The 288,358-nt window shown below is 30.8% G+C and overlaps 5 protein-coding genes and 1 long non-coding RNA gene across 11 annotated transcripts in view; 3 read left to right on the plus strand and 3 right to left on the minus strand.

Annotated features, from left to right (window-relative positions):
* Window positions 1-1,437: 1,437 nt before the first annotated feature.
* On the plus strand, window positions 1,438-43,507 carry knk (cytochrome and DOMON domain-containing protein knickkopf). The gene is made up of 16 exons (XM_043044260.3): window positions 1,438-1,767; window positions 12,222-12,371; window positions 13,985-14,057; window positions 16,172-16,280; window positions 18,505-18,670; window positions 20,369-20,441; window positions 21,873-22,047; window positions 29,569-29,674; window positions 29,843-29,979; window positions 31,959-32,100; window positions 33,335-33,445; window positions 34,536-34,718; window positions 37,446-37,639; window positions 39,645-39,705; window positions 41,507-41,676; window positions 43,304-43,507. Exons 1-16 carry the CDS (start codon window positions 1,710-1,712, stop codon window positions 43,451-43,453), a joined length of 2,058 nt encoding a protein of 685 aa, XP_042900194.2. The 5' UTR covers window positions 1,438-1,709; the 3' UTR covers window positions 43,454-43,507.
* A 5,347-nt stretch (window positions 43,508-48,854) lies between these two features.
* On the plus strand, window positions 48,855-76,689 carry LOC107443723 (proclotting enzyme). Of its 4 annotated transcripts, none has more exons than XM_087161739.1 (8): window positions 48,855-49,214; window positions 56,438-56,548; window positions 58,718-59,092; window positions 59,700-59,776; window positions 66,760-66,881; window positions 70,145-70,419; window positions 73,535-73,680; window positions 76,447-76,689. In XM_087161739.1, the coding sequence occupies exons 2-8, from the start codon at window positions 56,446-56,448 to the stop codon at window positions 76,606-76,608; spliced, it is 1,260 nt and encodes a 419-aa protein (XP_087017865.1). In that variant the 5' UTR covers window positions 48,855-49,214; window positions 56,438-56,445; the 3' UTR covers window positions 76,609-76,689. The 4 variants fall into 4 exon arrangements, with proteins under 4 accessions (XP_087017865.1, XP_087017863.1, XP_087017864.1 ...); XM_087161737.1 differs by lacking the exon at window positions 48,855-49,214 and adding an exon at window positions 49,239-49,441; XM_087161738.1 differs by lacking the exon at window positions 48,855-49,214 and adding an exon at window positions 49,239-49,394.
* A 6,627-nt stretch (window positions 76,690-83,316) lies between these two features.
* LOC107443721 (epithelial sodium channel subunit beta-2-like) lies at window positions 83,317-102,920 on the minus strand. Its single transcript, XM_087161740.1, has 13 exons — window positions 102,481-102,920; window positions 99,706-99,907; window positions 98,725-98,860; window positions 98,001-98,134; window positions 94,845-94,957; window positions 91,089-91,249; window positions 89,878-89,976; window positions 86,621-86,723; window positions 85,442-85,502; window positions 85,206-85,257; window positions 85,031-85,056; window positions 84,846-84,921; window positions 83,317-83,553 (listed from the first exon to the last, which is right to left on the minus strand). The coding sequence occupies exons 2-13, from the start codon at window positions 99,834-99,836 to the stop codon at window positions 83,398-83,400; spliced, it is 1,248 nt and encodes a 415-aa protein (XP_087017866.1). The 5' UTR covers window positions 99,837-99,907; window positions 102,481-102,920; the 3' UTR covers window positions 83,317-83,397.
* Window positions 102,921-114,413: 11,493 nt separating this feature from the next.
* On the minus strand, window positions 114,414-149,557 carry LOC107443719 (mitochondrial proton/calcium exchanger protein). Its single transcript, XM_043044263.3, has 10 exons — window positions 149,275-149,557; window positions 143,913-144,529; window positions 140,921-141,265; window positions 138,523-138,774; window positions 134,861-135,001; window positions 133,352-133,436; window positions 126,521-126,687; window positions 121,453-121,658; window positions 117,661-117,811; window positions 114,414-116,923 (listed from the first exon to the last, which is right to left on the minus strand). Exons 2-10 carry the CDS (start codon window positions 144,516-144,518, stop codon window positions 116,801-116,803), a joined length of 2,076 nt encoding a protein of 691 aa, XP_042900197.3. The 5' UTR covers window positions 144,519-144,529; window positions 149,275-149,557; the 3' UTR covers window positions 114,414-116,800.
* Window positions 149,558-153,851: 4,294 nt separating this feature from the next.
* Window positions 153,852-168,840, plus strand: LOC107443717 (ras-related C3 botulinum toxin substrate 1). The gene is made up of 5 exons (XM_087161741.1): window positions 153,852-154,252; window positions 157,537-157,608; window positions 160,486-160,603; window positions 161,966-162,028; window positions 168,164-168,840. Exons 1-5 carry the CDS (start codon window positions 154,218-154,220, stop codon window positions 168,452-168,454), a joined length of 579 nt encoding a protein of 192 aa, XP_087017867.1. The 5' UTR covers window positions 153,852-154,217; the 3' UTR covers window positions 168,455-168,840.
* A 101,677-nt stretch (window positions 168,841-270,517) lies between these two features.
* The window catches only part of LOC107446183 (uncharacterized), an 18,268-nt gene continuing 427 nt past the window's right edge, over window positions 270,518-288,358 (minus strand). Inside the window, exons 2-5 of one of the 3 annotated variants that reach the window (XR_015433206.1) lie at window positions 286,214-286,313; window positions 276,230-276,294; window positions 272,898-272,924; window positions 270,518-270,638 (exon numbers count right to left, since the gene is read on the minus strand). This is a non-coding gene — a long non-coding RNA (uncharacterized LOC107446183). The remainder of the gene's footprint in view (window positions 270,639-272,897; window positions 272,925-276,229; window positions 276,295-286,213; window positions 286,314-288,358) is intronic. The other 2 variants (XR_015433207.1, XR_015433209.1) reach the window with 2 other exon arrangements.

Here is a 288,358-nt window from a genome sequence, read left to right on the forward strand (position 1 = left end):
CGATCGAATTTTGTACTTAAAATATAATGAAAATTAAGAAATTGGTGAATTTAATGCTGTTCAGTTAATTTTTTTAAGAAGTGCTTCCGCAATAAAATTTTTTAAAAAATCTCCTTTTTTTTATACTTTTATCTCATTTTAACAAATCAATACTTTTCTTTTCGTATGCATTAGACCCTAACATTATCATATATTTAACAATATTTTATACTTAATCTTCATAAATTTCTTTTGCTTTCTTTAATGTGTATTATTACTATATACAGGGTGTTTATAATGTCCCGGACCCATTTTGATGTTTAATGACTCATAAAATAATAAAGATAGATTAAAATTAATAACATAAATGGTTAGATGGACTCAAAAAGTTCCGCGATCCTTGTCAATGAACTTCCACGTGTGCCCCCTTCGTCGCACGGAGAATATCAAGTCGATAGGCAATTTCACGCCGGGTAGCGACAAGCATGTAGGCATCCACATAGGCTACTGCGGTTGTAATTCTGGCTTTTAGGTCATCAATGTTCGACACGATCCTCCTGTAAACATTGTCCTTTATAAATCCCGAAAGAAAAAGTCCAGCGGCGTTATATCAGGTGATCTGGGTGGCCAAGGAATTGGACCTCCTGATATTTTGATAAGAATGCATGACAAATTTTACTATATTCAACCGAAATTTATTTTTTAGTAGGTTTTGTGCGGGTCTTTAAATTTAAAACTTTAACAACTTTTCTAAAAATGTTACAGGAAAGAAATTTTTCTCTCTTTTATTTATTGTTCTTTCTTTTTCAATTTTTTTTATTTTTTTTTTTTTGTTTGTTAATTTTTTTTACTTAAGTTTTTAATCTGAAATACGTTTTGAAAGTGCGATATGAAGCATGGGGATTTTTTTTCAAATGAAGTAATTAAAATTTATAAATGTTGAGGTAATGATAAAAATTCCCCAAAAATGTATTGAATTAATTTTAGTTTTTAGATGAATTTTCAACATAAGTATTTCTTATAAAAAATCGCAAGTTTTTTTTTTTTTTTTTTTGAAACATTTTCTTAAATATTTAAATAGTTAAAAAATTTCCGATTCTTTTAAAAAAAAATATAGCATTTTCTTTTAACATTTTTTTTAAACACGTGCCGACACAAATTTTAACTTTCCAATTCTTTCAAAGAAAATTCTGATGTTTTGATGAGAATGCCATGACAAATTTTATTTTATTCGACCGAAATTTATTTTGCAGCAAGTTTCATGAGTGTCTTTAAATTTAAAACTTTGACGTATTTTCCGAAAATGTTACAGTACAGAACTTTTATTTATTGTTTTTCTCTTTTAATTTTTTATTATTTTGTTTTTTCTTTGAATATAGATGTTCAACTTTTTGAACATCATCTGAAAATAAGAAACAAGACACGTTACTAATTACCGTTGCATTCTTTTTTTCATCGTACTCAATATTATTATGCATATTTAAAATCAGGCTTGAGATTTCTTTTTTCTTTATTGCGGTATAATTTTCACTCTTTCTTCTCACGAATTGTATCAGTGGGGCGTAGCATGCTTGTGACGTGTGGTCGGTAACGGCTTTTGAACCCATCTGAGCCGAGGTTAATGTCGACCCAGTTCCGGACCGGTTTCTTACTCTTTTCGCACTTCGTCGTGAAGCCTACACGCCATCAAGTTCCTTCAGTTTTTCGTTATGGTCAGCTGAAGACACAGAATGTTTAGCAGCCTACAGTTTACAGGATGGTGTATCTACGTTATTTACCTTATATCAGGTAAGAGATCTCATATTTATTATTGAATTCGAAAGCTTTTATTTCAATAAGAATATCTTAATATCGTTTGGTTTTATTATTACTTGGAATAATAGACTCATTAGCTCAGAAATGATGTCATAGTCTTGACATTTAAAACTATCTTGTTTTGCTTTAATAGCTATAATTAAATTAATAAAAACATAGAAGTGGTATTTTTTTAAAAAAAAAATATTTAAATTTAGTATGGAAATCTGTTCTTAGTCGTTTTTTAAACCAAGCTTTTTATCTCTTATAATGCAGCTTTTTATAGCTAAAATCGTTTGGTTTGCTTTTTGTCGTTTTTCTTTTTTTTTTTTTCTTTAAATAAAATATAGTTTAATCTAGTTTCCCCCCCCCCCTTGTTTATATTGGAAATTTCAATCAACACTATGTAGTTTTTTTTTATCGTAAAAAAAAAACTTTTAGTGATTTTTGTAATATGCAACAACATTCTAATAAAATAGGATTGGAAATGTGTAGGTTTAATGTTTTTAGGTTTTTCCAAATTTTTATTTTAATAAACACTGTACAATTTTCTTGAAGAATAAAAACTTGAAATTAGACAATTTACTGATTCTCCAATAAATACTTATTATATAAAATTGTAAGTTAAATTTCGGTTTTAAACTTTTCTTGATTAGGCAGAATTGTGGCTAAATTTAGGTTTGTGTAAAAAAAACTATTTTACTTATACTACGGCAGTCAATCTATCAATTATAACTTTACCTTAAAACCAGTGAAAAACTTTTAAAAGCTAACCACTGATAATTGAAAAAAATATTGTCTATCGTTTTTTAAAAATTTAATTTCATAAGGTGATAGCTTCATGTTCAACTGTTTGAATTTTGATTATGCTATTAAACTGACGCAATTTAGAGTTGAGGGCTTTACTTCTATTTTATTTCCTAAATTTTAACCTTTGAACTAATTTTTGAAGAATGCAAAAAAAAAAAAAACCTAATTTAACTATACTTTTATTAAATTTATTTCATATCTCTGAATGTGGTCTCTTGAAATCAAATTTTGGAGATTTCCTGACTAGTTAGAGCACTCAAATATTAACGGCAACTGACTGCTTAAAGAGAATGCAAGTTTCCTTTGTTTTCTGGCTTACAAACAAAGAGAATTTGTCAATCAAAACTCCAATTACTTTCCAAATAACTAGAGTTTTTAAAAATCCAAGGTAATTCAATGCCTGAGGACAATTCGCTAATTTCCTGATAACTACAAAAAAAATTTATCGCTAAAGTTAATTTATCATCAATCTATTTATATAATTTATCATGGATCATTTTTGAAACATCTTCTCTATTCACTTGCGCTCTAACTTCGGATCGGTGTGCTGGTTGGCAAACTGCTTATCACCAGTCAAACTTTTGACCATTTTCCGATTAGCTAGAGTGCCAATTGGAATTTTAACTAGGGCTCTGCACCTGATGCTAATTTTCCGATTTTTGCAGCTGATTTTTTCCAGTATAAGAGAAGTTAATGCTTTAATATGTGATTTTTAATAAAATAAACTTGACTTAAAATTTTACTTTCCACCTCGACGTACACATAACTTAAATTTTCATAGAAAGTTTTATTGCTGGAAAAGCTCTTTTAAAGTGAGTGAACTTTTCATTAAAAAAAGTTGAGTTATAATTGTCTTTAAAACTGTTATTTAACTACCAATGAGGAAAATGGTTTGTGAAAAATTCAGAATAAGCAGATATGTAGTAAATGTTAAAAGGGTGCTGACAAAATTGATCGCAAATTGAATTTTTGACTGTTTTTGGACATGAACTAACGAGCCAAAAGAAAAGATAAAATAAAATAAAAATTCGGAAAACTTTGACATAACTTAAAATGAAAGGCGTTAAAAATCCACTCGTGTCTTTCGAAAGTTTCGACGTTTTCACTTTAGATCTGTCAAAAACCTTAGACCTCTTAGTTAAATTGAAGAACGTAGTTTTTAAATTTTAATTTTATTTTTGATGAAGATTTCTTAAAATGCCTCATATAATATATTATATGAAGTATTTTAAGATATAAGACATACAAATCATTAAATTCATATAGATATTCATACAAATATGTAAATATATACCAAATTATAATTCATATAAATATAACAAATTCCATACACATACTCCGTTCACCGTGACATCGTTCTTTATCATAAGGGCGTAATGCTGTTTAATTTTGCCTCAGTATAGCCGCATCTGGCTTTGGTACAATTAAAATATAACTTTGAATCCAATTCCAGTTGACCTTTCACAAAATGAAAAGTAATGTTTTGCTTACTTTGTCAGTGATGATAGTTGTTGATAGTATCCATACATGTAATATCATCATAATAATGAATACATCTTTAATTATGTAATTTTTAGGTTTTATTGATTCGCACGAAATGTACTAGCTTTCCCAACCCAACCGAAATTAGCGCAAATATTACACTATCTTTCATTTCAAAAGAAATATGGTAACTTTATCTTTTAAATTTTGCGTATTTTATGAAATACTAATTTGCTGCATCTTACAAAATATTTTACTAACTGCATTTAAATGTGGAAAAGAAAGTATGCAAAAAAAATAAATAAATAAAATCAAAAAATAATAATACTTTTTTGTACAAATGTGCCTTTACCAATTTTAAAATTTTACTATCAAATAAAATATGGCTTGTCCGAACATTTTTCCTCAACTTCTTTCATCAAAAAATTGCATTTACTTTATCTATCGAAACACTTTTGGAGCAGAGAATTTTGCTGCAATATTCAAAATGTTGCCGTAAAACTGAATGCTAAATAAAAATTATAAATAATACTATATCCTTGTCTTTGTCTTGCCAATACATTTAGGAATAAAATATATAGAATTCTCTAAAAATAAAATTATACAAAATTATAAAATGTGTGTTATATTAGCCCTTTTATTTTGATAAACATATTCCAGTTTTAATAGTATTTAAAATGTCTCCCATAAGCTCCGATTGACTCTAAGTAATTTATCAATCATTAAATTATATTGCGGATTTAATATTAGTGTTAGTTAGTTTATAATACTCTCTTGGTTTCACTGAATAAGTGAAAATTTGTGGTAGTACCATTTTCAGCATTTTATGCTATACGCTCTACATTCAACTAATCCGTCCTCGATTTTATTTAAAATTATCTCTAAATTAAATTATAAACAAAATGGACGATTTATTTTTTTGTTTTTGCTTATTAAATATTTTTTGGTGTATCAGACGAAGCCAAAATTATTAGAAATACATAATTCGAGTAAATTTTTAATGCTCACAATTTTTTTACATTATTATCGTTACTAAAATGGTTTGAAGAAATTAATGCAATATAGAGCACACAAAAATAGTTTTATTTATATATACATATATAACATGTAACCTTAACACGTTGAATCCTCCGGGATGTTTCCCAGACCGTCGCCAATAGCCCATTGTGCAGCTCTAGTGCGACGTAAATTAACAACAACAACAACTTAACACGTTGAATACCATGGGGGTCACCGGTGACCTCAGTGAATTAAATGCGTCACGAATGATTACAAAAATTAACTGTTTTGTTGTAAATAATATTTCATCAAAATATGCAACGCATACTGAGAAAATAATTTTGGCCAGACGGGCAAGCCATGTAAAATTAGCGTGGCATTCAACGTGTTAAGTCTTGAAATTTTCATGATATTAAACTTCTATTATTCTGATTGAAAATAGCTTGTTGCAGTTGTATGATCTAGTCTCGATCGTAGTAAATTCTTTTTAATTATTAACATTCTATTTTTTTTAAAAAAATTATTTATTTCCATTTCTTTTAAAATTTACATACATTCTCCATAAATTCCGAAATTTAATTCCGAAATTTAATTCCGAAATTTAGTTCCGAAACTTAGTTCCGAAACTTAGTTCCGAAATTTTATTCCGAAGTTTTATTTAGAAATTTTAATTAGAAATTTTATTCCGAAATTTTATTCAGAAATTAAATTTAAAATTTCTTTTTTCCCCCATTTGTTAGCAATGAATTTATTTCCTTATAATTATCAAACTATTTCTTATAAATGACTTTTAATTCATTTATTACAACCTTAAAAAGTTCAAATATACCTTGTTTTTATCAAGGACTTGAGCGGTATTAAATGTTCCGATTTGTTTGTTATTTAAATCTTTAGTATTTTTATTGAACATAGTTTGTTATACATTTATAGTTCGATCTGGTCTTGGTCGAGGTCGCCGAGCCATTGATAATCGCTCGAGCGAGAAAGATATTTAAATGGTGGAAGACAAAAACACAATCACTTGACCTACATTCCTTTTATACGTGACGAAAATTACAGTTAAGACTGAAACGTTAACTTCTGCTTGCTATTTAAAAAGATCTATTCTTTAAATGAATTTACTCATTCTTTATAGAGTGAATTGGTTAAGTCGAATTTATCCTCGTTTAATAACTTACTTTTTTTCCTTCTTACTTTTGATTCTAATGAATTACTCAGTCTTGATTTTTTAAAAATTTGCTTATGCAGGCAATTTTTTAAAATTTAATATTTTTTTTCTTAAAATTTATTTGAAGTCTTCTGTATTTTTCTAAAATATTCATCTTATTATTTTCCTAGGGAAATGCATATAATTATCTTCATTTCCTAAAAATTGACTTACATTCTTTATTGTCTTAAAATTTACTTGCATTTTTCATATTTTTCTTCTTAATATATACTTGTATTCTACATAAAGATTTTTTTGAAAACGTACTTATTCATCTCTCTTAAAATTTACATGCGTTTCAATTTTCTTAAAATTTATACACCAGTAAGTTTCCTTAAAATTTATTTTTATTCGTTTTATAAAATGAACTTATATTCGTTTTCTTAAAATTTATTTACATTCATTTTACTAAAATTTAATTTTTATTCATTTTTAAAAGTTTTTTTTAAAATAAATACAATAAAATGCAATGATTCTTTTGCAAAAGAATTTACTTATTTTTATAAGAATTTATTTGAATTCTTTGTTTTTAACTTAAATTATTTGCTAAAATGTTCTTATTTTCCTTCATTTTCTTTGTTTTATATTTATTTTTTAATTTTGCATCAGAATAGGAAATAATGTAATCACTTTACAGTGATTACAGTGATTATAGTGTCTTTTTTTTAATGCAAACATTTTCATGCTACGTTTATGTTAATACATAAATATAATGTGTTTTCTGTTAACTATCATTTTTGTTTTAAAATGTCACAAAAGAAAAATTCTTAATCTAAATTTAGATTACTAGAGTAAATAATGTACTTATTATGAAATAATTTCTCCCTTGTTTCGGTTATTTTTGCTTCCAGTTTTCAATTTTTTCTTATAAATAAGGAACCAAAAATAAGGAAATAAGGAACAGAAAATAGGGAAATAAGGAATCTTTTTTTTTCTTCGAAAAAAAGGCACTAATCGGCAAGTTCAGTTGGAAACCGTATAAATAGTTGTGGTTTGGACCTAGTATGAATATCTGAAATTCGCCCCACCCCCGAGGTGAGTTTTAGCCGCCATCTTGAAATTGCTTGATCAGGAGATATGGTCAGAAGAGAAAATACTTAAACTTTACTACCTAGACAAGTGAGGTATGGAATAATTTTTACTATGGAATAACCTATGGAATAATTTTTTTTTTAACACTGAATCAAAAATCAAGTCGATATGGCTAATAGAACAGAAGTTATAAGATTTACTAAGTATGAAGGCTAAAAAGTAAAATGCCTAATTTATACCTATTTAAGCATCTAAAACTCTTACCTTGACAAGTGAGTTATTCTTTCCTATGTTTCTTACGCTGAACAGAAGAAGACCAACACAAAATCAATAGCACTAATAATTTAAAAGTTATTTATTTTTAGATGAATATAAAGTACAGTTTTGTACGTACGTCTATACACGCCTCGAACACAGCTAAAACAAGTTAATAAATAAAATCGTTTACAAGTTAAAAGAACTATAAAGGTTTAATGAATTAAAAATACCATATTTGTACTTTTATGCGTCTGACATTACTAACTATACAAATGGGATATAGTTTCGAACGTATATTTTTTATTTGATTTATTAAAATTAAAATTAAATTAATTAACTAATGGTTTCAATTTTATTAGGATGTTATGCGTATTAGGGACTAAAATCATAATTTTGATTCATGAAACTATCATAACTTTTAAAATGGTTGTTCTATCAACTTTGTTTTAATCTTATTCGATTCAGAGAAAAAACTAAATAAGAAGTACCTCATTTATCCAGATAGGTGTATCAGACTTAAAAAAAGGTACTCTTTATACTTCATAAATATGTTATAGTCATATCGACTTGATTTTAGTGTTATTTGAATCAGTGGAAATACACATAAAACACTTCACTGTCCAGATAGTGATGTTTAGTTTCATCCCTTTGAAAACTGTGCCCGTCAGTGAGCTCAAAGCTCAAGATGGCGGGCTATGCTCATCGTGGAAGAGGGACGGAGCTTAGCATTTCCTTATTGAGACCAAACCACAGCTATTAAAATATTTTTCTGCTTTTCATTAAACATATTTGCGCAATGCCCCCCCTTTTTTTTTTGTTGACTTGAGAGTTGACTATAGTGCCTTGCGAACTCAAAATTTAAATACAATATTGTATTTGCCGGTTACTTAAGAGATGCCAAATTTTTTTTTTTTCAAACAGTCTTATATGTTTTTCCTCCACCTGTTTCGCTTTAATTTCCAAGAAATAATAAATGTTAAGATTTTAGATTAGGAGAAATTTTAGGAGAAATATTAAATAGAATAAAAGGGGAAAAACCCGGATTCAATGAGATAAAGGAAACAGTAAAAAAAACTAAAGTCTTATAACATCTTCGAGTTTTATTTCTGACTTCATGGTAATAATCTTATTGAACAGTTTAGAACAATTTTACAACAATTTTACAACAATTTTACAATTTTAGAACAATTTTAGAACAAGCCATATTTTTAAATTGTTTGAGAGAGAGTTTTTTGTAGCACCATGGTTTCATATAAGCTATAATATTTCATTTTATAACCGGCGTTGAAAACTGATCCAATTCTGAGTTCACGGCTATCTTTGTGCCTTGCAATTTTTTAACTCAATCCAGAAGACAAGGGAACTTCTGACTCAAGCATTTGACTAATTAGGTTTCGTGGAAGGCTTTTTGATGAAACTATCCCGCATTTGCGATAGGAAGAGAGGAAAATCACAAAACCTCCCACGGTTAGCCCAACGGCAAGGGATTTTATCCTATGATTTGTTTTCTACATGTAAGAAAACTGGCAATTATGCATTTGTAAAAAGATTTTTAAATTTTGCAAAGTAAATCGAACACTGCATTGTCTGAACTTAAAAATATATGTGAAAAATGAGTTATTTGTGGATTTTAAGTTTGTTTTTCGAAAGTCGTCGTTACATCAAATAATTTCTTTTCGCGAATATTGTGCTATTTCTCTGAAAAATTGCTGTCAGGAATTCATGATTAACTCACATAACCTAACTATTACTTTCGACTGCTAGATTAAATTTTTATGCTTCTATGCTATGTAGACAATGCTAAATATCAACTTCAAAGAAAGCTACAGTTTTGTTAAAATGAAAATCAATTGTGATCTAATTCATTAATAATTTAAAAAATTATTTAAACTCTGCAATATCTCAGGTCACAAAAATTTTCAAAAAATGAAAGATTATTAATTAATCTCAATAATTTTGCGGAAAAAAAATTAGATAAGAAAAAAATTACGAAAATTGGCGACTGTTAAAAAATTTAATGTATATATTTTTTAAAATAATAAAATGATTAGCCTGTTCCAAAACCCAGAAATTAAATTTGCGACAAGATTGTAATACATGCATAATTTAAAATTATAGCTTTAATACTAGATTTTTAGTTGCGGAATTTTTCCCTCTTAGCTGGGAAATCTCGCCAATTTTGAGGTTTAGGTGGAAAGTGTCGCCAATCTTAGTAGGTTTAATAATTTTTCAAACATTTAAACTGTTCGTTTTAAAGTGAATTCTTCCAAGTTTGATACAGTTTTCAATTAAATGTTTGCTTAGAGTTTAACTGAAACATTGAGACTGTGGCTATTTTTTTTCATTCGCAAATTAAAAAATAGAAAAAATCCTTCGAAAAAAAAACTTGTTATGAATTTTCAGAAATGCAGTACATGGACAAGCTGTAAGGAACTAATCTATATAAACCAAATGCTTATATGTATGTGTGTATGTAGCTTATACAAATTTGCAATTCTGAACAAACCCGCACGTTATTTGGTGAACAGTCATTATAGACCAGGGATGGCCAAGCTCCTTGATAGTCGAGCCATTTTTCAAATTTTGAAATTTTTCACGAGCCACAATTAAATACGTATTTAAAAGGTAGGTAAAAAAGGTATGAAAAAAAATTTTTTTTTGCAGAAATTATATTTATTGAAAACATATAAATAAAAGTACAAAATATGGGTATTGAATTTAAATAGTATTAAAAATTAAACACATTTATTTTACTTTTCTTGATGTTTCTTAAAATTTGGTGAATAATTGGTGACAGTACTTCTCAGTAATTTTTGAGATGCTGTTAGTTAATACTGATCGGTGATTCGGTGCTTGGATTTCACGAATTTTAAAGTGGAATAAAATGATTCACATAAGTACGCTGTTCCGAATATTGAAATAATTCGACAAGCAGCCTTTTTTAATTCAGAATACTTCGATTCTGGTACAAATTTCCAAAATTCAGTAATCGACGTCGACTTATATTTTAATTGTAGAGCTTGATCTTCGTTCATCTCTATTAATTCTAATTCTCCAGATGCTTTTTGGGTCATAATCATATTGGAAATGGAAAACTCACCTTGAATTATGTTAATTTCAAATGGATTCAGAAAAAAATCAAGAGATGATTTAAAATATTTCAAGTCTTGAAATCTATTTTGGAATTCCGTCAATATTCCTTCTACCATTTTTATATACTCGTTGAGTTTTTCTTGTTTAATATTGGAATAAATTTTTTTACTTCGAGGAAAATGACAATGTTTTATTTTTAATGTTCTTTTAAAAAAGTTGTAATTTAGTTTGAAAACTAAACATACACTGTAAGAGGTCAAATATTTTATCTTTCCCCTGCAATTGTAAATTAAGTGTTTGTAAATGTTCCATGACATCAGTTAAAAACAATAAGTCTCGTAACCACTCGTCATCGCCTAATTCCGAATAGGTTATATCCTTTTCTTTTAGAAATGCAGTTATCGGATCAAACAAATCTACAAAACAATTTAATACGTTGTAGCTAGATAACCATCTAACAATGCAAGAGAAATTAATGTCATTTTTAAGTTCTTTAATTCTTTAAGGAAATTTTTGAATTGTTGATGATTTTTTGCATTGGTGCGAATGTAATTTACAATGTGTAACACTGTTTTCATAACACCAGGATATTTTAAAGATTTTGTAACGAAATGTTCACGGTGAATTATGCAGTAAATCGGTATGAACTGTGGAATTTGAGAATCATCTCTTAAAATCCCAATAAGACCGATTTTTTTTACCCATTATTTCCGGAGCTCCATCAGTTGCAATGCTTACAAGTTTATTAAGAGGTACATAAGTTTTCATTATGGAATCTAATGCATTTTTAATATAGACACCGCGGGTTGACTATTGAAGTGCTACTAAATCTAATAATTCTTCTTTAACAACAAAGTCAGGTGAAACAAAAGTATGAAAACTGCCTATTGTGGAAGATCTGTGATATGTGCTGATTCGTCAAGGATCGATAAAAGTTTTTTAAAATATAATAGCACAAAAATGAAAAGGGAACTCGGGGGTACATTTATCGAGAGCTTTCTCCGGCATTCCGTTCGTGCTCTGCTTCCTACTTATTGTAGTTAATTTTTTTTTAATCAAATCCATAGCATTTAATAAATATTTTATTTTTTAATATGAATGATCTAACCATGAAATTTTGTCTTGCTTTTATTGATGCCAATAATGCTTAATAGCTTAATTAACAGGTACTACTATTATTTCGGTGTTTAATAAATACTAAATGTACTATCATCGGTGCTAATATACCTCTGTAGAAATAGATTTTTACAGCCTACCGAAAGGGATATGAATAGGAGAAAATTGTTAACTATGGTAATTTTTGATTATCAGGAATTCATCTCGAGCAGTAGCAAATGATATTGAATATAGTTATTTTAAATGAATAAATTTCTAAAAGCTTGATTTGCTGCTGTATCTGATAACACAAAAATTAACAAAAATAAAAATAAAATATATTTTTAATAGCGTCTGTATGTGTCTTTCAGTTTTGTGCATGATTTTGTAGTATTAATACTTTATTCACCTCTTACGAAGAACGGATATCCAGCTGGTTAATGAATTATAACTTTATATTTCTCTTTTTTAGAATTGGTCCTGGTGTTGGCTGATGAGGCATACATTGGTCTGCCTTTAGGGAAACTAAACACTTACGCTCATCAAGTTTCTGGTCAAGTCTATGCAGTCGACGAGTACACGCTTCTCATTAGAAATTTCTTTTACGATGGACTAGGACAAGGTAAAGGCTAGGGCAGTTTTAAAAACTTTTCACGCTGTTTAGAACATTAAATATTTACTTGATGTTTGGATTCAAAATCCTGCTTATACATAAGACAAAATTCTCTCATTTTCGCGTTTGAATTTGATTTGAGGATTTTGGAAAAAAAAATGGAGGCTCGTAACTGTTTTGAAACAATTTTCAACAACACTGATTGCATTCAGACATGCTCACCCTTATTCTAAAGCTCTTATCTTTGTCTCAAACAACTAAATTTTTATGTAAAACTTTTAATTTGCGTTGAGCTATGTATTTCGAGTGTTTTGTTTGACAGCCAACAGGTTTCATTTCTATCCCTATCATTGTTAGCTTTAACGTAAACTAAATGTGGGTTCAATTTCCCGTGATGTGGAATTTTTATCTAAAACTGTTATTTTGCATCGAGCTTCGTATTTCGACTGTTTTGTTTGACAGCCAACAGGTTTCATGTCTATCCCTATCATTGTTAACTTTACCGTAAACTAAATACGGGTTCAATCTCTCGTGATGTGGAATTTTTATCTAAAACTGTTATTTTGCATCGAGCTTTGTATTTCGAGTGTTTTGTTTGACAGCCAACAGGTTTCATGTCTATCCCTATCATTGTTAACTTTACCGTAAACTAAATACGGGTTCAATCTCTCGTAATGTGGAATTTTTATCTAAAACTGTTATTTTGCATCGAGCTTTGTATTTCGAGTGTTTTGTTTGACAGCCAACAGGTTTCATGTCTATCCCTATCATTGTTAACTTTACCGTAAACTAAATACGGGTTCAATCTCTCGTAATGTGGAATTTTTATCTAAAACTGTTATTTTGCATCGAGCTTTGTATTTCGACTGTTTTGTTTGACAGCCATCAGGTTTCATATCTATCCCTATCATTGTTAACTTTACCGTAAACTAAATACGGGTTCAATCTCTCGTGATGTGGAATTTTTATCTAAAACTGTTATTTTGCATCGAGCTATGTATTTCGACTGTTTTGTTTGACAGCCAACATGTTTCATATCTATCCCTATCATTGTGAACTTTACCGTAAACTAAATACGGGTTCAATTTCCCGTGATGTGGAATTTTTTTATCTAAAACTGTTATTTTGCATCGAGCTTTGTATTTCGACTGTTTTGTTTGACAGCCAACAGGTTTCATGTCTATCCCTATCATTGTTAGCTTTACCGTAAACTAAATACGGGTTCAATCTCTCGTGATGTGGAATTTTTATCTAAAACTGTTATTTTACATCGAGCTTTGTATTTCGAGTGTTTTGTTTGACAGCCAACAGGTTTCATGTTTATCCCTATCATTGTTAACTTTACAGTAAACTAAATACGGGTTCAATTTCCCGTGATGTGGAATTTTTATCTAAAACTGTTATTTTGCATCGAGCTTCGAATTTCGACTGTTTTGTTTGACAGCCAACAGGTTTCATGTCTATCCCTATCATTGTTAACTTTACCGTAAACTAAATACGGGTCTTAATCTCTCGTGACCTTAAATTTTTTAGTGATGAATTATAAATGTTATTGCTGTGCCGTATTTTTACTGTGCCGTATTGCTGCGCCGAGTGTTTCATGAAATTGATTTTTTTTCCAGATACATTCTTCTGGGCTGGAGCAACTGTGAGACCAAGTAATATAGGATTTATTGTGCCCGACGAAGAAGGAAAGTAAGTATGTTTTTATTCTTATCATAATTGAAGAATTGAGTGCATGAAGGCTCTATTTGACATTTTTGAAAAAATGAAGGTTACTCAGGGAAATTCGAGTTTTAGCAATTTTTTTCAAGTTTTTTAATTTTGTGGGTTTCTATGATTGAAGATACTTAATGATATTGATCTTTGAGTGTTTCTGGAGTGGAAGAAAGTTCCAAGTGCATTTGGAAACAGGTAGTTACCAAGAAACTTTAAGAATCCGTCTTTTGATAGCAAATTAAGACACCACGAAGAGTGCAAATGCTACAACACGAAGAATTCAAATGAATATTGGAGATATATTTACTTCGCCAATTGTAACCTTGGAGATGTAAATTAAAGATGACGCATGCTCTTTATTTGTCTACATAAAAACAGCGTTAATTCATTCAAACTCTTTATCCACTCAGATTTTCAATGCTTTGTTGCACGATGGTAATTTCGTTAGGAAATTTTGTACTTTCTCTTGTTATTTATAGTTATTGATGTTTCTGAACTTCCTTTAAACTGTGGTTATTTATCACCCAAAACTTTATTTTCTGATACATTAAATTATTCGGAGCATGGAATTATTCGACAACTTTTCTATCTATCATATAAACACATCTCGATAAGATGCTAATGATTAAATTAAATAAAAATATCAAATGAAAATATTAAATTAAAATTAGTAAAATTAAAAAAAATTTTGTTTTAATTAAAATATGCACAAAGTAACTGTTAACAAAGTACATTCGAGTATTGTTACATCGCTAATTCTTAACGTGATCGTCAGTTCAAGACATTAGATTACATGATTCCTTATGATGGCCAAAATGTTTCGTGAATATAAATCGCTAGGCAATTCGTTAACTTTATAATAAGAGGCAATAATTTGTTAATAGTAGAATATAACTTGTAAGATTGTAATTTTGTAGTATTTGATTGTAATATTGTAGACTATGATTTGTTAATACTTGAACTATAATTTTTCAATAGTAGACAGAAATTTGTACTTTTTTATTGGAAAAATAACCACAACATTTATCAACTACGTGCCGTCGTGGTACTTTAAGTACGGTATAGTTATTCTACTTTTTCTGCGCACCATACAGGTGGATCAACATAACCCTGACAATATAAGAAAGACAGAACAGAGAGAGAGAGAGCGAAGTTGCATCCATGCCCGCCACGGTATTCAAACCCGGGATTTTTCTGAATTTATGATAGCTCTTTGACACTATACACGCGGTCGGCTAATTGTAGATTGTTCTTTAACTGTAATTTGTTAATTGTTGAACTATGATATGTTAACAGTTGAACTATGATATGTTAACAGTTGAACTATGATATGTTAACAGTTGAACTATGATATGTTAACAGTTGAACTATGATATGTTAACAGTTGAGCTATGATATGTTAACAGTTGAGCTATGATATGTTAACAGTTGAGCTATGATATGTTAACAGTTGAGCTATGATATGTTAACAGTTGAGCTATGATATGTTAACAGTTGAGCTATGATATGTTAACAGTTGAGCTATGATATGTTAACAGTTGAGCTATGATATGTTAACAGTTGAGCTATGATATGTTAACAGTTGAGCTATGATATGTTTATAGTTGAACTATAATTTGAACTATTACTAATTAATAGTAGATTATGATATATTGATGTCAATCGTAAATTGTGAGATTTCGAACTCCTATAACGTATTGAAGAGCAGTGATTTAATTACGTAAGTCGTATAAAATCACTGCAAAGCGTTGGAGAAGCCAAGTCTTTAAGCACTATAGTTTTGATATTTTATATCCTTTATAGGGTATTGTTTTCAGGTGTATGTGGGATTAAATAATCACGAGTCACACCCAAGCCTGTAGTTTTAGTTTCTGAACCAAAACTAATTTGACCACTTGTGATTTTTCTTGAAGTTGTAATTTCTAAATTATTTTTCCAGTAAATTGAAACAGTACTTGATTTTTGTCAATAACTTCAAATAATTTGTCTTACGGGAGATCTCTATATACTTATAAATCAATCAATAAGTACCACTATACTGTCAAATGTTCCATCAAATTTTATTAAGTACTTGTTGAAATGTTTTATAGAACCAATAGGCTTCAAAGATACGTAAATGCTGATGTCACTTTGCGGCTGCCTGATAACAGGAAGTTGTCTACCGTCAAATGGCTGGCTGTTTGGGATCTCAGGGATCATGTAAGTTGCCAATTACTAAAAGAATGACTTTACTTAAATTCTTGAACAAATAAAAGTATAATTATGCAGTCAAATCCAGGTGGCTTATTTACTGTAAACTTCAACTCAAACTATATAATATTTATATCAAAATATAAGAAATATTTGAATTTCAATCTAAGAATAATTTTATTGCAAAAAAGAAAATAGAATTTTTGACATTTATGTTAGAGATTATTAAAGTTCATTGTTAATCGGAAAAGATGCTAAAAGAAATTAAATATCGCAGATCTAATTTAACTACAGAGTTACATATTTAATGCTTACTAAAATATATAAAATAAATTTTCAACTTAACATTACAACGGGTAACATAGTTCACAATTTTCAAAGTAATTCCCTTCATTGACCTAAATGCAGAGTTGTAAAGGTGAGACAAAATGTTCTGCCATAAACTCTTATTTTGCTCCATTCCTTATACAAGGGAGATTTTAGGAATGGGCACATATCCTTGCCTCCAAGATAAACCAAGTAGATCAATTTTTTTGGATTAAAGTCTGGTGAATGAAGTGACCCCTTTCACTCTTTAAGGTGAAAAAATCCTATTTCAATGTCCATGTTTTATTTCAAAAACACATTCTTGACTAAGGAAGCACAACATCTTTAAAAATTAATCTGCGACATGTTGCAATAAAAATATTTGATTTTAAACTTTGTTCGAATTATTGTATTTTCCCCAGCAAAATGTCGAATTTTGCGAGGCAGTATTACAATTTTCCTTACTGCGGTGTCTATAAAAAAAGTTAAGGTCATGGAGGTTAAGGCAGTTATTTTCGTGACCGTCAAACATAAAGGTGGCAATGAAGTCAGCATTAATTCATTTATCCCTTAATCGCGATTTTGTAGAACTATGCTTAATAGATATATATATTGAAATGTATAATAAATACTGTGAAATCAACTAGAACATTAACCTGGTTCTGGTTCTAATTAGTTCTGGTACCAGAATTTTTTTTTTTAAATTTCACAATGCTTAAAACTCCTTTGAATTTAGGGAAGCAATATAAAATTTCTAAAAATGCATTAAAGGTCTAATACAGGGATGGGCAAACTTTTTGGGTCGTGGGCCAAAAATCTAGAAAAAAAAAAGTTTGGTGGGCCGAGTAAAAACTTCTGAAATAAAATAAAGTCAATTTATCATTAAGTGCACGTCACTCCACATCAACTTTGCGTTTTTAGTTGCCATTTTGGGATAAAAAATGTTTACAAATAACTCAAAAAGGCAGTAGCCATTTTATACATTTAATAATTTCATTATTTACAATGACATTGTATGAGTGCAACTTTTCCATACGCAGTAAATTATGTTAGAACTCGTGCCGGCAGAAAAATCCGTTCGTTGGAACTTAAAACGCGTAGTCAGCCTCATGTGAAGTACAATTCACCTATATTAGATTCCATATGTCTGCTCCTCGAGAAAGACAAATACTAGTTGGAGCTAATCTACAGCTATTCTATAAAGAACTTTTGCTGTCAACATTTTACCAGTTAAAGCTGTTTGTGCTAACTATTTTAATTAATTTATGTTTTGTAGAACAAAAATAGCGAAAGTGAAAAGGTCATCAGTACTTCGTTAAAAAAGAAATCAACAAAAATAGTTTTAAACAAAGTAGATATATTCGCAACTGATCGGCTAGTTAAAATTTTGTCTGCGGGCCGGATAAAATCTTCCGGCGGGCCACAGTTGGCCCGCGGGCCGTAGTTTCCCCATCCCTGGTCTAATATAACGAAATATTCATAAAAAATTCTATCAAATTTATTTATTGAAATATGCGTTGTCGAAGCGCCCGTGAAAAAGAATCATGGGCACTAATGTGCAAAAATAAAATTTGTATTTCAATCTGATCTTGATTAATCGAGAGTTTGGAAAATTTATACACTATCATAAAAGAGCTGGAGGACACATTAGGTAATCTCGATTGGACCCCAAAGAGTTATGGTTCTCTATCTTGTTATTAAATTCTTATATAATAGGACTTTTGTCAGAGCGTCGCTCCAACATGCTTGTATACTATTTCTTAAAAACACTTCGCAAAATTAAGCGTAATAAAAAATTAAATTATTTAACTAAATGTTCAAAGTTCTTCAGAATAATTTGCTCTTCCTGTTTGATACTTCATGACACACAAAAACGCACTCTAGTTCTGTTCATGATATATAATCCATGATTTATTCTTTGTTTTAGAACAATTTGGCGGATGTGTATATTCCGGAGGGTCTCGAAGCACCTTCTCCGCAGATGATATCGGAACTGAGCAGAAATTCTCACGGCGTACAGTGCGAGGGCGTAGTCGTCCAGGATTCCAAAACCATCACAATTCTCAATCTTCAATATAATGGCAATGACTCAGGTAAGCCTCGTTACCATGACAACATATTTTATTTTTTTCTTGTAGTAACGTATCTTTATTTGTATACTATACTTTTCAATAAACAAAATATGCATTTATTTGAATCTAAAATACACTAACTAAAGCTCCGTCAGGTCAAGCGGGCTTTTTTTAAAAAAAATATTGTTGTTCTCAATATGCACAAGTTTTTTCGTTAGTTCACAAGGTGTTGCCGAAATGCAAGCATTGTTTTGTTTTTCTTATATCGTGGTAAAATATTTTTCCTGATTTGTATGCTGATATTATTTGTTTAATACATTGCGACAAATTTTTCAAATTTGTGGCCATGTAGTGTTATTACTGTACAAACATAATGAGTAGTGTAAATTAAAATTTATTTTTTTTGACAAATTTGCGGATTGTCTTTTTTTAAAAAATGTAGTATCCGGGCAAGATGGGACGACCAAAGCAGACTAAAAGTGTAATATAAAAATTAAACTCTCCGGATTTGGCAAAAAGCATAAAAAATAAGGTAATATTATCAAAAATAAATATGAACTAGCAAATATTACTTAACAAATCATTTAAAAAAAATTATAAAAATAATTTATAATTAATTGACAGACAATATTCAGATTGCTTAGAATGGGCTCATGAAGCTTGCAGTGCTTATTCCGGTTTTGGCCGCTTCTTATGCAGTAACTGTGATGTTCAGGAACGTTTTTTTTTGTCGATTATTCTGTTATTCTGACATTAATTTCAGTGGTTTTTGAAGTATAATTATGTGTCCCATCTTGCCCGGGTAGCCCGGGCAAGATGGGACAATCTTCTATTTTTGTTTAAGTTAAGTTATTATTATTGAACTTTATTATTTATTTATTTTCTGTATGTGATATGTAAGAGCAATGTTCCCACTATATTTGTTTACAATATAAAAGATATAAAATTGCTCTAGTTTACTATTTTTTGAACCAAGTTTCCTTAAGCGATCCATCTTGCCCGCTCTTCCCCTACGTTGCGGGCTCATATATATCTGTTCTTTTTCGAATATATAATTAGAAAAAGTGGGTTACTTAAACCAAACGATTTCTTATGTCATGACAATAAGAAAAGGAAGAGAGTGGCATGAAAAACTTGTTATTCAACTTCTACCATAGAATGTTATTTGCGAACTTTTCAGAGTTTCCCAAAATTGTGAGAGAAACAGTAAATATCAGAAGATTTGATAGCTACAAAATTATATGGTTTGCTGCAATTGCAGCCAAGGCTTGTTAGACGAAGTCAGCATTTAAAGCGCGTGCAAACGATTTTATTGAAATAAAAGATGTGATTAAAGTAACAAGGGAATATGAAGAAAATTTTTTGTCCAAAATGTCCTGACCAACCTCAGCTTTGCATAGATGTTTTAATGTTTTGCACTCAAAATGGTTTTCTTTTGATAAGCCATTTTTGTTTTAATTCAATAATTACACACTGTCGAATATCTGTTGGAATATTTTCGAAGATACTTTATTATTAAGCGTGACTTGATTACGAATGACTCATCGTGATTTGATGGGAAGGTCACACAAAAGACGGGAGGGACGCAGTCAAAGAATTAAAATAATATTGTCTCCATTTGTTTTGGTTTTGAAACCTGCATAGGCCTTTAAAAGAATGAATTCTTGATTTTTCTCTTCGCTGTTTCCCTTAACCATCTAATTCCATAATGTTTTTTAGATGTGTTTTTCTGGGTTGGCGTAGGCCCTCAACCAACACCTTTTGGAACTAAGGTACCGGATGAAAATGGATAGTAAGTGATTTATTATTTTTGTACAACTTTATCTCTTGGTTAATTTTTTTTTAAAGTTAGGTAAACGAACGTACTTGAGCTGAGTGGATGAAGGGTCTAAGTAACATTTCTGCCAATTTAAGTAAATTAGCTTTAAGGTTCATAAGCTAACAGGTGGAATAAATGAAGATTATACGTTGTCTTGTCTGCAGGCTTTTATTTGGCGAAATCTGCGCTTGTTCAGACTGTTCATGTTCTATTATTCTTGCCTTTTCCATTTGTTGCCAAATGGAGCAATTTACTGCCAAATGAGAATTTTCAGTGGTGTTTTTCGAAGCTATATTTCGTTAAGGGGGGAAAAAAAGTCACAATTTAAGTGCCTTACACCTGAGGCAAGGCTAGTTTTAAACTACATATACCATCTTGCCTTAAAGTCTTATTGGACTTAAAGCACAATAACTTAAATATTTTAAAAAGTTATTAAAATTTTCGTAATTTTTTAGACAATTTTTCTTCTAATTAAAAATTGTCAAAATCAATGAATAATTCTCAGTTTTTGCAAAATTTTTTGAGCCCAGATAACACAGCGTTGGAGTAACTTTTGAAAAATAAAAAAAATTAGATTAACGCTTTTTTATTTTTACAAAACTGAGACTTTTCTTCATATTGACGCTTTGCGCCATTTTCAAAATTAGCATAAAGGGTGCTGGCTTTAGATAGGCTTAACTTGATTTAGCAGTCATGAATAATTGTTTTTAACTCACATCGGTTATGTAAATCGCTATTTTATTGGTAAAAAAGCGTTTTTTATGTGATGACAGAGTTTTCATATTACAACCTCCAGTTAACTCGTCTACTACTTATTGTCAAAAGTGTTTGGAGCCTTCTTCCACTTCGGAGATATTCCAATTGTCACTAATACTTCGCTGCAAGTTAAAAGACCATTGCGGTATAGGATTTAAGTAATCATTCGCGGCTAAAATCCGTTATATTCAACTATAAAATTATATAATTATGCTTTCAAAACAATATAAAAACTTTTAAAAGTTAAACTTGTCAGACGGAAACTTAATTCGGGCTATTTTTTATAAGCAGCGTCGTGTTGGCGATGTTGATATTCATTCGTGCTTGGAGCCTAGCATCCATTTAGCGGGCACTTAGATGCAAACAGGTTTTCTCCATAGGGATAATTGTTTCTTCTAACTTGCAAACAGAGTACCTTTATCCATCAAAATCTGTGATACTTATTAAAATCAATGAAATTTTTAAAAGTTTAATCAAATTAAAATGAAATTCCCCAAGAAATGTGATTTTTTTCAAAATTTCACTTAGAACTTTCTTTCACTAAGCTTTTCACTTAGTATGGTTTTTAATAAAATGGTAATCCTTGATTGGTCGGAAAACATTTTTTATATGTGCGTCATCTTGATATTCTTACTTTTTTTCTTTTAGTTTAAATGGTCTGACACCTTACTCTGGAAAAGATGTCCACCTCCTGCTGCCAGGTAAAATGACCATGGATGATGTTGATTGGTTAAGCATCTACAACATAAGAACTCAAGAAAATTATGGATCCACAGTTATTCCAGATAAATTGAACATTCCTCCATCACTCATACATATAATAGTATGTGTAATTTCACTATTTTCTTTACACATGTTTGTCACCCGGTTCACTGCAGAAGGAGACAAGTACTCTATCTCCTACCATGGATCTCTATATACTCTATATAAGGATGATCCGCAGAAATACCATTTTATAACCATCGTTGAACAGTAGACCCAATTTTATGTGTTTACGACTACTAATGTTCAAATCCGTAACCTTATAATTTTGAGCCTAATCCAGAAGACAAGGGAACTCCTGGATCGAGTATTGGGAGAAATTTTGCCTTTGTGAAGGACTTTTTTGATGGAGCTAACCCGCATTTGCGTTGCATGGAGAGGAAGACCACGAGAACCTCCCGCGATTAGCCTGACGGCAAGGGTAATCAAACCAATCATTCGTCTACCACTGAGTATATTTCACGTCAGCCACTGTGGTAGGAGCAAGCCGGGTGCGGAATTCGTATCGACTGGGATTCAAACCCGGTTCGCCTCATTGGAAGGCGAAGCTCTTGGTATAAAGCGTTCGCCTTTTAATGACGTGAACCGGGCTCGAATACCAGCTACTTCTGGTTGATACGAATTCCACACATGGCTTGCACCGACCACAGTGCTGACGCAAAATATCCTCAGTGGTAGACTGATCATGGGTTACACTCCTCTTGTAGTTAGAATAACCGTGGCTGGTTTTCGAAGTTTTTTCTCTCATCACGCAAATGTGGTTTAGTTCCATCAAAAAGTCTTGCACGAAGGCGAAATTTCCCCCATAACTTGATCTTGCAGATCCTTTGTCGTTTGGATTTGGTTCAAAATTACAAGGCCACATTGATGAATATTGGTAGACGTAAATTCAAAATGAACTCGGCTGTTCAATGGCGTTTATAAAATAAAATAAAATGTATTTAATGAAAAATGATCATATAATAAATGCTTATCAATCAATAAAACACGTTAAACGCCAACAAAAATATAGAATTGAAACTATACATTAGTAACATACACCGTTAATTTTTATACTGAATCGAAAATTAAGTTATAAAGTCACGCTGTTTTAAAAGAAGTGCTTTATTTTATGTTGAGAAACCTTACTCATATAACATTTTACAATCTAATGCCAAATGCCCGAAAAGGTCCATATAAGTCTCACACCATAAAGCAAAGGGGTGTAAAAACTGACTTTGTCCCTGGGCTGTGTAAAACTACGCCTCCGTTAAAAAAATTCCATTCTTTGAAAAATCAGTTACAGAAAAATTCCTACGCACTTTTATAAAAATAATATATATGCAATCAAAATAAATTTCGTTCCTCATCCCTGCTTGAAAATTCTAGGTTCGACTTTATGCAGCCGTACTCTTCAAAATTATATATTCATCGAAAAAAAGCTCTACAAGCGCCATTTTGTTTTGCATGTGTTTGAAACCATTTTTACTGGAAACAAAGTTTTCATATGCTACATTATTCTGCTGAAAAAAGAGTCGGTACCCTACAAAAAATGACCAATAGAAACCAATAAAAACATTCATTGATATCAATAGAATTCTATTGGTCTGTACTTGTTTCTATTGATATTTCAACTGATGTCAACTGATATCAGTAGTGTATTGGCATCAATAGATGTTGAACAGTAGGGTATTCTATTGGTCTGTACTTGTTCCTATTGACATTTCAACTGATATCAGTAGTGTACTGGTATCAATAGATATTGATCAATAGAATTCTACTGGTCTGTACTTGTTCCCATTGACATTTCAACTGATATCAGCAGTGTATTGGTATCAATGGATATTGATCAGTAGGTATTCTATTGGTATATACTTGTCTGTATTTCACACTTCAACTGATGACTACTGACATCAGTAGGGTACTTGTATCAATAGATGTTGATCAGTTAGGTATTCTACTTGTTTTATCAATGTATGAACTGATATCCACAGATTTTTATTGACACCAGTAAAACTTAGCAATTATTGATCAATAGGTATTTTATTAGTCTATATTTGTTTTCATGAATACATCAACAGGTGCCTATAGAATTGCTTTACATACGTTTGCTTACAATACATATTTTTCCGGAAATCTAACAGGTTACGACCTTTTAAAATTAGATTACTTTGTTAATAATTCTTCATTATTTCATTTTTTTTTTCTTGATTATGTACTGATTTCCGGTCATTAATTTCTTAGATTTTTATAAGGATTCTTAACATGTATATTAAGGGTAGTGAGAACGTACACTTTCTATGTGCACTAATTAAAGAATACATATTTAAAATTATTAAAATCATTTTATTATTTTGGAAGAAAGGAAGTTTTTGAGTAAAACTTTTACACATCTTAATAACTTTAAAATCTGCTTAAAGTCATTCAAATGAAAGTAATTTTATAATAAAACTTGTTTTTATTAGTTTATCATTTATTTACTTATTTATTTTGTAATTTGCAAAATTTATTTTAATCAAAGTCATGATGACAAAAAAAATATTATTAATTATAATCCCACTTTAAATTTTATTATAAGTTGTTTTTAATTTTTATTGATTTATTATTATTATTGAATTTATACTAAACTAGAACTATTCGCAAAATAAATTAATTATTTTAGGTTTCAAACAACTTCGTAGCAAAAGAAATACATTTACATAAATTAAAAATTCATATATAATCTCAAACTTTTTACCTTCAAACATTAACCTCGCCATCATAAATTTATAAATTTCAGTCCCTTTTTGAAATTTGTTTTAAATAAATTTGGATCATAAAACAAAATAAACTTTTTTGAATGAAATAAGTAAATTTGTTTTGTAGAAACATAGTTAATTCAATCCAATTGAATCTATAAAAGCAAAAAGGAGTTATTAATTCAGAAGCGAAAGGGGAGCATGCAAAATACGAGAATTGACTTTTAGTCGTTCGTTAAATCTGTTTTAATCGTTCGTTAAATCATATCAAGCTGCCTACACTCCCAATTTTGAGAATGTTCCTTTTAAACTTTTTCCCCAGTTCATTCCGTTTCTCAGTCTGAAGTTCCAGCCAATCACATTACTCCGACTTACGTTCAATGTTTACAATTGAGCGTCATGGAAAGAATGACGCATATTATGGGGAGAAATATTTTAGTAAGTGTAATTTTTTCTTTATTTCTTATTTTTATTTGCATCTTTGTTAGTTACAGAAATATTAAAACGTATGCTTGAGTTTTATTGATATTTTAAGTTATCTATACATGTATATTATTCTTGAATTATTACTGCATGTGCATGCATATCTAGGGTTACGATATACTCGTATACAGATTCCATGAAAAGAAAGTATTTTTAATGTTTTTTTTTTCTGGGTTTCTTAATCAGACTTAAATAGAAACACTTTGTCCACATGTTATTTACATAAATTCCCATTAATATCACCGTTAGTATCAAATTAATTATTTATTTAGTTGTGTATAATATTTTTAAACTTTGCATTATATTTTAAGTGTTAATCACAAATTCTTTTGTTATTTTAATGCTTTTCCTGAACTGTAGCCAAAAAATATGTAGCAAAGCTTGATAACAATATTTACAAAAAATATATATAGATTTTAAGGTAAAGATATGTGTAAAAACTTTATATACAGTGAAATTTTTTTTTTTTCTTTTTGCTCTCTGAAAGGCAATTTAATGTTTAGGTAATCTAAATTTATATTATTAGTATAATTTATTAATTACATTAAATTTATGTTATTAGTATAACTACTAAATGATATTTTTTTGCTACTCTGTCTTGACTGTGTTCAAGTAAATGCAAAAAAACATTTTCAATTATTAAATATTTTTATAAACAATAATTATTTTTATAAGTAGTTATTTTTATAAATAATTACTTTTCTATTTGCATTTAAATTTTCTTTGTTTACTTCATTTTTGTTATGGGTTAAAAACAATCCTTACACTTTCTTATGTATTTAATCTTAGCTGGATGTAACTTTTTTTTTCTTTTCTTTAACATGTTGAATGCCATGCTAGTTTTACACGGCTTGCCCGTCTGGCCAAAATGATTTTTTTCAGTATGTATTGCATTAATTTCTTCCAACCATCTTAGTAATGATAATAATATAAAAAAATTAGGAGCATTAAAAATTTATTCTAATAATCTAGGCTTCGCCGTTCATCGGTGACCCCTGTGGCGCTACAAACAAACTCAGTGCCAGTCACCGGTGACCCCTATGGCATTCAACGTGTTAAATTAGTTCAATAATATTAAATTATCAGTAATATTAAATTTAAAAATTATTATGGCTAAACCTATTCCTAATGTAATAAAATGTGTACATTGTGATGAAAACTTTCAACAACTTATTCAAATAAAATACTTTTACATTGATAAGTTCTGTTTAAAATTTTCTAGCCGAACTGAATGCATGACAAGACTCTTATTTGGGTTACATGGAGAAGAAAACCACGCAAACATGTCACGGATAGTCTGGCGTCATGATCCGTCTACCACAAAGGATATTTTACGTCAGCACTGTGGTCAGTGCAAACTTTCTATTCCTTGAGCCATTGCGACATTTCTGGAAATAATGAAGCTGATCACTTCACAAATACTGCTGTTAATTTCCTCCACTTGTTTTTACTCTCCCCTACAGCCAAATCTTCTCCTCCATTGTAAGAATGATAGACTAAAATATAAAGAATCTGCCTGATGTGGATGCTGCAGGAAAGATTTGGTTAGGCTTCCTCTGCAATGCTTTGCCAATGTACCTCCAGCAAATTTTTTAACTGTGTTAAGTAGTGAAAATTGAAAAAGAGTGTGATTCGGTTTTTTCGAAACTTGAAATATGTTTTAATTTAAAAGTTCTGTGCGAAACATGTGAACTTTTTTTATAAATACCTACATTACACAAGTCTTACCAGCTCTTCCTTGAGCCATTAAAATGAACTTAAAGTCGTTTCACTCTGTATAGCAAATTTATCTGTATATTATTACCTTTTACTATGATGTTTTATTATTTTCTCATAATAATGCTAATTTTATTTAACTTTAAACTATAATTTTGTAAATTTGGTTTAGGTTATTCTTACTGGTTAATTTCCCATTGTATTAAGTATGATTTTCCATTATAATTTTACTGCTGTTGTTGTGTTTTCTTTGTTTACTTGCTCTTTTTAATTACTGACCTTTAATTATGATATTACTATCTATATATACATAACCCATGCTAAGGATTTAAAATTATTAGCCAGTTTTTAAAATTCTAAGCCAAAGGCAAATCGTAACAATTTTTTATGATTGATTTTTTCAGTAGGAAAATGCATATTTATTATAAATTGAATTATTTTATAAAAATGCAACTACAAATTAAGAATCATTTTGCAGTTGGGGAGGAGTAAATGAACAATGAATGGATAAACTTTTCTTTTTGTTCGAAAACAGCATTCGCCAATACTTTCCCCAAAATAACATTTTTGTTTTGCCAAATTTCAAGTTTAATATATATGGTAAGATGACAAATGCTTAGCACAAGCTTTGCATAGATAAAAATCAAATAAATGGTATATCATTTGTGTGTATAAGGATTTAAAGCTTATTGTATACTTTAAGATTGTTCTGTCATTTTTTTCTTTCTTAAATATTGAAACTTTTTACTCTTAAAATGCTATGTCAAACACAATGAGGGGGGGGGGTCTTGAAATGACAATAAATTGACTATATTTTAGTCAGGTTTTTGGCTATCAATAAAGTAACATCCAACTAATCCCCATTCCATTTTCATAAAATCTGAAGAATCCATTTGTACTTTTATAATGTTGCTCCAAAACATTATTTTGTGTAGTATTGTAGATTCCAATATTATTCACAATAATTTTCTAACATTTTAATTTATTGTTTAAAAAAAATTTAATTAACTATAAAGAAGCTTAAAAAAAGTTGATTTGTTTTTATAAACATAATGCTATAGCTTTTGATAAAGTGTTAATTGGTGTTTTATTTCTCGGTATAAATCAGGTGACTTAACTTATTTACCCAATTGTGTATCAATGTTTTATTTTCCATTCAGAGCTGTTCGTGTATCAAACTGTAGTTACACACTATGCTTGTTTTAAGAATAAACCGGTTTTTAAAACACTATTCCAGTATGCTGAGCACAGTACACTAGTACCAGTATATGCTGGCTCTAGCATGATACTAGATAATGAAACTACAATTTAGGTATTATACCGGAGCCAGTATCCTGCTAACTTGTGAAACACCAGCTTCGGTATGATACCGGCGGATGAAACGCTGGGTCTGGTATAATTCCCGATCTAGTATCATACCAGAACCGGTATTTCATACGCCGGCATGATTTTTTTTTATACCAGGAATTTTTTCCAATAAGGTACCCTCTTGAACTCACATTTTAAGTTTCTTTTTATAGTTATATTAAACAATAAAATATAATTTAGTAATAAATTATATTTAAAATTAAATTGGAAATATGAAAAGGAAATTAAAGTTAACTTTAAAACTAGCATAGTGTAGGTATAAAGAAGTATGTTTTTTTAGAATATAATTCTTTTATCCTTCCACATAAGCAGTGTTTAACTTTAAATATTCAAAACATTTTTAGATGCTTTAGATAAGTATTTTTTTATACTGTCCTGTAATATTTTATTAATTTATATTAAATTTTCCGCTGGCTGCAGCTAGTAGAAAATTTACTATGGTGCATACAAAGCAGGTGACCAATTCAGCTAAATCTTGCATATTAAAAAAGATAAACAATGATGCATTTTCCTGTTTAAACCTATCTAATATGCTTACATTAATATTGTTTTCCCTAACTTAGACCAGTCTATGTTTCTGATGGGACCATGATGTCTCATTTCCTTGTACAGACCAGTAAATTCGACTGATATCGGTGTTCCAATTCCCCGTAGAGACCAGTTCATTCTACTGATATCAATGTTCCATTTCCCCATAGAGACCAGTCCATTCTACTGATATCAGTGTTCCATTTCCCCGTAGAGACCAGTCCATTCTACTGATATCAATGTTCCATTTCCCCGTACAGACCAGTACACTCTACTGATATCAATGTTCCATTTCCCCGTACAGACCAGTACACTCTACTGATATCAATGTTCCATTTCCCCATACAGACCAGTACACTCTACTGATATCAATGTTCCATTTCCCCGTACAGACCAGTACACTCTACTGATATCAATGTTCCATTTCCCCGTACAGACCAGTACACTCTACTGATATCAGTCCATTCTACTGATATAGACCAATACATTGTATTGACCTACTCTACTGATATCAATATATCATGACCAGTCCATTGTACTGATCTACTCTATTGATATCAGTGTTCCATTTCCCCGTACAGATCAATACATTTTTTTTTATTGATTTCTATTGGTCATTTTTTGCAGGGTATAGTTGTTATAAATATGCATATTCAGGAGCCTGAATATGTCTATCCATAACAACTATACTTGGGTTGAATTCCCCCTATTAAAAAAGTGAGAGTTATTTGTTGATTGTCTGGTATTGAATTAAACCTTATTTCTTACAGGAAGTAGAATCTCCGTTGCCAAACTGCGAGCAGTTGCATAGAGACTTCAGATTAAGTTGGGAAATATTCGGTCCTGCTATTACATTTGAGCTTGCCGGACAAATAGGTAAGTATTTTATTTAAATATTTAGCTGAATAATTTATTGCTACAAATAGCTAACCTATTATTTTGCCTATGGAAAATTGGGAGTTCTTAAAATTTGGTTAAGAATATTTTAATACATAAAATACACCAATCAGGGCAATAGAATTTACATAATTTTTTGTCTTTTAGCTGAAGATGAGTACATGGCCCTTGGTATCAGCGGGTCCGACAACAGTTCTCAGATGATTGGATCAGATGTTGCTGTGTGCTACATGGATGGCCTTTTGGGAACAGCAGCGGATTATAATATTTCTGGAAAATTTCCGGTAAATCGATGCATTTTGAATTTTGATTTCTATGAATGCTTAATATGAAGCAGATATATTATAAATCTCGACATAAACAAAATCAAGCAATAAATTAGAATAATTATATTTGATAAAATTCGAAATTTAACTTTATTGCAATCGTTTATGATAGTGCAAATAAAAGGAAACTGAAAGAACGATTGAAAACGGGAGGGAAAAAACTCTAGAAAGGATAGGATAGACCTAAATGACTCAAAACTGCATGAAAATTCAGGGTCAGAAATAAAATCCTAATTAGGGAAAATAGCATGTGTGCAAGAATGAAAAATATGAATTAATCTAAATCGTCCATTTACTTCTTAGTAAATGGGTGATTGGATCAAAAATTGGGCCTACCTAATATTACTGATGATCATCCTTTTTATCTAATGAAGGTTCGCTTAATTTCGCAATGAGGAATAATGAGACATGCATTCTTCGCACGTGAATGCACAAATGCTGACTACGAACGTTTGGCGAATACGCAGCCAGCATATTACAAAACGATTGAGATTCCCAAGGTTCTACACAGCTAAATGAGCGATCTCCTTACAGACTGCACTATACTGGGGGGCTTCGTTACGAATAAGTTTCCGACCCTACATTGCTGTTTAATTCTCTGTCAGGTATGTCTACCCCATCCTGCCAAACTTTGTTTTCATTTTATACAGACGCCTGTTTATGATGGCACATCTCATTAAACTAACGGTTAAATATTGCAAAGAAAGCATCGTAAATAAAAAAAAATAGTGCGTGGAGTCCCTCCGCGTGTAAGAAGTTAAACTTCGCAACCTGCGACGTAAATTGTAGAAGAATCAGCAGTCGTAGAAGGATCACTAGTTCTATTCAACGACTCTTTTTCCTGCTCCGCTCGCTTCCGTACTCTGTAATCACGGTAATATTTTGCATTTTTCCCTCGTGGACCTCTTGAACTAGTGGAAGTGCTTGTGGTTGCCTCATCGTCTCTCCCTGGAAAATGTATTTGTATTAATAATGTATGTGAATGCGTCATAATGTGATTTCAAAAGAGAAAACCTGACAATCAATTGATATTCACAAGAGACGTACCTTGACATAACCTTTAATCCGTCGCATTGTCCGTGGGGTATTTATAGAAGAACAATACTTTTATGACTTTTATTATTTTTATGCTAGTGAGAACCAAAACAATATGGAAATAAATGAGGGAAAACTGGATCCTACCACGTGATTTCCCGGCGAATAAAAATTTAGTATTAAACGTTTAACGCAATCTTGTTGGAAGTCGCATAAGAAGTATAACTTCAAAAACTAGAATTGTATGAGAATACGATTCTAGTTGAATACTTTTTGAATTTTGCTTCAATTGGGTATACTATAGCCTACGTCACAGGTTGTGTTATTCCTACTAAATTTAACCCATGAACGGCATTTTCTGCGAGCCTAAATTCAAGCCACAAATAAACAAACGAAGTGTTTGATCGTTTAAATAGCTGCTCGCCAGATATTATTGCATTATAAAGAAAAGTAATTGATATTCGATTTTTGATTAATAATTGATTTATGTGGATAGTGGCATAGAATTTAGCATTGCGTCATGGTAAATGTTATTCCTACTAAGTGGAAGTAGTTGTGTTTTTTTTATATTATACCCAATTGCGAATACTTTTTCTTTAAGAAGATGCCTATAACATAACAATCAATAAAAATAGGTTAAATATTGCTAATCAAACAATAATTAGAGTATAAAATGAAAGATACGTTCCGATTTTTTTTCGAATTACTTAATTACATACATTTTAAATTTTCTTGCTTCCATTGCTAATCGATTTCTGCTTTAAATCGAGTAAGGAGTTTTGTAAATATCAATAAAAATATGAAAACAATTCCATTAAAAATGCTTTCATGAATTAATTAAAAAGTTGATAATTTTTATAACATAAATTAATAAAACTAGTAATTAAAATGTATTTTTCTAGTGTTCCAATGTTCTGGGAAAGAATGGCGGCGTTTGCTTAGACGAGAAAGTTGGAGGAGTAGCAAATGCCTATCAAATTCATACATATGTAAGGAATAATGGAATCACTACTTTAACATATAGAAGAAATCTTCTTAACACAGGTTTGTTTTTTGTTATTTTTTTTCACTAGCCGTATATCCGCTCTTCGTACAAAGTAAAAAATAAATAAATAATAAATGAATCGTTGTTATTCAATACTTCGAATTTACGCACAAAACTGAAAAGCATGTACCGAGACGTAAGTATTAAGGGTAAAAAAATAATTCCTAATTTTTTTATTAATTTTTTTGTTGCACGTCCTGGTGACTTTACGTTATTAGATGAAACAAAATGCGGAATTTAGAAGCTTAATTCATGAAAATAGAGATTAACTATACTCAGTATCATTTAGCTGGGTGCTATAGCTCGGGCCAACTCTCGAAGGTCAAAATTTACTACAGTTAATTTTCTCCAGTATTTATTTCCTTCGGGGGGCCATAAGCAAACCACAATACATACATTAGAGCCACTAAGGCTCAAGGGATACAGCGCTCACCTTCCAATGATGCGACCTAGGTTCGAATCCCAGTGGTGGCTGTTGATACGAATTCCAATTGCCGATCCGCACCGTCCACTGAGCTGACGTAAAACATCATCAGTGATAGACGAATCATGGAGTTAGATTCTCCTTGCCGTCAGCTAACCATGAGATGCTTTTGCGGTTATCCTCTCCATGTAACGCAAATGCGGGTTAGTTCCATCAGAAAGTCCCCAATGAAGGATAGTTTGTCCCAAGTTGATAATTTGTATTGGAAAAAAATTATTTTGATAAAAGCATAAGCTCAAACTATAAAAGATTTAATCAGATAGGATTTTTTGGGCTGGATCCTTTCGTGTTTCCCCTGTAAACTTACCAGTGATAACTTAAACTTATTAATTCAGTTTACCTAAAGTTAAGCAGGGTAAAATCAACGAAGGTTATGCTTTTTTTTAATATGGCAAAGATGTTCCAATTAACAAAATCAAATCTGCATCTAAGCCATGTTTCAAAAATTTTATTAGGGATTATTTGTTTATAAATTACAGAAATTTGCTTCATATGGTAAAGTTAAAAATTGTGACTGAAATTTATTCATAAATTTTTTTTTTAATTTTGTAATTTTCCGGGTTCGAGCTTATTAATTTGGGTTGGTATTAGTTTTGAAAAATTTCTTTTATTCATTCGAAAAAAAATTTATAAGAGAAATATAAATTTTTTTTTAAAAGAAATTAGTTTGTTATAAATTTTTATTTCTCATTTAAGGAATTAAGTAAAAATGAGTTCGAATTGCTTATAAGCTCATTTTATAATTTTAGAGGACACTGGTGATAAAGTATTCAATCAAGAAGGTGACACTTATATGGTATGGGCCATAGGAAAGTACAACAGATTCAGGGAACCAACTTATCACAGATTAGTCTTAAGAGGTACGTATGATCCGAAATATAAGGGGAAATATTACCTATATTAAAAATCATATGTAGAACAATATTAATATTTTTCAACTCAATATCTTAAACTTAACACAATTAAAACAATACTGAGAAATCTCATCTTTTCTTTCAGAGATTGATTCTTAAAATTTATTCGGAATCGAATGTTTTATTTAATTTGTTTTATTTTTGGTTTTATCAAAAATTTTGTTAGTGTTTGGCGATAATAAGATTTCTAATCAAATGATTGTAAAACCGTTTAAAAATTAGCGTATGCAATTTTGGGGGAAAGGATGACTTAAATTTTTTTCGGCATTTCTGAAGATTCCGGAAAAATTAAAATTAGTAAACTTATAAATTAAAACTAATTAAATGAAGCTAAAAAAATCAAACTTTTTTTTAATATGCTAGAGCAAAATAACTACATTTTAGGCACTTTTTTACGAATGAACTAAAAAAAGAATAATTTTTAAGCAATTTTTTAAATTTATTTTTTCATTATTATATTATGTGAAGGGAAAATAGGATCCTTCATACTAGCTGTGCATAATATCTAGTCAAAAATAAAGTAAAAATTAGTGCAAACTAGGGCGGGGGGCAAATTAATGCTTAAGAGTAGAAAATAACGTTATCGAAGTCAGCCGAAACACCATTGAAGAAGGCGATTGAAAACATCGAAACCTGTTTGATTACAAGATTAAATTTGAAGATGCTTTTATAATTGCATTTTAACTTCAGTTTCTTCGGACAATCAAATAGGTTTTGTTGCTTAAAAACCAGTCTTCCCTCTACAGTGGTGCACCAGGTTTTGATAGGGATTGTTTTTCACTTGTACATTAACTTGCAACCTGTGCTTGCTTTTTTACTTCACTTTTGACGAGACTTATAAAAATACATATTAAGGTTTGTGATTAAAAAAACACTTAGTACAAAAAAAATTTAAAAAATAAATGGTGAAAATGAATTTGTAAATTTTGACTGCATTGTTCTCTAAACAAAAAAATTTTTTACTGAAAATTTTTTTTAATTTTGATCTAAACATTCAGATTTTTAGAAAATTTAATTTAACAAATAATATTTACAGGCGATCTGAAACTCAATCTTGGGCGTAAACCTGGAGAGAAAAACTGTGTACCGTTTTCCAGACCCAGATCACAGCCTGTAATAAAATCTTGGGGTCCATTAAGAATCAGAGATCCACAAATAACTACATTTACAGTTAGAGTAGGCGTTCCAGGAAATATAAAAGGCTATCATGGAATCACAGGTATTTTTATGTTTATCTATAAAAAATGTATCTTATATGAGATTATTAATTATTCTGTTCATAAAAACTTGATAGAAATATAGAATGATTGTCTTGCTTACACATATAATTCAAATGAGTAAAAAATGGATGTAACTTTGTACTTTTATAATTTAGATGAATATTTTTTTCGTTAACTATCATTTTTTCTATTAGCACGTAAACATGTACACGTAAATACACGTTAAAGAAGCGTAAGCTCCCATTGCCGCTGTTTTTGGTGTTCAAATTTTTGTTGCTTTTGTTCTGCTATGAGAAAACAATAGCATTTCGAAACAGTAAATTACGAAGATTTGTAAAAGAACGTATTGGAAGTGTGATGGAATAAAATTTTTTAATATTCGTTAGTTAATTTGAGAATTGTTAACTGTTAAGCATGTAGTAAAAAATACCACGTGAGCAAATCTGTATTCCAAAAAAGGGCGTCTACGTAGTTTAAATTTGACTTGCTAAAAAGGTTATTTTGATCTGTGAACTAATACCGAAGGTTTTTAGAAATTCCACTTTGTTCGAAAGTTATTTCACTTTTAAATACTCTTTTAGGAATTTTTTCTTGGTTTTTGTTTTAAATAGTGATCATTTACTCATTGTTATAAGAAAATTTCTGTTAAGATTTTCATTTTATTAACTTGCTTTTGTCTTGACGTCGAAAGTAGAGGAAGGATGATAGATATTGTGTACTGACAAAGAAATTTGAAAACTTATATGAATTTTTAGAAACTTATTTTAAGAGATAAAAAAAAGGAATATCATTCACGAGTAAATTTCTTACTTATTTCTTCGTGACGTTGTCACATATTCTACAGACCAGAGTTTGAATATTTTTATTCCAAATTAAGTTTGTTTTCCTAATCCATCTTATCTTTCATTTTAATAAATATCATAGTTTTATAAATTTTGAAGCTTTCTGTATTGAAAGAATTTACTTATATCTGGGTACGCATATTATCAGATGCATTTGCATCCTTCAGTGACAGTTAAGCTTTTTACTTTCCTTTAAATGATTCAAACACATAAGTCATAATGACTGAAATGAATTAATTGGTTTTCAGTACATTTTTTCATATCATTTACGTATTAAAATAGTAATGTAAGGTAATTTATTTACACTAGAGTCAACATATAACACACTTTCGCATCTTTCGTTGACCATTTGATGAACGCTTACATGATAAATAATAGCATATTTATTTATAAAAGAAAATTTTATCCTGGTAATAATACAATTGTGCACTCATTTTTCCTTTAAATTGTAGATGCTTTTTTACGATACATAATATTTGTGGAATCTAGACAACTGAGCCAATCAGGTTCGAAAAAATAACGGGAACAGCTTAATACTTCTAAAGCATATTTATTAAACAAACAGCAACAAAACTCTCAAATCTATTAAATGTTTTAAAGTCAAACTTTTGATAACTGTTGCTACGCAATTCAACGTAATATCTTACATTTCTGTTTCAATTTTTATTTGCACTAACATCTTTACATTTTACCTCCATTTAATCGCCAAACGAAGCGTTTTTTTGCTATTGAAATTAGCAGACAAATTAACTTAAAAAAAAGTGAAAGTTGTAAAAATTACAGCGACCAGATCCTTGCCACCTATGTGCCACATAAGGGCCAATTTTAATCTCTCTGAACATTAGTGGCCTTATTGGAGTTAGTCTCAACAAGGCTCAGTCGGTGGACGAATACCTCCAATTGGCAGATATTCAAGAATTGCAGTGGCCTGGGATGTCCGCTAATCGTAATTCCATCAAACGTGTATGGGACTCCTTTGGGCACTCATTTGTAGCTGAAAAACCAGTTCCAACGACCAACAATTATGATCAAGAGTGCCTTGGTGCAAGAGTGTGGTTGCTACAGGGATTGAAAAGTACCCTGGCAAACAGTATAAAATGCCAATGTAAGAGTTGTGTAGTTGTTAAAGGCGTTTATTCACTCTATTAGACTTGTTTTCCTCTGACTGGTCAGCTGTTGCTGTTGACGTATGCCTGTTAAGTCAGAGGGGTGTTATTGTTTTTGTTTTCCAGTGGCTCCATCTATGGCCAGGAATTCGACTTCTGTCACACCCATACGTCCCACCCGTTTATAGGGCAGACCCATTCATACTTCCATTCATCCACAGATCTCAATTTTCACCATAATCAGAGAACGATCAATCTCCAATTCAGTACCCCCAGAGGTATTCATTTGTTATGGGAAAAAGGAGGACTTTCTGACCCCGACAGATTTAATGTGCATCAGTCACCATTTTACTACACGGGGAGTCTTCGGCCCGGCGGGGTTCGAACCCACGAACTCGCGGACATGGGCCCAGCTCCCTACCGACCAGACTATCCCAGCCCTATGGTCAACTGCTGCACTGGACAAGTGACCTGTTTCCTTATTTGGAGTACAGGTTATGTCCATTTCCCCCCACATATATTGGTCTTATATTGTATGATATTTTACTTTTCTTAGTGGTCCAAAAAGGAAAAAAGGAAAAACATTTGACGAAAAAGTGGAATTCTTTTTAGCTATTTAAATTTTTCTTTGACAAAAGATTTTTAAGATATTTTATTTTACTATTTAAAAAAATTAAAATCTGTAATGAAAATGATGGCATTGCTACTATGTTAGCAGTAATTTTAATCGGTATTATTATAGCGGACTTTAAATAATGCAACCGATTTTTTTTAACAGGTAGATCCTCTCCTGGAGTAGCATGGTATGTGAATGGGTTATTGAGTCCTGAGTTGTATTTAAGACGCAATAGAAGGTATACTTTTATTGTTGAAGGTGGCAACGAGCCTTATGATGCCAGATTTTATCATCCTTTCTACATAACAGATGATCCTCATGGAGGTTACGGTAAATACACCGAAGAAGAAAGGCAGGTAAGTCTTTCAAGGAAATCAATTCAATGTCGAATCAAAATCTCACTAGCTTGAACCATAAAATGGTAGGTGTCATGATAAAATTTCCCGCACTTTCAAAAAAGTGTAAATTTGGTGTCAAGTTGAACCATATTATCGAGTAATCAAGATAAGGATTGAACAGTATGATTCAATTTGCCACCGTATGAAATTTGTGGCAAAACTTAACCTCGTTTCCATTCAAGTTGAACAATATTGCAGGGTAATCATGTTAAGGAGTGATTACTATGATTCAACTTGCCACCGTATAAAGTTTGTTACAAATTTGTACGATATTAAAGTTCAATTTGTTCCTAAATTTCTTATTTTAAGTGTGCCTTTTGCGATGACAATGTAGTGCACAAAATGTAAAGCGAGATGCCTTTAATATCTTTTATTTCCTTATTTATACTATAAGTAAGTTATTCTTACAGTAAAGAGCAGTTGGAATAAAATGAAACCAATACAATAAATATTGTAATTAGTTCTACCTGCGAATAAAATTAATAAATCGAACTCAATGTATACTTTCTTTAAGTAAACATGCTTTTATCGGTGGGTTTCTGTTTAAAACTTTTAAAATTTGGTTCCAACTGTAATGTTAATTTTACTTTTGAATGTTTCGTCATATATCCAGAAGTAAATTACACTAAACTAAATATTTTTACCCCCATGTATTGCATTTGAAAAAAGTATTTTTAAGCTGCATGTTATATCTTGCAGAGAAGAGTTATGTTGATTTTAAATATTTGAAACTGAGTTGAATCACGTGCTAAGACATGATCACTTTACTTCTCGAGTTAAAAATACCCAATTCTCAACTTTTGAACGTTTTTACAAGCCAAAACAATACAATGTTGGTTGGAGAACTTTTAAAATATTAAAAAAAATTAGCTTACGAACATTAAAAAAAGAAAAAGCAAAAAAGCAAAAAAACATGAACTGTGACTAACTCACACAAGTTAAATAATATACAGTTCGATAAAAGAATAATTTCATAAAATACTACAGTCTACAAACAAGTTTGGTTGGCCATATGCATTATCTATAAAGATATGTTTGAAACGTTTGTATGCATGAAAACTCATTTTGATGTAGTTGGTGATTTAACTAGAAATAAAAGCAGAAACAAAAGTCAGAAATTGTTCCAGCAAATAGCTACTTAAAAAGCAATTGCTCTCTTACATTTGTTTATTCCTTTTCGTCTTCTTCAGTGGCACAACAGCCTTGGGTGGGTCCTGGCCTTAACGAAAAGTCTTTCCCGAGTGGTCTTTGTTTGGTGACGGTCCACCACTTTTTGATTCTTGTTTATTCAAGTGATTTTCAAGCAGCTAATTCTGTGATTCGTCAGCAGAATCGTAAAAATAAACTCAAATATGCTATGATTCACGAAAATTTTTTTCTGAAAAATTTTCTGAAAGTATTTCTTGAAATAACTCATACATATATTTTTTAAAATTTTTAATTATATGGTTGCCTTGTTCATGTAGAAACCACTTTTTCGACGATGTACTGTGTTTGATATTCTATTTTAGCACGCGTTGATAAGTATGTTTGTGCATTTTGAACGATAAGACTAATATTGTAAAATGAACTACATCTGCATACAGAAGACAGTGTCAGCTGTCTCAAACATCATCTATACAAGAAACATTTTCATTAAACACCGTATTTAGCTTATATGTCAGAATACATGATAAAATGTAATAAACTGATAACTATATTTGAAAAACAAAAGGTGGCAAAAAATTTTGTAATTAAGGAAAGATTAGAATACTGAAATTAGATGTAAAATGATTAAAATCTACTTTAATTCTAAAATGTAGTATGTATATCAATATTAAAATTAATTTAGTTATTTTAAATTTATCCAGAGATTGAATTACATTTATTTTAATTTCTAATTGGCAGAAATTCCAATTTCATCCAGTGAAAAAGCGATTTTAATAAAAGTATAAATAAACTAACCATAGATGTTTTTTTCTAGGGAAAGAAAATCTACGCTGGCGTAGAATTCGACAGAAGAGGTAGACCTCATCCATCAGTCGGTGAGTTGACACATAATTTTATTTTCAGTGAGAATATTTCAAATTAATAAATTTTTTCCGCTTGAAATCAACTTGTGATAATTTTGAATGTTGTTGGCTAGAAAAATTAAAATAGACTATTCAAAATTGAAGATTCATCTTAAGGGGTTCGAAATTATAATGCATTTTTTTTAAGTGATTTTAGTCTAATGACAACTTGCGGATTGGTCACTTTCCTTAATTCTATATTTTCTTTTTAATAAATATTCATCGTTTACTATAAGAAATTTGGAAAAGTATATCAAAAATGATACATGCTTAAAAAACATTGCATTTTGTATTTGGATCCAATTTATTCAAATAATTGTAATTTTTTGTATCACCGTTTTGTATCATCGTATTTTATTCTTTGGGTTAACCCTTTGACGCTAGTGGGACACCGGTGATCCTTTTATGTATTTTTTTCTGACATTCTAATAAAGAGCAAAATTATGGTTTGGTATTTTTTAATTACAAAAATAGTCTATTAGCTAGCCAAAAAATCTGTTAGATTATCGGAATTATATTTGTACTAAAATATAAAATCCACAAAAAGCAGCTTGAAATTTTTTTTTTATTTACTTTCAAAAATTTATCAGTAAGTTAGTTTATAAGTTAAAGAAGTTTCAGTGATCAGTAACTGTTTCTCTAGCATCTAAGTAACTGCAAACAAATGCAAATTTTAAAAAATTATTGTCTAGAGCAGGGGTGGCGAACCTTTATACACCAACGTGCCAATGTTTCTAAAAAATTGTTTAATGAGGTCATAGACGTGCCATCAAATAATTTTGACCTCGTGATTATTGGGAAAATAATAACACTAAATACTATCAACTCAAAACTCTTTATTTACATTGAAAAAAAAATGCATTTAGCCATGTCTTAAAACAACATAAAGTAACATCAGTGTGACTTCTGTTGCTGCAGATTAGATGACAAATAACTTATATTAGGTTGTAAGGTGTTAGTTTAAGCAGGACTGTTATTTTTTTTTTGCTAGTTATTTATTGTTAGCTTGTTTTTTATGGTTATTAATTGTTTATTTAGCATTAATAGTTAATTTTTTTTATTAATAATTGTTTATTATTTTGTTTATTTTTTTTAATTTTAATTTAGCTGTTACATATGCTTCATAGTGTAATAACATTTGTGTAATAACAATTGTGATCGGCGGCGTGCCCAAAATATTGTATCTCGTGCCATAAATGGCACGCGTGCCATTGGTTCGCCATCCCTGGTCTAGAGGATATTACTTTTAACGCAGAAAAGACACTGGTGTTTTATGCTGCATTTCCCAACCATATATTATTAAAAGGCTAAATAAAATATTTGATTTTATTTTGGCTTAAGTTAATACAAAATCATGAAAAATGTTCAATTATAAATTCTGAGTGAAAGGGTTAATATTCAATAATTGGTTAATTCCAATAAACCACATACACTCATCAAAATGATTAAAACTAACGACATTTGTTTAACTGGTGAAATAAGTACAGATGTATGAGGAAAAGTTATCAAAAATCGAATTTTCAGAAAAAAAAGGTTTAAGTGCAAAGGCAATCATTTGAATGAAATAATTTTTCTTAAAAAGAATCATATTGATACCGTATTGCCATTTTGTTCTTATTTTAAATTAAAAATATACAGATTTTATTTTATTACCCTTTATTTACTGTAGTTTATGTTTCTATTTAATGTAACTCTTTGTATTTATTGATCAATTCCAAACTATCCCATTTTGCCATATTTGATTCCATTGAATAAAATTATTCCTTTTCTGCAGCTGGTCGTCTGTGTGCGTGGGTGCACAACTCTTCCCATCGTTATTCAGACGATGATTTTCCTACTTTTCCCAAATTTCGGAAAACACTAAAACTGGAGTGTGCGGAAGGAGAACCATCCATTCTACATTGGACGCCTAACGCTACAGTTCCTGATCTTCTTTACTATCAAGTAATTTGTTTTCCCCTTTCTATATTTTACAAACTTAATCGAAATATAAATACAAGTAATAATTTAATGAACTTCGCGAATAAAAATATTTGTTTACAAATTTTAATTATGAGTTATAAATCTCACATTTATTTCAGAGTTAAGAATTTTCTCATATTTTATTCAAAATTGTGTCGCGTGTTTATTGCTATTTACAATTTTCCATATACACGTAAGATTTTTGTTGCTATTATATTGCCTCTATTGCTTTTATATTGCCTATTATATTGTTGTTACATATGGCTTTATTGGAAATATCAATCCATATACAATGTTCAACTTTAAGTGGATATAAACAAGGAGTAAAAAGGAACAAAATTACAATAACAGAGAAAACACATGAGAAACGCATATTAACACAAAAAGAACACATAGATGAAATTAAAGTAAGAAAAAAACTATATATATAGTGAAGAATGAGGAGTAGTCTTTACAGAGAGTTCATGTGATCTCTGGCATCCCAGTAAAGTTTACAGAGATCACCCCGCTCTTGGGATTGTTTGTCCAGTAAAGGACATACAAGCAAGTGGTCTGAGTTCATGGTTCCCGAATTGCAGATTTGGCACTCACTAGATGGAAGGATACCTATTCTATTGAGGTGCTCTGCCAAGCAGTCATGTCCTGTTGAGAGTCTGAAGTTTGCCACAGCCTTCTTACGAGGACTGTGACAAAATTTCTTCCAACTGCTTTGGATTATATTATTTTGTATAAAAACTCATTAGAGGTATTTCCTTCGAGTTTATGCTATTGAATATACTCACTGTTAAATTGGTAATGAGGTAAGTTAAAATGAAATTTTAAAAAAATTTAATGAATCCGCGAGCAGGAAAAATTCTTTTAGAATGCATGCAGCATGCAGTCGTATATACCCACACAAATTCTTTATTTTATGTAAAGATTTCTTTATTTTCAATTATTACCGATTTGCAAAATGAATCTTATTTTGGGTTTAATGGCGTGCTCACTTTATTTGGTCGTCATCACACTTTTCAACTGTGTTCAAGAGTAATAGTAAACAGTGCGCATGCGTCGTCATTGCACGCGTTGCTATGGCGATAGCTACTGTTTGATAATTTTTTTAGAATTCTTTTTTTTTCTTTTTATTTCCCCCAGCAGTCATTCTTGATGTATTTACATAATAATATTTTAAAGTATTTTAATATTCTTTTCATTATTAACTTATAATTACTGTCTTGACGGTGATTTTAATATAAATACTGAGGAAGGAAAAGTATTTTGTGACGTCCTGAAACGCGTATATAGCCAGGATTTGAAAACCAATCAAACATCAGTTGAGACAGTTTTTGCAACTCATGATTTGAAATGTTGTGTCGTTTATCGGAGTCAAACCAGAAAAAAAAAGCATTTGACCAATGGATAATCAGTGATCGTAATAAAGAGATCACAATTTTTTTTTTTATTGTAATTTTCAATACACGTTATTTTCACTTAATTTTTATAAAAAAAAAATCTTTAATCATTGTAGAGAAAAGAAGCTAATTAGTTTTAAGGTGTTATAAGATGGCAATGAATAATATTTTTATTTTTTGCAGTGCTTTGTTTATTTAAAGCTTTTTCCTTTTTCCAGAGCTACAGCCAAAGTGACATGGGCTGGAAGATATTTATCGTGGATGAGATTATCAATGCTGCTACAGCGACCTTTCCTTTTAGTCTAACAACTTCCATTTTATGTGCTTTCATTGTGTGTTTATGTACACATCTAAATAGGATATTTTAACATTTTTAGAAATTTTAGAGATTAATATTTATTAAAAATTGTTTTTTACTTTTAGTCTCGAGCACATTCTTTCATTACTTTTGTTTCTTACGCTGCATTTTACATCCATAAAAGAAGTCAGAAAACGTATGCTGTTCTTAACTGCTTGTATTACTTTTTAAACGCTAATAGAACGCATTTCACTGATACTGGCACATGAGCACTGAAGATGCTTTATTTATGTTGGAGGAAAATAGACCACAAATGAAACAAGAAAAACAAAGAACAGCAGCGTACCGCGGAATCCCATATTTGCATTAAGAACCAAAGAACGAAAAATAGATTATCCTTTAACTTTTAATTTATCTATGTGATTTTCCTTCAAAAAGTGTTTTGAAAAAGGGAGAAAACACTGAATATTCAATAATAAAAAAAATTACCATTTTATAAGTCTTTTTCTCACTAAGAAAAAATTTCAATAGAACACTCCTCCCCCATTGAATTTAAATTTTAGTTCCTTTAAAATACAGAGTAAGACAAAAATTGGGAAGGAATTAAAGTTAAAAAAAAAGATAGCTACAGGGATTCAAAATATAAGTTTCCAATTAATAAATCTATTAATATCGCGAGTTTCGTTTCGTTATTATACAGGCACATACAGAAATATGAAGGGTGTTTTGTATGGACCACTCTTATCTTATATTTTTGAATCCTTGTCGAAAATGCAGTAAGACAATATACATATCTAGGGAGCAAAATTTTAAGCCTTTTATACTTAGGTCATCTTAAACAGTGGGCAGCTATTAAGGGTCAACAAAAGAAAAGCAGGAAACAAAAAGTCTATCAAAATCTGAGGAAGACTGGACTAAAAATATCAAAACCTGCTTCATTGGCTAAAGAAATAGAAAAGGGTTGAAAGACTGTCGCAAGATAAGCTTCCGAATTTCATCAAGCAATCAAATTGGTTTTCAGTACATTTCTCGATAGTGATTCGTTAGATTTCGATGATTTTGTTTTTCCCTGCTTAAATATGAGGTGCGGTAGCAAAACGGGTTAATTTAAAAGTATCATCAGAAGTTAAATATTAGCTTCAATTACTTTTAAACACACAAGAAAAGACGATGAACATAAAATCATTCAGTGTCATTCTAACAGAAAAAACTAAAAAAAAAAAAAAAATCTGTTTTCTAGACATAACTCTTTTTAGACGCTCTCCGATCTAACGCCCGCACTCGGCAAATCTTCTGTTTAAATTTTCCATTGCCTGTCACAGCATCTTCATATGAATTAGACTTAAAAAAAAAAAAAAAATGATTTCGTTTTTGGTACAAGGGGTCAAAGTCTCCTGTTCGCGGTCTCTCACTAACTTACATGATTTCTTCGTAATTAGTTTTGTTTCTTTGGACAATTTTTTTTCATCAAAAGATGAAACTATTCACTTCAAATGTATGTACTAAAAAGAATTTTGTTTGCTTACGTTTAAGCTCCCTACTACACACATCCAAACATTTCACTTATGATTTCGTTAAGATCTATTTTTTTTTTAAAAAAAAGGATTTTCTCAGTCTCTATTAAACTATCATTAAAATTTTTTTCCGAATGGCAGGCACTGAACTTCCTTATTCTTTTCGCCTTAGAAGATGCCAGAGATGTTACTCATTTCGTGTTACCCAGTGGACACCTGTGAACCAAAGTCACGGAGGTGAGCAACATTGCCCACGCCACACTGCCACAAACCCGTCCATAGGGTGGACCACATTCATTTATCACACACAACAGAGGACAACACAAGAAAGAGAAACATCCCTGCCCAGAGCGGGATTCGAACTCGCAGCCTATGGCTTCGCAGTCAGGCACGCAACCGCTCGGCCACCTGGCCGGCTATACAGAAATATAAGCAATACTCCTTAAGTGGGTGGGGCTACCCGACTCTCCTCTACATCATCTAAAATAAATGCTTTGTTATAACAAATTTACTCGTTTATTATCAAAATTTCATGCACAATTTTGTTTTTTGAATTCATATTTAAAAACTCGGAAGTTTTTTGCATCTAAGATTTGTTGCTTCCAATGCCAAGTGCCAATATTGGCAAGCTTGCTTAGTGAAACCTAGCCAATTTAAGGCAGAGGGTGTGTTTCTTGTTTTTTAGTGGCTTCATCTATGGCCAACAAGACGACTTCAGCCACGCACACGTCACAGCCCGTTTATAGGGTGAACCCATTCATTCTTCCACAGATATTAATTTTGACAAGAACGATCAATCACCAATTTAATACCCCCAGAGGTATGATTTGTTATGGAAACATAGAGAACTTTGTGACCCGACCGATTTAACGTGCACCAGTTACTATTGACTACACTTGGTTTCCTCGGCCGGTGGGGATTGAACTCATAACCTTTTGGACGTGGGATCAATGCCCTACCAACAAGGCTATCCTGGCCACATCCAAGATATTTTACAGTAATAGTGCGGAAAGTTAATTCCTAATGTTCTAAATTTTTTTCATGACTTCAATTGATTTTCATTGATTTTAATTGATATACTGAATAACGTTTTATACAAAGCGCAAAATGAAATTAAATGTGACTTATTCACTGTTTTCATATTGTACACCTTTTAATAAAATTAGATACCGATTTAAATCATAAATGCTGCGTAGTATCCATGGTACTAGCCGCCTTCGGCGATCTTCTTGGTCTTCCTTAAAAATTATTTTGTACAACATATAAACGTTAATGGCAGAGATGCCAACTTGCTCCGGACAGCAAATATACATTTTAAAGTGGTAGTTTATCAATTGTGATTCTTGGTTTAATAAATTCAATTTAGTAGATTTTTATCCACCACTATTTCTAAATAATTCGTACGCGTATATAATTCACCACTTTCGTAGACTTATGTCATGCCATATCTCTTAAAAATCAAGCAAAAATAGTCACATATTTGCAAAATTTACTTAATAACTATTTACCGTTTTTTTTTAGTTATTTTGGCGTGTCCGGAGCAGTTGGCATCTCTTTAATGGTAACCAAACCGATTACACAGCACAATTGCATACCCTCCAACTTATGAGGATTTTGAAAATAATTCTTTCTAGTGGTAGCGAACCAAAGTAGAAATTTTTAAAGCAAATGGATCTCTCATAAAACTTTTATCAGAACTTAAGAATCTAGCCATGTGGCCTGCACTTTTATAAGTAATAGTGGACAAGTTACGCTAAAATTAATTTTTTTTAAATATTAAGACATTAATTTTACTACCGTCTGAAAAGAAGAATTTTGAAACTACGGAAATTACATAGCAGTTGGAGGGTATGCAATTGTATTCAAATACAGGGTGTTCCAAAATTATCTTTACAACTTCAAAAATTCATAACTTCGAACATAAACAATATATTTATATTCTGTCATTTGTATGTATTACTGCAACTAATAATTTTTTTTTTTCAATAGGCTGAAAAGTTATAAGTGAGGATGTGGACACCACAACAGAAAGCTCAATGCGTCTCATGGTTCATAGAGACGAAATCAGATACAAAGGTTCAACGGAACTTCAGGACAAATTTCCAAAGAGGCCCACCATCCAGACCCTCCATCCGTGCATGGCACACAAGCTTCATGAGCACCGGATCAGTATTGCATAAAAGTGGAGCCGGACGACCCAGCACAAGTCCAGAAAATGTGGAGCGAATACGGCCATGAGACGCATTGAGCTTTCTGTTGTGGTGTCCACATCCTCACTTAAAACTTTTCAGCCTATTGAAAAAAAAAAACTTTATTAGTTGCAGTAATACATGCAAAAGACAGAATATAAATATCTTGTTTATGTTCGAAGTTATGAATTTTTGTAAAAAGTTTATGAATTGTTGTAAAGATAATTTTGGAACACCCTGTATTTTAAATCTTTACCCTCTCCTCCAATTCTAACACCTAAAATTGTTTATACAATATATTTAACAAATGTTTTTCCCCGTCTCTAGCTGTTGTCCGCACGGAAATATTTTGATTTCTATTTTCACTATTTTTAAGTGATATCCTTGGTATTGTCTAAGTTCTTTATGTATTGATTTTTAGCAATAATTTGAAATGTGTCCGGCAGCCATTAAATCATATAAATCTCTGTAAGTATGAGGGGAAATATTTAAATTATTTCCATCCCTCTTTCTGTCGTGTAAACCTCATCCCAATGGTCCAGTTTTTGCTGCACTACTTCCTCACGCACCCCTCCAGCTATAACTGAAGTATAGCAATAATTGGTGAGACAGCTATTTTAATTTCATGTATACAATTTTTACAGCTGTTTTAGAAAGGATCAAAATAAACTCTAAATAATTACTCGGCAAATAAATTTTTATTTCTATAGAAGCACAAAATTATTCTAAATAAATGTTTAACATGCAAATAATTTTTTAATACTACTTAAATTTTGACTTAAGGCAATCTAATAAAAGGAAAAATAGTATTGTGAATAGATGGAGAAATACCTAGGTTTATGGTACCACATAAGATAAATATATGTACAGATTTTATAATAAAGAAACCGCACTTTTTCCTTTAGTTTAGAATAATGATCAAAAATGCAATAATAGTAACGAACTTAAAAAAATTAAAATAAATATTAAATTCGAATACTTTTTAATTAGGAATAAAAATTATTTTACTAGTAAACAAATACCAGTAAAACAATACTTTAATAGGAAGTCTAACAGACCACTAAGGAGGAAAGCAGGATGTAAAACATCAGAGCCTGTTTGGTGGCTTGATTGATAATCATTTTTTTTTATTTCTATTTTATACTGTTTGATGTTCGCTAGCTGCCTTCCTCCTAATTGATTTGATGGATTTTTAAATTTTTTTTTTTGTTTAAATAATTTGTGACCCCCTCAAACTTTTCAAAATTTATTTTTGATAAGGATTTTAGAAATATACCTTAATGATGGAGATTATGGAACAGCCTGTCTAATTTGAAATATTTATTTTCATTGAAACAAAAAAGGTTTCGAGAGTTTTTCCAACCACTCAATGCGTGGTATATTCTCCGGGTTTAAATTTTTTTTTTTTAAATTTTAAACTAGTTTCTATTTTTTCCTGCGGTTTGTCACAGTTTCACACTGAGTCATTGATTTGCAGAAATATATCTTTTTGAGAAATGCAATTCATCGAACTTAATTTTTCCTATTATTTTCCAGCGTTTCGAAATAATACTGTCAAGCAGTGAAAAATTTAAACCATTAGTTGCCATAGTAAAAATGGGAAGATCAAAAGCTGTCAAGGTCTTTTAGACGTGAAGCGACTGAATTGTGATTCCAGATTCTTCGCCAAAGGCAAAATCTTGGTATTACCATCAACTATAATAACAATAAAAAAAGTGCATCCGGATTCCCAAGATGATTTGTAAATCAGAGCAGTGGGCTTAATCGAATCTAAATCGAAGGCTACATGACACGAGCTGTCATTTTCAGAACTCCGAAAAACACGAGAAAAAAATCGAATGCTAAACGGTTGATGAACCACCAGACCTTGAAATTTCGTCACCAGTTCTTGCTGGCGATTGAGGAAAGCCCCGTCGCTCTTTTATTTGGCGAGATAATTGTGTCCACTTAATGTTATCATTATAGAATATTGTATACCACAGGTATGTTCTTTTCAGACCTGTCATTCAGTAGTTTCTTTTAATGTGACGTCACGACGGGCTTTTCCGGTGCCTTATCGTTCGGAAACCGGAATTCTACGGCAGGATATGTTCTTGTCAGTTCTTAACTCGCTTGTCTTCACTGAGCAGTAAGTAAACAATTGTTTAGTTTAAGTTTATTTTTTTAGTTTTAACCATTAGTTTATCTTTTTTTAAGGTATCCACGCTTCGTAGCGGATATTCCTCGATTCTAAATTTATAACAGTTTGCATTTATGAACGCATATTTTAAATTTGCAATTACAGTGGTGGAAAATTAATTTTTATCTGGTAAGCTTCTGATTTTTTATTGCACTAGATGAGATTCTTTATCCTTGGTAAGACTATATTATATAACACTATTATTTATAATGACTCTCTGTCTACTCTTTTTTCAAATGAAAAGAATTTTTCCAAATTTTTACAAAATACATAATTTTATTACTCAATTTTAGCCCCTTTTACAAACCAAAATCTATTCGATACATTTTTAAATGTTTCCTATGCAGCATGCTGAAATTTTGAAAGATAACGAATTAAAATTGCAAAAGTAAATTATTACATTCTAAAGATAATATTGAATAACATTATTACGAAAATAGTTAAATTATAAAATTACGACAATAGCTGAAATAAAATGTCACAAATTATTACAATTTTAAAATTTAACTGACTAGAATGTAGTCATGCTCTGAACTGACTCTCATGTGCCTTAAATTTTAGAGTCCAAAACGTTTGCCTAGTTCACCGTCTTCTGCTTCTAATTAAAAGCAGGTACTTCTCAGGTTTTATTTATATTTTTTCATGACTTAAGCTTTTTTTTAGTGAAAAAGAAAGTATAATTTTTCATCTTTTTGTTTTTTTACTATTATGACGAAAATTTTAACTAAGTTGCTATTATTGAAAGTGAAATGCGAAGAAATATCTCTGCAGACTCCCCCCCCCCCAAAAAAAAATAGTTTTCATTCATTAAATTTATTGATTATTTTGTAATTAAAATCATATTTATTTATTTTATTATATTATCTTTATTTATTATATTTATTTATTTATTATTTTATTTATCATTTATTATTAAATCATATTTATTTATTATTTAAAAATAGTTAATATAAAAAATTCTATGAAATTAAATTAAATGGGTGAGTCAATGATAGCAATCAGCACTATAATTCTCCATCGATTTCACTTCTTTTTTCTTTCTTTTTTTATTATATTTTCCTTTAAAAAACATTTTTTCATTTATATTATTGACTTATTTTCCTCTTACGTAAGATTTCTTTAAGCATCTTTTCAAATGACCAATAGACCAAAACAATAGATCGTAATGTCAATAGATCATAATGTCAATAGATCATAATGTCAATAGATCATTATGTCTATAGATCATAAAGTATTTAGTCTTTGCGAAGTGTTCTTGGCAAATATTATTTAAAGTTAGTAATCTTAGTTACAGGTAATTAATTTTCTTTGCAAATATCACTTAAAGTTCCAACATTTGAGATGAATTCATGTCAAATGCGCATCTTTTAGTTGTACATTTTTTTTCAATTTGCAGATTTTAATTTTTTTTTGTTATTCAAATTTTATAATAAAAGGAACTAATAATTTTTAAGAGACATTGCATTGTCTGATGCTAATTTTCAAGGTTTTTCTATTTCTTTAATTACCAAATTAAAATTTATTCATAACTTTTCTCGTGTATTTATGAATTAAATCAAAATTACTTTAGCATTTAATCAAAAATTTTGCGTTTTAAAATATATTGAAAAAGATTTAGCACTGGAAGAGGAAATAAAACAATTCATGTTTCTGCAACTAGAAAATAAAAATATTTAACAATTGAGTACTTTTTGAAATATTACTAAGCATTTTAAATATTTTTATGTTAACTCATTTTATCCCTATCGTGTCATATGTGTCACGGGAATTGTGACAATTCTATGCGAATTCTTCTGATTTGAAAAAGAACTGCTTACACGTCAAGCAAACGTTATTTATTCTTTTCAGAAATCTTGTACCTAACGGAAAAAAATATTCATTTAGTTAAAAAAAAAAATCACTTTTTTAATAAGAGTTTTTCGTGCATCAAGACATTAAAAAAATTCAGGCTTTACTGGAATAAACCGAATAATGCATAAGTTGCAATTCTCTAATTATATGTCGTACTTTATGGTAAATGTATGAATATATTGCAAAATTAAACAAATTCTGCATAAAAATTTCTAGTTTTGTATGAAAAAGTCTAAAAAATGGTAAAATGTTGGGAATCAATCCAAAATGTACAAAAGCTATCAAAATCTAATATTACATTGAATGCCAGAAAATAAGTATTCTTATGTAAATGCTGAAATTTTGCTGAATGCAAGTTAATTAACTCAAATTCAAAATCTTCAATTTTCTTCTAGATAATGAAAAGAATCACTCTGTGAGGAATATAAAATGTCACATTATCAAACGAATTCCTGTTATGTATTGTCATTGACAAAATTTAAAAAAAATAAAACAATGAAACTCTTAGTTTGTGTCGAAAAAGTATTCTCTAAAAGATGAATGTGGTATGAGTTTAAATACATTTTCAAATTTTACTATGTGTTGTGTTAAAATTACGCATGTAGTATATTTAAAATGTTTCCAAAATCGCACAAAAAATTTTTGAATGCTGAAAGTTTTTAGAGTTCTTTCAATATCCATTATACATTTATCGTCTTGATATTTTTTTGAAAAAATATTTTACGTCAGAAAGAGTAGAAAAAGAGGATATTCTAAGCTGCATTCAGACAAACAAAAAGAATGAAGTATTATGGATTCCGTAAAATAATCTCGTCTGATTGCCTTAATTATTACTGTATATGTAGATAAGATAATTCTGTACGATTCTAAATATCATAAACTGTAGGACAGCTAATTAATGATAAAATTTCGAACAGATACTACATATTAAAGACGTGATTTCATCTGAAATAAATCACCGAAAATGAGTAATCCATAAACGCATTACAATTAAGTGGTAGCAGACGAAAATAGTAGATAATTTTTTTCTTCGTAAGAAAACTCGTTTTCCTTCACAAGAATTTATCGTCCTTGAATATCTCTACTGTTAGTAACAGCGGTTAGGGAATTTAATGATAATTCTTAGGTTTTTTGAGGAAAAAAAAGTTGAATTAGGATTATAAAACACAATTACACACGAATTCGCTTTATAGAATATTCTAATAGTTTTATATCATAAATGAAATATATTGAGACGAATTTCAAATGGTTTAAAACAGAATCGTTTGGTAAATGTCACAAATTCTATTAGCATTTTATAGTGAAGAAAGACAGGTATACAAGTCATCAAGGAAAACTAAGGTGAGTATTTAATTCAAAATTGTGTTGTGAAATGAAATATATGATTTACAACGATGGCGTTTAATCGTTACTTTCTTTTTAAAGATATCAGTAAAAATAATTAATAATTAAAAAAAGGAATTTTCTTAAATTGTTACTATATTATTCCTTTAAGATTAAAAAGACTTAAAACTTTTTTTAATCATTTTTAACATTCATTTTTAAATCAGAAAAGGCATAATTTAAAGTTTCTCAAATTACTTTTTAAAAATCATTCTTAAAAATTTTAGAGAACAATATTAAAGTAGTTTTTCATATATACGGATAAAATGAATTATGTTTCTGCTTTTGAAGCAGAAAATCAATTAAAATAAATGAAATAGATAAGTTTCTTCGTGCATTCCTTGGCAATAAAAAAAAATATGTTGATAAAAAAATTTTTTCGATTGCTCTAACTTATAGACCTAAATGTGACAATCCTAATTAGTCTTGAACATGGGAAGGAATTAAAGAATATTATTTATAATTATAATAATTGATTATAATTATGATAAACATAATAATGATAATTATATTTATGCTTTTTCATGCATTTGCCATTTGCTCCTGTTGTATCATTTTTTCTACATTGAAAAGAAGATTTAACGTCTCCAATATATATCTTAATGATATCACGCGATATCTTAATGTATAATATCTAAATGATATCACTCGAATATTGCAATATCTGTATGACATTTATAAGATATTGGTCGGATATCAGTGTCCCTCAGGTTGCTTTTTCAATTATGTTAGCCTCTTTCAAGTATCATTCCCGCTTAATATCTTTCTCCGTTGCATCTATGTTATTCTCTGTATTGCCGTGGCGTGTTGTTTCAGTATTAGCACCAATAACAATTCTGTTGAAAGATATGTGTTAGTCACAATAATTTGGGTTTTTATTTTATTTTTCTTTGAAATTCTTAGTAAAGTTGCTTTTTTATCATTAGATTGTATTTTATCATGCATATATTAATCCTATGAATACACAATTTCTTTAAACTAGTAAATATGCTGAACTACGAACTAACTTCTATGCTAGTCAGACTAACTTTTGGAGAAAACAAATTAAATTAGTATAAATGTTTATTTCTATAATCTATACATCTGACCAATTTTATAATTAGACAAAACATTGTTTTCTTTTTAGATTTTAATTAAAATATGTGTTAAGTTTCGACTTTTAAAATAATTTTTAATCATGTTATGTTGATTGATTTTAGCTTTCATTTAATTATTTAATTAATGACATATTTTTACCAAAATAATTTTATTTGAATAACAAATCATTTATTCTTTTGGATAGTTGGCAGTGCGTTAAAATTATTAAAAAATGCCGTTAATATTTAATTCATTCTTTCTTAAATCAAGTTAATTTTAAAATGTTCTTTTAACCGTAGATCATATTAAACACTAAGTAGAAACACCTTCCCCATCGTAATTTCAATGCTCAATTATTTTTTTCCTTTTCTTATTAACTGTGCCAAAATTGATTTTGAGATATTTGGACATGATCTATATTATTGGCAACAACAGTTTCGTTTTTATATTGAAATCATTTCTTCAACTTAGTGGTATTTTATTTTATTAACGTCGTTGAACAGCAGATCCAATCTTTGGATTTACGACTACTAATTTTCAATGCCGTAGCGTAATTTTGAACCCAATCTAGAAGATATGGGATTTCCTGGATCAAGCATTGGGAGAAATTCGCCTTCGTGGAGGGCTTACAGATGGAACTAACCCGCATTTGCGTTACATGGAGAGGAAAACCACGAAAACCTCTCCCGCTTAGTCTGATGGCAAGGGAACTCTAACCCATGATCCATCTACCACTGAGGATATTTTACGTCGCCACTGTGGTCGGTGCAAGCCGGATCCGGAATTCGTATCGACCAGTTATAGCTGGTATTCGAACCCGGTTCACCTCTTTGGAAGGCGAACGCTCTATCGTCTGAGCTATCGAGGCTCAATTGATGGTATTGTTTCATATTTGCCGAGATTTTACATCAAATAATATTTATAACAAATTATTATTAGCTATCAACACCAACCGTGCTAAAAAACATTATTATGCTATTCCTGTCAAAAAAAAATTAATTTTTACGTAAAAATAATGATATTAAAGTACATAATAACCTACAACTTATTTAAGAAAAAGCGATATTATTTAATTCCTTCCTATTTCTATTGTAAATACAATATCCGTGACCACATTTTTTGAAGTTGAATAAGTAGAGGATTTAAAAGGAGAGTTTTTTTTTTCAAATTTATTTATGATTATTGCTTTTCTAAGGTAATCCCCATAGTTACGATAGTTCAACTTCCAAACGTAGTATTTCAAATATGAGACATTAAATTATGTTGCAATAACGTGAAATTGTATTCTTTGAAAAAACAGATAATTATAACCTATAAAAGACACATTGGAAGGACAATTTGAGCTCCCCGACTGTAAACTAATCATTAAATTATATCATAACATTACGTCATAACATTATATCACTAAATTATATCATAAAACTAATCATTAAAAGAGTTTTGACTATATTATGTGGAACATATAAAAAAATTATATTCGAAGTAATAATAGTATAACTGGAATGTTTTAAGGCATAAAGACAGCTCGTACTACTAATCTCTATAGGGTGTAATGAAGTTTTATAAAAGGATTTTCCACTTGTTTTGTGGTTTAGAGAAACCAGAAGTATCAAAAGCTGACTTTTATTTATTTTTTCTTTGAAAAAAAAGTATGTTGCAGAATTTTAGGGTTAAAAAATGATTCTGCTGCTTTTGTTGTTTCCATTGCTGCTTTGGGAAACCAAACGAATTTAAGGCAGAGAGTGCGTTTCTTGTCTTTTAATGGCGCCATCTATGGCCAAGAATTCGACTTCTGTCCCACCTATACGTCACAGACGTTTATAGGGCGGACCCATTCATACATCCATCCACAGATCGTAATTTTAACCTATACCAAAGAACGATCAATCTCCAATTCAGTACCCCCAGAGGTATTAGATTTGTTATTGGAATTTGGAGGACTTTCTGACCCCGACAGATTTAACGTGCACTAGTCACCATGTAATACACGGGTTTTCTTCGGCCAACAGGATTCGAATTCCCGTTCTCACGAACGCCCTACCAACCAGGCTATCCCAGCCCAAAAATGATTCAAGCCACAGCAACTGGGCAAAATTTGAATGAAATCTGAAAATAAAGAACAATTAAAACAATTGAAAAACATAGTTTTGTACATGACATAGTAAAATTTAAAATTTCTAGTAAGTTTTGAACGGTCAGGAGCTACTCTTATACATATGTGATTAGAACGAATTCAGTTGCACATCATGACATTTATACGATAGTGACATTCAACTCATATATCAAAAACAATATATTTTTGTTTTCGTATTTTATTTGATTTTATAAAACTCACCAATCCATTTTTTTATTCTTTAAGGAACGTTTTAGTTTTGAAAATTCGGCTAATCACTGACATGTTAATGAACTCTTAAACTATTTTAATACTTCTTTAAAATTCTGGAGGGAAAAAATAGGCATTGGAGGAAAAAAGTTTGTAGAGCACAATAATTTAATAAGCATGAATCATATTTTTTTAAAAACACACACACATTCACATAAATGAAGATTTAATTTGTCTTTTATTTTCTATTATAGTTGCCTGTATTCTACTTTTTTCATATCTTTGTGTTGATTAGTTTACTGTAATTTTTCCTTAAGTTTTGTTAATTAGTTTATTACTGTTTATCAGTTATATGAGTTAATTAAAAATGTAGTTCTTTATCAATTTATACAATTTATTTATAATTAGTTTGTACAATTTGTTTAGAATTATTTTATAATTTATTTTTAATCAATGTTGATTAATTTTCATTGTGCATCCAAAATTTGTGTCAACAATATTTCCGTAGTTCATTAATTTGTTTCTATTAAATTTTTAGGGTTTTCTATGCAAGCTGCAATGACGAATTTTTTAGAAAAATCATTTTTACAAGTTTATATTCTATTATATTTTGCAAGTGTATTCAACTGTGAAAGGATAAAGAGACAAAGTAAGCACATTTGAAAATATTTTGCGATGCATCTTAAAATGCTGATTTTATTAAAATGGATTCTACATTTTATTACAATCTTTTAGCTTGCTTTTATCACATGTTTTATTTTCAAACATCTGATTTTATATTTATTTAATTTTGTTTCCCTCCTCCACGACTTCAATCTTCTCCATTTATAAGAAAAATGCCGCGATCCAGAGGTTTCTGGCAAACATATTCTAGAATGTTTTGGCTTTACCAAGAAGGAAATTTATTCAAATCCCCTTCTTGCCTTTTACTTTCTTAGAGTTAACGGTCCTATGCACCTGCGTCATACTTTAAAAGATTACAAATAACAACAGCAATTATTTTTGTATTATTTAGTAAACAACGTGATGTTTGTATAGGTTTATGTTAAATAAGGAATATTATTATACAGTTGAAGAAAAAGTTACGTTGTCTTCGATTAATAAAGACGAATCAACTTTTCCTCAACTGTACTATAAAAGTTTATTTTTCATTAGTTCACTTTTATTTTTTATTACTTGCTTTTCATTAAAATTATCGATATGTTATTCCAATAAAATCGCTTTTGTCGATTCATAGTTTTATTTTATTTTTTATTTTATAACCGTCGTACAACAGCCGACTCAAATTTGGATTTACGACTACTAACATTCAACTCCGTAGCGTTTTAGTTTTGAACCCAATCCAGAAGACAAGGGAACTCCTGGATCAAGTATTGGGAGAAATTTTCTTTCGTGGAGGACTTTTAGATGAAACTAACCAGCATTTGCATTACATGGAGAGGAAGATCACCCCGCGGTTAGCCTGGCGGTAAAGGGGATTCAAACCAATGATCCGTCTACCACTATGGATATTTCACGTCAGCACTGTGGTCTGTGCAAGCCGGTTGCGGACTTCGTATCGAGCAGTTATCGCTGGGATTCGAACCCGGTATTGTAAGGCGGACGCTCTATCCCCAGAGCCATTGCAGTTCTGATTTCATCTGCTATCGAACCAATCACAATGCTATTCTACACTATATAAAACACTCACTGTTCCTCAATACTTCTTGTTATTAGTTGCCTAGCAACCATTACCGAGCGAAGTAAATATTTATGATATTGCTTTTTAATACCATATATGGCTGTGTCTTAACTAATATCCATGACTGATTCGAAGTTATAAATATTAAGAAGAAACTTTATACGACGCTCATAACTAGACTTATGATTGCGATGGTTAAATTTGATTCACTGCCTTCAATACTACTTTCCAAAAAATTATAAAAAAAATTAAAAAAAAAATTTTCTGCTTTTTTTTGTACGAAAAATTTAAAATAAATAATGGTTGAGTGTATCGACCTTAAAATTATTATTCAGACACATAATAATTATGTCTGATTTTGAAATATATGGTATCATCTGTCATTATCAATGAAGAAATCTCAAGAATTTACTCAAGATCATATTATAGAGGATGATCTGTAATCGCTGCCTTTGATATATACTTTAAGAATCCTATTTAAGAATTGTGTGAAATAAGACTAACCATTAGGGGATGTCATTTAATATTTAGGCCAGAAAGAAACAAAACGCTATCGAAATTTATCGAACCGCTAGTCTGCCGTGCAATAGAAAAATTCGAAATTAAGATTTTTAAGTATTTGGCATTTTGGTATAGTAAACTACGTATTGTGAAGAAAAAAAATATTCAAAAATTAATTAATGATTTCTGAAATTTTATTCTAACGTTGATAGCGTTAGTAATAGAAAGAAAATAGTTGTCAAGTCACTTTTGTAGAAATCTATTGTGAAACATTCTTTTTTCAATTGCACGGCAGTAGAGAGGGAAGCATCGAAAACCAATTTGATTGCCTGAGGAAACTTGAGAGTGTTTATAATAACTGCCTTTCGACTATTTTTATATTTCATCCAGCAATGAAATTTATCTTGGTTTCCTAGTCCCGCCTATCACAGTAGTGATTTGTTAGATATCAATAGCGTTTTGTTTTCCTCGCTTAAATATTAAATTGCAATCCCAATGTTTGTTTTTTTTACTGCATTTATGACAAGAATCCCTAAAATATGCTTTTAGAATGGTATTTACAGAAAACTTTGTATAAAATTTTTGATTAAAAAGCATTGAGGAAATTTATAAATAATCCTTTTTTTTTAATTTCAGTAATTTTCGAAGATGATGACAGAACAAACAGATTTACAGCTAAATATGATTGTATAGATCCAATTAGAAATCGTGGTACCTGTATGAGGTTGACAGGGTGCCCATCTCTTAGGAGAATTTCCAACTACAACCGATTACAACCTTTTATCTGTGGGTTTGAAGGTAGCGAACCCAGAGTATGCTGTGCTATAGAAGAGGGTGTAGATACAGGTGAACCCCGCATACCACCCACAAGACGAACAACCACTAGAAGAACACCTACCCCTACGAGAAGACGAATCTCCTCTAGGAGACCCACAGTCACGACTACTACTACTACTACCACAAGAAGACCACCCCCTGAAAACTTACTAAAACCAAGTTTCTTACCTGCTCGTAAGTTGAAAATTTAAAATCGATTTGATATTCTATAGATTACATATTTAAAATCTATAAGGGGGACCGGAAAGTAATGTCGCTTCGGCGCATTAAATATTCGCTAGTCTTAAAAACCTATTCCATTTTCTTATCCATTTTGATTCATTTTCGATCCGGCATTGAAAGGTTGTTGCTTACGAGGGTGAATACATTATTGATTAAAAATAAAATCTTGATAACAATATCAAACGCACCGAAACGACATTACTTTTCGGTTCCTCTAATATATGATATTTTATTGCTTACAAATATATTATATTTGTATGGATTTACAAACTGTAAGATATTTTCTAGGTTATAAATTAAAATTCTTTGTAGTAATCTATGGGTTAGAAGTTCAAAATCCATATGATGTTCTGTCACAACAAATACAACATTTATATTTCATTTCATGTATATCAAATATCATGTATATCAAATTTATATTTCAAGATATTTTCTAGGTTATAAATTTCAGGTTGTGGTATATTCAATGCTTTTCGTGAAGTATTAAATCTATTCTAAATTTCAGGTTGTGATATATTCAATGCTTTTCGTAAAATATTAAATCTATTCTAAATTTCAGGTTGTGGTATATCCAATGCTACTGATACTAGAGTTGTTGGTGGAAGAGAGGCAGATCCTGGTAGTTGGCCTTGGATGGTACGTAAAGCTGTTTTATCCATATTAGGTTTTCGATTCTAGGCTGCATATCATTTCTTCAAAACTACACGGAAATATTATTGTAAAGCATTTTTCCCTAATTCAGTTTTTTTTATCATGAGATTAGCAACAGTAACAAGTCACTGTAAAATTAGTTAAATTGCTCTCATTTGATTACTTAAAAAAGAAATAGTTCAAAAGTCGTTGTTTATTTTTCGAAAACTATTTGTTAAATCCCGTACAAATATTGGAATTTGTCAATTACGATTACATGGTTTAAAGTAATGTAAAAATTTGGGTCTTCAAACAATAATTCAAACATTTTTGGATTATTATTAAAATATACAATAATAAATAGCTATTAATTATATATTTTGAAAATAATTATCTTTAGATTAACAAATTTAATAATTGTGCTCAAAAATTGTTTCAATCCCTTGAATAGTTCCAGAGATTTGATGAAATATGCCGAAGCAAAAATGAATATTAAGAACCGCTAATTAATGTTTTGGCCGTTCTTCGGACTAAACTTATATCCCCAACATATTTTGTTGATTCTAATGACACTTGGACAACCCAAACTCCTCAACCATTAGCCATTTTGTGAATTAGGTCAGAAAGGTGGGACTTTAGTTTGACAAGAGAGCACCACAAGGGTAAAAGTACGTCTTAGCTCAGAAAAATCGCAGATAGATGGCAGCACCACTCATTCGAGAAGCCACTTCTTCAATTTAGACAGGGGTCTGAAAGGAAAAGAATCTTACATCCCTGTGCCTGTGGTACTGCTCAGTAATAGACCACAGGACTTTTGAATCTATAGAATTTACGAGCATCTACATTTTACATGTTCTTTGGTGGGTCTTAGCGGAATCGAGTATCAAGCTCCTGGAGTTCGATTCCGTAGCCATCAAAAAAAAAATTGTTCTAGAGTCTTATCCCGTATCTTAAATAATGCCTGTATTATCCCTCAAAATAATTATAATTCTACTTCAGAGAATGAAAATCTGATCATTAGATTAAAAGTTATTCAATTGTTCAACTTTTTATTCTGTGCACTGTACAGAAATAATAGTAAATGAATAAAACAAAGGGTATATCCTTTGTAACTAGGATTTCATATAATTTTTGATTCGCCTAAGCATGTTGTTAAATAAAAATGCATTGTACCTGAACAAAAAGTGCTTCAATCAAACTTATATCAACATTAGGTAGGAAATTAAAATTATGTCTGTGTGTGTTAAATTATAGAATTTTTTCGTTTGAACATGAATTTGAAATTTAAATTTCCTCTTGATTAAAATTGTCTTGATAAAAAATGAATAAAATTGTCTTGATTAAAAATGTCTTTTGCAACACAAAGCTATCAGAAAGAAAATCCGAATGCGTTTATAAAACACAATAATGCCAAATTCAAAATGTTTCCATAGGAGTTCTGAAAATTGGTCTGAACTTCCACCTCCAGTTTTGGAACTTATTTATGCCTATTCGAATGTAACTGACCGATTGAACATGTCCTTAGTCTGTAAAAACTGGTCTAATGAGTATGGATCTCCAAGAGTGTGGAAGAAAATGACTTACAATTTATTTCACAATGCATCAGTTTCTGCAGCAAAAACTGTAACCTTCCCTGAGATTGAAATTGCTCGAAAATTTGGATGCATGTTTAGGCACGTCGAAATTGTAGGTAACAGCAGCACACTAGACAGGTTTCTCAGATCGAAAATCGACAAGTCCAAAGAACAACTGCAACTATTTTTAGAAGCTTTAACCGAATCAAAATGTCAACTCGTTTCTCTCAGATTCAGAAACACTCATAGACTTCATCAATTTCTGAGCGAAAGTGATTTTTCAAATTTGGTTAACGCGACGGTGAGCTTTATTAGGACTCAGCACTCGCTGAATACTGTTGAATTCTACAATACTTTTTATAGAAAAGAAAGAGCCGTTAAAATACTTTCAGCAGTTTTTGAGAATAATATGAGAACATTACGGATGATAGTTCTCACAGGATTCGTAAGAGATTGGCACGAAAAAGTCTATATGGCGCCTCGTGTGCCGCCAATTCCAGACTTTACGAACTTAACAACTATAAAAGTGGATTATTCTCTATTTTTTGAAGAAAGTATGGAACTACTATTTGATCTAAACAATAACCAATTTCGCTCTATTAGGAACCTTTCATTAATTGACATAATATGCGAGGGTACTTCTCCAGCTCGTATTAATGGTATATCACCATTGATATATAAGCGCATGCAAGAAATGTGCCCACAATTAAAAGTGAACATGAGTCTCATTTATCGAGCTACAATTCAGAATGATTTTAGAACTTATCTGGTTGACTACATACCTCTTCAACACTTGGAAATCACTTTGGAAAAACGACGTTACCCTCTAAATAACCCAAATCTAAACATAAACGCTCTTTTTCAACACATATGCTGTTGCCATGGTTACGATTTCCTGGTATCTTTCAGCGTTGTCTGGATGTCCACTGCCGGGGACATATCAGAGTACCTCATTCCATTCCTTCGATTTGCTAAAAAGTTAAAAACACTTCAAGTTTGTCTCAAGTCTCCCGTATTCGGTTTTGAACGTTTTTTTGATTCTCTGTTTACAGAGCGACCTCAATCTTTGGAATCAGTTCATATGTCAGTATACGGAGTTGACGATGAAGATCAAAAGAATCTGGTGTCATTAACAGCTGAAAGAGTTTTCTCTACGTTTCAAAGCGTTGGTTTAACTGTTATATTATTAGCATATTCGTAATAGATTAATCACTTCTACTTAGTCATGCATCTTATTTTGAATTTATTTCATCTAAAATAAACGTAATAATTTGGAGGTGATGATGAAAGCAAACAAAAGTTAAAATACTTATTTGACTCCTGAATTCGGAATTAACTGATTTTTAAATTATCTATTTACAGAGATGCCCACTTGCTCCGGACAACGGATAAATATTTTCGAGTGGTAGTTTTTAATGTATGTTTCTTGGTTTAGTAAATTCGATTCATAGGATTTTTACTTTACCACTGTTTCTAAATAATTCATGGGCATATGTCTTACGCCAGCTAAGCTGTGAAACTGTTAATAATACTGTGAACTCTAATTTTTAGCCTAAAATCTGCAAATTTGAGTTTGTAGTTTTCTACCGCTTTTTAGAATATGTTGTCGAAACCGGAGCAGTTGGCATCTCTGTATTTACCTGATTACCAAAGGCTTTGGAATCAGTTTATGTATCAGTAAACGGAATTATCGGTGAATCTGATGTTATAAACAGCTGAACGAATTTTTTCTGCATTGCGTACCACTGGTTTACGTAATTAACATATTTATTGGAATCAGTTTATGTATTATCGGTGAATATCGGATTCACCGAAATGGAATTATCGGTGAATCCGATGTTATAAACAGCTGAACGAATTTTTTTTCTTTATTTCATACCATTGGTTTAGGTTATTAACATATTCATTGGAATCAGTTTATGTATCAGCAAACGGAATTATTGGTGAATCTGATGTTATAAACAGCTGAACGAATTTTTTCTTTATTTCATACAATTGGTTTACATTATTAACATATTCATTGGAATCAGTTTATGTATCAGCAGACGGAATTATCGGTGAATCTGATGTTATAAGCAGCTGAACGAATTTTTTCTTTATTTCATACCATTGGTTTACATTATTAACATATTCATTGGAATCAGTTTATGTATCAGCAGACGGAATTATCGGTGAATCTGATGTTATAAGCAGCTGAACAAATTTTTTCTTTATTTCATACCATTGGTTTACGTTATTAGCATATTCATTGGAAGCAGTTTATGTATCAGTAAACGGAATTATCGGTGAATCTGATGTTATAAATAGATGAAGGAATTTTTTTTGCATTGCATACCATTGGTTTACGTTATTAACATATTCATTGGAATCAGTTTATATATCAGCAAACGGAATCATTGGTGAATCTGATGTCATAAGCATTTGAATGAATTTTTCCTTCATTTCATACCATTGGTTTACGTTACTAACATATTTATTAGAATCAGTTTATGTATCAGCAGACGGAATTATCGATGAATCTGATGTTATAAACAGCTACACAAATTTTTTCTGAATTTCATATCATTGGTTTATGTTATTAAAATATTCATAATAGCTTAATTGCATCTATAGACAGTCACGTATCTTTCAAATTTATTTCTTCAAAAATAAACGTAATAATTCGGGGTAGTGATGCAAATAAAATGTAATAATTTATTATAATTTAATGATAATACATGGATAGTTTAGATAGATGCAGAATGAACCAACTCCTTTGGAAATTTTTATTACTGAATAGACCAGTTCTTCGGACGAAGTGAAAAAAGTTATTGATGAATTAGTCGGTATTTCTCAACATTACTAACTCATGCACAAAAATGAAAGACATTTAAACACAATTAGTAAAGCTAAAATATAAGCATTACTGATGATAATTTTTTTGAAATTTAATATTACTTGTTGCCCTTTCGGTAGTTTTACGTAATAAGATTAATAAAAACTTATTTTTAAAAGTTCATCTCATCAAAACAAAGATTATCTGTATCCAAAATCATTCAGTAAAAATGCTATTGCTCGAGGCCAACTCATTGCTAGACAAAATTTATCACAATCAAGCAATTTCCACCAGCACATATTCCTTTCGGGAACTTGTAAAAAAATTAGTACCATATTACTTATAGTATAGTTACCTTGGTACTTACATTAATTCAGTTGAAGCCCGCAGTGGACTGATCTTAAAGACACGGTTCCCAGTAGAACACAGAAGTGAAATCACTGGTTGCTGTCAGTAATCGGATGGGTGACCACTTTGATCTGCCTGCGTAGAGACCAAGGATTCGCAGTATCAGTCCTCGTCAAACTGTTCGAATAAAAAGTGGTTGATTTTGCGTGCAGGTCGTCAGGCTACCAAAGCAGGGAAGCACTCCACTCTGCAGAGAATCAAAATTGCAAAGGCATGTCTTCGGATCATCCTCAGGGATTTTTCCCAGACCCCCACCAATAGCCCATTGGGCAGCTGTACTGAGACGTAAACAAAGTACCTACCTACGAAGTACCTTACTTTATTTGGTATATCTTAAAATAGCACCAATTACCATATAATTCTTGGCAACAGATACCAGCAATACCTGTTGCCAAGGGTAATTAAGCATTATCGGCGTCAATAATAGTAAAGCGATTTTTTACGTACCCCTAAACAAATAAATATATTTTCTCCATCAGCTTTGCATTTTAGTACATAGATTATTTTGTTTTGTTTCGATTACCAATTTATTTTAAATTATTTAGTTTATGGAAATACGTTTCAGAAGCATAACTATAAACTATAATCGACAAAAATTCTAACCGAAATAAACCCGTGATTTCAGATAACTTTATAGAAATACTGAATCGGTGACATAACCCTTACATGTCATCTACTGTGATCGTTGGGCTTAACTGATAAAACGAATTAAAAGAATTAAATATGAAAGAATGGGGAAAAACTCCTTTTGTTAGCTAACTAAGAAAGCTGTAAGCAAGCAGACATCACCGAAAAACAGATTTATGGTCAACAATGGCTAATGCTGAACGAATGAGAAAACTTCATCCTACAATGCATTTAATTTTGCATTTAATGAAAGTTTTAAGACCACAAAAGCTGACCGTGACATTTGCGCTGTGCATGGAGAGAGCACCGTGGCTGAAAGAACCACCCATGATTTAAAAATGAAATTTTCGACCTCAAAATACAGCTCTGGTCTCTGGATGAAGATCGACCAACTTTTGCCCGAAAATTCGAGTCGAACGACAACGGAACTGGTAGGAAAATAGAATATTCCCGCACTTTAAACTTTCAGAAAATTCTAAAAAATGGCGTGAACCTACTTCTTAACCCACTTAAAAGAAATTCTGATCTTACGAGAGTATGTAAAAGGAAAATTTTACGGAAGATTTTCATCACTATATACAAAGATGGACACATATCAGCCAACCATGGCTTAGCAACTGACCCATTTCAGGACTCTATTTTTTAACAGCCATGATCGGAAAGTCACGGAATTTTGATCCCGAGCAGATGACGTGGACAGCGCCCGAGTTGTTAACCCTCTCTCCAAACTTCCACACCACAACCAACAACTTTCAGTCTCGACAGATTTGATGTGAAACCTTGATGCGTATTCACCCTGATTGTTCCATTGGCTGCCAGGATCGAGCTCACCACCCCCAGCTTTTCGCAAAGTTATGCGAGTGATGCCATAACTGACTACCGGAGCTGTAAGGATGAACATTAGAGGATCTGAATAAATAAAGAGATTTAAGTTAAATATAAGAAACTGAACATTGTATCAAGAATAGGAATAAAAAAATTCATTTGTTTAGGCATATTCTAAAAATGCACTCGGATAAAGGTATTCAAAAATAATTAGGTTGAAAGCCAGGAGTGGAAAGATCTAGAAGAAAACCTAAATCTAGAAAAAAAGAGCAGACAGAAGAGGGCTTGAAATCCTTTTACTAACTACAAGAAAGAGGCTACCAATCGAATAGGATGATTCAAAAACCTGAAGGAGGCCAGGGCTCTCCAAAGGCTATAACGCAAGGATATCATTTAGCTTATCATTTTCTCCATATCTCATCTTTTATCTACACTGTTAAAAACATTGAAGTGTGTTGAACCTTAATATGGTGCAAATTTGCTACTACCATAGTACCGTTTTTTCAAACCTTCTTAAAGATGATTACTCGTTGTTATGGTTCAATTTGAATGGTAGCATGGTTCAACTTGGCCCCTTAATAAGGTTGCAAGCGAATTTTTCACGATATTATGGCTCAACGCTTGAAGCAGTTTTTCTGATTATGTTCAAGTCAGTTAGCATATTTAAATCTCTACATCTCATTTGTGTTAAGCAATTAGTTATTTTGCGGCAAAATTCTCTAATTTGTTCATTTCTCCAGGCAGTTGTGTTTGTAGAAAAAAGAAATGGTGTCATGAGTCCTGACTGTGGAGGTGCCCTTGTCACTAACAGGCATGTGGTGACAGCTGCTCACTGCGTCGTCACTGGCAGGTCGTCAACTACGTGAGTTATTATTACTTATATTATTAACATTGCTGGTTCGGAATTAACTCTGTTTTCAGCAAAGTGATGGATTTCACAAGGCAAATTTTAGCACCCTCATAGTAACTTAGATTGCAGATATTTCTAACTCCAATGATATAAACATATCAGAAACCTAATTTCGCTCAATAAATGTTAATGAGCCGCAATGGCTCAGGGAATAGAGTGCTCACCTTCCAATGAGGTGACACGGGTTCGAATCCCAGAGATGGCTGATCGATATGAATTCTGCATCCGGCTTGCAGCGACCACAGTGCTGACATGAAATATCCTAAGTGGTAGTCGGATTATGGGTAAAAATCCTCTTCCTAGCCGCCAGGCTAACCGTGGGAAATTCTCGTGGTTCTCCTCTCCATGTAAGGCAAATGCGGATTAGTTCTATCAAAAAGTCTTCCATGAAAGCAAATTTCTACTGATACTTGATCCAGGAGTTCCCTTGTCTTCTGAATTGGATTCAAAATTTCAAGGATACGTAGTTGAACATTAATAGTCGTAAACCTAAAAATTGGGTCAGCTGTTTAATGACGGTTATAAAGTAAAATAAATGTTAATCATATAGCAAATCACGTTACTCAAACAAGGCCCTAGCCCTATTTTTCGAACTCTATTTTTATACAGCCATGGTAGGAATGCCGTTTATTTCTGATCCCAGGGGGGTGACTTGGATAGTGCTCTCCAAAGCTCAACACCAGGACCAACGAGAGGATTTGCAGCCTCGACAGATCTAATATACATTTTGCTTCATATACGCGGCAGTTGTTTTGCCGTCTGCCAGGATCGAACTCGACATCCCTAAATCTAAAAATATAGCACTGATTTCAAACATCATTAATTTTAATTAATTTTCAAATGACAATAATTTTATTTTATATCCACTTACTTAGATTAGAAAACTAATATCGAATTCATTTATTAATTACTACAAATGCGCAGAAGATTGAGACGCCTTTAATTCTCCTGCCCTTCAATACTTCTGCATTCAAATTTTAATAAATATACGGCGTTCCGTAGTCACTAAATACCCTAAACTGCAATAATCAAATAGATATAAAGCCACCCTTGATAAAGGGTATATCCAAAAAAATAATCGAGATATTTTGCTTAGCGTTACGGTTGACCGTAACTCCAACACCAAAGTTATATGACTTCATGGCGACGAAGAGCATAAATTTGTACTAGGGTTCACAAAAAGTAACGTGAGGTGTTTAAAGCATTATAGCGCATGCTGACATGATGAAAATAAATTTGGTGAACATGATGACCTTGATTAAATGTGGTTTAAACTTCTAAAAATTTTTTTTCCAATGCCCGCATGGGAAATGACTTAAGTCATCTGAAGCAGGGCTAAAGAGAATAGAAGGGCTGGTTCACTCCTTTGAAGTATCTTTCGCCGCGCCGATCCTCCGACGTCACTCTAGTGACGTCACTTTGGCGCAAAGCTCGCACTTTTACTTCAAGAACGGAGCGTTCGCCCTTACTAGCTCTAACTAATATTGGAGCATTTCTTTTTGCGAGATATTCTAAGACATTTGTTATTTTCTATAATGACTTTCCTTAGTTTTTGCAGTGAATTTACAAGAATTTAAAACTATTATCGAAATGCCAGTTTGCGCGTTTGCAACTTGCAAAAATTCTGATATAAAAACAAAAGGAAAAAGTATAATTTTTCGCGTGTTCCCTAAAGTAAATGAACAACTATGTAAAGAATGGATTCCGAAATGGCACAGTTAATATAAAACAGCAATACGTTTATTCTGTCGTAAAGAACTTTTATAAAAATTCATTATCTAAATAGAAACCGCCTCGTTACTTCATAAAGAAAGGCAGGTGAAAAGAATTAAAAAATAGGTAAAGTCAAAGAAAATTAAAATGTAAGTAAAGAGTATAAATAAAATATATAGTATATAGTTGAAATTCTTCTAATTTCATAACATATTTTTTTTAATGTAGTTATTCTAAATATTTATGATTTTTTTTAAAAATAATATTCTCTTCAATTTAAATATCTATGAATTATATCATCGTAAATTTAAATGTCTATAAACAATTGTAAAATTTCTAATGTCATTATGAACCTAAATTATTATTTTGTTTCAGTAATTAGCGTTTAAGGTTGATGTTTCCTAATGATTAAGTATGAACAAATTGCTATTAACGACATATTTTAAAATCAGGGATTCTAAATCTAACTTAACTTATCTTCATAAAAGAATATGTAGATAAAAAAAGTGTCGATATATGCCTTCATTTTTCTTAATAGTTAAAGTTAAAACTGAACTTTTTAAAATAAAGTATTTATCGTGTCATTTTCACCAACTAGCAAAACATTTTTATAAGTTTAAAATGGTATTTTTTTAATATAATAACCAAGAAAGTTTTTTTTGGAACTATGTTTATGAACGGAAATAATGTGTTAATTACGTAAAGTTTGAAGGCTAATAACCAGAAAAAGTCTAACTTATTTTTACAAAGAGAAAGATGCAAAGTTATCATATCTTTGCTTGCGATGTCCGAGATCTGTGGACACAGTGACGTCATGACGAGGGAAATCGTAGCTTCAGCTCTAAGAGCGGAGTGAACTAGCCCTTGTATTCTCTTTAGCCCTGATCTGAAGGGCATATTTTTTGACTACTCCTCATATTAGGTGGGCCAACGTTGCTCCCACAGTAAAGACAGATAGTACAGAGAAGGAAAGAACATCCATGCCTTGCCCGGGATTCGAACCCAGAACCTTTCTGATGCAAGAGCAGTTCCCTAATCACTACACAGGCCGGTCGGCTATTTCTAAAAACTAATAATACTAAAAATCGCCCGTAGGAGGAAATTCCGCACTCTAAACTCAATATGCAATTAGTGGAAGATCATAAATAGTGGTGATAGTGGAGTACATTTGTAACTAATAGAAAATGTTGGAGTTTTTTAGTAAAATTTTTTTTTCAGTTGAAAAATATGCATTTAGTTTTTGAAGCGCTTGAAGCGCTAAATTTTCTCATATCGGCGACTTTTTTTTAATTATATATCATTGTTGTTACTTTTTGGAAATTGACATCACTTTCTCAACTGATTAAGAACGCCATTTTTTCTCCATTCCGCCCTGTACTTCATTTGTTACAGGGGATTTAAGCACCTCGCCTTATTTTATGTGCATCCTGTACTATAAGATCAGTTGTTACGGAACACCCTTGAAGTTTGACTATATAATTCTGAGATTATATATTTAACAGGATGAGTCCTCGTCAACTGAGCATTAGACTTGGTGCCCATAATGTCGCTTCCAGCAATGATCCTAGTGCCATTGAAGTTGGCGTGGATGGTGTCCGTCGCCATGAAAGATTCGATCCCAGGACGTACAGGAATGACATAGCTGTTATCAGATTGAATAGAGCCGTTCCTTTCACTTCACGTGTCTCTCCCATTTGCTTGCCTTATGATAGTCTCAGAGGCGAAGACTTAACTGGAAGAAAAGGAACTGTTATTGGATTTGGAACAACAGCTTTTAGTAAGTAAATTCTTAGTCAAACCACTCTTCGGGAAAAGCGGGCTAATGGTCAAATTAACCTATGGTCAAATTAACCAGCGCCAGTGGTCAAATTAACCCATGTAACCATTTGGAATTGTGTCATTTTCATCAAGATGTAACTAAATATAAAACAGCCCCCAAGAATGCAATCGGGTGTTATTTGTGACTTCAAAGTGGGTCATTAATATTTCTTTTTTCTTCCTTTTAAATTACATTTTTTTTATTCCATATATCTGACTTTATGTAAAGAGTGAGAATAGCTCATCATTGCTAAATAATAAAGTTACATTTATTCGTCATAGTGCTGTCAAACCAGCCCTGAGCCCTGGATTTATATGGGTTAGAGTCTCGACTGATCATAAGGACACGGTTCCCAGTAGAACACCGAAGTCAAGCATCACTGGCAGCAGTCAGTAAGCGTTTGGGTGACCACTCTGATCAGCCTGCGTAGGGACGGAGGTAGCGCTGTATCGGTACTGGTTAAAAACTGCTCTACCATAAAGTGCTCGACTTCACGTGCACGTCGCCGGGCTTCCCAAAGCAGGGGAGTCATCCCCTCTGCAGAGGATCAAAATTGCGATGGCATGTCTTCGGATCATCATCAGGGATATTTCCCAGACCGTATCTAATAGCCCATTGTGCAACTCTTGTGCGACGTAAATAAATTACATACCTACCTTATATGGGTTAGATCACATTTTTATCTATTTATTTTTATAATAGCTCCAAGTAAGGACAAATATATCTAGATCCATACTTTAAATTATAAGAACAATTAAATAATTGTTTTTGTAATATAATGTTTTACATATTTTATAATTATCGAAATCCATCATTTTCATTTCGAGGCTCTTTGAGCTTTGATTGCGCTAGATTAGACCACCATTTCCCGTCTCATGAATGGCCATATTAAACATATGACGTAAATAATAAAATGACTAACAAGGGAAACTGGGGAAGTGTGACTCTCCAATTTTGAAATAAACTAGTGGGATGTATGCCTTATGAGGAATTATGTTAGGGGGCAGCATTCGTTTCGGCCCATAGAAGGTCCTATGAGCGATAAAAAATAATTCCATATATAAAAAAATCGGTATTTTATTACTTCAATGCAGACTATTAGTTATTGTTATTATCTCATACTCCAATTAATTTCCAATTAATTGGTCAATCATTTAATTTGCTAATTAATTAATCATTGGTTAATTAATTTGCAATTGCATACTCCAATTAATTTAGAAAATGTTTTGAAAAAAATTTTTTGCAAAATTTGATGCCAATTTTTTTTAAATTAATCTAACAGGTTTTTCTGAAAAACTACAGATACATAAAATTTTCGAAATCAATTTTGACAATAAATATGCATTATATAGTACGTGAAAGTACCACAAAATTAATTGGAGTATGAGATAATTACAATAACTAATAATCTGCATTGAAGTAATAAAATACCGATCTTTCTATATATTGAATTATTTTTTTATCTTTCATAGGATCTTCTATGGGCCGAAACGAATGTTGCCCCTTAAAATTATTCCTTATAAGGCATACATCCCACTAGTTTATTTCAAAATTGGTGAGTCACACTTCCCTAGTCTCCCTTGTAAGTGTTTCGAGTGCTCTTTCGTACAAGCGTCACCTGAGCTCAATCTTGACTGCTTAGGACTGTCTTTTTGAGGCCTTTTGAACCATCCTTTGCTAGTCCTTTGCTTTCCCTAGAGTGAACTTTGTTATGGACTTGTTGTATTTGCTGATCACTAGCGATAAGCAATAAACAACAACAGATCCATAATTTCCCTTTATATTTCGTTTCAAATGTGGATAAAATTTAGATTTATTCTTTACTTTTTAGTATACTTAAAAAACGTGGTTCCTAAAACTATATTTTGTTTTATTTTATAATGGGTCTGTTTTTCGACACGGAGCTTTTGGAGCACGCTTCAAGTTGTTTTAAGGATGCCGTTCGAAAAAAAAACTGACAAGTTTAATCGGTTTGATTTCATCTTAAACACGAGTGAAGTTATTCCTTCTTTCTCTTTTTGTTATAAATAAATGATTTTGTGTAGAATTCATACGTATTGAAAATAAGCTTTTGATTTTAATGCAAAATATTTTTTTAGCGTTGCACCAACAGTATTTTTCGTCACTTTTTCATCAAAATGATAATATGAAATTTACGTATAGAAATTGTGAATTTGATTGGTGCATTTTAAGTAGAACGATCAAACCACATTCAGTAGGAATGTTCCCTAGGTTTGTAAAAATCATGAATAGTAACATTTTAATTTATTTATTTCTGTATAATTTTCTTATAGATATATTTAAAATGTTGATAAATAATTATTATTAAATGAATAATGACGTCACATGAAAACTAGGTAGATATAAGGCTCCTATACTATCAGAGCTGACCTATCAAGCAATATTGGAGCAAACAAGTTCGCAAGTTAACGTTATGCTAGTATTAGTTATGTTATGTGCTTATGTTAGCTCTTTGCTCTAAAAATAAATGATAAGTAGGCCTGTCTAATTCAGGGGCTCTAGGTAGGTAGGTTGTTCATTTACTTTGCACTAGAGCTGCACTATAGGCTATTGGCGACTGTCTGGAAGACATACTTGAGGATAATCTGAAGACATGCCATCACAATTTTGATCCTCTACGGAAGGGATGGTTCTCCTGCTTTGGTAGCCCAGCGGGTCTGCACATGACGACGAGCACTATACGGTAGAACAGTTTAACGAGGACCGATACCGACCACCCTCGGTCCCTAGGCTGATCAAAGTGATCCACCACCCGCTTACTGACCGCAGTCAGAGATGCTTGACTTCGGTGTTCTACTGGGAACCTTGTCTTTATTATAAGTTCACTGCGGGACATGTAAAAACTAGGATTTTAATCAATCGAAACATCATCCGTTAAACGATAAACTTCTCAAAAGTTGAAAAAATTTGGAGTGGGCTCTATAAGCTCTGAGTCGCGGAACTGACCCAATCATTCAAAGATATATTTTTAACTGTTGTGTGGATTTTGTTACTATTTTTGAAATTCATTACATAGATTCCATATTCTAAACTTAGTTCTTATTTTCCTCAGATGGTCCATCAAGTGATGTTTTGATGCAGGCCACCTTCGATATTCAAAGTCAGGAAGTTTGTAAAAAAGCCTATGAAAGGGAAGTCAACATCACCTCGGTCTACATGTGCGCAGGTGTCGATACGGGAGAAAAAGACTCATGTCAGGTAATTGACTGCCCAAAAGAAAGATTTGCAGAACCACGTATTACGCTTAGAGTTGCTTATTACGCTTAAAGTTAAACCCTTTTAAATTACTTATTATCTTTAAAGAGTTGCATTATATTATGCATTATTTTTAAAGTTTAAAAATTAAAGTTGGAATACTACAAGGTGCGTACGGAAAATAAGCGCCGTTAAATTGATAAGTTAAAACTTCATTTGCCTAAAACAAAATTAGGAAGATAGAAGAGAAAGCAGACGTGTTTCGAGGGCTAATAATTTGGCACCCATTCTCAAGACTCACCTGAGTTGAATGAGGAAAACAAAAATATTTGAAACAGGTTGGTAGGTACTTTATTTGCGTCGCACTAGAGCTGCGCAATAGGCTATAGGCGACGGTCTGGAAAACATCCCTAAGGATGATCCCATGACATGCGATCGCAATTTTGATCCTCTGCAGAGGGGATGGCTCCCCTACTTTGGTATCTCGACGACCCGTGCGTGAAGTCGAGCACTTTTCGATAGAAAATTTTAACGAGGACCGATACCTTGTACGTAAGGTCCCTACTCAGGTTGATCAAACTGGTCATTCTCATGCTTACTGACCACAGCCAGTTATGTTTGACTTCAGTGTTCTTCTGCGAATCGTGTGGTTATTATCAGTCCACTGCGGGACTATTTGAAACAGAAAGCGTAAAGTTATCAATAAAGGTGAGAAACAAAACTGTAATAGTGGCCAAGAGTGAAACAAAAAATGAAAAAAATTAACGGAGAAAAAAACAAAATTTAAAAAACTGCAGAAGCCTCAAGAGGTAAATCAGGTCAAAATGCATTTCTTGATGGAATGGAGAGGTAGTGGGGAATACATATCATTAACAAGGGATTCAGCCCTCCTAAGAATGAAACAAGATTCCAGGGCATCAAGATGAGCTGATGTGACAGGGGCGAAATGTCTTTGGCATTATTAAAATTGAATTAGTACCTTAATATTTTAAAATGTGCAGCGATATATGATTTATCGCATTCTTCGTAATGGGCATACCTATCGTGTTCCGTTAGTCTAAATTTTAAAGCACGCCTGGTTGTTTTGTTGTACAAACTTAGCAAAACAATGTGCTACATTTACCTGTGATTAAAATATATTATCAAAATCCGAAGTACTTTCAAAAGTCGAAGAATATTTTTTTTTACTGATAAGCTCTTTTGATACATGTTTCAAACTTTCATATATTATTATTTAACAGATTTTTAAACTTTTACCTTTGAAATTATTGTGTTACTACTTGTTTATTTATGAAATTGTTATGCTATTACTTATTAATATTTGAAATTATTATACGAGGGTTGCTATTTATATTTCTGGCCTAATAATGAAAAAACAAATATGTAGGATCGAAATTGGTTTTATTGTTTTTTAAAATATTCTCCATGATGATCAATACACTTTTGCATGCGTTTGAACCAATTTTCAAAGCACTTTTTCCAGTCCGATTGAGGTAACTCCAAAACATGCGTTTTGAATGCATCAAACGCTTCTTCGGGGGTCGAAAATCGTTGTCCACGTAATTTATTTTTGATGTGTGGGAATAAGAAGAAGTCATTGGGTGCCAAATCAGGGTTGTACGGTGGATGACCCACCAGTTCGATCTTTCGCTCCGTCAGAAATGCCTTTGTTTGAGTCGATGTGTGAGAGCTCGCATTGTCATGATGAAGAATGATTCGCCTGTTCTTCTGCTTTTTTCGAATTTCTCCGATGACTTCTGGCAAACAAATGGTCATGTACCATTCGGAATTGATCGTCCTGCGTTGCTCTAACTCCACTGTTGCCACATGACCGTTAATGCCGAAGAAACAGACAATCATTTGTTTCGATGTGCTTCTTCCTCGAACAACTTTTGTTGGTTTTGCCTCGTCTTGGAAGACCCATACAGTTGATTACTGTTTTGTTTCCGGCTTATATGCATAGATCCATGATTCGTCACCTGTGTAGATGTTATGCACAGCCTTTGATGTACCTTGAACGTATTTTTCCAACATTTTCTTGCACCAATCGACACGAGCCTTTTTTTGAGCGCTTGTCAGATTATGCGGGATCCAACGCGAACAAATTTTTTTTACGCTCAAATGTTCATGCGATATTTTATTGATGCTAGTCATACTAATGTCCAAAGACGCCTCTATCTCACGGTATGTCACATGACGATCTTGCTTTATCAGTTCACGCACAGCATGGATCGTTTCTGGCACAACAACGGATTTTGGACGACCTGCACGGGATTCGTCCTGGATCGAACATCGATCACGATTGAATTCGTTATACCAGTTTTTTACAGTGCTGTAGGATGGCGCTTTATCGCTGAATAAAGAATTAAGTTCATCGAAGCACTCTTGTCTTGACAATCCACGTCGAAAGTTATGAAAAATAATGGCACGAAAATGTTCACGATTCAATTCCATTTTTTGAAAGAGAAGAACTTTTCAATTTACTGTCAACAACACAAATGAAGCTATAATGGTAAATCGTCTGCTGGATTTATGTTTAAAAATATCAAACTTTCGATTAAAATCGTCTGCGGTCGCCTAGCAACACTTACTGTTGCCAAGGCCAGAAATATAAATAGCAACCCTCGCATTACTTCGTATTAAAGTTAAAAAAAAAATTATGTTTGAAACAATTATACTACAAAGCATTTATGTTCGAAATTATTGTGTTACCACTTATTTATGTTGCGTTACAATTTATGTTGATCGGAATTTAACTTTTCTAATCAGGGTGACTCAGGAGGACCACTGATGTCTGTCGGTAAAGATGGAAACTATTACCTGGTTGGTGTCGTTTCATTTGGGAAACTTTGTGGTCAACCTGGATATCCCGGCGTATATACAAGAGTGACAGAATTTTTGGACTGGTTGACCAGAAACTTGGTAGAATAATAAATTAAAATTAAGCTAATTAAAAAATTTGTTTAACATACGAGTGCTACACTATCGCCATCGTCACACCATCGGTTAGTTTTGATAAGTGCATTTTCAATTGATGACGAACAACAACTAGATGTACTATTAATTATATATATATATATATATATATATATATATATATATATATATATATATATATATATATATATATATATATATATATATATATATATATATATATATATATATATATATATATATATATATATATATATATATATATATATATATATATATATATAAACACAAATTAACATGAAAAACATGAATAAAATAAAAGCTAAATGGTAGAGAAACAAGAATGGTAAAAGCAAATAGTCGTTATCAAGACACATCTATTGCTATAAATGCGATATTTCTGAATAAAGAATAATTATCCTAAGATAAAAATTATTCTTTATATGTGTCGATATCGCAAAAAACCTTATGTAGTAAAAAATCATGAAATAAAAGAAAAATGTAAAAAGAAATCAAACTTACCGGCGTGAATTAAATATATATATATATATATATATATATATATATATATATATATATATATATAAGACGCACTCTAAGATTCGATGTAAAATCTTAATTATCGGGTGTGATACTATACAGCTTTATTGTTTTTACGCGACTGAAACCGGTTTGCACTTGTTTACTTTCGTGAATCAATTGGTTAAATTAGACGATATATTATATAAATATAGAATATTTATTATATCGGGTATTATATTAATATATTATAATAATTAGACTAAATTATTAGACGCACTGTAGTTTTTAAATAATTGCATGTTTTGCACGAGTTTATATGCAAAATTTTTATATTTAAACATGCATGTAATGGGTTTTCATTCAGGAGATTTTTTATGTAATTCCTATTTGTAACGTTTATTTACGTTAACGTTGTTATTGTAAACCAATTGATACACGAAAGTAAACAAGTGCGAGCACCTAATTCAGTCGAGTAAAAAAAATAAAGCTGTGTAGTATCACCTGAGGATTAAGATTTAAAAAAAAAAAAAGAAAATTATATATATACATATATATATATGGGTCATTCTCACAAAAACAGTCATTTTCATGTCCCCAGTATATTTTATGTTTGTTTTACAGCTTACGAAAAAAAAAATTACGAAAGTGTCCTTCAGAATGCAAGCTAACAAAAGAATAGAAATAAAATTATCAATTTTTATCATTTATTTATTTTAGGTGATTAAAATATACCAATATGTCATTCCCTCACATGTCCCCACTGCTGATTTAAAAAAAGAAAAAAATTGTTTCTGAAATAAAATTTTTTTTTTTTACAAATTCGTGTTTTTTATTTCAGAATACTGAAATATAGAATTCAGAAAATCAACTTTATATTTAATTTCTGATAAAAATATTAACACAGCACTATTTTAAACTTTGTCCCCAGTGTTTCGCGTCATTCCCTCACAACAATGTTCTTATCACCTGCAATCTTCTTAGAATAAAAATATTTTAATAAAAACTTCAGAAGTTAACAACTGGCATCATAGAACAAAATTTCAGTATGTTTCCATCTTCAACTTAAAGAAGCTTTGCTGTGGAATAAATTTGAATGAATCAAACCAGGTAAAATTTTTTACATTTGTCATTCCCTCATGTCATTTTTTAGAGTAAAATAAAATACAACTTCATCGAGAAAGTGGATAATTATATGTTGCTTTCTTGTATGAATATAATTGTATGTGATTGACTTCAGAAATTAATTAGGCCTAACTGTTATTTTTAAATTTTATTGAATTCGTCATTCCCTCACTAGTGTATAAAGTGAGGGAATGACGCTGAAGTGAGGGAATGATTCAAGATGAGTATATTATCAAATTTTTTTTTATTCAATCGTGCCAGCCAATTTTATTTCCCAAACCTGTAAAAACTATTAAATATATAAGACTAAATTATAATAAATATTAGATATACTTAGTATGTTATCATTTTCAAACTTTAGGTAGATGTAACTTAGATAAAAACATGTATTAAAATAAAATATCATTCCCTCACTATTAGTGTCATTCCCTCACTTTTCAAATAGTGAAAATAATTAATTTACTTATTAATTCATTCGAAAAATAAATTAAAAAATTTATAAATTAGTTTATTAAATTAATTAATTTATTAAATTAATTAATTAATTATTAATTATTATAAATTAATTATTTAAAAAATTAATTAATTTAAATATTAAGTATAATTTATAGGATATATACTTTCTTTATAATGCCATTACATATTTCTATTAATATAAAAAGTTTCAGAGTTTTTTATTCACTTTACTTTTTTGGGATTTTATGAACTGAAAAATGACAGTTTTCGTGAGAATGACCCATATACAAGATTTTTATGTGCCATGTACTGTTTTTTTAAAAAATTTGTTTTGTTGTTTTGTAACACACAAAAAAAGTATATTTTTTAATCAATTCATACAATAAATGCATTTGCGCAGTTACTAAGTTCTGAAATTTCAGTCTATTTTTATGTTATTTATATTGCCATGTATGAGTTTGAATAAAACTATATCATATTGATATCATACTGAGTTTGTGTTAGTGTTTACGAAAATAAACAAAATGAAAATGAACTTATTATGTTTGTTTTCTTAAATTTTTTTACGTGTATTTCTCATAATGTTAAAATAAACATGGGTCTTCGACGTCTGAAAAATTGATGGCTCTTTTTAAAAGTGCATTACAAAACAAATTTAATCAATGATCGAATTTTTTTAATTTCATTTATTTTTTGGACCCGAATTACGACTGCTTTCGGGATATATTTAGTTTTCTGATAACAAATGAATTAAATTGGTGAAATGAAAAATTGGCTGTGCTATAAGCTAGTTCTAAAAGGTTTTAGTTTGGAAACAAATAACGTTACAAAAATTTTCCTTGCATTTCTGAAAGCTCATAATGAGAAAAATAACCTAATGGCAAAAAATTCAAATTTTCAAAAGAAGTACTGTGAGCAGGAAAAAAAAATTACCTCCTAAAATAACTTTTGGATCGAATTTTCATGAATTAAATGCCAATTTTTATGGTTAAAAGGTTTGATTTAAAATATGTTAATTAGCTAGTGCTTACTATTTATTACTCATTGATTAGGGCTTACTATTATTTGTAAAAAAAACGCACATTCTCTGAATAAACATCCATTTTTTTAACGGATTTGGATTCTTGACTCTCAAAAATATGAAAAAAAAAAGCCGTATGCTCCTACGGAATTTGTAAAGTTGTAAATCGTATAAAATCTCAAAAAAAAGAAGAAAAAATATATATTTAAATTTTCATTTCGCAATCTTTTGTGTTCAAAACTTTTGACCTATAAAACTCTTGGAGGCAAAAATGAGCAAATCACATACCCCCTACCCCCGTTAGGTGTTCATGTTAAACAGCCAAAGGTAAAAAATTCGAGTCAATTAGTTTTTTGCAAAGCGCGCAAAATTCAAAAATGGACCAACCGGAATAAATTTTGATCATATGATCGGATCTTCAGATTTTAGGCCTCAATCTTAATGATTTAAAATGAAACATATTGTGTAAAAAATAAATTTATTTTGAAATATTTCAATTATTATTATTGTTTTTCGTACTATACAATTTAACATAATCTAAAAACATTTACAACAATACTTAAGTTGAATAAACTATTATAGAAATACATAAAAAACTAGATTTATGCCATTGTTTGAACAATGAGTATTAAAACTTTAAAACATTGTTGACAAAAAATCTTTTAAATCTGTCAACAAAGGTGTAAAAAAAATTAATTTCTCATTCTTATTTGAGGTATCTCAAGTGAACTATTTACTTTTTGAGTAAAAATTCGAAAAGGTGCTTATTGAAATTATGAGCGCATATTATATATTTGCTCTCTTGAATAACTGGGAAAAGGAACGAGGGAAATATCCCTGACCTTATCGTATGTATCAAAATCATATTTTTGTAATTTTAAATGTACCTGACTAGGACAGTTAACACTAAACATACCATAACAGGTCAAATGACCGTTTAAGAACTTTTGCATCGAAAATGCGCTTATCATTTTATCGTTTTTGCGCATTTGACTTCGTGACTTTTTCTAACAATTATATACAGTTTTTTTTTTGTCGTATGCTTGTTTAGGCAGTGGGTGTGCGATTATTCCTGTTTTTCAGTGGCGCCATCTATGGCCAGGAATTTGACTTCTGCCACGCTATTCACACAACCACAACCCGTTTATAGGAAAACGAGAAGAAGGAAAACGGGAAGGCCCTCCTATAAAAGAGAAAGCCTTAGCACGGGTTACCATAAATAAGAAATTTGATCCTTTAGTAGTCCAAACATAATGGCATCTTTCGTATTTTCCACCACTGCGCAACTTAGTAGCCCAAACGTAGTGACATATTTCTTCTTTTTCATCGACTGCGCAGTTTATGTTCGTCACGTCGGACTACTAAATTGATCCGTACTGAGGCCTTCGTTCGTCTAGGAGGTGTTGTTATAGGGCGGGTCACATTCACACACAAAGGAGAAAGAACATAGAACACACACAGAGAGAGAAAGAAACATCCATGCCTTGCCCGGGACTCGAACCCAGGACCTTTCTGATGCAAGGACAGTTCCCTGCCCCCTACACAGGCCGGTCTGCATTATATACGGTTAATATTCTATTATTATTATTTTTTGTGTATTTTGTTTGTTTAGAATAATTCTTGTCGTATGCCTATTTCTACCACACCTGATAATTTGACCGGGAGAGCACTTTATTGCTTTATAAGGTTATCGGATTAGAAATTACGATGTAATGCAAGTTCAAAGTGTTGCATTTGATCAGATGCACATTTCTGCAAATTTCAAGAAAGTACCTAAATTGGCATTTTTGTGTAAGAAAAAGTGACAAAAACTAAATGTTTTGGTAAGTAGCTTATATTTCATTTTGTTAGCTTTACTTCATTTTTAACTAACTGTTAGTTTTTACCCAGAAAAATGTCGAAACAATCAAGACAGCACAATTTCTTAGAAGAAATAAGATTAATTATAAGAATTATAGAAATAATAATAATTAGAAGAAATATATTTGCGGAAAATGCACAATGGAAACAACCTGTATATGTAAAAAATGCGTTGAGCAAAGAATTAAAAATTCTTATTCTTTGCGTTTGCAATACAATAAAAATTGGCAATATAAAATTTTGTTTAATTATAATAAAGTTTTTTTAAGTTTATTTCCCTCCTAACATCCATATTTCATACATTCAATCAAGAAACATAAAATCCGTTCATTATATCGGCTGTGGTTGAAATGGGTATATATTAAGTGTTGGTAAGTTTAGTGTTAAGGGCAAATGTATGTTAAGGGCAAATGTATGTAAAGGGCAGTGTTTAATATTAGCTTTTATAGCTCCATTAAAATCTCACAATTTTTTTCGAATGTAAACTGAAATAACTCCCTTTATACTTTATTCAAACGGTTCATATATTTACATGCTTGGGAATTTTATGCATTTTGGTTTCAGTAAAAATAATTGTGTTCACATATTGACTGTCATTTTAATTATTTCTTTCGATTAAGTTATAAAACATCTTTAGTAGTTATTGAACTTTGCAGAAATAAATAGTTTTGTTCTGAAGGTTCAATAAATAAAGTTTTTTTTAAAGATTAAAGGTTTTTTCATTTCATTTTGTATGTTTTGAAATGCTGTGATTTCCTCCGAGTAGGTATTATAAATGTAATAATATAATGTATATATTACCTTCATTAAATGAAAATAACATTAGGATGTGATGAACATTTGCCTAATTGTTATATTTTCTGATTCACTATTTAACTCATAATAAAATTTCGATAAAAAATTTCATTTCGTTTTTAGAGTTTTTTTTTCTGCAAATTTATCATTATAAAAGAAAAATGTTACTGAAATCAAAAGGCGACCAATTAATATCACCTTCTTTTAAAAAAATATTCTTAAGATTATTTTTTTTATAAATATTCTTCAGATTCTAAAGATAAATTCTTGCACCCCCCCCCCCCCAAATTTTTTTCTTCCCGCTACGCTTATGAGTGTAAATGTTCCTTTACTACATCACTTCTATTGCAGCTGCAGCGTAATTGTTTTTAATTTACGTCGCACTAGAGCTGCATAATGGACTATTGACTACATTCCTGAGGTTAATCCTAGGACATACTATCACCATTTTGATCCTCTGCAGAGGGGATGGCTCCCCCCGTAGCCAGACGACCTGAGCTCGAATTCGACCACTTTCCGGTAGAACAGTTTGACGAGGACCGATACCGCCCATTCTCGGACCTTTCGCAGACTAATCCACACATCCGCACACTGATAGCAGCCAGTGATGCTTGATTTCGATGATCTGTTGGAATCTTGTCTTAACAATCAGCAGCAAGCTGCAACAGTTAAGAATTAATAGGAAACTACTGTGCACTTACTTTAGATATGTTCGTTAAAATGTCTATTCCGGACTAAAAACATTGAACGTTCACTTTAACCCTTTAACGATCGGTTGATTTTATTCTTATTGGCGCGTTACTACTGAACACTCCAGCCCGTCAATATCACGGGAGCGAGAAATAGAGGGCGAAACCTCACCCCGTCATTTTCACGGGAGCGAAAAGGAAGGGGTTAAAAAAAGAAAACGAAAATAAGGTAAGGAATGCGTGATCACGAATATTTTATTATATACAACTGCATGTGTTATAATCTATTATGTTATGAGAAAGTTGTGAATTAATAAATCAGTATGTAATACAACAGAATGATGTATTTGGAGAGCGCAGCAGTGGATAGCTCAGCAAATAAGCCAGAGTTTCCAGAAAGTCGAAGAGTGCCACCAATGAGACGCCCAACCACATTCCCATGTATCCACCTATGTAACTAAACAGCTCTATGCTCTGAAATATAAGTATTTTATTGTGATTACAAAATAATCTCACATACAATTACAAAATTAAACATTTGCTTAAATCTTTCAAGGGATTGCCCTACTGAGCCTGTGTTATCTTAAAAGGCCATTCTCGCTGCACGTGATTCCTCTTTTACGTGTGCCAACTGGTCTGACATTGAAAACTCTTTGTGTGATACGGTCTTCATCCATTCTGATAACGTGGCCTGCCGTTCTTTGTCGTTTAATGAAGTTAATAATGTTAGGTTCATTATATGAGTGATAAAGCTCTAAAATTGTTCTTCTAAGTCACACACCATTTTTTTTAATTCCTCCAAAAAATACTTCTCAAGATATTTCTCTCAAAGGTACCCAACATAACCTCATCCGTACAAGATAGGGTCCAGGTTTCACAACCATATGTTAAAATTGATCTTAAAAGGGATATAAATGTAATAAAACTTAGGAGATATAATAAAACTTTTTTTTTGAGGAATTACATTAGATTTTACTTATTTTCGAATTCCATTAAAGCATCTATTGATTACAGTGATTCTCCTTTGCATTTCCATTGCAATATGTTGTTGTTGTTTCTAATGCTACTTGCCACATGGGCAAGCCTGCTTGGTAAAACCGAGCAAATTTAAGGCAGAGTGTAAGTTTTTTTTTCAGTGGTGACATCTATGGCCAAGAATTCGACTTCTGCCACACCATACGTCGCACACGTTTATAGGGCGGACCCATTCATGCAGCCACAGATCGTAATTTTGACCTGAATCAGAGAAAGATCGATCTTCAATCCAGTACCCCCAGAGGTCTGATTTGTTATGGGAATATGGAGGACTTTTGCGACTCGACAGATTTAACGCACATCAGTCACTTTATTACACGGGGAGTCTTCGACCGGCGGGGTTCGAACCCACGAACATGGGCCCAGCGCCCTACCGACCAAACTTTCCCGGCCTTCATTGTAACATTGTTACGGTTGTTGATTACAGAACCCAAGTAAACAAAATTGTCAACAACCTCAAATTTATATTCTTCTATTTCTAAGCGAGTGTTATTGAAGCTTGTTTTAGTACAGGGTAAATATTTAGTCGTTCTAGTTTATTCTGAGGTCCATCTTGACAGCCGCTTTCTCTAAAGAAATAAAAGCCTGTCTTATTGCTATAGGTGTTCTAGGAATAATGTCTATGTCATCAGCAAAGGCCATCATTTGTATAGATTTATTAAAAATATTTTCCCTGGTGAAATCTCTTATTACTTTTTCTAATACTAAATTGATCCAGTTCAAATACTCACCTCAAATCTCGGTTGGTTGACAAATTCAGTGACCTGAAACCTGTTGAATATAAGATGAATAAGGATCTTCTCATACCTACAATTAAAAAATAGATTACTCATACTTAATAACTATTTTCTCGGTGAATTTGCTGTAAATGTAAAAGACTTTTTTTTTCTTCCTGTGACTTAATAAAATAACTTACTTGCAGTTCAAGTCTTTTTCTCCACACTAATAAAAAGAAGAAGAAAAAAAATTGTCGATTAATGTGATGAGAATTTATTTTCGGATACAAATTTTACGCATCGTGAATCACGATATGAAAACTTTAAAACAAAATCTCGTCGTTAACAAAAGAAAATAGAATGTATGACACTTACTTTCACTGACAGGTCTTTTGCTACTTCAACTCTCAAAGTGTAACTTGAATCTCTGAAAGAAGACAAAGAAACTTCTTTTACATATATATATTTATATATGAAGTAAAAACACTCATATTTGAGAAATCATACATACTTAGAAGCTCATATAGAAATAAAAAATTGTGGTGATTGGGTGGAACAAACATGCTTTGTACTCAAACAAATCTTTAATTATCATTAGTGGTACGACTTACTTGCACGCTTCACTGCATTCTTCAGAACATGCCATCCTCAATTCTTTCGAAGGAAAGATACCTGAAAAATATAGAATTTGATTCAAATTAAATCAGAAAATAAAGATACGAAATAATTGAATCATCGCAGAAACCGTTACCTTGTTTGTTGACAAATCGTCACACATTTGCAAATATCGTATCGTTGTCAAAATATCCATTATATATCCATAAATTCATAAATATATATATATATATTTATGAAAGTAAATAAAAATCATTTGTGGATGGCGAGTTGAGCTTCAACCAACTTAAAAAAGATATTTAGGAGTCAACTTTGAAAAAAAAATTAACTGAAGGATTGAAAGTAAATAAAAATCATTTGTGGATGGCGAGTTGGGCTTCAACCAACTTAAAAACGTATTTAGGAGTCAACTTTGAAAAAAAAAATTAACTGAAGGATTGAAAGTAAATAAAAATCATTTGTGAATGGGGAGAGCTGAGCTTCAACCAACTTAAAAAAGATATTTAGGAGTCAACTTTGAAAAAAAGTTAACTGAAGGATTGAAAGTAAATAAAAATTATTTGTGGATGGCGAGTTGGGCTTCAACCAACTTAAAAACGTATTTAGGAGTCAACTTTGAAAAAAAAAAAATTAACTGAAGGATTGAAAGTAAATAAAAATCATTTGTGAATGGGGAGAGCTGAGCTTCAACCAACTTAAAAAAGATATTTAGGAGTCAACTTTGAAAAAAAGTTAACTGAAGGATTGAAAGTAAATAAAAATTATTTGTGGATGGCGAGTTGAGCTTCAACCAACTTAAAAACGTATTTAGGAGTCAACTTTGAAAAAAAAAATTAACTGAAGGATTGAAAGTAAATAAAAATCATTTGTGAATGGGGAGAGCTGAGCTTCAACCAACTTAAAAAAGATATTTAGGAGTCAACTTTGAAAAAAAGTTAACTGAAGGATTGAAAGTAAATAAAAATTATTTGTGGATGGCGAGTTGAGCTTCAACCAACTTAAAAACGTATTTAGGAGTCAACTTTGAAAAAAAAAATTAACTGAAGGATTGAAAGTAAATAAAAATCATTTGTGAATGGGGAGAGCTGAGCTTCAACCAACTTAAAAAAGATATTTAGGAGTCAACTTTGAAAAAAAAAATTATTAACTAAAGATAAATAAAACTCATTTGTGACCTCCATCCACGCAAATTGTGTTATTGTTAGGATAGGAGATGGACTGAGGAACGCATCCAATTTCTTTCATCATGTTCTCAATCGCACAATTCTCCTGACACGTCTGCAAAATAAAAGATACAGTTTTAATACTAATAAAATTAAGTTGAATGTATGCACTTCATTTAAATCTTAAAAACAAAATTTTTTTTAGGAGACTGAAAAGGAGAAAGTTATATTTTTGTCAAGTCTGACACAGAAAACATAGGAGCGCATCACTTCCGAAAAATGTGTGAAAGAGATTTCGGTAGTGATAGAAGTGAATTGCGAAAGTGGTGCGCCCTACGTTCTTTTTTTCAATGAAAAATTGATTTTCCATCTTGTTTTTACTTGAGAATCGAAGATTTTAAAAATATTTGTTTTACTTCATGATTTTTCTTCTTAGTTTTTTATTTTTTAGTTTATTTTATTTTATTTTATAACAGTCGTTAAATAACCGATCCAATTTGTGATTTTACGACTACTAATGTTCAATTTCGTAGCCTTGTAATTTTGAACCCAATCCAGAAGACAAGGGAATGTCCTGAATCAAGTAGTAGGAGAATTTTGCCTTTGAGGAGGAGTTTTTGATGGAACTAACCCAATTTTGCGTTACATGGAGAGGAAGACCACGAGAACATCTCACGGTTACCCTGACGGCGAAAGGACTCAAACCCATGCTCCGTCTACCACTGAGCTTATTTCCCGTCAGAATTGCGGTCGGTGCAAGTCGGATACGGATTCGTATCGACCAGCCATCCCTGAGATTCGACCCCGGTTCACGTAATTGGAAGACGAACTCTCTATTCCTTGTAGTAGTTGTTCGAATAGCATCAACTATCATCCTCGAAACCACCTACTTCCTCATTTAAGGGAGGCAGAGTGTCCAGAAGGAAAAAATACCAGAATACATGGAGACACAGTGTCTGAACGGGAAAAGTCCCGAATATTAATTACTCTTTTATATAGAACAATCTAATTTAACAGTCAGTTTTTGTCCTGCAACGCTGCGCGTAGGCAGATCTCACTGCCTCTGATAACGCTGTTAAACTTATTTTCTTTTTTTACTAAATCTGTAAAGTTTCATTATTAAACTATTGTCTTTTTTCCGCCTTCTTGCTCCACAAACCACTACATATATATATATATATATATATATATATATATATATATATATATATATATATATATATATATATATATATATATATATATATATATATATATATATATACACCAAAGAGCCATTACATTATAGCCACCCTCCATCTATAACAATGGGCTCGCCCAGGTTTTCATGGTTTCTCGCCCAGGAACAATGTTTTCATGGGTCACAGTAGGACCCATAATCCTCATAGAGCAATCCCTGACATCTGTAAGCTACTTGAACATAGTTGCTGACCAGGTTCACCCATTCATGGCAACAGTTTTCCCTGCGGGGGATGGTGTTTACCAACAGGATAATGCACCATGTCATTAGGGTCGAATTGTCATGGATTGGTTCGAGGAACATTCCAGTGACCTTCAAGTCATGTCTTGACCCCCAAATTCACCTGACTTTAATCCAACAGAGCATTTGTGGTCCTATTTGGGGAACCAAATTCGTGCTGCCACGCTACCCCTTCGCAATGTGAGGGAATGGCAGGACCAGTTTATGAGGGCTTGGTACCAGACACCTCAGACTACCTATCAGCACCTTGTGGAATCAATGCCACGGCGGGTGCTAGCAGTTTTGAGGGCTAAAGGTGGTCCTACATGCTATTAGCAGGGTGGTCATATTGTAATGGCTCTTCGGTGTGTGTGTGCGTATATATATATATATATATATATATATATGGGTCATTCTCACAAAAACAGTCATTTTCATGTCCACAGTATATTTTATGGTTGTTTCACAACTTACGAAAAAAAAAAAATTTCAGGGAAAGTGTCCTTCAGAATGCAAGCTAACAAAAGAATAAAAATAAAATTATCAATTTTTATTTTTTATTAATTTTAGGTAATAAAAATATGCCAATATGTCATTCCCTCACTTGTCCCCACTGCTGCTTTAAAAAAAGAAAAAAATTGTTTCTGAAATGAAAATTTTTTTTTTACAAATTTGTGTTTTTTATTTGAGAATATTGAAATATAGAATTCAGAAAATAAATTTTAAATTTAATTTCTGATTAAAATATTAACACAGCACTATTTTAAACTTTGTCCCCAGGGTTTCGCGTCATTCCCTCACAACAATGTTCTTATCACCTGCAATCATCTTAGAATAAAAATATTTTAATAAAAACTTCAGAAGTTAACAAGTGGCATCATAGAACAAAATTGCAGTATGTTTCCATCTTCAACTTAAAGAAGCTTTGCAGTGGAATAAATTTGAATGAATCAAACCAGGTAAAATTTTTTACATTTGTCATTCCCTCATGTCGTTTTTTAGAGTAAAATAAAATACAACTTCATCGAGAAAGTGGATAATTATATGTTGCTTTTTTGTATGAATATAATTGTATGTGATTGACTTCAGAAATTAATAAAGCCTAACTGTTATTTTTAAATTTTATTGAATTCGTCATTCCCTCACTATTGTATAAAGTGAGGGAATGACGCTGAAGTGAGGGAATGATTCAAGATGAGTATATTATTAAATTTTTTTTTGTTCAATCGTGCCAGCCAATTTTATTTCCCAAACCTGTAAAAACTATTAAATATATAAGACTAAATTATAATAAATATTAGATATACTTAGTATGTTATCATTTTCAAACTTTAGGTAGATGTAACTTAGATAAAAACATGTATTAAAATAAAATATCATTCCCTCACTATTAGTGTCAGTCCCTCACTTTTTAAATAGTGAAAATAATTAATTTACTTATTAATTAATTTGAAAAATAAATTAATAAATTGATTTATTAAACTAATTAATTTATTTATTAAATTAATTAATTAATTATTAATTATTATAAATTAATAATTATAAATTAATTATTTAAAAAATTAATTAATTTAAATATTAAGTATAATTTATAGGATATATACTTTCTTTATAATGCCATTACATATTTCTATTAATATAGAAAGTTTCAGAGCTTTTTATTCACTTTACTTTTTTGGGATTTTATGAACTGAAAAATGACAGTTTTCGTGAGAATGACCTATATATATATATATATATATATATATATACATGCCTATGTTTCATAATCATTCTCAGAGGGGAGGATATAAAGATACATGTTACTAACCTTTGCATTCAAAGGGCCCCTCCCACCATTCCTTCTCCACTGTTCCAAATAATCCGAGCAATTGGTTTGGTAGGGGAACGGAAGTCGTTGATTGGTTACCTAAAATAAAACATAATAAACATCGGTAATGACGACCTCTCTTTCATGAGCCGAAGATTATGATTGTATTTAGGCAAGATGTACCTTAGGAGAAACTTACATTAAACCTTGCTATATGAAGTGTGCTCTGCAACGAAAAACATCCATGATTATATCTTTTTAGAATCCTTGTAAGAAATGATTTAAAAAAACTGTGCTCATTAGGGTTTTTAAATTACAGATCATAGTCCCTTATATACAGAAAGAAAATCAAGGCGAAAATGTTTCTATACTTTAACCAATCATTATTGAGGTTAGTGTTGAGATACCTTCTTTTTTCGCCGCAAACTACACCTAAGCTTTACCTTCACATTAAATTTAACTATTTCATAAACTATTTCTTTTATAACCGTCGTTAAACAGCGAACCAATTTTTCGGGTTTACGACTACTGATGTTCAACTCCGTAGCCTTGTAATTTTGAATCCAATCCAGAAGACAAGGAAGCTTCTGGATCAGTACCCCCAGAGGTATTGATTTGTTATTGGGAGGATTTTGCGACTCGACAGATTTAACATGCATCAGTCACCATTTACTACACGGGGAGTCTTCGGCTGGCGAGGATCGAACTCACGAACACTTGGACATGGGCCATGTGCCCTACCAACCAGGCTATCTCGGTCTCATAAACTATTTTTGGAAAAAAGGGAATTCAATTAAAACACTTATGAGAGCATGTGGTAAAGACAAGGGCAGAGCACGTAACCTTTCTCCATTACTTAGAGTATGTTTTCTTTTATTTTATCAACGGCGCTGAACAGCTGATTCATCTTTCAGCTATATCAATAATAAAATTTGAAGTTTTGTAATTTTAAACCCAGAAGACGAGGATGCTCTTGGATCAAACTTTTTTTGTTTGAAATCAAATTGCTCTTCGTTGCAGGGACAGGAAAACCTTTTCAGTTGATGACAGATTAACTCATAATCCATCATTCTTATTGCGCTCCGTGGGAGATGGATTGACTCTGCTCTCTATTTAGTGTGAGTATATGTGCTGAAACATGCATGGATAATGTTCAAATTCAGTACCAACAACAGTTTGAGACGAAAAGTATGACGATATAATTCCATTACCATAGTCATGTAAATGTTGTACGCCTTTCCACCTTCGAGGGTGATCCCTTCTCTCATTGGATTGGAGAGGGCAAAGGGTGAGTGGAGCAGAAAGTTCACTAACACTAAATCGTCGTGCTTCACGTATTCCTCTGGATGCGTACTCAGCCAAAGATCGTACTCTAAGTACAATAAAAACAAAATTATATTACTATCTAAAAATATTTCTCTCTATTGGCTTATACGTAATAATTTAACATGCATTTTGAAACTTTGGCGATTGATTTTCGCTTTGTCGCCAACATGAACCTATAGTTTGTCAAATGCAGGAACTCCCCCACCACAAAGTATGAAGTCGTTTGTTGCTATGGAAACTAGAATAGAGCATTTCAGGGAGGGTTGCTTCTCTTCACTTTAGGGTTAATAAACCGAAGAAAAAGATTCCCTTTCTCTCGTCAACCTGAGCCAAAACCTGTCCAAAACAATGATTCCACATCCCTACTTGATATTTTTATACAGCTTGTCTAAAGTAAGAACTCCCTTAAGCCATTCGTCTGGCCCCGTGGCGGTGACTATGGTAACGAGGTATAACTATTTCAAGTAGGAATGTGGGGTCACTATTTAGGACAGGTTTTGGCTCGAGTCAGCGAGAGAAAGGGAATCTTTTTCTCTGAAGTGAGACCTAGAGTGAAGAGAAGCTACCCTCTCTGAAATGCGCTATTCTTGTTTCCATAGCAGCAGACGGGGGAAGTTCTTACCGTAGACAAACTATACCTCGCTACCATAGTCACCGCCACGGATTCAGACGAATCGCTAGGGGAGTTCTTACTTTAGACAAACTATATGCCTCTCAGTGACTAATCTATAATGTCTCTATAATTCCTAAGTGCTTAGTGTTAAATATCACCATGTATTGTGAATACCGACATTTAACAATATATTGCGATATTTTTATCAGCAAACTAATTTAGATTACTTGGTTAATGTTTTTGTTATCCAAATAAATTTATAAATTCTCTAAAAAATATAGAATTTAATAATAATTATTATGCATAATAATAGTGTAGTTTTCTTATATTTATGTTGTCGATAATGATAGCGATATTATCATATTCGATAATTAAAAGTATCAATATTGATCGCGATACTTTCCCTACTCGATATGTGTTGTTATCATTAATGATCGTAAAATTTTTCTATTTGATACTTTTATGAGTATCATCGGTACCAGCAAAAATCTGGCGTTGATTTTGGCGAAAATCTGGTGCTACATGTTGGCGAACTTGGCTTCATCATCCCTATAACCACAATAAGTACTTATATTCCTCATATCTTTGGTGATATGGAGGTCTAAAAGTATGCATATTTGATGTCACAAATTCATATATTAACCAAGGATGAAAAAAAACTACTGATATCACTACACAAACAAATCATTTGTAGCGTAACTACCACTACCAAAATATAATTCCAATTCACTAGTATATAAAACATGTTAACTTGATTCTACGGAGGGGTACTGTTTGTCTACGATAGGTACTCTATCCGCCACAAAGTCTGCGGCAGTCTGGTGCTATGGAAACAAGAAGAGAGCATTTTAGGGAGGGTGGCTTCGATGAAGAGGTCTCCTTTTCTTTCGCCTTCGATGATAGCTTGCATGGGGAGTATACCAGATTGGCTGACTCAGCCACCAGTAGGAAACTTATTTAATCTGATTCGAGATCTTCTTTAAGATTCGCATGAATATTTCTTTCTTACTTAAAATAATTCTGTCGATTCAATCAGTGGTTATTTTTTAAATACAAAGGAAAAAAAGTGAACAAATTCTGACATTAAGGGTAGTACAGGTTTTTTTAATATTACTTTTTAATTTTACGATATTTATTATGAATGTTCATTGATTGTTAGATGGTTTAATTTCTAAACTTGCAAATTTTTTAAAGCAGTTAATTTCTTTTATTACTTGAATTTTCTGGAAAAAGTGAAGAGCTTAAACTTAATAACTCTGATTTTAAAAGGAGATAAAACTTTTGCAGAAAATAAAAATAGTTCACGTTATCTGTGCCGGAGAAATATTAAATATCTTTGTTTTGATTATTAATTTTTAAATATTTTATTTATTTATTTTTTTGAAACTGAAAGCAAGTGACCGCAACTAGGATGAAATCTAAAACTATCAACGATGATTTTTATCAGCACCCATCAAACCATCTGAAATTATCTGAAGTTTTTTTTGCTTAAATTACGTTTTCTTATTCATATTTTATTGTAAACTGTACAGTTTTTTTTCACTATTTATTAAAAACAGTTTTTATTAGCAAATTTACTTTTTTCTTAATAACCAATTTACTATGTACGATAAATTTATAGATGAGTTATTTATTAATGAAACATTGAGCTGCTTTAAACAATTTTATACAATTTCCATACATATTCCATGCATACATATAAATTTTTTAAATTTTTTTTTCTAAAACAGAAGCTTTTGAAAAAGAGAAAAGATTAAAAAAAAGGAATCACACCCTCTAAACGATGTTTCAGGCGCGAATGCTCATTTCTCTTAACTCTAGGGCTAATACAATAGATCGAAGAAAGAAGTCTCCTTTTCTCCCACTGAAACCAGTCTTAAAGAGGGACCCCGCACCCCTACTTGAAATAATGACCCACACAATTAGTGAGGAAGGTGGGTTGATAACATTTATTGTCCGAGGGGATAGAGATAATTTTAAAGGCAGTTATTAGAAACTCCAAGTTTTATCTGGCAATGAAACAGGTTTTTAAATTTTCAGTTCCGCCTTCCTGGTGATTTGCTAGATTCTGATTTCATTTTTGTTTTTTTTTTTCTTGGCTAAAATATAAAGTTACCACTGCTAATATGTATACTTTTGTAATAGACAAAGCAATATTTAATGGTAAAACCTAGTCACAACAACAGAAACAACTTCTAGGACTCTTATTCTAGAAGAAAATATGCCATGATTTCAATAAACACGCTTAAGATATGTCTTTTCGTGAAATGCATTATTTTAAGAAGATTATCTGTTAATTTAAGATATTTGTACTGTGTTATTTAATCACGTTGGAATTTGCAGAGCAAAATTTTATTAATTTCCTTCAAAAAGTTTCCATCCTGCTGTTCTATGACAATCGGAGAGTTTTAAGCAAAAAATAAATAAACAATAATCATAAACAGTTTTATTACGAACTTTACCAAGAAATAATATTGTCTGTTGTTAAATGGTAAGTACTAATGAATGTAAGTAAATTTGAAGATCCTTACTTCCTTGATTACATAAAAACTTCATTTGTTTCAAAATGTATGAAAATAATGATTAAAATTGAAATGCTTCGACATCTCAAAAATAGGTGACCATTTTCAAGGCTTATCAGACATGAATGAGAAAAACTAAAGAGATTAGAAACAGAAAACGTTAAGTTGTCAACGAAAAAATAGAAAATAAAACTAGAAAAACTGCTGTAGCCGAGGGAGGCAAATTAGAGCGAAATACATTTCCACTCGCTATGGAGAGGAATTAACGAGTCTTGAGAATGACAAAAACAACACATTTCCATAGCACGTTGAAATGCATTTTGAACTGATCAGCCTCTCCCGGCTACCGAAGGTTTTCTTGATTTGTTATTTTCTCATTAATTTGATTTTCTGACCTCTTCCGAGTTTTGAGAATGGGTGCCTATTTCTCAGCGCTCAAAACTTTTCGACTTTGATTACCATCTTCATGTTTTTTCACGTAAATGAAGTTTTTATTTAATACTTACTTGCTGTTATCGGTATGACCCTAGGCATTGTGTTAGGTCTTTCCCATAAAGATTCGATGCTGTAACAGTTGTTGGGATATCCGAAATTATCAGCTGCTTGAAAATGCACAAATCTAATGAGAATAAAACAGAATAGCTTTTATAAGGTTATGCGCCAATAGTCGAGTAGGGTTTGAAAAAAATACGACAGCAGCGCTATTAAGTAATGGAGGGCAGCAAAAAGAACATGTGATTACCATTGTTTAGTCAGCAATATCGTTTTAGGGGTAAGAGCAGTTGTTGTTGACGTATGCCTGTTTAGGCAGGGGGGTGCTATTGTTCTTGTTTTCTAGTGGCGCCATCTATGGCCAAGAATTCGACTTCTGCACACCATACGTCGCACCCGTTTATAGGGAAGACCCATTCATACATCCATTCAATCATCCATAGATCGTAATTTTGACCTGAATCAGAGAACGATCGATCTCCAATCCAGTACCCCTAGAGGTATTGATTTGTTATGGGATTCGAATCCGGTTCACCTCATTAGAAGGCGAACGCTCTATCCCTGAGCCTTCGCGGCTCTTCCATTGATGGTTTTTTTCATACTATTTTATTTTATAACCGTCGTTGAACAGCCGACCTATTTTTGGGTTTAGGACTACCACTGTTAACTCCATAGCCTTGTAATTTTGAACCAGTCCAGAAGAAAAGGAAACTAATGGATCAGTACCCTCAGAGGTATGATTTGTTATGGGAACATGGAGGACTTTGCGACTTGACAGATTTAACGTGCATAAGTCACTTTACTGCACGGGGGAGTGTTCGGTCAGGCGGGGTTCGAACCCACGAGCTCTCGGATATGGGCCCAGCACCCTACCGACCAGGCTATCCCGGCCCTAGTGGTCAGAAGTAGTGCGCTACAATTAGTGAAGATACTGTAGTCGGTACTTTTTTTCGTAGTTTGAAGTGTAGCGTACTACTTTTTTAATACAGTAATGTAGTGAGTGGTGCGATGCAAAAAAAAACAGTAATTTGTAGCGATTCCTTGCAAACTACTTTTAACGTTAGTTCAGAATAATAACGCGGCTCTAACGCAACTACTTTTAACGCTAGCTTAGAATAATAACGCGGCTCTAACGCAACTACTTTTAACGCTAGCTTAGAATAATAACACGGCTCTAACGCAACTACTTTTAACGCTAGCTTAGAATAATAACGCGGCTCTAACGCAACTACTTTTAACGTTAGTTTAGAATAATAACGGTCCCGAAGTGGACTGATCGTTAAGACACGGTTCCCAGCAGATCACCGAAGTCGAGCATCACTGGCTGCGGTCAGCGTGCGGGTGGGTGACCACTTGGATCAGTCTGCGTAGTGACCGAGGGTGTGCGGTATTGGTCCTCGTTAAACTGTTCTACCGTAAAGTGCTCGACTTCGCGTGCAGGTCGTCGGGCTACCGAAGCGGGTGTGCCATCTCCTCTGCGGAGGATCAAAATTGTGATGGCATGTCTTCGGATCATCCTCAGGGATGTCCAGACCGTCACCACTAGCCCATTGTGCAGCTTCAGTGCGACGTAAATCAACAAATCAATCAGAATAATAACGCGGCTCTAACGCAACTAATTTCACGAATTTGATGCATCTTCGAGGGTCCGTCAATGGATGCAATGTAAACGACCCTATCGTTGCAGCTGATCTGTAACAGGAATTACGTATCTAGAATTATGTCCAACTAATATTTAAACTAATCATTAACCCTTTAACGATCGGTTAATTTTCAAGAAAACGGTCATAAAAGTGCCTATTTTTTTGGCTCTTGCATTTGTATTACGTATTTGATTAGTGCTGACATCTGGTTTGAAATAAACTAAGCGTCTAAAATTACCTTATTAATATCCTGGTACTGCCATCTGGTGTGTAAAATGAGAAATAAAATGTTTTCCGGCAAAAGAAATGAATTAGTTTTATTCTTATTAGCACGTTACTACTGAACACTCCAGCCCGTCAATATCACGGGAGCGAGAAATAGAGTGCGAAACCTCACCCCGTCATTTTCACGGGAGCTAGAAGGAAGGGGTTAAGGAAAATCAATGAATAATCACTTGGGTCATACTTTCACACGCGGATGAACACGCTTGAAACATTGATGTTAACTAAAAGAAAAGGAACGTATTTTCAATGCAGTTAGAGAGATTAGAAGAGCATTAAACAATTAAAAAATCGCAAGTGTTTCATAATTTCGCATTTGTTAAATTAAATACTCGCTGTCGAAAGAGGCATAAAAAGTTGATCAAATTCGAAAAAAATATGTTTTGGAATTTCAAATTGTCTCATGTAAACGCTAATAAATATTTGTAAAAAAAAAATCTTCATGTTTAATATAAGTCAATTTTTTATTCAAGACTATTTTGAACATAGGTGAAAATTAATTTCTCCAACAGAGTTCGGTTTCTTAAATTAGTGAGGTAGTCACATTTCGAAAGTAGTTTGTAGTCGCTACATTTCGAAAGTAGTTTGTAGTTACTACATTTAGAAAGAAAAGTAGTTGTAGTTAACTACATTTGTAACAAAGTAGTTGTAGTAAAATACCATAAAAATAATGTAGTTTTTCTAACCACCGGGTAAGAAAATTTGGCCTTCGAAATGGGCTACAGGTGGCGTAGAGTAGAACTCTCTACCTATGGCAACACTTCGCATGCTTTAACCATTAGCGTGTGGAGAGTCATAGGAGAAGGAAGTAGATTAGTTTCGGTCTTGACTTTCAAGTAGATTAACATCTTTTAAGTTGGGAAACTACATGGAACTGAAAACTACATTAAACATAGTTCTAAAAGAAACTGTCATGGAAATTGTAAAAATATTTTTAACAATTAAATACGAAAAATACTAAGAAAAGGAAAAATATCGTTGTACATTCCTATACAGATGTAAAGAGAAGGAGAGGGAAGGGCCAAAGGCATGGAACAGGTCTTCTCACCAGATGGCGTATTAGAGCGTTGCGATCGCCTATGGTCTTCTGGATCATATGATTTAATGTAGAAGAAACTTTTCTTCCCCTTTTTGCAGCTAAATTTAAACATAACGAAGCGTATACAGAAAAAAGATTAATAATTTTTCATTTTATTTGAATTTGTTTAATGGAAAAGGAAAAAAAATAATCAAGGATATCATCACCTGTCACACTGTATCCTTACATCAGATTGTAAAGAACAATGTTCAATGATGTCATCTCTTTTCATCTGACCGTATTTCAAAAGGTATTCTAAAGATCGATTCGCTTTCATGATTGCTGTAGTAATGGGTATTCTCTGCAAATAATTCACAACACAATTAGCACCATACATTATAGATCATTTTTATTATTAAAATTGTAACTCTGGTGGTCCCGCACTAAGCATTCGCCACCTCGCCAAATGCGATAAAATCGTAAATTTGGCGTATAAAATTGTATTTTGGCGTAAGTATTGGCGAATGATTTTTTCCACTGGAAAGAAAAGTATATATTGAACTTGATCCTCAAAATTAAGTCAAAATGAATTTTCCTAAACAAATCAGTATTTTTTATTCGATGACAGTAATTTTCGGTAGATGCGCAGCATAAACAAATAGAATTGGGTCCAAATAATATAAGCCTGAAACCGTAAAATAGTTCAATGAGGAGAAGTAAACTACTAGTAGGTATAGTAAACTGCCGTAAAATAGTTCTATGGGGAGAAATATTAACCATAAAAAATTAAGATTAGCATTTGGCGAAGACTTTCGAAAATTGGCGAATACTTTTGATTTTTGGCTAATTTACTGGCCAATAATTTGAAATCCATAGCGCGGGCCCTGCATTGTCGTATCTTTCGTCATATAGATGTGTTTTAAATCAAAGAGGAAGTATTTATTAACTCACCGCCTTCACGATGCTTTCGTCGTCCTCAGGCAAACCATGCAGACAATACTTGGGCCAAAGGGAGCAGAACACCCTCTTGTCATTTTCCCAGATGCACACTTCAGGAGAATCGAGGCAGATCTTCGTCCGCATCACCCTGTAGAGTTCACAAAAACTACTGTGAGTCTACTGTTCCAACTTATGGACTCGCGGGCAACCTTTAAGCATAACCAAGGCCTTATACAGAGCAAAAACGGTCGTCATACGGCGACTGAATAAAACAAATAACCATTAAAATATTGCCTGCCCATTCCATCGGATCGATGCTTATTTCGACGAAAATGCACTCCGTGTGCATTTTATTATTGTTATTATTTTTTTTTAATAAATCTGGAATTTTTTTCTTTATTTTAGGAATGAAACTTATATTTAGATCCATATTTTACTTTATATTTTAACCCCATCGTTGAACAGCTGAACCAATTTTGGGTTTACGACTGCTAATGTTCAACTCCGTAACCTTGTAATTTTGAACCCAAACCAGAAGAAAAGGGAACTCCTGGATTAAGTATTGGGAGAAATTTGCCTTCGTGGAGGACTTTTGGATGGAACTAACCATTATTTGAGTTACATAGAGAGGAAAACCACGGTTAGTCCGTCGGCAAGGGGACTCTAAACCAATGATCCGTATGCCACTGTGGATATTTTAAGTCAGCACTGTAGTCGGTGTAAGCCGGGTTCGGAATTCGCATCGACTAGCCTTCCGATATATGCAAAACATAAAACAATAATCATGACAGTTATTATTCTTTTATCGAATGCTGTAGTAAGACATTCGTGGAAGTTAAAAAAAAAGTTGGAAGCATTCGAAGACGTGCAAGAGGAATACTCAAGAAGAAAAGGTGAAAGATGGAGAAATGCTCGAGAAGAAAAGGTGAAAGATAAAGGAATGCTCAAGAAGAAAAGGTGAAAGATGGAGGAATGCTCAAGAAGAGACGTTACCTGTTATTGTTGCAGACTGTTATGGCCGGAAGTTCAACCACATCTGGAGAGCTCACTCGAATATCCACAATTGTATCGTATGACAGATACATTTCTAAGAAGACACTTGTCTGGAACCAAAAGCCACACATGCATATTAAAAACACTAACAGCTTCAAAATTTTTCTCAACTTGCTTCGAGTGGTGGCAATGATGGGAAAACCTATAAGAAAAGACTACTTTAATCAGAAATTAGGAAAGATGACAATGGTGTGAACATGAGTTAGAAGTTTGAGTTCATTCGAAATTCGGGTCCTTCGCTGTAGAGTTCTCTCAATGGTTTTATACCAGCCGTTGAACAGCCGAACTAATTGTTAGAGTTTACGGCTTCTAATGTTCAACTCCGTTGCCTTGTAATTTTGAACCCGATCTAGAAGATAAGAGAGCACCTGGATTAAGTATTGGGAAAATTTGCCTTCGCGGAGGACTTCTTGATGGAACTAACCCACTTAGCGTTACATGGAGAAGAAGACCACGAGAGCCTCCAACGGTTAGACTGACGGCAAGGGGATTCTAATCCATCATCCGTCTACCACTGAGGATATTTCGCGTTAGCACTGTAGTCGATGCGAGCCGGGTGCGGAATTCGTATCGACCAGTCATCGCTGGAATTCGAACCCGGTTCACCTCATTCGAAGGGGAGTAAGGTGGCGTAACTACCACTATAAATATTAAATGCGAATTCACTAGTATATAAGACACGTTAACTTGATTCTATTTAGAGGTACCTTTTGATAGAATCTAGTTAACATGTCTTACATACTAGTGAATTCGTATTTAATATTTATAGTGGTAGTTACACCACAATTTTAATTTTAGGACAGGTGAAATGAGTTCGCAAGAAGTTGGTAGGTACTCTATTTACGTCACACTAGAGCTTCACAATGGGCTATTGGCGACGGCCTAACAAGCATCCCTGCGGATGATCTGAAGACATGCCATCACAATTTTGATCCTCTGCAGAGGGGATGGCTCCCCTGCTTTGGTACCTCGGCGACCTCTGCGCGAAGTCGAGCACTTTACGATAGAACAGTTTAACGAGAACCAATACCTCGGTCCCTACGCAAGATGATCAAAGTGGTCACCCACCCGCCTACTGACCGCAGTCGGTGATGCTTGACTTCGGTGTTCTACTGGGAATCGTGTCTTTGCGATCAGTCCACTACGGAACGACTTGAAAAGAACTGCGTAAGCAGAGTTTGTAAGCAATATTGCAATCAAGGACGCGTACTCTCTCATATATTTCAAAAAAAAAAAAAAAACTATAAAAGATATTAGAAAATAAAAGCTGGGTATAGAAAATAAAAGATATTAGAAAAAATGGAGCTTGACTTATAACAGGGTGCGTAGCCAAATTATGCAACAAAAAATAAGCACTTTTCAAGCACTCAAAAAATATTTTTAAGCACTTAAAAAAAATATCATAATCAGGTAGGGTCGGAAAATTTTTGACAATTGATGATTTAATCTTGTTTTAACCGTCATGTCAGAAGAAAAAACTTTTGGCATTGTTTTTGACAATTGTCAAAAATCATGAAATTTTGAATCAAGTAAAGTGAATGGCGTTTTCAAACCCTACCAATTGAAAATACGCCGAAATAGATTGGGGTTGAATTAATTGTGAAAACGTTGAATAGAACAATGTGAACTGTGTCTTTCTGCGTAATTCGAAGCAAAAATCAACATAGAAAATGGAAAAATAAGCACTTTTTTAAAACACCCAATAAAAAAAGCACCTTAGAGTCCAGGGCTCGAAAAACCGCCCGTCCTCGGCGGTCAAAAATTCCCCGCGGATAACAAATTTCTCGAATGCGCGCGGACGGCCATTTTCCCGTTAATGTTCGTGATACATTTTCAATTTTTGTTATCTTACAAGAGTCTATCGCCTCTCTTCTTAAATGACCCTCTAATCTCGAAATACAGCAACATACTGCGCATGGTGGAATTGATGTTTTCTCTGTCTGGGAGTACTGCAGCGGTTGAAAGGGGGCATTTCAGCAATGAACTTACAAAAAAACACATTACTTACTGGTCTTAAACAAGAAGCGTTAAACGCCTTTATGAACATCTACTTAAATGGAAAACCCCTTTTAGATTTCTGTGCAGAAACCTCTGCAAATCATTGACTTGATTGTGGAACTGGCAAACGTCATATTTGATATTCATTTAAAAAACACAGTACCCTCGAAAAAATTTACATTTCAGATAACTTGACCTTTTTTATTTAAATTATTTCATAAAAGAAATACATTATTTCATAAAAGAAATACTAGGTTTTGCTATTAGTAACCTAGTATTTCTTTTATTACTGTATAATGTGATCCTAGTACTTGTAATCCTAGTAACTACTAATTCATTGTGCAATTTATATAAATGTTAGTAATAAATAAGAGAAAATTATATTTTTATTTATTTAGAAGCTACGGGTTAGTTTCAAAGGTTTTTTCGAGCCCTGCCTTAAAGGGCTTTTAAAAAATGAAAATCGAAAATAAGCACCTTTAAGCACTTTTTAAAAACGCTACGCACCCTGTATAAGGCAAAAATAACGTGCGAAGGGATTCGAAATCAACTTTGTCAGTAGTTTTGGAGTTGGTAGATTTAGGCGGTGTGGAATCAAACATAACAAGTTATTGTAAGCCAATCTAGTAGCTTTTCAGAGATACCACTATATTATTTTTTGAAAGTGTAGGTAAAATATTAATTTAAAATAAAACATACGAAATCCAAACAAAATACCTGTTATAAGAGACTGACGGCATATATGCTTGCAATAGACATAAAAGTTCCTCCTCTCTCTTTTACCATTGAATTCAGGCCTGCAATAACAAAGTCCATTTCATATACAGTATGAACTGCCCTTAAAGTACATTTTTAGAATTACAACCAAAATTGTGTATGCACAGTGGCACACAATACAGAAGGTACACTAGAGATCGTAAATGAATTCTTAAGCAAGGGGATCTGATGAATCACTAATGAGGAAAGCGATACTAAACGTGTGAAAGCCAGTGTGACTGACCGATAAAAATTGGAGTTTTTTTTTAAATTATCACTTTTTAATTCCTGTTTTCTCCGGCAATCAAACAAGTTTCAGTATTCTATAAACCCACCTATTTATTAGTGATTCGTCAGGTTTCGACATCATGTTTTTTACAACCTTAACATGGATTTGTCACTTGAGTATATTTACTTTTACACATTCACTTTTGGCAAGTATTGCAAAAAATTAAACTGATGGTGATTATTACAAAAAACAAATATTAAAAAGCGAGTTTTTTTCTAACAAAATTGAACCACCAATTTTGTAAGAAAAAAACTTTGAACCCCCTAACTACTAAATATGTAAGTAAAAAAAAAGTATTAACTAATAGACTCTTTTAATGTATGTTTAAAAAGAAAAGTTTTTTTTTTTTACATTGAAAATTTTTGTTTTAATTAAACCAATTTTTTTTATTTCAATCGAATTTTTCTGATTTTTTTAAAAAAAGCATAAGGAATTTAGTTTATAATTTGTTAAATCTTATAAATGTAATCATAATTGAAATATTACTCGTATTAAAATTAAATCATAACGATGAATTTCAAACTACATTGACTTATTAAAAGTTGTTTTACTGTAATACATAATGCATACATATGTATGATTCAAATGTATTGAAAATTGAAAAGATGTTTATCATATTAACTGCTGAAAGATAGGCTAAATTAAATATAAAAAGATAATAATTTCACAAAAAAGTAATTTTACAAATATGGGTAATAAAAATAGAAAAAAAAGAAACTTGGGAAATGTCAAAATAAATTGTGCTGCTTTTACAACTCTCTTAAAAAAAAAAAAATATTGACAAATGTTTTTATAGAATAACTTAAATTACCTATTTATTTGGAAAAAGAATCACACTTTGAAGCTTTGAAAAAGTCAATCTGAATTTAATCTGCAACAAGTTATGATTAACTGGTTAATTTAACGATTTAAAAATACACTTACACTAAAATGTTGTTTTGAAATTTGCCTTTGAAAACTAGAAACAGGCAGAATTTTAACGGCTAAAAAATCTCTTTTTAGTAACTTTATAATATATATACACCGAAGAGCCATTACATTATGACCACCCTGCTAATAACATGTAGGACCACCTTTAGCCCTCAAAACTGCTAGCACCCGCCGTAGCATTGATTCCACAAGATGCTGATGGGTAGTCTGAGGTATCTGGTACCACCAAGCGCTCACCAACTGGTAATGCAATTCCCTCACATTGCGAGGGGGTAGCGTGGCAGCACGGATTTGGTTTTCCAAGTAGGGCCACAAATGCTCTTTTAAGGTCAGGTGAATCTGGGGGCCAATACATGACTTGAAAGTTACTGGAATGTTCCTCGACGATTCGACCCTTATGACATGGTGCATTATCCTGTTGGTAAACACCATCCCCTGCAGGAAAAACTGTTGCCATGAATGGGTGAACCTGGTCTGCAACTATGTTCAAGTAGCTTACAGACGTCAGGGGTTGTTCTATGAGGATTATGGGTCCTAATGTGCCCCATGAAAACATTGTTCCTGGACGAGGAACCATGAAAACCTGGGCGAGTCCATTGTTATAGATGGAGGGTAGTCATAATGCAATGGCTCTTCGGTGCATATCCTACAATAAATTTTATAACTATGAACGTCATTAAAATTTTTAAACAACATCATTTTAAATTACTTCTTAAATTTACAATTAATTAGAATAATCTAATTTGATTTAAATAAATTTTAAAAAAAATCAGATGATTTAAATCAACGAACTAGACCGAAAGCGTTACGGACGGACCCAAAACACTTTTAGCTTTAGTTCATTTTATAAAAGAGAGTGATCAGGTAAAAAAACTGAATTAGTTAATTGCAGTGATAATGGATTACTTACAGATTATTTGTGCAAAATTTATTCATTATTTAAATTTCCTTAATATGAAAATTAAACGAATATATTTAGTACTATATGCTAAGTATAAGTACGCATAAATATTTAGTTCAAAGTATAAATACGTACATACTTAGTGCGAATACATAATATGTGAAAAAGTAAATAAGTAGTAATTTCACTAGTTAACAATCAATAATAATAACAATCTTACATTGTATAACACTTCAAATTAGAAACTTTTTTTTTCTTTTTTTTTGCTTGAATCTTTTATACTTTTAAAAATTCAGATATAAATACTACTATGAAAATATGGCAACATCTCTCTTATTTTTTTAAACTCATTCATTTTTTTCTATTACTTTACTCACAACGAATAAAGCTCGAGCTTTAAAAATGAATATATATCTCGAGATAAAGTTCTCTGCAACAATGTATAAATAGTCATTATTTTAATAAAAATGAAAAATAAATTCGCTAAAAAAACATTTAATGCTATAACAATACATATTGGAATTTTGGAAACAAAAACAAAAGTGGAAGAAAAGTTCAGAAACAAAAATGGCAATTTCAGCACATCTAATTTCAACTCTGTAATTGCATTACTGCAATCAGTAAAGTAATCCGCAGATTTTTTTACACGTTTAATAATTAATTATTCATGAACTAAACTTTTTTCCCTCGAACTCCTTGCACCTTTCTCTATTCACCCTCATTGATACAGTTTTTTTTTTTCCTCTCAGAAAAACAAAATATAATGAACACCCAAAACAGCTAATCTTACTTTTTTTTTTCGTATAGAGAAAGAATCTGATTTCTTACCTTCCAAATCGAGATTTCTTCAAAGAAAATGTATTAAAATCTTGTCGTTGATAAAACATTTTAAAACAGAAAACATGAAGACGAGGTATACTTAGTACGCAAATGTAAATTTTTTGAACGAAGACAATTATGGGCAAGATGAGGAGAAAAAGAAATATATGGATAATAATAATAAAAAATAGAATCTGACTTCTCGATTCCAAATAAAATATTTACACTTATAGTTAATGATATCTTGAAGTATTTGTATATTTATTTTAGAACGAAAATAAATAAAACTGTAGTTCACTTATTGTTTGAGTTGGATTCGATCACAATATTTGCCTATTTACTCTGAAGGTCATTAAGGATTTAACAATAATTATCTCAAAAATAACATTTGAACCATTGCTGTTGTAAATAAATTTAATTATTCCAAAATTTCATTTTCGGTGATTATAATGGCACAATCAAACTTTATGAAAACCGATGCTAAGACGACGTCTGGCATTCTAACACTATATAATCTACATTACTCACTCATTAAACCCAATTTTTCAACTATATTTTTTACATAAATATTAGAGTGGCGTGCCGAAGTCACACGCCAGTAAACTTTAATAACTTTCTTCAGCCTTTAATTGTTTAAAGAGTGAAAAACAAATAATTTTTTTAATCAAATTAAAATGATATGTCATTATTATTTATTTAATATTATTTATTTAATATCATTTGTATAAACATTTGCTTAAAAAATGAATTTCAATACTTTCGAATTCAAAGTATTGAAATCTAGCCACTTTTTTTACCACGTTTATATTAACTTGCCTTCGTGCACGTCTGTTCGGGTGGAATTTTGCAATCGATTTTAAACTAACTTCCCGACTAGCTACAGACTTCAAATTTAGCACGTAGTTCAGAATTGGATGACAATGCATGAAAATGAAGAGAAAGAAGACATACAAAGTAAAATAAAATTAAAATAAAGAAAAATTAGTATTTTCGCGATTGTCTCTTGCTGTCGATTCGATTATTTCAAATTAGCGTCACATGTCAGTTGAAAAGTTTTGTGTACAGTGAGTAAAAAAATTGAGATTTTGGAAGTGAGTACAAAAAAAAAACTAATAATAATATTTTTAAAAACCACGTTTTTGTAGTGGAGAACAATAATTAAAAAATAAAAATTTGAAAAACGAAAAACGTGGGGCGCATGTAATACATAATAGCACATATACACGTTTTCTTACTCATACACATGCACAGCCACATACACATCGACTTACACAAACACATTCCACATCTACATTCAGATACAATTACAGATATACATACACATATTCCTATGAGCACACATATACACACTAATATAACATTACTGTTATGTATTTCATGCACCCCACGCTTTTCGTTTTTCAAATTTTTATTTTTTAATTATTGTTCTCCACTACAAAAACGTGGTTTTTAAAAATATTTTTTCTTTTGATTTTTTTCCTTTTCTAAACAAAATTTAAATTTGGCAACAATTCCACAATTACGCCATACTATAAAACCATAATACTCCTGCCATAAACATTCAGTTCACATTAAAAAAGAAGTAAAAACTAACATTGTACGTAGTTTTTTATTTTATTATTATTATTTACGTCGCACTAGATCTGCACCTCGATGTTAGGAGTTATTTAAATATAGCCCAGTAATTACGGCTGATATTTTTGCGAAAAAAGTAATACCCAAGATCAGAGCCGGATTATATCTATACTAGGCATAGCCGTTTTTGGGCCCTCCCCTCCTTCCCCTCTTTTCAAAATATATGCCAAAATTTTCTTGCATATTTTTTTTAACATTTTTATTAATATGGATTTTAATTTACAAATTTGTTTATCGAACTTTATCTGCAATACCGACATACTGCCGATATTGCAGTTGATATCGATAATACCATTATGATTAGTTCGATCGATAACTATGTAAACACTTCACGTCACGTATTAGATCATAAGATTCTGCAAAATAATTTATTACCGAAAAATATTATATTTTTATTTGTATCTTCATAATTTTGTGCAAAATACACTTGTTGTTTTTAAAGCTAAATTATTTTTGTCAGCCAATTTTTTTCTCCCAAGTTTTTCGTAGGCCCCTGAATTTCGTAGGCCCTAGGCACGTGCCTAGTGTGGTTAATCCGGCCCTGCCCAAGATATATCCTGATAAAAAGCTTTGTTGTGTTATTATAAATACACCTGAAAACTCCCCTCGGTACACTAAGCCCCTTTTTTGAGGGGAAATGTGGGAGATTTGAGGGGGAAACTGAATTTTTTCTAAAAAGGCAAATTAGGCATGGTTTTCGATGTATTTTTTCTCATTGAATTTAACAATCGGACTAATAGTGTATGAGTTATAAGGGTGTAATTTACAAAAAGTACAAATTTGTACCTGTACCTATTTACGCATCTGATAATACTTCTAAACAAGTAAAACGTTGCAATTTTTTTTAAAGCTGAATCGAATAAAAGAATATACACAGGACTAACTCGTTCCGAAATTGAATGACCTTCCAATTAAAAACAAAATTTGGAGCATTAATAAATAAAATGACAAAAAAAACTAATAGACAATTATTAAAAATAATTTTTAAATTTTTCATTTAAAAGAAATTCTACAGCTGTGTGCAGTTTCCACCGATATAAGGAGTCCAAACTTTCGACCGTTCTTCTGAAAGTAATAAACTAAAAAGAAAATAACGCCTCACGTATTTCTTCTGGAATGCTGCGCGCATGATGATAGTTCTGTCGAGTTTCATAACGATAGGTCCCAATATTTACAGAGTTATACGAGAAGTAATAAAATCGAGAAATTGGCTGACATTCATCCCCCTTTTTTTCTTTTGGATTGAAATAAAACACATCGTTGCAACAATATTGAGCATCAATAAATTTAAATATATGCTAAATTCTACCTGATTTTAATTTAAATTAAAATGTAAGTAATAAAGCAATTTTATCCAGTCACTTTAGAATTTTTTTTCAAAAAGAGGTGATATTTGAAGCGAAATAATTGAAGTTAGAGCACATTTTTTTAAATTTAATCAAATCTGGAAAAATTGAAAATGTTAACAACTAAAATGAGAAGAAGAAAAAATTAAAAACTCACTTGTTAATTTTTACCTCCTGCCTTGACCTTGGTGGATTTCAGTTAAAGCTCGAATATCAGGCTTTATGCTCCCTAGATTTAAGCATAGGTCTCCTTTGAAGCAAATAAATGTCCGACTTGTTGTTGTAGTTAATTTACGTCGCACTAGAGCTGAACAATGGGCTATTGGCGACGGTCTGGGAAACATCCCTGAGGATGGATCCGAAGACATGCCATCACAATTTTTATACTCTGCAGAGGGGATGGCACCCCCACTTCGGCAACCCGACGACCTGCACGCGAAGTCGAGCACTTTACGGTAGAACAGTTTAACGAGGACGAATACCGCACACCCTCGGTCCCTACGCAGACTAATCCAAGTGGTCACTCACCCGCACAGTGACCGCAACCAGTGATTCTTCACTTCGGTGATCTGCTGGGAACCGTGTCTTAACGATCAGTCCACTGCGGGACAAATGTCCGACTTACTTCTTTGTTTTGGGAGAAGCTGGACGACCGAACTAGATCTTCTTTTCACTAAATATGTTGATGAGACACAGATGAGGAGCGAATAACTTTCTTTTATTATTATTAATTTTATTTTATTTTACAACCGTCGTTGAAAAGCCGACCCAATTTTGTTGTATTTACGACTACTAATGTTCAACTCTGTAGCCTTGTAATTTTGAATTCAATCCAGAAGACAAGGAAACTCCTGGATCAAATAGTGGAAGAAATTCGCCTTCATATAGGATTTTTTGATGGAACTAACCTGCATTTGCGTTACATGAAGAGGATAACCACAAAAACACCCCACGGTTAGCCTGAGAGCAAGGGGACTGTAACCCATGATCCGTCAACTACTCAGGAGATTTTACGCCAGCATTCTGTGAGAGCCAGGTGCAGAATTCGTATCGACCAGCTGTCGCTGGGATTCGAACCCTGGTTCAGCTCATTGGAAGGCGAAAGCTCTATCTTCTGAGCCATCACAGCTCTATTATTATTAATTTTATTTTTATAACCGTCATTGAACAAACGAGCCAATTTTTTAGGTTTTTTACGCCTTGTTATTTTGAACCCAATCCAGAAGACAAAGGAACTCCTGGAAAGAGTATTGGGAGAAAATTTTCCCCTCGTGGAGGACTTTACGATGGAACTAACCCGCATTTGAGTTACATGGAGAGGTAGACAAGAACCTCCCACGGTTAGTCTGTCGACAAAGGGACTCTAACACACGATCCGTCTACCACTTAGGATATTTCACGTCAGCACTGTGGTCTGTGAGAGCCGGGTGCGGAATTCGTATCGACCAGCCAGAGGGGCAACCATGCCTTAAACACTATGTAACGAGGACTCAAATCTTAAATTCAAATTAACTTGATTTGGTTTTTAGCAACTCTGTGTTTAAAACATGTTTGTATAAACAGATAATGAAGTCAAATTGGAATTTATTGAATCAAATACTATGTTTGTAATGATTTATTTTTTTAAACTTGCAATAAACAGAGTATACATTTTATCATTTTGTACTTGTGTCAATTAACTATTTATAACTAAATAGGATCTGTTATAAAACAACTTTTATCATAAAAACAGATATCAATAGAAATTAACGAATTCTATAGACAAAGTTTTCCTTTTCCATAGTATTATTAAAAAAAATAGATGAGATTTCATGAAATGTTGCCTAATTGGATAGTTAAATGAATGGAATTTAAAAAGAAACACTTGGGGTTAGGCATTTAATTTATAAAGAGAAATTACACTTACTGCAATAAGTGTAATTTTATATTGAAATTAACTGCGGCCTAAAATTATTAACTCTACTGATACAAAAAATTAATAATCTTTTCTTGTACTAAATTTTGTAAAATACATTCACACTAGTGAAATGATAAACAAGTATGAATAATGTGAACAAGATCACCAAAATAATACAGTAAAGTCTTAATCACCTGCGAAATTGGGTAGCAAGGGCACCACAAATAACAAAAATCACTGATAATGAGGAGAAAAAAGTATTAAATTTTAAAATGCATTCATATGTTCAAATTACTCATTAGTATATATTTTAAATACACATAAAGAAACAATTAGTACAAACATACAGTCCACGGCGAAATTATTAGACGCACTATAAGAGTCTTTGTAATATCTTAATTATCAGGCGATACTATAGAGCTTTGTTTTTACGCTGCTGAAACCGGTTTGCACTTGTTTATGTTCGTGTATCAATTGGTTAACATTGTACTGCAATACGCTAAAAATAAATAAAAAAAAGGAAGCATATAAAAAATCACCTGAATAAAAACTCATTACTAGTATATTTAAATATAAAAATATTGCATATAAACTTGTGCAAAATATGTAATTATTAAAACATTACTGTGCGCCTAAAAATTTGGTCTAATTATTATAAGATACTACCTAATATAGTAAATATTCGATATTTATATTATATATAGTCTAACATATATTTTATTGAAGAGTTCATATGTAAAAAAGTTCAGTTACACGTCTTTAAAAAAAAAAAAAATTATCGATCACGTGCAAGAAAATTTTTGATCTCAGTGCAGAATTCGCGGATGATCATAGCTCTACTGTATCTTGAAAATTATCAAAACTAGTAATACATACCATTTTGAAAGAAATTTCAAAAAATTTTTGATCATATCAAAATACAAAACTGTTTTTAAAACAAATAATAAAAATATAAAAATGTATCAAACTGCTTTTGAAACAAATAATAAACATTTATGATATTTACAAACACAATAATGCTATGTATCACAAAAAAATATTTCATATTTATATTATGAAGTACAAAAAAAAAAAAAAAAAAATTATGCTATTATATTCAACTTTTTCATTAAACTACGCTTTTTCATAGTCAATTTATATTAGCTCTAGTTTAAGGTAACGTTTTATAAGAAATTTAGATAAATTTCAATGCTTATATATATATTTTTAATTTCAGCTCAAGTTTTATAATTAACACATTTATTGTCAGCTGAATACAAGCGGTTATGCTGTATCTAAAGGGATACCACTCAAATCTGGCAAAAAAATTCCCTGCATTTTTTCTGTATGTATTATACACAATGTATTAAGAGGAAACAACAATTACTGTGCTCTTGATGAGCTGTATTGGGCTAACTGTACCAGTTATAATTGCTGAAATAACTTAGAGTAAAAATGGAACAGCCGAACATACTTAAATAATGTGACATTAAATGAAATAATTTAGTATTGCTGAAATAGCTTCCTTAAATATCTCATAGATTGCCCTTTGAGTGGGCACCATTTATTAAAAGATGACATAATCTCGAAGCTATACACGCATTTCAGGGAAGCCAATTCACGTGATTTCGTCGTTGATCTTTTTTTGGCAATTGCTACTACAAATTTCATGATTTTTTATTTCTTTTTATTGTGATGATTATTTAGAAAATGCAAAGAAGGAAATAATTTGTGCGTTCCCCCCTCCCATCTAACAAAATGTGAGAATATCATTCATAATATTAAAATAAAAAATTACTGTGTTCAATTAAAAAAAATTATATAGCTTTTTTTGTAATCACAGCGCTTCTGTTATTTTAAATTAGTAACATATATGTTTGTTATTATTCAGGGGTGATTGTCAGCCCAACTTAAAAATCATGAAAATTTCTTGAGTAAAATCATTAATGACGAATTTCAAAAAAAATTATGTCTCTATAAATTTAAATCATTGATATTTTCACAGCATGAAATTCTAAAGAAATTATATGCAGCAAAATTTAAAAGAATAATTACGTATAAGTTTACTTTTATCTCTAATCACATTCATTATTCTACCAGAAAAAATCTCGAAAAAATTCTGCCACAGGGCGGCGGCAAGGGATTAACTGATTAACAGAGAAAGGAATGAAATAACTCAGAAATAAATTTTTAAGATATGGATTAAACTTTATTTTAAAAAGTCAAAAAATGAACCTGAAGAAAATATAAAATTTTTCAAACTTTTTTTTATACATATTTTGAAATTTCCTAAGTTTAAATAGTCAACATTTCATGAATTTTCCTATACCACATAAGAAGATACATAATGAGTATAAAATAAATAAAAATAATACACTAAATAACTTTTTATCTAATAATAAGGCTTTTCCATTATCACTTCACTGCACTCAATGCGGGCATGTGAGTTAGTGGTAATAATAATTAAGTTACAAAATTCAACATGAAAATTAACATTCTCAGAATCACAATAGTTAAAAAAAGATTCAGACTTTTTCTTCAAATTATCAAATTTAGTATATTTATCTATGGGAAGCTCTATGTAACTATAATCAATATATAGATAGGTAAATAGTTTAATTCCTGAATTTTTTTTCTTCTTTTAGCTGTGTTTTAAAACTAGGTATAAAGATTACCTTTTTGCTTATTAACATTAAAGCCATTAAGAAAGTATTGCAATAACTTAAATCTATGATTTAATAATCATTTATCTTTAATTTAATAAACATGAAAAATTTTTAAAACTATAAATAAGGTTCTTGAGAAATAATTTGAAATGCTTAGTAAAAAAAAAAAATTATAATTGTTATCAATTAAAATCTTTTTAAATTTTAGTCAAGTTTTTGCATAAATAAAATGAAATAAAGTGTTAAACTATAAAGTTCACGATGAACTTGTCTAATATTATATGATGAACAAATATTACAATTTACAAATTTTTTAGGCAAGCAATATATATATATATATATATTACACAGAGAGAGGAGAGATTTAACCGAAATTACAAATTTTAATGGTAAAAAGTTAAATTATATTTCCTTTCATAAAAGAAATCTATTTTAAAATTGCATCTAAAATACAACTCTTTGACTGACTTATTTAATTTTATTTTTACTCATAAATTTTTTATGATTATTTCTCCCTTTGAAAATTACTACAAAATTTTGCCACTGATTAATGATCCTAGAAGCATTTTAAAGCAGGGTATAAAAATAAAAGATTACTCTTTTTTTCTAAAAATAGGGAAACGTTTTCAAAGTTATTAAATTTTCATAAGATTGTTATACTGGTAAATGTATATAATTAGATAATAATTTACTTAATTTACAATATAAAATTAATTCCTTGTTTTTACACTTCAAATTCAATTGAAGATTGTGTTAATTGCATTAAAAAAAAATTAGTTCATAATAAAAGAAAAAATATATCTACTATAGAGTGATTCGAAAAACTAACAACTTACATAAATGTGCGCAGATAGTAAACTCATATACAAGATATATGATAGTAAACTTTTTGCATATTTAAATTACTTGCTTTTGTTTTGCTTTAAAAAGTATTTGGAAGTTGTCTTTTTTTAATTATTTCCTGGTAGTATGTATAAAATGTTTTGTACACAAGTCAAGTTTTTTTTAAAACTATTTTATTACTTGAAAAAAATTGTGTCTTTGTTGAAAAGTATGCTTTGTTGTGAAGTTTGAAATTATTGTATAATGAACAATAATCGCATTTTCACTTTAATTTTCAAAATCAGGTACTCGTTTTCTTTCTTTTTTTTTTTTTTAATAAAAGAAAAGGGGGGGGGGAAAGCAAGAATGAAAAGAAACCAACCAAGTTTAGTTTCTCTAGTTTGATGCGTTCAAAAATGTTTCAATGGACTTCTAAGCTTTTATTAATTTTTCTCTTTGAATGCACAAAATTTGAATACTTCAAGGTATTAAAATAATTTGCCATTTTATTTTTGACTAAATTACTGGTGTCATCTTTAAAAAATTCAGTTTCTCTTAATTTTAGAACAGGCAAATTTCTAACAAAAATTCAAAATAAATTTTTTCTCTAAAAAAAAAAAACTTTTGTCGTAATTTCCAAAGTAAAAGCTATTAATTAGAACGCTTAAGATCTAATTTCACATGATAACTATGATATTTTCTCAATCTTTACTTTTAAAAGCTTTTCAATCAAATGCTTTTAACTATAAATACCCACACAAAAAATTACTTAACTAATTCCTCAATTCCAAGTCAAAAGTTTTTAGTAATATTTTGTATGTTAATAACATTTATCATTAAACAAACTGAAAGAATCATACAAAAATTTTACATGAAAACTTTTTGTTTAATTTATAAAATTTGAAAAATCGTAACATATAGAGATGTTATGCAAAATGGCAAAAAAATATTAAAATCTAATATCATGCAAATTAAACAAAAAACATAAGTATTTGCTAAACACAAATAAACTAATGATTAAATAAATAAACAAATTAATATTTTTCTTTGAGAAAAAACTGCTTTCAAGTCAGAATTGAAAAATTTAAAGTATCTACTGAATGTGTAAGACATTTTGTCGTTAATAAAATTAAACAAAATTAGTATGAACTTAAGATGCCTTTTTATGGTTGTGCTTTAAAAAGGATTCTCAGTATAAATGAGTTAATATAGAGATGCATAAACTTAGTTCCTCAAATGGTCAAAGTGTAAACTTTCTGACCAATATTTAATCAGAAAAAATTATATAACTACAAAGAGAAATTTTTTAATTGTTTTTCAAACTTATTTTGATCAACTTAGAAAAAGTGTTAAGCATTGAAATCCCAAAACTCAAGTATCAAAAGATTTAAATCTTTCAAAAGCATCACTTTTTTTTAACAAAATATTTTTCCCAACAAAATGTAGTTTTACCATTTTTTTTCTTCAAAAATTAAAGAAAGTATTAATATGCAATAATAAATGAAATAGCAAAGTTAATTTATCCACAGAAAAAGATAGAAAATTAATAAAATTTGATTTTTAAAAATAAAAATAAAAAATAAAATGTACAAAACTTCAATATTTATTTTGTTCAAAACTAGAATACATTTACTTTGTAAACATTTGTTAATTTTCCCAATCATGAATATTGTATTTGCATATTTTAGAAGTATAAAACTCAGTTTAAAAAATTCCAAACAATTCCAACAAATTTTGTGAAAATGAGTCATGATGGCATAAACACTTACACCAAATATTAGAAACTTTTAGATAATTAAATTTCTTTTTAAAAATTAAAAACTGGCTGTCATGGACACAAAATATTGTGTTATGTCCATGACCCCGGTTAAGGACATAACCTTTAGTGAAAGTTATTCAAAACTGGAGTAAATATAGGGTATCTGCTACATTTCAGATTTTAAAATCCATGACTTTTCATGACTAATTCCAAGATTTTTCATGAATTAAAAAAGTTACTATTTTCTCCAACAAAAACGCAACAATAAATTTAAAAAAGCATTATAATAACATTAATTGAAGTGATAGGTATAACCAAAACTGCTATACTCTGCATCTTCAGATTTATAGATTTTAAATTTAAAAAACAGAGTAAAGAAAGAGTTGAAGCAATAAAATAGATGAAAAAATTACAAAAGCAAATATTTTTTTCTTTCTTTTCTGTTATACTCTGCATCTTTCTTAACATTTTATATTTTAATAAAATATGACTGTGAGTGGGGATTTTGTTACAAATTCAGATATTCAAGTAACCATGAAATGGAGGGGGGGGGGGTAAATTCCATTTTAAAAATTAGATTTTTCGGCGACCTAAATCCATGACTTTCCATGATTTTTTTTAAAAAATAGTTGAAATCATGACATTTCATGACATATTTTGTTCAAAACCAAAATTCATGACTTTCCATGATTATTCATGACTTTCCAGGTAAGCGGATAACCTGTAAATAAAAATGACATGACTACCTATTGTAGCAAAATTTATTAAAACAGCTTGATTTTTTTAAAACTGAGTTGCAAGATTTTGAAGTCTGCTTTTATTACACTTTGTAAATAATTTCATCAGTTGATATAAAAACTGAATCCCCCCATTGAAAATGTTTATGCACCCGTCGACGAGAAAAAACTAAAATTCACATTAATATATCTAGTCAACAAAGGTAAAATTATCAGAACTTCTGCGCAACATAGAAACAAACTTAATTTAAACACAAGTTCTCTTAGAGCTATCTACAAAACAAAATATAACACCATATTAGTGTTACAGAACTATTTACACATAACAGCTTTTTTATAGATCACAACAGCTTATTTTGTAAGCATTACTGCATCAGCTACAGCACTGTCTACAAAAATACCCAGCAAGTATCACATAACAACAATTTTTTTTTTAAAACCCACTGCTCACTAGTACAGACAAGTGTCCACTTTTGTGCTAATAAATAATAAAATAAATAACTAATGAGGTCGCAGTTTCTTTTCAGTTTTTTCCAGCGTCTCTTCCTTCAAGAGGAGCTCAATGATGTCATCCATTTGCTTCTTGGTCACCTTCACATCTTCATTTTCAAGAAGCTCAATAACCTATTTAAAATATATTATATTAGTGCTATAAATCATAATCAGTGCTAAAAATACAGGTTGCATAGCCAAATCCTTCAACAAAAAATAAGCACCCTTTAAGTACTTTTTAAGCGCTCAAAAATATTTTTAAGTGCTAGATACATTAACAAAATGCAAAATTATTTTCAAAGACTTTACATGATCATGTAAAACAGCTAGTTTCTGACAAAGAACTCTTTTCTTGATTATATTAGCCATTAAAAAATTATCGAGAGATTTCTCGGTTCGATTTCAGAGGGTGGAAAATAGAGCTTAAAATTTAGAATATTTTACAAAATGCAGCAGTGTTGCTCCAGAGAGAGCAATAATCACACTGAATCCAGCTCACTATACGCACATGCGGACTCGCAAGTATTTCATCAAACCTGTAAAATGATTGCCACTTTCATACACTACAGGCCGATGCTATGCCGAAATGCATTGTGTTTGAATGAATTGTGAAAACGTTGAATAGAACAATGTGAAAAGCCTACTTTTACATAATAAATAGAGAAAATTGCCATGGTAATGAAGAGTAAAAATATCATTTTCGAAAAGGGAAAATTAAGCACTTTTTAAAAACACCCAATGAAAAAAAGCACCTTTAAGGGCTTTTAAAAAACGAAATTCGAAAATAAGCCCCTTTAAGCACTTTTTGTAAATGCTACGCACCATGTTAATTTTATAATTACTCTTATTGTATAAAAACAATAAATTACCTTCAACAAATCATCAATTTCAACAGATCCATCTCTGTCTACATCCAATTTTTCTAGAACCTCAGCAATCTGTTGAAGCTTAGACTCGTCGGATACTTTCCGGATCTTTCTTATGGCTGTAACCAGGTCATTGATGCTGACAATATCATCCCTAAAAACAATATCGCACAGTCAGGTAACAATCTTAAATAAATTAAACATGACACGTATTGGTGATTTGTGCATGTCGATATATCGACCGTTCAAATTATATGACTCAAAGAATATATGGTGCTGCACAAAGCGGAATTAACAAGCAATTTGCCAATCTCATAAACATAACTATGACATGTAGCTTGTCCAAAGTAAGAACATTATTAATTGAGTTTCTTTAACAGAGAATGACTGGATTTTCCAAAAAGTATAAACTATTAATACTGTGGGTAAGGCTCTATGCCTAATTTGTATATATAATTAGGCAGTCTCTTAATTAGAACTATCGAATTGTACTGAGAGTACATACTAAAATCTGGAATGTCGGGACAAAAAACCAAAAATCAGGACAAATAAAGAGAAAATATTTTTTATCTGGAAAGTTAGGAATATCAGAACTACAAAGCCTGTATAATTACAAGTTTTTATTTTATTTAGTATAGGTTGATCTTATGTTATTATAGCTCATATTATAAATATGTTATTATAGCACTTATTGTAATTATGTTGTTATGGCACATATGTAATTATGTTACTATAGAATATCTTAAATTTGATTATGTGATTTAATGGTTTTAACATACACCAAAAAAAAAAAAAAAATACAGTGTTGTACAAAAGGGAATACCCTGAATAACTTTTGGTCTAATTTTCATATGAAATATGTAATAACTATAATCTAAACTAAAATATGTTGCATAGAGCAGATGACATTTTAAGTTATGAAATCAGACACAAAAATGCATGTATTTTCTCTAAATAGGCATTTCTAAATTTTTTTACAAATTTGGATTCTTCACTCTCGGAATGGTAGTCACAATCAGAAAAATAAGATCCAAACTTTCGACCACTCTCCCGACCAAGGAACCCAATGATTTGGTAAGCAGAGTGGTCGAAAGTTTGGATCCTTTAATGTTAATTTGCGTTTTTGTGGATTTCATCAAATCTCAAAAACTTTCAAACAAAACAAAATACTTTTCTACACAATTATAAAATCTTTCTATCCAAAGATAATTCCATGCAGATAAATATTTAAAAAAAATTATTTATTACTTTATTGATCAAAATTCAAAAACAATTTGAACTGTAAGGTATTGTTTATTAATACCTCGACCCGCCCTATTCAGGGCACACGAGAGTAGAACAAACATTCTACAGACAAAACATACATAAAACACATAAAATTACAACAAGAATAAATGACTTATACAGAGAACAGAAAATGAATCTGAAAACAACGTCGAAATTTTTAAGGTAAGAATAAAAATTATGAAACTAAAAAGCATTCAAACACTTAAAAAAAAAAAAGGGAAATTTAGAAAAGAAAAGAAAAATTCTAGACTATAATAGAGAATTATTATTATTATTATTTTTTTTTTAAATAAAAAAGAAAGTATTTTTTTTTTTTTATATATAATTTTTCGAATACGAAATTTATCAAAAGCCTAAAATTGAATCCAAAATAAGAAAGTCTATTAGTTTAAAAAAGGATGGAAAGAAATATTTTACTAAGATAGAGAAATTATAATAATTATCATTTATTTATTTTTCTTTTTTTAATGAAGGAGTAAGAGCAAATAAGTTTTTTTTTTTTTTTTTTTTGAAAAAGAAGGAAGTGTCAAAAGAAAAGAAAAAAAGAAAGACAGTAAAAAGAAAATTAAAGAAAAAGAAAGAGAAAAAGGAAATTAAATCTAAAATTATTATTATTAGTTATTTTTTTCTTACTTCAGTAGAAAATTTTGAAAAAGAATGCTTAAATACATAAATAAAGAGCAAGCGAACCTATGGAACGAATTGTTAAATTCGATGTTGAACCAAATTTTTAGATAGAAGTTTTTAGTGGAGACATTAAAATAGAATTAAACAAATGGTTTGACCTGGGAAAGGAAAGTGTTAAAAACTTTTTTCCATCATTTAAATTGGAATTTACAGAGTCAATTATGATCTGGGAAGATTGAATCTAAGTTCTTTTAGTCTAAGTAGATATGTTGGGCATAAAGCGTCGGATGCTTTGTGGTTGGTGTTGAAATTAGCCTCTGGGTGATCTTGATTGTAGTATAGGCAGTTGACACATTGTATTTGATTTGAATGACAATCGGAGGTTGGATGTTCTTCACCACAGTTTTCACAATAAGAGGAGTTGGCGCTACAGTTGTTTTGGTGATGACCAGGTTCTTGACAATTCCGGCATCTGATAAGGACTAATCTCTTTTTAATAAAGCATCTCGTGAAACCGACAAAGATGTAGTTGAGCTGTAATAGTCTGATTGCCAGGAGATGTGAACATTTGAATGTGACATGGTGCTTGAGAGGATCTCTTTTGTGTGGTATGGACTTCCACTCTGTCCCTGTCGTTAACGAAATCACCGTTAGTTTTCACAAAATCGAGAATTTCATCGGGGGAGTAAGCAATTGGAACATTCAGCAGAATAAGAGATCTAAGTTTTGTTTGTTTATCGCTGAGATTGATACCAGAATTGAACTGTAAGGTATACAAATTTTTACCACATTTTAAAAAATGTAGCTTAAAGCATTAACACTAATTAAAACAGTTACTAAATTATGAAAAAGTTATATGCAAAAAAATATTTAATTTCATGAGACATCAATAGATTCGGCCATCGAACCATGAACCTAAGTAATAGTCCAAGTCTAGGCAAGTCTGATTGTTATACAGGGTATCTGCTACATTTTAGATTTTCAAATCCATGACTTTTCATGAATAATTCCAAGAATTTTAATGAATAATTCCAATAATTCCAAGAATAATTCCAAGAATTTTTCATGACTTAAAAAAGTCACTATTTTCTCCGACAAAAACGCAACAATAAATTTAAAAGACACTATAATAACATTATTTGAAATGATAGGTGTAACCAAAACTGTTATACTCTGCATCTTCATATTTATAGATTTTAAATTTAAAAAACAGAGTAAAGAAAAAGTTGAAGCAATAAAATAGCTGAAAAAAATACAAAAGCAAATAATTTTTTTCTTCTTTTTCTTTGCAGAATTATATTCTAAAGATACTTTTCTTGTTCATCCAAAAGGAAAGAAGTACTCCTGATTTTTCTGTTCCCATTTCGGAATTTAAAAAATTCGCCAATGACTGGCTTGCTTCAGCTAGAATTTTAAATTTATAAAATAAAAAATAATAAAAATTCTGAAATCACAGAAGTTTAAAAGATAACTCGTTTGAGAAATGATGTTTTTCCTTTCATTTTTTGAAACCCCATAATTTTTAAAGAACATGATAAAAACATTTTACATTTGAATAAAATATGAAAGTGAGTGGGGATTTTGTTACAAATTCAGATATTCGGAACACCATGAAATTTGGGAGGGGGGGATTCCATTTTTAAAATTTGATTTTTCGGTAACCTAAATCCATGATCTTCCATGATTTTTTTTAAAAAATAGTTAAAATCATGACATTTCATGACAAATTTTGTTCTAAACCGAAACTCATGACTTTTCAGGTGCGTAGATACCCTAATTAGATTAAAAGTTATTCAGGATGTTCACTTTTTTTGCACACTGTACATAGATTTGTATATTAAAAGATTTCTTGAAAGAAAAAAAGCTAGAGTGTGTGTTTACCTTTCTTTGAGAGGTGTTACACCTTCTTTTTCTTTGTCTTGAATCTGCTGTTCCAGGTTGACTTTTTCTTCAGTCAAATTATGAATCAAACCATCCATTTTGGATACCATTTTGTTTACTTTATTTGATAATCTTGAAGCTGCTTTTGATTCCCTTATTTCTTTGTGACCCGTTTCAAGAACAACGTCCTTCAATTCTTCAATATCCTATTTGAAAAGACAACAAGATGTAGGAATCATAAAATCTAATGCTCACACTGGACATACTAAGAGAGTCATCTTACCGGGATTACCCAAAATATAGACGCCTACATTGATTGTGTCGTTACTTGGATTATGGATTTTGAGTAAACGGGACCTAATTTTATTTACATCTTTGTTTCACATTTTCATATTAGAGTAGAACCTCTATTTAACGAAGTCGCCAAATCCCGATAATAAGTTCGTTAAATGGAAAATTCGTTAAATAGAAATCACCTTTTGAAATACTTAAACAATACAAAAGTTTCAAATTCATAAACACTAGACATAATTAAAATAGATAAATTGATACACATTTGTCTTATAAACTAGTATCTAATATTTACTTTATAAATCTTAACCATAAATGAAATCTGCATGGAAAGCAAGAATAGAGCAAAACATTATCCAGTGTTACACAGGGTGCGTAGCCAAATTATTCAACAAAAAATAAGCACTTTTCAAGCACTCAAAAAATATTTTTAAGCACTTTAAAAAAATATCATAATTAGGCAGTGTTGGAAAGTTTTTGACAATCGACTGTTTTATCTTGTTTTAACAGTGATGTCAAAAAACAACAACAACCTTTTAGCATTGTTTTTGACAATTGTCAAAAATCATGAAATTTTGAATCATGTAAATCGAATGGCGTTTTCATGCGCTACGGACTGACTATACGCCAAAATAGATTTTGGTTGAATTAATTATGAAAACGTTGAATAGAACAATGTGAACTGTGTCTTTTTGCATAATTCGAAGCGAAAATCAACATAGTCAAGGAAAAATCTCATTTTGAAAAAGGGAAAATTAAGCACTTTTTATAAGCACCCAATGAAAAAAGCACCTTTAAGGGCTTTTAAAAAACGAAAATTGAAAATAAATATCTTTAATCACTTTTCAAAAACGCTACGCACCCTGGTTATACTATCACGCTACATACATTTTCAACTAAAAAAAGCTAAACTTATGCATAAAATTATAGCAGCATGTATTATAAAAGTGATTTTAAACATACATTACCACGTGCGTTCTTAAGTTAAATTACTATTGATAAAATCTGTTAATTTTGTGTGAGTTTTTCGTTTGTAATGCAAATGAAAAGGGATTTTAATGCTTTCTCTAAAAGCTAAGTGGCTTAAAAAATCAATTCAAGGTCATTTCCTTCATAAAATGCATTAACAACTTTAAAATGTTCTGAAATATTTTGGGAAATATGGAAAGTGGATCTCAAAGAAAAGTTCTATTAATAAAATAATTCTATTAATAAAAATAATAATTCAATTAATAAAAAAAAACTTAAGTAATGAAAGATATTTTGAAAGGATAGGAAATAAATATGTAATGCCAATTGTGGCATCACAGTTACTCATCCTGCTAATAAGAATTGAAGGTCGTGAATTTGAACCTGGCGTTTATAAGCAGCAAGGTGCACATTGAAGGATACAGGAAAACAAACAGGAACAGGAAAACAAATAACTGACCCTGACTCTCAAGCCATAACAAATCACAGATGATTGAAAAAATAATAGAACATTTATTTATTTATTTTTAATTTTTTTATGATGATATAGGAAATGCTGAAGTAAATGCAAAAGGGGAAGAAAAAAGAACGAAATTGAATCGAAGGAAAGAAGATGGAAAATATAAAAGAAAAAGAAAACATACTTTCTAGAGAAAATAAATTATTAATTTCAAAGATGAATGAATTTAGTGTATGTGACTGAAGCAAATGTTCTGATAAAAATATATTCATAGTTCCATATGTAATACTAGGGGGCTAAGCCACCTGTTCGCCACCGCTCACCCAACCCCGATGATTGCTTCACAGTAATTGTTTTTTCTTGGCAGAAAACAGTTTTTCTACTAAAATTAAAATTATTCACTTAACATATATGTACTAAAAAGAATTCTGTTTGCTTACGCTTCCGCCTCTACTTCCCAATATTACTATCTATTAGTATTATAAACATTCAGATCTCTTGGTAAACAGAAGTGATTTTTCGAAGTAATCATTTTTTAAAATAACATTTATATTCTTATAACATTATATTGTTCAAACAAATTTGATGAGTTCACAACCATAATTCGCGATCGCAACGCTCGAGTACGCCGTCTAGCGGGAACCTGTAAATATCGGACATTAATTTATTACGTTTTCATTTAGTTCCATCAAAGTCATTGACTGAATCAGACGCCATTTTTTAGCAGCAAATAAGAAACAAAATTTCCCTAAGGAAAAGGCCGAAGAACTTGAAAAAAATCTCCAGAATATTAGTAAATCTTTCAGGAACAGAACACGCCAAACATTTGAAGAAAAATTCCTCAATAATTTTTAATTTCTATTATCAACAAACTTGCAACTGATGACTTCCGATTTCGGATACTGTTACAGATGTGTGTATTAAGGTAAAATGCATTTCTTCTGTCTTCAATTCATTACGAATTAAAGTGAAGTCAACATTGCTTTCGTCATTCCAGTGAATAAATATGAATTCAGAACATACAGAATTGTAATAGTTATAGCATATTCTTCTTCGTTATAGAATAGTATATATTTCTGTATCCATATAATTCGGAAAACAACAATAAAAAATTATCCAAGTTACTTGAAATAGTGCCATTTGTGCTGATTCTTAATTAATTTAAATCGTTTTCTTGGTAAGTTTTTTTTAATTTTGAAAGAATAAGTTCAACTAGAATTCAGCTATTCTGTTTTTAGCTACATATTCAAATTCATATCAATTATAAAATTTTACTGTGTAGTATGTTATCTAAAAGTAATGAAGGTATAAACTATGTATCTATTATTTGAGAATAAAGTTTTCAAACAAGGAACTTATCATTTTGGAATTCTCCGGGAATCATAAATCAGGTAAGTGCAATGATTTTTACAATAAAAAATTTGCTTGTAAATATTTTTTTTTCATTTGATGATGGTTCTCTACAGAATGGTTTTTTACGTCTGATTAAGAACTATAAGAATAATAAAAAAAGAAACAATATGAAAGTTTTTATTTCAATGTTAATAATTCTTAAAATCGTTTTTTTTATCCTAAGAATTCTTTATTTTCCGTTTTTTAGTTTATAATTTTTTGATAAAAATTGTTCTCAAAATACTTTTGAAAAATTAAATGGTATAACATTATGTGTTTATGTATACTTCTTGTATATTCCAATGTTTGAAATAATATGATTCAGAAAAGTATGGAATAAAAATTCGGTACTTACGACGTATTAACGCCACCGCCGCTACAGATTTGGCGGTTTTTAAGTGCCGCCAATCTACACTTAAAATTTTTGCGGCAGTTCATAAAATAAAACACTTTATTTAAAATCAAAATAGTTAATTGGATTTCGGTGGAAAATGAGCCGATATAGAGTTTAGCATAGATTCAAAACAATCATATCGCCATATGAACTCTGATGAATAAGATTCCAAATGAAATAACATTTCCAAAACGTACGTTTGCCAAGATAAAGTTTTATGTTGTGGGAATTGGTACATTTTCGTTTTTTCGGTAAAATATTTCCCTCCTGAAAAAATAAAATTGCATCTTGTTTTGTTTTTGGCAAATCCCAAAGACGAATATGCGTAGCACTAAAAATGGCGACAAAAAAGAATTGTTTTTTTTTTTGTTTCATCAGCATTCTTTATTTTACGTTTCTTAGTTTCTAAATAATGATTTTTATTGAAACTTGAAATTTTTTGATAAAAATTGTTGTCAAAAAACGTTGTTTACAAAATTAAATTTCATAAAATTATGACTCTTATGTATACTTTTTGTTCATTTTAATTTTTGAACTAATATGATTCTTAAAACTATAGAATGTAAAGTTTAAATGGGCCTTTCATGTTATATAATTAAATTTAGTAATACTATTTCTCGGGCATTAGGTTTTAACTCTTATAAGAATATACATATTTTTTTCTGTTAATGTACAAATATTTTTCCGATGTGTTTTGGATATTCCTTCTCTAATAAAAAGAGATACCATTTTGCTTTCGGTTGTACAAGAAAGAAGATCAAGCATTTTTCTTTTTTAAATTTAATAAGTCACATTAAAGAAGGAACGTTGCAATGCTACACGCTACATTAACGACGTCTCCAGAGTAACTGAATGACGGTTCATATGGAAATCGCAGGTAAGCGTCTCATACAACAACGCCCCCTATAGTTCGTTGCGATCGCGAATTTAAAATTTTTGCTAATAATAGCAGTACTGGAAAATAACTTTAAATTTTATGCTGATGACAACCAAAACAATATTGAAATGAATGAGGAAAAACTGGATCCACTCAGTTTTAGATGGTTAGTTTAGTTGTAACATTTTAGCAAGCAGCATTATTAAAAATTATTACCTTTTCACACACATGCGTTGTCAATTTTAATTGGCTGTTTTGTGCGTTACTTACTTGCAAGTGTTCTGTGATTGGCTATGTGTTATCATTTCACTCTCTTCTTATATTATATAAAGATATATATTCATAGTTTCAGGCATTCCATACGAATTATTTTTGGTATTTTCCATAAACTCGGCAGGGAGATTTGTTTTGCAAAACCTCGTTCAATTCATTTAATAAACACTAACAATTATAAAGCATGTTAACCAATTTCAGTCTTATCATGCTTCAGTTTTTCTAAACATTTTACAATAAACATTTGTGATTGTTCCATTTCAATTCCCATTATTCAATTTAATAAATAGTGGACTTAAAAAGCTAAAGACCTGTTTAAATTGTAATTTTTTTAAACCTTTCAATGAGCAGAATTTTGAACTATGATCCTTAAAAAGTACAATTCAAACTTTTTAATGTTCAAATGGATTACCTGTTTGTATTCAGCCATTTCTTCTTTCAAATCTTCAATTTCTTCTTTCTCAATCAGAAGTTTATTTTTTTCAGATGCAATGTTTTCCAAAGCATTTTCGATTTCTTCAAAATCTTCTCTTGAAAGCTCTTCTTCCTTTTTAATTTCGTCAGATTTTGCAGCAATGGCTAGATGGAACAATTAACTTTTAATAAAACCATTTTAAAATTTTATTTTCAAATAACTGAATTTAACCACAATAATCAAAAATATATGTTAATTTTTTAACTTCCCAATACCTGTCTTAATGTGCAATTTATGTGGCCGGATATGTAGCATCAATGAAAAAAAATTTATGTGGCCGGATATGTAGTATCAATGAAAAAAAAGAAGAAAAAATTTAAGCTTATTGTTTTTACTTTCTTAGGCATTTAAATAACTAATTCTTTTAAATGTTAAGGATTATTACAAAAAAGTTTTTTTTTAAAAAAGCGTTTTAAAACAAATTCAAGTTAACAGACACATTTGTGTTGTTAAATAAGTGAAACACCTTTGTCAGAAGTAAATTAGCATACTATACGAAAATATTTGTTACTGATTTCATCGTAAAAACTATTAATTTTTAGCAAATCAGCTCTTAACCTGTTTCCTATTTTTATTAAATACTTTGCAAGTTCAATTATAATAAAAATAGTTCAATTTTGAATTCACTTTCAACTATTGGTGACATTTAGGCTTTGCAAACAATTTTTAAAGAAAAAAATCATACTATTCAGGGCTTAAGAACTTTAACATAAACAATATAAGATAAACAATTCCAAAATAGGTATAGTTTAGTATAACATTCCAAAATAGGTGGATAATTGTTAATGATTCCTTAACTACAGTAAAAGTTCATTATAAAAACAATTCACAATGTTTTTATAATGGATGGAATAGATGGAATTGTTGTAAGAGAATTGATTTGAATGTAAACAAGAATATGTAAACAAGAATATGTAGAATAATTATGTAAACAAGAATAGCGCATTTCAGGGAGGGTAGCTTCTCTTCACTCTATAGCTAACACAATAGACCTAAGAAAAAGATTCTCTTTCTCTTGCCGACCAAAATCTGTCCTAAGCAGTGACCCCACACCCTTACTTGAAATAGTTATATCCTGTTACCATAGTCACCGCCATGGGTCCAGACGAATGGCTAGGGGAGTTCTTACTTTAGACAAACTATAGATATGTGATTAACAAAAGACATATACTTTGAAAGTGTGTGGAAGAATTTTTTCTAAAAATAGCAATAGATTTTCTTTCTAAAGAGAAAATTATGCTGGTGCTCTCCCACACATTGTTTGCTTTATAAAGATAAAAGGTTAAAATTTAAGATGAAAAGAAGTGAAATGAAATGATGTTCATTTTTCCTTTTCCCCCCATATTTTTACAATAAATCAATAAAAATGCTTTTTTTGTATTACTTTGCTCACTTAATCAGCAAAAAAATATATTTATCTCAAAAACATTTTAGCAATAGCAGAAAGTTAGTAGTTTTTTTAAAAAAAAAAGGAACAGCTGAACACACTTAATAATTATACAGTAAATGAAATAGTTAATAGGGTTCCCACTCTTTTAACAAAGCAAACATTAAGCACTTTTAAGGACTTTTTTTTGGAAAAAATTAAGGACTTTAAAAATAGTACGATTGTTTATCATCGAATGTGTATATACCACCAGTGACAGTGCCAATTATTTGCCATTCCTAAAAAAAAAAAAAAACAATTTTACTAAAATGTAAACACTGATATAAATGTATTAATTAACAGGTCTCGCCAAAGAAGTAAAAGGCAATTTTTGCAAAACCGGATCTGTTTTCTCTTTAAAAAAAAACACATTTTCAGATTGTTAAAGGTTAACGTCATCTATGAAACTAATCCGTATTCCATTTTTAATAGTTTCATTGAAATTGAGATGTAAAATTAAGTCCAGAAATTAAAACTTGCTATAAATCACATATATTAAAAAAAAGAGTAAATAAAGAAATATGGCAAAAACATTGAAAAAGTTATTACAAGTTTAAATATTTCCCTACTCGACTTGCATCGCACATTCAGTTGTGGGCCAATCTCGCTAAATATTCAGTTCCGCCAAAAAAATTCTTTTCTATCAATAAAATTTCTTCATTTATTAGGGCATTTATTAACAGAATAATACAAAAAAGTTGAGTTACAGTTATGCATAAGAATAGTTTTCTTCACTGTGTCATGTTAAATTAAGTCCTATTTCAAGTAAAAACAGGCCATACTAATATCTAAGTACCTTAAATCATTCCACTTTTTTTTTCATTAGGCATAATTTTTTTAAAAATTTATTGCAATAAATATTTTTATGAAACTTTTTATGGAATAAAAATACAATTATGTTTGAAAAGATTTATAATTTTCTAACCAATATGTTTTTTTTATTAGTTCTCGGGGTGAAACATACAAACAAAAGAGTCTAAAACGATTTTTCAAAGGTATCAACACATTCCTATGGCCAGAAAATTGATAAGGCAGGGGTCTGTCTAGGTTTTTCTGAAAGGTACCTATTTTGTGAAAATTTAGACATAATTTGTGAAAAATTAAAAACTATATTAAAATATCAACACAAAACCATGGTAAAAATATAAATTTAATGTTTCTTAACGGATACAAAAACAAAATTTTAAGGAAAAGTATTTTGTGAAGCTACCGTTTTTCCTAAAGTTGAATTTGTGAAACTACCGTTTTAAATAAAATTGAATTTGTGAAGGTACCGCTAAACGGTAGCAAATTCGGCCTGGACAGACCCCTGTGAGGTTACTTAATTAACAAGTACTGTTAAGTTATTTACTGTTTAATCATTTACAGACATTTACTAGTAATATTTCTTTACCATCCTCTATAATTCTTAATATTATTCTCCAGTATTATTATGATTTGATATTTTATTTCTATCGCAACCTAACCGAAACTGGTATTTTTTATTATAAAATACAGGGATGAGATTAGCCAAAAGGCAAAAAAGCTGAATTTCCACGATAGTAAATTTTACGCAAGCGCAGCCCTTTAATAATAAATTCCAGACAGTTTAAGGTAATAAATAATGTGTTGACATACAATTGCGTACTAATCTATTATTATAAAAACGACTACATTGATACTTAACATTTAGTGAAAATAAAAATTACCAATTGAAAAAATAAAGCTGGAAATTATATTTTTCCTCAGTTCACATAAGAGACAATTATTACTTGAAAAACTACTTGGTTTAGCAAATTAAAACTACTGAGAATATTCATTAATATTTCATTTCTTTTAATAAATACTGTTATGTGATTTATAGCAAATATATCAGTAATATTACTTTTTAAATTATATTGGGAAAAAAAAACTTTAACAAAAAAACTTTAACAAACAAAAAAACTTTAACGAAACCAAATCATTATGTTCATGTTATAGTCTAATCTAACTACAGCCCTTTGAAACATATCAATAACAGTGAAGTAGAAATATATAGTAACTCCTTAACATACAAAAATTGGTATTTTAGTTTGAAAAATTACATGACAATCAGCAACTGTTTAGATAATTGTTTTTTATTTGATAAGAATTTTGCATTTTATAGCATAAATAACAGCAATTACAAATAAAATTTTGATGATGAGTTAACTCTTTTAACTATTAACTCTTTTTCCAACAAAAAAAAAAAATTAATTGAATCCCTTTTTAAGTTATTGCTTTTGTTTCCTATATCTTTTATGTTTGCTATATTTAGTGGTTAGTCCATTTTCAAACATCTTGTGACAAATCCTATTTTTTCTTCTTTGCAAGCACAGAATGTAAGTTTTGAATATATTCCCTTCCAGTTTCTCTGATGTTGTAACACTTACATATACATACTAGTAATCGTCGTTAGAAAAACAGTCACTTTTATAGTAACTAATTTTTAAAAAAAAAATTACTTCTTACAAGAATCGCGAGAGTTGATCTTAAAATTGTGTGAATATGAATAACAATTATGGATTTTGAAATCACATGAATATGAAACTAGATATACGATTTTGAAAATGAGAAAATACAAACTGGGATATGGAATTTTTAAAACGCATAAATACAAATCCCGATTCATAATTTTTAGATCGCGTAAATACGAATCATGATGCGTAATTTTTAGATTGCATAAATAAGAATTATGATGCATAATTTTTAGAATGCGTGAATGCGAATCCCAATGCCATATTTTAAAATCACGTATAAATGAAAATCAATGTTTGATATTATAAACAGCATGAGCAAATCAAGACATTGAATTTTAAACTTGCGGGAATACGAATCGCTTCATAGGTTTTTAAAAAGGCGTAAATACGAAGCACAACGTACAATATTCAAATCGCGTGAATAAGAATCTCAACACGCAAATATGAAAAGCTATGTTTGATATTAAAATCGTGTGAATAAGAATCGAGATATTGGCAGACTCCAGGCTTGGGACCTCTAAATGGCTTGTCAGAAACAGCGTCGTTTGAACTACAAAAATCGGATCTATCTGGAGGGCGGGTAAAAAATTCGGAAAATCTTATCTGCTGCGAGTAAAAGGGGAGAAAATAGCTAAAATAAGTAAAAATGAGAAAGGATTGGTAGCTATGTAGTTTGAATTTTGTGTTTCTCTTTGAAAATGGGTGAGTTTTCTGAAAAAGCGGAATACTTATAAAAAAAGTGAAATTTTTAGAAAAATCTGAATTTTTGATAAAAAAAAAAAAAAGCTGAAATTCAAGAGATAAAAGTGAAAAAAGCGGAAATCAGCTAAAAAGCGGAAAAATCTCATCCCTGAAAATAATCATGTAATATCACCTTATCAGGTAACGTTTTGTAAAAAAATATTGAAAAATTTTATGAAAAACATATTGAAATCAGAATGTAAATTAACAATTTTGAAATTATTACTAAACAGCAAATGTGTTATATTTATTTTTATGATGTACTTAACACAAAATTATTTTCAGCCAAACCTGTTTTTAGGAATTAACTTTACATGATGTTACTAAACAATCTGGCAAAAAACATTAATTAATTTTAAAACAGCCAAAACTTGAATAAAAATTTAAAAAACAGTTTATTAAGTTGCAATGTTAACTGAATAAGATGATTATTAAAATCTAAGGATCTCTTAATTGAGTAGATTTAAATTTTTATGTAACAATCTAGTTATCTTTAAGAAACAAAAATAATAGCGTAACAATCTAAAACTTTAAAAAAAATTTACATTGCAACAAAACAAATTATAAATAGTTACCAAATATTTAACTTTCTTGTTAGAAGCAAATCATACATTCTTGTTTAGTACTCAGAGGAAAAAAATTAAAGTATTTCTGAAAAAACTTGAGGTTTTCATCAAAAAACCAATAAACCCCAGGTTTTTGATGAAAAACCAAGGTGGGCAGGGATTTTTCAAGCTCTGTTTATTACAGATCAGTTCAATTTTTAGTACAATCATGAATTTTATAAGATATTACTGCTTTCTATAAATTTACAGTTACTTATTACACATTGAAATATTATACAAATTTATTTATTTCTTCAAGATTTTAGGAAATAGTTTTCATTACGGATTCAAGTTCAAAAATTTTTCTGATACTTCTTTTCTTAGGGTTTTACTTAATTTTCTATAAGCAGTAGAACTGAATTTCTTAAATTCTGTCAATTATGAAAATTAGTGTGGGTCTTCTACCCAGGTACCTTAAAACTGCCCTCCCCCCCAAAAAAGCACCATCTCTTCCATGTGCAGTATCCCCCTTGTCCACACTATTCTTTTCTTTCAGAATGCTTCACTCTCCTCATCATATAGTATCATTCAAGGCAAAAGGCAGAATATATTAATGAAAGAACCAATATAATAATGAAAGGACATGGTAATCTTATTCCTCTTGCCAATACACATTCCTTTTTGTCTCTCTAAAATGCTCTACTCTCTATGCATGGTCTAATTCTAAATGATAAAAGAACGGCATTTTGTTTTAAAAAATTGAATTGAAAAATTGTTCATATCAACTATAGTGATGATGACAAATTAAGGACTTTTAAAAACCTTGTACCAAAATTAAGTACTTTTAAGGGCCCTTATTTACCAAAATAAAAATTAAAGGCAGATTTAAAGGACTGTGGGAATCCTGGCTAATTATAGCTGAAATATCATCCTTAAATATTCCATAAATTATGCATTGAGTGGCCATACTTTTTAAAAAAATGAAAATGAAAAACAAAATTCCCCAGTTTGTAAAGAAAAAAAAATCAAAATTTGCAGCATTTTCCCTGTTATTTTAGGTGATTTCAAAATTCCCAGCATTTTACAGGTTTTTCCTATTCTTCCTGAGGAGTGGCAACCCTATTATTTCTGCACATGTGAGATTTAATTGATATTTAGTTCTTCCTCCTGAAGCTTCCACCCAACAAAACAGTCATGCACTATGCAAATTAAAGTGCAAATTAAATGCAAATTAAAGCACAACACAGAACAGAAAACACTCTTCAACAGATATCACATTAAGTCGAATGGCATAATTGAAAAAAAAAATTGTGAGCGAAAGTGAAGAAATGTATAAAATCTTATCCTAGAACATTTAAAAAATTATTATTATCATTATCACATGCTAATGAAAGATGATGTTTTTGAGATTTTACGATTCTTATATAAACTCTCAAGAATTCTTTCAGGAGCTATTTTTATCAATCCACTCTTTTATCAGAATTTTTGGAATGGAAAATAATAATCTATAGGTAAAAACTTTTTTGGCACAAAAGCCTTAGAGTAGTCTAGGAAAAATAATTCATAAAATTGCCGTTACTTTTTCCAGATAGAACATCCAATACAGGAGCTTTGTCTATCAACATATCTTTGTCAGCAGTCTCCAAGTCAGTTTTTTGTTGCAACTAAAAGTAAAAGCCATAGTTAAAAACCACTAAAACAATATGTAGCCACTTTTAATTGATATATATAAATAATGTTTAGAAAAAAAAGCATGCAAGTAAATGTAGAATATAAAAAAATATGCAACTATTTGATTATGTCTACATTAACGCTTTACTAACGGGATTCATTTGTCCCAACGAATGTTTAAAAAATTACTAATTGACATATGTATCCCACCATTAAGTACGGCCAGAACTTATATGTCCCAGCCTCTAAATTGATAATCGCTTGTCAGAAAAATCCCAAATACTAAATTTGCTTTATTTGTGACCTATTTTGTCCTTTTGAATAACAATCATTTTTTAAAATTTTGTAGTCAAAGGGTTAAAAATAATCATTGGGAAACTTTTTATTTATTAAATAATTATTGTTTATCATTAAGAATTACGATTTTACAACAGTATTGGCATTTTTATTTTATTATTTATAATTTAAACTCATTTCGTTAGAATAAGAAAAACAAAGCTTTTGAGTGCAAGTGCATGTGATTGATTGAGATTAAAACCTTAAAAAAACTATACCAAAATTTCTCAGTCAACTTAACATAAACTGCATCAACAAGGCATTTTCGTCTAAATTCCTAAAAAATACTTTAAATTTTAGCTGCAATTGTAACATACTAATATACTCTTAACTTGAACATTGTACCCAAGGAATTGAATTTTTGTTACACTCAATTTGAAGTGTGCTTAAAATGCTGTAAGGTGAGTGTTACAGCTTCGCAGCCTGGATTTATAGATCCAATAAGATAAACAAATAGGATGTGAATTTTAATAGCCATCCTTTAATTTTAATTGCCACTTTAATTGCCCTATGCAAAAAAGTGTTAAACCAAAAAATAAATAGATAAATTCTGATTTTAAATTATTATAATCTATGGGCAGAAAGGTACTTTAATCATGTCTCACTAGAGCTGCACAATTGGCTTTTGGCGATAGTCTGGGAAACATCTCCGAGGATGAACCAAAGACATACCATCGCAATTTTTATCCTCTGCAGAGGGGATAGCTTCTCTGCTTTGGTAGCCCCAAAACACGAGAAGTCCAATAGAACAGTTTAACAATAGTTTAACAGTTAACTTAACAATAGAACAGTTTAACGAGGAACGATACTGTGCACCCTTAGTCCCTACGCAGGCTGATCAAATAGGTCACCCACCTGCTTACTGCCTGCAGGCAGCAATGCTTATCATCTATGATGTGTGATTATCATCTATGAGAATCTACATTTTTAAACATTTTAGAAAGGTATAACAAACTCTTAGTTAGGTATCAAATAAAAAACTCGTACATTTCTTTTACAATATGAAATAGATTTAAATAAAAGGAGTAACATTAAGAATGATGACTTAACAATAGTATATACAGAATGAGACCAAACAAACCTTTTGTTTATCCAACTCTTGCTGTTTGATTTCTTCTGCTTCCTTCCTGATTTCAGCCTCTTCTTTCTTAATAAGCTCCAATTTTGTTTTATTATCAACTTTACCTTCCATTTCTCCAATTTTGAATTTCGTTTCAGTAGTCTAGAGTCAAAGGGGGAAAAAAATAAAGTTTGAGTATCAATTTGATATTTAGCGGCATCACTTTTTTCAAATCTCAAATAAAATATACACATAGGGGAGAGTGGGGCAAAACCTTTACCCCATTTATCACAGTTACCTCGATTGTGTGGAAATTAGTTCCGTTTTCTAGCAGAGAAACACAGAATAACACTTTTAGAATAACACAATATTAAATAATTATAAATAAAAATGTGTCAAATTGCAATTTATCCAATCCCTTAATTTGTTTAATTTTGAAGAAAAAAAATACAAAAACTATAATCTTTAAAAAAAACAAAAACCTTAACAATCATCTTATTCTTTTCATGTAAAATAAGTTTTTATATAACTTCCATTTTAACTCTTCTTTTCCCCCAAAGCAAACGATTTAAAAAATAAAAAGTTTTGAAGCCTTCTGTATTTTTGTATGAATTAGACCGAAATTTGAAACTGTTTTTTCGATTAATGGCTCAGCTGTATAGACATGAATGTTGACATACTAAAACTACTATCATAATAAAATATTTATTTAGGACATTTATTCTAATAACTATACTTAATATGTACTAAATGTTAATAATAACTTAATTAAACCCTTGAATGTTTAATTTAAAAAAAATATTAACTCATTTAAATAAACTCTTATATTTTTTGTAAATTTTGTAAGTTTACTTATTGAGGAATATACCATAGTTGATTTTTTGGAAATATATTTATGTACATATAAGTGAGAGTACAGGAAATTCTGAGTCCCTAACATGTGCTCAGAACAAAGTTTTTTTTTTTTTTTTATCGAAATTTCCCTAAAAATTGTAACGTTTTTCTTTCAGTACTATAACCTTTTAAAAATATTTTTGGAAAGTAAAGTTCGCATAAGAAAAGAAATTTATTTGCTTTTACATGATTCTCGAATAAACGAGTATACATTAAAAATCAAAATATACTAAAATAGTAATAATTTATTGAATTAACCCCTTAACTGCCGCGGGCGTATATATACGTGTCGGCCAGACGATGCGTTAATATACGCTTCCCGTACGAGCGTATATATACGCTTTCCCGTAGTACGATGCTTTGCATTGCGCTGCTATAAATAGAACTACACCCCCTTCTTCAGAATGCAGTAAAATTGCCTTGAATGTGTTTGCTTTGCGAATGTATTGCTATTTTCGGAGGAGGGGGAATGGGAAAAGGATGTTATGGAAAAGTGATATTGTATTAATCGCTTGTGTGTATTTATTTCAGTAAGATCGGGTTTATTCTTTTTTCTCTTTTGTTTCCCGTATGTATTTGGTGCTTTTTATTCTTTTCATCAACGTCTTCAAAGAAAAATGCATCGCGAAAATGTGCTGTTTGTTCATGAAAAAATATTCGTCGCGAATCCCGCTATCAGTGCGATGAATGTGATGTTGGTTTATGTGTCCAACCATGTTTCAGGATTTATCATACAACAGCTAAGTTTTGACATCTTTTATATTGTATTTTTATTATTTAATTTAAATTTTGTATTTTCTTTCTTTCCTTTTTCTTGTAAAATTAAACTGTTTTTAAATTGCAGAGCGTGCATCATTTTTCCCACTCTAAACACCGTGCAAGAAAGTGCACTTGAGCGAAAAACGGTGGCACTGGGGAGTGAATCACGTTAATTTCACTCGGCAGTTAAGGGGTTAAAGGTCCCACTCATTAACTTAAGGCAGTGTTTCCCAAAGTGTGGTAGCGTACCCCCAGGGGTACGGGAACAGTTTAGCGGGGGTACGCGTTCTTATGCGAAATATCTTGCAACAAACAAAAATTTCAAAATTTCTTTAATTAAAAACTAAGCTAGCCATAAAAATTTACGATTATGTATTTTTCTATTGGCTATTTTTTGCTGATTTAACAATTAATAATTAGTGGTGTCAATAGCCAGTTGTGATTTTTAACTTTTGCGCAATTTTTTATAGTAAAAAATGCATTCAGTTTTGTATTAGTGGTACACAGGGTTACGAAGAATTTAGAAAGAGTACACAAAAGTCATAAGTTAGGGAAACACTGGCTTAAGGAATTCAAACTAATCAATACACGAAATAAAAATTTCACGTTTTTTTATCAAGGAAAAATTTTGTTAAAGTTTTTTTAAATTTTCCTATAGCTGCCTCAATTTTCTTCAAACCCTCATTTACATGATTAGACATATTTTGCTTAAGAATAAAAACAATTTTTTTACATAAGTTGAGATCAGATAATTATTGAAGACCACCTTAGTATTACTTAATCTAAAATATCTGCCTAAATTGTGGCATAAAATAATTAAAATCAATATTTAGATTAATAATAATTAACAACTCATTGTTATTATTTATATATTAACCTTTTGCTTATGGGGCTTAGCATAATGAACCCATTCTGGTCCACTTCTTGTACGCAAAGGGTTAAGAGTACCGTCTTTTTAGAAAAACCAATAAATAATTTCAATGATTTTGGCGACATCTTTTATAAATGATATATAATATAAATCATAATTATAGTAGTATATAATGCATGTATAGAGCAGGAATTAATATCTAATAAAATATCCCATATGTTAAAAAAAGAAATTTGTCCCAGGGTTTTAACAGCTTTTGTTAGATTTTGACAGATTCTTGATGTGTCAAGTCAAAAACCAGTATTTCACGTCAAAATCCCAACCCTGTAATTAGGATATGTGCACAAATAAAAACGTTTTTTTCTTCTTATTGTTGAAAGTTCTTCAGAAATATATTAATGAAATGCAAAATAATTTCCAAAGACTTTACATGATCGTGATAAAATAACTAGCTTCAAACAAACTCATTTCTTCATTATATTAGCCAACATAAAAATAATCTATACACACTTTTAAATGCATATTCAATATTGAGTGGCTCATTATATTTTTTAATGAATAATTACTTCATTTAATTATGTAAAAAGATTTTAATTCAAAATTATAATTGATTCAACTATTATTTAAAAAGATTATCCAGTATATTTTTTAGATTTAAATTAAAGTTATTTATAAAAGCATATTAAAAAAAACATTAACAAGATTAATATTATTAATTATACTGAATTTATAAAGATATGCAAAGAATTAAGCAAACTAAGAAAATTCTGATACATTCCTATTACAAATGTAAATTAGTGAATGGCCCCTAAAATGTTTTATTATTTAATATTTGGTTCAGTATTTCTTTAATGAAATGATTAAAAAAACTTTAATAATTTTGAAACGTAAATACAATGAGTATTGACGCAAAACATTTTTGTCAGAAGTAAATTATTACATGCTCCCTACACTCTTAATATTTAACAAATCTGAGATAATTGAATTTTTCATTTCAATTGTTTCTAAATAAAATCCTTAAGAGATGGAAGTTTTTTTGAATGACAAATCTGAATTTTTTTTTAACAAAATTAAACATAAGATGTTTATTTCATGATCCCTCTAACTAATAACAGTCTTTTACTAAAACGTAAAAGCAGAACAACGAGTAAAGACTTACAGCGGTTTCAGGCAATGAAGACAAAGTAACTTTTAACTGATCCGTTGTAGGTACATTTTCAGGTAAATAAAGAGCACGGCTCAGTAATAAAAGAGAAGGCGGTATTTTTTCGTTAAGGCTGAGCTCCAACCACTGCAGCAACGAAGAACGGAGACGATGTTCGGGTATACCCAGTGCTCTCATTCCTCTTGCTCTGCAAGCAGCTTGCACTTCTGTGATTGTAAGATTCTCAATTCCTTCATTCTGTATCATCTAAAAAAAAAAATGTAATGTAATGTAAATGTAAAATGTTTACAATAACAGGCAGTGGTAAAAATTTAAAAAAATTTCACATTAGTCTTAAGGATTGGTAGTTAAAAGTTTTCCTTTCTTCTTTGAACTTGTATTATTTTTGCAATTAACATTAATTTTAAACTTGAATGAAAATTACAACTAAATATCAAGTAACATACTTATTTTAATAGAATAAGTTAAAGAAAATTTCAAGAATGAAATGTTTTAAAATTAAATTCTTATTTAATTACAAAGGATTTTTTGGGGCACATTTTGATATTGTTAGAGGCAATTTTTTGCTATTTTAAGGGTATTATTAGATTTTAAAGGTCTTTAAAAATCCGTGTTCTAATTATCACACCAACTACATTCAAAACAGTGCAACATTCTGAACTGTTAACATCTGATGCATGTCACCTATGACATGGTATGAAGGAATTTAACTGGGAGTACTTGATCCCTTTATCAGGGTTGCCACAGGAAAAAATGAACCAAATAGTTGCTTTTAGTAGCCTAATGCAACAAAAATACGAACAAAATAGTTGCTTTTAGTAAGCGTGAAAATAGTAGCCAAAAACTATGAAAAATAGTTGCCTAAATAAGAACAAAAATTTTTCAATAATATTACTAAAATCGTGTTAAATGACTTAATTGTTATATACCATGATCCATTTAGTGAAGTTGGTAGCAAATATGTTTTTTTTTCATAAACATTAGAGTTTTAGCCCTGAAAATTAAATACTTTTAATTACTAGAATTCATTCAAAAATTTAAATTTCATTAAAAAAAAAAAAAATTCTAAAAACTTTTCCTTTTTATCAATAATTAATTTAGCAAATATATATATATAAATACATATATATATTGTGATAAGTGGTTACCCAAATTTAAAATTCATGCATTGTAATATCGTATTAAAATAGTTTTTCTCTTTTTTTAAAAAATCATACAGAATTTTGTAGCAAAAACCGTTGTAAAAGCAATCGATCAAAACAAAAAACAGACTTACAATGAAATCTGAGCACATTGAGTCCATTAATAAGTGAGGAAAAAAAAGTGCAAATCAAAATTTTCAAATTTTTAATGTTTTCAAGAAAAAGAAATTCATTGTGTTTAGAAGCTCCGGCAGCCCGCAGGGTGACAATCCATTTTATGCTAAAAAAAAGTATCTCTAGGAGAACAGAAAAGTCTCCCAATAGTCTCCTTCTCCTCAAAATAGTTGCTTTTTCAGCCTTTTCAAGCAAAAAAAAGTTGCCATAGTTGCCGCAGGCCAAAAATAGTGGCAAATAATCGTATTTTAATTGCCTGTGGCAACCCTGCCTTTTCAATAGTTGAAAAACAGTCATTAATTTAAAAATGGTTTAATAAGAGTGGGGAAAATACTCATAAAAAGAAAAAGTCGAGTTGAAAAAATACAATTTAGTTTTAAAGCTTTTCATTATTATTAAAATAACTGATGAAAAAATATAAGATAAGATGCATTTTTTCAAAAAGTAAAAACAAATATATACAGGGTGCGTAGCCAAATCTTTTGATAAAAAATAGCACCTTTTAAGTACTTTTTAAGCACTCAAAAAATACTTTGATGCACTATATACATTAACAAAATGCAAAAAGTTTTCAAAGACTTAACATGATCGTGATAAAGTAACTAGTTTCTGACAAAGAACTCTTTTCTTGATTATATTAGCCACTATAAAAAGATCGAGAGAACTTCGTGTCAGATTTCAGAGAGTCAAAAACGAAATTGGGAATATCTTGCAAAATGCACATGACATGAGTTGCACATGAGAGTGCTAGAATCTCACTGCACTCAGCTCAGTAGACGCACATGTGGATTAGCAAGTATTTCATCAAACATGTAAAATGATTGGTGCTTTCGTACGCTATGGACTGAAGGTCCGCCGAAATGGATTGTGATTGAATGAATTGTGAAAATGTTGAATAGAACAATGTGAACAGCACGCTTTTGCACAATACAAGTTAAAAATCGACAAGGTAAAGGAAAAAATCTCATTTTCAAAAAGGGAAAATTAAATACTTTCTAAAAACATCCAATAAAAAAAGCACCTTTGAGATATTTTAAAAAATGAAAATAATTTTAAATGGTAGGAAAAAAACTTACCTGATCATCTGCTCTAAGATTTCTTATTTTATTTCTTAATTGGAATCTTAAGAAATTATTAGTGCCAATAGGTTGAAGCTCCAAAAGTCGACATAGAGCAATAAGTTGAGGCCTGCTCAGGTTTTCCAGAGTCACTTCATCCTCAAAAAGCTTTGAGAATTTTAAAATTTCCACATTGGTTGCTTGTTCACCGGTACTTCGAATCTTTTCAAAAAAAATTACGAAATCTTTTGCTGTGTCTGAATGGGAATCCCCTTTAGAAGAGACTGCCAGTTCTTCCAAGGTATCTTGCAAAAACTTAGCCATTTCAATTTTCATTCTCAAATTCTTTTTAAACTTCAACTCCTTTATAAGAAAAAAAATGAATACAGCACTTATTTTACAAATCAATTCGATAATAAAAAGTGGAACTTTACACTTTATTTTATAACCGTCGTTGAACAACCGACCCAATTTTGGGTTTACAACTACTAATATTCAACTCTGTAGCCTTGCAATTTTAAACCAATCCAGAAGACAATGAAACTCCTAGATCAGTACCTCCAGAGGTATGATTTGTTATGGGAACATGGAGGTACTTTGAAAATCGACTGATTTAGCGTGCATCAGTCACCATTTACTACATCGGGAGTCTTCAGCCAGGGAGGATCGAACCCACGACCTCTTTGACATGGACCCAGTGTCCTACCAACGAGGCTATCCTGGCCCAAAGAGTGGAAATTATAAATTAAAATAACCTTGTAATTCACTGTGGTCAGCGTAAGCTGGATGCGGAATTCGTAGCGACTATCCATCGTCGGAATTTGAACCCGTTTCAATACATCGGAAGGCGAACACTCTACCCCCTGAGCCACCACGGTTTTTGTCAGTAAAAAAGGTTGCTTTTTCTCTTTCCTTCCAATATGGTTTATATTTTTTAATTATAACCCCTGTAGCAGAATTTTTTTAGGCCTTCTGCGACAAATCTCTTCAGCATTAATATCTTTCTGCAAGATACTTTTAATAATAAATATATATGTTACTAATTTAAAGTAACAAAAGCGTCAACTTCAAAAAAAAAACTTTTCGGAGAAAATTATTTAATTTTTAAAACTGAATATGTAATATTTTTATTTTATTATTATGAGCTATATTCTCGCATTTTGTAGGGAGAAAATGCACTAATTATTTTCCTTTTCTTTCTTCATAAGTCATCATCAAATTTAAAAACAAATTAAAAATAGTGAAATCCATAGCAGTAACTAACGAAAGAAGAAAAAAAGATCGACGGCGAAATCACGCCAAATCGAACTCTTTAAAAAAGGGGGTTACAAATGCGTGTCTTCATTTCAAGATTCAGCTGCTGTAATAAATAATATTAAAAATATCGGATTTTAAAAACTAAGTGGAAATCAATAGCAATAACTGTCCGGAAAAAAAATAATAACGGATATTGCAGCAGAAAAGAAAACCTAACTTTTTACTTCATTATTCTCAAATGAAAATAGAAAAATTACAAGCCTTTTTTTTCCCCTCCGATACATAAGAATAGCATCTAATTTTGAATATAATTCTGAATAGAAGATAGAAGCTTTTGAACATTTCTGCAGAAAAGAAAACCAAAATTTTTTACTTCCCAAATGGAAAATCTTTCTGCAAGAACTCAGTTACAATGTCGCCACGATTCTGCCACAGGGATTATAACCTTTGTTGAACAGTTGACCTAACTTTTTGGGTTTACAACTACTAATGTTCAACTCTGAGATATTTGACTTTTTGATAGAAGTAACCCGCTTTTACGTTACATGAAGAGAAAAAACTAGCAAAACCTCCCAAGGTTAGCCCGATGGTAAAGGGACTCTAGCAAGTCGGATGCGGAATTCATATCGACCAGCCATTGCTGGAATTCGAACTCAATTCACCTCACTGGAAGTCAAATACTCCATCCCCAGAGTCATCAATACTCAAAATTCTGCCTTGTAATAAATAATGTCGTTTCAAAAATATTGAGGTTTTCAAAATTTATATCAGGATTGGTTTCTTCTGAAAAAAATCTATTTCTTCCAGGACAAAGAAAAAATTTGAAGAAACTGAAACAAAATAGACAAACTGGAAGAAACCAAAACTTACTTATCCGATTGTTACACAAAAACTTATAAATGAAGAGTTTAAATTTTATAAAATTTATTTCAGTGCAAAAAAGTTAAAATTTTTGGCATTTAAACTTAAAAAAAATAAACTGCAGTGAAACCGCCAGGACAACCTATTTAATTTACAATCACGTTTAAGAGGCACAGAACTTTTTTCATGAAGCTTATGTTGAAGAAAATCTTTAGCAGAGACCATTAACTCCAAACATACCAACACTTAATAGATAGCTATTTCTACCATAGCCAGTCTCTATGTTTCTTGACTGAAAGCATGAAATATGGATGTTAGAAAAGAACCAAACTAAAAAAACTTTATTATAATCAAATAAAATTGCAAATTGCCAATTTTTATGTACTACAAACAGAAAGAATAAGAATTTTTAATTCATTGCTCAATGCATTTTTTACATATACAGGGTGCTTCCATTGCACATTTTCCGCAAACATATTTCTTCTAATAATTATTTCTATGATTCTTATAATTATAAGCCGATATTATATTATATAATTATAATAATATGTAAGAATTATAATGTCCAGGAAATTGCAGGTTCGATCCCAGCCAGCCGAAGACTCCCCCCTGTAGTAAATAGTGACTGGTGCACGTTAAATTTGTCGAGTTGCAAAGTCCTCCATGTTCCCATAACAAATCAATACCTCTGGGGGTACTGATTTAGGAGTTTCCTTGTCTTTTGGGTTGAGTTCAAAATTGCTAGGCTACGGAGTTGAATATTAGTAGTCGTAAACCCAAAAATTGGGTTGGCCGTTCAACGACGGATATAAAACAAAACAAAAAACTCACACATTGAATACCAGAAATACATTTTGTTCACTAATAGATATAAAAAAGAAAGTTAACTTACAGTTGCAGATTTGTGTTGAAATGTTGATGGCAGCATGGAAGGAAAAAACTTTAAAAACACAGGAAGTAAGAGCTCCATGAAAGGTACAATAATAAATATAGAGAATGGCACCAATCTGAATAGATCAGAAACTGTACGAACGAGCTGCTTGTGTTCCCTGCGGGTCAAATCTTTACCCCTCAATATTTTCCAGGCTAATCGTGATGAAACTCTGATATCGATGAAAAGTAGACGAAACCCGTGATAATAATGGACAATTTCATCCCAAATTCTCTTACCCAAAGACCGTTTCGGACTTAGAGCGTCTGCAGGTTTTAATATAAGTTCTTCTTTCTTCTTTACTTCTCCCTTAAGATTTTTAACTGTTTCTTCAACTTTTGAGAGCTCCTTAGGGTTTTTTAAATTCGTAGAAGTGTGCAATTGTCTGACTCCGGCATCAGTCAAGTGCGGTATACTAAATAAATTAGAATAAGGCTTTTTAAAATAAATACTATTATATTTTGAATAATTATTGGGCAGCAAAACAACAGGTTGGAAAAAAGAAGAAACAGGATAAGCACTCCTCAGAATGTTGCAGCTGCATTGAAAAATCCTTTTATGTTGCATCTTATATATACCTAAAAAAAGACAAATATGGAATTGTAAGTATAAAATTTAAACAAAAAAAGTATTTGCCTGTGTAGTGAAAATACAGGGGTAGCAGCAAAGTTTTTTAAAATTTTAGGGTAATTTTAGGAACTTTTTTCAAAAAATTTTAGGTAAATTTTAGGGGTAATATATGATTTTGCTAGGATAAAAACAGATCACACGGTAGTTTATTACATAACAGAAGATTATTACAATTCATCCACACATTTAAATAATTGCAAACCATAAAATAAAGCTCTGAAATTTATTAAGTCAAGAATGAAGTCTCTAAAGTGCAAAAATGAAATTTCAACTTTGCATATTACCTATCAGAAATTAAGTGCATAATTCAGGAACAGGCAAAAGTGAGAATAAATCAAGTGAAAAAATAAATTAACACCAACTTGGATTTTTATTTAATTTTTACCTTCTTAATCAAAACTTTATTATTACCCTTTACTTTACTTTATTAAGAAAAACTAGTGTGATATTATTAGATTTCAAATCAGCAATTTATATTAGAAGTTAGAGAAAAACAAATTAATCATGATCATTTTTCCAATACATTCTTGATATAATTTGTGAGATTCTTCTACTGCCCTCAATAGTGTTGTGGTGATCTTCAACACTCCTCCATAATTTCGAATGGTATCTTTGATTAGTCTAAGAGACATAATAGTATTCTCATGGTGACTCACATTAAGCATTGCTTTATTTATCGAAAAACCTCTCTCAGGATCAGAATTCCCATGTGGCAAAATTAAAACAGTTTTAATTAATGTAGCTAAATTCTTATATTTTAGATTATTGCTTTTTTATTTACATTTAACCTATAACTCTAATTTTTTAGGAACACCAACAAAATTTTATCAGATTTTTAGGAATTTTAGGGTTTGCATATACTTTTAGGAATTTTATGAATTTTAGGGTGAATGCGACCCCTGAAAATAATATAAATATCTTTAACTGGTGCTCTGCCTAAGTATTTTTTTCACACCCTGCTTGCTCTCTGATCTCAATAAATGTACACTATTTGCCCTTTTTGTAAAAATAAGCCACCATCCCTTAAAAAGACAGCCTTTTAATTCAGATTCCATTTTGAAAAAAAATTATTCATTGTGTAATAGTTTTAAGCACTAATTACACTCTTTTCCATTAAAAATATTTACTTTGTTAGAATTATTCTCAACTGGTTAAATTTTTATAAGTATCGTCTTTCAGGGAAAGAATTTCTTCAGGAAAGGTGATTTGAAATTTTAAAACTATTTTTTAAAATAAATACCTTTTTTTCTACAAAAAAAACATCTTTAAATGTTTATTTTCTCACCATTTTCAGTTTAAAAAACAGAAAAAACTTTCAAAATGTTTATCAAGTAATCATTATTTGCGAGTTTACTTTTTTTGGGAGAAAAAAATATTCACAGAGATTGCCTTATGGTGAAGTGGGAAGAAAAAAAGTGGAAGAATCATCACATTAAAAGTAAATAAACGAAATGTGCAATTCAAACTTTGTGCGTCATAATAATATTTTTTTTTAAATGCAAATCCATAATCCAATAATTGCTATAAAATTTTCAAACAATACATATGTTTACGATGTGTAATATTATTTGTTAACTACTATGGTACTATAATAATTAAATACTAAGTATGCTAACACACAAACATTGACGACATTAGACAAACTGAACTTCGATTCACAAACTGAGAATTTACTAATTACAGGGTTGCCACTCAAATCAGGAAAAAAAATTCCAGTACATACTATACACAATATATTAAGAGGAAGCACAACAATTACTGTGTTCTTATGTGAGCAACATTGGGCTAACTATATTAGTTTTTATTGCTGGAAAAAAAAAGGCAGGGGTCTGTCCAGACATTTTGTGAAAGGTCCGTTCTTGTAAAATTGTGAAAAAATTACTCGTAATTTGTGAATATAAAATAAACGTTAAGTCACATTCTTTCAACCAGGGTCCTGCTTTTGTGAATTTGTGCAAATAGGGTCCTGTTATCGAAAAAAACTTTTTCAAGGAGTTTTTAAATTGTAAAGACATACAAGATCATGCTCAACACTGTAAAATAATAATTAAAAAAATAATAATTAAAAAAATAATAATTAAAAAAATAATAATTAAAAAAATAATAATTAAAAAAATTAAATTTAAAAAAATAAACAGCAATTGCTGCTACTAAATTAGAGATGCAACATACAAATATTTGGTATTTAGCCTATACTGCTGAACGCAGGATATTCATTTTGGACGAATAAAGGAAGAAGCGTCTGTCGAAGACAAAAGTTAGTGCGTTTACATGTCTTTCTTTCCGCTCCTTCCTGGGAAGGGTTTATTTGATGATTAACAAAACAATAATGAAGATTAACAAATTTGTGAAGGGTCCGATTAAAAGATAAATTATTTTGTGAAAGGTCCCTCTTTAAATTAAAAAATTTTGTGAAGGGTTCGTTTTAATGAAAAGGTATTTTGTGAAGGGTCCGTTAACGGACCCAAATTTCTTCTAAACAGACCCCTGAGAGGGAACAGATGAACATACTTAAATAATGCTATAGTAAATTAAATAGTTTAGTATAGCTGAAATCCCATAAGCAGAATATTTTCAAATGTTCTGCAACAGGACTTATTAATTTATACAAATGTTCTGCAAGCATTTCACAGCGAAAAAAAAGTCAACTTTATGTTAAAATACTATATTTTCATTTACAAAATAAACTACATTATTTTTTCAACCAAGGAAAACATTCTTGATTTGTTACTTTTTCAATCACTTTTGAAGTACAAAATTTTGTTAATGACGATGATGAATTATTAATAAAATGCCTATGATATGAAGGTCCGAAAATTAAAATAAGGGCTGCCTTAAAAATCCTTCTAAGGGACAAGTGCCCAGATGGTGCACTATTTGCAAACACAAACATTCGCTGGTCTGTTGTTCCAACAACTTCTTCATCTTCATCGAAAGCATTTGGTCGTTTCGAAAGAATTCTGTCAATCGTGGATCCCCACTATTCACAAATTGCTTCTGAAGTGGGAATGGAAAATATAAAGTCGTAAACTATATGAAATTGGAAATCTCTGAATTTAATTCTTTTACTCTCTTGATACAAATGGTGACGAATTTCTCCTGCTGTCTGTTAAAACCTGATACACCCATTTTATAAAAATGTTATAGCTAAAAGCTAATTCATTAATTTCCTCCTCGGAATGGCAAAGATATGGGAGAGGGAGATTACTGATAAATGTGCTGAAATTTGCGCAGGGTGTCAAATGTTCCTCTTCTAAAGCAACATCATGTTCCTCTTCTAAAGCACTTTCTGCTTCTGGGGCTGAAATATCCTTAAATATCCCAATGAGTGGTCACCTTTTTTTTAAAAGACGAAAATAAGAAACAAAATGCCCTGTATTCCTCCAGTTCGTGAAGAAAGAATTAAAATCTCGTTATTTTAGATGATTTTTAAAGTCCCTGTATTTTACAGGTTTTCCCCGTGAAGAGACAACCCTGTATTAGATGTAGCTGAAACACAATAAGGAATAATGAAGTTCCAGATGTCATATGAAACGACAGAATGGCACGTGCTGTGAGCAGCAAAGTGAACGACTCAAATGTGCCATTTAAAGTTATTATGTACATAACATGTATAAATTATTGAATAGATTTTATTTTTACCAAACAAAAAAAGAAGGGACAAATATATTACTATGATTTGTTAATTATTTTGCTACAAATATGATTTTGTAACAAAATCTCCACTTACAGTCCTATTTTATTAAAATGTTTATAAAAGTAACATCTAAACAAAATACCTAAAAAAATATAAGTCTGAACACCTTATTATTATCAAAAGCCTCATAACCAAGTGTTATATGTACAAATGAAATAGCATATGGTAATTTGTACAAAGGTCATTAAAATGGAAAAGTCACTGTCACGGGTCTGTCCGGGACAAATTTACTACCGTTTAGCGGTACCTTCACAGATTCAACTTCAGGATAAACGGTAGTTTCACAAAATACTTTTTCTTAAAATGTTACTTTTGTATCGCATAAAAAACAATAAATCCATATTTTTGTGTTGACTTTTTAATATAATTTTTAATTTTCACAAATTATGTCTAAATTTTCTCAAAATAGGTACCTCTCAGAAAAACCTAGACAGACCCCTGATTGTAGTGACGAATGTTACTAAAAAGCGTTGACTGTTTCAGAAATAAAAATAATTTACGAATATTGGTACAACTTTAATGTGAAAAAACAAAAATTAATAAAATGCCTGCATGATATTTATATTTAAAACAGTTAAAATATAAATAACTAAATTTTACAAAAATACATCTAGCAATAAATAGTAGCTGGAAATAACTGTTATACAATTTTAAAAAATTGAATAACGTACATAAAAAGAAATTCGTTATAAGAATGAAGTGATAAAGGAATAAGGAAATCCAGCTTGAGTTGAGAATTTTTTGAATATGAAAAATGTTCGGCTGAACTTTAAATAAGCTTTTTTTGCATAATAACTAGTTACTAAATGTATTACTAATATTGACTTTAAGTATCATATTTGAATACAACTTATCAATGTATTTCCCTAATAGATTTAATTTTTTATTTCACGGAACTTAAGGAACAGGTAAAGATTCTATTTTTGGTAAAATCAATGACTTAATATTTCCTATAATGAATTTAAAAAAAGATTTTAATCACATTGAGAAACTTACTATGAGAATTTTCACAAATCAGATGATGAAATATATGAGTACTACGACATAATCACTAACACGAGTTGAATGTGTGTTTTATAAACATTAACTAATAAGAAGAGTACATGTTACAATGTGTGTTCTCCGAGAAACTGCAATATAGTAACATACATTAAACCATTTAAACCAATCAGTTGATCCCAATACAATACGAACTCTAACGTTTTAAAAGTTCGGAGTACTTATCCCTAGTATTTTATCAAAAAATCTATTGATTGATTGTTTAAGTTGTTGATGGAATGATTAGCGGTTTGAAAAAAAAAAACTTAAGTAAACAGTTAGGAATTAGCTTATAGCTTTATGCTGATTTTGAGCAAAGAAATCCAGGACTTGGCTTAGCAGCCGCTGCTAATAACTAAGTCCCGCAGTGGACTGATCGTTAAGACACGGTTCCCAGCAGATCACCGAAGTCAAGCATCACTGGCTACGGTCAGTGTGCGGGTGGGTGACCATTTGGATCAGCCTACGTCGGGACCGAGGGTGTGCGGTATTGGTCCTCGTTAAACTGTTCTACCGTAAAGTCGCGTGCTGGTCGTCGGGCTACCGAATCGGAGGTGCCATCCCCTCTGCAGAGGATCAAAATTGTGATGGCATGTCTTCGGTCCATCCTCAGGGAAGTTTTCCAGACCGTCGCTAATAGCCCATTGTGCAGCTCTGACGTAAATGAGCAACACAACAGCAGCAAATAACTAAATTAATAAAACAATTTACACAAGGCCTAGCATCAGGCTCTTAGCATCACAAGAGGAACAAAAGCCTGATTTTTTACCTGCGATTATTTTGCTTTCAGGTAAATATCGCCATGCTGAAATATTTTACCAGCTGCTGCTGTTCTCATTTCAACCCAAATCGGAGAAAGCCAAGTTTTGCATAATCAAAGTAATTTTGACAAAATATGGGCTCGAATAAGCACTTCCTAGAAGTGGGAAGGTGTCTGCACGTATCGACTAGGTAGTCCGAAGACTTAATGAACATAAACTGCACAGTAGTGGTCTCGGACTACTAAAGGATCAGATTTCTCGTTTATGGTAACACGTCTGGAGGCTTTACAGAGATAATATTAATTTTAAGAAACCAATATGATCTGAAAATTAATCTATAATATTCGGTAAGTGAGAATTTCTGCATTTCTAATCAATTATATGCGCTTTTGAAATGAATCCCCCAATTCTTTAATATTTATGAGAAAAAATTTAGGTATGAAGTTTAAGCAATGTCCTTTTTCATAGTGCCTTCAATTTTGCACAGTTACAATAAATTGGAATTTTAAGATCTTTTAATTAAATAAATAGATTTTAATTCGACAAAAAAAGCGAACCAAAAAATATTTATATGCAAAAAAAAAGTTAATTTATATAATTATTTATAAATGGAAGCATTTGCTCAATTCTTTGCAGTATTGTTTTCCCTTTTACATCGGTGTTAGAGATATTAATTTAAAACTCACGCCAGAGTTGCTCAAATGAGAAATGTGCCTCAAAATTTGACACTTACAATATTCCCTACTTAATTCAAAAAGAAGAATGCCTCCGATACTCACAAGTGTGACCAATGAAGTCATTGCCAGCTGATCTTGGAAGGAAAATGGCTGGTAAAATTTGAGCGAAACTTCTCCGCATAAGTTAAAATGATAATTAAAGTGAAGTAAATTAAATGCAGAACCGTATCACACATCGAATAAGTTGAAATATAATTAATTCTTGTCTACATCCTTTACTTAACTGAATTAATTACTTGTTCATGTATTTCATTGCAACCGCGATATATTTCGTGTACCAGACAATTTCGATGCATAATTAGTTTTTTTCTGCTCTACATGACTTCATGCCTCTCTTTGTATTAAGCCTCAGTATAAATACATAGTGAAAAAAAATTTAAATATTTGAGAAAGAATCTTTGTACAAGAATTTTGAATGTGTCACTTAAGAGAATTGATACTCACTGGCTTGGCTTACTCGAAATAGAATGGAAAGAACAGTTTCTATCGTAAAACAAGTGCCACGTATCAACAACCAATCAGGATCGAGATACCCACACTATGTCACTTGCAGGTATAGCATTAAAGCTGGAATATGCTCAGTTTTATTAGAATATCTGGATAGGTAAGGCGTGTTTTTTTTCCAGCAGTAAATAGGAAACATAATTTCCCTAAGGAAAAATCTAAAGATCTTAACAAAACAACCAAAAACATCAAATTTTCTTTCGAAACTGGACCCCCTCCTGCACCCAACATTTCAACAACAATTTTTCATGAATGATTTCCTTATCAACGAGCTTCAAGCATCATATCGGTGAGCTGAGAACCTTTGATTTCATGATCACATTCTGTTACGGATGTGAGATACGGTAAAATAAATCTTTTTATGTTCAATTCATTGCAAATTAAAATTAAGACTTTTAATTCCCTTGCCTACTTCGTTGCAATTAACAATTGGGGTTTTAGAACGAGCAGAACTGTAACAGTTCTAGAATATTCTTCTTCCTTATTAAGTAATATATATTTTTAAATAGATATCATTCGGAAAACAACAATAAAGGATCACCAAAGTTACTTGAAATGATATCATTTGTGTTTATCATTAATACATTTTTAATATTTTCTCAGTAAGTAATTTTTAATTTCGAATGTTGTTGTTCATTTACGTCACACTAGAGCTGCACAATGGGCTATTGGCGACGGTCTGGGAAACATCCCTGAGGATGATCCGAAGACATGCCATCACAATTTTGATCCTCTGCGGAGGGGATGGCACCCCCGCTTCGGTAGCCCGACGACCTGCACGCGAAGTTGAGCACCTTACGGTAGCACAGTTTAACGAGGACCCGTACCGCACACCCTCGGTCCCTACGCAGGCTGATCCAAGTGGTCACCCACCCGCACACTGACCGTAGCCAGTGATGCTTGACTTCGGTGACCTGCTGGGAACCGTGTCTTAACGATCAGTCCACTGCGGGACTAATTTCGAATGATTAATTTAAATTAGAACTCAGTTATTCTGTTTTTAAGATATTTATTTAAATTCATATCGGGACCTAACAAATATAAAATTTTATAGTATGATATGTCATCTTAAAGTTATGAAATGATAATCTAAATCATTTGAGAATAAATTTTTTAAATCAGAAAATATTTTATTTTGGGATTATCCAAATTTAATGAAGCAAGTAAGTGTTATGATTTTATAAAAAAAAACGTACTTGAAAATAATTTTTTTTTAATCTATAGTTCGATGATAATTGTATACAGAATGGTTTTACGCGTCTGACTTAGAACTTTAAGATCAAAGGAAAAAATTAACTATTAATAATTCATAAATACATTTTTTTTTTATCCAAAATTAAAATTCGATAAAAATTATTGCCAAAGAACTTGCTCTGCAAAATCGTGCAACATTATATGTTTCTGTATAAAGCTTGAAATAATTTGATTTTAAAAATTATGGGATGTAAAGTTTAAATAGAGTCTTCATATTAGGTCACTAAAATTAGTAAGTAAACCAATTTATTAAAGATTAGAATTTTTGTCTAATAAGAATATAGGTACATATTTATTTTTCTGTTCATTCATTTAGATATAATCTTTCAATGTGTTTTGGATGTTCCTTCTTTAAAATAAAGAGTTCACATTTTGCGTTCAGCGGCATCAGAGACAATATCAAAATTTTGTTTTGCAAATTTAATTAGTCACAATAAGGAAGGGCTGTAACTATGCCCTTCTGAAGAAATCTCCAGAGGAACTGAACATGTTGTTCTGCTAGCAGCGATTCGCCTCAAATCACAACGCACCCAATAGGACGTTGCACTCGTAAAGAATTGAAAAAAACTTATCATGGTAAACAAAATAATTTTGGTAAATTTCAAATCGAAAAAAAAAGGTAGGTATTTATTTGCGTCTCACTAGATCTGCACAATGGGCTATTGGCGATTGTGTGGGAAACATCCCTGAGGACGATCAGATAACATGCAATGGCAAATTTTGATCCTCTGCAGAGGTGATGGTCCCCCTGCTTTGATAGCTCGAAGACCTGCGAGTGAAGTTGAACATTTTACGGTAGAACATTATAACGAGGACCGATAACGCACATCCTCGGTTCCAAAGCAGGCTGATCAAATTGGTCACTCACCTGAATACTGACTGTATCCAGTGATGCTTGACTTCGGTCTTTTACTTGGAACCGTGTCTTTACGATCAGTTCACTGTAGGACTGAAAAAAAGAAGAAAGAATTTAAAAAAAAAATGCTGCAATGGATATTTGCAACAATAAGAGCTGTTAATAATATAAAAAAGGAAATAAATAAAAAGGAAATATATAAAAAATACGAAAGAAAATATTTTTTTAAAGAATCGTTCCACTTTCAGTACTTGTAATGGAAGGGCTACAACAACAAATGATGGAACAGGTGCTTATTAACAGAAAACCATAAAATGCCAAAAAGAAGTCAAGGTAGCCAAATCTAGTAAGCATGTATAACGATTAAGCGATAACGATGATGAAAGTAGCCAATAAGATTTTTCCATTACCTATCAACTGCTAAGCAGCAACTGCTAAGCAATGTCCCTTAAAAGAAAGGGTAATTGTTTCGATCTTTGGAGATGGTCTTTAACTTCACCTTCTCTTCTAATCGTTTCATTTAATATTAAAAACTGAATTTTTCTGAGTGCAGGAAGAAAAATTTTGTAACAGAAAAAAAATCGAAATATTTTATTAAATATTGGGGGTAGGGGACATCAACAACGCCATCTTGCTTCCCCTCCAAACTATCCTAGAGGTGGAGTTCAAGTACAAGCAGTGTAAAATTATCATTTGTATATCCGCATGAAAACTTATTCATTGTCAGGTTTATTTAAATTTGTTGATTTAAATATCAAATTGTCGAAGTTCGTAACAAACTAAAGAAGAATGCAAGCTATTAAATGTGTAGTGGTTGGTGACGGGTATGTTGCAAATCTTACCATATAAAGACGTATTTGTGTCTGCTTAATTAGTTTCATAATTTCAGTTTTATTTCCAAACGGAACTAACACTTTTTTCTTAATTACTCTTTATGATAGTGGAATTTGCTGTGCATATTGATCTCTTGTTTAATTACTTAATCAGATTGTAAATGTTTTTTATCAATTGTTGACTTAATACTTTCAGATGGACTGATGTCAAAATTCACCTGTGATTGTTTGTATTGTAAAAGATCGATTTTTACAAATATAATGTTCATTATTAATTCACAATCGATTTTTATATGTAAAATGTTCTTTATTGGCTTGGCTTACAAGAAAAGTAGATTGATTTCAATTTAAATGGTTATTTGAAATGGATTTATTTATTTCGAAACAGTTGATAAGTTTCCAAATGCTATCTTTTCCGCTAGAGTCAATATCCATTCTGTGTCGTTATTTTTTTTAACACTTAAAAACAAATCAATAATGTGAGAATAATTTAAATAATTTTTTAAATTATATTGAATATTAGTGGCTTTATGAATTTAACAGAGGGACTTTGACATTTGAGTTCTATATTGCATGACTAAATAAGTTGAATTCATGAACAGTATAATTATTTCCTGAAACAGCGATACTTGTGCAAGTTGACCACTTTTGGAAAAACAATTTGATGATTGTAATTTAATTATTATTGCCAGTTTGGTACCTAATCAATAAGATCCACTTTAAGTTGAGATTAAGTTGACTGAGATTCATTGTACTAGTGCTAAGTTGGTTTTTTTTTTAAAAAAGAAGAAAAAAAACTGTAGCTTTAGCAATTCATTATACTCTGTGATGATGTAGATTATATTGAATACTCTTGGAATGTAATGAGGATTATTAACTTTATGAATTCTTTCTGAAGCTTTAAAATTTTTTATTCCTGCAATTAAGTGAGTGGAGCTTATCTGAAATTATAAACAATCAGAGTGTGTACTGTTTTTAAAAAATGCTTAAAGGTGCTTATTTTTGATTTATGTTTTTTAAAAGCCCTTAAAGGTGCTTATTTTTGATTTATGTTTTTTAAAAGCCCTTAAAGGTGCTTATTTTCGATTTATGTTTTTTAAAAGCCCTTAAAGGTGCTTTTTTTTTATTCGGGGTTTGTAAAAAGTGCTTAATTTTCTATCTTTTAAAAAGAGATTTTTGCTTTGCTGTGTCGATTGTCGTCATAAATTTTAAAAAAAAGCAAAATTTTTTCTGCCATGTTTATCAGAAACTAGTTATTTCATCATGATTACTTTAAGTTTCTGAAAATATTTTTGAATTTTATTGATTTTATGTTCATAAATTAAGAAATTTAAGTGATACAAAAAAAATTTTTTAATAATAATTTGATCTTGATAAAAACTCCTTTTTAATAAACTTTTATCACAAATTATAAAACTTAATAAAATTTACACTGTTGCTATTTATTTTCTTAATAACCAATTACATTGACAAATTAGTTCGTTTAAAATATGTCTAGATTTTTCATTTATTAAAAAAATATGTCTTTTAAATTTAAACATCTACATTTATAGCAACATGTGTATTTGTTCTAAATTATGATAGGAGTTATGGCAAAAAAAATTTTTAAAATTATTTAATTTATGTATAGGTTTATTTTCAGATGTTTTTCTAATAAATTAAATTTTTCATAGAGTTTTGAAAGGATTTAATCTTTGCTATTTGGTATAATATATTTGATTATATGATTATAAAACCTGAAAACAAAAACTTTCAAATATAAACTGCAAAGATGTAGTATAGGTTGATATGTCAGATATTATAGCAGTGCCGCGAACTCCAACTTTAAATAACCAAAGAGTAACTTTTGACAGTGATATTTTCCTTAACTATTTGTCAAGTTTTTAAGACTTCCCCTCTGTTACAATTCACGTCCCCTCTGTAATAAAAATGTGTTTACAATTTTAAAAGTCTTATAATAATTTATTTTATCTTGAATTGTGATAAGTTAAAAAAATAAATAAATTAGGCCCTAAGGTTAATTTTACCAAAAAAGGGATTTTCCAAATCGCAGAATTTAGCATAAATAACAGTGCTTGTCAAATATGTCGGAGTTTATTTGTCCCCTCAGTTACAAGTAACTTATAATTAATTTGCAATTTAAATATGAAGCTCTTTTATTATTTTATGCCGATTAATAACAATGCACCTAAAGTAGCATATCATTGTAGAATTTTTTGTTTTCAGAAATATTGAATATAATTTTTAGAATAAAATACTTGAGATTTCCCCTCTGTTTCGCTTGAAATTCAATAAAAGTAACAGAAGAATTTTTTGAAAAAAAATATATAATTTTAAGCATTATTATTTAGAAGTATGCAAAAATTACTTAAAATTAATAATTACTCACCTTGCAAAAATTACTTACTTAAAGCAAAGACTTTATTCAATATTTAGCATTTGTTTTCCGTAAAGAATGTGATGAAGTTATATAGCATCAGCGATTGGAGTGAGTTTATTATCTTAAGCGTGGGTGAAAAAACATCTTGCCACAAATTGCAAGTTAGCATTTGAAATGCATCTTTTAAATTTTAAAAGTATACTTATGGGGCTTTTATGGATTGGCTAAAATACTGCTACTGCTTAGACTGCATTTACTTTTATTATTATTTGTTGTTATTGTTGTTTAAAGGCCTGTTTACACGGTCCAAGTTCTTGAATCCGAGAAATTGGAGGGATTTCTCTGTCCAAGAAATTGGATGATTCGTCGACACTATCCAAGTTCTTGAATGTCACTGATTCATCGAAAGAAAAACTTGCGCATACGCATTGTTGATATTCAACATTATAAAATAATGCTTACATAAGTTTAAAATTACTAAATAAATTCAAATAAAATCATAATAACACAAATAAGCCGCAACAAATCAATTTATTTGGACTAAAATATATGAAAACAGACAGCAAAATGACATAATTGCTGCCTGCTTGTTGACGTCACAAAACCTAAGACGCTGATTGGTTAAGGGAGAAAAAACTTGGATGGAAAGTAGAACATGCTCTACTATCGTCCAAGAAGTTGGACCAAGTTCTTGGATGATTGTTTACACGATCCAAGCTCAAGGCAAAACAAGTTTCCATCAATATCAATCAATCTCTGTCCAAGAAATTGGATCGTCTAAACAGGCCTTTATTGTTGTTTTACTGTTATTATTGACTGCCTTCACTATTATTTTTTTTTGTTGAAAAAAATGTTGACGTTTTTTCCTTATATTTTTATTATTAAAATATTCCAGAGCGGTTGGTAAGACCTGTCTCCTCATCAGTTACACAACAAATGCATTTCCTGGAGAATATATACCTACTGTGTAAGTTTTTATTTCTTTTCTTTGTATCATATTTGTTTATTTTAGTTGTTGCTATATATACAGAGATTGAACCTAAAATCAGAAAAATCAAGAGAAATTTTTTTTTTTATAAAAAAAGACGTGGAAGTCAGACAAGGTTGGATGTTTGACAATTTTGATTTTGTTAAAGTTTTCAGGATATACTTTTTATATAAAACTATTAATAGGGTGCATAGCGTTTTTAAAAAGTACTTAAAAATGCTTATTTTCATTTTAGTGTTTTAAAAGCCCTTAAATGTGCTTTTTTCATGGGCTGTTTTTAAAAAGATCAAAAATAAATTGGAAGTCATTATGGAGTAATTCTCAGAGGAAGGCATTGGTCCTTTATTGGGCTGCCTGGTGAACTATGATGATGATGTTTCTAAAAATTACTCTTATGTTCCCTTTTCCAAAATGAGATCATGTCGGTTTTTGTCATGAATTATACCAAAAGCGTTTTTTTCCCCCACACTATTCTATCCCCTGTTTTCACAATTCCTTCAATCACAATAATATTATTAGGATGTGCGCACTAATAAAAAAAATTTCTTCCTATTTTTGAAGGATTATATATATATATGAACTTTCAATAATAGGAAGAAATAATTTTTATTAGTGCTCATATCCTAATTATATTTGGGGGTGATTTCCGTATCATGATCTGTGGCAAAATAATCAAGTTTTGGCAACTTCCTGGCATCATCCCTCGAGAAACAGAAAAAAAGCTATTATAGAAATGAACCTACTTGAGTAGTGGCCACCCCCAGGCAAACATCTATAGGTTTTTTTCTTTTTTTTAAAAAATTTCAAGTTTAAAATCTATTTTTCACCTTGGCATTTGTAGTTGCAACAGATTACAATGCAGAAATATCCCTGCACATATATTTTTTAAAAATAACAAGTTTAAAAATATTTTATGAGTGCTTGAGAGGTGTTTAATTTTTGTTCAAAAATTTGGCTACGTACCCCGATTAATCACAGCTATTTTATTTTAGCAAAAATTTTTTTTGTCTCTTTACTTTTGTTCTAATGACAAGATTTTCACGTACTGATTTTCAAAAGTGTCGATCTTAGTGATTCCTTCAAATATGCTAATTAATTGGTGCAAACTATTAATTAAGTTACGATATCAGACACAAAAACATATATTATTTTTTTTCAACGGATTCAAATCTCTGACTCCTGAAATATAAGGAGCAGCCGCAATCTGGGATATTCGGTCTTAATAATTTGTTCAGGAGAGCGGTTCAAAGTTTGGATCCCTTAATGTTAGTTTCACTTTGTGGGTGTTTCTCCATATCTTGAGAATTTATAAAAAGACTTTAAAAAATTTTGTAGGCATTTATGAATACAAAAAGAATTCCATGCAAAATGTAAGTTTTAGTAAGTATCTTATATTTTTTATTATTTTATTTCATAATAGTCGAAAAAATTTTAATTGTAAGATGTACAATGTTTTACATCATTTTAAAGAATGTAATTTTAAATGGCAAAATACAAGATTTGAGCAAATTCAGATGTATAGTTCGTGAGAAATCGAACTTTGAAAAATTCATGTTTTTAAAATTCGATTTCTTGAACTATTCGTCCAATTCTGCTCAAATTTTGTATTTCGCCATTTAAATTTGCATTTTTTAAAATGATGTAAAAATTTGTGCGCCTTACAATTCAAAATATTTGCAACTATTACAAAATAAAATAATATTTTTTTGCATGAAATTATTTTTCGATAAACGAATCTTATAACTCTGCCATAATTTTACAATTCCCTTGAAAACTTCACGAAATATCGCAAAATATGCATAAAGTGAAATTAACATTAAGGACTCAGAACATTGGGCTTTTCTCCTGATCAAACGACTGGAGCCATACTTCCCAGACTGCAGTTACATAATTTATTATGGGAGTCATAAATCCGAATCCGTAGAGAAAGCGGTATACTTATTCAGGTAATGTGTGTTTTTTTGTTTGATTTCGTAATTTAAAATATCGCCTGCATTAGTTAATTGTCATATTTGAGATAACATCTTTGAACCGTTAAGATTGAGTCCTAGAACGTGAAGATCCAATCATTAGATTGAAAGTTATCTGGGTTGGTCCGTTTTTCTTTTGCGCACAATACCGTTTCAGTGTTCGCTTTATTCAATATTTTCTTTTTCTATTCTAGAACTTCTAGTGAATGTGTTAGTATATAATGTAAATGGTAGCATGCTAATAACAGTAGAAAATGAAATCCTAAATTGAATAAAAGGCAAAAAATATTTAAAAAGGGTTAAAGAGTCTGTAATTTTGTTTTCAACCTAATATTTTTCTAATTCATGCTTCTGTTGTATTTGTTCTTTCAGAGGACATAAAAAAAAAAGAATAATATAGTCAAATGTGCAATATATGCCTGGCTGGGGTAGAAATAAAGAAAATTCAGTCACTGAACCTTTGAAGCAGTAACTAGCCTGTACACATTTTCACTGATCCATTTACATGTCCTTTTATATTTTTTAAATAAATGTTCATAAAAGTAAATTTAAATGAAAATTTGCTATACCGAGAATATGTAATGTAACTATGAAATATTCAGTTTTGTGACAAGTACACAGATCGAAACACAAAATGAAAAAAAAACCCAAACTGCTTACAACTCCTTTGCAGAAATTTCTTGTCTGGGAAACTTGCTGTTGGTTTATTTTATGGATGTCCAAGTTAAATTTATTAAACCCTGACCAACAAGTCACAGTCGATTTAGAGTCCTAAATGGGATTCTGTATTTATTTAATCGGAATCGATGTTTAAGATATGTTTACGTATGTTAAGATATTGTTTGAAATATTTTCTGTAAAATATTAAACTTTAATGATGTTGCAGCTTTGATAATTATTCTGCCAATGTGATGGTGGATGGCAAACCTATCAATCTAGGTCTCTGGGATACTGCTGGTCAGGAAGATTATGACAGATTAAGACCTCTATCATATCCTCAAACGGTAATTTCAAACTTTCTTTCTTTGTTCAACCAATACAAATTAATTTTATACTTCAACTAATAAGTCTTTGATTGATTTATCATTCTTATACAAATTTTTAAATATGAATAAATTTTTTTGTTAGATAGGAGGAGATAAATGCCATTGTTTCTGACATTATTCATGCATCCACAATTATATAAATGTTCTCAATTTTTCTTGTGTCATGCTGCGGTAAATCAACCATTGCAAGCACCATATAACGAACCCTTAGCTGTTTTGCCTTCTGAATATATATATATATATATATATATATATATATATATATATATATATATATATATATATGTATATATGTATATTAATTATATGTTCCTCATTTAAAATTTCAGATACTGATTTTTTTACCGCAGGACCCATAATTTTCACTTTGGTGTGTTCCTGGAATTCAGATTGACAGTAAATCAGCTGAAGCACTGAGTTCCGATAACCGATAACTACTGAAAAAAATTAAAAATAAACTTCTTGGAATTGAAATATGAATCTATTTAGATGTTTCAGGCATTGCTGGGATTTGAACCAGGTTCGTCTTCAAATGAGGTGAACCGGGTTTAGATTCCAGTGATAGCTGGTTGATAAGAATTTCGTACCCGACTCGCACCAACCACAGTGCTGAGGTAAAATATCCTCAGTGGTAGACTGATCATGGGTTAGAATTTCATTGCCATCAGGCTAACTGTGGGAGGTTTTCACGGTTTTTCTCCGCGTGTGATGCAAATGCGGGTTAGTTCCATTAAAAAGTACTCTATGAAGAGACATTTCTCCATGAAGAGTTCCCTTGTCTTCTGTATTGGTTCAAAATTAAAAGGCTACAGAGTTGAACATTAGTAATCGTAAGCCCGAAAAATTGAGTCGGCTGTTCAACGACTGTTATAAAATTAAAATAAAATCATTTGATTAAGCATTTTGTCAATAATATTCAGTATGAAAAATGTGCTTTGAAGGAGGGGGGGGGGATGTCCTCTCATATTGGTTTTTTCTTGTTACATGACACATTATTAAATCTTACTATTAAAATAAAATAGTAAATAATATTTTCTCCAAACCTCTCGAATTTAAGTATTTCATTTGCAGAATTAAATGTTAACTTGTACTAAGAATAACTAATTGAATTGGCCATTTTATCTTTAGTTTGCCAAAATTGTTAAATATTCCATGTTTGCAAAGTACCATGTCGTAAAGAAATTTGAAAACATTTGTTAAGTTTTGCTTTTAAAGGGGAAATAGCTTAATTAATGTTTAGATAATCTACTCGTTTAAATTTTTCATCAATAATTTAATTGTATTTTTTATGTTAATGATGGTGTAATTTTTCTTGTATAGGATGTATTCCTGATCTGTTTTTCTCTAGTTAATCCAGCTTCATTTGAAAATGTTAGAGCAAAGGTATATTTGTTTTATTAGTTCCCCAATGCTTTTATGTTCATGCATTTGAATATATTTGTCTTGATGCAATCATGATCATTTATATGTCAGTTTGGCTATCATTAATTAAAAATTAACTGAAAATTCTGTCTCCAAGTCTTTCATAGGTATATGCAAAATTTTAAGTAAACTCTGAAATAATGAAAGAGAAAGAAAAAAAAAGAAAAACTTGTTTAAATTTTTCTCTATTTTTTCAATTCAAACTGTTGCTCTTTTTTTTAGGAAAATTGTAGTTATATGTCTCTCTATTCTAAAAAAAAGTTTTTGCAGTTAATTTTGTCCCCTGAAAAACTTTTTAACTACGTGATGAAAATCTAAGATTAAGGAATCAATTCATTCAGAATCTTTCAGGGAAGACATTTAGGGCATTCAAATCTTTTACATAATTTTAAATTTTTATTTATTTTAGTTTTAAAGCACGATTTTGCAGTTAATAATGAAGAATAACCGCCGTTCACAACAGCCAATCACATGTCTGAAAACGGCAAGCTTAAAAAAGCGATTTACAAGTCTGAATTTTCTTTTTCAGAGATGCAACCAATCACAAAATAGTTAGAATTTCATTCTTCAGTTTTACAACATCTCAACTTATTTCGTATTGATATATTGATTAATCTGATTATTTGTTTTCTAAAACGTTAATTCGTAAGTTTAATCTGGTTTTAAATCTTAATTCGATTTGTTTATTTACAAGTAATGCCTAAAAAGAAAAGACCTAACATTATTAAAAAGTCGCAACTCAATGCGAAAGCGGGAAAAACGTAAACTTCATAGTATAGAAGAAAATAATGCTCTTTTGCTTATACAACCTAATGGTGATTCAACTAACAAAAAAAAAGTTAAACTAACAAAGGTTGAGCTAAAAGAGAATGTGTGTAATTGCTACACAGTCGCAACAACATCGACTTTCATTTGCCCACATCAAACCAGACCTGTAAATACAGAAAATGTGGTTGGAATGCACACTGTACCAATTCGCTTTCGCAATGTTGACAATGATATGGACCAAAATCCTAATCCACCTATTTTAAAATCAAAACAACATGAGTTTGCTGGTGATTTATCGAAATTGTTACCTATCAAACGAAGATCAACTGTTCATTTTTCAAAGAATAATAAAGTCTGTCTCCGATGAATCATCAAATCAGCAAACTTTGTTTTTTATCGATGGTCCAGGAGGAACTGGCAAAACCTTCCTATATAAAGGATTATATCATTATTTTGTGTCAAAGAGCATGAAAGTTGCTTGTGTAGCTTGGACTGGCATTGCGTCAATGTTACTTCCATCTGGAACTACTTCACACAGATTTTTTAATCTGCCTATTGATCTAAGTGACGATGGGATTTGTATTTTAAAAAAATGTGATAAGATTCGCTTAAAAAACGTTGAGGTTATTATATGGGACGAAGCAAGTATGATTCCCAGAAAAACAATAGAAATGATCGATAGAACTTTTCGTGATCTTCTAGCTAATGAGATACCATTTGGTGGTAAGATAATCATTTTAGGTGGAGATTTTCGACAAGTGTTACCTGTCGTTAAAAAAGCTACACATATGCAGGTTATTAATGAAACTGTAAAATACTCTTTTCTTTGGCCATTTTTTGAAATCCTCCATTTGACAATTAATATGAGAGTTAAAGCTGGTAACCAAGAATTTGCCAATTGGTTGTTGACAATTGGCAATGGAGAACTTTTACATCTTGATGCAAGCACTCCTGATCTTTATTGTAAAGATATCATTTCTTGGTTTTTTGAAAAAATCGATTGTCTTAATACTAACTTCATTAATCACATCATATTATCACCGCAAAATGATGAAGTTAACAAAGTTAATGAAAATATTTTATCACGTGTGCCAGGTGAAGAGGTTATAAGTTATAGTATTGATAAGGCCACACTATATGGAGTAGATAAATCAGACGGGAGAGAAGAAGAAGCTACTTTAAGGTATTCTATTGAATATTTAAACTCCATAAATCTCCCGGGACTGCCACCTCATCAGCTCAAATTAAAAGTTGGATGCATTGTAATGCTGATCAGGAACATATCTATTGTTGATGGCCTTTGCAATGGAACTCGATTGACTGTTCTTAAAATAGGGAAAAGAGTATTGACTTGCCAAATTGCTACTGGTAATAAAAATGGTAGTATTGTCAATCTTCCAAGAATAGAATTAAATACATTATCAAGTAATTCTTCCTTACCATTTGTGCTTTATCGACGACAATTTCCTGTTAGATTAGCTTATGCCTTAACAATTAATAAGGCCCAGGGCCAAACCTTCGATAAAGTTGGGCTATATATTGAACGGCCTATTTTTTCTCATGGTCAATTATATGTGGCATTGTCAAGATGCACAACGAAGGAGAACATTAAAATATTTATTAAAGATGATCCTGTCATTAACAATATTGTATATAGAGAAATATTATAACATATATATATAATGTCAAATTTATAAATGTATTTAGCGTAAAGAAAATGCTATTGGTGCATTGTTTATTTTAATTCCGCAAAATTAATGTTTTCATTTATAGTTATTTTGCTGAATATTATTAAAATATTTTTTTAAAAATTACCCTGTTCTTAACAATATTGCTTATTGAAAAATATTATAGTGTTTGCATATATATATATATATATATATATATATATATTGAATTAAATGTGTTAAAAATATATTCATTTCTTTGGGACAAAGTCTGTATTATTGTGATTATCATTTTTTTTAAACAAGTTTCATATTAAGATTATATCTGCACATTGATGTTAATTTCTGACAATTTTGGCTCATTTAGAGAACAAATAGGACATAGAAGGAACTGTAGTCAACGAAAAAAAGTGACATTGATATTGACACACTGCTTATTCTGCATTTAAGAAAATTAATTCTTTTCGATGATAACAGTTAATATTCAGTTTAATATTGAAATATATGAAATCAAAGCATTCTTGGTTTTGCGAAGCAAACCAAGCAAGAATTGCGAAGCAATTCTCCGGGGGTTGGCGAGCGTCAGCGAGCATGGGGCGGAGCCCTCTAGTTTATATAATAAAAAATGTGATTAGAGATAAGAGTAAGGTTATTCATAACTACTCATTTAAATTATGCTGCATGTAATTTATAATGAATTTCATATTTTGAAAATATCAAGGATTTCAATTTACAAATACATTAATTTTATGAAATTCTTCAGTAATGATATTATTCGAGAAATTTTCAGGTTTTTTGAGTTTGGCTCACAATTATGTCTGAGAGAGATATATTTTTTTAAAAATTTATTTTAGGAGATATAATTTGAAACAAACAGTAAAAGCAATTTCATTATACAGAGTAATTCGAAATGAACATAGTGATTACTATTTAATGGAAAAAAAATTTGTCGATAAAATTTCCACAGAATGTTTAAGGAACTTCAGAATTTTGTATACGTGTGTCACACATTTACTATGCGACTTCAATTGGTCACACAGACACATCTAGTCGGTAGTCCATTTCACGCCATACATTGTGAAGCATTTGTGCAGTCACCGATGCAAGCTCATTACTCTCATGGCAGAGTTTTTTTGGAGCTATCTGTAAAAAAAACTCTCTAACACTAATATCTTTCTGCAAGATACTTTTAATAATAATAAACATATATGTTACCTATTTAAAATAACAAAAGTACTGTGTTTACAAAACAAGCTATATAATTTTTTTTAATTGAACATTAATAATTTTTTATTCTAATATTATGGGGGATATTCTCGCATTTTGTTGGGAAGGGGGGGGGGGAGCGCAAATTATTTCCTTCTACGTTTTTTGTAAATAATCATCGCAATAAAAAAAATAAAAATAATGAAATCCGTAGTAGTAATTGTTGAAAAAAAGATTGACGAAATCGCACGAATCTGACTTCTCAAATGCATGTTTCGAGATTAGGTTGTTGTAATAAATAATATTGTCTAAAATAAATCAGATTTGAAAACTATGGAGAAATCAATAGAAATATTTGCAAAAAATTCAATAGAATTATTGCCTTAAAAAGTAAATACTCAAATGCACGATTTGAATTTTCCATCATATTGTTTGAAATATATCAGGGTATTTAAAATCCAGGTGAAAATCAATAAATGCCAAAAATGTAATCAAAACATTACATTAATTTAAGATACTATCGGCATAAATTGACCGTATCAAAAAGTGATTATCTAAATGCATTATTCAAATATTAGGTGTAAATTTCTGTTGTAAAGAAAAGTAATTTTTTTAATAACTTTTTTCAAAAGAAAAATATTTCTGCAAGAATTCTGTAACATTCTGCGACAATATCGCTGCGATTCTGCCATATGGCCATTACCAATGCATTCTTTGAATTCTTCAATTGTTTTGGGCATGGGAGGCACATACAATTGTAATACTGGCAAAATCTTCTCTGCACTGTGATAACAGAATGACAGTTGTTACATTCTACCGCGCAGAATGTTCATTAGTGAACTCTCCATTTTCACTAATGAACTCACATGATCATGGCTTCAGGATCCTGCTTCACTGTACCTTAATTAAAGAAATTTTGAAGTTCCATCTACATTCTATGTTAATTTTATCGATACATTATTTTTCATTATATAGTTACAGCTGTTTGTAATCGCTACATACCTGCCAAATCTCCTGTTTTTTTAACGAAGACTCCTGTATTTTACTTAATGTAATCTTTTCCAATTTTGACTTATGATTATACATGATGTATCAAAACTTTACCTGTAGCTTTAAAAATGTTACTAGTAATATCTCCGTTATTTTATTCCCCCAATGTTGGGAGGTATGGTTATGTAACAATTATACAGTCGAACCCCGCTATAGTGAACCTGGGATATAGTGAACACTCGGATGTAGTGAACTTTTTTAGCGGTCCCGTCCGTATTCCTATTTAAATAATGTTATTTTTAACGCTTATAGTGAACAGCTTAGAACTTGGAAACTCGGTTATAGTGGACTCAAATTTCATTTCTTTAAATATCTTTTTCAGTCCTCCATCTTTAAACTTGTAGGTGTTGGGACTGAAAATGAATGCATTCCTATAAAATGTGTCATATTACTTTTCTTTATGCTTATCACTTTTAACTATACTGTAATAAATGTCAAACAGATCATTTATCTTATACTCCTCCCTCCCTGACAAGCCTCGCTTCATCTCTTTTCCCCAAGCTTGCTCTACAACTAGTTAACTTGGCCACCTGCTGAATTTTTGAAATTTTCTTATCTGTTCAAACCATATTCTTTACAAATCACCCCTTGACAATCAAGAAGGGGAACAATTTAACTCATTCTACAGCTGCTCTCTTCATATTCTTACATTATCTATTTGAGACAAGGTTTTTATTTCAAAAGCAGTGAAAATGGCAAATTCTCTAAAGAGAAAAACGTTTTCGATAGAGGACAAAGTTAAAATTGTAAAGCATATTGATGATGGAACCAATCAATCGACACTGTGTAAGGAATTTTCCTTGTCAAAATCTATAGTTTCAAATATTTGGAAAAATCTAAGTGCAATTCTTGCGGCATATGAGAAAAACATTGTTTCATCGAAAAAACTGCGTGGAGCTGAAAGAGAATACGTAGAAGATGCTTTGTTAAGATGGTTCGAAATCTTGTTCAAAATGTAAAAATCTTGCATTCTTTGCACATTGTAGATAAGAAAATTGATGAACTCAATTTAAAATCAAATTGTGTTCAATCAAAAATCACACATTTTTTTCATAAAAAGTGAAAATAAAACTAATATTTAGCGACGTAATTACTTTTTCCATCAATTTTTACTTTGTTATCTGTTAATTAGTTAATAATTTTTTAAATAACTTATGCAAAATTGCAAAGCCAATTTTCAATCATTCAACTGTCTTATGCAAAAAATATTCTTCAAAAAATTTGGATATAGTGAACCATCGGTTATAGTGGACACATTACTGAGTCCGCAGACGGTTCACTAGTAGTAAAATTTCTCTTATTTTAAAATCCTACTGAATTTTTTCCTATTCATGTTGGCAGCTATGTACATATACTGTATTAGTATTATGGAATAATTTAATAGTGATTTTTTATTTTCTTCCAGTGGTATCCTGAAGTGAGTCACCATTGCCCGAATACGCCGATCATCCTAGTGGGTACGAAGCTAGATTTAAGAGAAGACAAAGAGACTATTGAGAAATTAAAGGAACGGAAGCTCGCACCCATCACCTACCCACAAGGACTGGCCATGGCCAAAGAGATCGGGGCCGTTAAATACCTTGAATGTTCTGCACTCACTCAAAAGGGCCTAAAAAATGTATTCGACGAAGCTATACGTGCCGTCCTCTGCCCCCAACCCAAACCTAAAAAGAGGAAACATTGCATTCTCCTGTAACATTGCCGCTCTAAACCAAATTTAAAAAAGAAACTGTTCTGTTGTTAAGGCTTATTTAACTATATTTTTGCAATCATCGAGTTTGTTAACTTTTATGTATATTTACATATATTTTCTGTAGAAACTAATGATGCTCCGCTTTCAATAATAATTAACTGTAAAATTTAATCCAGTTTTTTTTTTTTGTTTTATTCATCTTGCAGTGAAGAGCTAAACAGGTGTCCTTTCGTTTTATTACGTTAACGTTTGCAGGGGTCTGTCTAGGTTTTTTTTGAGGGGTACCTATTTTGTGAAAATTTAGACATTAATTTGTAAAAATTAAAAATCAACACCAGAATATGGTAAAATAAGAAACTATTTTCAAAAGTTGTCACTAAAAATAAAAATTATTTATGACTGGAAAGTTTCTATATATTTTTTCCCATCATTGTCTATAGTTAAATTTCAACTTGAATTCATTAAAAATATGCATTTAACAATACTAACACTAAAAGTTATTTTCATTTTGAGGACAAAAAAAAAGTTTCACAGAAATTTTCACAGGAAAAGGCTCACAGAAAAAAAAAGAAAAAAATTTTCATGAAAAATAAAGTTTTGTTAGAATAAATTTACAATAGTGTTTAAGATAATGCTCGAATGTTTATAATTATGTTCGAATTTTGACTTCCTGTGATGTTTATAGGGGGCGCATCGTTTTATTTATAAAAAAAAAGCTCGCTTTGATATGGCAAAAGCGACTAGTTAGGCATACCACATTACACTATCTGACCAAGCACGTGCTACGTTTTCGTAAAAGACAGCTGCCAGAAAAGTTCTTTTCCCATAGATTGCAAGGAGAACGAAGTTTGCATTAGAACTTGCTTTTTATAAAGTATTTTCTGAAACTGCCGTTTTTCCTAAAGTTGAATTTGTGAAGGTACCACCAAACAGTAGTAAATTTACCCTGGACAGACCCCTGGTTTGAGTTCTGACAAATATTATACCGAGTAGCCCTCACATGTGAGCGAGGTTTTGAAATATCCTCACAGTATTTAGCAATACTTACCATTTTGTATTACGTCGTTTGGGCGTTCTACAGTATTCTGTGCTTTTGGGGAGGACTGTTAACTGTATAAATGATGGGCACAAACAGACTGCGCAGATGGCTGACGCTTCCGCAGTAATATTTAAGGGTGCTCAACCCTTCATTTTGAAGCTTAAAAACTATTTAGTTATAATTATCGTTATGCTATTTTTGAATTTATTGATTGTGAGTTATTAAGTATGAATTTGTAACAGTTTAAATGTTTGTGGTTATAGATTTTGACTATAATGTATAGTATTCTTCAAGTTTTTTTTCCTTCCTGCTACTAAAAGTTCTTTTATATTGTATAAAACTTCTTAAAAGTCAACATGTTTTTTAACAACTTTTTGATAAGGGTTTAGAATCATTATGCAGTAAAACCTCAAAAATCCAGACTGCTCGGGGGGTTTGGGATGTCCGTATTTCGGAAAAATTACACATTTTAGATATTTTTAAGGAGATGTCAAAGTTTCTGGTCTGTCCTAGTATTTTGATGTGATAGTACAATACGTGAATTCCGAGACATGTTGAGTAAATATTTCTTTCTGTTTCAAATTGCCTCATTAGTATCGATTAAATTGTAATTTTTTCATTTTTTTATATTTTTCTTTTAAATTCTTTCTTTATTTTTTGCAATTATTACTACATATTTCTGCATGATGTTTAAAATCCCAATATTTTAGTTTATCCCAATAATTATTATAACAACTCGAGAATTTCGAATAACGCGATTGGCGTATAATATTTTCAGTAGTAATTGCTGTGGATTTTTTAAAGTTCTTTAATTTTTTTAATAGTACAATAATGTTACAACATGCATATTTGTGTAGATTTGCTTTATGCACTGATTTTAGTGTCAATCTGCCTGATTTTACAGATAACTTATTCAACAGATGTATTTCCATGCGACCTTTAAAATAGATTTTTTAATGTGGTATTGTTACAACACGAGAGTTTCCACATTTTGCCTCGAACATAAAATTTAATTCTTTTTTTCTTTTTCTTTCTCTCCACGAATTTTACAAAAATAATCTGTATTTTGGCGGCTTCCGGATTTCAGAACTCCAGATTTTCGAGGTTTTACCGTATTATCAAAATTCTTCTTTTGCTAATACATGTCATGTACAGTTTAAAAAAATTATATATTTTAGATTTTGATTGCTCAATAAGAAATTAAAAAGCTAATGTTAAGCTGTTAGCTAGAAATTGTCGAGATATGAATTTCTTTTCCCCAAAAATAATTTGCTCTTTACAGTGCTGTTAGTGTTTATCCTTTGTTTTTTTTTTAATAGAACTTTTTGAATTTTTATATCTGATACACACTTGTAAATTGTCATTCACAGATGTACAGTTATTTGTTTGTGGTTTGCTATTAAATAACTTTATTTCTTGTTATGAAGATGAACTTGTTATCTTGACTATGTTAGTTAATTTTTTCCTTCCTTGTGTATAATTGCTAAACTAATGTGTATGTGCCATTCTCCAATGCCCCCAACATGTATAATGTATCAATTTCGAACGCCACTACCCCGCAACATATCTGCTGACTCCAAGTTTTATTATTTTAAAATTGTATCTTTACATGTATATATATGGAGCATGATCCAAAGATAACAAGTCATTACTGAAAATCTGCTTGGAGATTCCTATTTCATGAATTAGAACTTGAAGAATAATCTTCAAGATCTGGTGTCCTTTCCACAGGTTTGTAAAAAAAATTTTTAAATAAAAAAAAATCATGGAATAGAGCCATTTTGTAACCATGTCCTGATACAAGCCATTATACATCCTTTTTTTAAATTGTTCTAAATGAAATTAAATGGGAATTTTAATTGATGCCATGGCAGTTTCAATTGCTGCAAACAAGTATTGATATGGAGATATCTCCAAATCTACAAATATAATTCATTTTTAAGTTATTGGAACAAAGTGTTTGGATTTTGATTATTAAATTTTTTGAAAAAACAGAGAAAGCAAACATTACTTTAAACAATGTTAAATGCAAAAAAAACCTCTTAAATTGTTTAAAACTTTTTTATTTATAGTTTAACTCTCTTGTCGACCTACATTAAATTCTATTCTTTTTTTTAGCTAGAACCTCAATTATATAAATATATATGCACTTTTTGATTTTTCACAATTTCATTAACATGCTGTTCTAATTCAGCTTTGTATATAGAAACTTTTGCATGACATAAAGTTGATGATTTTATAATGTTTGTTGTTAAATCTGTCTTTTCATTATTACCACTATGGTTTCATCTTCTAAAAGTATATATATTATTTGTGCAAATAAATAATATTTATTGTAGAATTGGTAAAAAGTATTTCTAAGTCTGTAAATAGAATCTGCCAATTATTCAAAATTAGATGCTACTTTCTACACGTACGTTTTATTTGAAAAAAAATACTGCTTCTTGAGGCAATTTTAGTATCCTTTTGCCTACTTAGTGAAAAAGATAATTATTGAATGGTTATTAAATTTAAATACTATTCAGCACTGTTATAGAAAGAAAGCTTTAATTTTGAGTTTAAAAAATGAAGCTTCCTCTACAATTTAATTATTTCGATAATCGGAGGTTGGTACTATCCTGATCAGTTGGGATAATAAAGGTTTTGAAAAGCTATAAAATTGGCAGTCAACTTAAATACTATAGTCCAATAGTTTTCCAGAACAGACTGTTATCATTGAATCATTCTCTGTATACTGTAAGCATACGATTCATAATTGTGGTACTACTGGTCTTATAAATGAAAGCTCTGTTACTGTTTTTTTAATTATTTTTATTTTATTTGTGAATATAAAGATTTAATCTCTTAAATTAATCCCGACATTTCTGATTATAAATTACTTTGTTCTTATAATTTAGTAGAACAGTTAAATCTTTATTATTTATCTAATCTAAATTTTGCCTCTTCTTTATCTGCAAATTTATTTAATTATAAAATTATTCTGATGGGTTGATGACTTATACAGAAATATACTGAATTGATAACTATTACGATTTATCCATGATTTGATTCAAAATAACAGTGTTACAGTTGAATAATAAAAATTAAGATTTTTGAGAATTTACTTAATATTCCGTTAACTGCCAATGAATAATGAAAAAAAAGTAACACCTAAGTATTACATTTTTATATTTACTAGTGAATTCATGTGTAATTTTAGGTACATACCTGTTTAGAATTATACAGTGAAAACATTTTAAAATTGGGCTAATTTGTATTTTGTTTATATCAAGTTTCAAAAGGTAGCACATCTTCATCAATAATATCATTCAGGTTATGGCCATAGATTAATCGAAGAGTAAAATGCAAAGCACTTGGATATCTTTTACAACTTTTAATTAAAAAAAATTTCTGTTATAAGTAGCGTAATATTTAAAACACTTTTCAATTTTCAGCATTTTAAAATTTTGAAAGAAAAAAAATTTATTGACCAAGACGTTTTTAACCTTTTAGAAGTTATGCTTTACAATAAAATTTTGTTTGTGTTTTTATAATGAATTTTTTTTTTTTGTATTATAAAAAGCTACATCATCACATTTTATTATTTTTAAATCTGTTATTTTAAATAGCTTATGAATTTCGAAGTATAATCCGAACAGTTTTATGTGTGTCAAATTACAATTTAAAAAAAACTCTTTTCTTACATAGGTAAGACTAAAATTATTATTTGAAATATTGAGCGATGACTAAAATGAATATTTTTGATTATTAGTTTGTTTTTGATTCTAATGTGTATCTATCATTTGATTCAACCAACGTGTGTAAAATGAATTCCCATTTTAAGCATGGCTTTGAAGAAGTCAACAAAAAGGTGATGAATCAACTTATTTTAAAGGTGTTTTGTCTTCTGGCGTTAAAATAAATAATTTTTTCTTTAATAAGATGTGTAAAAAATATTTCCTTTTAAGCTTTGTATAGACCTTCTAACATTGAGAACAAAGATTCTCAACCTTTTTAAAGTTTTGATATTTTCTGTATCCCAATTAAAGTATGTAATTTTTTTTAAATGGTGTTTTGTAGCCACAATCCTTAATATATATTTTAGGAATTCTTATCAAAAATAAAGTCAACAATGCATGCATAATTAAAGTTGCAAATTAATTTTTAAGCAATGAAGACAACAGGGCATCAAAACAAGTCCTGAAGAAACTTGTTGATGGTTGAAACAGGTGTTCCCGCTAATTAGCTTTCCACTTTCTTTCTGTTGTGAAACAGATCTTGGTGAGGGAGTCCTGCTTTCCTCAATAGTGAATTAATTCATTTTTGTTAAATAGGCTTTTCTTTTTGCTAAAGACAGGGTATTTGCGCACCTGGAAAGTCGTGGAAACAAAATTTGTCACGATTTTAATTATTTTTTTAAAAAAAAAGTTGTGGATTTAGTCATGAAAATCATGGATTTTTTTTAATTCCGAAATGAGAAAATAAAAATCGGGAGTATTTCTTTCCTTTCCCACGATCAAGAAAAGCATATTTGCTTTTGTACTTTTTTCTGCTATTTTATTGTTTAACTCTTTCTTTACTCTGTTTTTCAAATTTAAAATCTATAAATATGAAGATGCAGAACATAACAGTTTTGGTCATACCTATCATTTCATTTAATGTTATGATGCTTTTTTAAATTTAGTGTTGTGTTTTCTCGGAGAAAATAGTAACTTAAGTCATGAAAAATTCTTGGAATTAGTCATGAATTTGACAATTTAAAATGTAGCAGATACCCTGTTATGATTTATAATGTTTATGCTATTATTAAAATGTTTAATTATGTCTCCCATATTAACGAATATTTTTTAATAATAAATTTGCTTTAAAACGTTTTTTAATGCCAATGAAGTTATGCTCAATTAAAATTTATTTCTAAAGTATTTTTTTTTGTTAATATGTAATGGCTTTCAATTTAAATACAACTTTTTTTTTTGATAATGTTTGCCAAAAACTGATATTGATTTGATTTATTTTTGAATTGATAGTAATGATTTTCTTTTTACTAAAATTATTTCAAAAAGTATAAAACAGCAATTTATAATAAGAGTGGTGAATGTACATAACATTGTGTAGAGAAACTAGCAGGAATCGGGAAGGAGAAGTTGATGAAAAAGTTTCAACTCAATTCAACTTGTGGCTAAAAAGTATTATATAAAAAGTTTTATTGTTACTTTATATAGATATATATTGCTATCGAATCTATGCTTTCTTTTTTGTAATATATCATCAAACATTGTAGTTAAAAGTGTACATGTTTATATTTTATTTTTAAGCATTTCTAGCTGAAATGTATGTTTGTTTTTTTCCATGCAAAAAGCATTTACATGATTTGATTTTTCCCCCCTCTAATATTTACAAGTGTTGACAATTAACAAATTGGTTTAATATGTATTTTTGTCACTGCCCTATTTCTGATTTTAAAATTTTATTTCTAAAGTTTTTAGTTATTTAAATGCTATTGTTCACATTTAGTAAATAGACTTTCCGAAATAAACATATATTTTTTGAAGAAAAAGCTTTGTTTTATTCAATGATAAATTGCAGAAGGTTATATTGCTTTACGAAAAAAAAAAAATATTTGTGCCGAAGTTGCTAAAATAAGGCCTATGGTCAAAATCACAATTCACATTATCTGGCCTCTCGTAGTTTTTTAAAAAGCCTTGTTTTGTTTAATATTAGCCGGGATAGCTTGGTTGGCGGGGCACTGGGCCCATGTCCAACATGTCGTGGGTTCGATCCGCCAGCCGAAGACTCCTCGTGTAGTAATTGGTGACTGATGCACGTTAAATCTGTCGAGTCTCAAAGTCCATGTTCACATAACAAATATCTCTGAGGGTACTGGATCCAGGAGTTCCCTTGTCTTCTGGATTAGTTCAAAAATTACAAGCCTACGGGGTTGAATATTAGTAATCGTTAACCCAAAATTTGGTCGGCTGTTCAACGACGGATATATATATATATTGTATGTATATATATATATATATTGTATATATAAATGGCGGAAGATTATACTGCTTCACACACACAAAAAAGAAACATTATTTATACCGAAGTCAACTCGCATTATCTGCCCTCTCATAGTTTTTTTTAAAAAAGCTTTGTTTTTTCTTTAATGATAAATTGCAGAAGATAATACTGCTTTACGAAAGAGGGGAAAAAAAACATCTGGCCTCTCATACTTTTTTTAAAAAGCTTTGTTTTGTTGAATGATCAATTGCAGATTATACTGCTTCACACACAAAAAACAAAAACAAACAAAAGACATTATTTATACCGAAGTCAACTCGCATTATCTGCCCTCTCATAGCGTTTTTAAAAGGCTTTGTTTTGTTTAATGATAAATTGCTGACGATTATAATGCTTTACGAAAGAGGAAAAAAAAAACGTTTATGCGGAAGTTACCAAATGGCCAAAACCACAATTCACATTATCTATTAATATTTTGTATTTGATTTGTGCTTGCGGGTTTGCGTGGTTCGTATATTACGAGCTCATGAAAATAATGTTGATCGGATTTTAGAGAAACAACAACAAGAAGAATAAATTGCGGATTAATAATTAATGCGTTTATTATATACTGCGCATTGGTCTATCCTTGTAGACACTATGAAACCAACTGAGAAGTAACTATTTTTTTCTAATTAATGTAGCTAGCGTTACTTGTACAACATATATGCCGGCTTCAACATACCGGGTCACATTGAAACATAGTTTCAAAATTTACAAAAGTAAAATTGAACTATAAACATCTAATAAAAGATAATTATAAAAAACCAATGCAACATACATGAAATTAAAAATATATATCATAAACAGATGTACAGATTCTTTGGTATAAACCGAATAACTATAACACAAAACAAAAAGTCTAAAATAACGAGAAGTGATCAGTCAATAGGTAAAACTGACAGTTTGTGAATGGGTCTTTTATAAGTTCCAGTCTCAGTTTTGACCATGACGACTCTTACCTTAGCGTCAGCACTAGGGAAAACTTCTTGTATACTCCCCAATTTCCACTTCAAAGGTGGAGTACTGTTCTCTTTAATGAGAACTAAATCATTAATTTTCAAGTTAAGCTGGACTCGCAACCATTTGGGAAGCTGCTGTAAGCTGGAAATATACTCGTTAACCCATCTTTTCCAAAAATTCTGGAAAAGTTCTTGAGTCAACTGCCAACGTTTTAAAGGAGATATGTTTTGGCTTAGAAGGATCTCTTCTGGTATTGAAGAAAAAAGAATAAGACATACTTTGCGTTAAACATTATCTAATATGAAATAAATTCATTACTGAGCCAAATCAAGAATCAATATTTACATACTTTCAAAAGGGATTTCTCTCCAACATCAGAAAGCTTGCCATTCCGTTAGGGAGGATCCTCTCTCACCTTCTATCTCTTCCAAACGATGAAATCATCCATGACAATCTTTCTTCATTGGAGAAATATTTCCCTTCTGAACCTTGAACAAAGAATAAGACATACTTTGCGTTAAACATTATCTAATATGAAATAAATTCATTATTGCGCCAAATCAATAATAAATATTAACATACTTTCAAAAAGGATTTCTCTCCAACATCAGAAAGCTTGCCATTCCATTAGGGAGGATCCTCTCTCTTCTTCCATCTCTTCCAAACGATGAAATCATCCATGACAGTCTTTCTTCATTGGAGAAATATTTCCTACTGAACCTTGAAAAAAGAATAAGACATACTGTGGGTTAAAGATTTGGAAAACAAGATATATAAAAAATATTAATATACCTTCAAAAGAGTATGTTCTCCAACATCAGAAAGCTTGTCAATTTTCTATCCTTTGGGGTGGATCTTCTTTTTTCTTTCTTCTCTTCCGAACGAAAAAATGATCCATGACAATCTTTCTTAATTGGAGAAAAATATCCCTTTTGAACCTTTAAATGGAAAATAAAACATGCTTGGCGTTAAAAATGATCAAAGATGAAATAACTGATTTGAGAAGCAAAATATATAAAAAATATTAATATACCTTCAAAAGAGTATGCTCTCCAACATCAGAAAGCTTGTCAATTTTCAATCCTTTGGGGTGGATCTTCTTTTTTCTTTCTTCTCTTCCGAACGGAAAAATGTTCCATGACAATCTTTCTTAATTGGAGAAAAATATCTCTTTTGAACCTTTAAATGGAAAATAAAACATGCTTGGCGTTAAAAATGATCAAAGATGAAATAACTGATTTGAGAAGCAAGATGTATAAAAAAATATTAATATACCTTCAAAAGAGTATGTTCTCCAACATCAGAAAGCTTGTCAATTTTCTATCCTTTGGGGTGGATCTTCTTTTTTCTTTCCTCTCTTCCGAACGAAAGAATGTTCAATGACAATCTTTCTTAATTGGAGAAAAATATCCCTTTTGAACCTTTAAATGGAAAATACTTGGTGTTAAAAATGATCTAAGATGAAATAACTGATTTGGAAAACAAGATATATAAAAAATATTAATATACCTTCAAAAGAGTATGTTCTCCAACATCAGAAAGCTTGTCAATTTTCTATCCTTTGGGGTGGATCTTCTTTTTTCTTTCTTCTCTTCCGAACGAAAAAATGTTCCATGACAATCTTTCTTAATTGGAGAAAAATATCCCTTTTGAACCTTTAAATAGAAAATAAAACATGTTTGGCGTTAAAAATGATCAAAGATGAAATAACTGATTTGAGAAGCAAGATGTATAAAAAATATTAATATACCTTCAAAAGAGTATGTTCTCCAGCATCAGAAAGCTTGTCAATTTTCTATCCTTTGGGGTGGATCTTCTTTTTTCTTTCTTCTCTTCCGAACGAAAAAATCTTCCATGACAATCTTTCTTAATTGGAGAAAAATATCCCTTTTGAGCCTTTAAATAGAAAATAAAACATGTTTGGCGTTAAAAATGATCAGAGATGAAATAACTGATTTGAGAAGCAAGATGTGTAAAAATTATTAATATACCTACAAAAGAGTATGTTCTCCAGCATCAGAAAGCTTGTCAATTTTCTATCCTTTGGGATGGATCTTCTTTTTTCTTTCTTCTCTTCCGAACGAAAAAATGTTCCATGACAATCTTTCTTAATTGGCGAAAAATATCCCTGTTGAACCTTTAAATAGAAAATAAAACATGCTTGGCGTTAAAAATGATCAGAGATGAAATAACTGATTTGAGAAGCAAGATGTGTAAAAAATATTAATATACCTTCAAAAGAGTATGTTCTCCAACATCAGAAAGCTTGTCAATTTTCTATCCTTTGGGGTGGATCTTCTTTTTTCTTTCTTCTCTTCCGAACGAAAAAATGTTCCATGACAATCTTTCTTAATTGGAGAAAAATATCCCTTTTGAACCTTTAAATAGAAAATAAAACATGCTTGGCGTTAAAAATGATCAAAGATGAAATAACTGATTTGAGAAGCAAGATGTATAAAAAATATTAATATACCTTCAAAAGAGTATGTTCTCCAACATCAGAAAGCTTGTCAATTTTCTATGCTTTGGAGTGGATCTTCTTTTTTCTTTCTTCTCTTGCGAACGAAAAAATGTTCCATGACAATCTTTCTTAATTGGAGAAAAATATCCCTTTTGAAACTTTTAATAGAAAATAAAACATGCTTGGCGTTAAAAATGATCAAAGATGAAATAACTGATTTGAGAAGCAAGATGTATAAAAAATATTAATATACCTTCAAAAGAGTATGTTCTCCAACATCAGAAAGCTTGTCAATTTTCTATCCTTTGGGGTGGATCTTCTTTTTTCTTTCTTCTCTTCCGAACGAAAAAATGTTCCATGACAATCTTTCTTAATTGGAGAAAAATATCCCTTTTGAACCTTTAAATAGAAAATAAAACATGCTTGGCGTTAAAAATGATCAAAGATGAAATAACTGATTTGAGAAGCAAGATGTATAAAAAATATTAATATACCTTCAAAAGAGTATGTTCTCCAACATCAGAAAGCTTGTCAATTTTCTATCCTTTGGGGTGGATCTTCTTATTTCTTTCTTCTCTTCCGAACGAAAAAATGTTCCATGACAATCTTTCTTAATTGGAGAAAAATATCCCTTTTGAACCTTTAAATAGAAAATAAAACATGCTTGGCGTTAAAAATGATCAGAGATGAAATAACTGATTTGAGAAGCAAGATGTATAAAAAATATTAATATACCTTCAAAAGAGTATGTTCTCCAACATCAGAAAGCTTGTCAATTTTCTATCCTTTGGGGTGGATCTTCTTTTTTCTTTCTTCTCTTCCGAACGAAAAAATGTTCCATGACAATCTTTCTTAATTGGAGAAAAATATCCCTTTTGAACCTTTAAATAGAAAATAAAGCATGCTTGGCGTTAAAAATGATCAAAGATGAAATAACTGATTTGAGAAGCAAGATGTATAAAAAATATTAATATACCTTCAAAAGAGTATGTTCTCCAACATCAGAAAGCTTGTCAATTTTCTATCCTTTGGGGTGGATCTTCTTTTTTCTTTCTTCTCTTCCGAACGAAAAAATGTTCCATGACAATCTTTCTTAATTGGAGAAAAATATCCCTTTTGAACCTTTAAATAGAAAATAAAGCATGCTTGGCGTTAAAAATGATCAAAGATGAAATAACTGATTTGAGAAGCAAGATGTATAAAAAATATTAATATACCTTCAAAAGAGTATGTTCTCCTGCATCAGAAAGCTTGTCAATTTTCTATCCTTTGGGGTGGATCTTCTTTTTTCTTTCTTCTCTTCCGAACGAAAAAATCTTCCATGACAATCTTTCTTAATTGGCGAAAAATGTCCCTTTTGAACCTTTAAATAGAAAATAAAACATGCTTGGCGTTAAAAATGATCAGAGATGAAATAACTGATTTGAGAAGCAAGATGTATAAAAAATATTAATATACCTTCAAAAGAGTATGTTCTCCAACATCAGAAAGCTTGTCAATTTTCTATCCTTTGGGGTGGATCTTCTTTTTTCTTTCTTCTCTTCCGAACGAAAAAATGTTCCATGACAATCTTTCTTAATTGGAGAAAAATATCCCTTTTGAACCTTTAAATAGAAAATAAAACATGCTTGGCGTTAAAAATGATCAAAGATGAAATAACTGATTTGAGAAGCAAGATGTATAAAAAATATTAATATACCTTCAAAAGAGTATGTTCTCCAACATCAGAAAGCTTGTCAATTTTCTATCCTTTGGGGTGGATCTTCTTATTTCTTTCTTCTCTTCCGAACGAAAAAATGTTCCATGACAATCTTTCTTAATTGGAGAAAAATATCCCTTTTGAACCTTTAAATAGAAAATAAAACATGCTTGGCGTTAAAAATGATCAGAGATGAAATAACTGATTTGAGAAGCAAGATGTATAAAAAATATTAATATACCTTCAAAAGAGTATGTTCTCAAAACATCAGAAAGCTTGTCAATTTTCTATCCTTTGGGGTGGATCTTCTTTTTTCTTTCTTCTCTTCCGAACGAAAAAATGTTCCATGACAATCTTTCTTAATTGGAGAAAAATATCCCTTTTGAACCTTTAAATAGAAAATAAAGTATGCTTGGCGTTAAAAATGATCAAAGATGAAATAACTGATTTGAGAAGCAAGATGTATAAAAAATATTAATATACCTTCAAAAGAGTATGTTCTCCAACATCAGAAAGCTTGTCAATTTTCTATCCTTTGGGGTGGATCTTCTTTTTTCTTTCTTCTCTTCCGAACGAAAAAATGTTCCATGACAATCTTTCTTAATTGGAGAAAAATATCCCTTTTGAACCTTTAAATAGAAAATAAAGCATGCTTGGCGTTAAAAATGATTAAAGATGAAATAACTGATTTGAGAAGCAAGATGTATAAAAAATATTAATATACCTTCAAAAGAGTATGTTCTCCTGCATCAGAAAGCTTGTCAATTTTCTATCCTTTGGGGTGGATCTTCTTTTTTCTTTCTTCTCTTCCGAACGAAAAAATCTTCCATGACAATCTTTCTTAATTGGCGAAAAATGTCCCTTTTGAACCTTTAAATAGAAAATAAAACATGCTTGGCGTTAAAAATGATCAGAGATGAAATAACTGATTTGAGAAGCAAGATGTGTAAAAAATATTAATATACCTTCAAAAGAGTATGTTCTCCAACATCAGAAAGCTTGTCAATTTTCTATCCTTTGGGGAGGATCTTCTTTTTTTTTCTTCTCTTCCGAACGAAAAAATGTTCCATGACAATCTTTCTTAATTGGAGAAAAATATCCCTTTTGAACCTTTAAATAGAAAATAAAACATGCTTGGCGTTAAAAATGATCAAAGATGAAATAACTGATTTGAGAAGCAAGATGTATAAAAAATATTAATATACCTTCAAAAGAGTATGTTCTCCAGCATCAGAAAGCTTGTCAATTTTCTATCCTTTGGGGTGGATCTTCTTTTTTCTTTCTTCTCTTCCGAACGAAAAAATTTTCCATGACAATCTTTCTTAATTGGAGAAAAATATCCCTTTTGAGCCTTTAAATAGAAAATAAAACATGTTTGGCGTTAAAAATGATCAGAGATGAAATAACTGATTTGAGAAGCAAGATGTGTAAAAAATATTAATATACCTTCAAAAGAGTATGTTCTCCAGCATCAGAAAGCTTGTCAATTTTCTATCCTTTGGGATGGATCTTCTTTTTTCTTTCTTCTCTTCCGAACGAAAAAATGCTCCATGACAATCTTTCTTAATTGGCGAAAAATATCCCTGTTGAACCTTTAAATAGAAAATAAAACATGCTTGGCGTTAAAAATGATCAGAGATGAAATAACTGATTTGAGAAGCAAGATGTGTAAGAAATATTAATATACCTTCAAAAGAGTATGTTCTCCAACATCAGAAAGCTTGTCAATTTTCTATCCTTTGGGGTGGATCTTCTTTTTTCTTTCTTCTCTTCCGAACGAAAAAATGTTCCATGACAATCTTTCTTAATTGGAGAAAAATATCCCTTTTGAACCTTTAAATAGAAAATAAAACATGCTTGGCGTTAAAAATGATCAAAGATGAAATAACTGATTTGAGAAGCAAGATGTATAAAAAATATTAATATACCTTCAAAAGAGTATGTTCTCCAACATCAGAAAGCTTGTCAATTTTCTATGCTTTGGAGTGGATCTTCTTTTTTCTTTCTTCTCTTGCGAACGAAAAAATGTTCCATGACAATCTTTCTTAATTGGAGAAAAATATCCCTTTTGAACCTTTTAATAGAAAATAAAACATGCTTGGCGTTAAAAATGATCAAAGATGAAATAACTGATTTGAGAAGCAAGATGTATAAAAAATATTAATATACCTTCAAAAGAGTATGTTCTCCAAAATCAGAAAGCTTGTCAATTTTCTATCCTTTGGGGTGGATCTTCTTTTTTCTTTCTTCTCTTCCGAACGAAAAAATTTTCCATGACAATCTTTCTTAATTGGAGAAAAATATCCCTTTTGAACCTTTAAATAGAAAATAAAACATGCTTGGCGTTAAAAATGATCAAAGATGAAATAACTGATTTGAGAAGCAAGATGTATAAAAAATATTAATATACCTTCAAAAGAGTATGTTCTCCAACATCAGAAAGCTTGTCAATTTTCTATCCTTTGGGGTGGATCTTCTTATTTCTTTCTTCTCTTCCGAACGAAAAAATGTTCCATGACAATCTTTCTTAATTGGAGAAAAATATCCCTTTTGAACCTTTAAATAGAAAATAAAACATGCTTGGCGTTAAAAATGATCAGAGATGAAATAACTGATTTGAGAAGCAAGATGTGTAAAAAATATTAATATACCTTCAAAAGAGTATGTTCTCCAACATCAGAAAGCTTGTCAATTTTCTATCCTTTGGGGTGGATCTTCTTTTTTCTTTCTTCTCTTCCGAACGAAAAAATGTTCCATGACAATCTTTCTTAATTGGAGAAAAATATCCCTTTTGAACCTTTAAATAGAAAATAAAACTTGCTTGGCGTTAAAAATGATCAGAGATGAAATAACTGATTTGAGAAGCAAGATTTCTTAAAAAATATTAATATACCTTCAAAAGAGTATGTTCTCCAACATCAGAAAGCTTGTCAATTTTCTATCCTTTGGTGTGGATCTTCTTTTGTCTTTCTTCTCTTCCGAACGAAAAAATGTTCCATGACAATCTTTCTTAATTGGAGAAAAATATCCCTTTTGAACCTTTAAATAGAAAATAAAACATGCTTGGCGTTAAAAATGATCAGAGATGAAATAACTGATTTGAGAAGCAAGATTTTTTAAAAAATATTAATATACCTTCAAAAGAGTATGTTCTCCAACATCAGAAAGCTTGTCAATTTTCTATCCTTTGGGGAGGATCTTCTTTTTTCTTTCTTCTCTTCCGAACGAAAAAATGTTCCATAACAATCTTTCTTAATTGGAGAAAAATATCCCTTTTGAACCTTTAAATAGAAAATAAAACATGCTTGGCGTTAAAAATGATCAAAGATGAAATAACTGATTTGAGAAGCAAGATGTATAAAAAATATTAATATACCTTCAAAAGAGTATGTTCTCCAACATCAGAAAGCTTGTCAATTTTTTATCCTTTGGGGTGGATCTTCTTTTTTCTTTCTTCTCTTCCGAACGAAAAAATGTTCCATGACAATCTTTCTTAATTGGAGAAAAATATCCCTTTTGAGCCTTTAAATAGAAAATAAAACATGCTTGGCGCTAAAAATGATCAGAGATGAAATAACTGATTTGAGACGCAAGATTTTTTACAAAATATTAATATACCTTCAAAAGAGTATGTTCTCCAACATCAGAAAGCTTGTCAATTTTCTATCCTTTGGTGTGGATCTTCTTTTTTCCTTCTTCTCTTCCGAACGAAAAAATGTTCCATGACAATCTTTCTTAATTGGAGAAAAATATCCCTTTTGAACCTTTAAATAGAAAATAAAACATGCTTGGCGTTAAAAATGATCAAAGATGAAATAACTGATTTGAGAAGCAAGATTTTTTAAAAAATATTAATATACCTTCAAAAGAGTATGTTCTCCAACATCAGAAAGCTTGTCAATTTTCTATCCTTTGGTGTGGATCTTCTTTTTTCTTTCTTCTCTTCCGAACGAAAAAATGTTCCATGACAATCTTTCTTAATTGGAGAAAAATATCCCTTTTGAACCTTTAAATAGAAAATAAAACATGCTTGGCGTTAAAAATGATCAAAGATGAAATAACTGATTTGAGAAGCAAGATTTTTTAAAAAATATTAATATACCTTCAAAAGAGTATGTTCTCCAACATCAGAAAGCTTGTCAATTTTCTATCCTTTGGGGTGGATCTTCATTTTTCTTTCTTCTCTTCTGAACGAAAAAATGTTCCATGACAATCTCTCTTAATTGGAGAAAAATATCCCTTTTGAACCTTTAAATAGAAAATAAAACATGCTTGGCGTTAAAAATGATCAGGGATGAAATAACTGATTTGAGAAGCAAGATTTTTTAAAAAATATTAATATACCTTCAAAAGAGTATGTTCTCCAACATCAGAAAGCTTGTCAATTTTCTATCCTTTGGGGTGGATCTTCTTTTTTCTTTCTTCTCTTCCGAACGAAAAAATGTTCCATGACAATCTTTCTTAATTGGAGAAAAATATCCCTTTTGAACCTTTAAATAGAAAATAAAACATGCTTGGCGTTAAAAATGATCAAAGATGAAATAACTGATTTGAGAAGCAAGATTTTTTAAAAAATATTAATATACCTTCAAAAGAGTATGTTCTCCAACATCAGAAAGCTTGTCAATTTTCTATCCTTTGGGGTGGATCTTCATTTTTCTTTCTTCTCTTCTGAACGAAAAAATGTTCCATGACAATCTCTCTTAATTGGAGAAAAATATCCCTTTTGAACCTTTAAATAGAAAATAAAACATGCTTGGCGTTAAAAATGATCAGGGATGAAATAACTGATTTGAGAAGCAAGATTTTTTAAAAAATATTAATATACCTTCAAAAGAGTATGTTCTCCAACATCAGAAAGCTTGTCAATTTTCTATCCTTTGGGGTGGATCTTCTTTTTTCTTTCTTCTCTTCCGAACGAAAAAATGTTCCATGACAATCTTTCTTAATTGGAGAAAAATATCCCTTTTGAACCTTTACATAGAAAATAAAACATGCTTGGCGTTAAAAATGATCAAAGATGAAATAACTGATTTGAGAAGCAAGATGTATAAAAAATATTAATATACCTTCAAAAGAGTATGTTCTCCAGCATCAGAAAGCTTGTCAATTTTCTATCCTTTGGGGTGGATCTTCTTTTTTCTTTCTTCTCTTCCGAACGAAAAAATCTTCCATGACAATCTTTCTTAATTGGAGAAAAATATCCCTTTTGAGCCTTTAAATAGAAAATAAAACATGTTTGGCGTTAAAAATGATCAGAGATGAAATAACTGATTTAAGAAGCAAGATGTGTAAAAAATATTAATATACCTTCAAAAGAGTATGTTCTCCAGCATCAGAAAACTTGTCAATTTTCTATCCTTTGGGATGGATCTTCTTTTTTCTTTCTTCTCTTCCGAACGAAAAAATGTTCCATGACAATCTTTCTTAATTGGCGAAAAATATCCCTGTTGAACCTTTAAATAGAAAATAAAACATGCTTGGCGTTAAAAATGATCAGAGATGAAATAACTGATTTGAGAAGCAAGATGTGTAAAAAATATTAATATACCTTCAAAAGAGTATGTTCTCCAACATCAGAAAGCTTGTCAATTTTCTATCCTTTGGGGTGGATCTTCTTTTTTCTTTCTTCTCTTCCGAACGAAAAAATGTTCCATGACAATCTTTCTTAATTGGAGAAAAATATCCCTTTTGAACCTTTAAATAGAAAATAAAACATGCTTGGCGTTAAAAATGATCAAAGATGAAATAACTGATTTGAGAAGCAAGATGTATAAAAAATATTAATATACCTTCAAAAGAGTATGTTCTCCAACATCAGAAAGCTTGTCAATTTTCAATGCTTTGGAGTGGATCTTCTTTTTTCTTTCTTCTCTTGCGAACGAAAAAATGTTCCATGACAATCTTTCTTAATTGGAGAAAAATATCCCTTTTGAACCTTTAAATAGAAAATAAAGCATGCTTGGCGTTAAAAATGATCAAAGATGAAATAACTGATTTGAGAAGCAAGATGTATAAAAAATATTAATATACCTTCAAAAGAGTATGTTCTCCTGCATCAGAAAGCTTGTCAATTTTCTATCCTTTGGGGTGGATCTTCTTTTTTCTTTCTTCTCTTCCGAACGAAAAAATCTTCCATGACAATCTTTCTTAATTGGCGAAAAATGTCCCTTTTGAACCTTTAAATAGAAAATAAAACATGCTTGGCGTTAAAAATGATCAGAGATGAAATAACTGATTTGAGAAGCAAGATGTGTAAAAAATATTAATATACCTTCAAAAGAGTATGTTCTCCAACATCAGAAAGCTTGTCAATTTTCTATCCTTTGGGGAGGATCTTCTTTTTTTTTCTTCTCTTCCGAACGAAAAAATGTTCCATGACAATCTTTCTTAATTGGAGAAAAATATCCCTTTTGAACCTTTAAATAGAAAATAAAACATGCTTGGCGTTAAAAATGATCAAAGATGAAATAACTGATTTGAGAAGCAAGATGTATAAAAAATATTAATATACCTTCAAAAGAGTATGTTGTCCAACATCAGAAAGCTTGTCAATTTTCTATCCTTTGGGGTGGATCTTCTTTTTTCTTTCTTCTCTTCCGAACGAAAAAATGTTCCATTACAATCTTTCTTAATTGGAGAAAAATATCCCTTTTGAACCTTTAAATAGAAAATAAAACATGCTTGGCGTTAAAAATGATCAGAGATGAAATAACTGATTTGAGAAGCAAGATTTTTTAAAAAATATTAATATACCTTCAAAAGAGTATGTTCTCCAACATCAGAAAGCTTGTCAATTTTCTATCCTTTGGGGTGGATCTTCATTTTTCTTTCTTCTCTTCTGAACGAAAAAATGTTCCATGACAATCTCTCTTAATTGGAGAAAAATATCCCTTTTGAACCCTTAAATAGAAAATAAAACATGCTTGGCGTTAAAAATGATCAGAGATGAAATAACTGATTTGAGAAGCAAGATTTTTTAAAAAATATTAATATACCTTCAAAAGAGTATGTTCTCCAACATCAGAAAGCTTGTCAATTTTCTATCCTTTGGGGTGGATCTTCTTTTTTCTTTCTTCTCTTCCGAACGAAAAAATGTTCCATGACAATCTTTCTTAATTGGAGAAAAATATCCCTTTTGAACCTTTACATAGAAAATAAAACATGCTTGGCGTTAAAAATGATCAAAGATGAAATAACTGATTTGAGAAGCAAGATGTATAAAAAATATTAATATACCTTCAAAAGAGTATGTTCTCCAGCATCAGAAAGCTTGTCAATTTTCTATCCTTTGGGGTGGATCTTCTTTTTTCTTTCTTCTCTTCCGAACGAAAAAATTTTCCATGACAATCTTTCTTAATTGGAGAAAAATATCCCTTTTGAGCCTTTAAATAGAAAATAAAACATGTTTGGCGTTAAAAATGATCAGAGATGAAATAACTGATTTGAGAAGCAAGATGTGTAAAAAATATTAATATACCTTCAAAAGAGTATGTTCTCCAGCATCAGAAAGCTTGTCAATTTTCTATCCTTTGGGATGGATCTTCTTTTTTCTTTCTTCTCTTCCGAACGAAAAAATGCTCCATGACAATCTTTCTTAATTGGCGAAAAATATCCCTGTTGAACCTTTAAATAGAAAATAAAACATGCTTGGCGTTAAAAATGATCAGAGATGAAATAACTGATTTGAGAAGCAAGATGTGTAAAAAATATTAATATACCTTCAAAAGAGTATGTTCTCCAACATCAGAAAGCTTGTCAATTTTCTATCCTTTGGGGTGGATCTTCTTTTTTCTTTCTTCTCTTCCGAACGAAAAAATGTTCCATGACAATCTTTCTTAATTGGAGAAAAATATCCCTTTTGAACCTTTAAATAGAAAATAAAACATGCTTGGCGTTAAAAATGATCAAAGATGAAATAACTGATTTGAGAAGCAAGATGTATAAAAAATATTAATATACCTTCAAAAGAGTATGTTCTCCAACATCAGAAAGCTTGTCAATTTTCTATGCTTTGGAGTGGATCTTCTTTTTTCTTTCTTCTCTTGCGAACGAAAAAATGTTCCATGATAATCTTTCTTAATTGGAGAAAAATATCCCTTTTGAACCTTTTAATAGAAAATAAAACATGCTTGGCGTTAAAAATGATCAAAGATGAAATAACTGATTTGAGAAGCAAGATGTATAAAAAATATTAATATACCTTCAAAAGAGTATGTTCTCCAAAATCAGAAAGCTTGTCAATTTTCTATCCTTTGGGGTGGATCTTCTTTTTTCTTTCTTCTCTTCCGAACGAAAAAATTTTCCATGACAATCTTTCTTAATTGGAGAAAAATATCCCTTTTGAACCTTTAAATAGAAAATAAAACATGCTTGGCGTTAAAAATGATCAAAGATGAAATAACTGATTTGAGAAGCAAGATGTATAAAAAATATTAATATACCTTCAAAAGAGTATGTTCTCCAACATCAGAAAGCTTGTCAATTTTCTATCCTTTGGGGTGGATCTTCTTATTTCTTTCTTCTCTTCCGAACGAAAAAATGTTCCATGACAATCTTTCTTAATTGGAGAAAAATATCCCTTTTGAACCTTTAAATAGAAAATAAAACATGCTTGGCGTTAAAAATGATCAGAGATGAAATAACTGATTTGAGAAGCAAGATGTGTAAAAAATATTAATATACCTTCAAAAGAGTATGTTCTCCAACATCAGAAAGCTTGTCAATTTTCTATCCTTTGGGGTGGATCTTCTTTTTTCTTTCTTCTCTTCCGAACGAAAAAATGTTCCATGACAATCTTTCTTAATTGGAGAAAAATATCCCTTTTGAACCTTTAAATAGAAAATAAAACTTGCTTGGCGTTAAAAATGATCAGAGATGAAATAACTGATTTGAGAAGCAAGATTTCTTAAAAAATATTAATATACCTTCAAAAGAGTATGTTCTCCAACATCAGAAAGCTTGTCAATTTTCTATCCTTTGGTGTGGATCTTCTTTTGTCTTTCTTCTCTTCCGAACGAAAAAATGTTCCATGACAATCTTTCTTAATTGGAGAAAAATATCCCTTTTGAACCTTTAAATAGAAAATAAAACATGCTTGGCGTTAAAAATGATCAAAGATGAAATAACTGATTTGAGAAGCAAGATGTATAAAAAATATTAATATACCTTCAAAAGAGTATGTTCTCCAACATCAGAAAGCTTGTCAATTTTTTATCCTTTGGGGTGGATCTTCTTTTTTCTTTCTTCTCTTCCGAACGAAAAAATGTTCCATGACAATCTTTCTTAATTGGAGAAAAATATCCCTTTTGAGCCTTTAAATAGAAAATAAAACATGCTTGGCGCTAAAAATGATCAGAGATGAAATAACTGATTTGAGACGCAAGATTTTTTAAAAAATATTAATATACCTTCAAAAGAGTATGTTCTCCAACATCAGAAAGCTTGTCAATTTTCTATCCTTTGGTGTGGATCTTCTTTTTTCCTTCTTCTCTTCCGAACGAAAAAATGTTCCATGACAATCTTTCTTAATTGGAGAAAAATATCCCTTTTGAACCTTTCAATAGAAAATAAAACATGCTTGGCGTTAAAAATGATCAAAGATGAAATAACTGATTTGAGAAGCAAGATTTTTTAAAAAATATTAATATACCTTCAAAAGAGTATGTTCTCCAACATCAGAAAGCTTGTCAATTTTCTATCCTTTGGTGTGGATCTTCTTTTTTCCTTCTTCTCTTCCGAACGAAAAAATGTTCCATGACAATCTTTCTTAATTGGAGAAAAATATCCCTTTTGAACCTTTCAATAGAAAATAAAACATGCTTGGCGTTAAAAATGATCAAAGATGAAATAACTGATTTGAGAAGCAAGATTTTTTAAAAAATATTAATATACCTTCAAAAGAGTATGTTCTCCAACATCAGAAAGCTTGTCAATTTTCTATCCTTTGGTGTGGATCTTCTTTTTTCTTTCTTCTCTTCCGAACGAAAAAATGTTCCATGACAATCTTTCTTAATTGGAGAAAAATATCCCTTTTGAACCTTTAAATAGAAAATAAAACATGCTTGGCGTTAAAAATGATCAAAGATGAAATAACTGATTTGAGAAGCAAGATTTTTTAAAAAATATTAATATACCTTCAAAAGAGTATGTTCTCCAACATCAGAAAGCTTGTCAATTTTCTATCCTTTGGGGTGGATCTTCATTTTTCTTTCTTCTCTTCTGAACGAAAAAATGTTCCATGACAATCTCTCTTAATTGGAGAAAAATATCCCTTTTGAACCTTTAAATAGAAAATAAAACATGCTTGGCGTTAAAAATGATCAGGGATGAAATAACTGATTTGAGAAGCAAGATTTTTTAAAAAATATTAATATACCTTCAAAAGAGTATGTTCTCCAACATCAGAAAGCTTGTCAATTTTCTATCCTTTGGGGTGGATCTTCTTTTTTCTTTCTTCTCTTCCGAACGAAAAAATGTTCCATGACAATCTTTCTTAATTGGAGAAAAATATCCCTTTTGAACCTTTAAATAGAAAATAAAACATGCTTGGCGTTAAAAATGATCAAAGATGAAATAACTGATTTGAGAAGCAAGATTTTTTAAAAAATATTAATATACCTTCAAAAGAGTATGTTCTCCAACATCAGAAAGCTTGTCAATTTTCTATCCTTTGGGGTGGATCTTCATTTTTCTTTCTTCTCTTCTGAACGAAAAAATGTTCCATGACAATCTCTCTTAATTGGAGAAAAATATCCCTTTTGAACCTTTAAATAGAAAATAAAACATGCTTGGCGTTAAAAATGATCAGGGATGAAATAACTGATTTGAGAAGCAAGATTTTTTAAAAAATATTAATATACCTTCAAAAGAGTATGTTCTCCAACATCAGAAAGCTTGTCAATTTTCTATCCTTTGGGGTGGATCTTCTTTTTTCTTTCTTCTCTTCCGAACGAAAAAATGTTCCATGACAATCTTTCTTAATTGGAGAAAAATATCCCTTTTGAACCTTTACATAGAAAATAAAACATGCTTGGCGTTAAAAATGATCAAAGATGAAATAACTGATTTGAGAAGCAAGATGTATAAAAAATATTAATATACCTTCAAAAGAGTATGTTCTCCAGCATCAGAAAGCTTGTCAATTTTCTATCCTTTGGGGTGGATCTTCTTTTTTCTTTCTTCTCTTCCGAACGAAAAAATCTTCCATGACAATCTTTCTTAATTGGAGAAAAATATCCCTTTTGAGCCTTTAAATAGAAAATAAAACATGTTTGGCGTTAAAAATGATCAGAGATGAAATAACTGATTTAAGAAGCAAGATGTGTAAAAAATATTAATATACCTTCAAAAGAGTATGTTCTCCAGCATCAGAAAGCTTGTCAATTTTCTATCCTTTGGGATGGATCTTCTTTTTTCTTTCTTCTCTTCCGAACGAAAAAATGTTCCATGACAATCTTTCTTAATTGGCGAAAAATATCCCTGTTGAACCTTTAAATAGAAAATAAAACATGCTTGGCGTTAAAAATGATCAGAGATGAAATAACTGATTTGAGAAGCAAGATGTGTAAAAAATATTAATATACCTTCAAAAGAGTATGTTCTCCAACATCAGAAAGCTTGTCAATTTTCTATCCTTTGGGGTGGATCTTCTTTTTTCTTTCTTCTCTTCCGAACGAAAAAATGTTCCATGACAATCTTTCTTAATTGGAGAAAAATATCCCTTTTGAACCTTTAAATAGAAAATAAAACATGCTTGGCGTTAAAAATGATCAAAGATGAAATAACTGATTTGAGAAGCAAGATTTTTTAAAAAATATTAATATACCTTCAAAAGAGTATGTTCTCCAACATCAGAAAGCTTGTCAATTTTCTATCCTTTGGGGTGGATCTTCATTTTTCTTTCTTCTCTTCTGAACGAAAAAATGTTCCATGACAATCTCTCTTAATTGGAGAAAAATATCCCTTTTGAACCTTTAAATAGAAAATAAAACATGCTTGGCGTTAAAAATGATCAGGGATGAAATAACTGATTTGAGAAGCAAGATTTTTTAAAAAATATTAATATACCTTCAAAAGAGTATGTTCTCCAGCATCAGAAAGCTTGTCAATTTTCTATCCTTTGGGATGGATCTTCTTTTTTCTTTCTTCTCTTCCGAACGAAAAAATGTTCCATGACAATCTTTCTTAATTGGCGAAAAATATCCCTGTTGAACCTTTAAATAGAAAATAAAACATGCTTGGCGTTAAAAATGATCAGAGATGAAATAACTGATTTGAGAAGCAAGATGTGTAAAAAATATTAATATACCTTCAAAAGAGTATGTTCTCCAACATCAGAAAGCTTGTCAATTTTCTATCCTTTGGGGTGGATCTTCTTTTTTCTTTCTTCTCTTCCGAACGAAAAAATGTTCCATGACAATCTTTCTTAATTGGAGAAAAATATCCCTTTTGAACCTTTAAATAGAAAATAAAACATGCTTGGCGTTAAAAATGATCAAAGATGAAATAACTGATTTGAGAAGCAAGATTTTTTAAAAAATATTAATATACCTTCAAAAGAGTATGTTCTCCAACATCAGAAAGCTTGTCAATTTTCTATCCTTTGGGGTGGATCTTCATTTTTCTTTCTTCTCTTCTGAACGAAAAAATGTTCCATGACAATCTCTCTTAATTGGAGAAAAATATCCCTTTTGAACCTTTAAATAGAAAATAAAACATGCTTGGCGTTAAAAATGATCAGGGATGAAATAACTGATTTGAGAAGCAAGATTTTTTAAAAAATATTAATATACCTTCAAAAGAGTATGTTCTCCAACATCAGAAAGCTTGTCAATTTTCTATCCTTTGGGGTGGATCTTCTTTTTTCTTTCTTCTCTTCCGAACGAAAAAATGTTCCATGACAATCTTTCTTAATTGGAGAAAAATATCCCTTTTGAACCTTTACATAGAAAATAAAACATGCTTGGCGTTAAAAATGATCAAAGATGAAATAACTGATTTGAGAAGCAAGATGTATAAAAAATATTAATATACCTTCAAAAGAGTATGTTCTCCAGCATCAGAAAGCTTGTCAATTTTCTATCCTTTGGGGTGGATCTTCTTTTTTCTTTCTTCTCTTCCGAACGAAAAAATCTTCCATGACAATCTTTCTTAATTGGAGAAAAATATCCCTTTTGAGCCTTTAAATAGAAAATAAAACATGTTTGGCGTTAAAAATGATCAGAGATGAAATAACTGATTTAAGAAGCAAGATGTGTAAAAAATATTAATATACCTTCAAAAGAGTATGTTCTCCAGCATCAGAAAGCTTGTCAATTTTCTATCCTTTGGGATGGATCTTCTTTTTTCTTTCTTCTCTTCCGAACGAAAAAATGTTCCATGACAATCTTTCTTAATTGGCGAAAAATATCCCTGTTGAACCTTTAAATAGAAAATAAAACATGCTTGGCGTTAAAAATGATCAGAGATGAAATAACTGATTTGAGAAGCAAGATGTGTAAAAAATATTAATATACCTTCAAAAGAGTATGTTCTCCAACATCAGAAAGCTTGTCAATTTTCTATCCTTTGGGGTGGATCTTCTTTTTTCTTTCTTCTCTTCCGAACGAAAAAATGTTCCATGACAATCTTTCTTAATTGGAGAAAAATATCCCTTTTGAACCTTTAAATAGAAAATAAAACATGCTTGGCGTTAAAAATGATCAAAGATGAAATAACTGATTTGAGAAGCAAGATGTATAAAAAATATTAATATACCTTCAAAAGAGTATGTTCTCCAACATCAGAAAGCTTGTCAATTTTCAATGCTTTGGAGTGGATCTTCTTTTTTCTTTCTTCTCTTGCGAACGAAAAAATGTTCCATGACAATCTTTCTTAATTGGAGAAAAATATCCCTTTTGAACCTTTAAATAGAAAATAAAACATGCTTGGCGTTAAAAATGATCAAAGATGAAATAACTGATTTGAGAAGCAAGATGTATAAAAAATATTAATATACCTTCAAAAGAGTATGTTCTCCAACATCAGAAAGCTTGTCAATTTTCTATCCTTTGGGGTGGATCTTCTTATTTCTTTCTTCTCTTCCGAACGGAAAAATGTTCCATGACAATCTTTCTTAATTGGAGAAAAATATCCCTTTTGAACCTTTAAATAGAAAATAAAACTTGCTTGGCGTTAAAAATGATCAGAGATGAAATAACTGATTTGAGAAGCAAGATTTTTTAAAAAATATTAATATACCTTCAAAAGAGTATGTTCTCCAACATCAGAAAGCTTGTCAATTTTCTATCCTTTGGTGTGGATCTTCTTTTGTCTTTCTTCTCTTCCGAACGAAAAAATGTTCCATGACAATATTTCTTAATTGGAGAAAAATATCCCTTTTGAACCTTTAAATAGAAAATGAAACATGCTTGGCGTTAAAAATGATCAGAGATGAAATAACTGATTTGAGAAGCAAGATTTTTTAAAAAATATTAATATACCTTCAAAAGAGTATGTTCTCCAACATCAGAAAGCTTGTCAATTTTCTATCCTTTGGGGAGGATCTCCTTTTTTCTTTCTTCTCTTCCGAACGAAAAAATGTTCCATAACAATCTTTCTTAATTGGAGAAAAATATCCCGTTTGAACCTTTAAATAGAAAATAAAACATGCTTGGCGTTAAAAATGATCAAAGATGAAATAACTGATTTGAGAAGCAAGATGTATAAAAAATATTAATATACCTTCAAAAGAGTATGTTCTCCAACATCAGAAAGCTTGTCAATTTTTTATCCTTTGGGGTGGATCTTCTTTTTTCTTTCTTCTCTTCCGAACGAAAAAATGTTCCATGACAATCTTTCTTAATTGGAGAAAAATATCCCTTTTGGGCCTTTAAATAGAAAATAAAACATGCTTGGCGTTAAAAATGATCAGAGATGAAATAACTGATTTGAGACGCAAGATTTTTTAAAAAATATTAATATACCTTCAAAAGAGTATGTTCTCCAACATCAGAAAGCTTGTCAATTTTCTATCCTTTGGTGTGGATCTTCTTTTTTCCTTCTTCTCTTCCGAACGAAAAAATGCTCCATGACAATCTTTCTTAATTGGAGAAAAATATCCCTTTTGAACCTTTAAATAGAAAATAAAACATGCTTGGCGTTAAAAATGATCAAAGATGAAATAACTGATTTGAGAAGCAAGATTTTTTAAAAAATATTAATATACCTTCAAAAGAGTATGTTCTCCAACATCAGAAAGCTTGTCAATTTTCTATCCTTTGGTGTGGATCTTCTTTTTTCTTTCTTCTCTTCCGAACGAAAAAATGTTCCATGACAATCTTTCTTAATTGGAGAAAAATATCCCTTTTGAACCTTTAAATAGAAAATAAAACATGCTTGGCGTTAAAAATGATCAAAGATGAAATAACTGATTTGAGAAGCAAGATGTATAAAAAATAATAATATACCTTCAAAAGAGTATGTTCTCCAACATCAGAAACCTTGTCAATTTTCTGTCCTTTGGGGTGGATCTTCTTTTTTCTTTCTTCTCTTCCGAACGAAAAAATGTTCCATGACAATCTTTCTTAATTGGAGAAAAATATCCCTTTTGAACCTTTAAATAGAAAATAAAACATGCTTGGCGTTAAAAATGATCAGAGATGAAATAACTGATTTGAGAAGCAAGATTTTTTAAAAAAATATTAATATACCTTCAAAAGAGTATGTTCTCCAACATCAGAAAGCTTGTCAATTTTCTATCCTTTGGGGTGGATCTTCTTTTTTCTTTCTTCTCTTCCGAACGAAAAAATGTTCCATGACAATCTTTCTTAATTGGAGAAAAATATCCCTTTTGAACCTTTAAATAGAAAATAAAACATGCTTGGCGTTAAAAATGATCTGAGATGAAATAACTGATTTGAGAAGCAAGATTTTTTAAAAAATATTAATATACCTTCAAAAGAGTATGTTCTCCAACATCAGAAAGCTTGTCAATTTTCTATCCATTGGTGTGGATCTTCTTTTTTCTTTCTTCTCTTCCGAACGAAAAAATGTTCCATGACCATCTTTCTTAATTGGAGAAAAATATCCCTTTTGAACCTTTAAATAGAAAATAAAACATGCTTGGCGTTAAAAATGATCAGAGATGAAATAACTGATTTGAGAAGCAAGATTTTTTAAAAAATATTAATATACCTTCAAAAGAGTATGTTCTCCAACATCAGAAAGCTTGTCAATTTTCTATCCTTTGGGGTGGATCTTCTTTTTTCTTTCTTCTTTTCCGAACGAAAAAATGTTCCATGACAATCTTTCTTAATTGGAGAAAAATATCCCTTTTGAAACTTTAAATAGAAAATAAAACATGCTTGGCATTAAAAATGATCAAGGATGAAATAACTGATTTGAGAAGCAAGATGTATAAAAAATATTAATATACCTTCAAAAGAGTATGTTCTCCAACATCAGAAAGCTTGTCAATTTTCTATCCTTTGGGGTGGATCTTCTTTTTTCTTTCTTCTCTTCCGAACGAAAAAATGTTCCATGACAATCTTTCTTAATTGGAGAAAAATATCCCTTTTGAACCTTTAAATAGAAAATAAAACATGCTTGGCGTTAAAAATGATCAGAGATGAAATAACTGATTTGAGAAGCAAGATTTTTTAAAAAATATTAATATACCTTCAAAAGAGTATGTTCTCCAACATCAGAAAGCTTGTCAATTTTCTATCCTTTGGGGTGGATCTTCTTTTTTCTTTCTTCTCTTCCGAACGAAAAAATGTTCCATGACAATCTTTCTTAATTGGAGAAAAATATCCCTTTTGAGCCTTTAAATAGAAAATAAAACATGCTTGGCGTTAAAAATGATCAGAGATGAAATAACTGATTTGAGATGCAAGATTTTTTAAAAAATATTAATATACCTTCAAAAGAGTATGTTGTCCAACATTAGAAAGCTTGTCAATTTTCTATCCTTTGGTGTGGATCTTCTTTTTTCCTTCTTCTGTTCCGAACGAAAAAATGTTCCATGACAATCTTTCTTAATTGGAGAAAAATATCCCTTTTGAACCTTTAAATAGAAAATAAAACATGCTTGGCGTTAAAAATGATCAAAGATGAAATAACTGATTTGAGAAGCAAGATGTATAAAAAATATTAATATACCTTCAAAAGAGTATGTTCTCCAACATCAGAAAGCTTGTCAATTTTCTATCCTTTGGGGTGGATCTTCTTTTTTCTTTCTTCTCTTCCGAACGAAAAAATGTTCCATGACAATCTTTCTTAATTGGAGAAAAATATCCCTTTTGAACCTTTAAATAGAAAATAAAACATGCTTGGCGATAAAAATGATCTGAGATGAAATAACTGATTTGAGAAGCAAGATTTTTTAAAAAATATTAATATACCTTCAAAAGAGTATGTTCTCCAACATCAGAAAGCTTGTCAATTTTCTATCCATTGGTGTGGATCTTCTTTTTTCTTTCTTCTCTTCTAAACGAAAAAATGTTCCATGACAATCTTTCTTAATTGGAGAAAAATATCCCTTTTGAACCTTTAAATAGAAAATAAAACATGCTTGGCGTTAAAAATGATCAGAGATGAAATAACTGATTTGAGAAGCAAGATTTTTTAAAAAATATTAATATACCTTCAAAAGAGTATGTTCTCCAACATCAGAAAGCTTGTCAATTTTCTATCCTTTGGGGTGGATCTTCTTTTTTCTTTCTTCTCTTCCGAACGAAAAAATGTTCCATGACAATCTTTCTTAATTGGAGAAAAATATCCCTTTTGAAACTTTAAATAGAAAATAAAACATGCTTGGCGTTAAAAATGATCAAGGATGAAATAACTGATTTGAGAAGCAAGATGTATAAAAAATATTAATATACCTTCAAAAGAGTATGTTCTCCAACATCAGAAAGCTTGTCAATTTTCTATCCTTTGGGGTGGATCTTCTTTTTTCTTTCTTCTCTTCCGAACGAAAAAATGTTCCATGACAATCTTTCTTAATTGGAGAAAAATATCCCTTTTGAGCCTTTAAATAGAAAATAAAACATGCTTGGCGTTAAAGATGATCAGAGATGAAATAACTGATTTGAGATGCAAGATTTTTTAAAAAATATTAATATACCTTCAAAAGAGTATGTTATCCAACATTAGAAAGCTTGTCAATTTTCTATCCTTTGGTGTGGATCTTCTTTTTTCCTTCTTCTCTTCCGAACGAAAAAATGTTCCATGACAATCTTTCTTAATTGGAGAAAAATATCCCTTTTGAACCTTTAAATAGAAAATAAAACATGCTTGGCGTTAAAAATGATCAAAGATGAAATAACTGATTTGAGAAGCAAGATGTATAAAAAATATTAATATACCTTCAAAAGAGTATGTTCTCCAACATCAGAAAGCTTGTCAATTTTCTATCCTTTGGGGTGGATCTTCTTTTTTCTTTCTTCTCTTCCGAACGAAAAAATGTTCCATGACAATCTTTCTTAATTGGAGAAAAATATCCCTTTTGAACCTTTAAATAGAAAATAAAACATGCTTGGCGTTAAAAATGATCAAAGATGAAATAACTGATTTGAGAAGCAAGATGTATAAAAAATATTAATATACCTTCAAAAGAGTATGTTCTCCAACATCAGAAAGCTTGTCAATTTTCTATCCTTTGGGGTGGATCTTCTTTTTTCTTTCTTCTCTTCCGAACGAAAAAATGTTCCATGACAATCTTTCTTAATTGGAGAAAAATATCCCTTTTGAACCTTTAAATAGAAAATAAAACATGCTTGGCGTTAAAAATGATCAAAGATGAAATAACTGATTTGAGAAGCAAGATGTATAAAAAATATTAATATACCTTCAAAAGAGTATGTTCTCCAACATCAGAAAGCTTGTCAATTTTTTGTCCTTTGGGGTGGATCTTCTTTTTTCTTTCTTCTCTTCCGAACGAAAAAATGTTCCATGACAATCTTTCTTAATTGGAGAAAAATATCCCTTTTGAACCTTTAAATAGAAAATAAGACATGCTTGGCGTTAAAAATGATCAGAGATGAAATAACTGATTTGAGAAGCAAGATTTTTTAAAAAATATTAATATACCTTCAAAAGAGTATGTTCTCCAACATCAGAAAGCTTGTCAATTTTCTATCCTTTGGTGTGGATCTTCTTTTTTCCTTCTTCTCATCCGAACGAAAAAATGCTCCATGACAATCTTTCTTAATTGGAGAAAAATATCCCTTTTGAACCTTTAAATAGAAAATAAAACATGCTTGGCGTTAAAAATGATCAAAGATGAAATAACTGATTTGAGAAGCAAGATGTATAAAAAATATTAATATACCTTCAAAAGAGTATGTTCTCCAACATCAGAAAGCTTGTCAATTTTCTATCCTTTGGGGTGGATCTTCTTTTTTCTTTCTTCTCTTCCGAACGAAAAAATGTTCCATGACAATCTTTCTTAATTGGAGAAAAATATCCCTTTTGAACCTTTAAATAGAAAATAAAACATGCTTGGCGTTAAAAATGATCAAAGATGAAATAACTGATTTGAGAAGCAAGATGTATAAAAAATATTAATATACCTTCAAAAGAGTATGTTCTCCAACATCAGAAAGCTTGTCAATTTTCTATCCTTTGGGGTGGATCTTCTTTTTTCTTTCTTCTCTTCCGAACGAAAAAATGTTCCATGACAATCTTTCTTAATTGGAGAAAAATATCCCTTTTGAACCTTTAAATAGAAAATAAAACATGCTTGGCGTTAAAAATGATCAAAGATGAAATAACTGATTTGAGAAGCAAGATGTATAAAAAATATTAATATACCTTCAAAAGAGTATGTTCTCCAACATCAGAAAGCTTGTCAATTTTTTGTCCTTTGGGGTGGATCTTCTTTTTTCTTTCTTCTCTTCCGAACGAAAAAATGTTCCATGACAATCTTTCTTAATTGGAGAAAAATATCCCTTTTGAACCTTTAAATAGAAAATAAGACATGCTTGGCGTTAAAAATGATCAGAGATGAAATAACTGATTTGAGAAGCAAGATTTTTTAAAAAATATTAATATACCTTCAAAAGAGTATGTTCTCCAACATCAGAAAGCTTGTCAATTTTCTATCCTTTGGTGTGGATCTTCTTTTTTCCTTCTTCTCTTCCGAACGAAAAAATGCTCCATGACAATCTTTCTTAATTGGAGAAAAATATCCCTTTTGAACCTTTAAATAGAAAATAAAACATGCTTGGCGTTAAAAATGATCAAAGATGAAATAACTGATTTGAGAAGCAAGATTTTTTAAAAAATATTAATATACCTTCAAAAGAGTATGTTCTCCAACATCAGAAAGCTTGTCAATTTTCTATCCTTTGGTGTGGATCTTCTTTTTTCTTTCTTCTCTTCCGAACGAAAAAATGTTCCATGACAATCTTTCTTAATTGGAGAAAAATATCCCTTTTGAACCTTTAAATAGAAAATAAAACATGCTTGGCGTTAAAAATGATCAAAGATGAAATAACTGATTTGAGAAGCAAGATGTATAAAAAATATTAATATACCTTCAAAAGAGTATGTTCTCCAACATCAGAAAGCTTGTCAATTTTCTATCCTTTGGGGTGGATCTTCTTATTTCTTTCTTCTCTTCCGAACGGAAAAATGTTCCATGACAATCTTTCTTAATTGGAGAAAAATATCCCTTTTGAACCTTTAAATAGAAAATAAAACTTGCTTGGCGTTAAAAATGATCAGAGATGAAATAACTGATTTGAGAAGCAAGATTTTTTAAAAAATATTAATATACCTTCAAAAGAGTATGTTCTCCAACATCAGAAAGCTTGTCAATTTTCTATCCTTTGGTGTGGATCTTCTTTTGTCTTTCTTCTCTTCCGAACGAAAAAATGTTCCATGACAATATTTCTTAATTGGAGAAAAATATCCCTTTTGAACCTTTAAATAGAAAATGAAACATGCTTGGCGTTAAAAATGATCAGAGATGAAATAACTGATTTGAGAAGCAAGATTTTTTAAAAAATATTAATATACCTTCAAAAGAGTATGTTCTCCAACATCAGAAAGCTTGTCAATTTTCTATCCTTTGGGGAGGATCTCCTTTTTTCTTTCTTCTCTTCCGAACGAAAAAATGTTCCATAACAATCTTTCTTAATTGGAGAAAAATATCCCGTTTGAACCTTTAAATAGAAAATAAAACATGCTTGGCGTTAAAAATGATCAAAGATGAAATAACTGATTTGAGAAGCAAGATGTATAAAAAATATTAATATACCTTCAAAAGAGTATGTTCTCCAACATCAGAAAGCTTGTCAATTTTTTATCCTTTGGGGTGGATCTTCTTTTTTCTTTCTTCTCTTCCGAACGAAAAAATGTTCCATGACAATCTTTCTTAATTGGAGAAAAATATCCCTTTTGGGTCTTTAAATAGAAAATAAAACATGCTTGGCGTTAAAAATGATCAGAGATGAAATAACTGATTTGAGACGCAAGATTTTTTAAAAAATATTAATATACCTTCAAAAGAGTATGTTCTCCAACATCAGAAAGCTTGTCAATTTTCTATCCTTTGGTGTGGATCTTCTTTTTTCCTTCTTCTCTTCCGAACGAAAAAATGCTCCATGACAATCTTTCTTAATTGGAGAAAAATATCCCTTTTGAACCTTTAAATAGAAAATAAAACATGCTTGGCGTTAAAAATGATCAAAGATGAAATAACTGATTTGAGAAGCAAGATTTTTTAAAAAATATTAATATACCTTCAAAAGAGTATGTTCTCCAACATCAGAAAGCTTGTCAATTTTCTATCCTTTGGTGTGGATCTTCTTTTTTCTTTCTTCTCTTCCGAACGAAAAAATGTTCCATGACAATCTTTCTTAATTGGAGAAAAATATCCCTTTTGAACCTTTAAATAGAAAATAAAACATGCTTGGCGTTAAAAATGATCAAAGATGAAATAACTGATTTGAGAAGCAAGATGTATAAAAAATAATAATATACCTTCAAAAGAGTATGTTCTCCAACATCAGAAAGCTTGTCAATTTTCTGTCCTTTGGGGTGGATCTTCTTTTTTCTTTCTTCTCTTCCGAACGAAAAAATGTTCCATGACAATCTTTCTTAATTGGAGAAAAATATCCCTTTTGAACCTTTAAATAGAAAATAAAACATGCTTGGCGTTAAAAATGATCAGAGATGAAATAACTGATTTGAGAAGCAAGATTTTTTAAAAAAATATTAATATACCTTCAAAAGAGTATGTTCTCCAACATCAGAAAGCTTGTCAATTTTCTATCCTTTGGGGTGGATCTTCTTTTTTCTTTCTTCTCTTCCGAACGAAAAAATGTTCCATGACAATCTTTCTTAATTGGAGAAAAATATCCCTTTTGAACCTTTAAATAGAAAATAAAACATGCTTGGCGTTAAAAATGATCTGAGATGAAATAACTGATTTGAGAAGCAAGATTTTTTAAAAAATATTAATATACCTTCAAAAGAGTATGTTCTCCAACATCAGAAAGCTTGTCAATTTTCTATCCATTGGTGTGGATCTTCTTTTTTCTTTCTTCTCTTCCGAACGAAAAAATGTTCCATGACAATCTTTCTTAATTGGAGAAAAATATCCCTTTTGAACCTTTAAATAGAAAATAAAACATGCTTGGCGTTAAAAATGATCAGAGATGAAATAACTGATTTGAGAAGCAAGATTTTTTAAAAAATATTAATATACCTTCAAAAGAGTATGTTCTCCAACATCAGAAAGCTTGTCAATTTTCTATCCTTTGGGGTGGATCTTCTTTTTTCTTTCTTCTTTTCCGAACGAAAAAATGTTCCATGACAATCTTTCTTAATTGGAGAAAAATATCCCTTTTGAAACTTTAAATAGAAAATAAAACATGCTTGGCATTAAAAATGATCAAGGATGAAATAACTGATTTGAGAAGCAAGATGTATAAAAAATATTAATATACCTTCAAAAGAGTATGTTCTCCAACATCAGAAAGCTTGTCAATTTTCTATCCTTTGGGGTGGATCTTCTTTTTTCTTTCTTCTCTTCCGAACGAAAAAATGTTCCATGACAATCTTTCTTAATTGGAGAAAAATATCCCTTTTGAACCTTTAAATAGAAAATAAAACATGCTTGGCGTTAAAAATGATCAGAGATGAAATAACTGATTTGAGAAGCAAGATTTTTTAAAAAATATTAATATACCTTCAAAAGAGTATGTTCTCCAACATCAGAAAGCTTGTCAATTTTCTATCCTTTGGGGTGGATCTTCTTTTTTCTTTCTTCTCTTCCGAACGAAAAAATGTTCCATGACAATCTTTCTTAATTGGAGAAAAATATCCCTTTTGAGCCTTTAAATAGAAAATAAAACATGCTTGGCGTTAAAAATGATCAGAGATGAAATAACTGATTTGAGATGCAAGATTTTTTAAAAAATATTAATATACCTTCAAAAGAGTATGTTGTCCAACATTAGAAAGCTTGTCAATTTTCTATCCTTTGGTGTGGATCTTCTTTTTTCCTTCTTCTGTTCCGAACGAAAAAATGTTCCATGACAATCTTTCTTAATTGGAGAAAAATATCCCTTTTGAACCTTTAAATAGAAAATAAAACATGCTTGGCGTTAAAAATGATCAAAGATGAAATAACTGATTTGAGAAGCAAGATGTATAAAAAATATTAATATACCTTCAAAAGAGTATGTTCTCCAACATCAGAAAGCTTGTCAATTTTCTATCCTTTGGGGTGGATCTTCTTTTTTCTTTCTTCTCTTCCGAACGAAAAAATGTTCCATGACAATCTTTCTTAATTGGAGAAAAATATCCCTTTTGAACCTTTAAATAGAAAATAAAACATGCTTGGCGATAAAAATGATCTGAGATGAAATAACTGATTTGAGAAGCAAGATTTTTTAAAAAATATTAATATACCTTCAAAAGAGTATGTTCTCCAACATCAGAAAGCTTGTCAATTTTCTATCCATTGGTGTGGATCTTCTTTTTTCTTTCTTCTCTTCTAAACGAAAAAATGTTCCATGACAATCTTTCTTAATTGGAGAAAAATATCCCTTTTGAACCTTTAAATAGAAAATAAAACATGCTTGGCGTTAAAAATGATCAGAGATGAAATAACTGATTTGAGAAGCAAGATTTTTTAAAAAATATTAATATACCTTCAAAAGAGTATGTTCTCCAACATCAGAAAGCTTGTCAATTTTCTATCCTTTGGGGTGGATCTTCTTTTTTCTTTCTTCTCTTCCGAACGAAAAAATGTTCCATGACAATCTTTCTTAATTGGAGAAAAATATCCCTTTTGAAACTTTAAATAGAAAATAAAACATGCTTGGCGTTAAAAATGATCAAGGATGAAATAACTGATTTGAGAAGCAAGATGTATAAAAAATATTAATATACCTTCAAAAGAGTATGTTCTCCAACATCAGAAAGCTTGTCAATTTTCTATCCTTTGGGGTGGATCTTCTTTTTTCTTTCTTCTCTTCCGAACGAAAAAATGTTCCATGACAATCTTTCTTAATTGGAGAAAAATATCCCTTTTGAGCCTTTAAATAGAAAATAAAACATGCTTGGCGTTAAAGATGATCAGAGATGAAATAACTGATTTGAGATGCAAGATTTTTTAAAAAATATTAATATACCTTCAAAAGAGTATGTTATCCAACATTAGAAAGCTTGTCAATTTTCTATCCTTTGGTGTGGATCTTCTTTTTTCCTTCTTCTCTTCCGAACGAAAAAATGTTCCATGACAATCTTTCTTAATTGGAGAAAAATATCCCTTTTGAACCTTTAAATAGAAAATAAAACATGCTTGGCGTTAAAAATGATCAAAGATGAAATAACTGATTTGAGAAGCAAGATGTATAAAAAATATTAATATACCTTCAAAAGAGTATGTTCTCCAACATCAGAAAGCTTGTCAATTTTCTATCCTTTGGGGTGGATCTTCTTTTTTCTTTCTTCTCTTCCGAACGAAAAAATGTTCCATGACAATCTTTCTTAATTGGAGAAAAATATCCCTTTTGAACCTTTAAATAGAAAATAAAACATGCTTGGCGTTAAAAATGATCAAAGATGAAATAACTGATTTGAGAAGCAAGATGTATAAAAAATATTAATATACCTTCAAAAGAGTATGTTCTCCAACATCAGAAAGCTTGTCAATTTTCTATCCTTTGGGGTGGATCTTCTTTTTTCTTTCTTCTCTTCCGAACGAAAAAATGTTCCATGACAATCTTTCTTAATTGGAGAAAAATATCCCTTTTGAACCTTTAAATAGAAAATAAAACATGCTTGGCGTTAAAAATGATCAAAGATGAAATAACTGATTTGAGAAGCAAGATGTATAAAAAATATTAATATACCTTCAAAAGAGTATGTTCTCCAACATCAGAAAGCTTGTCAATTTTTTGTCCTTTGGGGTGGATCTTCTTTTTTCTTTCTTCTCTTCCGAACGAAAAAATGTTCCATGACAATCTTTCTTAATTGGAGAAAAATATCCCTTTTGAACCTTTAAATAGAAAATAAGACATGCTTGGCGTTAAAAATGATCAGAGATGAAATAACTGATTTGAGAAGCAAGATTTTTTAAAAAATATTAATATACCTTCAAAAGAGTATGTTCTCCAACATCAGAAAGCTTGTCAATTTTCTATCCTTTGGTGTGGATCTTCTTTTTTCCTTCTTCTCATCCGAACGAAAAAATGCTCCATGACAATCTTTCTTAATTGGAGAAAAATATCCCTTTTGAACCTTTAAATAGAAAATAAAACATGCTTGGCGTTAAAAATGATCAAAGATGAAATAACTGATTTGAGAAGCAAGATGTATAAAAAATATTAATATACCTTCAAAAGAGTATGTTCTCCAACATCAGAAAGCTTGTCAATTTTCTATCCTTTGGGGTGGATCTTCTTTTTTCTTTCTTCTCTTCCGAACGAAAAAATGTTCCATGACAATCTTTCTTAATTGGAGAAAAATATCCCTTTTGAACCTTTAAATAGAAAATAAAACATGCTTGGCGTTAAAAATGATCAAAGATGAAATAACTGATTTGAGAAGCAAGATGTATAAAAAATATTAATATACCTTCAAAAGAGTATGTTCTCCAACATCAGAAAGCTTGTCAATTTTTTGTCCTTTGGGGTGGATCTTCTTTTTTCTTTCTTCTCTTCCGAACGAAAAAATGTTCCATGACAATCTTTCTTAATTGGAGAAAAATATCCCTTTTGAACCTTTAAATAGAAAATAAGACATGCTTGGCGTTAAAAATGATCAGAGATGAAATAACTGATTTGAGAAGCAAGATTTTTTAAAAAATATTAATATACCTTCAAAAGAGTATGTTCTCCAACATCAGAAAGCTTGTCAATTTTCTATCCTTTGGTGTGGATCTTCTTTTTTCCTTCTTCTCTTCCGAACGAAAAAATGCTCCATGACAATCTTTCTTAATTGGAGAAAAATATCCCTTTTGAACCTTTAAATAGAAAATAAAACATGCTTGGCGTTAAAAATGATCAAAGATGAAATAACTGATTTGAGAAGCAAGATTTTTTAAAAAATATTAATATACCTTCAAAAGAGTATGTTCTCCAACATCAGAAAGCTTGTCAATTTTCTATCCTTTGGTGTGGATCTTCTTTTTTCTTTCTTCTCTTCCGAACGAAAAAATGTTCCATGACAATCTTTCTTAATTGGAGAAAAATATCCCTTTTGAACCTTTAAATAGAAAATAAAACATGCTTGGCGTTAAAAATGATCAAAGATGAAATAACTGATTTGAGAAGCAAGATGTATAAAAAATAATAATATACCTTCAAAAGAGTATGTTCTCCAACATCAGAAAGCTTGTCAATTTTCTGTCCTTTGGGGTGGATCTTCTTTTTTCTTTCTTCTCTTCCGAACGAAAAAATGTTCCATGACAATCTTTCTTAATTGGAGAAAAATATCCCTTTTGAACCTTTAAATAGAAAATAAAACATGCTTGGCGTTAAAAATGATCAGAGATGAAATAACTGATTTGAGAAGCAAGATTTTTTAAAAAAATATTAATATACCTTCAAAAGAGTATGTTCTCCAACATCAGAAAGCTTGTCAATTTTCTATCCTTTGGGGTGGATCTTCTTTTTTCTTTCTTCTCTTCCGAACGAAAAAATGTTCCATGACAATCTTTCTTAATTGGAGAAAAATATCCCTTTTGAACCTTTAAATAGAAAATAAAACATGCTTGGCGTTAAAAATGATCTGAGATGAAATAACTGATTTGAGAAGCAAGATTTTTTAAAAAATATTAATATACCTTCAAAAGAGTATGTTCTCCAACATCAGAAAGCTTGTCAATTTTCTATCCATTGGTGTGGATCTTCTTTTTTCTTTCTTCTCTTCCGAACGAAAAAATGTTCCATGACAATCTTTCTTAATTGGAGAAAAATATCCCTTTTGAACCTTTAAATAGAAAATAAAACATGCTTGGCGTTAAAAATGATCAGAGATGAAATAACTGATTTGAGAAGCAAGATTTTTTAAAAAATATTAATATACCTTCAAAAGAGTATGTTCTCCAACATCAGAAAGCTTGTCAATTTTCTATCCTTTGGGGTGGATCTTCTTTTTTCTTTCTTCTCTTCCGAACGAAAAAATGTTCCATGACAATCTTTCTTAATTGGAGAAAAATATCCCTTTTGAAACTTTAAATAGAAAATAAAACATGCTTGGCATTAAAAATGATCAAGGATGAAATAACTGATTTGAGAAGCAAGATGTATAAAAAATATTAATATACCTTCAAAAGAGTATGTTCTCCAACATCAGAAAGCTTGTCAATTTTCTATCCTTTGGGGTGGATCTTCTTTTTTCTTTCTTCTCTTCCGAACGAAAAAATGTTCCATGACAATCTTTCTTAATTGGAGAAAAATATCCCTTTTGAACCTTTAAATAGAAAATAAAACATGCTTGGCGTTAAAAATGATCAGAGATGAAATAACTGATTTGAGAAGCAAGATTTTTTAAAAAATATTAATATACCTTCAAAAGAGTATGTTCTCCAACATCAGAAAGCTTGTCAATTTTCTATCCTTTGGGGTGGATCTTCTTTTTTCTTTCTTCTCTTCCGAACGAAAAAATGTTCCATGACAATCTTTCTTAATTGGAGAAAAATATCCCTTTTGAGCCTTTAAATAGAAAATAAAACATGCTTGGCGTTAAAAATGATCAGAGATGAAATAACTGATTTGAGATGCAAGATTTTTTAAAAAATATTAATATACCTTCAAAAGAGTATGTTGTCCAACATTAGAAAGCTTGTCAATTTTCTATCCTTTGGTGTGGATCTTCTTTTTTCCTTCTTCTCTTCCGAACGAAAAAATGTTCCATGACAATCTTTCTTAATTGGAGAAAAATATCCCTTTTGAACCTTTAAATAGAAAATAAAACATGCTTGGCGTTAAAAATGATCAAAGATGAAATAACTGATTTGAGAAGCAAGATGTATAAAAAATATTAATATACCTTCAAAAGAGTATGTTCTCCAACATCAGAAAGCTTGTCAATTTTCTATCCTTTGGGGTGGATCTTCTTTTTTCTTTCTTCTCTTCCGAACGAAAAAATGTTCCATGACAATCTTTCTTAATTGGAGAAAAATATCCCTTTTGAACCTTTAAATAGAAAATAAAACATGCTTGGCGATAAAAATGATCTGAGATGAAATAACTGATTTGAGAAGCAAGATTTTTTAAAAAATATTAATATACCTTCAAAAGAGTATGTTCTCCAACATCAGAAAGCTTGTCAATTTTCTATCCATTGGTGTGGATCTTCTTTTTTCTTTCTTCTCCTCTGAACGAAAAAATGTTCCATGACAATCTTTCTTAATTGGAGAAAAATATCCCTTTTGAACCTTTAAATAGAAAATAAAACATGCTTGGCGTTAAAAATGATCAGAGATGAAATAACTGATTTGAGAAGCAAGATTTTTTAAAAAATATTAATATACCTTCAAAAGAGTATGTTCTCCAACATCAGAAAGCTTTGTCAATTTTCTATCCTTTGGGGTGGATCTTCTTTTTTCTTTCTTCTCTTCCGAACGAAAAAATGTTCCATGACAATCTTTCTTAATTGGAGAAAAATATCCCTTTTGAAACTTTAAATAGAAAATAAAACATGCTTGGCGTTAAAAATGATCAAGGATGAAATAACTGATTTGAGAAGCAAGATGTATAAAAAATATTAATATACCTTCAAAAGAGTATGTTCTCCAACATCAGAAAGCTTGTCAATTTTCTATCCTTTGGGGTGGATCTTCTTTTTTCTTTCTTCTCTTCCGAACGAAAAAATGTTCCATGACAATCTTTCTTAATTGGAGAAAAATATCCCTTTTGAGCCTTTAAATAGAAAATAAAACATGCTTGGCGTTAAAGATGATCAGAGATGAAATAACTGATTTGAGATGCAAGATTTTTTAAAAAATATTAATATACCTTCAAAAGAGTATGTTATCCAACATTAGAAAGCTTGTCAATTTTCTATCCTTTGGTGTGGATCTTCTTTTTTCCTTCTTCTCTTCCGAACGAAAAAATGTTCCATGACAATCTTTCTTAATTGGAGAAAAATATCCCTTTTGAACCTTTAAATAGAAAATAAAACATGCTTGGCGTTAAAAATGATCAAAGATGAAATAACTGATTTGAGAAGCAAGATGTATAAAAAATATTAATATACCTTCAAAAGAGTATGTTCTCCAACATCAGAAAGCTTGTCAATTTTCTATCCTTTGGGGTGGATCTTCTTTTTTCTTTCTTCTCTTCCGAACGAAAAAATGTTCCATGACAATCTTTCTTAATTGGAGAAAAATATCCCTTTTGAACCTTTAAATAGAAAATAAAACATGCTTGGCGTTAAAAATGATCAAAGATGAAATAACTGATTTGAGAAGCAAGATGTATAAAAAATATTAATATACCTTCAAAAGAGTATGTTCTCCAACATCAGAAAGCTTGTCAATTTTCTGTCCTTTGGGGTGGATCTTCTTTTTTTTTTCTTCTCTTCCGAATGAAAAAATGTTCCATGACAATCTTTCTTAATTGGAGAAAAATATCCCTTTTGAACCTTTAAATAGAAAATAAGACATGCTTGGCGTTAAAAATGATCAGAGATGAAATAACTGATTTGAGAAGCAAGATTTTTTAAAAAATATTAATATACCTTCAAAAGAGTATGTTCTCCAACATCAGAAAGCTTGTCAATTTTCTATCCTTTGGTGTGGATCTTCTTTTTTCTTTCTTCTCTTCCGAACGAAAAAATGTTCCATGACAATCTTTCTTAATTGGAGAAAAATATCCCTTTTGAACCTTTAAATAGAAAATAAAACATGCTTGGTGTTAAAAATGATCAGAGATGAAATAACTGATTTGAGAAGCAAGATTTTAAAAAAAATATTAATATACCTTCAAAAGAGTATGTTCTCCAACATCAGAAAGCTTGTCAATTTTCTATCCTTTGGGGTGGATCTTCTTTTTTCTTTCTTCTCTTCCGAACGAAAAAATGTTCCATGACAATCTTTCTTAATTGGAGAAAAATATCCCTTTTGACCCTTTAAATAGAAAATAAAACATTCTTGGCGTTAAAAATGATCAAAGATGAAATAACTGATTTGAGAACAAGATGTATAAAAAATATTAATATACCTTCAAAAGAGTATGTTCTCCAACATCAGAAAGCTTGTCAATTTTCTATCCTTTGGGGTGGATCTTCTTTTTTCTTTCTTCTCTTCCGAACGAAAAACTTGTCCATGACAATCTTTCTTAATTGGAGAAAAATATCCCCTTTGAGCCTTTAAATAGAAAATAAAACATGCTTGGCGTTAAAAATGATCAGAGATGAAATAACTGATTTGAGATGCAAGATTTTTTAAAAAATATTAATATACCTTCAAAAGAGTATGTTCTCCAACATCAGAAAGCTTGTCAATTTTCTATCCTTTGGGGTGGATCTTCTTTTTTCTTTCTTCTCTTCCGAACGAAAAAATGTTCCATGACAATCTTTCTTAATTGGAGAAAAATATCCCTTTTGAACCTTTAAATAGAAAATAAAACATGCTTGGCGTTAAAAATGATCAAAGATGAAATAACTGATTTGAGAACAAGATGTATAAAAAATATTAATATACCTTCAAAAGAGTATGTTCTCCAACATCAGAAAGCTTGTCAATTTTCTATCCTTTGGGGTGGATCTTCTTTTTTCTTTCTTCTCTTCCGAACGAAAAACTTGTCCATGACAATCTTTCTTAATTGGAGAAAAATATCCCCTTTGAGCCTTTAAATAGAAAAAAAAACATGCTTGGCGTTAAAAATGATCAGAGATGAAATAACTGATTTGAGATGCAAGATTTTTTAAAAAATATTAATATACCTTCAAAAGAGTATGTTCTCCAACATCAGAAAGCTTGTCAATTTTCTATCCTTTGGGGTGGATCTTCTTTTTTCTTTCTTCTCTTCCGAACGAAAAAATGTTCCATGACAATCTTTCTTAATTGGAGAAAAATATCCCTTTTGAACCTTTAAATAGAAAATAAAACATGCTTGGCGTTAAAAATGATCAAAGATGAAATAACTGATTTGAGAAGCAAGATGTATAAAAAATATTAATATACCTTCAAAAGAGTATGTTCTCCAACATCAGAAAGCTTGTCAATTTTCTATCCTTTGGGGTGGATCTTCTTTTTTCTTTCTTCTCTTCCGAACGAAAAAATGTTCCATGACAATCTTTCTTAATTGGAGAAAAATATCCCTTTTGAACCTTTAAATAGAAAATAAAACTTGCTTGGCGTTAAAAATGATCAGAGATGAAATAACTGATTTGAGAAGCAAGATTTTTTAAAAAATATTAATATACCTTCAAAAGAGTATGTTCTCCAACATCAGAAAGCTTGTCAATTTTCTATCCTTTGGGGTGGATCTTCTTTTTTCTTTCTTCTCTTCCGAACGAAAAAATGTTCCATGGCAATCTTTCTTAATTGGAGAAAAATATCCCTTTTGAACCTTTAAATAGAAAATAAAACATGCTTGGCGTTAAAAATGATCAGAGATGAAATAACTGATTTGAGAAGCAAGATTTTTTAAAAAATATTAATATACCTTCAAAAGAGTATGTTCTCCAACATCAGAAAGCTTGTCAATTTTCTATCCTTTGGTGTGGATCTTCCTTTTTCTTTCTTCTCTTCCGAACGAAAAAATGTTCCATGACAATCTTTCTTAATTGGAGAAAAATATCCCTTTTGAACCTTTAAATAGAAAATAAAACATGCTTGGCGTTAAAAATGATCAGAGATGAAATAACTGATTTGAGAAGCAAGAGTTTTTAAAAAATATTAATATACCTTCAAAAGAGTATGTTCTCCAACATCAGAAAGCTTGTCAATTTTCTATCCTTTGGTGTGGATCTTCTTTTTTCTTTCTTCTCTTCCGAACGAAAAAATGTTCCATGACAATCTTTCTTAATTGGAGAAAAATATCCCTTTTGAACCTTTAAATAGAAAATAAAACATGCTTGGCGTCAAAAATGATCAAAGATGAAATAACTGATTTGAGAAGCAAGATGTATAAAAAATATTAATATACCTTCAAAAGAGTTTGTTCTCCAACATCAGAAAGCTTGTCAATTTTCTGTTCTTTGGGGTGGATCTTCTTTTTTCTTTCTTCTCTTCCGAACGAAAAAATGTTCCATGACAATCTTTCTTAATTGGAGAAAAATATCCCTTTTGAACCTTTAAATAGAAAATAAAACATGCTTGGCGTTAAAAATGATCAGAGATGAAATAACTGATTTGAGAAGCAAGGTTTTTTAAAAAATATTAATATACCTTCAAAAGAGTATGTTCTCCAACATCAGAAAGCTTGTCAATTTTCTATCCTTTTGTGTGGATCTTCTTTTTTCTTTCTTCTCTTCCGAACGAAAAAATGTTCCATGACAATCTTTCTTAATTGGAGAAAAATATCCCTTTTGAACCTTTAAATAGAAAATAAAACATGCTTGGCGTTAAAAATGATCAGAGATGAAATAACTGATTTGAGAAGCAAGATTTTTTAAAAAATATTAATATACCTTCAAAAGAGTATGTTCTCCAACATCAGAAAGCTTGTCAATTTTCTATCCTTTGGGGTGGATCTTCTTTTTTCTTTCTTCTCTTCCGAACGAGAAAATGTTCCATGACAATCTTTCATAATTGGAGAAAAATATCCCTTTTGAACCTTTAAATAGAAAATAAAACATGCTTGGCGTTAAAAATGATCAGAGATGAAATAACTGATTTGAGAAGCAAGGTTTTTTAAAAAATATTAATATACCTTCAAAAGAGTATGTTCTCCAACATCAGAAAGCTTGTCAATTTTCTATCCTTTGGTGTGGATCTTCTTTTTTCTTTCTTCTCTTCCGAACGAAAAAATGTTCCATGACAATCTTTCTTAATTGGAGAAAAATATCCCTTTTGAACCTTTAAATAGAAAATAAAACATGCTTGGCGTTAAAAATGATCAGAGATGAAATAACTGATTTGAGAAGCAAGAGTTTTAAAAAAATATTAATATACCTTCAAAAGAGTATGTTCTCCAACATCAGAAAGCTTGTCAATTTTCTATCCTTTGGTGTGGATCTTCTTTTTTCTTTCTTCTCTTCCGAACGAAAAAATGTTCCATGACAATCTTTCTTAATTGGAGAAAAATATCCCTTTTGAACCTTTAAATAGAAAATAAAACATGCTTGGCGTTAAAAATGATCAGAGATGAAATAACTGATTTGAGAATCAAGATTTTTTAAAAAATATTAATATACCTTCAAAAGAGTATGTTCTCCAACATCAGAAAGCTTGTCAATTTTCTATCCTTTGGGGCGGATCTTCTTTTTTCTTTCTTCTCTTCCGAACGAAAAAATGTTCCATGACAATCTTTCTTAATTGGAGAAAAATATCCCTTTTGAACCTTTAAATAGAAAATAAAACATGCTTGGCGTTAAAAATGATCAGAGATGAAATAACTGATTTGAGAAGCAAGATTTTTTAAAAAATATTAATATACCTTCAAAAGAGTATGTTCTCCAACATCAGAAAGCTTGTCAATTTTCTATCCTTTGGTGTGGATCTTCTTTTTTCTTTCTTCTCTTCCGAACGAAAAAATGTTCCATGACAATCTTTCTTAATTGGAGAAAAATATCCCTTTTGAACCTTTAAATAGAAAATAAAACATGCTTGGCGTTAAAAATGATCAGAGATGAAATAACTGATTTGAGAAGCAAGATTTTTTAAAAAATATTAATATACCTTCAAAAGAGTATGTTCTCCAACATCAGAAAGCTTGTCAATTTTCTATCCTTTGGTGTGGATCTTCTTTTTTTTTTCTTCTCTTCCGAACGAAAAAATGTTCCATGACAATCTTTCTTAATTGGAGAAAAATATCCCCTTTGAACCTTTAAATAGAAAATAAAACATGCTTGGCGTTAAAAATGATCAAAGATGAAATAACTGATTTGAGAAGCAAGATGTATAAAAAATATTAATATACCTTCAAAAGAGTATGTTCTCCAACATCAGAAAGCTTGTCAATTTTCTATCCTTTGGTGTGGATCTTCTTTTTTCCTTCTTCTCTTCCGAACGAAAAAATGTTCCATGACAATCTTTCTTAATTGGAGAAAAATATCCCTTTTGAACCTTTAAATAGAAAATAAAACATGCTTGGCGTCAAAAATGATCAAAGATGAAATAACTGATTTGAGAAGCAAGATGTATAAAAAATATTAATATACCTTCAAAAGAGTTTGTTCTCCAACATCAGAAAGCTTGTCAATTTTCTGTCCTTTGGGGTGGATCTTCTTTTTTCTTTCTTCTCTTCCGAACGAAAAAATGTTCCATGACAATCTTTCTTAATTGGAGAAAAATATCCCTTTTGAACCTTTAAATAGAAAATAAAACATGCTTGGCGTTAAAAATGATCAGAGATGAAATAACTGATTTGAGAAGCAAGGTTTTTTAAAAAATATTAATATACCTTCAAAAGAGTATGTTCTCCAACATCAGAAAGCTTGTCAATTTTCTATCCTTTTGTGTGGATCTTCTTTTTTCTTTCTTCTCTTCCGAACGAAAAAATGTTCCATGACAATCTTTCTTAATTGGAGAAAAATATCCCTTTTGAACCTTTAAATAGAAAATAAAACATGCTTGGCGTTAAAAATGATCAGAGATGAAATAACTGATTTGAGAAGCAAGATTTTTTAAAAAATATTAATATACCTTCAAAAGAGTATGTTCTCCAACATCAGAAAGCTTGTCAATTTTCTATCCTTTGGGGTGGATCTTCTTTTTTCTTTCTTCTCTTCCGAACGAGAAAATGTTCCATGACAATCTTTCATAATTGGAGAAAAATATCCCTTTTGAACCTTTAAATAGAAAATAAAACATGCTTGGCGTTAAAAATGATCAGAGATGAAATAACTGATTTGAGAAGCAAGGTTTTTTAAAAAATATTAATATACCTTCAAAAGAGTATGTTCTCCAACATCAGAAAGCTTGTCAATTTTCTATCCTTTGGTGTGGATCTTCTTTTTTCTTTCTTCTCTTCCGAACGAAAAAATGTTCCATGACAATCTTTCTTAATTGGAGAAAAATATCCCTTTTGAACCTTTAAATAGAAAATAAAACATGCTTGGCGTTAAAAATGATCAGAGATGAAATAACTGATTTGAGAAGCAAGATTTTTTAAAAAATATTAATATACCTTCAAAAGAGTATGTTCTCCAACATCAGAAAGCTTGTCAATTTTCTATCCTTTGGGGTGGATCTTCTTTTTTCTTTCTTCTCTTCCGAACGAAAAAATGTTCCATGACAATCTTTCTTAATTGGAGAAAAATATCCCTTTTGAACCTTTAAATAGAAAATAAAACATGCTTGGCGTTAAAAATGATCAAAGATGAAATAACTGATTTGAGAAGCAAGATGTATAAAAAATATTAATATACCTTCAAAAGAGTATGTTCTCCAACATCAGAAAGCCTGTCAATTTTCTATCCTTTGGGGTGGATCTTCTTTTTTCTTTCTTCTCTTCCGAACGAAAAAATGTTCCATGACAATCTTTCTTAATTGGAGAAAAATATCCCTTTTGAGCCTTTAAATAGAAAATAAAACATGCTTGGCGTTAAAAATGATCAGAGATGAAATAACTGATTTGAGACGCAAGATTTTTTAAAAAATATTAATATACCTGCAAAAGAGTATGTTCTCCAACATCAGAAAGCTTGTCAATTTTCTATCCTTTGGTGTGGATCTTCTTTTTTCTTTCTTCTCTTCCGAACGAAAAAATGTTCCATGACAATCTTTCTTAATTGGTGAAAAATATCCCTTTTGAACCTTTAAATAGAAAATAAAACATGCTTGGCGTTAAAAATGATCAAAGATGAAATAACTGATTTGAGAAGCAAGATGTATAAAAAATATTAATATACCTTCAAAAGAGTATGTTCTCCAACATCAGAAAGCTTGTCAATTTTCTATCCTTTGGGGTGGATCTTCTTTTTTCTTTCTTCTCTTCCGAACGAAAAAATGTTCCATGACAATCTTTCTTAATTGGAGAAAAATATCCCTTTTGAACCTTTAAGTAGAAAATTAAACATGCTTGGCGTTAAAAATGATCAGAGATGAAATAACTGATTTGAGAAGCAAGATTTTTTAAAAAATATTAATATACCTTCAAAAGAGTATGTTCTCCAACATCAGAAAGCTTGTCAATTTTCTATCCTTTGGTGTGGATCTTCTTTTTTCTTTCTTCTCTTCCGAACGAAAAAATACTACATGACAATCTTTCTTAATTGGAAAAAAAGTTCCCATCTGAACTTTGAAAATTAGAATAAAGCACGGTTTGCGTTAAACATAATCTACGATGAAATAACTTCAATATTTTTTGTAAGATTACAAGTTTCGTTTTTTATGTTTTTTATATACTAGCTTTTTAATTTTTGGCAAAAAGAGTTTTTCTCTTCTTAAGATTTTGGTGAGTTAAAAATTGCAGATCATTTTTTTTATTTTAGAAAATCATACCTATTTGTATGCAATGACATTTTTTAAGAAATGTATGAAATTTTAATGAGTGAGTAATTATTTTGTGTTTAACTACTTTCACATTTACTATTGAGACATAAATACTTTCGGTAGACCTTGGTGCCAAAAGTCATTAAAAAAAGGCTACATGTCATTGAAAAAGGCTATTTATTTAGAGTTTTTCCGTCAAAATCTAAAAATCAAAGTTTTTAATGAATTATAAATATCTTGTGCTGTCAGTGATCCACAAAGGCACATGTTTCTTTGAATGCATACCAATGAGTAGCAAAATAATTAACATATGGATTTTAAACAACTGGAATGACCTTTAAAACGCAAAAAACTGAACTTTTGTACTGCTTTCACTCTATTTACTGCCTTCTTCAAAGCTATGCAACTATAAAATTTGTTCGAAAAGAAACCTTCTAATGAATAAATGAATGGATGGTTGGGTGAATGAATTGATGTATCAAAATCAACGTAGATGGAAAATGAAGTATGCAACGAATCAGTGACTAGGCGAATCAGTAAATCGACATATTAGTAAATTGGATAATCATCGAGTGAGAAATTTAGCGGGAATTTAATCAGTTTCTAAGAAAATAATAGTGATTTTAATTCTATGGATTTTGGTATTACAATCGGTGTTTTTTTTTTGTTTTTTTCGTCAAGTTAAAAAAAAAATTGACATTAAATTGGAAACAGTTTTGAATAAGTGTTACGAAACACAAAATAATACCTTCAGCTTTTTTCCCCCATATATTACGGGGAGGGAAACCGTTACTAAAAAAAGTAAATTCAATTTGTGTGAATATGATCACAAAATTTAAAACTTTTTCATTTATACTGAAAAAATAATTAAAAATTTATTGTTTACTCTCATTAAAAAAATAAGGTAACTTAATTTTAATGTTTGTACATTTTACGAAATTATAGAACAAAAAATAGAGTTACTCATAATAAATTATAGTTTAACTCTCATAGTAACTTTTAATTTTATTATGATTAAGCTTCGTACGTTTAGTTTATTCTAATACTTTTTAAGCTCATTATTATCATTTATTATTTTATTTTAATTATAAATATTGTATTTTTCCTGCATGATAATTTGTTAGATAAAAAGCATCAAACAAGCTTCAAAATTATTTTAAAAAATACTGTTATAAAAGGATCTTACTTATTATTCTCATTATTAAAATTTATTATTTCATTTTATTTACAATTTTTGTATTTTTCGGTGGGATAATTCGATAGATCAAAAAATCAGTAAGCTTTAACGATAGTAAAAAGCACTGCTCTAAAAATATGTTATTTGAAACTTTGTGTTTAGTGCACGTATTACTTATTATTATATGTATTAGTCTTGTGCATGCATTAGTAATTAACTGTATGTATTTAAATATTATTTCATTTTCACTAAATATTATATTAAATATTTCGACTCACAATTTTTAATCATCGGACAGCAGCTTCTGTTTACTTCATCATTTAGGCTCTCACAGCTTTTACTCATTTTCAAAACACAACCTTCTACCACAAATTCAAGACACAAAATGATTCTTATAATGTTTTTTACTTATTGTTGAAATTAGTTTGCAACAATGGACATTTTTACATAAAATAGTATTTGTGACTAACGGCAGTGATTGTTTATTTACATCTAATTCCTCTCTTGAAACAATGGTGTACACAGGTAAGCAAAAATTAAAATTAACTCAATATCATTTCATTTCTAGATAACATGAAAACGCACAAAACGAAATTCCGATATATTTACAAATTCATAATTTTCGATTCTCTTGAAATTTGTATTTTTAGAATCTGAGTAAAAATATGTATAAATTAGGGTATTAAAAATAACATAACTACCGATTGATTTGGATAAGGTTATCATTTGTCTAAATGTTAATTTGAGTCATTCTTTTTATTTTACTCTAAACAAGGATTCAAAAATATATATAAAAAAAATTACGAAATATAATGTATTCTTCTTTATAGTGAGGACATTTAAATGGCAGGTCAACAAGGTCACCTAACTCCAATAGTTAAGCTGAGGAAAAAGGGGGCAAGAGAGAATATATATATATATATATATATTAAAAGTTGACTCAGAATATTGGGTATCATTTAGAATTCAAAAATTTTGAACATTTTGCACCACAATTTAATTAACACGTTAAATGCCACGCTAATTTTATATTGCTTGCCCGTCTGACCTAACGGTAACTAACTACAAATTGAATTTGCAAATATTAGACAGATTTTGCTAGGTTTTTAAAGAGTATAACATGACATGTCTGAAGAAAGTGATGAATTGTATAAGCTTACGAATTGCTTAGAAATAGTGGTGGACAAAAATCTACTAAATTGAATTTATTGAACCAAGAATAACGATTAATAAACTACCACTTGAAAATATTTATTCGCTGTCCGGAGCAAGTTGGCATCTCTGTGTACAAGGGCGCCGGCAGGGGGGTGCACTTGCACCCCCCTGGCTTTTTTCGCAACAATTAAAGATATACAGAAAAAAAGTTTTGTTATAAAAAATTTTATTAAAAATATTTTTATTCAAAAACAAATAATTGAGCAATTATTGATGCATAACAATTAAAATTTTTTTAATCAAACAAGAATTGCAATCGTCTTGCCTGCTGTCCAAATCTGTTTATAATATTTTCAATGAATTCTGAGTCATCTTTGATTCTTTTTTTATGCACACTGAGCATGCACAAACTACTTAATCTCTCGTGATTCATTGCAGATCGATTCCAGGTCTTGATGCGCCTCATTGTACTGAAAGTGCGTTCTATAGTGCACGTAGTAGCTGGGAGAGTTAGGCCAATTTTCATTGCCTCCACTAGAGCTGGATAAAACGGTGTGGCCTCAACAACTAAATCAACGTATTCGAGGGATTCACAAGAATTGTCTCTATTCATCCACATTTCATACCACGTTGTAGCTTCAGTAATGAAATTTGGTGAAAGCAGATCTTTATACATAGTATATATATCTTTTGAAACTTCAAGATATGACGCCTTTTCCAGTTTGGTCATCGCATTCGGGTGAAGCTGTAAGAGTGAAAATGCTTTTCTTTGTGTAGAAGAAAAACGGTCTTTCAACGAAGATATAATGGAGTCCAAATAGGGAATAAAGAGTGACCTCCTGAAAAATTCTTCTGCGTTTTCAGAAGGCAGATTCGATCTATGAACTTGTCTAGATGCCACTCGAGGTCGATTCATTTCAATGCCTAATTCTTCGCAAATGTGTTCCGCTTTCGTGAAAATTGCAGTAAACTCTTCAGAAGCATTGTTTCGATGAATTTGCAGCACATCTATCAATTTGACTACATAATCAGTTACTTCTCTTAGATCTGTGTTTACTTTTTGCAACTGATTGCACACAGGTTCAAGTTTTGCAGCATAAGTAGCAATAACGAAAAGTGATACAATGTATGTTGGCGTTGTAGCAGCTGTTAAAAGTATATTAGCTTTCACTTTGGTGTTTTTGTTTGCCGCTTTTTCTGTAAGGCCCTCTAAAGTTTTTATAATTGTAACAAACTTTTCAGAAAATCGTCTGAGACTCTTGTACTTTTCTGACCAGCGTGTTTCACAAAGTAAAGGGATGTTAGGAATTTCTTTTCGTCGCAAAGAACTTTCTCTGAAAAAGCTAATAATTTCCTTCGTTGTCCCTATAGTATTCTGTACTTCCTTAACGCGGTTTAAGTCATTGATCACGAGATTCAATACATGATTGGCACAATGAAAAAACACAGCTTTAGGATATTTGTCTCGAATAAATTTTTGAACGCCACCTTCTTGGCCAGCCATTGCCGCGCAACCGTCATATCCTTGAGCCACAAATCGTGTCATATCAAAATTGCAATCATTCAAAAATTGAATGATTGTTTTGGAAATAAACTGAGCGTTCAATTCTTCGAGTGGGGTAAAGCCGAGAAATTCTTCGCGTATTGTCGTCTTTTTGTTACTCTCATCAAAATGTACATACCGAACACCGATGGATAACTGCTCTGTACCACTGATATCTGCTGTCTCGTCGGCCAATACCGAGAAAGCAGAAGCCTTTTTCACATCTTTGATAATTTCCTCTCTAAGCACGTCTACACAAGTTTGAATCAACTCATTCTGTATTTGATGTGAAATGTACAGTGCATTTCTTGCTCCTGATTTCAAATGTGCCTTCAAAACTTCGTCTCCAGATTCAACTCGAAAGCGCAGCAGATCTTTAAAAACAGATCCTTCGTCATTTTTGCCCCGAAAAGGAAGTTCGTGCTCTGCGATGAACAAAATTGTTGGTATAATAGATCGAAGCTTAAGCCTGTTGTTTTCAATTTTTTTATTATGCGCTGAATCTAAAGATTCATATACACTCAGTTGTTTTCTGTTCATAATATCTTCAAAATTTTTAGAAGATGTGAGTGCTTCACGATGCCACTGTGACGTTTCATGTGATTTTGCGGCTTCATTAAATTTGTGGTATTTAACGCAAGGAAAAATAATAAATTGTCCTTGCACACCTCTTTGAGCTGGAGGTCGAAACAAAACGCAGACACGACAAACAGGCCCTTTTGCACTTTCTGAGTACGCCAACCAAGGGCACGTTTGTAGCCATTCCAAACGAAATGATCGCTTAGCGTCAAGTTTTAAATCTTTCTTAAAATCGTAGAATTGGCTGGGAGTCCAAGGCTTTTTCAACAATTTCAAACGAAGTTCGTCATTAATATGAACTTCCGAATTCATGCATATTCCAATATCCAATTTTGCACTATTTTGTCGATTGTCATCGGTTTGTGGACTAAGATCTGGAGCTGCACTTACGTTTGCACTAGTACCAGGATTAGTCTTTGAAATAAAATCTGGATTAGTGCTTATACTAGGGTTTAGACTCGAATCGTCAGTTTTACGCTTTTTGCAAAAATAACTTCTAATATCACTCATTTTAATTTGTTTTTACAAGCATATGCCTGTACTTTCCTGTAAGAAAAAAAATTAAATGAAGTATTGAACGAACACTCATTCAGCTTTAAAAAATATTACTCTCGGAAATTCATTACTGTAAATACTGATTGAAGACTTAATCACATGAATATGAAACTCTATATCGAATTTTAAAAATGTAAAAATACAAATCATGACGCTCAATTTTTAGATCACGTAAATACAAATCACGATGCATAATTTTTAAATCACGCTAATACGAATCATAATGTCTAATTTTTAAAGCACGGATAAATACGAAAATCGATGTTTGATATTACAACCGCAAAAACGAATCACGACATTGGATTTTAAGCTCGCGTGAATAAGAATCGCTAGATAAGATTTTAAAAGCGTGTAAATACAAATCACGATATTGAATTTTTAATTCTCGTAAATAAGAATCGCAATGTACAATATTTAAATAGCGTTAATAAGAATCGCAATGCGCATCTTTTAAATCAGGTAAATACGAAAATCGATGATTGATATTAAATCGCGTGAATAAGAATCGAGATATTTGCAGAGTCTGGACTCGGGATTTCTAAAAGGCTCGTTTGTATTGTTTTTGTTTAGACATAATAAATAAAAATTTACAAGATTAATTGAATGAGCAAATAAATCTTATCGCCGCAAATGCACCTCTATATAGGGGAGTGTCGGGTTCCCCCGCCCACTATCAATTTCATATGTGTAGAATATTTTTTCAAGTCAATGGGCCATCGAACATTAATTGTTATATTAAAAAAATATTATTTTCAAAGTTTCAAGTATTTATGCAGCTGGTAATATGGTAAACAATAGTTTTGAAAATATGTTGAATACAGTAGTCATGAAATTAAGAAAAATTGGTTGAATGTTTCGATTAAACTTCATTTTAATTCTAAAAAAATAATTTTTTCTATACATACAGCATTAAAGTATGTAGTCTTAAGTTTAATTTGCACAAAGAAAGAAGTTTATATGTGAAAAATTGTTCGAGTAATTACAAATTTACAAAAAAATTGGATTTTGGGTCGCCCCGCTCACATGAATGTCGGGTTTCACCGCCCAATTTCATTTCATCGATAAATGTGCGGTTGCAAAGATTATTATTTTATTGCTTCAAATTTGAATGTTATATGCATTTTTAACCACAAATATATGTTTTAATATAATATGAAACATAAATTTATATATTTAAAAACTCAAATTAAATATTTTTAAAATGTAATTGATGTATCCAAATTAAATTTAATATCAAGAAATCATAAATATTATGATAAGATATTTGCTTACTTATTTATTTTCACTTATTTGCGAACCAATCAGTCTACAGAAGCATTTGAATGCAATCAAAATACAAAGTGAATTTGTAATTTTATAAGAAGTATTTTATATTAAGTTTATAAGAAGAGATCAACCAAATAAGTTTATATTGAAAAACAACTATTGTTATTAATTATTGTTACTTAAATTAAATTATTTTCTTTTAATATTTAATATAAATATATATTAATATTATAATATATTAATATACATTAATAATAATAAAAATATGACATTTGTTGTTATTAAATGATACAATTCACTAAAAGTATATAAATATGTAATAAATAAAATAATTTTGTGATAAAAATGATAAATGAGGTTTGTTTATTGTCAATACATTGGTCATTTTCATTTACACCTGAAAAAACAGTCAAAAAACATAATTTTTGTAACTGGGCGGGGCTATCCGACACATTTTGAAAAGAGCTGAAAAACATGTTTTTTTAAATTTCTATTTTTTTTAAGTTAAACTACTCTTTTTTTGGTTTATTCTTTTTGCATTATTTAACTAGATGATAAAACAATCGAAACATACAAAAATATTGATTATTACTCAATATTAAACAGAAATATAAGCAATACTTCTTAAGTGAGCGGGGCTACCCGACTCACCCCCATATATTTTTTTTCGTTTCCTTTCACGCCAGAAAACAGGAAGTAGCGACGTCTAAATTACAAAAATATGAGCAGCAGGCGGATAAAAACTCGGAAAATCTTATTTTTTGTGCGCAAAAGCGGAGAATAGCTAAAATAAGTAAAAACGCGGAAGGATTAGCAGCTAGGGTGTAGTTTGAATTTTCTGTTTATCTTTGAAAATCGTAGGCAAACTTCACAGATAGAAATAAGGACTTCAGTACTTTCGCACCGCGAAAAATTTAATTCCTCATAAAATATTTTAACTTGCAAAAAGAAAAAAAAAAACGCGGGAACTAGCGGGGGAAATGGAAAACTGTGAAAAAAAAGTAGAAAACCGCGAAAGAATCACATCCCTGTATTAAAAATTTAATATATAAATCTATAAAATAATAGGTACTATAAAATAATACTTACTTTTTTCTACAAAAAAATATCAGAATAATATCAATTTGTAAAATCTATTTATAAGTCTAATACTTGAAGTAATTTTTTATTTAAACTGTAAAAAAAAAAGATTTTTTTTTCTTGGGCGGATATCTAAGCTATATTCCTAAATTTCATTTAAAAAATATAAATAATATCATTTTTTTCATTAGTTACTTAGTTTAACAAAGGTGTACAACGCAAACTGACTTCTCACAACTGTAAAACTTCATCAACACAATAATTACAAATGTTAAGTGTGGTAAGTTAAAATCCGAACTGAAACTTAGACATTAGCGCATGCGCGCATCCATTGCATAACCTCCCCCACATGCTTCTAGGTTAATTAGTTTTACGTACGAGATCTGGATGTAACATCTTTTGTTTGTCTGCTTGTTAATTGTATACCAATATTAATGTTGTTTCGCTAATAAAATATGTTATTAATTGTTGCTGGTATTATCCTGAATCTCCTAAACAGTGACATTTAAAGTGTGCACAAACACGTTAGTATACGAAACTACTGTCTGTAATTATTTGTGTTTCGAAGTCAATAGCTATGCCAGCGCCATCAATACCGTTTCTCTTGGCAGAATTTGCAAGTACAAGAAATTCGTTTTTTTTTTTTAAATATATTGTTAGCAATGAAGAAAAGTATCTTGAAAAAAATTAACAGATGAAAGTATATGTAATAAGAAAGCAAAATGTAATGACAGAATATTTTTCATATATTTTTTTTTTTGGGGGGGGGGGGTAAGTTTGTTAGAGGGTTGCACCCCCTTTTATATTATTCTGCCGGCGCCCTTGTCTGTGTATATAAATAAAACTATTTTTGTGTGTTCTATATTGCATTAATTTCTCCAAACCATTTTAGTAACGATAATAATATTAAAAAAGTTAAAGAATTTCGCGAATTATGTGTTTTCCCTTTCCCATTCATCTTTAACTTTAACTTAAAACAGCATCAATAATCCAAAGTAACAGTAATGGATGATTAAGACCAGAGATACAATTTTTACCACGAAACCATAATAAAACCATAATAATCATCATGAACCATAACAGATTATTAAAATTGTGCATTAATAACCCAATACAAACTATAAATTTCAAATATAATTTGTATTTATGAATATCTTCTCAAATTTCAACAAATAAATTCCAAAACTCTTGAAACGCAAAATTTTCTTCTACTAGAGCAAAAGAAGAAAAATTCCGTTTTCCAGATGGTTTTAAAAACTAAAGAAATTCTTTTTCGTTCGTAATCATGCATTTAATACATATTGTGAGATTTAAAAAAATTAAGTGAAGTTAGAAAAAATTGATGATGAAGTAGTAATGATGGTTTGATTTTAATGCAGGACTATTCATAACTGTGTCAGATATTTCAAAACGCTAAATTTGGAAATAAAAACTGAAATGTATAAAGCAGAAGCGGGTCTTGATGTTATTACTGAAACAGTTACGGGTTTCTTAAAATTTGTTGTTTTTGATATTGTTGTCTTAATTCTATTCTAAAAGAAATGGGTGCTGGCATTGATTTATTTTGTAAGGGTAAACTAACTTCAAACATGTTAACTGTTGAATAGCCTTTGTTAAATTGCCATCTGAAGCAAATCCAAATAGTTACATAGCTTCAGAAGTTGAAGTCGAATGTAAATATAAACCCGTTTCGATTTGGTCGATAACAGATTAAGTTAATTCCTAGTCCTACTGTTTTGATTTTATTGGGCACCTGGGTCGCGAAGCGACCCCTATCCCATTCATCTGGAATTTTGACACTGTTTTAGTTGAGCATTGAGGTAAGCAGGAAGTGGAGTTGCTTTTATGAATGTTTCAAGCACTTTGCTTGAATAACTAAAAAAGAATAAAAAAATAAAATGAGCAGCTTGCTCTATAGTTGTGTTTGTTTGATTTTGGAGTTTTTCATAGTTGTATCAGCATGAGGAAACGTTATTTTCAGAAGGGTTGACGAAATTATTTGTTTTGATAGTTATGATATGAGGCATCGGAGGTGAAATGTGCAGCTATTGGTCTGTAGTTTTTATCTTTGATATAATTTTCAAATTTAAGGATTTCATTAAAATTTGCTGTTTTACATTCCATGGCTTTATCGAAAAAATCTGCGTCTAGCTTGTATATATGCTGTGATAGAGTTGTTATTTTGAGTTCTGTATGTATATTGGTATTTCGGATGAACCATCTTGCACAGGTTATTTTTCTAAGGATCTTGTTTTGGCATTGGTTTAATCTCTTCAGTAGATATTGAGGTATCGTTGTCCAGGCTGGTGAGACATAGGTAAGTATTGGGCGGATCATTGCTGTATATAATAGCTTCTTCAGTTTAAGTGACATATTCTGATTATATATTAATGGTTGTGTGGCTATTATTGCTGCATTTGCTTTATCTATTGTACTTTTGATATGATCATTCCAGGTGAGTTTGCTATTGATTATAAGGCCAAGATAATTTGCTTTTTTAACTATTGGTATCGGTATATTGAAAATTTTTGGTTGAAGTTGTGGAAGTATTTTAATTCTTCTTTTTTGTATAATTAATATTTCTGATTTTCCAGCGTTTACTGCAGTTTTCCATTTTAAGCACCAGTCTTCCATTTCATATATATGGTCCTGTAGTTTTTGAAGAGCATGATTTGGGTTTCTGGATTTAATAATAATACCGGTGTCATCTACGTAATAGGCTGTTATGCTGTTATAATCGGCTTTGTTTATAGAAAATCATAAGTGTATAATATGTATAAAATCGGTCCCAGAATGCTGCCCTGAGGTACTCCGGCTGTGATGTTTCTCTTTGTAGATTTTTTGTTTTTGATGGTGACTTAAAATGTTCTATTAGAAAGATAACAGGATAGGAGTTTGATTATGCCGGGTGGAAAATTTAGCTGTATGAGTTTATATATTGTGCCAGTGTGCCATACTTTATCAAATGCTTTGGATATGTCGATCATCAGGAAGGCTATTGTTTCTTTATTTATGATTGCTCTGCCAGTGTGGTCTATTATTCGGAGTAACTTCTTGGTGGTATGATTAAGAAAATTAAAGTAAATGTTAGCATTAATAGAAAGTATCAACGCAAAATAAAGTGGTAAAAGAGTATAGGCGTGCTGCATAAAGACGATATTCTCCGTGTAAGTACAAAAATGGTGAATCAGATTTTTAAAAAAAGAGGTTTTGAATTACTGATGAATTGGGAAAAGAAAAAAAATTAGTTTGAAAAGTAATAATTTGAAACCAAAGAATTGTTCAACCTAGGTTAGAAAATAGTTAAATGCCAATTGAAAAATGTTTGTAAAGGGATCATAAAACCAGTAGCTACTGGTACTAATCAAAATAATCCTTTGAGAAACATTAGTGAAACCTAAATTGTCGACAATTTTCTCAATTTTCTGCCCATTATGTTTGTTTGGCCATTGACCGGTCACGATTTTCGACTTTACAATCGGGTAATTACATATTAAATTGAAAATGTTACATATGAAACGGTGCGTCCTATATACGTTAATTTACTAATTCAGAAAATATAATTATAATTATCCAATTATATAATTGTTCTAAGCAGACATGCAATTTTATTTTTTGACACTCAAAATATGGGTTTACTTAATATGGGTCCTTAAAATACGACTCTAAATAAAATTAGTAAAAGCAATCTAGGTTGCAGGCTCATACCTTTTCTTGTATTTCATTTTTGCTGGAAAACTAATTGTATGATATGAGAAATGTTTTCGCACAACTGTAATATATTTTTCTCAAAAATAATATATTGCAAAAATAATTTTAAACTAATAATACCTATTTTTTATGATTTCATTTTAATTTGAGAAAAAATCTCAGAGCTGTACTTTTGCCTCGCGTTAAATTTTACCAGTTCTTCATACAGTGTAGAAACATCAGTTTATTAAGCAACTATTTCATCTTAAGCAAAAATAGATGTGACAGAAATAGATAATGATCTGTAAGATTTGAAACAAGGTAATCCTTCTTTTTACCTCCTGAATATTAATTCCACAGAGCGTGTCATTAAAATCATTTATTCTTCAATTCTGTAGGTTTTAAGAATGTGTGGTAATAAGAACTACAATTTTGAAAACCATAATTTCTGGTTAACAGTTACTAAAAAACTACCAAATAAATGGTTTAAAAACGCATTATTTGGTTTTTATTATCAGCGTTATGTTTTATTTTTTAAAATAGATAAGTAATTACCATAGACTACGGTAAATTAACCAGAATATTTTTCTCCCTGTAGTTCCTAACTACTAAATATTTTTCCGAATAAAAAAAAATAAATTTTGACACTCCTTTTGAGTTAAAACTCTGAAATTACACTGATATCAAATATTTAAGATTTCGGAAAGCCCTTAAAATATTTTCCTTTCAACTTATTTGAATCTAAAATTCTTGAAGTTACAAAACAAGATCTCGCCAGTCAAGATCTATCAGTCGCCAAAATAGGAAGTTACAAAACAAGAATTAAATTTTTTTTAATAGCAAAATTTTTATCCATTTGAAAAGAAAAATTTTATATTTCTTAGATGGCTACAAATATCCAATACAAAATATATTAGTTTGTATTGTTCTATTTCATTCCTATTTTGGCGACTTGAGACTGAAAGATTTTTGGAAGAAAAAAAATGGAAGTAAAATGTGACAGTTTAATGAAAAATGTGATTATGTGATTTTTTTTTATTGCTTGAAGAACACAAAATGGGGTTTTCTTTAGATGCATTTGTTCAATGATTTCGGCCAACTTCTGTTCTCAGATATCAGTTGATAAGAGATATCATTGATTTATTTTGTGCCAGTATTGAATCCCTTTGCAAGAATAATCAAAATTCAAACATGTTAACTGGAGAATGGGCTTTTGTTAAATCTTCATCTGAAACAAATCCAACACATAGCTTCGGAAGATGTAGCCAATTGTAAATATTAGCACGCTTTGATTAGGTTGATTACATATTAAGTAAATTAAAATGAATGTAGGCATCAATAAAAAGTATCAACGCAAAATAAAGTGGTAAAAAAGTATATAATAAAGTATGTATAATATAATAAGTAATATAATGAAGTATATGTATGCATAAAGACGATTCTCGTTGTAAGTACAAAACTGGTAAATTAGATTTTAAAAAAATAACTCTGAAATAACAGGTGAAATTAAAAAAGAAAAAAAAAATTGAAAAACAGTAAAATGATACGAAAGAAATGTTCAACCTAGGTTAGAAAATATTGAAATGGTAATTAAAAAATAATGTATGTAAGTGATCATAAAATCAGTAGCTACAGCAAATGTTGATACTTGCCAGCATATTGGACTAAATTTACAAATTGAAAACTAATAATTGTTCAACCTAGGTAAGAAATAGTGAAATATCAATTGAAAAATAATGTTTGTTAGGGATCATAAAATTAATAATCCCCTGCAACTGCTGGCACTAATGCAGACTGGTACTAAATTTATAAACTGAAACCCAGGAATTGTTCAACCTAAGTTAGAAAATAGTGAAATGGCAATTAAAAAATAATGTATGCTAAGGATCATAAGATCAATAATCTACTGCGACTGCTGGCACTAATGCAGACTGGTACTAAATATATATGTTGAAACCAAAGAACTGTTCAACCCAGGTTGGAAAATAGTGAAATGGCAATTGAAAAATAATGTTTGTTAAGGATCATAAAAACAATAATCTACTGCAACTGCTGGCACTAATGCAGACTGGTACTAAATATATATGTTGAAACCGAAGAACTGTTCAACCCAGGTTGGAAAGTAGTGAAATGGCAATTGAAAAATAATGTTTGTTAAGGATCATAAAATCAATAATCTACTGCAACTGCTGGCACTAATGCAGATTGGTACTAAATATATATATTGAAACCGAAGAACTGTTCAACCCAGGTTGGAAAATAGTGAAATGGCAATTGAAAAATAATGTTTGTTAAGGATCATAAAATCAATAATCTACTGCAACTGCTGGCACTAATGCAGACTGGTACTAAATATATATATTGAAACCGAAGAACTGTTCAACCCAGGTTGGAAAGTAGTGAAATGGCAATTGAAAAATAATGTTTGTTAAGGATCATAAAATCAATAATCTACTGCAACTGCTGGCACTAATGCAGACTGGTACTAAATATATATGTTGAAACCAAAGAACTGTTCAACCCAGATTGGAAAATAGTGAAATGGCAATTGAAAAATAATGTTTGATAAGGATCATAAAATCAATAATCTACTGCAACTGCTGGCACTAATGCAGACTGGTACTAAATATATATATTGAAACCGAAGAACTGTTCAACCCAGGTTGGAAAGTAGTGAAATGGCAATTGAAAAATAATGTTTGTTAAGGATCATAAAATCAATAATCTACTGCAACTGCTGGCTCTAATGCAGACTGGTACTAAATATATATGTTGAAACCAAAGAACTGTTCAACCCAGATTGGAAAATAGTGAAATGGCAATTGAAAAATAATGTTTGTTAAGGATCATAAAATCAATAATCTACTGCAACTGCTGGCACTAATGCAGACTGGTACTAAATATATATATTGAAACCGAAGAACTGTTCAACCCAGGTTGGAAAGTAGTGAAATGGCAATTGAAAAATAATGTTTGTTAGGGAATCACATAAAATCAGTAGCTACTGGTAGTAATGAAAATAATCCTTTGAGAAACATTATTGAAGTCGAAATTGTCGACAATTTTATCAATCTTCTACATATTATGCTTGTCTCAAAAAATTAATTCCGATCACTAACCCGTGTTAATTTTCGATCTTGCAATCGGAAAATCACATATTAAATTGCAAATATTATACGGTGCTTCTTAATGTAAATGTAATGAAAATGTAAACGGTGCTTCTTAAATACGCTAATTTTCTAATTCAGGAAATATAATTATCTCTACACATATAATTGTTCTAAATGGACAGTCGATTTTATTTTTTGACACTCAAAATATGTGTTTACTGTCATCCTTAAAATATGAATTTAACCAAAATACGACTTTGGTAAAACATTTTACGCAATACTTTTGCCTCCCGTTAAATTTTTATCACTTCTTTACTCTCTGTAGGAGAGTAAATCAAAAAAATGAAGAATTATAATATCAGAAATAAATTTGGTCACCTTAAGCAGAAATAGTTGTCGATAATTTATAGTGACACTTATTAATTAAAAGTAAGAAATGCTTGCAAGTTAAACGAAAAGGAAAAAAATCATTATATTTCTTTATGATTACTGCTTCGCTCGTTTAGGTAATTTTTATAGTTTCACATATATTAATTATATTTATTAAGCTCTATTGTATTATAGAAAACACTAAGCAAACGCTTAAGTAGTTTAATTTTAAAATTGGTTATATGCATTGTAAAGAAAGAATATCATTAATTTTTGAATGTCATTAAACCGTTGGCTGACTTTATTTTCTTTTTCTTTTATATTTAATGAAATAAATGTTTAATGAAATACTGTGACTTATAATTTTACCTCCTCTTTCTGACCTTTGCATTTTCCTCTTTCAGCGGCATCTTTTATTTTTTCAGCTAGTCTTTAAAAACTTTCTCTCAACTTCAAAAAATAACCTTCACACACGAAATCCAAACGTAAAATGAACTTATTTTTATATATTGTTCAAATTAGCTGGCAACAATGGATACTTTTACAGCTAATAATATTTATTACTTTTCACTGTAATTGTTTAACTACATCTTTTAGCTTTGTTGTAACAATGGTGTACACAAAAAAAAAAATTAAAAACCAACTCAATAGCCATTGTTGGAGAGAGGATTTATTTAATTTTTCGAATACACAAGGAGTCATAATTTACATAGATTTGATATTTAAGTTTACACAATTAGTATTTTAGCAGTGTTTTTCACAAAATCCATCCCCAAACAGATATTTTTAAAATCCCTGTAAATATTTATACAAAAATTCCAAATTAACATAACTAATGTTCTGTAAAGTATGAAAGAATCGTTTTATTTTATCTCCTAAATCCTAATTTGAGTTATTCTTCTGTTTAACTTCAGGCATGATTTTTAAAATATATATATTTATACTATAATATATATTTCAAAAGGTCCTCCTTTCCTCTATACTCCCCTCTAGTAAAAAAATTTGACAAGCGGGTCAATGTATTGCCAAGGTTAAACTAAAGGAAAACAAAGCCAGAGGGGACATGCACTTTTTATTTTATAACCGTCGTTGAACAGCCGACCCAGTTTTTTGGATTTACCACTACTAATGTTCAATTCTATTTTCCTTGTAATTTAGAACTCAATCCAGAAGACGAGGGAGCTCCTGGATCGAGTATTGGGAGAAATTTGCCTTCGTGGAGGACTTTTTGATGGAGCTAACCCGCATTTGCGTTACATGGAGAGGAAGACCACGAGTGCTGAGTACGGCAAGAAATATACCCTATTTCTTCCACTCCTATATTTTACTTAACCAAATTCTTAAAAGAAATACAAAAAATGTTCTACATATTTCTAAACTTAAACTGGAGTTCTATTGTACAAGTTAAAAGTTATTGAAGACATAAGAAAACGCTTTTTCCTAATTCTCCACAATACAAAAATTATCTAATTCTTATTTCATAACGTAACAATCCTCCCACCACTTTGATTGGTGGTTTGCTTAACTAATCAAAACTATTTATATTTTCATGAATTAAATGAATGAAAATTATAAAGTTAAGAACTATTGTTCCGAAAGTCCAAGTTTCAGTTCAAAAATTTAATTGGCACTTTGATTAGTCTTCCACTTCTCGTTCTTGCCGTACTCAACACTCGTGGTCTTCCTCTACCTGAAAGTCAATCTCTGGTTTATTCTTACATGCTTCATTGTTTATTAGATTAGGTTCAGCTGGTGAGTAAATTTCGAGTGGGAAAATCTTCTGCGCATTCCTGACCAGTTCACAGGATGGAGTTTTAAGGCGAACCACTCGTACTTGCCCATCTTTACCAGGAAAAACATCAATTATTTTAGCCATTGGCCATAAAATTCTTTTTTTACCGTCAGTTTCGATTAAAACAATATCTCCTACTTTCAAAGGTTCTGCCGGTTTACTCCTTGGTGGTCGTTGTAATAATTGCCCAAGATATTCACTTCGAAATCTTTCTCTTAAACCAATGCGCAAATTTTGCTGGTACCTTAATTTTTTATTCAAATTTGCTTGATCAAGTTGATCTAAATCTGGCACTCCGACATCTTCTATTTCTTTCAAGAACATAGCTGGCGTCAATGGAATGAGTTCATCCCCTTGTTCCGAGACATAAGTGAGAGGTCTAGAATTTATTGTTGTCTCACAATCACAAAGGACGCTCATCATTTCTTCATAGTTTAAAACTGATTGGCCTAAAACTCTACGAAGAAGTTTTTTAACCATTTGCACCATTCTTTCCCACACTCCTCCCCACCATGGGGAAGCAGGAGGATTAAAGTCCCATTGAATCCTATTCACAGATGCTTCAATTTCGATCATTTTCCAATCTAACGATTTAAATAGGCTGTTAGCTCCTGTAAAATTGGTGCCATTATCGGTATAAATAACTTTTGGTCTTCCTCTTCTGTCTATAAATCGTCGTAAACCAAGCAAAAAACTTTGTGTTGAATGAGAAGTTATTAATTCCAAATGTATGGCTCTGTAGACAGCACGTGTAAATATAATTATCCATGCTTTGCATTTTTCTCCAAGTATCAAAGGTCCCGCCAAATCTGTTCCTGTTGCTTCAAACACTAATGCATCTTTGACTCTGTTTTCAGGTAACATTCCTAGATTTCATTCGATCCTCGTAGTCTGGTGTCTTTTACATCTCACGCAACGAGCTAAAACTTTGCGTATCGCCTTGCGAGCTCTTATAATCCAAAATCGTTCTCTTAATTTAGACATCAATATCTGAATCCCCGCATGGCACATACTTTCGTGCATGTAAAAAATCATTAATTCCACAAGTTTACGTGTGCTTGGAAGCAGTATAGGACTGATAAAGCTTTCAAAATCTTCTCTTTCAGTTAACTTGGTGCTTACTCTTATGATACCTTCTCCGTCTTTAAAGACGCATAAAACCTTGCGCTATCTTCGTCCTTAAATGACTTTTGCTGAATCTGCTTCATTAATACTTTTTCAGCCTCATTCAATTCGTACAACTTCAGTTCACCAATCTCTCGTTCGGTTCTTGTTTTCTGAGCATTTTTAAGGAATCTTAGAATCCATGCCGTCATTCTTAAGATTTTTATGTAACTCGAAAAATATGCTAGTATCCATGAATTTTCAGTGTTCTCGCAGGTAAGAGTTGCTACAACGGCTTTTCTCTGCTCTAAGTATATTTCCTCTTCATTTTCTATTGTGTTAGAATTAGGCAACTCTTTTTTAGACATGAACAACTAAAGTGGTCCCTCCCACCATTTAGTTTCTATAGCTTTGAAACAGTGCATCCTCTAGATGCACTGTCTAGATGCTCTAATACCAGGAACATGTCTCCAATCCTTGGGATCACTACATTCGCGTATTTTCTTCACTCTGTTACAAACGAATGTTCCCCAGGGAAGGTCATTCTTCTTAATCCAGAACAAGGCAGTTGTTGAATCCGTCCAATAATATGTTTCATTTAAGAGTTAAACTTTTCGTGACGAATTCAGATAACTTAGCGCCAATATAACAAGCTAATAATTCAAGTCTTGGAATCGTAATTTTTCGCAGTGGAGAAACACTTGACTTTGCCTGTAAAAGTTGCACTTTAATTTCATCTTGCGATTCACTTCTAAGAAAAATGACGGTTGCGTGCGAATTCCTTGAAGCGTCAGCAAAAACATGCAAACTACCCTTAATTTTATTAACTGCTGTTGCTTGGCGAGGAATTCTTACTGATGATAATAAAGGTAAATCCTCAAGCCAAACTAAGAATTCCTTTTTCAAACCTTTTGTTAATACGGTGTCCAAATGTAGTCTTTCTTGCTAACTTCTTTGCAGAATCAATTTTGGTATCAATGTGACTGGACAACTAAATCCAAGTGGATCAAATATTCTTTGAGCTATCACTGTGTGCTTTGAACACTGTATGCCATGTGATTGTCATATCTTTCATCTATATTTTTGGTACATCACAAAACAAGGAATCTTCTCGTTTGTCCCACAGTAATCCAAATACTTTAGTTACTTCAGCTTTATCTTCATCTTCATCAGTATGTATTTTCGTATGCTCCCAGCATCTTAAGTCAAATTTTCCTTTGACCATCATTTCGGTCGATTTATTAATGAAGTTCCGCAATTCCTCTTCAGTATTCACTGAAGAAACACAATTATCCACATAATAAGAAGATAATAACTTCTCGGCAATTTCAGAGTCAAACTGTCTCAAATAAAATTTGATAACTGCTCCCAAGAAGAAACGGACTCTTGTTTACTCCGAACACTACACGACAATGTCTGAAAAGTTTTATTTCTGTCTGATTATCATCCTTCCACCACAAGAAACGTAAGTAGTCACGATCTTTATCATTTACTGAAATTTGAAGAAAGGCACCTTTTATATCGGAAATTGCCCCGATGTTGTTTTCTCTAAATTTTAGAATTATAACGGGTATTAGTTCCAGCAAATTTGGCCGCTTGGCTAAGCAATCATTTAATGAAAAATATCCTTTCTGCTTGGCAGACGCATCAAAAACGGGTCTCACCAGAGTTGTCAAGCTGTTTTTAAAAAATGCTCTGTGAGGAAGGTAATGTGCACTATTGCTTTTAAGTTGTTCAGGGACTTCTTCTATAACACCTTCTTTACACCAATTTTCAAAAACTGTATTGTAGTCGAAAAATCTATTAGCTTCATTAAGTTTTGCTGTAGTAGATAGTAATCTTTTTTCGGCTACTTTTCTATTGTCAGGTAAGATGTTCGCTTCTTTGATCAACGGTAAATAAATTTCATACCGTCCCTCAGAATTCAATTTAACTGTTCTTTAGAAGTACACTTGAACTGCGTCTTCTATTTCCTTTTGATCTTTTATTTCACGTGCCTATTGCTATACCTATTGCTTCAAGTTTCCAAAGGTCCTATGACAGTATTCTGAGTTAATAGAGAAATCAAAATATTCGAATGATTGGCCTCAATAACTGAGGGTTTCATTTTCCCCATAATGACTCATCCTAAATAAGTTTCTGCTGCAGTTAAACCACACTCCATATTGCATACTTTCCGAGTGTAAAGTTTTCCTGCTTCATCGGATCCAATTAATAACTCAAAAGGCTGTCAATGATTCCCAATATCACTAAGTGAGATGCGCTTCAGTACCATTTCTTGTACCCAAGGTCCATCATGAAGTCGTGGAACAAAACTGCAAATTTTATGTTGATCCAAAACTTGCATATTACAACTATAACTATTTTTCAAATCGGTAACTTTAATAGAAAAAAAGATTATGAATTTCGCTGCATGATTTTGACCCTCGAAATAAGTTATAAATCAATGTTTGAGTATCAATTTGGCGAAATTTCAGTTCCTCAACAGTGCTCTTCAGAATATATGAGCTTTGAGAGCCAGTGTCAATTAATGCTCTTATAGTACATTTTCCTTCTTTACTCTCAATATTTACCATTAAAGTTTGAAGGAATATCTCTCCAGAACAGCAGGAATTCGCAAGTATTACATTTTGGCATTCACTCGAATCGATTACTTTCTCATCTTTTACTTCAGGCTTGTTTGGCGATAATTCTGCACACATGATCGACCAATGTCTCTTAGAACAAATTAGACATTTAACAGATTAACAATATTTTGCTTTATGTCCAAACTTATGGCATATAAAGCAAGCTTTCTTATTCTTAATTAGTTCTTGCTTCTGATGGTAAGCCAATTTGGCTGCCGTAAAACAGTCTTTACTGTCATGGTTTTTGTCGCAAAATAGACACCTTTTATCTACCACAGTCCTCGACCTTTTACTTCCAGAAAATAACTCATTTGCTGTTGGTATAAATAGATCAGCTTTAGTCCTCCTTTCTTTCTTAGTACCAGCAGCGATAAATTTGAATCCAGTTTCACCAAAGAAATTCGTTGTTCTCCTTCCCCTTCGTTTCTCAGAAACGATAGCAGTTGCTTCAATTTAATCTTAAAATCTCTTCAGGAATGCACGATTCAACCAAAGGGAATAACATTGCTGCATATTTGTCACTGGTCATACCTATTGACTCTAAAGAACGAAGGTAGGATTCCTACCTATCGTATAAATGAGTTACATTTATTCTTCTCGGTAGTTCTGTGGCATTTTTAATAACTAGATTCAATAATTCTCTGACATAAAATTCGATTGATAATTCTTCAGCACCAAATCTATTTTTTAAGCATTCAATAACTTTATCATAATTCTCAGCAGTGGCGGGGAAACTCTCCACGATTTTTTTAGCTCTGGAACCAACTACGGTAGCTCGATATAAATAATGGAATTTATCTTCTTTTTCCATTTCTAGGTCATCGTGAATACGCTTAAACTGATTCCAGAATGTAAACCAATCCTTAATGTCACCTCCGAATTGTTTCAATTCAATCTTGGGTAATTTTAATTTTCGTCTGCTTAGCTTTTGGCGACGAACTAAAGGAAGCCAAGGAAGATTCAACTTTCTTATTCAAATAGTCTGCCATTTCTACACGAGCGAGATCCCTTTTCTCATTATACTCTTCGGTACTTGTATGTTCTATTTCAAATTCTTCTTCAGTATCAAACTTTTTTTCTAGTACTCTTTAGTCGAATTCATTTAATATTCCATACAGTCGCTCTAACGTGGCACTTTTAGTTGATAATACTTTATCATCTGGTAAATCTTTATTTAATTCTTCAAATAAAGTATTAAGCGTTTTGGTAAAGGAAGCTCTAGTAGCTCCGCGTTTTCTTAATATTGCATCCATTCTTAACTATGATATCAAACTTAACCTTTAATTTTGATCAATGAAATAAATCGCATAACTAATGTACTTACAGTAACTAACCTGTTACTATTGCCTCTTATCACGATTCGGGGTCACCACAAATGTTGAGTACGGCAAGAAATATACCCTATTTCTTCCACTCCTATATTTTATTAAACCAAATTCTTAAAAAGAATACAAAATTTCAACATATTTCTAAAACATAAACTGGAGTTCCATTGTATAAGTCAAAAGTTATTGGAGACAAAAAAAAAACGCTTTCACTCAACTCTCCATTATACAAAACCTATCCAATTCTTATTTCAAAACGTAACAAATTGTTCAACATAGGTTAGAAAATAGTGAAATGTCAATTAAAAAATAAAGCATGTTAGTGATCATAAAATCAATAATTTACTGCAACTAATACAGACTGGTACTAAATTTATAAACTAAAAACTAAGAATTGTTCAACCTAGGTTAGGAAATAGTGAAATGTCAATTAAAAAATAATGTAAGTTAGGGATCATAAAATCAATAATCTACTGCAACTGCTGCCACTAATTCAGACTGGTACTAAATTAATAAACTGAAATCAAGGAATTGTTCAACCTAGGTACGAAAATAGTGAAATGGCAATAAAAAATAATGCATGTTGGGAATCATAAAATCAATCATCTACTGCAACTGCTGGCACTAATGCAGACTGGTACTAAATATATATTGTAACCAAAGAACTGTTCAGCCTAGGTTGGAAATAAGGAAATGATAATTGAAAAGTAATGTTTGTTAGGGGATCATTAAATCAGTAGCTACAGGTACTAATCAAAATAATCCTTTGAGAGACATTAGTGAAACCTAGATTGTCAACAATTTTATCAATCTTCTTCTAATTATGTTAATTCCGGTCATTAACCGGTATCAATTTTCGATCTTGCAATCGGGAAATCACATATTAAACTGCAAATGTTAAATATAAAACGGTGCTTCTTAAATACTAATTTATTAATTCAGAAAATATAATTATCTCTATATACATAATTGTTCCAAATAGACAAGCAATTTTATTTTTTGCACTCGAAATATGTGTTTACTGTTATCCTTAAAATATGAATTTGACTAAAATATGACTTTGATAAAAACATTTTACAGCTATACTTTTGCCTCCCGTTAAATTTTTACCAGTTCTTTACTCCCTGTAGAAGAATTTTATCGAAAAAATAAAGAATTATAATAGAAGAAATAAAATTTGGTCACCTTAAGCAGAAATAGTTGTCTATAATTGATAGTGACACTTATTAACTAAAACCATAAGATGTTTGTAAATTAAACAAAAAGGGAAAAAGATCATTATATTTCTATATGATTGCTACTAGTTTGCTACATGTTTAGGTTATTTTAATAGTTTAACAGATATTACGAACAGATATAGTTTAACAGATATTCCAATTATGTTTATTAAACTCTATTGTATTATAGAAAACACCAAACAATCGCTTAAGTAGTTTAATTTTAAAATTAATTATATGCATTGTAAAGAAAGAATATTATTTATTTTTGACTGTCATTAAACCGTTGGCTGACTTTATTTTCTTTTTCTTTTATATTTTAAGAAATAAATATTTAATAAAACACTTTGGCTTGCAATTTTAAATTACCTTTCTTCATCTTCGATCAGCAAATTCTTTTATTTCATCCGTCTTTAACAAATTTCACTCAACTTCAAAGAATAACCTTCACACACGATATCCAATCTCAAAATGAACTCAATAATGATTTTAACTTTTTTAAAAGTACTTTTGCAACAATGAATACTTTTATAGCTAATAATATTTCTCACTTTTGACTGTAATTGTTGAACTGCATCTTCTAGCCTTGTTGCAACAATGGTGTACACTCAAAAAAAAATTAAAAGCAAACTCAATATCCATTGTTAGATAGGAAATTTATTTGATTTTTTTCATACACATCCCAATTTACAAAACTATTTAAATCGACACAATTAGTGCTTTATTAGAGTTTTTCACAAAATCCACCCAAACAGATAATTCTAAAATCCCTGTAAAAATTTATACAAAAATTCCAAATTAACGCAACTAATGCTGTGTAAAATTTGAAATAAGACAATCGCTTTATTTTATTTCCTAATGGTTAATTGGAGTTATTCTTTTGTTGTACTTTAAGTATGTTTTTTAAAATATGTATCTAAACTATAATAAATTTTTCAAAAACTTGGAATTTTTCAAAATTGGAGGGATCAAAATGTTTTAACTAGTTTATAGGTACCAATTTTTTTTTTCTTAATTAAAGGAAATAAATACAGTCAATGCAACTTCCGAGTTAAAGTTGTAAAATTAAAGGGATGTTAAAACATTTTAAATTTCCAAAAGTCTCATGTTTATAATATTTGAATCTAAGCCTTAGTTTCCTCCGGCAATCAAACATGTTTCGTTGCTTATATAGTACTTGATTAAATATCGATAGCATTTTATGGAACTTTTGAATATTTTATCTATCCGCTAATGAAGAAGTATAAATTTAAAGCTTTATTCCATTTACATCTGTCTTGAAGCTATTTTCATCATAGCACAAGATATTTTTTTCACATCATTATTATTTTTGTCTTTGTGGAACACATTTTTCTGAATGAATTTTATCAGTTTTACATCTCAGGAAAACCTCAATAATAATCCAAATTAACCGTAACAGATGATTAAGACCAGAGATAGAGTTTTAGTCACGAAATCATAATAAGTTGTATAAAGTATATATGAGTCTTGCACCAAGTACTGAAACATTTCAGGTTTTATTTGCAGTTGTTATTTTTGATGTTTACGTCTTAACTCTGTTCTAAAACATACGGGTGCTTGTATTGATTTATTTTGTAAGAGTTATCTAAATTCAAACATATTAACTGAGGAGAAATGGAGTTTGTTAAATCGCCATCTGAAACAAGTCCAAATGGTTACCTCTCTCCAGAAGTTGAAGCCAAATGTAAGTATGGACAGGATTTTGACTATATCGACCGCTGATTAAGTAAATATAGTAAATGATTAAGTAAATAAACTTTCAAGTCGAATCTTAAAAGAATAAATGATGTGTGCTGTACAAAGGCGATCACAAAAAAAAAGTTTTCTCGGTTTAAATACAAAACTGAAAGCAAAGTTATGTGGGTTAGTTTCATCCAAAAGTCCTCCACAAAGGTAAATTTCTCCCAATACTTGATCCAGGAATTCCCTTGTCTTCCGGACTGGGTTCAAAATTACAATGCTAAGAAGTTGAACATTGGTAGTCGTAAGTCCAAAATTGTTTCGGCTGTTCATTGACGGTTTTAAAATAAAATGAAGAAATCTTGCTGCAGTATATAATAATTCAACTACTTCAATCTTTGCCTAAAAATGTGAGACATTCAGTAGAATTATTTATAAAGTATATACTAATTCTCCTACTTCAGACATTGCATAAAAATGCTGGGTATTCCATAGAATTCTTGCTAAAGTATATAATAATTTACTCCTATTTCAATCTTTACCATCACGATTCTCTAATTAATTTCTCTAATTTCCAATCTTAGTAAAGTATATAATAACTCTTCTATTTCAATCTTCGCCCTAAATTGCTAGGCAGTCAGCAGAAATCTTGGCAAAGTATGACTGATTCTGCTACTTCAATCTTTGCCAATTCAATTCTCCTATTTCAATCTTGGTAAAGTATATAATAATTCTCTTATTTCAATTTTTGCCTAAAAATGATAATCATCCAGTAGAAATTTTGGTAAGGTATATAATGATTCTCCGACTTCAGTCGTTGCCTAAACACGCTAGGCATTCAGTAGAAATCTTGATTAAGTATAACTGATTCTCTTACTTCAATCTTTGCCAATTCAATTCTCCTATTTCAATCTTGGTAAAGTATATAATAATTCTCTTATTTCAATTTTTGCCCAAAAATGATAATCATCCAGTAGAAATTTTGGTAAGGTATATAATGATTCTCCGACTTCAGTCGTTGCCTAAACACGCTAGGCATTCAGTAGAAATCTTGATTAAGTATAACTGATTCTCTTACTTCAATCTTTGCCAATTCAATTCTCCTATTTCAATCTTGGTAAAGTATATAATAATTCTCTTATTTCAATTTTTGCCCAAAAATGATAATCATCCAGTAGAAATTTTGGTAAGGTATATAATGATTCTCCGACTTCAGTCGTTGCCTAAACACGCTAGGCATTCAGTAGAAATCTTGATTAAGTATAACTGATTCTCTTACTTCAATCTTTGCCAATTCAATTCTCCTATTTCAATCTTGGTAAAGTATATAATAATTCTCTTATTTCAATTTTTGCCCAAAAATGATAATCATCCAGTAGAAATTTTGGTAAGGTATATAATGATTCTCCGACTTCAGTCGTTGCCTAAACACGCTAGGCATTCAGTAGAAATCTTGATTAAGTATAACTGATTCTCTTACTTCAATCTTTGCCAATTCAATTCTCCTATTTCAATCTTGGTAAAGTATATAATAATTCTCTTATTTCAATTTTTGCCCAAAAATGATAATCATCCAGTAGAAATTTTGGTAAGGTATATAATGATTCTCCGACTTCAGTCGTTGCCTAAACACGCTAGGCATTCAGTAGAAATCTTGATTAAGTATAACTGATTCTCTTACTTCAATCTTTGCCAATTCAATTCTCCTATTTCAATCTTGGTAAAGTATATAATAATTCTCTTATTTCAATTTTTGCCCAAAAATGATAATCATCCAGTAGAAATTTTGGTAAGGTATATAATGATTCTCCGACTTCAGTCGTTGCCTAAACACGCTAGGCATTCAGTAGAAATCTTGATTAAGTATAACTGATTCTCTTACTTCAATCTTTGCCAATTCAATTCTCCTATTTCAATCTTGGTAAAGTATATAATAATTCTCTTATTTCAATTTTTGCCCAAAAATGATAATCATCCAGTAGAAATTTTGGTAAGGTATATAATGATTCTCCGACTTCAGTCTTTGTCTAGACAAGCTAGGCATTCAGTAGAAATCTTGGTGAAGTAAATAACAATTCTCCTATTTTAATCCAAGTAATCTAAGTATTCAATGGAATTCTTACGTTTCATGCCTTGACTATATTATATACTCTGCTGCAAGTTAAGAAAAGACCATTGCGGCTTAGGATTTAAGTAATCATTCGCAATTGCGTATAGTTCCGTTTTTTTTCTTTTATCAAATTATACAAATATGGTTTCAAAAACAATGTAAAAGCTTTCAAAATTTAAACACCTCAGACAGAAAGTCCATCATGACAGTAAGCTTGTCCCTTTTCTTCTAACTTAGATTTAAAATTATAAAGCAACATAATTGAACATTGATAGCTTCAAATTCGATGTGACAATTCAAAAACTATGATAAAATAATTTGGTACTTATCCATTTCTAGGTACTGTAAAAAAAATTCCAAACTGCCAGTGATGCTTCATTAATTAGGGAAATAGGTACTGATAGTGTTGTGGTAATAACTGCTATTGAAATAGATACCTAAAATACTAATATAAGTACTTGAGAGACATATAGGTATCAAGCTTGCGTAGTGTAGTATTAGAATTTTACTGACTCCTAAACGCATTTCTAGATAGCAAAATAAGCTTTATTTTTACCCAGCAAAAACCTTTAAATGTAAATCTAAAAAGGTTTGTTATGCGGTTTACGTGTAAACTTTCTAATCTTAAAACAAGAGTTGCGACCATCTGCTCTATTCTACACACATTACCCGAATTGGAAAACAACCTTCTATATGTAAACCTTAAATCGAGGTTGACTTAGGGTTTTCAAGCGTGAAAAAAAATCATTTAATAAAGCTAGTCTCAAGTTGAAAATAATCTTAAATCTAGGTCATCATAAGGTTTCTTTTTGCAACATCTTGTATGCTCAGCTGAAATCCACCTTGTCATGAAATTTTAATGGACGATGCAATTTGATCCTATCGCTAGTGTGACGTCAAATAAAACGTCATCATGGACCTAAGAGACAATTTCTTCTTAAAAAAGCAATTCCTTCTTAAAATAATTTTTATTCCTTTTAGGATGAAAGGTTTGAAACTGCAATATTTTTGCTTTATTGAAAAAAGGTTTTTAGTACAAACATTTTGGTGACAATGAAAAGGAAATTCCAACACAAGGTTGCCGTAAGGTTACATCCTTTCTGGGATTAGTACCGATCATGAGATTCCAAGATTATGAGGTTCGAGTTCAAATCTGCACTCTAAATGATTTTTTTTTCCTTTCCTTCAACTTTTTAATATTAGAAAAGAATTCTATCTAATTCTAATTTGAAACTGCAATATTTTTGCTTTATTGAAAAAAGGTTTTTAGTACAAACATTTTGGTGACAATGAAAAGGAAATTCCAACACAAGGTTGCCGTAAGGTTACATTCTTTCTGGGATTAGTACCGATCATGAGATTCCAAGATTATGAGGTTCGAGTTCAAATCTGCACTCTAAATGATTTTTTTTTCCTTTCCTTCAACTTTTTAATATTAGAAAAGAATTCTATCTAATTCTAATTTGAAACTGCAATATTTTTGCTTTATTGAAAAAAGGTTTTTAGTACAAACATTTTGGTGACAATGAAAAGGAAATTCCAACACAAGGTTGCCGTAAGGTTACATCCTTTCTGGGATTAGTACCGATCATGAGATTCCAAGATTATGAGGTTCGAGTTCAAATCTGCACTCTAAATGATTTTTTTTTCCCTTTCCTTCAATTTTTTAATATTAGAAAAGAATTCTATCTAATTCTAATTTGAAACTGCAATATTTTTGCTTTATTGAAAAAAGGTTTTTAGTACAAACATTTTGGTGACAATGAAAAGGAAATTCCAACACAAGGTTGCCGTAAGGTTACATCCTTTCTGGGATTAGTACCGATCATGAGATTCCAAGATTATGAGGTTCGAGTTCAAATCTGCACTCTAAATGATTTTTTTTCCCTTTCCTTCAATTTTTTAATATTAGAAAAGAATTCTATCTAATTCTAATTTGAAACTGCAATATTTTTGCTTTATTGAAAAAAGGTTTTTAGTACAAACATTTTGGTGACAATGAAAAGGAAATTCCAACACAAGGTTGCCGTAAGGTTACATCCTTTCTGGGATTAGTACCGATCATGAGATTCCAAGATTATGAGGTTCGAGTTCAAATCTGCACTCTAAATGATTTTTTTTTCCTTTCCTTCAACTTTTTAATATTAGAAAAGAATTCTATCTAATTCTAATTTGAAACTGCAATATTTTTGCTTTATTGAAAAAAGGTTTTTAGTACAAACATTTTGGTGACAATGAAAAGGAAATTCCAACACAAGGTTACCGTAAGGTTACATCCTTTCTGGGATTAGTACCGATCATGAGATTCCAAGATTATGAGGTTCGAGTTCAAATCTGCACTCGAAATGATTTTTTTCCCCTTTCCTTCAATTTTTTAATATTAGAAAAGAATTCTATCTAATTCTAATTTGAAACTGCAATATTTTTGCTTTATTGAAAAAAGGTTTTTAGTACAAACATTTTGGTGACAATGAAAAGGAAATTCCAACACAAGGTTGCCGTAAGGTTACATCCTTTCTGGGATTAGTACCGATCATGAGATTCCAAGATTATGAGGTTCGAGTTCAAATCTGCACTCTAAATGATTTTTTTTCCCTTTCCTTCAATTTTTTAATATTAGAAAAGAATTCTATCTAATTCTAATTTGAAACTGCAATATTTTTGCTTTATTGAAAAAAGGTTTTTAGTACAAACATTTTGGTGACAATGAAAAGGAAATTCCAACACAAGGTTGCCGTAAGGTTACATCCTTTCTGGGATTAGTACCGATCATGAGATTCCAAGATTATGAGGTTCGAGTTCAAATCTGCACTCTAAATGATTTTTTTTTCCTTTCCTTCATTTTTTTAATATTAGATAAGAATTCTATCTAATTCTAATTTGAAACTGCAATATTTTTGCTTTATTGAAAAAAGGTTTTTAGTACAAACATTTTGGTGACAATGAAAAGGAAATTCCAACACAAGGTTTCCGTAAGGTTACATCCTTTCTGGGATTAGTACCGATCATGAGATTCCAAGATTATGAGGTTCGAGTTTAAATCTGCACTCTAAATGATTTTTTTTTTCCCTTTCCTTCAATTTTTTAATATTAGAAAAGAATTCTATCTAATTCTAATTTGAAACTGCAATATTTTTGCTTTATTGAAAAAAGGTTTTTAGTACAAACATTTTGGTGACAATGAAAAGGAAATTCCAACACAAGGTTGCCGTAAGGTTACATCCTTTCTGGGATTAGTACCGATCATGAGATTCCAAGATTATGAGGTTCGAGTTCAAATCTGCACTCGAAATGATTTTTTTTCCCTTTCCTTCAATTTTTTAATATTAGAAAAGAATTCTATCTAATTCTAATTTGAAACTGCAATATTTTTGCTTTATTGAAAAAAGGTTTTTAGTACAAACATTTTGGTGACAATGAAAAGGAAATTCCAACACAAGGTTGCCGTAAGGTTACATCCTTTCTGGGATTAGTACCGATCATGAGATTCCAAGATTATGAGGTTCGAGTTCAAATCTGCACTCTAAATGATTTTTTTTCCCTTTCCTTCAATTTTTTAATATTAGAAAAGAATTCTATCTAATTCTAATTTGAAACTGCAATATTTTTGCTTTATTGAAAAAAGGTTTTTAGTACAAACATTTTGGTGACAATGAAAAGGAAATTCCAACACAAGGTTGCCGTAAGGTTACATCCTTTCTGGGATTAGTACCGATCATGAGATTCCAAGATTATGAGGTTCGAGTTCAAATCTGCACTCTAAATGATTTTTTTTTCCTTTCCTTCAACTTTTTAATATTAGAAAAGAATTCTATCTAATTCTAATTTGAAACTGCAATATTTTTGCTTTATTGAAAAAAGGTTTTTAGTACAAACATTTTGGTGACAATGAAAAGGAAATTCCAACACAAGGTTGCCGTAAGGTTACATCCTTTCTGGGATTAGTACCGATCATGAGATTCCAAGATTATGAGGTTCGAGTTCAAATCTGCACTCTAAATGATTTTTTTTCCCTTTCCTTCAATTTTTTAATATTAGAAAAGAATTCTATCTAATTCTAATTTGAAACTGCAATATTTTTGCTTTATTGAAAAAAGGTTTTTAGTACAAACATTTTGGTGACAATGAAAAGGAAATTCCAACACAAGGTTGCCGTAAGGTTACATCCTTTCTGGGATTAGTACCGATCATGAGATTCCAAGATTATGAGGTTCGAGTTCAAATCTGCACTCTAAATGATTTTTTTTCCCTTTCCTTCAATTTTTTAATATTAGAAAAGAATTCTATCTAATTCTAATTTGAAACTGCAATATTTTTGCTTTATTGAAAAAAGGTTTTTAGTACAAACATTTTGGTGACAATGAAAAGGAAATTCCAACACAAGGTTGCCGTAAGGTTACATCCTTTCTGGGATTAGTACCGATCATGAGATTCCAAGATTATGAGGTTCGAGTTCAAATCTGCACTCTAAATGATTTTTTTTTCCTTTCCTTCAACTTTTTAATATTAGAAAAGAATTCTATCTAATTCTAATTTGAAACTGCAATATTTTTGCTTTATTGAAAAAAGGTTTTTAGTACAAACATTTTGGTGACAATGAAAAGGAAATTCCAACACAAGGTTGCCGTAAGGTTACATCCTTTCTGGGATTAGTACGGATCATGAGATTCCAAGATTATGAGGTTCGAGTTCAAATCTGCACTCTAAATGATTTTTTTTTTTCCCTTTCCTTCAATTTTTTAATATTAGAAAAGAATTCTATCTAATTCTAATTTGAAACTGCAATATTTTTGCTTTATTGAAAAAAGGTTTTTAGTACAAACATTTTGGTGACAATGAAAAGGAAATTCCAACACAAGGTTGCCGTAAGGTTACATCCTTTCTGGGATTAGTACCGATCATGAGATTCCAAGATTATGAGGTTCGAGTTCAAATCTGCACTCTAAATGATTTTTTTCTCCTTTCCTTCAATTTTTTAATATTAGAAAAGAATTCTATCGGCTGAATCTGTGGGAAGAAGTGATAACAGGAATTATAAATACATAGCCTGGAATTGGAAGCAGAAACTCAAATTCACCACCATCAACACAGATAGCGTTTGAAACAAAGCATAGAAAATAAATTTTACAAGTAATTTCTAATTTTTGAAAAAGATAAAGACGAAACGTCATTACATCTTACAAACTTTGAACGTCGAGAGGAAATGGCACTTGTTGGAGATGGAGGGGTTTAATTCTAAAACTTTGTTCCGTAGAACATTTTAAATATGTTGACCAAAGAATCACCTGAAGATGCCAGTCATAACGACTTATAGTAAAATAGCTGATTCTTAACTGATATCATACATAAACTTAGGACAGAAGTACTTAAAATTTTGAGCTACGTGTAAAATCAGGGGAAAATTTTGCGCAGGAATTAAATTATCATTTATCCAATGGATTTTAAAACTGAAAAAATAACTTTTGGCGGTTTTAAAAATTTTATGAACAACTATAGCAAGTGAAACGTATAGTTAGGAAAGATATAACAGTTAAAACAATATGAAAAACTTGGCGATTATAGGAGTTCAATGGAAAGTTTTCAAAAAAGAATTTCACCATTTAACTAAGGCTCATTTAATAAAGATTTTAACAATTTTATCACCAAAATAATGTTTTAAAAACAGTATAATAAAAAAAAATTTGAAAGTAGAATGTGGATCTAATTTACATCCTCAGTGCCCAGAACTAAGTAAGAATATTGAAATTATTGGTTCTTGCCTTGCATTTATAAACTGATTTCCAGCACCGATTATATTATTTCAACTAAAGAAAATGGTGAAAAAACTTCTATTTTGCAAGATATTGATATGACATAATTCCTCACAAAGTATGTGAAACCCGAAATGGATGCTGTCTGATTAAATTAGTACCCTTTAGCACTAGACTGTGATTTAGGTCAATCAATTATCAAATCAATCGTATTGAGAAAATCTCTAAATAAAAATTTTTAAAAAAAATTTGGAAAACAAGAAAAGGACATTATTAACCTATTGTTAAAAACGGATGAATTGCCAAAACTTTTAAAAAGTACCGATTCTGAACAAACGTTACAAAAAAAGGGAATTACTTTATAATTAATGAATTACGTTAAAATTAATTTATTTCTTGTCATGAAAATTTTGAAATTTGAATGTTAGCTTGTTAGAAAAAATTAGTCCACTGTAATTACCGATTTTTAAATTCTGATAATGCTAGCAAAGTTCTTATTAGAAGAGATTCGTGTGTTTAACTATTAATTTCCATAGTAAAAATATCAGAAAATGTATTAAATGTACAGCTATAATTGCACCTTTAAAATAAAGATACGAAATTCTAAATAAAAATCATGAAGCTTAAATTTAGTAAATGTCCCAACAACTTGTAAGAATAATTATCTAAGAAACGAAAACATTATAAAAAATCATTACAAGTAAATCTGGGAAAGTATGCAATAGAACTGATAATAGAAAAAGAACTTGTCCACCAATTCATACAATTAATTAATAATAAAAAAATTTAACTATCGATTTCTAATTTTTGTTTGGTTACCTAGATAATTGGTAGACTTAAAAGATTTGGTAAAATTTAGTTCCTGAATTTTCAAACACTTGGGAAGTAGTTCATTAATGGAATGGGTGAAATGTTTGCAAAACTGAGGTACTTCATAAATGCTACTTAAAGATATAGAATGTAATTAGTTTTAATTTTGCTTTTCAAGAAGTGATTAGTCTTCATTATGATTAAGCATGTGGTTATTAATTTGAAAATGTTGTAATTTATAAATTTAAACTCAATTGTTTTAAGTTTGATGCACTACCATCTTGATTCTCTACTTGGAAGTCTTTATAATAATAACGCGCGAACAGATCTGTTAGTATTTTTCAGTACTTATTAGTTATAAGGATCATATATTGGTGGTTGCTTTTCCAACTGTCGCCAACAAGAACATTGTTACGTATATCGGATAAGTGCCAAGATTTAATACGAAAATCAAATATATATATATATAATTATCATTATCAAAATTATCGATATTTAGCAATAAACCACAAAGGTTTTTCTTTTAAATAGCGTATATTATTTTTATATTGATCATGACTTTCGTTAAATAAACTTTATCAACACTCAAAGCAATATTATATTTAATAATTATCATTATGTTGGTGTGCAGAGTTATCGCTGTTGATCAAAATATTCTCGCTTTTGATATGCATAATTATCAGAAAATATGGCATTTTTGAAAACTTAGTTTTTATTTATACTGTAAACATAGTTCATATTTACTCTGTAATAACAGGAATGGTATTATAATTATTGCATTGCCATTTTTCGATATTTCTTAAAGGAAAAATATATACTAAATGCATAATTTGAAGAAGTTTAAATATTTATGTTATACTTCAAAAAATAACTTATTAATGCTTAACATTAAGCATAAAGAGCTTTACTGAAGGTATATTGTATTCTATCTGGATTTTAAATTATTTTTACTTACAGTTTTTAATCAGCTTTAACTACTTCATATTCGCTGCAATTTCATCACTTGAGTTGCAAAATGTTCAGTTTTTGGAATTCAAACACAACCGACACCCACAAAAGTTGAACATAAAATGAACTTCAAAATGAATTTTAGTTATTGTTGAAATAAAATTTCAGTAATTGTTGAAATGAATTTTAGTTATTGTTGAAATGATTTTAAACAATGCACACTATTACAAAAACATCATTTGTAATTTAATCATTCGATCAATTGTTTTACTACTTCTATTGTTTTGATGAAAGAATGGTATATACAAAACTAACTTTTATTGATTAGAAGTGAAATATACAAGGTGTCCCATTTTCCCTTCTCTTTACATACATTTTTAAAATCCTATTACCCTTTATATCGTTTCTAATGATATTCTTATGAGCAATTAAACTATTTACGAATGTCATACTTGTCATACTAAGTTTTGCGAAAATATAACATTTCCATTTAAAATTACTCTGTGTTTTATTATCTTTTAAAAATTTAAAACTGTCTGCTATTGATAAAACATATTCAGTTTCGTTCGCAATAGCTTACTTTTTTAACTAATAAAAATTAATAAAAATGACACCAAAATTGATTTTTTTTCAAAAATTAGATTTTTTCTTTCTTTTTTTTTTGTAGCTGAATTATGTGTTTTTAAAGTTACTCAAATTCGACATTCGTAAACAATGAAATGACCTTTTTATATTTTTAGAAACGAATACTGACACATAATGAGGATCAAGTTCAGGTGGCCGAGGGGAAAGAGAGCTCGTCGGCTGATGAGGTGACCCACGTTTGGATCGCAGAGGTCTATACGAAATCGGGCTCACACTGACTGCAGTTCTAACATAAAATATCCTCACAAAGAAAGTTCTCAAGCTAAACTTATGGAATTTAATAATTTTTTTTACAAAAAGTTAGAGGGAGCCGCGGTTGCTCAGGGGATAGAGCGTTTGCCTTCCAATGAGGTGAACCGGGGTTCGATCCCGGCGATGGCTAGTCGATACGAATTCCGCATCCGGGTTGCACCGACCACACTGCTGACGTGAAATATCCTCAGTGGTAGACAGATCATGGGTTAGAGTCCCCTTGCCGTCAGACTAACAGTGGGTGATTCCTGTGGTCTTCCTCCCCATGTAACGCAAATGCGGGTTAGTTCCATCAAAAATTTCTCCACTAAGGCGAATTTCTCCCAATACTTGATCCAGGAGTTCCCTTGTCTTCTGGATTGAGTTCAAAATAACAAGGCTATGGAGTTGAACATTAGTAGTCGTAAGCCCATAAAATTGGGTCGGCTGTTTAACGACGGTAATAAAAAAGAAAAATGAATAAATAAAGAGTTAGAAGACGGGATAGCCTGGTTGGTAGGGCAGTAGGCCCATGTCCAAGAGGTAGTGGATTCGATCCCCGCCGACCAAAGACTCCCCGTGCAGTAAATGGTGACTGATGCACGTTAAATCTGTCAAATCGCAAAGTCCTCCTTGATCCCATAACAAATCATACCTCTGGGGATACTGATCCAGGAGTGCCCTTGTCTTCTGGATTGAGTTCAAAATAACAAGGCTATGGAGTTGAACATTAGTGGTCTTAAACCCAAAATTGGGTCGATTAGTCAACGACGGTTATAAAATTATAAAATAGAAAAAGTTAGATCGAGAGGTTCCCGGTTTAAACCGGGGTGGCCCCTGCTCGGGGTGCCAATACATTATACATCCATTTTCTTGTTTACTTTGTTTAAAGCTATTTTTGTTCTTTCTTTTTTAACAAAGTACTGATGACCTTTTTACTTTCTCTATTTTTTTTTTCTACAAAACATAAATGGATGGAAATAGCTTGCGCAGACGACTTCAATTGGTAAAATATTGAAGGCAGAAATTCTTTACAGAATAGCCGTAGCTTGGCGCCAACGAACGTTTGTCTTTCTCGAGATGCAGACATATGGAATCTAATATATGGCAGACTGCGCATTTTAAGCTCAAACAAGTGGAATTTTTTGCCGGCGCGAGTTCTAACACTATTTATTGCATATGAAAATATTGCGCATATGTAACGTTATTGTAAATAATGGTGAAATTATTAAATATGTAAAATAGTTAGTGCTTGTTTGAGTTATTTGTAAAACTTTTTAACCCCAAAATGGCTACTAAAAAAAGCAAAATTGATTCAGAATGCCGTACGTTCAATGATGATTGGACTTTTTATCTATACATTTTTATGGTAACAGAAATTAAACATTTTCTTACAGTTGCAAAAGATAAACCAGCACATCTTATCTGCAATGAAGCTGCAGCAGTTTTTAACGAATACAACATTAACCGACATATTGCAGCCAACCATAAGAATGCCAACTTCGAAGCAATGTCTGAATGTGAAAGAAGACAAATTGCAGAAAGTCTTCTTAGAGAATTATCAGGCAGACAAATTTTTTTTCAAGAGGATGAACAGTGTCCAAGAAGCAGCTACGCGTGCAAGTTACATTGTAACACACGATATTGCTAAAAATAATAAGTATCTCGGTGATGGGGAGTTTGTCAAGCAATGCATGCTCCAAGTTAGTGATGCTCAAGTCCAGACATGAAAATAATTTTGAGGCTGTAAGCTTAAAGCGAAAAACGGTGATTTCTAGAATCGAAGCCATCGATTAAAATTTGACTTCACAATTAGAGTTAAAAATTGCACAATTTAAATTTTGCTCAAGAGCTATGGATGAAAGACAGATATTAATGATACCGCTCAATTAGTGTTATTTATAAGAGCCGTTGATGAGAATTAATTACCGAAGAACTGGCGTGCATGCGTTCTTTAAAGGGAACTACAACAGGATGTAATATTTTTCCTGAATTTCAGGAAGGATTTATGACTTTGAAAGTGCCCTTAACAAAAATATGTAATATTACGACTGATGGCGCACCAAATATAACAGGGGGAAAAATCTAGATTCCTTGAACTCATTAATCAGAACTATCCCCGGAATAACGTTATTTTTTTACATTGGGTTACACATCAAGATGCTCTGTGTAAATCTGCATTGAATATGAAATCCGGGCTTGATGCAGTATTAAAGCTTGTTAATATTATTCGATCTCGTGGGCTGACTCACAGGCAATCCCAAACTTTTTTTTAAGTCCGTGTAATCTGAATGCTCTGGTGTACTGTATTATACGAAAGTAAGGTGGCTTAGTGCATGATGTGTTTTCGATCGAGTTTGGCAGCTGAAAGACGACCCTGCGTCGTTCTTCCATGAGAAACAGTGTTCAGCAGAGTACGAAATATTAGAAGATACAGAATGGATTTCAGACTTTGCATTTTTAGCAGATCTTCTTTGTCATATCAACAACTGGAATGTTAAGATGCAAAGGAAAAATCAATTCATCGATGATATCTGGGCCCATCTTAAAGCCCCCATCTGGGCAGATGTCTTAATCTGTTTGCAATACCCTCAGTAACAGCTAATAAGGAACAGCTTAAGAATTATGAAGATGGCTTGAAAAAACTCCATTTTGAGTTTCAGATTTCAGTGCCATTCAAACAGAATTAGATATTTTTACCATGCCTTTCAACGTAAATTATGAAACAGTGAGGTCGGAGTTTCAGCTTGAATTAATTGAATTGCAATCTAACAATCTTCTGAAGTAGTTGTTTCTAAATATGCTAAAGTTTGAGTTTTACAAATCATTACCGAAAGCTAGTTTTCCAAATTTACTATCTCATGCCCAGAAAATCAGTGCTATGTTTGCTTCTTCTTATAAATGTAAACAAGTGTTTTCAACTATGAAGCTTAGAAAAAATAGTTTTAGAAATAGACTAACAGTCAAGCATTTAGTCTCGTTCCTTTAAATAAGTATATCTCACTTCCAACCTCAATATAAGGAACTTTTAAGAATGAAATCGCAATTTTATTTATCTCATTAAATGCTTATGTTAAAACTTGTATATTTTTTCTTTATTTTAGAAATTTTTACTTAACCCACCAAACTTTTCTTTTTAGATTTTTGGCCCTCCACCAAAAGAGTTTGTCCACCCCTGGTCTAGTCATTTCCATGTTATCAATAGAAACACAATAGTATTTGTCTAGATCGTCCAATGCACAAACTTTCGCGAGATCAAGTTAATGATTCTGCTTAAAATTTCATAATCAGCCTTGAATCTTACGATTCAAAATGCTAAGAGCTGGAGCAGGACTACCAGATTTTGGTATATACTCATAACCATGTTTTCGTAACAAAACAAAATCGTAGTTTTAAGCACTTACTGTTTGTCTACGATAGGTACTCTGCCAGACATTCGTCTGGAGCTGTGGCGGTTACTATGGTAACGAGGTATGATTATTTCAAGTAGGGATGCAGGTCCCTCTTTAGGACTGGTTTCGGCGAAAGAAAAAGAGACCTCTTCATCGAAACCACCCTCCCTAAAATGCCCTCTTCTTGTTTCCATAGCACCAGACTGCCGCAGACCTAGTGGCGGTCAGAGTACTTATCTTGGACAAACAGTAATTAAATTTTCTTTGAACCAACCGGGTATAGAATAAGAATTCTCTCCTAAAGGCCTGTTTACACGGTCCAATTTCTTGAATCCGAGAAATTGGACGGATTTCTCTGTCCAAGAAATTGGATGATTCGTTGACACTATCCAAGTTCTTGAATGTCGCTGATTCGTTGAAAGAAAAACTTGCGCATGAGCATTGTTCATATTCAACATTATAAAATAATACTTACATAAGTTTAAAATTACTAAATAAATTCAAATAAAATAATAACACAAATAAACCTCAACAGATCAATTTATTTGGACTAAAATATATGAAAACCCACAACAAAATGACATAATTTGCTGCCAGCTTGTTGACGTCACGAAACCTAAAGGTCTGGTTTCTTAGGACAAGCGCCTTATCTGGGCGTCAGCGGGACGTCAACGTCACGCTGACGCCAACAAAATACTGGTTTGTTAGCTCAAGACCTGGTTTCTTAGAACTAGCGCCTTATCTGGGCGTCAGCGGAAAGTTGACGTAGAGCTGACGCCAAAAAAATACTTTTTTGTTAGCTCAGCGTGAGCAGTCGGTCCAACGCAGACATTATCTCTCATTGCGCATGCGTTAATAACGTAAGTAAATATTTATTTTGAATTTGTATTGATTTTGTTATTGTCGACCAGTGTTTTAGAGAACAAATAATGACTTTGTCCAAGAAAAAACACATTATAGCTGAGCTAAATGAAGAGTGCTTTGTTTAATGAAGAAGCTATGTTTAATGTCAAAATCAAAATCTTGGCTAATTTCAATGTGCTGTTGGATGTTGTCCGCCATTGCTTCTGTGGTTAACGTCACGTTGTAATCCAACTGCAGTTGAGTTGGACGGCAATTGTAGTTCAAGATGAGCGTTCGATGACGTATACTATCAAACTCGCAAATGGACCAATCAGAGGTTAGCGCTGATTTCCAGCTGACGGCGTCCTGTCCTAAGAAACCAGGCCTTTAGACGCTGATTGGTTAAGGGAGAAAAAACTTGGATGGAAAGTAGAACATGCTCTACTATCGTCCAAGAAGTTGGACCAAGTTCTTGGATGTTTGTTTACACGATCCAAGCTCAAAGCAAAACAAGTTTCCATCAATATCAATCAATCTTTGTCCAAGAAATTGGATCGTCTAAACAGGCCTTTTGATTGCTGTTTGTTGGGGCTTGAAGACATTTTCTTTTTCAAAGAGGTTAATTGTGATTGCAAATTTAGGTTTCCTGTTTAGCTAGTTTTCTTCATACAAAATTTGAGGATCATTAACAATTTGAACATCGGTTTTAGTCTATGTGATGAAATGAAAATATGATATAATAAGAGAACGTGTATTTTAATAAAGTTTTGGTTAAAGTTGTGCAAGGTCATCTGAATGATAAACATAATCGTAGTAGTATAAGCAAACTACATCGCCAAATTAATATTCCTAATGTAATTTGAGATCATCGTGTTTATTTTCATTATGCCTTTAAAACGTGTTTTTATAAAACTCAATAATTTAAGATCGGCAGTAATTGAAATTTAAAAAAAAGTTTTGTACTGAAAAGCAAAACTAAAGAAGAAATGAAACTATTTTGGTATAGGGTACCGTAAAAAGTCCCCATACTATTCTTGACACCAATGATGCATAATTTTGATAATGGGGCATCATGGTAATTGCGGCAGTTTTAATAGATTCCAAATATACTCTTATATAAGGATAACATATTTTAGAGTAAATTCGTTGCCAATTACAGTTGCACCAAAACTGTACATTTTTACTATAGATTTATTATAAGGTACAAGAGAAAATAGCTTGACTGCGATAAAGTGTCATGAGCAACAACATTATTCCAGATGCCACTGAATGGAGTTATTTTGGTGAGATGAGCTACTAGATATATGTTTTATTTAATCTAATATGTTAAAGCAACCGAGGAGGGTAACAAATAATCTATACATAAAATAAAATTTAGAATTTGTTCGTGTTTGCCAGTCAATTCTTCAATTCGTTTAAAAATCTTTTGACTTACAGCGAACTAAGCAATAAAGTTAAATCAACATTGGTCTAAGAATTGGACTGCTTTCCTGCTTAAACTGCTCGGACCATATTTACCACATATCAATTTCACTTCATAATTTGAGGATCAAAAATACAAATCCATATAAATTCATTTTTTTATCATTAGCAAAGTAATTAATAAAAATTATTTAACTAAAAATTCTAAATTCTCCATGGAATAACATATTTATCTTTGGGCCGTGGGCTTACAACTTTTTGTGAAAGAACTATTGTCGTTTAACTAAGCGCGACATAATAAAATAACATTAGAGTAGCAAATTTATAAACCATTATAATGGTTAAACTTTAAAGGCAAACTTTTCAAAAAATTTTATTCCCCATCAAATTTTGGGATAAATAAATAAATATTTGAAAAAGAGAAAGGCATGATTCTTCAGAAAAAGTGCATTTTTTGATATAAATAACCACATTCTTCTAAGGTAGCATGCAACTTGTTTTACATATTTTAAAAGATTTCTTTGAGGAAACCAAAGCAGAGGGAAATTCCGTCTAACCCTGTGTTTCCCAACGCGGGGCCCACGCCCCACCGGGGGGGGGGCAATTTGATTGTAAAGGGGGGCAATTCAAAAATGGACTCGACATGAGTTTAAACCTTTTGTCTGGGCCATTTAAATGCAATGCGAGATTTCGGTGACAAAATCGAAAGAAAAAAGCAAACTCTTAAATAATTGCGGTCAATAAATATTATGTGACTTAGGGATTTTTAAGGCGACAAACCTGAAATGAAGTATCTGTTTACAGTTGATGGTAAAGCATTTGTGAGTTATTTAGTCAATACTTTGAAAAACTGAATATATTAAATAAGAAACTTCAACGAACAAATAAAACTCTAGTTGATGCAAAAGCGAAGATATTTGGCTTCATTACCCTTATTGAGTTATCTCAGAAATATATTAACAATAAAAACTTTGAACAGTTTCATTGGCTCCAAAAATGTGAAGTAAATGATACCGCTATACTTGTTATTGTCTATCATCTGAAAATTCTATCGACTGATTTAAAAGAAAGATATTCTGATTTAAAACAAATTTATTTTCCAACATGGATGCTGCAGTCCATGTTAGTGGATTTGTCTGATATATCAAATATATCAAGAAGAACTTGCAGAAATGCAAAATGATTAGTCAGTTAAAACTTTATTTAATATGAAAAGAGTGATGTCATGGCCTCGTGAGGAAACAGAAAACAACTACAAAAAATTCAATCAAATGTGCAAGAAAATTATTGTTACCGATTCCATCTTCATATTTAGCTGAATGTGGATTTAGTGCTGGAAATGATTTTATTGGTAAAAAAAAAAAAAAGAAATCGTCTGGACATAACACAACGGGGAGACTTGACACTGAAGTCAACCAAATTGGAACCTAAGATAAAATCTAAGATAAAAGTAAGCATCAAGGGCAAGAATCTCACTAAATTAAAATATTAAATTATTATAGAAAAATCTTTATTAAAATTATTTCGAATTTGAGTTTTAGTTTTTCATTATATGATCTGAAAATTTACTTACTTTGCTTCGCTAACAATTTCCTAAGTTTCTTAAATGAACAATTCGATTTTCTAATATTAAAAATTATGTATACGTTACATAGGGGGGCATAAGAATTTTAGAAAGGCTTAGGTGGGGCATGGTACAAAAAAGGTTGGGAAACACTGGTCTAACCCCTTTGAAAGTTATAAGGGTGATACTTTTTTTTTTTCTTTTTCTTTTTTTGCTGATTGTACAGTGCACCAAAAATAAAAACGATTCACTACAAAATAACGTAAATTGTGATTTTATCCATTGGTAAAATGGTTGTTGTCTAATATTTTTTGGAAAAGAAACTTTTATTGTGTTTTCATCTTGGGCATCTTTAACTACTAATCCTGAACTGCTCGGTACACAATTTCGCAGACACATTTCAATGCAACTCTGACACATTCTGTGTAAATTCCTTTGAATAGACATTGAACAGCCGATCGAGATCAATCTTAACATTTTCGGATGGGTGCAATGGTGTTTGATGAAGATTGTAAGCTGCATCATGCACCCGTTTCGGATTCACAAGTTCTTACATGAAATATGATTTGAGAGCTAGGCATTTTTTCAATTTTACATGAATAGTGAATGAATCATTTACATTGCGGGGAAGACAGTCTTTTGCAAGCCCTTTTATGGATCCTTTTATCCCTAACTGGTGATCAACACCCAGTTCTCGTATTTGCATGAAAGGGGTTCGAGGAGTCACCGTTTGCTCTTCGGTATAGTTCAATTCTCTCAACCACTTTGGTACTTTTGTGAGGGACGGGCTTCATGCTTGCGTTTGTGTACGAAATCCTTTAGTTTTTCCGTTTGTGTGTACCGCTTAAGGTATTCCCGTCTACGCTCTTAGGCTCTGTTTTTTTCCGCCTCGGTAAGTTAAGGCCTTGCCATCGTTTTTTTCTTGCTTCAACTCCAACTTTTGGGACATGTCAATCAGTTTGGATTTTTTTTTATTTGTGATATTCACCTGAATTAGTATTGAAAACGATCCAGTAGGTTAGAATTTCTGATTCTTAATTGAAACAATAAAAACAAAAAATATCGTTCAAATGATGAAATTCTCTTTTATTCACAACTCGAGAAGTATTTATGGGATCTCTCTGGTCCCATATCTCAAAAATAAACTCACCAAATTAATGCATAACAAAATTAAAAAGTGAAAAAAAGAATTCTAAAAAAATTATCAAACAGCAGCGGTCGTCATAGCAACGCAGGCGCACTGTTTACTATTACTCTTGATTATTGTAGTTGAAAAGTGAGAACGCCATGAAATCCAAAACAAGACCCATTTTGCCAATGGGCAAAAAAAAAGAGACCATCCCGAATAACTTTTGATCTAATGATCGGATGATATCTCGAGAATTAGTTAAGCGTATGAAGACATTTTTACACTCAATTTAAAATTCGCTTATTCAAAGATTCTATGTAAAACTAGAGCTACAAACAATAAAAAACAATAACTTTTTACTAAAAACAATAAGTTTCAGTCAATATTTATTATTTTTTCTTATTTTATGTAAGAATCGTCGAAAAATTTTGAATTGTAAGGTATGAAATTTTTTGCATCATTTTAAAAAATGTAAATTTAGATGGAAAATTACAAAATTTAAACGAAATCGGCCAATAGTTCCTGTGAAGTCGAATTTAAAAGTACGAATCTCTTACACTTATTTTTTCGTTTGCACTTTGAGGTCACCCTCTTAAATCCTTATGATTTAAGTTCTTGAACGTGAAGATCTGATCATTAGATCAAAAGTTATTCAGGCTGGTCCGTTTGGATTTCTTACACGCTCTAATTCTGAAAGCTTTCTCATTACAATAGAATGGGTAAAAAGAACTTATTTTTCAGTACCAATCTCGAAGATGCATCTTTCATTTACTTAATATTTCCTAAATATTTTTTATTTAAAATATCAATCTCAACAATTGAGTAGGTTACTTGATTTAATTTATTTTTATATATAAAATTGAAGGATCAACAAATCACGTGTATTTCCTGAAAAAAAATTTCATTTGATAGCAACCTATAATTCTATGACAGCTTCCAAATAAAGCTTTTTTTATATGTTTGCCGGGCTTGCTTCCGTAGTAACGGCCATTTCATGTATCAGATATAGATATCACTACGACACACCATTTATTGTTCTAATAGAGATTAGTGTTGCCACAAGAGATTAGTGTTACATTAGGGTTATCTCTTAGTGTTACCACAAGAGATTAGTGTTACATTAGTGTTATCCCTTAGTGTTACCACAAGAGATTAGTGTTACATTAGTGTTATCCCTTAGTGTTACCACAAGAGATTAGTGTTACATTAGTGCTTTCCCTTAGTGTTACCACAAGAGATTAGTGTCACATTAGTGTTATCCCTTAGTGTTACCACAAGAGATTAGTGTTACATTAGTGTTATCCCTTAGTGTTACCACAAGAGATTAGTGTCACATTAGTGTTATCCCTTAGTGTTACCACAAGAGATTAGTGTTACATTAGTGTTATCCCTTAGTGTCACCACAAAAAACGCTTTTAATATCACTTTTAGCGCTAACATTTATTTAAGAATGGTCGAAAAAATTGTGAATTGTAAGGTACACAATTTTTTTTTTGCATCACTTTAAAGGATGTCATTTTACTGGGAAAAATACAGAATCTGAGCAAAATCGGTCGAATAGTTCCTGATAAATTGAATTTTAAGTATCTGACTTTTTTTTTTAACTTCAATTTCTCAGGAACTATTCGACTGATGATTAACTGAGCTTTGGTGATTTGAGAAGCAAAGTATACTATGTCATTTGAAAGATGGCCACAGAACGGAAATAATTATCCCGAAAAATTTAAATGGTATTTCCTGAGCCGCGATGGCTCAAGGGATAGAGCGTCCGCCTTCCAATGAGGCAAACCTGGTTCGAATCCCAGTCGATACGAATTCCGCATCCGGCTTGCACCGATCACATTGCTGATGTGAAATAGACTCAGTGGTAGACGGAACATGGGTTAGTGTCCCCTTGTCTTCAAGCTAACCGTGGGAGGTTTTCGTGGTCTTCCTCTTCATGTAACGCAAATGCGGGTTAGCTCCATCAAAACGTCCTCCACGAGGGCAGATTTCTCCCAATATTCGATCCAGGAGTTCCTTTGTCTTCTGGATTGGGTTCAAAATTACAAGGCTATGGAGTTGAACATTAGTAGCCCATAAAATTGGATCGGCTGTTCAACGACGGTTATAAAATGATATTTCTTCGGATCAACTTTTTTTTTCATTATTTCCAATACCCACCTTTGTTAGCATTTCGTCTATTCAGGCTCATACAGGGAAGATGCATTGGCTACTCTTTCAGGGGCACCATAATAGGTTTGCCAACGTTGCTCAAAACAGTAAAGACAAACAGAACAGAGAAAGAAACAATATCCATGCCTTGCCCGGTATGCGTATTGACAAAACATACCGTAGATTATAAGCGTGGCGATTGTAGGTGGAATTGGCGATGGATTACGCGTAAATGTGGTGGAAGAACGAAATTACATTAACCTAAACAGTGTAATTCGATATTCTTTTTCTCCTCCTCGGCTAGCCATGATGAATAAAAATAACTCATTAATTCTTTTCAGAAGAGAATTAAAAAAGAAAATGACCTTTTTACTGTCAGGATCACTTTACAAATACACTGCATTCATATTTTATTAAACGCTATAATTTATATTTTATAAAACGATCTAGTTTTTTGATATAACAGATTCAATTTTTAATTTTTTTTAGAAGAATTGTGTTGGCAATTCGCAAGAATTGTGTTTGCGAAGAAGTAAAAAAAAATTATTAATGAACCAATCACAAAAAATAACGTAACATTTTAATACTATGTTTTATTGAAACGCTATTTTGAAGAATTAATTCTATTTAGCTTTTATTGTAAGAAAACATAACCTGTTTTATTTTAGTGATATTCTCTATTAAATCAATATTCTCTATAAAAGAATAATGTAAGCTTTTTTGTAAAGATTATTTTTTTAGAAATTAACAAAGACATATTAATTACTAGAAAAAAATAGAGTATTCAAAAATGTTATCACACTTTAAAGTAATAGTTTCTTGTAAACGAAATCTATACATAATAATAAAAGCGGCTGTGTGTGTGTGTGTGTCTGTAATCACAATATATCGCCCCAGAAGCCTCGCCCAGGCACGAAACTCGGCACATAATTATGTTTTGACATAATGAAGAAGTATTTTTTTTCTTTTTTAAAAATTTGGATTAGTTATTTAGTTATCAGTCATTTTGTAAGTTTATGCTTTTCGTCTGCTTTTTCATCTTCAAAGAGCCATATTCAAAAAACTATTCGCGATCGCAACGCTCGAGTACGCCGTCTAGCGGGAGCCTGTAAATATCGGACATTAATTTATCACGTTTTCATTTAGTTCCATCAAAGTCATTGACTGAATCAGACGCCATTTTTTAGCAGCAAATAAGAAACAAAATTTCCCTAAGGAAAAGGCCGAAGAACTTGAAAAAAATCTCCAGAATATTAATAAATCTTTCAGGAACAGAACACGCCAAACATTTGAAGAAAAATTCCTCAATAATTTTTAATTTCTATTATCAACAAACTTGCAACTGATGACTTCCGATTTCGGATACTGTTACAGATGTGTGTATTAAGGTAAAATGCATTTCTTCTGTCTTCAGTTCATTACGAATTAAAGTGAAGTCAACATTGCGTTCGTCATTCCAGTGAATAAATATGAATTCAGAACATACAGAATTGTAATAGTTATAGCATATTCTTCTTCGTTATAGAATAGTATATATTTCTGTATCCATATAATTCGGAAAACAACAATAAAAAATTATCCAAGTTACTTGAAATAGTGCCATTTGTGCTGATTCTTAATTAATTTAAATCGTTTTCTTGGTAAGTTTTTTTTAATTTTGAAAGAATAAGTTCAACTAGAATTCAGCTATTCTGTTTTTAGCTACATATTCAAATTCATATCAATTATAAAATTTTGCTGTGTAGTATGTTATCTAAAAGTAATGAAGGTATAAACTATGTATCTATTATTTGAGAATAAAGTTTTCAAACAAGGAACTTATCATTTTGGAATTCTCCGGGAATCATAAATCAGGTAAGTGCAATGATTTTTACAATAAAAAATTTGCTTGTAAATATTTTTTTTCATTTGATGATGGTTCTCTACAGAATGGTTTTTTACGTCTGATTAAGAACTATAAGAATAATAAAAAAAGAAACAATATGAAAGTTTTTATTTCAATGTTAATAATTCTTAAAATCGTTTTTTTTATCCTAAGAATTCTTTATTTTCCGTTTTTTAGTTTATAATTTTTTGATAAAAATTGTTCTCAAAATACTTTTGAAAAATTAAATGGTATAACATTATGTGTTTATGTATACTTCTTGTATATTCCAATGTTTGAAATAATATGATTCAGAAAAGTATGGAATAAAAATTCGGTACTTACGACGTATTAACGCCACCGCCGCTACAGATTTGGCGGTTTTTAAGTGCCGCCAATCTACACTTAAAATTTTTGCGACAGTTCATAAAATAAAACACTTTATTTAAAATCAAAATAGTTAATTGGATTTCGGTGGAAAATGAGCCGATATAGAGTTTAGCATAGATTCAAAACTATCATATCGCCATATGAACTCTGATGAATAAGATTCCAAATGAAATAACATTTCCAAAACGTACGTTTGCCAAGATAAAGTTTTATGTTGTGGGAATTGGTACATTTTCGTTTTTTCGGTAAAATATTTCCCTCCTGAAAAAATAAAATTGCATCTTGTTTTGTTTTTGGCAAATCCCAAAGACGAATATTCGTAGCACTAAAAATGGCGACAAAAAAGAATTGTTTTTTTTTTGTTTTTGTTTCGTCAGCATTCTTTATTTTACGTTTCTTAGTTTCTAAATAATGATTTTTATTGAAACTTGAAATTTTTTGATAAAAATTGTTGTCAAAAAACGTTGTTTACAAAATTAAATTTCATAAAATTATGAGGCTTATGTATACTTTTTGTTCATTTTAATTTTTGAACTAATATGATTCTTAAAACTATAGAATGTAAAGTTTAAATGGGCCTTTCATGTTATATCATTAAATTTAGTAATACTATTTCTCGGGCATTAGGTTTTAACTCTTATAAGAATATACATATTTTTTTCTGTTAATGTACAAATATTTTTCCGATGTGTTTTGGATATTCCTTCTCTAATAAAAAGAGATACCATTTTGTTTTCGTTTGCAATAGAAAGAATGACAAGCATTTTTCTTTTTTAAATTTAATAAGCCACATTAAAGAAGGAACGTTGCAATGCTACACGCTACATTAACGACGTCTCCAGAGTAACTGAATGACGGTTCATATGGAAATCGCAGGTAAGCGTCTCATACAACAACGCCCCCTATAGTTCGTTGCGATCGCGAATTAAAAAATGCATATACTTTTCCCCACTCTTATAAATGTATGCTAATGCGAACCTTACAATTGAAATATTAATTTTCGACAACTTAAACCAATGATATACGAAGGAATTAATAATTTAATTGTAAAGTTCGCATTAATTTACATTTATTAAAGTGGAGAAAAGTTTAACTTTTGTATTAAAATGTGGCAACATATTCGATACGTAAATAGAACGCTTCGCTTTGATATATTTGTCGCTGTTCATAATTGTTATAATAAGTTTTTCTTCTTCTTTCCACGCTCTATTTTTTTTTTTTTTTTCTTAAGCGAAGACGATAATTTTTGTAGCGATATTGTAGTACTTTGTACAACTAAAAATTCTTTTCACAACACTTTAAAAATATTTACTTTATTTTCTTTATATATACAGAGAACAGTCGGCAAAGAATTCGATTAGGTTGAAAAACATTTTGCTAAAAAGGAACGAATTCCAAAAGAAAAAATAAGCAACTTAAAGAATAAAAATGCTGATGCCAGCCAATTTTTTGAAAGTTAACTTAGAAATAACAAACCAAACGATGTTAAATAACAAACCAAACGATGTTAACAAAATGATGTAGAAAGCGCAACTAGATCAAAATTATACAAGCACAACTAGATCAAATTATAATACCTGAGTGCTTGACGTAGCAGATATAGAAATAGAATTTGATACCATAAAAAATTATATAGAAATAGAAATTGATACCATAAAAAATTTATTCGTTTTCGTGTTCTTTTCATGTATTTAGCATTTTAGTTTTTTTTTTTCTTAAGCGTTGTAGCTATATAATTTCAAACATCCTCAAGAGCTATAACACATCTGCAGCAGAACTGGATATGAAGACAAAATTGCAGGACAGGAACACTTTAATTGTCCACTAATCTTCAGATTTCCTGCTACGTTTTAAAAAACTTTATTTGTGAAAACCTTCAGCGTGGCGGACAGCTGGCCGCCTTAGGCGGCTAGTAATCAATATTTTTAAAATAAAGTTTGAAAGCGTTTGTTTCATTACTAGAAGCATTCATTATAAAAAAAATATATTAAATTACTTTGTTTGCATAATTTTATTAAATAACTTTTTTTTTTGCGATGAGACGAGATCTTAAACTTTGTGAAAAATTGATTCAATTCCTTAATATATATAAAAGTCGGTAAATACTTCATTCATTATGGAGGTCATAGATAACTTGATACTTTTTCAATATAAGAATAATGAATGCAATTAATAGAAAATGCACAATTTTAAAAATATATTTTATTTACATATATTGCGTACAGGTTATTCTGCAACTATCATACGTAACATAAATTTACAGATTCCTAAATAATGTTATATGAGTTTGGTAATTAAAAATATAATTAAAAAATAACATAATTAAAAAAATAACATAATTTAAAAAATGTCAACCTTCTATTAAAAATTTCCTGTTGTCAAATATTAATAATAATTATAATTTTTTAACAACTTTTTTGGGCACAAATTTTTAATTCTCGAACTTAATACTATCCTTCATATGAAAGTATCAGAAAATTTATAAGGGAAAAACTATATTTTAAAATTGAGACATTGGCGACAACAGAGGTTAGATGTGTGTGCTGAGTTAAAATAAATTATATGTTATAAAACTCACATTTACGAGATAGATCAATGTATTATCAGGTCATACGAGTGTTTTTTAATAAATAAATGTAGTGATTGTTTGATTAATTTGATTTGATTGAAGTGATTTGATTTGTATTACAATTGTAAATCCTGGGTGTTTAATGTTAAGTTATACATTTCTTTAGAAATAATATTTGAAGTATATAAAGCAGGGCGGCATTCATTTCAACTTAAAAATCATCAACTTAACTTTCAATAACTATAGATAAATAAAAAACAAAGTTTGATAAGAACTTTAAATGAAATACTTTTAGAAAAATTCTTTCTAAATAATATTTAAATAAAACACAATCTCTTCGCCTGAGTGATTTTGTAAGGAATTCGAAACTTTATAATTTTACAAGTTAGGTGAAAAGTAAATATCTTACAATAGTAGTAGGGAATTAAGGAAATTCTAAATCTAAAGTTTGAGTCCTAGAACGTAAACATCTGATCATTAGATCAAAAGTTAATTTTAGATTTTTCGTTTACTGCTCACTGTGCACTAAAACGCGATTTTTTTTTCTTTTGAAATTTTGATTTTAATGCCCTTACTTCAACCTCCTTCTAGTTATGCTTATTTTATAAATTTATTCTCAATTTTATTTTTCTCTTCACTTTTAAACTGTGAAAGACTTTTTCTCCATTTGTAAATTATGAAAAAAAGTTATTAATCTGATTGCGTAAACAGTTAATTTATTAAAATTGGGTATTCTTAATTACTTCCTTTCAATAGTTATTTATATTATTAATAATAATTATTTGCACAAAATTATAATAGAGGAAAAAGATTGATTAGAAATTTAAAAGTTCTTGTTGCGATAATTAGGGAATTTCTATTGACAAATTCAAGTAATTTTTTTTCGGAGCAAAATGCATTTTTATTTAAAATGAAACAGTGCTGACTGAATATTTATACGATAAAACACTCTCTAATCGCTAAAACCGATGACAGGAGAAAAATTTCGTTTTTTTTCTTCTTTTCCACAAAAAGTTTAAAACTTAAAATGTTGTTCTTTCATTATAAAGCAATCGCATAATAATCTCGTATCATGTAAAACTTTATGACGAAGTTACTTATCTACCGTTTTACATATATAAAATGAAATAATTATTGAATTCTACTTGCATTTTAAAATGTAATACTCAATCGTTCAATGAATTTTACGATTATTCTTGTAAAACTGTGTATAATGAACATTTCAACTAAAATAATTAGTACAAAATAGCTGCTAAAATTCTCTTAAACATTTATAAATATTATACATTTATAAATTTCAGCTTTTCGCATTATTGCTAAATAATCTCTACGTCGAAAAATATTTAAGGAATCCCATAATAACTGAAAATTAAATAAAATTTAAAAAAAATTGTAAATGGTTATCGAGCAGAACCATTAAGTTTAATTAATGAATATAGAATTAGTAACTAAGTCTCTGCTAAACAATAATTTTTTTTTTAATCTTTTAAGTAAACAAACTTTATTGTAATAAAATCATTTCATTATTAAGGATTAGAGGTTATTGTGAAATTATAATTTTAATTAGTGGATGAGTAGGTAAAGAAGTTCACTACTCGAAATGCATTTAATGAAAGTTATGAAAATACAGAATTATGGAGGTAATAATATATAATTTTTTAATCTTAGTTTTATTACGACCTTCTAAAAAACGCTAATAAACACAATTATGTCAACAGATACAAACGATTATGTCGGAGCTATAAAAAAAAATACGCTTTATATTTCATTTAATGCAGAAGAATCTAATGAAGATCAGCTTATTTGAAACTCTGAAATGTCACACCCTTATGTAACTTGGTGAATGATAGATACGTGATGCCAAAAAACAAAACAAAAACATAAGCGCACAGCTGTTTGGCGATTTGCGAGAACGTTCGTTTAACGCCAATTGAAAGTTTCGCCAACCCTTTTATAATCTACGGTATGTTTTGTCAATACGCGCCCGGTATTCGAACCCAGAACCTTTCCGATACAAATCCAGTTCCCTGATCTTCCTTATAGGGATGTTCTTCATAAAGTCGTCAATAGCTCTAAGTTGACGTAAATAAACTACTTCTACTTAGCTAATAATCGGAAATGAACAAATAATGGACAATAAGGGATATTGTTATTCAACACTATGTCAGTTATAAATAAAAAAACACAATTGAATTAAAATAAAAAACAATTTTTTTTATATGTTTTTATTAATCTCTTTATACATCACAAGAAAGTCCGTAAAAATTATAAGTCATATAAATAATTCCTGCGACCATCTGTTTTATTTACTTATTGTAAAATCTATTTTAATTTCAAGTAAAGCAGCTGAAAAATTTCATATAGTTATATAAACTATACGTTTTTGCTTAAACTGAATTTAAAAACAAATTCCGGAAAATATATTTTTTTTTAAATTAATAGTAGAAATACAATAAAAAATGCAAATATACTTCTTGAAAAAACCGATTTTAAATAAATCCATTAAAAATTACTTTGCTCAATAGTAGTTAACGGCATGGTTAAAATTATTTCGTGGCTTTAAACGATAAAAATTATGTAGTATGATTTAGATAAAATCAATGTTTTTAAATCTTCAAAAGCTCGAATTATTAGAAACTCGAGTGTGTTTTTGAGTAATGCAGAAAGATTTTGGTGCTTAACTTGCCATTAAAAAATTGAATTTTCTATTGATTTTTGTTTTTTTAAGATATCTTTTGAGAAGTGCTGTAGATCTCCTTTCTTAAATTTACTGAGATGTTGCCTCTCTTGTCAGATGTTGCTTGCTCTATAGTTTTATACAAATTGAGTTACCCTAAAGGAAGAAAAAAAATATGTACTATTTAGAAGCATACAAATATAGCATTGGCATTTATTTAGTTTCTCAAAACAAAAAAATTTTAACTGTGAATTTGCAACTTATGCATTGCAAAAGGTAGTTGATTTTTCATGTGAAATCCTTGCATTTTTTTCTCCTGCAAGCGAAAGAGTAAAGACTTTTTTAATTTTGCTTCATTCAATTAATATAAACAATTTCTTGGCCATAGATGGCGCCACTGGAAAACAAGAACAATCACACCCCTCTGCCATACGAAAGAGAGAGAATATAAATAATATGTTTTATAAGCACCTTAAATCATAGTCATCATTAAAAATGTAACAAAGTTCTTTTTAAAAAAAGTTTTCAGTTATGCATAAACTAACATAATAATATAAATTAAAACATCAGATGGGTTATTTTATATTTTAACCGTCGTTGAACAGTCTACTCAATTTTTGGGTTTACGACTATTAATGTTGAACTACGTAGACTTGTAATTTTGAACCCAATCCAGAAGACAAGGGAACTCCTGGATCAAGTATTGGGAGAAAATTGCCTTCGTGGTAGTTTTTTTGATGGAACTGACCCGCATTCGCGTCACATGGAGAGGAAAACCACGAAAACCTGCCACATTAGCCTGATGGCAAGGAGACTCTAACCCATGATTCGTCTACCACTGAGGATATTTTACGTCAGTACTGTGGTTCGTGCAAGCCGGATGCAAAATTCGTATCAACCAGCCATCGTTTGGATTCGAACCCGGTTCACCTCAATGGAAGGCGAATTCCCCTGAGCCGTGATCGCTCAGATTGGTTATTTAGAAAACAAACCTGTTGAGCATTTTAAAAAAAGGACAACCTAAATTTGTGTCTAAATAAGCTATCAAAGAATAATTGGTAGTAAAGCTCATGTTCTTTAGTATTTATAACACACTAAAAATCATTACTACTGATACGAAATATGCAGCTCTCCCAATTAAACTTACAGGACTTTAACCTAAAACATACATGTGTACAATTTTAGTCATCATGCAATGATTTATTTTAAAACTACCTCCAGTAGATTTAGTTATGTTACCAAGCATTACGTAAATCAAATTAACCATAGAAATCATTTAAACAATTTACAAATAAAAAATAATCAGTATAAGGGCCGGTATAGCCTGGTTGGTAGGGCACTAGGTCCATCTCCAAGACATGTTTGTGGGCTCTATCCCAGCCGGATAAAGAATCCTCGTGCAGTAAATGGTGACTGATGCACGCTAAATCTGTCAAGTCGCAAAGTCCGCTATGTTCCCATAACAAATCAAGACCTCTGGGGGTACTGATCCAGGAGCTTCCTTGTCTTCTGGATTGGTTCAAAATTACAAGGCTACGGAGTTGAACATTAGTAGTCGTAAACCCAAAATTGGGTCGGCTGTTTAACGACCCATATAAAATAAAATAAAATAATGTGGATATCTCGATTCTGATTGGTTGTCGAAACGCGGCATTTGTTTACGTTCGCAACTATTCTTTTCATTCTATTTTGAGTAAGCCAAGCACGTCAAGTAGCAATTCTTTAAGTGACACATTCTATATTCTTACATGAAGGTTCTTTCACGAAGATTACAATTATATATATATATATATATATATATATATATATATATATATATATATATATATATATATATATATATATATATATATATATATATATATATATATATATATATATATATATATATATATATACATATATATGACACTATCCACCTCCTCGCGCTGTTACTACTCAGTTTTGATCAAACACAACGTCGGCCTGCATACACTCGACTAAATGGCAACACAGGAGCAACAACGACATTGAATTTAAAACAGCTCTCACGATCAGCATAAGTACAGTAATCTTAATGCACAGCTCTCCCGGCTTCGCACAAAACAGCAATGAATCAACTAGTGGTATCCGTTCATCGAATTCTATCACAGATATAATTCTGGTGGGGGAGTACTGTAGTGTTTCTGCCATTACAAAAATACAATTCGAATTCCCTAGTACTATATAAGACATGTTAGCTCAATTCTATATTGGGGTACCTTTTCATAGGTGAAAATTGACATTGTCGATAACTACTAGCCCACACGCAGTTTTAAAAATATAGTGATAAAGAAATTAAGCAAACATTAGGTCTATCTGAATAAGGGTTTAAAAAAAATAGAACATGCACAAGAAAATAAGGGATTTTGGATATGTAAAAAGAATGTTCCTTACCTCGCCACCCTGTTGTAAAAGACAAAACTTTTTTTAATCAAAAAGCAGAATATTTAAAAGAAAATAGAAGGACATTAATGCAAAACAAAAAATAAAGAAAATTGTAATTTATTTGGCTCATGTAACTTATTGTAACCAAATTAAGTGGAAATGCACATAAAAAGTATCAAAATATGACTAAGAAATATCTCAGAGATAATTCAATAGGGAGTAGTGTTAAAAGCGATGAACTAGATCATTTATTTTTCTGGAATTTGAAAACGATAATAAATTATAAAACGATGGGTGATCTAGTTGTGCCTTCGTTATTGTTGTATTTTTTAAGTGATCTACGCTATTTTTTTAAGTGGTCTATGTTTTTCAGTTTTGATTTGTTCTTGAGTATGATGTTAATTATTTGATAGAACTGGTATGTTTAAGATTATTAAAAAGTTGTTAAGTTTTAACCTTAAAATTGGTAGTTTTTTCAAACAGAGTTGTGTTTTAATTATGTTCTAGTTCGTGATGTAGCGTAACTACCACTAAGAAAATTAAACATCAATTCACTGGTATATAACATGCTAACTTGATTCAATCACGAGGAGATGACACTTGGCTCCACCTCCTCGGACGCAGAGTTCATTTCAGCGCGGGAGTCAGAAGAGAAACAACTCCGTGCTTGAAATTGAGACAACCCTTAATTTGCGCCAAACACAAACAGTGAATTATTTTTCAGTCACTTACTTCGCTTTATCATCTGCTATTATACCTTTTGTTACTCTAGCTAGTTAAATATAGTTTTTAAATTTAAAAAATGCTGTTCTCCCAGCAAAATATCTCATAAAGGACCTTCTCTCAAAAATAGCGAAATAGTATCGTCGCATACCACGTGATGAAGGAGGAGCCAAGTGCCAACTCCTGGTGAACGAGCTATACCTTTTGATAGATGACGGTTGGCATGGTCGATAACTCCGCCCCCCACAGTGATTTAATATTTCAGTTGTGTTTTTAATCAGTTCTAGTTCGTGTTTTAACAAGTAGAACTCAGAGATATTAGTGCAAAGCTCAGAAAAAACTCTTTTGCTATTTACGAAAATGACAATTTTTTTGAACATTAGATTTAAGGTTTTGGGACAATAAATATCACTATTTCATTGAGGCAAATGTTAAAAGCTTTTGATAGGGGAGTAACTAGTCGCCATTGCTGTACTATACCATAAACTCCAATTTAAACAAGTCTGTGTATTTGTATATTGAGACCACATCTTGCCCTCCAACATGACAAAATAGGGTGTCATACAGTCCGTGGCCAAATTATTTGACATTTTGACGCACTATAAGATTCTACGTAAAATCTTAATTATCAGGTGATACAGCTTTATTGTTTTTATGCCACTGAAACCGGTTTGCACTTGTTTACGTTCGTGTATCAATTGGTTAACATTGTAATGCAATCTGTGAAGAAAAAAAAATACAAGTAGGAAGTGCATAAAAAATATCCTAAAAAAACCCCATTACATGTGTGTTTAAATATAAAAGTATCTCCTATAAACTCGTGCAAACCATGTAATTATTAAAGCACTAAAGTGTGTCTAATAATTTGGTCTAGTTATCATAATATACTAATATAATGCTTGATATAATAAATATTCTATATTTGTATAATATATCGTCTAATTTATCCTATCGTCGAATTTATATTATACATCGTCTAATTTAATCAATTGATACTTGAACGTAAACATGAGCAAACCAGTTGCAATCGCGTAAAAACAATAATGCTGTATAGTATGACCTGATAATTAAGATCTTATATCGAATCTTATAGTGCGTCCAATAATTTGGTCAGCGACTGTGTATGTATCTTTGCCGTTGGTTTATTAAAAAGCTTAAGGTGAACACGTGGGTATGGAGCTAGTGTAAGAGTTTGTGACACGATATTGATGCTTGCTGGTTCAATAATTTAAATCCACAAATTTCTACAAAAAATAAATATTTCGACTTAAAGCAATCATTTATTAAAAAAAAAAAGACTAATTATATTTCAAATAAATAATTATTTGAATGAGAAACAGTCAGTTATAATTAAAATATTACATGATTACGTAAAATAAAGCTTGCCTCTAATCTAAATTGCGTGTAATCATGGATCATATAATTCGATACAAACATGTTGTCTTTAATCAATACTTTCACTAAGGATTTCGATTGATTGAGTGTAATTAAATATATTTTTTATCTAATTCTGACATTTATCTATCAATAAGTTGTAAACTTTATTCGAGTTTAACGTTAGGGTATAAGAAATATGTGATTTCTTATTATTTCTAAAAAATTGGAAAAGATTCGATAGTTCGAAACTCATTTTTTCTCTCCAATTTCTACTTTCGTCAAATTAAGGGGTCACAGTACCTTTGTAACATTTTTTTTTTTAAATAAAGGTATAATCATTCATTTTGGGGATGCTTTACATGCTCATTTAACTTATAATCAATAATTTTTCTTCAAAAAATAGTTAAACCGTTTAATTTCTTTAAAAAAATTTTTACAAAAGTTGAAAAAGTTCAAACTTTTTAAACCCTTAAAGTTTTTTTATTTTAACATATTTTCAAAAAAAAAAATTCTTATTGCTTGCAATATTCATCTTAACAATTTTGTGCATTCATTTGTTGATATATCAATTAGAACATTTTTTTATGGATTATTTTGTAAAAAAGTAGGAAAAAAGATTAAAAATTCTTGTTAGGTATATATAACATGCTATAAAAATTGTAATACCTCATAAAATGCTTATTCCATGCACAGTTTAAATAAGTGTATTATACTTAAGATAAAAAAGTTTACTTCAAAGCTCTATCTTAAATAGAAAAATTCCTTAGGGATTTAAATAAGATTAAAACACAAAATTATCATCTATGAGAAAAAGTACTCTCTGCTGGTCAAGTTTCTGTTTTAGGGCAATCTAAAATCATTCATAAGTTTTTTAAAAATGTAAATAGACAGATGATTTTTTTCAGTGCATTTGAAATAGTTTGAAGTACTATTTCAAGCAATAAAATAAAATATCGATATTTTCGTCATTTTTTGTGTACTGTGACCCCTTAAAAACAATATTTGTGAATTAGATGAAAAAATAAGTAACTTAAATGTAACATATGATTTTAACGAGAAAAATAAACATAAATTAGCTTTTTTTTTTTTTTTTTTTTTGAAAAAGATTTTAAGATTAAAATATTGACACACTTTTAATGATTAAAGTTGTTTTTAAAAAGTATCCGAAATATCAAAAAATTATTGAAAAATGCATCTTTACTTCTATTGATCTATTTATTGAAAAATATAATAGCACTTACCTGTTCGCAAATCAAACCTTTTGCGCAATAACAATATTTTCGTTGCAAGTTGTCGCATCTATGACCTTAAAAGAATAAATATGCTGTATAAAACTAATAATTGGAGTTATTGTGCTGTTTAAATTCGAACAGCTATACATGTTTTCCTAATTCAAGATATATCTCGTTCACCAGGAGTTGACACTTGGCTGCGCCTTCATCACGTGGTATGCGAAGACACTATTTCATTATTTTTGGGAGAAGCTTGTGAGCAATCCTGACCAAGATTGCTATTTGGCGTTAGTATGGCCAAAATATTTATTTCGCAAACTTTTAGCATTGTTTTAATATTAATTATTTCATAAATTTGATGATATTTCGCTCCATTTTTTATGATATTTCTCTCTTTTGAGTGAACAGTTTGCTCTTTTTGAGACAGTTTGCTAGAAAAACAGCAGTTTTTGAATTTAAAATATATATTTAATTAGCGGGCGAAACGAAAGGTATAATAGCAGATGACAAAGCGAAGTAAGTGACTGAAAAAGAAGTCACTGTTTGCGTTTGGCGCACATTAAGGGTTGTCTCAATTTCAAGCGCGGAAATGTTTCTCTTGTTACTCCCGCGCTGAAATGAGGAGGTGGGGCCAGGTGCCAACTTCTGGTGAACGAACTATAAATCACACACCCACACATCAGTAGGGGCATTTTTAACTTATATTGTTAAATATTTATTTCTCTACTGTATAAATTAAATTCACACTGTTTTGAACAACAGGAATTTCTTTCGATATTAAAAACTCGTAGGTACACGAGTATTTCTGCTAATTCCTATATCTTCAATTTCAGGCATTCTCAGGCAATTTCAAATTTTGCATAAATAGCTGATCATGACGTCACAACGAATTAATTAATTTTCACCTATGCACTTTGTTGACGCTCAAGTAAATAAAGTCATAACCAAATCGATCGAAGTCAATTTTAGAAATTATAAGTGCAATGAAGTTTTCTGGTAAAAAAAATTTTTTATTATATCTATTTATAGAATTTTCAAACTAAAAAAGTTATAGTATTATCAACACATTAAAATAAAAATAATTGTGTAAACAATAGAAGTAATGGTTCAGGAGACTTAATTTATGAATTACTAAAGAAAACAGAGTATAAATCAAACATTAAAATTTTCATAAATTTAAATTTCATAACTAAATAACAAATTAGGCCTATCAGCTTGGTTTTTCTTGCATTTTATCTAAATTGTAAACAAGTACTATTCGCGATCGCAACGCTCGAGTACGCCGTCTAGCGGGAGCCTGTAAATATCGGACATTAATTTATCACGTTTTCATTTAGTTCCATCAAAGTCATTGACTGAATCAGACGCCATTTTTTAGCAGCAAATAGGAAACAAAATTTCCCTAAGGAAAAGGCCGAAGAACTTGAAAAAAATCTCCAGAATTTTAATAAATCTTTCAGGAACAGAACACGCCAAACATTTGAAGAAAAATTCTTCAATAATTTTTAATTTCTATTATCAACAAACTTGCAACTGATGACTTCCGATTTCGGATACTGTTACAGATGTGTGTATTAAGGTAAAATGCATTTCTTCTGTCTTCAATTCATTACGAATTGTTGTAAATATTAGCAAAATAAAGGTGACAGCTATTTTAAATTAGTATTTAATAAGAACTTAGAAACAAAAAAGGAAAAGAACGATTAGAAAAAATAAACTCAAAATATACAAGAAAAAGAAGTTGCCAGATTACGAAAGTGCAGCTCTACAACATAAACAAAATATAGCGTGAGGCTCGCTGATAGCATGCTCGATTTATAACAGCCTCCTTCGAGCATGAAAACATTCAGTAGTCAATATTGTCACTCAAAGAACTGCTCTTACACCAAGTAACGTCTTTTGAGCATGAAACTAAGGTGCTGGAAGTGCCTTCGTCAGAATGTCTGCTCGCTGCTCATCACTTCTAGCGTAGCCTAGTTCAAAATGTCCCTTAGCAAACTCATCTTGGACAAACTTGTATCTTTGATCGATGTGCTTAGTGCGAGCGTGAAACATCGGATTTTTGATGTACTTGATGGTACTTTGATTATCAATCTGGAGGATTGGTAATGAGACGTCATTGGCTATCTCGGTAAACAGGCGCTTTAACCATATCAGGTCTTTTGTCGCATCCGCTGCTGCCATGAACTCTGCTTCTGTTGTTGAATTAGATATAGCCTCCTGCAACTTACTTCTCCAAGTAATTGCACCTCCACCGTAGAAAGATATCACACCTGTTCGAGATCTTCGAGTTTCAGCACAACTGTTGTTATCTGCATCACTAAACAACATAAGGCTTCTATCATTTGTACTGCTATACACAATGCCATGTGCAACGGTAGTACGAAGGTACCTGAATGTAGTCTGCACAATTTCCCAATCAGTTTCTGTGGGATTGTCCAATTTACGAGATACTAAACTTACTGCATAAGCAATGTCAGGTCGGGTTCCCATCGCTAAATAAAGCAAGCTACCTACTGCTGATCTATATGGAATGTGACTGCTAAGAGGATTTGCCTCCTTGATCTTTATCATCCCATCAGCATTCGGAAGTTCATATTCAACCTTCAGATTTGCCTTCTTCACCGGAATGCGCGATGTCTTAGTAGCATCCCCATAACGCTCTAGCATCTTTTTAGTAAAAGCTTCTTGGTGCAAAAAGATTGAACCGTCCTTCAATTGTTCAACTTGTAAACCAAGGAAACAATTTAAGGTTGTCACTCTAAGGTTGAAATGTTGCTTAAGTTCGTTCATAAAGGTGAGGAATGATGCTTCGTCTTGTACAGCAACAATACCATCATCGACATAAATCGCCATCAGCATCTTGTGTCCCGAATCTTTACGAGTGAAGAGGCAGTGGTCAGATTTGCTTTGGGTCATACCATGCTTCTTTAGCACGTCCGTAAACTTGGCATTCCAACATCGACCAGCTTGTTTAAGACCGTACAAAGGTCGGAGCATCTTGCATATACGTCCGCTTCCGTCATCATATCCTTCTGGTTGATACATGTATATATCCTCAGTCAAATCACCATAAAGGAAAGCTGTCTCCACGTCAATTTGAAATAATTTTAATTTCTCCTTAGCTGCTGTTGCAATTAGAGCTCGAATAGTGTCGTAACGACACACTGGACTAAAAGTCTCCCCGTAGTCGATATCTTTCGTCTGCGTATATCCTTTTGCGACTAATCGAGCCTTAAATCTTTCGATAGAGCCGTCTGGGTTAGTCTTCACTTTGTAAACCCAGCGATTTGCAAGAATCTTTCTTCCTTCAGGTGGTTCAACAAGTTTCCACGTACCGTGCTTGTTTTGCGAAGCCATCTCTTCGTCCATGGCTCGTTTCCAGTTGACATGCATCGAAGACTTCATAGCTTCTTCATATGATTGGGGTTCTGTCAAATTCAGGATGCTGCTGTAGACTTCATAGTCGTTAAATCTGGATGGGCGGCGTGTAGTTGATCGGTCACGCAATCCATACGTCGTAATCTGTGATAGTTCATCTTCTACATTGCGAAGATTTTCACCCTCCTGCAAGTCAGTACCGTCGGAACTGCCTGAAATTTCAAACTGCATACCAGTTGATGTACTAGTACTGGCACTAGAAGTCGTTTCTGAAGACAAGGAAGTGGGACCTATCTGCTGCTCGTTGAACACCACATTGGCACTCTTGATTGTGTCATTCTTTGATGGTATGAAAACACGATAGCCATCATAATCACAATATCCAACCAAATATCCCTTAACAGCCTTGTCGTCCAGTTTACTTCTCTTGGTATCCGGTACATGTACAAAAGCAGTTGATCCAAAAATTCGAAACTTGTCGATTTTCGGCTTGCGTCCGAACCATACTTCGAATGGAGATTTTCCTGTGATTTTACTTGGTCCAGTTCGATTAAGAATGTAGACAGCCGTCGATGCTGCTTCTGCCCATAAAAACTGCGGTAGGCCTGTATCTTTGAGCATAGTACGAACTGAGTCCATTATTGTGCGGTTTTCTCTCTCAACTGCACCATTTTGTTCAGGTGTGTACGGCATAGTGATTCTTAACTTGATGCCTTCATCATCAGTCAGTCTTGTCATCTTAGCATTGTCGAACTCACGACCGCCGTCTGTAACCAGCTCTTTCACATTTATGCCGTCCTTATTAGCCCGAGCAAGAAACGATTTAATCTTATCTACAGCTTCATCTTTATGTCTCAGAAATTCCACAATTCGAAATTTGGAATAATCATCTTTGATCACTAGCATGTACTTCTTTCCTCCTCTTGATAAAACTGGCGATTCGAGTAAATCTGCATGTATGATCTCACCTGACTCCTTCGTTTTAAATCGTTTTGATTTGAAAGTCCGTCGGCACTGTTTACCATACCTGCAAGGTTCACAAAAGAGTTCATCATCAATGAAATCTATACCATTTTGGCGCAAGTACTGTTTCACATATTGTACTCCCTGATGCCCAAGTCTTCTGTGCCAAACTGAAAGTGGCAGTTTTGACGTTGTCACCATTGTTGTATCTTGGTAAGGTGTTGTTACGTCATCGTCGACTAGGTAAGCTGAAGCAGCAGAACCTCCTTCTGGCTTGACCGGTTTTGCACGTAATTCAAAAAGTCCACTAGATGAGCATGGAGCTTCTAAAAGTACATTTTCAGGGTTTTCTTTACGAAAGAAACGACAAACCATGTCATCTGAATCTCCGAAGTTTGAGATTCCTCGTTTCATCGCCTTTGAAGCTGATAGTAAATTTTTGCTGATATCTGGTGCATACAATACATCACTGAGCTCAATAGACTTTTGCAGGGTTCCAACAGTTGCGCACATGTCAATTTCTCCGCAGCCATACGCTGGTATTGTCTGTTTGTTACCAACTACGATTTCTACTGGCTTGTCAAAATGACGATACGTCTTGAAATATTCGGCTGAATTTGTGATGTGTGCTGTAGCTCCATCGTCTTTGAGTCACACATTTCGGCTACTGTCATTTTGGCAAATAAATGCACTACAATGAGTAGTAAGAAAAGTTTCGGTTTTATTACCTGGCATCTTTGGCTTGTCTGGAAAATCAGGACAAAATTTTCCCATGTGCCCTGGCTTATTGCACCTAAAGCAGTTGCCACGGAAGCTTTTCACACCATCATTGGCCTTACTAAGTTTCATACCTGTAGCTGTTGAAGGTTGAGATTTTCTCGCCATCTGATACTTTGTCCCCTTCCTCCATTTCTTCTCTCCGTTGGCACTGTACCTTGCACCGCTTGTAACAAAAGCTGTTGTAGCATCTTCCTTCATGCATACACTTTGTCTTTGAAGGCGCATCTTTATTTGTTCCATCAGTCTCTCGGATGACTTTTCGGCTTTTGGTAACGAGTCCCATTGTGACTTGAACTCTCTGTATTCGGCATCCGGAAGAATCGATAATATGCGCGGCATGAGCAGATTTTGAGGCAACTTTCCTTCGCCGCTCGCCTCCTGTTCCCGTTGCAACTCGACCCATAACGTACGCAAACGTGCGAGAGACTTCATTACGTCTTCATCCTTTTCTATTTTGAAAGTGAAAAATTGTTGAAGGAGAGTATCCAATTTTACACTCGACACTTTGTCGAAGTTGTTCAGCAACTCCTTCCATATTTCCTGTGCAGAGTTACCATGCATGCGAATTAGATTTAAAATATCCGCCGACACATTTGATCGAATAATTATTGCGGCTTTTGCATTCGTCTTTGTGTAGGATACGAGCGCTTTGTTGTATTCGTTGACCGCTTCGGCACTGGCGTCTTTCACAGGTACCGACGGTTCTACAACTGAGCCATCCAGAATTCCAACACAATCATTTAAGACGAATAAAGAGTTGATTTCTAATTTCCAGTCAGTCCAGTTGGACGAACCTTCCAACTTCGTGCACTGTATAAAGTTCTTTCCTTCCATCGCCAAACTGTTAATCCACAAAAATGAGCAATCACTTCACCACTAACGTTAATGAAAAACGAAGTACTACTCACGATTTGGCATACAAAAGTTCATACACGTCGTCAAAAACAACTATCCACGCAGTAAAACGTTGCTAATAGCCCATAACCTGTTGTAAATATTAGCAAAATAAAGGTGACAGCTATTTTAAATTAGTATTTAATAAGAACTTAGAAACAAAAAAGGAAAAGAACGATTAGAAAAAATAAACTCAAAATATACAAGAAAAAGAAGTTGCCAGATTACGAAAGTGCAGCTCTACAACATAAACAAAATATAGCGTGAGGCTCGCTGATAGCATGCTCGATTTATAACACGAATTAAAGTGAAGTCAACATTGCTTTCGTCATTCCAGTGAATAAATATGAATTCAGAACATACAGAATTGTAATAGTTATAGAATAGTATATATTTCTGTATCCATATAATTCGGAAAACAACAATAAAAAATTATCCAAGTTACTTGAAATAGTGCCATTTCTGCTGATTCTTAATTAATTTAAATCGTTTTCTTGGTAAGTTTTTTTTAATTTTGAAAGAATAAGTTCAACTAGAATTCAGCTATTCTGTTTTTAGCTACATATTCAAATTCATATCAATTATAAAATTTTGCTGTGTAGTATGTTATCTAAAAGTAATGAAGGTATAAACTATGTATCTATTATTTGAGAATAAAGTTTTCAAACAAGGAACTTATCATTTTGGAATTCTCTGGGAATCATAAATCAGGTAAGTGCAATGATTTTTACAATAAAAAATCTGCTTGTAAATATTTTTTTTTCATTTGATGATGGTTCTCTACACTACAGAATGGGTTTTTACGTCTGATTAAGAACTATAAGAATAATAAAAAAAGAAACAATATGAAAGTTTTTATTTCAATGTAAAGAATTCTTAAAATCGTTTTTTTATCCTAAGAATTCTTTATTTTCCGTTTTTTAGTTTATAATTTTTTGATAAAAATTGTTCTCAAAATTCTTTTTTTGAAAAATTAAATGGTATAACATTATGTGTTTATGTATACTTCTTGTATATTCCAATGTTTGAAGTAATATGATTCAGAAAAGTATGGAATAAAAATTCGGTACTAACGTATTAACGCCACCGCCGCTACAGATTTGGCGGTTTTTAAGAGCCGCTAATCTACACTTAAAATTTTTGCGACAATTCATAAAATAAAACACTTTATTTAAAATCAAAATAGTTAATCGGATTTCGGAGGAAAATGAGCCGATATAGAGTTTAGCATAGATTCAAAACAATCATATCGCCATATGAACTCTGATGAATAAGATTCCAAATGAAATAACATTTCCAAAACGTACGTTTACCAAGATAAAGTTTTATGTTGTGGGAATTGGTACATTTTCGTTTTTTCGGTAAAATATTTCCCTCCTGAAAAAATAAAATTGCATCTTGTTTTGTTTTTGGCAAATCCCAAAGACGAATATTCGTAGCACTAAAAATGGCGACAAAAAAGAATTGTCTTTTTTTTTTTTTGTTTCGTCAGCATTCTTTATTTTACGTTTCTTAGTTTCTAAATAATGATTTTTATTGAAACTTGAAATTTTTTGATAAAAGTTGTTGTCAAAAAACGTTGTTTACAAAATTAAATTTCATAAAATTATGAGGCTTGTGTATACTTTTTGTTCATTTTAATTTTTGAACTAATATGATTCTTAAAACTATAAAATGTGAAGTTTAAATGGGCCTTTCATGTTATATCATTAAATTTAGTAATACTATTTCTCGGGCATTAGGTTTTAACTCTTATAAGAATATACATATTTTTTTCTGTTAATGTACAAATATTTTTCCGATGTGTTTTGGATGTTCCTTCTCTAATAAAAAGAGATACCATTTTGTTTTCGGTTGTATAAGAAAGAAGATCAAGCATTTTTCTTTTTTAAATTTAATAAGCCACATTAAAGAAGGAACGTTGCAATGCTACACGCTACATTAACGACGTCTCCAGAGTAACTGAATGACGGTTCATATAGAAATCGCAGGTAAGCGTCTCATACAACAACGCCCCCTATAGTTCGTTGCGATCGCGAATAGTAGATTTGTTTATTTATTTTGGCACGTTTTCATCAGTTGAACGAAAGCAGGAAAAAATTTAGGCTTCTTGTTTCGTATTTATCCCAATTTTCTGTATTTTACTTGATTTTTTTTATTAATCTATATTATATAAAACGCTAATACGTACGTATGTATTTATCAATAAAACCGATGATATTTCTTTTCTCGCGCTGGCAACAGTTTTCATTTTTAATTGATTGGATTCGGCGCGCAAGAGCACGTAGTGAGCAACCAGATAACAATAACCAGAGTAAGCATTATCAGGTTGTTCAATTCAGATTCATGCACTAAAAACATGACAATATTTAATTTAAACTCAATTAGGAATTAATTAATTAATTGAAGTGAGAATGCTTTAAAAGGCCGCTGTTGAATTTATATTTTTCTACTGGGAGCTACCTAAACGTCTAAAAAACGTCTAAGTGTTTGTACTGAATGCATTGAATTTTTTTTTATATTTCACGTTTATTTATGCATTGAATTTTCACGCTTTAAAATGCAGAATATTAGTGAAGCAATATTTGATAATTTATTTTGCTAATATGTTTCTTATTTAGCTAATGTTTTGATTTTTTCACCATGTACAATCTAAATAGCTAATATACTTTTTTAAAAGTCAATAAGAACATTGGTAGAATTCTTCTACATCAGTACAATACTGTGTCTTTGATGATAAAATACTATGTCTTTGATGATAATATAGTATGTCTTTGTGCTAGAACAATGTGTTCATTGGCGCCACATAGGATTGCGTAGCTGTGGCGACCGCCACCTATCGTTAAATACTTTCACTGCGCTGAAACCGTCTACCAGTTGTCGCGTGCAATCATTATCTAGCCACGCGCTTGCTTTTTATAAAGAAAAACAATTATCGTTCTTTTTTCTTGCCATATTTTTACAGCTCTGTTATATTTAGTAATAAAATTTGTTAAGTTTGTTTGTAACGTGAATTCGTGATTATTGATAAGTTAATTCACCTTCTGATCCATACTTACTACTTACCAGTGGCGTACGCAGAATTTTTTCAAGGGGGGTGTTCATGATTTTCTGAAGCTACTAAAAGAAATTCGAGTATGTAATAAAGAACAATTATTTCCCTAATTTAGACGGTTTTGACTTTTTATTTAGGCAACATTGTTAAGTTAAATTTTGATTTGATCTTTTAAGTTTAAGAACATAATGTAATATCTTCTAGCATGTAATATCTTCTGAAAAAAAGTCCAATGTCATATGGGTGGGAAGTAACACTTTGAGGGCCACTTTCACATTCATCAGATTTTGTTATGCTAGAAACGTTCTCTTCAACGGAAGTATCCCATTTTGTACAACAGAAAAACTTAAATTGTACTCCGTTCCCCCTTTTATATAATTTTTCACCGCATCTCCAAAATTCTCGAATTGTCTCAAAGACGACAGAACGTCTAAGATTCCAGAATCATCGCGCAAAGACCTCGCGAATGACAGCCAGTCTCGAAAACTATCGCGACTGGCAGAATAGAAAGAAACCAGTCCATAACAGTATCACGTGAATTTGGTTTCAAAAGTACAACCCTATTAGAGTAAATGTTTTTTTCAGTATTCTGAGAAATACCGTGAGAAAAAAAGGTAGGCATATGGCAAATAAAAATATATAGTCTTAAAAAATAATACCCGCATAATTTCTACTAAAATTTTTATTTTTGCCATTTTGTCTGAGCTCAAGGGGGGTGTTCAAACCCCTAAACCCCTCCCTTGCGTACGCCACTGCTACTTACTACACGAATTTGCATAGCAATTCTCAGGGGTTGGCGAGCGTCAGCGAACAGGGGGCGGAGCCTCCTAGTTTAGATATATTTCAACTACGTGCGGAAAAAAATTATAAGTCTTTGCTTGTGATTAGATATTAGTATAGGGATCATTCATAATAATTACCTTCTCTTGCAATCTTTCTACACATTTTTCCTTTTCTGGTATCAGCACAGCATTCACTCTCCGGACATGGTCTCAAAATATTGCAATATGAGTTTGCAGTCTTGGAAAAATACATGAGAAATTAAAAAAAAAAAGAATTCCAGAAATCATTTTCAAGAAAAAGAAAACATTTGTTTGGCACATTGTATACTAATTTTATTTAAAAAGCTTAACAAAATATATCTGAAGTATATTTGTGTATGTGGAAGCAAGTCTAGTGTCACAATAATGTGTGTAATGCACAATATAAGTAGACAGTGTCATTTTGCGCAGTATAATTAAATATCTATTCATTTCATAAACTCAAATTGACTGATGCACGTTAAGTCTGTCGAGTCGCAAAGTCCTCCAATCAGTACCTCTGGGGGTACTGGATTGGAGATTGATCGTTCTCCGATTCAAGTCAAAATTACGATCTGTGGATGAATGAATGGATGTATGAATGGGTTCGCGCTATAAACGGGTGTGACGTATGGGCTAGATAGCGCCACTGGAAAACAAAAACAATCGCACCCCTCTGCCTTAACAGGCATACGACGAGAGAGAGAGATAAATCTGATTGGATATAATTATTTTTTAGTCAAATACATAAAATGTAATACCAGTGAGTACTGTACAATCCTGCTTGATCAAAACAGTGTCAATATGCTCCCTCATCAACATGGGTAACTACGTCGCCAGATTAGTATTTCCAAACTTATTCTAAAACCGCGTGTTTATTCTGTTTATAACCAGGTTTTAAAAAGGTGTTTCGAAAAAAAAATTATAGCTTAAAAACAATTGTATATGAAATAACAAATACTTTTCATGTACTAAAGAGCAAAATTAAGAGAGGAAAGATATTTATTTGTTTCGAGGGACCGTTAGAAATTGCTAAACTATTATTGGCATCACTAATACTTAATTAATTTTAAAAATTAGTACTACTGATAACATCTTAATTAATGCTAGTTTTAATGTGTACTAAATAAACTGATATGAATACAGATATTTTACTTACTATTCGCAGTCAATATTACGTGTTACAACATGGCCCTATTCCTCCCCTTAATAAAAACCCGTAATATTCAAATTAGACCACGTATTTTATTATCGGGTACTAGTGTACCCCACCAGAGGAAATAATTATAGGCTTATTAGGGGGAGATATAGGGCCCTATAGGTTACTATGTATGTATACAATGTGGCCCTATAGGTTACTATATATATAAATAACAGTGAGATGAATAGCGGTAAAATGAAGAAATTCGGAGTCAATATTATGTATTACATCATGGCCCTATATCTCAATTTAATATTGACCCATAATATTCACATTGGACCACGTATTATATTACCAAGTACTAGTGTACCCCACCAGAGGAAATAATTATAGATTTATTAGAGGGTACACAATATGGCCCTATAGGTTACTATGTATGTGTATATATAATATATAACAGTGTGTTGAATAGTGTTAAAATGAAGAAATTCGGTGTCAATGTTATGGCCCTATATCCCACCTTAATAATGACCCATAGTATTCAAATTAGACGACGTATTATATTATCGGGAGCTAGTGTACCCCAACAGAAGAAATAATTATAGGCTTAATAGGGGGTACACTAAGTGGTCCTATAGGCTACTGTGTATGTATATATACAATCGCGTTAAAATTAGGAAATTCGGAGTCAATATTATGTATTACATCATGGCCTTATATCTCAATTTAATATTGACCCATAATATTCAAATTAGACCAAGTAAAATTAATGGAGGCAAAGTAAATAACAAAGTAAAATTAATGGAGACAAAGTAAATAACAAAGTAAAATTAATGGAGACAAAGTAAAATTAATGGAGACAAAGTAAATAACAAAATAAAATTAATGGAGACAAAAGTAAATAACAAAGTAAAATTAATGGAGACAAAGTAAATAACAAAATAAAATTAATGGAGACAAAGTAAATAACAAAGTAAAATTAATGGAGACAAAGTAAATAACAAAGTAAAATTAATGGAGAAAATGTACTTTAGGGAAACTGTAAAAATTCGCCATACTACTTTTGATGTTAACTACCTACATTTTTGTAATTTTGGTAATTTCGTTTGGAATTGCGGTAAATA

Source organism: Parasteatoda tepidariorum, chromosome 4 (genome assembly GCF_982258835.1).
Source record: "Parasteatoda tepidariorum strain Cologne lab strain chromosome 4, Ptep-v5.0, whole genome shotgun sequence".
In the NCBI taxonomy this organism is placed as follows: Eukaryota; Metazoa; Arthropoda; class Arachnida; order Araneae; family Theridiidae; genus Parasteatoda; species Parasteatoda tepidariorum.

Bases quoted from the DNA above. Each gene is read 5' to 3' on its own strand.
- knk (XM_043044260.3), top strand. From the start codon at position 1,710: ATGTTTAGCAGCCTACAGTTTACAGGATGGTGTATCTACGTTATTTAC. The intron at 12,372-13,984 runs GTAAAGGCTAGG...TTTTTTTTCCAG, and splicing joins TTACGATGGACTAGGACAAG to ATACATTCTTCTGGGCTGGA. The intron at 34,719-37,445 runs GTATTTTTATGT...TTTTTTTAACAG, and splicing joins AGGCTATCATGGAATCACAG to GTAGATCCTCTCCTGGAGTA.
- LOC107443723 (XM_087161737.1), top strand. The intron at 56,549-58,717 runs GTAAGCACATTT...TTTTAATTTCAG, and splicing joins TGAAAGGATAAAGAGACAAA to TAATTTTCGAAGATGATGAC. The intron at 66,882-70,144 runs GTGAGTTATTAT...TATATTTAACAG, and splicing joins ACTGGCAGGTCGTCAACTAC to GATGAGTCCTCGTCAACTGA.
- LOC107443721 (XM_087161740.1), bottom strand. From the start codon at position 99,836: ATGTGTGGCTTTTGGTTCCAGACAAGTGTCTTCTTAGAAATGTATCTG. The intron at 89,977-91,088 runs GTAATGGAATTA...GTTTTATTTTAG, and splicing joins ACAACATTTACATGACTATG to GTAACCAATCAACGACTTCC. The intron at 85,057-85,205 runs GTAAGTGTCATA...TCTTTTTATTAG, and splicing joins CAAAAGACCTGTCAGTGAAA to TGTGGAGAAAAAGACTTGAA.
- LOC107443719 (XM_043044263.3), bottom strand. From the start codon at position 144,518: ATGCAACATAAAAGGATTTTTCAATGCAGCTGCAACATTCTGAGGAGT. The intron at 141,266-143,912 runs GTAAGTTAACTT...TTTCTTATAAAG, and splicing joins TTCAACACAAATCTGCAACT to GAGTTGAAGTTTAAAAAGAA. The intron at 126,688-133,351 runs GTAACGGCAATT...TGTTCCATCTAG, and splicing joins GGATGTTCTATCTGGAAAAA to CCATTGCTGCAAAATCTGAC.
- LOC107443717 (XM_087161741.1), top strand. From the start codon at position 154,218: ATGCAAGCTATTAAATGTGTAGTGGTTGGTGACGG. The intron at 154,253-157,536 runs GTATGTTGCAAA...AAAATATTCCAG, and splicing joins TGTGTAGTGGTTGGTGACGG to AGCGGTTGGTAAGACCTGTC. The intron at 160,604-161,965 runs GTAATTTCAAAC...TTTCTTGTATAG, and splicing joins CTCTATCATATCCTCAAACG to GATGTATTCCTGATCTGTTT.